Raw genomic sequence first — 243,793 nt, 5'->3', positions numbered from 1 at the left:
CTTCCTGGAATTCAAGGGATACCCTAAGCTGGAATCGTATTGGGATGCCATCGAAAAGCAGCTGGACCGTAAACTCTACTTTCAAACTAGAGTAGGCTCCCTTCCAAGAAGGGCATTCACAGCTAATTGGGTAGGCGAAAATCATCATGATAAATTCCCTAGGTGTAGAGAAGAACAAGAGACGATAAGTCATCTCCTTTTTTTCAGTCCCCTCTATGTGGCCCCTAGAAAGATGTGGATTAAACCAATATGTGAATTAATAGGTATCCGCAGACATGAGGAGGCGCTACGAATCTTGTGTACAGACCCCAATCCCCCAATTGCCATAGCAGTGGCAACATTTTTAAAATGGGCATTGATAATCCGGGCAAGAGCTCTATCAAATTAGATTGAGAATACCATCTAAACTGTTTATTTGCATTGTATACGCCGGGGTGTAGCTGGGACATGAGCCTTGCAATATAGCATCTGACCCACACAACTGATGAGTTTTATAAATTTTAAGGATGTGTTTTTAGCTATGTGATATTCGGCAATAGTCTTTTGGTGTTTAATTCTTTTTAAATATATTTATTGTATAATCTTTTTAATGATATTTTTAAATCATTGGAAAATGTGATTTTATGTTTCCCTTTTATGACTTAATTGTCGAATAAAGTTTATTTGAATTGGATATATCAATGCATCCAGCTCTTGTTAGGTTTGATATTGCATCAATCTTCACTATTTGGATTTAATATGTTTCCAAATCATGAGCTACTGTCTTTGCCAACTCATTTCCATTGAGGACATTTCCCATCAGTCATGGGACATAACAGGGGCCCTTTGACTCAAGTCCTTACTTCAGTCCAGGCCCCAAGATTTTCCATACCACAGAAAAAAGAAGAGCGAACATATTGGTTTTGTTCCTATTAATGTAGTAGCTATTCATGCAATCCAGCTGAAGGCACTTTGGGTAGTACTTACAAAGGTGTTTTGACATGCTCCTGGATATATACGGCATAATGTACCCCGGAGCATACACTGTAAGGATATTGCCAGTACGGATACCATGAAGAAAAGCAATCTGAAACCAATATCCTTCATAAGGTCATAAAACTTATGGAATTAGTATTTGATTTAATATAATTCATGGTCGCACACACACATATGCTTCGCCATAATCTTTTTTTAAATTCTTCAGGCCACATGGCAAAAGATTGGCCGGCGTTATTACATCTTTAGATGTATGTAAGGCAGTGCTTAGTGCAAAAGAATTTAATACTGCATTACGAAGGCCGATTTTTGGAGGTGATAATGTATGACAAGAAATATTTTTGCAAATGTAAGCAGACAGATTGCAGCTGATGTACAGCAACACCCTAAGAACACATACCTTATTACAATAAAAAACAACAATAACAGTACTGCAATGCAACACAGTGCCGACATGATAATGTAACAATAACACAGCAGCGAGTATACAACACAATTCACCAATACAAAATAACAGTGCCAACATAGTGGTAACACGAAAACACAACACAACAGCACAGTGTTCTGCTGTAGTTCTACATTTGTTCTGTTTTGTTGGTGTGTTGTGTTCCCATGGTTTATTTGTTGGTTTACTTTATTCTATTGTCTCACTGTTCTGCTGCTTAGATTTGTTGCAGTGATATTGTTTTGTTGTGGTGTTTTTGTGTTGCACTATGGTGTTATGTTTTAGGTTAAGCTAGTCTGTCGTGGAGGTGTGTTGTTGCATTGTCCTATTGTGTACCATTTTGTTCTTTTGGTGAAGTTCTGTTATTTTTTGTGCAGTTTACCTTTTGTGTCAGATTACTGCCTGCTGCTGTTACTGTTTTATACTGTGATTGTGTTGCGGTGTTGTGATCACCTATATTTATGTTGTGTTGTAATATGTTTTGTGTAAAAAGCAGCACATTCCTTTAAAGTTTCAACGAGAGACATTGTAGTGTTCTGGTTCCACATGTTCAGGTGTCATGAGCAGCCTCCTAGCTGCTCAGCCCATCCTCAACTGCCAACACTCATACACCAGGCACCCGAGCATTCCACTGATGTCACTCACACCAACATTCTAACCGGAACGCTCACACTGGCTGAGCAGCTAGATGGAGAGGAGTAAAGTGAGGATACTACAGACATCCATTTACCACTCTCTCGGTAAGCCACATACCACTGCCTCTCTTTTCTCTTAAGGCACCAGTCAGCCCAAACCTGTGCCAGAAACCCTGCCTTAGAGCAGCTCTGTCAAAGCTCGCTTTACTTGATCCGGCCCCTGGTCTCCTGTTCCTCATTATGCAAGGCTTTATCTACTTTAAGAAAGAAGACGCGGCATGCAGGTTCGATTCTGTTACACCACAAACTCGCACATCTACATATATGAGTCTGTTTTTTGGATAACATGTTTATTGCTTTCATCACAATGAAATATCGGAAGTATATAAACTGGACAGCAGAACTGCTGGCTACATAGCGGATGGTGAGAAAACAGCAGTAACATAGGAAAGTCATGGGCTGTATAAAGTTGACGCACTCTGTTAGAGCGGTTATCACGATGCATGTATACAGGGTGCTGAATGCTAGCCACCTCATTAGTGTAACTTGCCCACCTGACCCTATTTTATCAGTGAGTAAAGTCACAGAATGAGCTTAGGCGTCTGTGTAACTCTGGAAAAAATACTGGCAAAAGGCACTCATCACATCATATGTAGATGCCAGAAAGGTGAAGTCCTCAGTGGTCTCAGATATCACACTGGATGCAGACACCAGGCAGCTGATTTATGCCATTTATGTATGTTTTCTAAAGCTGAAACAGATCTTTACTTCTTACACTAGTGCCGAAATGTAACACACCCAAAGAACAGTGGTCCCACATACCTAATACAAGTAACACCTGCAAGTGTGGAGAAAAGGGCTGCCGTGAGACTCAGAATGCACTTTCCAAAGGGTTTGCCCCACCCCAGGCAGAGTGGCTTTCATTGGTGATACTGGGGCAATCTGTGTCCCCCCTGTCAGTGTTTGACACTGAGGTGGTAAGATGCTTGAATGGTCACAAAATGGAAGCTAGAAGAGGCCCGCGTGCAGCCACTCCCTTGTGAAGCATTCCCACATTGCAAGGCTCGACATTTAAACCTATCGATTTCACAAATCCTCTCTGTGGTATCTTAAGGAGTGTCCTATCCTTTGTAGCTGCAGCCATTTGGGATGCATAGCTCTTTAAATGCACCAGTGTGAAGTTACCTAACTATGTAAACTAAATGCCAAAAACATACTTAACTTGTTGAACTATAGGAAGACTAACTCACAGTGTTGTGTTTATGTTCCACTAGTGAACTCTAGGGTAGAGGGTGGCTGTGAACTCCTTGCGTACCTTGACCATTTCAGATACAACCCTGGGAGACCATACCTGGGAATGGTGCAGCTCAAGTGACATGTACTAACAATGCCGCTATTGTGTTTAAGAAAGCAAAAAAAGTAAAGTTTCTTTATTGAATATACAGAGTGGCCTATGTGCAGACATTCTTTCGTTTTCTCCTCATTGTTACAAAAACTGTACATTACAAACAGTATAGAAACAAACCCAAAAGAATTTTCCGCACACCCTGGCTAGGTATCTCTATTTGCAATCAAATTTACAGATATAAAAAGAAAGCACAGCCCACTCCTCATAGTGCACAGTTGACGTGTAGCTACGTTGAGTCCTCTGTTGGCGGGCGTGAGTGCGCGTCTCTAGTCTTCCTCGGCGCAGAGGACCAGGGCCAGCTCTGTTCTGTACAGCTTCCCTTCGTCGGACAGGGCCATGATGCTCTTCTTGTATATAGGGATGCTGTTGCTGTCTAAATCCTATTTACAGAACAGATAATCCATTTAAATCATACAAATCAATGTGTACTTTGCCATATATAAAGGAAGCAAGTTAACAGTAAAAGCCCCCTGAAATTACAAATTTATCAGCATTTGTTGATATTTGCTTTTTTTTTAAAATTATTTTGTGTCCCTGTCTTAGTACTTCAGAGCATCCCTGGTGTTATGTCGCCAATTAATGCAATTAGAGAATTACATCCACATAACTCCTGCTAAGACGTCTTAGTGCACTTCAGGAATTAGTGCCGGCTGCTCTATCTTTAGCTCCTTGTATAAAAGGGTTAGATGCTTTAAATCCCATTTAGGCTCCAAATTGCCTCTCCAAAAATACCCTCATGCATTACCTTTTTGTTCTTCTCGCACAGATCTTTCAGCAGGGCGTCCAGCTCGTTTTCATCAATGTATCCACTGCCGTCCTGAACAACGGAGAGAAAGAGAGGGGAGGTTAGAAACCTACTTAAAGCTTTGTGTGTTTTAGTGCTCACATGGTCTTTTGCTAAGTTTCAGTAAAGCTCATATGGAATTTATCAATAAAATCATTTGCACTTCTTCATCAGAGAACCTTTACCATGTCCCCCATGCTGAAGAGACACAGTGGAGTGTGCGTCGGGTGTGTGATGTGCCCTAATTTTTCTACTTACTGCCACATCAACATTGTTTCTCTCTCGTTTAATGGGGCAGGTGTCAACATGCAGCCCCTTTGTGTGCAATATTTCCCTTAACTGTGGTAATACCGCATTACAGAATCCGAAGACCGTGCCCTACTCCTACTACAAACAAAATGTTGTACTTAATTGTGTACACGCAAATGCAGTAAAACATCAACCTTATTACACCTTTGTGTGCAGAATTGTCAAATCAGGTACTTTAGAACAGGCAGACCTTTGATGTAGGATACGTGTCCTGAGCATATCACTAAGAGCCAGTCTTGGCTTCCAATCCTGTTTGTATGTGATTAATGACAGATTTTCTTTTCCACCCCTTCTTTTTCACGGCTGGTGGTACCCATCCAGCTTTTTGACACGTGACCTATTATTCAGCTCTAAACCTTTTGCTTGCTTCTCAGAATCTCCTTTAAAATTGAAATCCTCTGCTTATCTGCGCTCACTGCTCCGCTGCCATCCTACACTTCTCTTATGCCCACATTCTGTTTCCTTTCTTGCAATTTCAGATGCCGCCAACTATGGAGATGTCAGAGGAACATGCTGCCACATTTAGAAATGGGCTTTGATGTGGGGTGGGAGGCAATTTCCTGCCCATGCCACTTATGGGACTGCTTGACAGTAGCACTTTTGTAGACACAGGGGCGGCCTTAGGTATGTACAAGCCGTGCACCTGCACAGGGCCACCAAACCCCAGGGGCCAACACGCCAATATATATCCTTAATATAATAAACCTCTGAGGATGGATACATATTTGCCTGGCGGCCCCTGGCAGGGATGTGGCGGCCTCCGGCTCTGTTCCACTTTCAAACACCCTGACCCCCCTTCACTGGCCTCCGCGCTCCGCCCGGAACCCCTCTTCCGGGGCCCCCTAACTACGCTCCCTGCCCAGGGTCTCCATGAGCCCAGAGCCACCCCTGGTAGACAGCCATCCATCTATGAACTTTCCTTCGCAGCCCATAATTAAAATTACACAGGCCATGATGTATAATTAGGCTTTCCTGTTTTCAGTTTCTATTTTTGGTAAATTCTGGTGGGGTTTTTTCAGTTTTTTCAATACCTTAAAAAACAGTGGTTATCAGTGGTTACACATTTTCGCACCATTAAAAACAACAACAAAAAGTGTTTTTCCGGTGTTTATGGAATTTTAATTTAATTATTGCTTGCTTTCTGCACTGATAGTGCAAGTGTATAGGTATATGAGGACCAAATACATTTTTACTGCACCAGAATGGACTACAAAGTAAATAGCATTCTTCATTAACTCTGAAGATTGTAAAGCTGCTTTCAGCATACCATCTAGCAAGTGACAAGGATCTCTTACAGAGAAGCACTTCAGCTCAGGTATCGGTTTTGAAAGGCCATCATACAACTTTTCATATACGGAGCTGAAAAACAATATCACTCATATCTTTATTGAACTTGGTAGGAAATGTTTTCAGCAGCATTCCAAGTGACACTGTGTTCCATGTTTACCAAATGCCTTGTGTCATGTTTTCACCACTATCTCAGATGCTTGTTGACAACATTCTTTTCACTTATACCTTTCACTACATCTTGCATTGAATGTTTAAAGACTGCAGTGTTTAGCAATTCACTTACAATCAATACTGACTCACTAGAAAAGGGGGCTGATGTATCAAAGGATTTCACCCATTCTCTGTCTATGAGTAAATGAGATGCTACATATTAGAAAAGATTCTTATGAAACCAGCCATTTTACCTATTAGTGAAATCAAATGTAGCCAACAATTCAAATATGATTTTGATATTTCCTGATTCTCTACTGTTTATAAAATAACTAAATAAGACCTAAACATAGTTCTAAACACTGCATCTTTAAACCAAGGACCACAAAACTGAAAAAAGCAGAGACGATGTTTAAGGGACATACCTAAACAACAAACCTCAAACATAATAATGTTAGTCCAGTTTTTCTTGTTGCTACCTTGTATAACAAAGTTACATTGTATTGACCCCTCCAGGAAGAAATAAAAATGACTTTAACTTATCTTTTCCTTTCTTTGAATGGCACTTAGTTTGTGGTTGAAAAGGTGTTTTTTCAGTGTTTATATGTTTACCCTGGTGATGGCTATTTTTCTTTCGGTGGGGTTTTATCAGTTATTATAGGTTTAAACCTAAAACCAGATAGCCTATGTATAATCTAATCATAAAATATTGCGGAAATGGCTGGTCTGTTGTCATCATTCCCAAAATCGATGTCTATATTATTTTTAACAAGTTCAGAAATTTTGGGTACCAACCAGCAGAGAGATAATCATTCTAGTTGTTACTGCATATGTCCTCTGCCAGGAAATGCCTCTTGGTGATATGGCCGGTATTACTGCGGGAACTCGTAAAAATCACCCGAAAATTCTGTATTTCTCTGGGGATTAAAAATGTCAGGGAAAACCAATTTCTAGACATTTCCTTATCTCTGGCACAATTCCAGAAGATTTCAAATGGGATCCTTATTGTCTGTGAGGGCTGATATCAGTCTTATGGAAACAGTCCTCAAGTTCCCTGGTGCATTACCCTCTATCCCCCAAATTAATCAATACAAAGAGAACTAAAAACTTCAAAGAGGGTTGGGGTTTACGATGATTGCATGTAAGACCATGAATTTCTAGTGAGAATCTTGAAATTACCAGGGCAAATTAATCCAATTCGTCTGGCGTTTCGCCTGGAGAATTTGACTGCTTTAAGCAGCCAACTCTCTTGGTGAAACGCAGCATATCTGGAGTATTTCTGTGGATCTCATAATTATGATCGGATTGATAACTCCTTGTACTCCTTTTACCGAGTCCATACAAATAAACCGGCCACTTGTAATGTGGCACACAATCGAGGCCCATGTGATGTTTTCAAGTACAGCTGACATTCTCTTTGATAACCATCTAATATTTTCCTGAATTTTATGCATTCATGTTCCTGCCACTTCACGTTAACCAGTAATTTGTAAGTTTAAAAGATCTAAAGTCAAAATAAGAAACAAGATTCTATAAGACTGAAGCAATTCCAAATGCACTTACCTGGTCATATAGCTCAAAAGCTTTATTAAATTCTTTCCCACACATTTTGACTCCCTGCAGAAAAACACATATAGAAGTGGTGTTAGAAAAGCACTATTACATACTTTCTTGAACTGTCAACCGGTCAAATAAAGTGGCATGACATTTGTTGTTTTGAATTTGTTTTTTACAGATTACCAATCAAAAACACCCACAAAGAAAGTGCAGGAGAGTTACTAGATGTTGTGTATTTTAAGAGCAAATAAATATTTTAGAGCTCTGGAAAAAAACACTTTGAACTGAAGCTTGTGGCAATGGATTTATGTGAATATGCAGGTAATACGACAATAGTAAAACAATAAACTTAAAAACAGCATAGGTCTAATTAACACCCAATTACTTAATGGTTATCTTAATTACTCTGAGTACTGGCCTTTGTCATCACAGTCCTAAGTTCCTTTCCAGCCATATGCAAGAGACAACCACTGAATACATAGGCAGTGGTAAGCGTAGAATTCTGGTTTATGAAATACAGGAAGAGGTAGACAAGGTCTGGTGGTTCAGTGGACCAATGCATCAACTCTAGGAACTTATGTTTGACCTCATGGACACAGATTCAGATCCCGGCAGGTTCACTGAATCTTTCATTCTTCTGAGATTGATAAAATGAGTAGCATTCTTGTGGGTAACATTAAATAGCTGTCATTCAGTGCCAAGATGTCCCAAGGGATGAATGTGCACTACAAGTACACGCTATGTTTCGTGATAGCGGCAGAGGTCCTACCTGGTTATGAGAAGCCTAGGGAAGCTCTGTTAACATTTTTAGGTAAAATTAATAAAGTCTGCATATCAAGACATATTTCATCACGTATAAACTAGAACAACACGATGGATGAGGAGGTGTTGCTTATCAGAATACACATCAATAACCCAAAACTCACATGGCTTTTAGCCCATTTATGTGGGAGATGGATGGTGTGTCTGTTAAAGCCCATGTTTCTTTTATTGTATTACCATTTCAAACCCTGGAAGCATTTAGATCTCTTGCTCTGTAGAAAAGTCCTATTTGGTTTGTGCAAATGAAGAGCCTTTAAGCAAAGACCTGACAGGATTCAAGGCAGTTTCATTATTTAAACAAAGTGTTGGACATGGCCCTTTTTGCAGGGTTATCCCAAAATGTTTTGCCTTTCTCCCGTATTTTTCTGACCTTCTTCTGTTGGCTTTAGGACTCTGGGCACTTTACCACTGCTAATCAGTGCTAGAGTGCATGGGCTCTGTCCTTTAATCATGGTATGATTGGTTTACACTTGTTTGGCACATTTAATTTACTTGTAAGTCCCATATACCCAGAGCCTGTGAATTAAATGCTACTAATGGGCCTGCAGCGCTGCTTGTGCTACCCACAGAAATACCCTTTCAAACCTGTCTCAGGCCTGCCACCACAGGACCTGCGAGCACAGTTTACTACCACATTGACTGGGCATTTAAAGTTACTTGCGAAACCTGAAACTCCCCTTTCACTACATATAGATTACCCCTGAGGTAGGCCTTAGGTAGCCCTATGGGCAGGGTGCTGTGTAAGTAGAAGGTAGGACATATGCCTTTATTGTGTAGCATGCCCTGGTAGTGACAAACACCCCATTTTGTTTCTCACTACTGTGATGCCTACTTCTCTCATAGACTAGCAGTGGTTATTCCCTTATATATGTTTATGTGGTAATTCCTGATCTAAATAGAGTAGTGGTTCCATGTTTGGTATGTTTGGAATAGTGGTGATAATAAATCCTGCTTATTGGTGTAGGTGGTTTTTATTAGTATTGTAGAAATGCCACTTTTAGAAAGTGGGAATTTTTCTGTGTCTATGACTCTATGTGCTTTGCAACCTGACTCTAATCCACCTCTGGACCTTGTTGACAGCTACTCTTTGTGCCCACTTTCCATATAGCCATAACACAAGGAGTGTTGGGTGTAACAGGGTTGCATCTGCATTCATCTACATACTGAGTGACCTTCCTGGGTTGGGAGAGAGAGAGGCGGGTACACCTACATTTGTATAGGCTGTATCCTGACCTCACAAAAAGGACTGATTTACCCCCTGCTGTACGTCTGGAGCCAGGGCTGAGTTGAAAGGAGGTGTTGTGCACTTCTAAGGTTTCTTTTGAAGTTCCCCCAGATAAAAGATATTTTGAGTATAAGTACAGGTGCTCTGACCCCAAGTTTTTAGACAATGCGTCGGACGTGTAACCAGACACTGCTGGCTCTACATACTGCAGCAGAGGATTGCTATGCTGTGAGGAAAACCACCACTTGAACTTTGCTTTGTTGTGATAACTTGAATGTATGCTTGGCTGCTAGAGAGGCTGACACTTTGCTGAGGAAACCAGTGTGCTAGCCTGCTGCCTGCCTCTTTGCTTTCTTCTAGGATCTATGACTGCCCAGAGCTGCCCGTGGAACTCTGAGTCCGGCCTCCCCAGTCATCTGCAATTTCAGTGTGGAGATGGCTTCATTGGGAATCGATCTTTACCCCAAAGAGAAGCGCATGGTGAGAGCTACCTTTCTCTCCCTTCTCCTTGAGCCAGCAAGCAGCATGTGTCAAGCGCTGTTGCCCAGGGAAGCTGGGATCTTTCAATAAGAAGGGAACTTCACTCAGGCATGCTCACCGCTCGACAGAGAGGTCACTGAGTACTGGGCACACCAAAGATTCTGCCCAGCAGCACTGAGCTGTCCATCTCCTAGATGGGGACACCCTCTGGGTTTCTCTGGAGGTGAAAAGCAGTAGTCTTGTTGCCACCTGGGCCCAGCTGATTGCCAAGGGCACATCCGGCAGGTGTTGTGGGTTTCTCGCATCTCCGACGGAGCCCCGACATCACGCGCTGCAAAGTGAGGGCACCCGTAGTTTTTGGCAGTTCTCTGTGACTTGGGTCCCTTCCCTTTTGGTACTTAGTTGGAACCCCCTGTTGCCCAGGTGCCCACCAGTCCCGAAGGGGCCCAGATGAGTTGGAGTGCTGGGCTTGTGCCAGGTGAGGCCCCATAGCCGGAGGGCTCATTTGAAATGCGCTAATTCCCTTAGTGGGAAAGACCACATTGCAGCCAGCTGTATGCAAGCATTTTCATTGTTCCAGAAGGAGACGACCCCGGGGTCTCTCAGTTTTGGGCTTCAGCAGTGGTCCCAGAAGTCTAGTATGGTTCTCAGAGCAGTTCTTCCAGGACTGGGCAAAGCTTCTGGGATTTTTCTTGGTGTGCAGGTGACCCAGTGAGGTCTCCCCACTGAACCTTACAGTGTGGCGCCTTCCCTTCTGTTGAACATACTTCAGAGCCTCTGATTCTTGGTGATAGGACAGAGTGAGTCCTCAAAGAGACCCCGATCTAGGTTTTCACTAAACACAGTTTTTTTTTGTTTTTTTACTGTGTTACGTGTAATAGGAATGTAGGTGCCTCTGAGCACTTCAATTGTTGTTGGGTTACCACATCCCTAGTAGGATTGCAGGTGTGCCTGTGCGCTACATTGTGAATCTACATTACTGCATAGCCTGTATGAGAAGTGCAGGTGCGCTGTATCTAGGTGTCGACAGCATTTATGGTAACATGTGGTGATTCACCTGTGGTCTTGAGCTAACCAAAAACGACAGCATTTTTGTGCCTTAATGTATTGATGTGTTTTACCTTGAACTGCCCGGAGTGAATAATATGCCCAGTAATAAATCTCATGTTTGCAACATATCAGTTATTCTCTTATGGCATGCATTGTGATGTTTTGACAATTGCCTAGTTGGCAAAGTAAACATTTGGTCTATGGTTTATGTATAACTAGCTTACCCGTCGCCCGTTGCTGCGATCTCCTTAGAAAGGAAATTCAAGGAAACTCGTTATGATAACATTCAATTTACATTGTGTCATTTTTATTGAAACTTATTCATTTTAATATGGAAAACATTTCAAAGTGTCGTTTTAATTCTATTTATTTATTCGAGTGCTTGTGGATTCACGATTTTTTGTTTTTCCGTCTGGTGTGTACATCGGTATTCGAAAGATTATGAGGGCCCTGGGCGGCCGATATTTAAAAAAATGTTATGCCAGAAACATTTGCGGGAGTGTACTCAACAACTTCCCAAAGTTTCCTGGCGATCGGATGAATGCTGTTTTAATTCTATTTATTTATTTGAGTGCTTGTGGATAGACGATTTTTTGTTTTTCCGTCTTGTGCGTACATCAGTATTCGAAAGATTATGAGGGCCCTGGGGGGCCGATATTTAAAAAGAATTTATGCCAGAAACCTTCGCGGGAGTGTACTCAACAACTTCTCAAAGTTTCATGGCGATCGGATGAATGGTGTAGTAATGCATAAAGGACAAACAGACAGACATACATTCGTTTTTATATATATAGATATATTTTTACATAAATTGTGTGGAGTCTCTTTTGTAGTGTATTTATTGTGTTGCTGGTGAGAGTGGGTTGCGGTAACGCTTTACTCATTGCCTCTGGGAAAATCCTGACTGCTCTTTACAAGCTACCAAGGGGGTGACCACGGGTTAACTTTAATGTGTAACTTACTTGCCCTGACTAGAGAGGTGGGTTCTGCCTGGCTGAAATGCATACCCTAGCCAATCAAATTCTGCACTTAGACCATTATATATTTTTATTCCTGATTCTCTCTTTGGTCATTTTATTGTTTACTCCTGCCTTATTTTCTTGCACTTGTTGTTTATACCAGTGTTTTACCTTGCCAAAATGGAATCTAGCTTTGATATGAATGACTTGTTGTCTTACCTGGCGGAGAAGTTGTCGGGGTTCTGTAGGGAGAGGGGCCTAACTGTGAGTGAGGAACCTGAAATGGGGGACCTTCAGCAAACCCTGTACTAATATGAGTGCGCGCACTGGCAAACATTCCTAACAGGGAACCAGATGGGTAGTAGTTTTGAGGAAAAGTACAAGGAGGGTGGTAGTTCTGTGGAGGACTCTGAGGAGGACCCATTCGGTATTCTTAAGAATCCTAAACTGTGGAACCTCCTAAAAGGTTCAGAACCAAAACCCCCAGAGGGCAATGACCCGAAAGATACTGCCCAGGAGGGAAAAAATGACCGGGCAGGCAAACCTGTAGAAGTAGAGAACCTCATAGATAGGGAGTCCCTTGCTAGGTCTAGTGCCAGGAGCAGAGTCACCTCCCAATCCCCGTTCCCTGAAGAGCTCACAGAAAGCTGGAAGGTGAGGGATCTGAGGTTGCAGCTGTCACAGCTGGCCATGGAGGAGAGAAAGGCCGAGGTCGAAAGAGCCTTAGTCCAGGAGAAAATGGCGGAGGTCGGAAAGGGTTTCGCCAGAGAGAAACTAGTTCTTGAGCAAATGTTAGCCCATGAGCGTAGTTGGAGAGTTCTGTACACACCAGTGCTGCGGGTGGGGTCCAGTGGTGGCAGCAATTATGAATTAAGTGTTAGGAACACCACCCACATATCCACATACTTGGTGCCTAGCTGCAAGGAGGGGGTGACATATATCAGTAGTTTCAGGAATAAGAGGAAGCTCTGGTAGTGTGCAGGATCCTGAGGAGGATTGGGGGAATGTCCTGGAAGTTATATTCCTGAGGATGGGAGGGATGCCTTACTGACCCTAGAAGGGAGTGACAGGCAGAGGTCCCCCCACCATGAAAGAAACACTGCTATGGAGGTATGGCTTCACCTCTGAAGAGTATAGGTTGAGGTTCAGGGGCAGTAGGAAACTGCCTCGCCAACCTAGGGGGACGTTTCTGGAGGATTGCTACAAAGCACAAGAGCGATGGGTGAAGGGTAGCACAGTAAACAATTTTGAAGTGCTGTTCAATCGGATTGTCAGAGAGCACATGTTCCATCGCTGTTTTCCAGGTCTATGCCAACACCTGTTTGATTTGTACGTTCTCTGACCCCAGGGAACTTGCAAAGGAGGCAGGCCTCTGGGTGAGTGCCAGATGGTCTGCAAATGCATTTGGGAGTTATCCTAAAGGGAATGGCTCAGGCTTCTCCCAACCGAGGGAGGAGGGGGAGGTTTGCAGTAGCCCAGATAGGTCTCGCTCTACTGGGATGGGTAGAGGGTCCCATGTCCCTTCTCAGGGTAGGAGGAGAGGTGGGGGTAGGCTGAGGCCCAGGATGCCCAAAACCCAGTTACAGAACCTGGATAGTTCCCAGGTGGAGCACCAGGAGAGGGGTCTAGTCTGTTCTGGGAAACCACCTGCTGAGGGGGACCCCGTAGTGCCAAGAGAACTTGGGGGTGGTTATCACAAGCGTCCCACCAGTTCTCCTGTCTAGCAATACCAACCCCATTTCAAATACAAAGATTTGCAACATTTAACTGTGATGATTTCTGAAGAGCAGAAACTAAGGTCTGATTTAAAAATAATAATACATGTGCCCCTGTGGTTCACAAAGTCATTTGCTCTTGTTCTCTATATATATGCTTCAAGACTGGAACTGCCTATTCCCAAAATACTATATAACAACAGTGGTCCTAGACATATCTTCAAGCATCAATGAATGTATCACTCATTATTCATATATTAAGGAGATTAATCCACAACAAAAAACAGGAGATATAATTCTTTTCAAAGCCAGAATTACATATCAATGTGTCGTACCCAACATCCCCCTTCCCTGTATAAACCATCAATGTATATAAAATTTGTGTGGGTAGGCCTCTGTGTTTTGTTCAACTAGAAGAATTGTAATTTTAGTTGTACATAAAATTGGACTTTGCTCTTTGAACTTCCTTTCTTCCCCTTTTCAATTCACTTGAGCACCCCTTTTATTCTCACTGCAATCTGCAGTTTCTTCTTTTTGTTTTTACGAATGTTGAAAATAAATTTGAGATACATTGACTGACCAAGAAGATTGGTTGTTTTTTGGATCAATAGATGTTGGGTACGACACATTGATATGTAATTCTGGCTTTGAAAAGAATTATATCTCCTGTTTTTTGTTGTGGATTAATCTCCTTAATATATGAATAATGAGTGATACATTCATTGATGCTTGAAGATATGTCTAGGACCACTGTTGTTTTATACTAATTGATACCCAGGTCCCTTGACTTATTGGGGTAACCCCATTGAATTAATATTCCCAAAATACAGCATGAGCAGTGTGACACTCTGCAGCAATGGTTGGAGCCATCTGCCTGCTGGACCCCCATGCCTTGAAGCATTGAGGATCAGTGCATAGTGACTGGGCTTGGGAGCCCAACTCATTCAAAGCTTGAGAAGTAATTTATTGAACACCACTTCTTGTAGAACCACATGCAAATAGGCACACTGTAATAGTGTGGGTGGACACATTCAAAGACGAATAGATGATTGGTGAACGAAACCTGCACAGTGGCAACAGAAACACAAAGCATATAGTGATATTTTCATATTTATATTATGCAGATTCCAAGGACAAATGAACTCGGTATCAAGGGAGAGCTCAGTCAGCAATAGAACATTTATTTAAAAATAGGAATTTAATAGTGGGAGAGAAGTTGTGGCCTGGAGGAAGGAGATCAGAGTGATCCAATGAAGTGCGTAAGCAGGCTGAAGGGTCAACATCTGGAAAGTTTACAAAATGGTTTTAGAGAAGCATAAGGGTTTAGACTTTGCGAACAAGATTCTGATTATTAGTGCATATAGTTAGTACTTGCTGAGCTATATAGAGTTATAGACTACCTTGATTAACAAAATTAGAAGCTTGTTGACGGCTCGATCCTTCATGGATAAGCAGCCAGGTTCTTGACGATAACGGGTGGTAGATGAAGATGGTAGATGTGATGGCATTTATGCTCTTGACCAAGAGATATCATTTCTACAAAGGTGGACTCGTAGCACTACTGTTACAGTCATTGATATTTCTCTTTACAAGGTTGTTCATTGGAAATGGGCTGTGTAGAAAGGAATGTGGAGCACATTTTGCAAATATTCAGTACTTGCATCCCCACTATAGTGGCTGATAGGAGAGAATCAAGCAGCATGCTAGGGAAATTTGAAATTTCAGGGCTGAGCCTCAAGGGGCTCAAATCACTAGCAGCAGGAAGTGAGGAACACCAAATGACCAGAGTAAAGATTCGAGAGGCAGAATAAGAGACGCTCTAGGGCATATTATGTCACCCTGAGGTTAGAAAACTTGTTATACTCAAGGAGTATCAAACAGTGCACTCACAACTAAGAAAATGAGAGGATAGGCAAGTGATGAACTGAAAAGCATGCATGACAGCTGGCTTAATGTAATGACAAACTCAGCTACAAGTGTGAAGGGTGCTGAGGGCAGAGGTGTGCCACTCTTTGGAGAGCACAGGAAGTTATAATAATAGCTGTTAGAGAGTGAGGAGTGCTCAGTGGTAGGATTATTTTAGCAATGGTAGGATTAGAAGCTTTGCAGGTATGATTTTAGCTAGAGGGTATTGATTAAGGGGGTTCGGCCTGAATGACAGGGGCTTTGTGGGTCACACATGTCACTGGAAGGTTTTGTTGTCTGCAGTATGCGTATAAGGTCTATGGGGGGGGCAAGAGAAGAAACAGGTGCATTAAGCAATATTTGAATGTTGGGAATTGTAGTAATCAATATGATGGAACAGTCAGAAGGATATCATATTAAATAGGATTGTTTTAGAGGTAGGAAGGGCATAAATATAGTCAGTGGTGAGCCAGGAGTGGACAGTGAGTCTGGACTGGCCCGTGTTCAATTGAGGAGGATACATTATTGATAAGACGCAAAGACTCAGAGAGCTCAATGTTCAGTGCTTACAAATCTAGTGATCTGAAGGCTGCGAATTGAAATCCAGGCGAGTAAGCCTCAGCTTTCCATCCTTCCAGCCTCACTCATATTTGCCACAAACAGTGAAACCCCAATTGTAACACAATAAATAAAAATAAATTATACAGTAAATTCATTGAACTTTTCTGATATCCAAAATAATTAAGTCTGCATGGATTGATATATGGAAACCAATTCATGAATCGAAATGGTGTGAATCTCTCTAACTTCAAACTGGAGCCCCATTCCTAGATTTCCGGTAGTTTGATGTCATTAGTGATGAGGATGTATTCCATCTTGTTTGGGTTTCGATACCCAACAGACACCTCCACTCCTCCCAAAAGCGCTATACAAACCCATGATTGATTGATTTATTGATTGATTGAAGGTATCCATGGATGTGGTAGAGGAGTAGAGGTTTGACAAAGTCTACTTCCCTCAAATAATAATAATAATAATAATAATAGACATTTGTATAGCGCACAATCACCCGTTAGGGTCTTCCGTCGGGAAGATTAAGCAAGCTATTGCCCAGAGTCGCATGGTGCTGGGCTAACCTGCCGCCGGAGCCGGGGATCGAAACCTGATCCCCAGATTCCAGCGTCAGTCGCCTTGGCCGCGGCGCCACACCTCTCCCACAAATGGTTTCCTGATCTAATAGATGATGTCTGCAGGTGACATGAGCTGCCCAGCACATGGCGGTGACATCGCACGCATATCATTGCATTTGATATGAGCACCCACATTACTGTGGCTTGGTGTTTAACTTCAAACAGCCAAGAGCACTAATGTGTCACAAACAAAATACTCATTTACTAGACTTCACATTTCCAGTGACAACATAACGATACATACCTGAAATTTAAGAAGGAAGTTTTCTTGCACTGGTAGTAACCTTAAGAGTGAACAAGAACAAATAAATATATTAACAGCCATGAATATTTAAAAAACAGTGTGTCAAAACAAATGTCCAAGCCTGCTTGACCAAGATGATTTACCCTATTTGGTCAAAGATACAAAACAATGCTAGCTAACTACATTTCCTTATTGAAGTGAGGTTCGCACGTGGATGCCCAGGCATGCTGGTTGATATACAGATAGTAATGTCTTCCATGCAAATGGTTTTTGATCCACTTTAATTTGAGTGCGTTACTTTGTCTAGTGGGTTTGTTTTGAATTAAAGTAAGCATGTTAGTAACTTGTTATAAAAGGTGATGCTCTTTGTAGTGAATACAGAATTCTTACATGTGTACATATCTATCTGCTAATCTAGTGTTGCTTGGTTGCAGAAAGTAATTCACTTAATCCTTTGTGATGCGCTAAATTTCACCTTAGCATGTCAGTTTTCTGCCATTTGCCACAAATACTGATGTTTTTATCAACTGTAGGAGACTCTGAAGTTTCTGATTCTACTGATTGGAATCAATGGTACAGTACCATATGGTACTAGACTAAGCTTTGCATGAAACCACGCAACTATGTCAAGGATGAATCAAGATTATGTTCTGTTATAAGAGGAAACCTTTTAGCTTTCACTCACAGAGATCATTACTCCATGTTGGCAAAACATATGTTGCTCCTCTCATGCTGTCTTAAGTTAAAGATCCTCCGAAGAGCCAATGGTGACCTTATTCCAGACTTGAGGGCTGCAAGGTTATAGTCAGTTCGAGACAAAGTATCAAAGGATGATCTGTGGGCTTTGCCAGAGCTTGTTGCCAATGATGCAAGTCATCGGCCCAAAAAAAAGTGGATGTTGCCAATGTTGAACAGTATCTGCAAAAACCAAAAAGCCAAAATGGCCTGTGTGATGAAGTATATCCATCACCACACATGCACACCTGTGCCTCAAGTCACTGTAGCAGTCAGTTTTTAGGTCGAGCATGGGTAGCGCATGCGCTGCTCTACGAGGTATGCTATATTCAGGTATGGATTTGAAGCTTCACCCATTTTCCGCCTATCTTTTCAATTGACTCCTGTTACTGTTCTTTCTAAATGGTCCCTTTGATTCATGAATAGGCTCAGTAGTCCCTCCTGAGCATCACATTGTCTGCATTTGTAACCTCCCATGAGGACTGGACATTTTACTTGTGGTGTTACACGGTCTGTTTAATCTACAGTTTGTGAGCACTATTTTCTTTAATGTCTTTATTCTAGCTGCTGTTTCAGGCATGACAGGCTCTCCCTAACCCACCCTGTTTTCCTGACAGCGCGGCGCCCGATCATGGACTCCGTGCTTTATGTATGAAAAATGCTCCATGCACAGCACAGCACTTCTGCATGCGCTATGCTTCTTAACAAATGTTTTTTTTTTGTAAAAGCAACCCATACCACTCTTTCACTTTGCCTGTTGCCATGCACCTTTCTTTAGATGAGCGACGTCTAAAGAAAGGGGTGTGGCCAACATTAAAGTGAAAAGATGGCTTGGGGCGCTTTTACAAAAAAAACATGTTTGTAAACTTAACAAACAAATGCTTTCTTTTTATAAAAGCGCCACCTACCGCGCTTTCACTTTAATGGCGGCCACGTGCCTTTCTTTAGACAGGGTCGTCTAAAGAAAGGGGCATGGCTGCCATTTAAGTGAAAGCACGGCATGGGGCGCTTCTACAAACAAGCATTTGCAATGCAATAGGTCTCACATTTGCGAGAGTTTAACCGCATGCGCGCCAGCGGTTTTCCCGCTGCGTGCTGCGATTCGCAAAAACCTGCATTACGTGACGAGCTCAGCTCGTCATCCGCGTAGCGCATGTTACGCTCATGAGCTCGTCATGAGCGTAGAAGAGGTTAAGCTATTGGTGTTCGTCTGAGCATACCCTGCCAACTTATGGCGAACAAAGCAGTACAAAAGGGGGTGGTGATGGACGGAGCATCTAGACCAATCAAACACTCACACCCAGTCAAAAGATCTGGGTTTAATCCATCACGGTTCTTTAGCGCAGTCTGCCATCCCAGTTCAGACATGGCCATATGCAAATCAGTCTGACCCTGTGCCTCATGGGAACAGTCCAGCCCGAACTGCCAAGCCATTCCTTCCCTGGACCGGAAACAAGCTTCCTAGGACCGGTTTCTGGCATTCCAGCCGTCTTCAGCCAGGCTTGCTTGAATCCAGTGGCAAAGTGAGCAAGGAACTCACGTCTGAGCATACCCTGCCAACTTATGGCAGTTCGGGCTGGACTGTTCCCATGAGACCCAGGGTCAGACTGATTTGCATATGGCCATGTCTGAACTGGGGTGGCAGAGTGAGCTAAAGAATGGTGATGGATTAAACCCAGATCAGTTGACTGGGGGTGAGTGTTTGCTTTGCTCATATGCTCCATCCATCATCCCCTTTTGTATCGCTTTGTTCGCCCTAAGTTGGCAGGGTATGCTCAGACGTGAGTCCCTTGCTCACTTTGCCACTGGATTCAAGATAGCCTAAAGTTACATTTTTCAGCATGCTGTGTAATGTGAACAGGGGAATGCAGGTTGCTGCAATAAGCATTGGCTTCCAGCTTACGCAATATTATCCATGATTGTTCTGGAGCTTAGGAAACGTTAAGTGTGTAAATTGATGGGCCGAGTGACTGAAAGGAGCAGTTTGATCATTGGAAGTCAAGATGTATTGGCATAGATTAGAAAACTAGAGTAGCCAGTCTCAAAGACGAAGCCCAAAAGTCATTTCAAAGAGAGGCGGTGCCCATGCCACCAGTTTATGCCAGAAGGGTTCATCATCTTGACAAGAACAAACCAATCATCATCATCAATGTGGAGTAAATAGTTTCAGGGAAACCGGGGAGGCAAGAATAGTCCTGTCCAGTAATTTACAAATCATGTATAGGGTGTCAGTTAGTAAATGGACAACAGACAAGCTTATTATCGTATGGCACAATAATAACACTAAAAATGACTGCATGTACATAGCGCTCTCTACCAAATTACAGCTGTTGATTTTACAGTGGCGCGCTGCACGCTGATCTTCACAATGACTGCAGTGGGCCACTGGCCTACCTTACCAGCTGTGAATAAGGAAGGAATGTAGAAAGAAATGCTCAGCATTACCTTTGATGCCAGATGCATCTACAGATCAGCCTGTCTGATTAGCAATATCCAATATGTTGACCCTCCTCACTGTAGAACTGACAACCAAACCCTTTCCGGGAGTCAAAGAAGAAGCTTGTGCAGTCCTAAATGCTTCTACTTGAAATCCCTGTTTTTTTAGAACAATTCGCATTCATCCCTTCTCATCAAAAGCCACAGCCTTTAGCACTGCCCTCTTCTCCCACTTGACCTTCACTGGACTCCATCAAACCTGACATTTATAAAGGACTCAAATAGGTACTGATCACCCATCAACTCTCCTGTTATTGTCATTGGCAGTGGACCTGCAATGAACATACCTCATGCACTCTGTGTCTCTTTTGTAAAGTCCCTCCTTTCCCTGGTCTTTCCCTCCCCTCACTCTTTATTGCACTCACAGTTTCTTCTCTGTTGCATCAGAGACTCCATCTTTTTTGCACTTCAATGCTTTTCTCTGAAGATTGATTTTTTAGCTGTGGCAGGTCCTTGTTCTGCACAGTATTTATATCACCTCCTTCTTTGCTGATAATTCTCCCCTCTGGCCTCGACCCTCCTGCTCTGCATGCCTGAGCTCTCACTGAAACACGCCCTGTTGTTTAGGGTGTACTATAACCCCCTCCCTACCTTAAAAGCACTGAGCAAATCTCTAAATAAAAAATATCCATGTCCAGTGTTTAGTCAATGAAAATAATCCAAAAACCATGTGCGCAAGGTTAAATAACACAATTAAAGATAGTCACGTCTTAAATGTTACACTGGGTTAATAATATATATGATCTCATCTATGGAGGTAGAACGTCATTCTTTCCTGAACTCTAACATTTGGTTTCTTCGCTTGTAATGCACAGGCTTCGAGATACTAACTCCATGCTTGCCACCTGCTCACTCCTACACAGTTGTATTGGATTACGGTAATAACCCTGCGAGGACGAACCAGGATTTGCCGTTTCTTGTGTCAGGGTCAGTTTAGAGCCTTGAGAAATCCTTAAATCTGCAGCAGCAAACATAAAGTCCATATCATATGACCAGGGCCGGACAGCAGTCACAGAACAAGGGAAAGGGTGTTTGAGAAAGGAGGGGATTAGAGGGACTTTAAAGTGGCCGCAAGCCAGGGTGTCACAAGAGAGACGCCTACCTGGCGAGTTCTGTCAGTCCCAGCTTCCCGTCGTTATTGGAATCGAACATTCTGAGCTGCAAGGAAAATATAATGGATTCAGGTTCATGCATCAGAAAGTTTAATGACATTTGTATTAAATTGACTATAAAGACAGCTTTGGGCCCTTAAAATAGGGAGGTCACAGCATTCCAGATTATGTGTTTTTATGTCATGTTATGTTGTGACAGATCATGGGCCTGAATGTTGGACTTTAGTATAAGTTTATGTTTTATTTTTAGTATTCACAAACAATAAGTTAATAGTAAGTCTGAGACTCCGCAATTGGGGTGGAAAACTCTGCCTTTTAAAAGATAGATCCTCTCTTTTTATGAGCAGAGTTCTCCGCCCCAGCTGCGGACTCTCCGCAGTCTTCAATTTACTATTAAGTCATAGTTTGTGAATACTAAAAAACGTAAACTTACCCAAAACTATAATTTTACATTTATCAATGAGGTCCCATATGTCCAGTCACAAACTATTCAGCTACAAATCAGGGATTTAGGGTGTGTAAGTGTAATTAGTTGAATGGAAAAAAGACACAACACTCTGAATGCATTAAGCTATCACCCAACTGTCCAGCCCTGGAAACTGTGCCATTAATGGCCTTAAGTTAAGCGGGTCACCCTAACCAATCTGCATACAATTTGCATTAACAAGTCAAACCAAAAATAGCCCTTCAAAGGCCAAATCCATGCTATATTTTAAGTATATCCATTAACTATGTATATACCTTTCATTTACATTCACTATATAGAAATGTATCTTTTATGGTTTTGCTGCAGATCTGCCATAAATGCAAACCTCGAGGGCCTACGCTGGACACCCCTACATCACTGCACATTTATAGCAAGGAGGAGGTGAAAGCTTAATTTGCACTTGGGGTTGTGCAGTTTTCCAAGAGATATTAAAAAAGTTAAACTTTCCCATCTTCACCAGTTGGTGCCACACTTAAGAAATGATGAGTTACACTAATTATTTGTTCCAAAGTATTTCCATATCATAGCGGTGCAGAGATTTGCTCCTCGTGTGTGTGTGCATGTTGCAGGGTTGTGATTAAGGGAAATGCTGAGTTTCAATGACAAACTCCTTTCATCAGATGCTTGTGACGAATTCGGTGAGAATGGTTCAGCTATCTTGCATAGAAGCGTTGCAGCATAACGTGTGCACACTTGTATGACACATGTAGCTTCATCAAGTTTCAGATTGAGCCACACTTCTGTTCAGGTTACCTTCAGTGTGACGACCTTGAAGGTCTTTGCGGAGGTCCGGCCATTTACAAGATTAGTGTGCAAAATGTGTCAAGATTGGAATGTGTGAAGTGGCAGAAAAGGTGCCCCGGACAAACAATAGCAATGTGTCTCCTGCCACCCACCTGCCGTACCTGTGGCACGGGGGGCCTTACACTGCTGAACCCCGAAACCACTGCACCTTCTGCACTAATGGTAGCTACCCCTCTGAATATTTCCAAAACAAACTATCTCTTTCCCCTCGGTCTACCGTCTGGAAACACTAAAAAAATTAAACAAATTGTTATTACTTTAACATGTTGATATGTTTTACTTACTTTAATGAGATTTTAGAGGCTGCTTATAGTAGGACAGAATAAAACTATGAAGGTCAACGGACTCCAGTCCAAAAAGGGTGGTAACCATACTGCGACCAACTCATGTCAAATACCAATGGAGGTCATTTTCACTTTCCTCTGCTCGCAGGCAGGTTGTTCCCCATGCTGCTGCACGGCTCGGCCTGCATTGTTTTTGCCTAATCTTGTATTTTTCCCCTGTGCCTAACTTGCTTTCTTGCCCAGACTTGTATTTATTCCCCTGTGCCTGTACTTGCTTTCTTGCCAAGACTTGTTTTTATTCCCCTGTGCCTAACTTGCTTTCTTGCCCAGACTTGTTTTTATTCCCCTGTGCCTGTACTTGCTTTCTTGCCCAGACTTGTTTTTATTCCCCTGTGCCTAACTTGCTTTCTTGCCCAGACTTGTTTTTATTCCTGTGCCTGTACTTGCTTTCTTGCCCAGACTTGATTTTATTCCTCTGCGCCTGTACTTGTTTTCTTGCCTAAACTTGTTTTTCCTTCCTGTGCCCAGTTCTACCGCACCACCCGCCCATTTTCCCGCCGTTGCATCCCTGCAGCCCCGCCCCCCTGCAATCCCATTCGCCCCACCGCCTCCCAGCTGCTGCTCCTCCTTCCCACATCCCCTCATACGGAGGCCACGCAGTGGCTGCGTGCAGCGGGCATGCCGCTGGCGCGCCGAAGGCGCGCCTAATGCAAGCCCGTCTGCGCCCATCTGCGCCCATCTGCGCCCATCCGTGCATGGACTGCGCCCAGCGCCAGGACCCCTGGACCCAGCGAACGCCACAACACTCGACACCGCTACGATGCCAGAACCCTCCATGCACTCAACACCGGACGATCACATCACACACTTGCTTCCTGGCCGCCCCCAAGCGCACGCACGGAGCTTTCACCTGCCGGAACTGCAGCTTCACAAGCATCCGCCCCACCATGCTGACGACCAGGAAAGAACCCAATCACCTCAGATGCATCCTTCTCAACACCCGCTCCACCCGCAAACATGCCGTTGAACTCTGGGACCTACTCGACTCAACCTCCCCAGACGTCGCCTTCCTGACGGAGACTTGGCTGAACCCCACCTTGGCACCTGACATAGCCATAGCCACCCCGGAAGGCTACAAGATCACCCGCAGGGAGTGCACCAACGGAGCAGGAGGAGGAATCGCCATCATCCACAGGAACACTCTCAGAGTCTCGACCAACACCGACGACACCCTCAGCACTGCCGAACACCTGCACTTCCAGATCCACACCGACCCCAACACCACCCTCAGAGGAACCCTCATCTACAGACCCCCTGGACCCCGACCCCAGTTCAGCGACTCCATCGCCCACTTTGTCAGCACACATGCCCTCGCCTCCACGGACTACATCCTCCTCGGGGACCTGAACTTCCACCTCGAGAACAACGATGCCAACTCCACCACCCTGATCAACAACCTAGCCAACCTCGGACTCAGACAACTCGTCCCAACATCCACCTACTCCGCCCGTCACACACTTGACCCCATCTTCTTCCCAAGCCCCCACGTCTCTTTCAACCACACCACCGAACTCCACTGGACCGACCATCGCTGCATCTACTTCACCTTCAAGAAACCCACCACGCACCACCGCACCCAACAGATGCCTCGCCGCTGCTGGAGCAAAGTCACCGAAGACCAGCTAACCACCACCCTCGCCTAGAGCCCACCTGCCGACCCCACCGACCCCGACACCACCGCCCGCAACCTCAGACAGTGGATCAACGACTGCGCCAACACCCTTGCCCTGATCAAGAAACCCTCCTTCTCCTCCTGCTTCAACACCCTGCGCATGCTCCGCAGGATCTACAAGTGGATCCCCACTGAAACGAGAAGAACGGTCACCCAGGCCCTCGTCACCAACTGGTTGGACTACGGAAACGCCCTCTACGCAGGAGCCTCGGCCAAACTCCTGCGATGGCTCCAATGCATCAAGAACGCCTCTGCACGCCTGATCCTCGACATCACTCGCCGCAGCCACATCACACCCCACTTGAGAGACCTGCACTGGCTCCTGGTCAACAAGAGGATAACCTTCAGGCTCCTCACCCATGCACACAAGGCACTCCACAACACCGGACCAACGTACCTCAATAGACGACTCAGCTTCTACACCCCCACCCGCCAGCTCTGCTCTGCTGACCTCACCCTCGCCACAGTCCCCCGCTTCCGAAGAGCGACCTCCAGCGGCAGATCGTTCTTCCACCTCACCGCCAAGACCTGGAACACCCTCCCTATCCACCTACAGCTTACCCAAGACCTGCTGACCTTCAGAAAACTCCTCAAGATCTGGCTTTTCGAGCAGTAGCAGCATTCCCCACCCCACCCCAGCGCCTTGAGACCCTCACGGGTGAGTAGTGCGCTTTACAAATGATATGATTGATTGATTGATTTCCCAGGAAACATAGGCCCAGTACAATGTGACCTAAAGTACAGTGGTGGATAATGCAACTTCACCTAGCTACAGTCAAAGAATGATAATGGTGATCTGTACCACTGATGTTTGCTATTACCGCTCAAAAAAAGGAATACTTATGGTTTTCTCATTTCGAAAAAACTACTTGCAATAAAAGTGATAAAAAAGACAAAAATAAAACACACTCAGAGCTGTCCTCCAAAAGTCACAATTGTGTAAATCTGATATAACTTCAGCAGGAGTCGGTCTGGGTGGAATTAAACACTCCTCACACACCCACAAAGCACACAAACAAGAATACACTAATAACAATCTAGCAGTGAGCTACTAAAATGTACTACCTGTCCCGAGGAGATCAAACCCTGCACAAGTACACCCTGGTGCTGGGAATAGGTGATCCAGTGAAGCAGGTGTAACTTATGCACCTGGTGTAAGCCTGGCAGATCATGCTTGGAAGCTGTGACTGAATGTGTGCATGCATACTAGCTTACTGCAAAGGTGGAGTAAGTTTCCCAATGTGGAAAAACACTTTTTTGGTAGTAAAGGTTGATCAAGTGTTAACTTTATACACTGTTTACTGGCATATAATACTAAACATTTTCCCAAGCTGGATAACGGCGTTATCATCCCCAAAGAGAGGAGCGAGGCCATCTTACCTCTAATAGGATTTACAGACACCCTCCATATATTGGTAAGCGGTTACACTTCCAATCTCATGACATCTCAATAATTTTTGATCTACATTCTGTATTGGGTTGGAATTGATCATCAAACTCTGCCTTTGTTTTAGGTCAGCTTTGCTTTGACTACATAGTATACGCGCTCACTATGTAAACATTTTGTTTTGACCCCAACTTGTGATAGCCCTTGAGTAGCTACCTTTTCCAGACAATTCTTTTTTTTTTAAAGTCCATAGCATCATGTTGGAAATTTGAGAATCGTAAACCACCCTTTCATTTTCTTAGATTTGTCATACATTAATTGTATGTGCTAAGTGAAATGAGGTTATATTTGGATTTAAATGTCTGTATCTCGTTTACATCCTGTAAAAAAACGACGCAGGAAGCATCTGTACTGCATCCATCTTACTTCTACAGAACAAATGATTGGTGAAGGCCAAATGCTAAAATTGTGACCTGATGTTGTAGGGACTAGGGATACATTCATGCTAACAGTGTGACTTATCATGTTACATACTCGCACACACTTCTACAAAGTCACTCAAACACAGGGCCAATAGGAAGCAAACTAACACTCGATCCATAGACCGGATCCTTGGATAGAGAGGGGTTGACTTTAGGAGAAACAGACACTGGAGATGCAGAAATAGAAAGAAAGAGACCCTGTATCACACTGGGTAGAAATGAACCTGGCGAGACTCAGTCATGGGAGACATGAGCAAGCACTGGCGAGAGAACAGAAGAAAAGAGGGAAACCTGGATCCTGTAGACCAAGTAGACACAGGCAATGAGAGAGTCGGGTGCATGGTGAAGTGGACATGGGTAATTAGTTGTGATACAGACAAGCAGTGAAATGGCCACGCAGTAACAGAGACGCATCTATGCATCTCCTCGACCCGGGCACTAGGATAAACATACATGGGAAGACCTGGACTTGTGAAGACACAAACATGAGAAAATGACTGGGAGACAAAAGAACAAGGAAATACTTGGCATTTGTTTTGGCAGTCGAAATCTGACCAAGGGCATTAGAGTGCTTCACAAAGAATCCAGATGATATCTGCTTTATTTCCCATTTTTAGGCACAAGAGGATTATGTGATTTGCTCAGAATCACAGGATACTGAGCTGAGGCTGGGATTCGAACCCAGTTTTCCAGGTTCCAAAATCAGCTTCCCTAGCCACTATGCCACATCGCCTCCCCTAAATGCCAATAGCATGACATTGACTCGAGGGAGACACAATCGCTGGAGAAACACAGATATTCCTGGAACAAGTATGTTCTAGGAGCAATAGATGCTGGGGGTACGTACACATTAGAGCGACATAAACCCGGGAGAAAAATAGTGTGAGGACATGGAAAATAGTGAGGCATGCAGTATTGTTCAACACAGATGCTGGAAATTCTCAAAAGACAGACGCAAAAGCGACACCTAGTGAGACATGGACAAGGAGACACAGACAGTGGAAGTCATGTGGAGACACAGATGTGGGATGGGAAAGGAGAACATGGGAAAAACAGGCATGAGAGAATGTGTGGAGCAATTCTGAAACATGAACACATAGAAACATAGAGATACTGGAAAGATACAGACATGAGATGAAGCAGACACAGAGCTACTCAGAGACAAGAACTTGGGGAAAGACAGAAAAACACTTGGAAGGGAGAGATGTTGAGAGGCAAGAACACAGGGTGATAGAGAAATATATTAAAAACGCAGACACAAGGGACATTCACACAGGTAGCCATGGACACTGGTTGGCACAGAGATTCTGCGAGAAACATGTACAGCAACGCATGATTGATATGGGTGCCATGCATACCTCTGCACACTACTCCCACAGGATGGTGAATAGTATTCTATATACTGACCATCCTCCAGCCCTGTTTGGAAACTTGCATAACGAAGTCAATCACTGTGTATAAAAGTTGAGGAAAGATATGGCTGCCTTATATGTGATGAGGGTCTTCTTCTCTAAGAAATATAGACTTTGTTGTTTGAATGGGGGGCACATGACAGAAAAGTGGTGGGCGTTGAGGAAAGACCGGTATCAGTGCACTTTTCCCTCAAATCTTGTACTCAGGATGAATCGGGGAGGTTAGTATAGTATTCTTTGAATGCATTGGCTCCCTACCATGTAGCTTACTAGATCTAGACATCAGGTTGGAGTGCGCGTCTTAGGCTGGGATCTAAAGGAAAAGAGCTCAAATAGCACCTCAGCTCCTCCACAAACTCCTTTGGCTCTCAGTGCCAAATACCACTGTAAACTGAAACCACATGGTCACAACATATTAACCATCTTTCACAGAGGAGGAAAGGCCCACTGAAGGCCGGTATATTCCCTCTATTAAACAAAGGGAATCAAACTCGGACCTGTGAACAAGGCCCTCCTAATCTTTTTGCAAATCTACTAGTTTTACTCTATGGCCGATCCTTATCTTTTTGGCTGACAAATTTTCGAATGGTCTTCCTTTGTCCTCATGATGTTGTCTGGTCCGCTTAAGAATCTGGGGCTTATTCACAAAGGCACGATGGAGTACATAAAGTAGTACTCTTTTAAATTCCATGGAATATCCATATACATTTAGTGCAAATAGAACTGACTGTATCCTCTTTGCATATTTATTAATAAGGAGGTGGATGTTTTGATGGAGATTTACGGCGACAGGTGAGAGTAGATAAAAGTGTGCCCTTGAAGTACTACTTTCCGTGCTAATAAATGCTTTTATGGATCAGCCCCTCTGTTTTCGTAGGCCATGCTCTTGTCTGTTGGCTTCCGTTAACCTTCTTAGTGCTAAGGACTAATGTGAGCTCTAGAAATACAGTTAATATAACCTGAAGAACACCCTGTAGTCAGCAAAGACTCAATGGAGCTCAGCAAGCAAAGAATGAGAGAATACAGACAGATGCCAAGAAAACTGTGGCAAAGAAGCACACCCATGCCTGTATGAAAGGAGTATAAAGTGCAACGTAAAGCACTTGTTAAGATCTAAAGCATCAGCCACAAAGCACCAAGAGTTATCTTAGTGGGGCTGGGAGCAGGGAACTAGGCACACATCTAGATCAACTCATTTAACAAAGGTTGGTGGAGAAGAGTCTGCTTCAGTCTCTGCGGTGTTGCAGCTGTTGTGCATGCCTCCTTCATTAGGGATCCTGTATCCAGACTGATGGAAGAGAATATATCTCACATGTTTAGAGAACATTTCATGGCTGCCAGGTGCCACCTGTCTCTGACACGTCCCTCATTAGGCTAAACCTCATCAGAGAGAGCGAGATTGAGGCGTCAGTCAGTAAGGGACCGATTATACCGTTTTGTGTTCTGCTGCTTTGCTGGACATAATGAGACAGTTCGCATTTGGCAGTCCAGGTTGATCGGTGGAAGCGTTTTCAGAAGCCCAGAGGCACTGTGTTGCTTCTTTGTACGCGGCGGCTTCAAAAGCACTTAACTAGTTTCTATTTATTTATTTTGGACATTTGGTATCGCGCATGGCTCACTCCCAGAGGAGTATCTCGCGCTGTGCTGCTCAAAAGAGGATAAAACATTCTAAAGCAGCCAAACCCTTCTTAAAGGAGGTGAAAGTCCATTTTAATTGTAAGATTCTTAATACAGTAACAAAACAGAAATACCTACTTTTCGAATGTATGAATAATGAACTTTGCTTCTGTTCACTATAGCTAGTACCGCATTACGAGGATTACTTTAAGAACTACAATGTAAACGATGGACCATCTTTATTGCCTCATTTTCAGTTTCCTTCAGGCATCCTGTTTCAGCTGCTAAGCACTAAAACCATCTCGGGCACATGAGTTCATTCAGATTCCGTTGACTTCCTTCCTCCAAGTAGTTCTCATGTTGGTCTGACAATTGTGACTAGCATCGCGCCATCTCTAATGTTCGGATGTATGACGTTACAACGCATACTTTTACAACGCCTACCTTTACAACGCGGTTTTTACTACGCATACCATTACAACGCATAGCGCTTTGGGGTGCTGGATAGTGAATAGTTTAATTTACTATTCAAACTCCAGTCCCCGTGGATAGTAGGGAAGGTTATTGGATAGTAAATTAACCTATTCCCTATCCTAGAGCGCCCCCCAGAGCAATGTGTTGTAATAGTATGCGTTGTAAAAGTTGCGTTGTAATGGTAGGTCGTTGTAAAAGTTTTGTTGTAAAGGTTACATACCCTAACGTTCCTATAACCTTCAAGCCTTGTTCAAACCTCACCTTCTGGGAAGGGGGCACATCGGAACAACAATCTTCCTTCTCAAGGGCCACTTGGTAACACCACTCTGTGTAATGCTCTACACATTGCCCACTTGTTCTAATATTTTTCCATAGGCATCTGAATGTGCTACTCGTATATTTTCTCCAAACTTTTAATTGTAGATACTAAACAACCAAGTTGTGTTTTATTTGACAACATCTAATCTCCAAAGATATTTTATTAACGTTACCTATAAAGAGTATTTGATTATTTCCACTATGTTTCATATGTGTATATGTTCCAGAACAGTACAACCCTGCAGCTTTTCATCGCCATGTGGCCTTGTTGTAATGGATATCTGATTTTGATGGTAACAGAAAATCTCAGACAGATAAGCAGGGTGCTAAAGCCGGCAAGGGTCTCTTAAAATCAGATACACCCTCATAAGCCCCCAGTTAAACCTTCAGTGTTGGGGCCAAAAGCTCCCATAGGGACGGATTTAGTAGCTGCTAAGGTCACTTTGCTGCTGGGATGAATTTGTCACCTCAGCCCAGTGTCAAGTCCTAGGTATGGACTAAGTTACTTTTTTGGTTCTTGGATTGATTTCTCTCCTCGGGGCAAAAAGGAGGGTGTAGCTGACATAATAAGATAGTTCTTCTCTGTAGTCTCACAGTGCCTTTGATTGACAGGTGAAAATGATCCCAGTCTCAGCGCTTGGACGCCCCCGGGCAACAATTCGCGCTCTACAAATCCACCAAATACAAATACAAATACAGTAGAACCATCCAGCAACCTATAGTTGCCGAAGTTGTGCTTTTCAGAGGAAGCTTTGGACCAGTCCTCCAGAAGTCAGAAAATGACTAAGTATCAATATTTCTTGATGGTGGGGCAGTCACTCTCGTTGTCTCATAGCGCTTCGAAGAGCTCAGGGCAGGATTCTATGATCTAGATATCTCTTCAGCAAAAGCTCTTAGGGAGCCCAGTGAACTTTACTTCTAAATGGGCCAAAGGTTTTTTCATACAAGACGGGGTCCATTTTCAGCCTGTTGTGTATCTGAGGCAGGGAGCATTTTCAGCCCCGCAGTGCAAGTGGAGACCAAAAGCCCTTCAGACTTCTTTCTGCAGCAGATCAGGCACAGTTCATCTCTCTAAGGTTTTTTTTAAGGTCCATGAATATTCTGAGGCGTTAGTATGAGGTACCATTTTTGCCCATTACATTAGCCAGTGATTAGAGAATCCGCATTCCCTAGGCTGAGCCATGGCAGAATTCCTACAATGTGTAATCCACGTTTCCAGCACACACTCCCCTTTTCACCTCTCTGCAAAGTTTCCTAGAGTCACTCATTCAAAGTGGTTGAAGTGAGATTTCCTTTTCAGGAACTCTGAGTCATCTCCAAAATCCACCCCTATGTCAGTAAGGAACCCCCCATCTTCCGGGTCTGGGAACAGCCTCCTCTCCTGCTGTGGGCTGAGATGTAAGTCTGAGTGATCTTTCTGGATGAAAGGTCTCTCTCACCTAAGTTCCCTCTCGGCATCTTCATGTAAAAAGAAGGCGGTTGCTGGGTCCTTTTTGATGCCCTTTTTTCTTGCCCTCTTCAATGGCTCTTTGCAGCTGCCTAGTCAGAGTTTGCACCACACGATTCTTCCTACATTTAGAAGAGGCTAATGAGTATTACTGCAGTACAAATCAGTTCAGAAAAAGCGAATCAATAAGGAAATTTCCTGCAAATATCTTAATGATATTAATTCTCCAGAACTGTCATATAACAGCAGAATATAGAAATGATTTATTGTGAAAAACCATATTGGGAATTGTTTTTCAGACTCTTCAAAACGCCTTTTAGCAAACAGTCCGAGTAACTATTCATTCGAACACGTCATGCCAGTTTCAATGTTTCTTTATAGCAATCATTTTTCTGGGTACAATTGTTGTGAATGCCTAGATATTCCTTTTCTAAAATATTCCATTATGTCATTAATGGGTGCAGACTCCTCCAGTCCACACAACTTGAAAAGTTTGGTATCAAGCGTGTTATCATCGATGTACGGGTTTAGATCTAAAACGTGTACAGATCTGTGAAATAGTTACCAATATATCCCAGTGTGGTGCACATTATTTTATCTAAGTGATATCGATTTATGATTAAAGAACCAAAGACCATGTATATAGATTGTTTTGATAGGTATATGAACCTCCTACCTGTCACTCTCCCCCTCACTGAACATAAAGCATAAAATCACTTAGAAGTCAAAAACTGAAAACGTGTGCCTTTAGAAATATATATAAAATAATACATCGTTGTGTCAAATATGAAAAAGCGGTTATGATTTTTGTTGTTCACTGCCTCACACTAGAATCGCCTTAAGCCACACAGGAAGGACGCTGGTGTGGCTTAAGTAGAACTATGTTTGGATTTTGTATTAAGGGACATGATTCAGTGTATAATGCCAATGTACATTACAGTCATCCTTCGTAAACTTCTCCATTACCCTATGGCGGTTTTGTGCAAAGAGGCTGGCGTTTTGCCTGATGCCCTTGTTTGTTTCAAGTTTGCTACCTCGGATTTTAAAGAGTCACTTTCATACACATGTGTTTGTATTTGCCTCGGGCATGGAAGCTCTGCAGAGCGGCTTAGTTTCCTTCATGTTGGGGATATTTGAATACGTTCATAGACCGACGACTCACCTATGAAACTTTGAAGAAAAAAGATAATATGTGTCTTCCATCTGTGTGAAGGAGAAGGCTGCATTCATTACAAGCTTAAACTGATATAAACATTGTCTTTAATGGTCTTTTACTTTGCATCAACTATTATTCATTTTTCCATGTCTAAATGTTGTTTGATTCATTGACTGCTGAATCAACTCGCACTTTACATGCCATTAACTCAAGTTGGAACCCTGCTCTTGAAGTAGCAAAAGAAACGTATATGATGGTGGTCATTTGCTGCTTCTCGTGAATCCACCCCTCTTGACAATACCCCTTTTCTGCTGCTTCACCCTGGTTCCAAATTTTTGGGACCCCAGAGCAAATTTTTTCCATTTAGAGCACTGGATATATCACTGTCATTTTTCAACTTTGTGTTTCCCAGTTACCTTCTTTGAGTATGTTAGAAACCTAAAATAGGGCTCTGCACGTTCCAAATTTAACAGTTACCAATCAAATGCCAGTCACAGACACCTCTCCAAGAGCTCGTTTTAATTTTTTGGTTTATCACCAGTTTAAAGATAGAGGCAAAACTGAACAATAACACTTGCAAAAATATATATTTTTTTAAAACTTCATTTGCATATGTTAGTTCCTTTAGTAACGAAATATTGTGAAACACAGCATAAACGATATTTGTGCTGTAGGCTTGTACTGCCCAATTTACCCAAAACATTAAATGAGGCGCTATATTTCATAAGTGAGTCACAGATTGGTGATCACAATAACACAAGGTTTCAGATGATGTTTCTTCGCACCCTGTATTTTACGTTTCTCCCTGATATAGATTTCTTTCACCCAGTGACTTGTTCGCACAAAATTTAGAGGAACATAGCAGGGTTACATTAACAAAATATTTTTGTGGCCAAAATGCTCTGATTCTGTGTTTGAAGCCTCAAAAATGCTTTTTGTAATGTACTAACGCCATTTTAGCAGGACCTAACTTTTTCCCCCCCAACTCCTAAAATGGTTTTAGTAGCGGGTAAGGAATCACTATTTGGAAGGGGTGTTTTGTAGGCCCAACAGGGATTCCTATCCATGGTTTTGAGCTGAAACAGCAAGTCATTGAATATGTGCCGGCTCCTGGGATGGTATCCCCTTTGTAAAAGGGAGGGAGCCCTCTAGGGCCTCTTCTTTTTTGTGATTGCTAAAAAAAAAGTTTGTTGGGAGTAGTCAGTTGGCCGACGGGAGCACTACCTCCCTAGTGCTGCCGTCGGCCAACGGTGTTAAGGAAAATGGGCTACATTTAAAAAAAATTTACTTTATTGAAAGGCAATCACAGATCTGCTGACCCCACCACCCCTGTGATGGCCTTCAGTCAGAGTGAGTCACAATTTGCAACTTACCTCATGAATATTAAGGAGGTAGGTTGGATTGCGGCCCACCCTGAATCTGAATTTTCCAATATGACATATTTGTACATAGGTCAATTCTGAAAATTATTCACTGGTCGCTAAAAACCTGGTCACTCATTGCAACCACTAAATAGTACATATATCCCCTCGTTTCAAATTGTAGGCCCCAAAGAGCCCCGAGAGCGACTTCTGTGTAGACGTCATAGCATGCAAGTGTGTAGCTTGGCCAGAAAGACTAGGGGAGGGTGAGCTTCAGATTTTCCGGCAATCATCCTGGCATATCATGAGGAGCAATAAATGTGAAACAGCGCATGAGGGGGCTTAATGGCCAGTGGAAAGGGAAGGGAGTGCAGACTGTGCAGGGGTATGTAAAATACAGTATTATGTAAAATAACCATGTTTAAGACCTTCAATACAGGGAAAAGAGAGAGAGAAAGAGAGAGAAAGTGTGTGTTTGTTTTTGGCCAGGTGAATATTTAAAAATTCCAGGTAAAATCCGACAGACACCTTACCACAGCCGACGGCAAGCTCATGTACCCAGCTATTTATGAAATTATATATATTTTAGGGGGTGAAACACCCCAAACACCCTCCCTTGAAGCTACGCCTATGATCGCATGCTATAGATTTTGGAATTACACAGCGTGAAGCGGATGCTTTACTACCACGCAGCACGCTTAGCACTTGTTTAGGAAAAGGGATTCTGGTTTCACAGTTGTAGTAGCGCTCTAGTGTTCCGTCCCCGGAACAGGAAGTGAGGGGACGGGAAACGGAAGGCGGCCATATTATTTGCTTGGCGCCGACCGTAGCAAGCAGTGGGCAGCTCCCGGCGCTCCAGGAATAAAGAATCTTGAAAACCCTCTACACGTTGTGTGGCATTCATCATTATTATAATGGCGACGAGGTATGGGATATAACACCCACGGACACACACGCGACGACATCGCGAGCACACGCACAGTGCGTGAGAAAACGCATATACACCCGGAGCGCGGCAGAGGAGCCGCCGCAAGGCTGGTCATTGGCGCGAAAATTAACCGGCACCTCCCTGAGACTGCGGCAGTACTTGAGTCTGCAACCTGTGCAACGGGGGACACGGCAGCCCTACTACGCAGCAACCACGAAGGACAGAGAGCACCACGAGGCATCAGGGGCATTCAGGCAAGGTGCAAGAAGGAAACGAGGGAATTAGACCACCGTGGTCTCTAGCAAGTGACCAGGCACCCTGGCAGAACAGCGAACACTGGCGGAAGCACCGGGCTCCTCGCACCAAGAGAAAGGAGGCAGCCGACGAGCATTATTGAACCCCACAAAGAGAGTACAAGGGGAGGAAAGTGACGAAGAGTGCAGAGAAGAGGACGCAGGGGGACAGAACGCACCAGGGAGTCCAACCAGCCGGGCGATCACTACAGCAGTGGACAGAAGGAACGCGCCAGTGATGGCAGCCCAGAGCACGTCCCTCACCCAACTGGTACCATTTCTGACAAAAGGAGGCGAACCGGAAAGGAAATGGGAGGACTGGAAGAGGTACTTCCTTAACTATCTGGAGGCTCTGGAAGAAGAAGGTGACACCCAGTTCTCAAGCAAAAGAAAAAAGAAGATCTTGTTACATAATTTAGGCCCGGAAGGACTCAGGGTGTATGACACCATCGTCAAAGGAGAGAGAGTCGCCACGGACACAGAGGTATTTGATCACGCCATTGCTGACCTAGATGCGCACTACAGACCGGTGGTGTGCGTCGCCATCGACAGATTCAACTTCTTTCAGAGGACGCAAAAAAGCGGCGAGACGGTGGATGAGTACGTCGTAGCGTTGCGGAAGTTGGCCCTCACGTGCAAGTTTGGGACGCTGCATGATGAACTAATCAGGGACCAGATTATCATGCACACTTCCAGTTCTCACATACAGGAAAAGTTGTGGGTGAATGGAGATGCCCCACTCAAAGAAATCTGGGCGATGGTCAAGAAAGCAGAATTGTCAAGAAGGTGCGCTCAGGCAGCAAAGAAGGAAGCCCTGGAGTCGCAAACTGTATGCAAGGTAATGATGCCTAATAGAAATGACCGTGCGAGGCAGAGCGACACGCGGAGGAACCAGGGAGGTGGAAGATCTGACAACTCCACCAAGCACCAGACGGACAGCAGGTCCAACAAAGGAGGTAAACCCCAATGTTACAGGTGTGGTAGCAATGCCCATCTGGGAAATGACAAGGCGTGCCCCGCGTTCAGGGCCAAATGCTCTTACTGCAACATTTTCGGACACTACGAAAAAGTGTGTCGCAGAAAACCTAAGAACGCAATGGTACGTTTCGTAGACCGAGGACAGCGGGAAGACACAAGCGACCAAGAAGACACAGTGGAAGAAGAGGAGTTCCTTTACATAGACGTCCAAGTACTGGAAATGGAAGGTTCAAACTCAGATAAACCCAGACTTGACATGCACTTCGGGGGAATACCACTGGAGATGATCGCAGACAGTGGGGCGCCCATATCCATCGTTCAAAGGCAAGTTTGGGAAGACAAATTTGCGCCAAGAATCAAAGAGACCCTTCTACCCATGGACGTGAGACCAGTCACATATACCGGACAAAAGATTCCCATGTTGGGGTACTGTCCTCTCCTGTTTGAATTCAGAGGCCGCCACGCAAATTGTAAGCTATATGTCGCAGAGAAAGGCCCTTCGGTGCTGAGTTGGAAGGACCAGGGAGCGTTGGGAATCCAGCTCAACCCGGGAGGAATCGAAAAAGTCTTACTTATGGACATGGAGAACAAGGAAGATGTGACGTCTTGGCAGAAGGCGTACCCCAAGGTATTCAACGGCCAGATTGGTGAACTAGGAAAGTACACGCATCTCATAAAGCTAAAGGAGGGAGCGGAGCCGGTTATGCACAAAGTGAGGAATATCCCGTTCCGCAGTAGAGAAGCAGTGCAAACAGAACTGGACAGGCTGGAAAGAGAAGGAGTGATCAGAGCGATTGAGAGTGCGGAATGGCTCTCACCCCTAGTGGTAGCCCAAAAGCCGAATGGCAAGGTACGGCTCTGCGTAGACCTCAGAGAATTGAACAAAAACATCGTCATAGACAAATTCCCCCTACCACGAATCAATTAAATGCTGGCAAAAACAAAAGAGGTCAAATGGTTCTCCACGGTAGACTTGTCGTCAGCCTACCATCAAGTGAAGCTACATCCGTCGTGCAGCCATCTCACGTCTTTTATCACACCCTTTGGGTGCTACGAATTTGTGAGGATGCCCTTCGGCCTGGCTTCAGCCGCGGCAGTCTTCCAGAAGATTATGCACAGACTTCTAAAAGACTTAAAAGATGTCCTCTTCTTTCAGGACGACATTTTAGTGATGGGGAAGTCGAAGCAAGACCATAATGAGAAATTCCACAAAGTGTTACAAAGACTGCAGGACAATGGGCTTACTGCTGAGTGGTCCAAATGCAATCTAGGAGTCCAGTCCGTCACGTACCTCGGTCACGAGGTGAGTGGACAAGGGATTACTCCTAAGAGAACAAACATGAAAGCCATTATGGAGGCACCCACTCCAGGGAAGAAAGAAGATGTTCGGTCATTTCTGGGAATGGCCGAGTATTACAGCAAGTTCATTCCCCATTTCGCCACAAAAACGCACTTTATTGACAACTACTCAAGGAAAAGAATAGGTTCCAGTGGGGGAAAGAAGAGCAAATGGAGTTCGATGCACTCAAATAGGAGATGAGCACGGCCATTCCCCTCAAGGGATTCGACCCAAGTGCAGAGTCCATCCTTACTACTGACGCCAGTGACCGCGGCCTTGGGGCAGTACTGATGCAGAAGTCAGAATCCGGAGAGCTGTCGACTATCAGTTTCGCCTCTCGCTCGCTGGCCTCCAATGAAGAGAAGTTCAGCGTTGTGGAGAAAGAAATGCTCGCTGTGGTCTGGGAGATGGAGAAATTTAGGCAATACTTGTGGGGAGCCAAGTTCCTAGTGAAGACAGACCACAAACCTCTAGTCCGAGTACTGACATCCAGTGGTCACGATCACGCAACACCCAGGATTGCCAAGATGACCCTCAGACTATTAGACTTCGTCTATGATGTAGAACACATTCCGGGACCGCAGAACAAAGTTGCGGACTTCCTGAGCAGGGCAGCGGCCATGGAAGACGCAAAGAGCGGAGAGAGACAGGACTGGGAAGGCTATGTGGTGGCCACTATCCAGGACACAGAAGAAGTGATAAGTGCTCAGGACTGGGAAAAGGCATACAAGGAAGACACGGATCTGGAGGCAGTGAAGGGTTATGTCGTCCATGGATGGCCGGAAAAAAGATACTTGAAAGAAGAACTGAAGAGATACTGGGAGGTCAGGGATGAGCTGTCATTGGCGGAGAACCCTGTATTCCTACTCCGAGGTGACAAGGTGGTCCCACCACAGAATATTCTGGATCATCTGATGTCCTTACTACATGAAGGGCACCAAGGAATAACGAAAACGAAAGCCCTTGCCAGACAAGCGTACTGGTGGCCGGCCATCGATGCGCAGGTGGAACGTCATGTGCGTATGTGCGAGTCATGTGCAAAGGCAGACAAGTCACAGAGCATGCTGAGACCGCCCTTGGGGAAATTCCCGATTCCGGATGGGCCTTGGGAGATGATATCGGTGGACATAATGGGCCCAGTCCTTGACAAAGCAGGAACTCAGAAGTACGCAGTAGTAATCATCGACAAATACTCAAAATGGCCCGAAATAAAAATCTTGGAACATGCAGACACAGAAGCTGTGATACGTTTTTTGCGTGCCACGTTTGTCAGGGAAGGAATCCCAAGGATAATTACGTGCGACAACGGACCCCAATTCACTTCAGTGAAGTGGATTGCCTTTACCGCTAGAAATGGCATTGAAGTGAAGCACACACCAATCTATCACCCCGCTGGGAATGGCCAGGTGGAGCGTTTCAATCGCGTGATTATGGGTACCATACAAGCGGCCATTGAGGATGGTCTGGACTGGGAGAAAGAGTTGGAGAAGATGATTTGGGCCTATCGCATCACACCCGGGAGCACGGGATACAGCCCATTCAAGGTTTTACGAGGACGGGAGGCCTTCAAGAAAGACAACACGGCATGGAGGAAGTTAGTAGTACAGAGCAAGTGGTCACCGGCTGTAGTCAGGAGAAATCTGGAGAGAGCACAAGAGGTATACACTGCTCATTACAACAAGAGACGGAACACTCAAGAAGCGGAGCTAGAGAAGGGCGATTGGGTTCGGGTAAAGCTGGCCATCATGAAAAGAAAAGGAGAAAGCAAGTTTTCACCACCCCTGAAAGTAGTGGAGCCCTATGGCCGATCAGCCCTACTAAGTGACGGAAAAATATGGTCCATGGACAGGATGGCGAAGTGCAGCAAGATACTGAAGTGGGAAGAGGAGACGGAAGAAGGAGCAGAGCAGGTCATCGAAGAAGGAGAAAGTGAATGTAGAGGAAGGCAAGAAGAGAATGTTGATGGTGCAGAGAGGCAGGCAGCAGGTGGAGAAGGATATGAGGGAGTGAGAATGAGAGAGAGAAGCGGATGTAAAGTAGAAAGCGAAAAGGAAGTTATGGACAGAGAAGGAGAAGGAGTTAGAGAGCAGACAGAGAACAAGGCGTCGGGAGGAGATAGAAATGGTGAGAGAGTGGAGACCCGAGCAAGACGCAGAGTAAAGACACCTGAGAGGTTCAAGGACTATGATATGAACTGGAAGTAAGATCTTTGTTACATTGTTTGGTATATGCATAAAGGGGGGAGATATGTAGTAGCGCTCTAGTGTTCCGTCCCCGGAACAGGAAGTGAGGGAACGGGAAACGGAAGGCGGCCATATTGTTTGCTTGACGCCGACCGTAGCAAGCAGTGGGCAGCTCCCGGCGCTCCAGGAATAAAGAATCTTGAAAACCCTCTACACGTTGTGTGGCATTCATCATTATTATAACAGTGAGTGACTGCGCAGAAGAGCTGCTTGTGTTGAGGTGTTTACCTTTTACAGTTCATGTGCCACGCCTCAGATAGGAAAGAGACTTACCATTGTGTGGGTGTATTCTTCAAGCTTTTTGTCATCATACGATTTATTTGCTTTCTGCAGTAGGTCTTTTAAAAAGCTCTGCAAAACAAAGGTATTTCATAGCTAAGCTTAGCTTGAATAAACATGTATTTTAACATAGTCTTCCTTAATGCCAACAGTGGATTGGAATACTTAAGTGCTAATACACATTGAATATTATAAGAAATTACCATACAGTCTCAAGTATGCAAACAACAACGTACCCCTGCTGATTGATCGGCTCCACGATCGGCTTCCAAGGAAAAATTGCACATTACTTCTAACAAGCAAGAACGAATGTTTAGGATTCCTAAGTGTAGTTTGATTCAGATGTGTAATTTTTGTATATTTTCCCAAAAATAAAAAAAGAGATTTGTGTAATGACATAAATGAAATTAGGAGTGACAGCTTTGTAATGCTGTCCGCAGTTACCTAAAATGGAAAATGGCACACCACCGTTTTTAGATTTCTGCAACACTTATGGAGAAATAGGTATTTTTCTTTCAAATCTGTTCCTGAGCTCTTTCCCTTTCCCAAATCCCCGTTTTAGGCCTGGCAGCCGCCAAAGGCCTCTTTTGTTGAACATGAACATAGGTTTTTTTTTTTACGTGAGCCCCCTTTAGCCATTGGTTGCTTCGAGTGGCTCCACTTCAGCCATTCTTTTGAGACGATGTAATACATTTTAACTCAGGGCAGAAGGTTTATTTCACCGTCATGCTATAGGTTACTGGATGCAATCTTCTGTCTCCTAGGGCGTGCTGGCATTGCAATGCATAAGCTGTTTTATTTTCAGGAGTACGAGCACCTGTCGTGAAATCTTTGCCAAACGGATATGCCATCTTGGAAAAAAGGCTTTATTTACATAGTACGCAAATACTCTAAAGGATTTGCCAAGCTTTTTTTTCACGAAAATAATTAGGGCCAGATGTAGGTAATTTTTATTTACCGACCTCTTAAATACCGAGTCACACCGACTCGGTATTTAAGAGGTCGGAAAATAAAAATACCGAGATGTAGGTAATTGCAGATGTGCAATTACCGAATCGGAAACAGTCGGTAATTTCCGATGTGGTAAATACCGACCAGTTAATGCCCATGCATTCCTATGGGCTTTGAAGCCCATAGGATTGATTGGGCATATACCGGTCGGTATTTACCACATCGGAAAATACCGACTGTCACAAGGGTGCAGGGGGTGTCACTTTGACACCCTCTGGCACCCCCAAAAGAGGCTCGGGTGCCATGTGGCAGGCATACCTGCCCTAAGGGCAGGTCTGCCTGTCATATGGCATAGGTGTGCATGCACACATGTGCATGCACACCAGAAACGGTATTTTACCATCAAGTAGTATTTGATGGTAAAATACCGATGTGGTACTGCTTGTGGGACTCAGAAGAGTCCCACCTACATACCAATTGTCCGGAATCAGTAATGATACCGACTCGGTATTTTACATACTCGGTAAATTTACCTACCGGTAAATTTACCGAGTCTGTAAATTACAGGGACCTACATGTCAAATTGCTTTTACCGGGTGGTAACGGCCGAATTCGGCCGTTACCACCCGGTAAAAGCCTACCTACATCTGGCCCTTAGTTTTTTGTGTGCATAACGCCACTTCATGAACTATACATAACCACGTTTTTATTCACAAAAAGGCCTAAAAAGTATTTTATGATTTGTATCTTCATCCCTAAATCAGTATTATTTATGCTGTTTTTTTTACAGAGCTGTTCCCTGTACTGCTTTTGCCTATATTATTCCCCTGAAAACCAAAAGCAGGTTTCTTACACTGCCTGTTGTTTCTAATCTTGAACATTTTTGTTTTGATTACCCTTCCTGGTCCCAGTGAGGGGCTGCTCGCTTGAACCAGGAGACCTTCCAAGTGAGCTCTCTAAGAGTGCCGCCCCCAGGAACAACAGGCTCCTCCCCTGCTAGCTCAGACTCACCTACAGCACTTGTGTCTCCTCTGCCCATGCTGTTGGGTCCCAGCATTTGTTTCTTGCAGCTTATGTTTCTTTTCGCACTCCCAGTGCTGTACCTGCCCATGCATCCCCGGCCTCTCGCCCTTAATTGAAGATGAACATGTTTTGGGTGCCTTCTATTTATTGTTTTGAACCCTAAGCAGCTTTTCTGCCTCCTTAACACACAAGAACATTGTAGACAGTGGTGCTCACAATAAAGGTACTTTCCCACTGTCTCAATGGTTATACCTGTAAATATTGGGGTAAATCATTACAGGAGTAAATGTTAATATGAAAATGTAGGTTTTGAAACACGCCCTCTATGGTCTACGGTGCAGCCACGTTTATTGCCTTTGTTCTGTTCAGCATTTAACAAAAGGAGAAGTTTTAAGTGGTAATGACATCACTTCCTGTACTGCACCTTCTGTCTGCAAGTGCATCTTTCGAACAGGAATTGCACCACTTTCATGTGCACCTAACCATCACTGGATGAACAAGGATGCGGTAGCACCAGCTTCAACAAGGTGGTGTTTTGAAGCCTGCACACATTCCACCCACCTGTGGCATATGGCGCTTTACCCTTGTAATTCACCCAAGTGGTTCAGACAGAACTCGACCTAAAACTGATGAATTAGCCACGTAAGGCCCAATGTTAAATGCTTTACCTCAGGATGCCTTGTACTCTTAAACAAGTATCTGTTAGTATCCAACTTCTATTTTAAAATAAGAAGATCGTTAACAGGTGCACCCCAATATTTCACAGCAGGTTTGAAATGCAGGTTTGATATTGATACATGCACTGTCTTCATAGTAAAGAGTTCAAACTGTTTTTGGGAAGAATTATCTTCCTGGATTGAAAAACTCAAATTCATTTATGCTATGCTGGTAGTTCAAACCCACACTCGAAATACTTCATTGGCTGTCAGTGGATTAAATGTATATTTTTGTGCAATGTCCATAAATGTTTCTATTGTAGAGGTCTTGGTTACCTGCAGAAACTGGCACCTCACTATGCCTTACCAAAACCCTTTCCCTGCCCGGAGGATGAAACACTGATGCCTGACTGGCGGTGCTTGAAAGTACATGCAACGCAGTGCAGCAAGCAAACTTGCTGAATAGCGTGAATGGTAGAGAGCTGAACAGCACCATATCTAAAAGATATGATGCTCTCCAGCTTTCTACCTGCACTGGCGCACCTGAGACTGCCTAGCGCCAAAGCAGGCACCTTTACACCATGGTGCAAGGATGCCTGCGTAACAGACAGGACTGCTTCTGTACAGGAAGGGATTCCTCCACAAAAACAATCCTTAGAGGCCTATCCCACTTTCCATGTGTGTTCAAGTAAGCAGCACGTGTGGAAAGAGGAAGCAACAAGTAGAACAAAAGTGATGCAACCCTGACGCAAAATCTTAGTAAATCGGGGCCTAAGTGTTCAAGGACTTCGACTCTGTACTACACTCATCTTGAACTTTAGATCTGAACTAAACTACATTCAGTTCAGGAAAGCTGTGAAAACGATTATTCAGACTTGTCTTTAACTGTACTCATTTCACCGCAGGAGTCGCAATCCACAAATTTCAGACAGTTTTGTGCATGTATCCCACTGAACGCTAACCTCCCCTTCCTAACACCTACTGCATTTCCTTTCCTCCAGTCGGGAAAGCACAGTGAAGTTAAAAGGCGAAAAGTAGTTCTACAGAAAACGTCCTAATAAATATATACACTAAATAGTAGCAAAACATATCGTTATTATCACCATTATTTCTCAAAAAGAAGCATTATTTAACTTTTCATTAATTTATTTTCTACATAATAGTATTTTCATATTATGATTTACATTGTCTCGTAATATAATTGAAAGTATGTTGATAACACAGAGGTGAATGATCCCCAAGCTCCTGAAAATATGTCCATGTGTAATACGTGTAATATTAGGTGTTCAAGATTGTGACCTTCACCCTTTGCTGAAAGAAGCTGTGGTCTGGCAACATAAGAGGGCAAAATATATCTCATATCAAGTGATGACCTGTTTGATTTATTTGTCTAGAATCCCATAGATATTCATACACTGCATGAAGAACAGATTTCACCACAAACACCACAAATGCTTTCATGGATTCCCTAATTTTAGAATATGTTAATTTGATTTAATTTAATTTCTCAAAGCAGATTCTTAATTTCTCTGCTAATTAGGTCATAACGTTTTTTCATTAACTATAAGACTAATTTCCCTGGTGTTCTGTGCCACAAACAGGGGTTGCTTTTCTAGAGAAATGTACAGGAAATCGAAGCCAGACTAGTGGCAGGCAGAAACCCTTGAAATCTGGTTCTGATATTCCTGGCAGAGGTTATGAACCTACTCTCAGGAGGTGATCCGAATTCAGTGGGTTTGGCCATGAGCATCCACATTTTATGTTGCTAGTTAATCATTTCTTTTCTTTTCTCTACTCAACTATATTTGCTCCTTGATGTATTTTCGAACAGTATATCAGTGTCAGAATATATCTAACATAAATATCGTGGCCTAATTATTGTCTACACAAACCTTACCCCATTGGAACTAATGTTAGAAAAGCATTACCTGGTGGACATTGTTTATGTAAATGATATTACGCACACTATATTTATGCCAGACAATATTTAGATACAGAATCTTCTGACAGAAAACCTATTGGTGAATTCTCAGGTTCAAATGCCAAGAAAGGAAATGTTCCACCTAAGAAATTGGGTCGTTATTTGACTGTGGTGTGAGCCCTGGTCAAGCAGCAACCACACTCCTTGTAGGGGTGAGGCATAAGCCAACCCTAAATTAACCTGTGTTCAACCCCAGAGGGAGAAATTGCACATTGGCACTTATCATCAATGGCAGAGTTCTCAAATCATTTAAAGAAGGTCCAACAAACAGCAAAAACACAGGAGGCAGAGGCAAAAATGCTGGGGAAAACCATGCAAAGGATGCCAGGTCTAACACATCTTTTACTCTTTCCAAATAAACCAAAATAGAACTCTGAACATCCAGAGAATGAAGACTAACAACATCAGGAGACTGAGGCACTGGACAGACAATGGGCAAAATAACTTACTGCTGTAAATGCAAGGAAGAATTGACTTTGGGAACCAACCCCGCCCTGGCCTCAGAACCACCCTTTCCTCAAAGATCCTTAAGATAGGGCCTTGCCACCTGGAAACAAATAAAACTTTATTGTGTGTGATGAATAGGTAGGTGCAAGTAAGAGTCCTGCAAATCGATCAGTGCCAGGAAGTCCTGAACAGAAATCAGAGGAAGTATGACCTGCAGTGTTACCATGCGGAAATGAACAGTCTTGATCAATTGAGTGAGTCTCTTTACATCAAGTTCAGGATGAAGGTTCTCTGAGACTTTCTGCACCAAAAAGAGGATGAATACACCCCCTGACAATGCTCGTCCTGGGGAGCAGGGAGTATTGCCTTTTTGAGGAGCAAGGTTAAATCCTTTCCCACAAGGCCCTCCTCTGGACAGGATCTCCGGGGACGGGAGTAGGGATGCACTCCGAGTCTGGAGGCAGAGAGTTGAACTCTTTGCAGTACCTGTTCTGAATGATGTTGAATACCCATTGATCCATGATAGAGATATTCTACTTAGGTAAAAAACCTTAAGCCTTCCTCCCACCAAGACCAAGGCCAGAGGACTGGAATGGTCGGAGCCCTGTGTTGAGGAGCCTGCCTTATTGGATCCTTCTTGCAACCTCCCTGGTTTAAGGGGTTGGTATTTACAACGCTTTGCTGAATAAGACTTGGAGTCTTTCTTGGGATAATTCCTGGAATCCCTAGACCAGGGTCTGAAAGGCTTCCCAGCAGATGATTTGTACGACTAGGAATTTTTTCACTGAAGTGATTCTTGACCTCAAAAGGTCGTTTCAGAAAAGATCCCTTTTCCTTGAAGTCCGCTTTTTACTCCCGGAACCACAGATTCCGAGGAGCCGTCACCACTGAACTAGAAGCGACTGATGATATCCGAGGAAATATCAGTTAAAAGTATTGACTGCTGCTTCATTTGTACCAGGATGACTGAAACACCTACACCCTCCTGAATAGCCTCCACAAGAGTCAAAAGCCTTTACCAAGGATTGCGAAGTTAGAGCCATATATGGCGCTGCACACAAGACCAAATAATCCGCCCTCAGTCCTGGAATTGATCTGACTCCTTCCAACCCATGAAAATAGATTCCTTAATCTTAGGGTGAAAAGGAAGAGCCACTGGAGTAAGTTTACTAATATTGAATGAAGAGTACTCCAGAAATGAACTTCCTTACAGAGGTACTGGGTTTATCCAGCAAAGAGTCACTATCTGTATCAGATTGTACATCCAAAGGCTTTCTCTTTTTGGGATGAGAAGGTTTGGTAGCTACGGCCCTTGCCACCGCCTCATCAATCATAGCTTGTACTTGTACCTCCGTTAAACTCTCCTGAGCCTCAGGAGGGAGACTGCCATGCTGCACAGATACTCTCCCTCCTCACTCTCAGGAGAGGGAGAAGTAGAGCTTTGTCGCTTCTCACATCGCTTTCCTCCCACTGCATGACATGGAATACAATATAATCAGCCCTTTAGATGAGATCTGTATACCAGCCTAATTTGAAACCCCTCCAATAGAGCAACAGGACAGATTGGAGGACCAATCCACAAAACCATAGCATTGCTATAAAATAATAAGAATGCCCCCCTCAACTGGAATCTTGCCGTAGTAGCAATAGAAAAGCACCGCTGTGCCCAGCTACCTACCAGCAACTGCTTCCCTGGAGAGGTATCACTCTCTCCCCCAGGAAATCCACCTAAGTGCAGACGTCCTGAAGAAATCATTGTACTTCCGAACCAGGAAGCGCCTCAGAGTGGACAAACCGCTTCAAACTACATGGGAGATCACTGCCCCCGCTTCAGTGCCTTTCTGTAGAATGTTGTTTTCCCCCAGGGCCCCGACCAATACAGAGTCTCCCTGGTGGGTAATCCTGGTGCTGCACTGTGCTGGAGCGAGTGTGCTGCATCCGGCCATAAGAGACGTCAAGAGGAAACAGGCAGTAAGGATAGACATTTTATACTGGGGAAAGGATGTAGAGGGAGGTGCGGGCCCTCATTATGTAAGGGATCCATGCCAGAGAGACAAGAGGGTAATGGATAAAAACACTGGACCAGTGCCTAATTTGAGCGGGTGGTTTCTGGGTTGAGTTCTGGCACTTAATTGTCAGCATCGGCTCTAGTGACAGTCTGCCACGTGGTAGTGCTGTCTGAGATGTGCACAACAGCCATGCTTATTAAGTCAAATTGGATTGAAAATGAATAATACCAGCCTCTCATGCCATTATTATTGCTTTGTGTGGCCTGAAATTGTCTGAATTGTCACACTTGTAGGAGTGTTATGTTAGTACTGTCATACCCGATGATTGTCCTCGGTGCGGCAATGCTGAGGCGGATTTCCTGCATTCAGCATGGGGGTGTACTGGGGTAAATCAATTCTGGGCTCAGGTGGTGGAGATTGTGCAAAGGGGCACGGGCCTTCGTGTGGAGATGTCACCACTTCATGTTTACTGGGACACATCAAGAAACCCAAAAAGGACAAGATAGCTTACAAACTCTTGCAACTACTTTCAGTGCTGGCAAGGAGTAGGGTTGCAAAAACGTGGATGGGAAGCGTATCCCTGATGTGGATGCGTGGATCAGGGATGTGCATGAGTGGACACTGGCGGAAGAAGCCCATATGAAAGCCAGTTGAAGGGATGAGAAACTGGGAGAGGAATCAGGGCGTGGAGGGAGCTGTGTGGCGCGTTCTTGAACTCAGTATCAAATGCGAGGGATCAGTATGAGTCAGAGGTGAGTGGGGGCATGCACTGGCGTAACGAAAAGTGAGGGGGCCTCCCTGCACGGTACTTAGAGGGGCCCCCTCCGGGCTCAATCAGGAGCTCTCCGGCCACAGTGCAGTGCCGAGGGGGCCCCTTGGAACTAGAGGCCCCCCCCTCGCACCCCGGGGGCTGCGTGGGCCTGTGTTACGCCCCTGGGGGCACAGCCGAGGGGGGAGACGGAATGATATACTCAATAATATACAGACAGGCTCTTTGACATATGATCATTTGTTTTGCCATAAGTTGGTATGTCCTGTTCATATCTTTGTACTCTGCTGTAAATTTCAACTGTCTGCTCCGGCCGAAACTGCACCCCTGCTGAGACTTTGTTAAATAGATAAATAAAGGTTATAAAAATAAATGTTGGTATTGTCATTGGCAGCGTTGGCGGGAGCAATGCTTGGTGCAGACCTCAGTAGCCTTCCAAGAAAGCCATGGCACTTATTATTTTTTATTTTACAAATTAAGCACTGCACTGGACCTGATAGCAGCTGGAAAGACAGAACACAAAGAAAGGAAAATGCAAAGACAGAGAAAGAAACACTATAAGACGATGAGTAAGATGCAAACCCTGCCAGGTGCAATTTAGAAGTAGACAGCCCATTGGATGGTTACATGGTGACCCCCCTGCACCGCGCCTTCCCCCACACACTGGAGAATGGACAGGGACGCAAACAAGGTTTGGAAAAATTGAGCAGCAAACGGAAATGACATAGTAGTGTGAGATGCCCTGGGATGTGAAATGTGAGACACACAGAAGCAGTGAAAATTATTGTGAGAGGGCAGCAGGGCAGAAGGGGGTGAGACGAATGATGTCAGCTGGGAAGGAAAACATATTCAGAAAAGAACAGACAGGACAGGACTCCCTGAGCGTGAGTGAAACAGAGGTCTAGAGTGAATGATGGAAGCAGAGGAGGGGGGAATACACAGGGTCAGTGATTCGTGGACAATCACGCTTGGTGATTTACAGATGGACATGACCCACTTTTAATCAGACCTGGCTTTCAGTAGAGTCACAGAAGCACAATGTGTATTAAAGCGCTCGCACCACAGTACGGAAATAGCTTCCATTCCCAGACCGTGCTCTCTCCTCTGTGCGAGGCCTCATCACATCCTGATTTCATTTTCCAGGTAACACAGAAACGTACTGATAAATATGGAGCAGTTTATAAATAAGTAATGTACCCGTCGCGGCACTAAACACGACTGCATTCCCCAGCGCACCTTAAACCCTACTAGCACGGCAAATTTAATTTAAAAACAGCCCTTCCTTTGTTTACTAAGTGTCAGAAAAACATATTGAAAGTTGCAAATAAGCCCATAAAAGATTGATGCAGCAGTTAAAATATGCAAGTCACATTAACGCTGCTCTTCACAATGCAATCTGCGTGGGAGTGACACTGTACATTTCTGGCAAATCGAATCTAAGAGTGCTCGAATAGATTCAGTTCATTAGGTGCAATACTGTGTCACTTTCTCAAGTTTCAGTGGGAAGCACTGCTGGGTGTGTCTGTCCATAGCAGAATGAATGAGGCCTAAATAAATAACTGCCTTCCCCTGGTGCCATATGCCAAGGCGGAGCCATACTTTAAAAGGCGAATGCCGACCTACTGGCTGTGCCAATGCTTGTTTGCATTGGTGCTCCCACGTCATGATGCATGCACATATCGTGACCGATATGTTTGCAAAGGTAAGAAAAACATTTCAAAGTAGCTGCTATGTGTGTTTATGTATGCATTGCAGCCCTTGTGAACGCATGTTGTGCCACACTGATGCCATTTTAGCTTTTTTTTTTTACTTAAACGTTCCACCGTGGCGCAGTAGCCCGCACACCCAAGTCGGTTGGTAGCACTCGGCATCTTCCAGGCCCTTGAGAAAAAATCTGAAGGGAGATGGGCGAGAGCTCACCGGGGTGGGACGAGGATGGGTGGGCAAGCACTCTCATGTCACATAGGAGTGTGGGCGTGGCCTCCGTACATCGTGTGTGTGTCAGAATGAAGAGGGGCACTACTGATCAGATGTTCACATCCAGCAACACCATTGGCTGCTTCCAAGGCTGATAGGCAGCTCTGTGAATCAACGCATAAAGCCAGTTGAACGATAGCACCCAATAGCTGAATTGGGCTGCCTGTGTTCCCCTTTTGTATATGTATGTATATGGCATTAATCATGTGTTTTATGATCACATTAGCTTTCACCATTCATCTCAAGCTGTCAGTTTCTGAGAGCTAAAAAGCCTACGTAAAAAAACAGGAAAAGCCTCTTCCTCAGCCAATTCCAAAACCTACATCAGCATTTATGCTAAATAAAGTATAGATGTAGAGCATACACATTGTGTAGAATGGCACTTCTTTTTTTTGTCTTCTTCCTTTCAATGTTAATATTTTTGCATACCTTCTACTATGCAAATCTTTAGAACTCCAGTTCCTAGGTATTTCACCAAAGAGGCAACGACCAAGCACAATACTTGTGTTTTTAATTTAGAAAACATGAGGACATGTGTTTTAGAAAGGTGGCTTGGAGGCAACGTTCCGACCTTCTATACTCCAATTGAAGTAGAGATCACACGTTCATATCCTGAGCCTCAGTTCAGAATCACCAAAGGCACCATAAAGATGTGCAATCCCCTCCCACCCTGCCCCTCCCCCCACACCCTAAACAGTGGACCCGAGAAGCCTGCTGGTTCTTATCGCTATTTAAGTCTCTGATTCTGCATGTCATATTCTCAGTACTGAATGATAACAAAGATGACAGTCAACACCTATAACAAGATGTGCTCCATCCATCATGCACCCATTAAGGAGCTTTTGTTTCCACCTCCATCCACCGAAACACACAAGGAGCAAATAAACAAAAATCCACCACAAGTTAAAAACCATTTGAGGTTTCAATCAGTTCACGCGAGCACAACTTGAAAGCTAATGGAAGGCAGCAAAAGCACAGAAACAACCCTTTACTGAATGAAATTACATTTACCTATTTATCTATTGGTGGAGGTTACTGTTCCCGCAGATTCTGTGTCAGATTGGGCTCACAGCACACTTCAGCCAATGCATAGTCTATGGCAGATTGGCTCACAGCACACTTCAGCCAATGCATAGTCTATGGCAGATTGGCTCACAGCACACTTCAGCCAATGCATAGTCTATGGCAGATTAGCTCACAGCACACTTCAGCCAATGCATAGTCTATGGCCGATTGGCTCACAGCACACTTCAGCCAATGCATAGTCTATGGCAGATTGGCTCACAGCACACTTCAGCCAATGCATAGTCTATGGCAGATTGGCTCACAGCACACTTCAGCCAATGCATAGTCTATGGCAGATTGGCTCACAGCACACTTCAGCCAATGAATAGTCTATGGCAGATTAGCTCACAGCACACTTCAGCACATTGTGCTCACAGCACTAAAGATTGGCCCCACAAAGCTCTCCTGCCCCCGCATCCGTGGTGATATAGTGCGCCACCTTTGCTAACCGAATATGTATGTGACAGGAGAAGTGCAATCAGTTTCTTTTCGCCCTATAAATGATGTGTGATGGTGGTTGCATCATGTAGGCTGCCCAAATGTATCTGAGATTTTTGTTGGAGGGCACTTCCAATTGAGGTGCTTCTGGAAATGTAGCGCTTGATGTCGCTCATGTTTACCATTTTAGGTGGGTGGCCCCATGCAGGGGAGGTATGCCTCTCCTGGGTATCACTTCATGCCGACATTTATGATGATTGTTAGGAATAACTGAGTCACTGCATACTTGCCCCACAGTCATTTGAAGAGGGAATAAAGGCCAGGTCCACCAGGAGCAGCTTTGCTGTGAAATTCGAGCTGTTAACCTTCAATAAATTCTATTATGGTTCTCACTTTTAATGAAAAATAGTAGACACCTAGTCAGGTCCAACTTCTGTCTTAACATTAAAATTCCAGTTTTGGGTTAGAAATGGGGAGTGAATGTGGTTGTGTAGTACACGCTGCCGATCCCTCTGTGGCGTGTATGTTGGATCCCACAATGAATTTAGGTAATTAACAGATTGCTGATATTCATAATTACTGCCATTCAAAATGAGTGACTCCAACTAGGGTATTTAATCGTATTGTTATACTTGCGCTCGTGGTGCTTAAAGATGACCAGCGACAATTGTGTATAGTTTTGCATCTTTGAATCGATTTAGGCGTTTTAAACATGGCGCACCACTTAGCGGAGAGAACAGGATGAAACAGGTTTATGTCATACTTTATGTCACTGGCATGGCAGGGAGTTTAAAACTAACGCGGAGTGTTCGCGTTTCCTGATCACTATGTGACGCAGATTTTTCCAAGACGATGTAAAATATTTCCACACGTCATTGTATGATAACTCATGGCCTGAATATAATGTTGTGTTGGGAATCGCACGATATGGAAAGATTATTTATGGCAGTCATTACTTTTAACAGACTTGATATTCGTAGATTTAAATCATTTACAAATTAAGGCAACATAATAATTTTTGAGTGATCTTGGGTGCTCGCTGTAGGTGATAGAGGATTTACATTGGGCCCTGCATGATTGTATGATGCATTGTCTTTTTAGGATTTGTATCTATGATAAGGAGAGATAGTGATTGGTAATCGCTTGACAGTGAGTTCAGACACTTTAATATGGCGCTCATATCCACCACAATAAGATACACATATTGTTCTTGCTAATTTGGAAAAGGTGATGGCTTGGATGTATGAAACACATATTTTGTATAGATGCCCGTAAACTGAGAGTGCGTGACAAACTGTGATTACAGCTGAATATTTTATGTATGGGTAGATTTGACAATAAGTAGGACGATAATACATACACATATGTATTAAAATGATGTAATAAAAGTACTAACGTGTGCCCTTTTATCTAGTGTAGATAATATAAAGCAGGAGCCTTTAAAATACAAGGTTCAAGTGGGTGTGCACCTCGAAGGACTTGATTGAAGAAGCCATAAAACTGATAAGGAACTGTGTCATACAAGATAATACGAGGGAATTAAATATGATCTTCAAAGAAAGCAAACAGGCACTAATTGACATATATAGAACAGAGTATGGGTTACTGCTTTAGAATTTTTTTTAATCTGAAAATTGTGTATGTAGTCATTATATAGAACGAGCTATAGATTATAACATTCATGATGCTTGTTACATGGTGTGTTAAGTCTCCCTTTATATACCAGGGACAGATCTGGGCTGCTCTTCTTGGTCTGTGTCCCGGCATGTAGGGCTAGGCACTCTCCTTCCATGTGTGAGCAGACACATATGTTCTAAGTTTGCAGATAGGCTTTTAGGCTCTTGGCAGATGCTCAGCTTCTCCAGAAGTTATGCAGACTCCCAGGGATGTCCCTTCACCTACAGGAAATTGTCTGTCAGACAGCACCAGCCCTGGTTGCATAGCAGCTCTTCGACTACTCTTCAGAGCACTCAATTCCTTGGTCAAGAAGAACTTTGAACTGGAGCAAATCTGGTAAATTGATTCCCACTTTTATACTCATTTTTCAGAGCCAATATGTAAAATTATGGAACAGGTTTGAGGTGGTTCCCTTTCAAATTGTATTTTCTGGCAGTAGTACAAATTTGTAGCCTCTGTACAAGGGGATGGCAATCACAGCAGGTAGTGATGATGCAGGCTCTAAGCAGGAGTATCCAAAATAAGAGCACAATAAGTGTAAGTTCTCTTGCACCTGGTTGTTATCAACCTTCCAAAAGTGTTATCAGGGACACATAAAAATGCATAACACTTTTAGCAACAGAACCTGCAGAGTCATCGCCTCTCCCCAATCACCCACCAAGTGGCAGTGTTCAGGAAGGATTAATAAGCACCCCCTTGCTAAATGGACCTCATGGATTTTCTGAAGGTAGCCCTGTATCCATTGTTCCTCACTACAGTGTTTGAGTCTCCACCTTCCAGTCTCAAGAAAGCAGGCAATACACTTCCACTGTCTAGAAGCTGCACCCACTCTCCATTTTGTGCCATGTTGAAACCAATGGACATTCAAAAAATGGATCCTACTGGGCAAATGTTTACATTTACACTACTAATGGGGACCCGCTATGACACATGTGCCATGCATCCACTGTGCACACATGCATTCGACATGACATGACAGTGTAAAGGTCCGATTATCACGTCCTAGTGAAGCTTTGCACAAGTGATAAGATGGGCTGCTCTCTTCTCGGTAAGGCAGAAAGAGCTCTGTCCAGAACCGTAAATCATCAAAAATTGGTACACTGTCACCACCCCAATATAACTTTAACCCAAGACATTGGGAGTAATCCTGTGTAGCTAAGGTGGGTATGCTTAGTCACTGAACAGAGTATGGGACTTGTGTTTGCCGTGGACAGGCCTAGGTTTCAGCCCACACAGTAGATTAGCATGCTGGCTGGACCAATTAAAATATCAGGATACCAGATTCACATGCAGTGTGGCACTCAGGACAGGGGTGCGTTCCCATATACCATGCCATGGTCATTCCTGTTAGAAATGATTGTCGTTTTACAAGCTGGCAAAGAGATACATTGAGAGTGAGATTACTTTCCTAAACTCTACATGTCATAATGACTTTTATTTAACTGGCAGCTGCGTTTACACCACACTTGACAGTCTTCCAATAGTGTACTCAGAAAAGCTAGAACTATGTCAACCTCCTGTAAGCTTTGTAAATAAGTAGAGTATGCTTGTCCAAGTATGGAATTACACTAATAATGGCCATGTATATAAGAGTCAATACTAGCTGCATTTTTTTGTAACTTAATAATAAGTACAACATCCCAACTCTTACAAATCCATTTCAGAAACCTTAGAAGACTAAAATATTCAGTCAAAACCTTCATGGTTTCGAATGTCTGTCTTGCAGCTTAGATGGCACTGGTTGAAACTGGTGCATAGTGCTTGGAGTTGTTTGCCGGCTTTTGTGCGTGGGATTTACTAGTTACAGAAGCACCTCCACAACAAACACATTGTACCTTCTAAGCTTGTTTATCTAGAATACAACCCATAAATCTGTACATTGCCCGTAATGCTCTGCTGTGGTCACACTAACCTATTTTATGATGACTCTTCCCTGTGACCAATGATTGCACAGATCTCTGTCCACCTAGGACACTTTAAGAGTTGTACCCTGGCATCTGCCAGTCACACATAGATGTCTATGGCAGGTGCCTTACCTTCCTCAGCTGCCTTAAAATGGGTCTATTTGTCATAAGTAAGGTAAGCCAGAACCACTTTTTTGCCTGCTAATTTCTCTGGGAGTAGTTTGTAAAAATAATGACTATGCACTGATAGATCATAGGCTGAGAGTAATTGCTTCTGTTCCTCATGATCTTGCTGAGTCTGTTTTCCTTCTGCCCCCAGCACCCCAGTTTTACAAATGCCTAGAGCACATCCTTTCCATTTCCAGCACTGCAATAGGTTGAGCCTCCAAAATAAAGCAACATTCAAAAGTACAAGGAAATGCACATCACTTCCCTCCTGTAATACTGGCCACTGAGGCGAATGACCGAGTTGTATAGGTTGCACAGATGCATTTTTAGCATTACACTGATGATGTCACGCTACACAGTGAAGATAAGCGATACAAAGAAAGCAACCACTGGGCAGGTTTTTCATAATCCAGGTACACTGATTTTACATTAAATCATATTCATTTGAAGACTATAAGTGGGCGTTGCATAAAGACCTCGAAGTAACATTTTTAAATGGAATCAGTGAAAGAATGATTTTAAGGTGGTTCCATACTATGTTTAAATCTTTTGAGATCTCAAGGCATATGGTTTATTTGCCTTGATCGAAAACCCTATGCAATAAGCACTCCTCTGGTCCATCAGAGCTGAAGAGTCCATGTGTGTCACTAAAAGATTGTGCACTTAATGATCTACTTCATTCAGTGATTGATGACTACCAAAGAAGCCAGTAACTGCCCTAAGAACATGATAGAATGGCGATCTCATACCTGTGAGGATGACGTACTGACCACGTGAGATGTATACTATAGAGAACTTCAAGATTAAGGGCGCTATTTAGAGTTTGGTGGACAGGGTGCTCCATCAAAACATGGTTGATATCCCAACTCCATATTAAAAGTGCCAAAGGTTATAGTGCATTTCTAATACCAAATTTGTGACGGAGTATGTGGTCTGCTAAACTCTAAGTAAGGCCCTATATGTCTTTGCTTAGGCTTCCTCTAAGGCTTTCTCGTCATGTTGTTAGCTATCGGAGCCATTGGTTCCAGCGGCCACTTAAGTATTTATTCTGGTAACCGCTGCTGAACCATAGTCTGATTGTCTGTCTGTCTATATATCTATCCATCCATGCAGCCAATTATTAGTTGTCATCAGACTGACTGTACGAGTTGGTTACGCTACCGTCACAGCTCTTTCATCAGATAAAGGCAATACTACTGTGGTGTGCTGCTGCCTCCAGCAGAGTTGACTTTATGCCACTTCAGTTCATCTTGTTAAACGCCCTAAAAAAAGACTACTGTTTGCAAGCTGATTCCTTCCCAGCGGCCTGAGTGTACTGATTACAGGCTGTGTAATGCAGCGTGCTGTGCAGTGCGCATTACCTTCAGCTCGTCCGTCTCGATGAAGCCGCTGTGGTCGGTGTCATACCTCCGCCATGTCTACAAGGGACAAGTGAAAGAGGCGTCAGGCACACCACACTCCCCCACAGCTCCCCAGCCCCCCCTTAGTCCAATGTGCCACATGAAATAAAGTCGCAGCCAGTACCTGCATGAATTCTTCACTCGATTTCAGCTGCTGTCGGAAGAACAGCAGAAAGTTCTCTTCTGTGGGCAGGATCTGAGCGAGCTGAAACATAGAAAAGAAGCGGCATTTTAGGAACACGCTTGTTATTTCCAAAGGCAAGCAGCCTTACTGTCAGACACCAAAGGCAGGATGGCACAGAGGGGCTTATTTACATGTTTTTGACGCAGGGCAGCGCAGCAAGTCATGGAGGCACTCCATGGGCATTGTGGTGGGGTTTCCTTGGCAACACCAATGGATTTAAATGCTGCTCCAGATTTACAAGATCATGTAAACCTGGGGAAGTGCCAAATCCTTACACCTCCTGAGGTGAGGTGCAACGAGTAGAAATATCTTTAATTCTCCTCGTTTTTCCTCCTTCTATGAGTGCAGCATTCTGACGCACACATTGAAAGGGGAAAATGCCTCTTAGATTGTTTTTGAGCATGAGGATGCCCCTTTCTGCACAAAAACAATCCTGCTGCTAACACAGGCACCCTTAGTGCAAGGGTTCCTGCGTTGGCGCTAGGCAGCCAAAATTACGCCAGCGCAGGAAGAAAGGACAGGAATGCACCGAATTGCATAAAAATTGTGCTTTCCTGCCCTTTCACTTTGGCGTAGGGCTGTGCGGCAAGATGACTTGCTGCGCTGCCCTATGCCAAATCTCTGTAAATAAGGGCCTTGGATTGGCTGACTGGTGCAAAATGTTAATGCAATGTGCAAACATTGGTGCCACATTGCACCTGCACCTATGCAATCTAAGTAATCTGGAAGTGACGGGCAAATTGCATCTGATCGAATACAATCGATGTAATCCTGCCACTAGATGGATTAGTAAGGAGTAAGCAAATGTCATTCACATACATTTTATACGCTTGTATCTGGTTATGAGTATTTGTTTTCCGCAACATTTGACTGATGGCATTTTTGCTTTTTCTACCTATGTAATTACAATAATGGCATGTATTTTATGTTTCCATGTTTTATGGAACAATCTTTCGAAATGAACATATTGATTGATAGGACTGATGATGCGTCTTGTTTTTATGTCGGCTCCTTTTTGAGAGCCGCTGTGCAATCATGTAGCGCAATGCACTTTGAATAATGTTGTATTCTTTTATTCCTGGTATATATGCATATGCATGAGTTTTATGATTCATTTCATAAAGCTTTAATTCGGTACATATAAAACAATGACCATAAAAGCACAAGATAACATACACATATAGGCAAAAATGAAAATACAGAGTTTATTAATTCAATTAAACACTCAGAATATTAAAACATCATTCTTTTCCTTGCATGAATTGATTTATATAAAAAGGTACCGGTAAAAAAGCAAACATCTGGGTTATGCATATGAAAAAGCAATTTCATAGAATCATTAACAGTGCGGACTCCATATTTTACAAAGATCGGTTTTAAATAAGCAATGCGTAAATTCCTATAAAGATTGCATATCAGAAGAAAGTGCAGGGTGCGTTGTACCGATTGGCCGTCACACGGGCAGGGACCAGCTGGGTGTTTTTTAAGAGACGGAAAGGCCACCAGATGATGTACGAGCCCAAGCCTCAAACTGGTAAGAACAAATCTATGCGAGGGTCTGGTCACATGACTTAAATATAGTTGAAACCCCTCATTTCCCCCAAATTTGTTATAAAACAAGCAGGTAGATAATTGACCAGTGCTACTCGCCCATCTCTCTGCCCTGTAATTCATAAACGTACTCTTAATTTCCTGTTTAGACAATGCTACAGCAGCATAGGGGTCGGCCACAATATTTATATAAAAATTTTCCTGGAAACTGCGTGTTATATATTTTAACCAAGGGATCTTAAGATGGTTATCAACAGAAAGACAGTCATTAAAACAGCTCTATTCAAGGCTGTCTCATCTTTTTGCCAGATCGAACGCCATAGTATCAACGGCCTCAAAGATATCAGGTCTGACAGGTAATTGATCCCTAGTTCTCTGTGGATTAAATCATTTGGGGTGGATTTTGGTAGACACAAAAGTTTTTTGAGTAAAATGTTTTCCTCTATTTGTAGGCAACCATTAGAACTGTGTTCTCGGGCCCCAGCCCCATGTAAGGCAATAGACACACATCGTGATTGATAAATCTGTAACATATCCCTAATGCATCTATCCCCTATCTTGGCCGCAAATCTAAAAACCCCATGGGCACTTTTTGCCATTTTGGCCCGCACATTGGTAATTTCATGTGCCCAGGTGCAATCTTTGGCAAAGGTAATTCGTAGGTAACAAAATTGGTCAACTTGGAGCACCCTGTGCCCATCAATGAAAAAGGTATGGGATCTCCTACGGCCTGCCCCACAGATCATGGTGTAAGTTTTGGTTTTATTTATAAGTAGTTTCCTATCTTTAATAAAAATGGAGAACCTATCTATTAAGCGCTGGAGGCCGATGGGGGTCCTTGACAGTAACACGGCATCGTCCGCATATAACAATACCGGTACGTCGAGGCCATTTACCTTTGGAGCATCAGCACTAACTGTTTTTAAAACTGCATCTACCTCATTGATAAAAAGTATAAAAAGCAGGGGAGCAAGTACACAACCTTGTCTTATCCCACTCCTAACCTTAAATTTAGGAGTGCACTCCCCATTTATGCCATAACGAACACTAGTTTGAAGGTTATCATATAATCATGCTAGGAAGAAAATAATACCTTCTGGGGCCCCCATTTCTAGCAACTTCGCCCAAAGAATAGAGTGATCCACCAAGTCGAAGGCACTACTTAAGTCTGCAAAGCAGAGGTAAAGAGAGATTTTTTCGGCCTGGGTGTACTTCCCAATAAGCAGTTTTAAATGTAATCCCTGGTCCAGGGTTCCACGCCCTTTCCTGAAGCCATACTGGGTGCTGGCAATGATACCGTTCACTTCTGCCCATTCTTCCAGCCTTACCAGTAATACCCTGCTCATAATTTTTACAGATGAATCTAGTAGGGAGATGGGACGATATTTTTTAGCATCCCCCCTATCCCCTTTCTTATAGATAGGGATTATAATAGATTCCCCCCAGGTCTGTGGAACTCCATTGCATACCGCAGCATTAAATACATTGGTTAACACGGGGCCCCACATCGTCGGAACGGTTTTATAGACATCGATGGGCACCCCGTCCGGCCCCTGGGCCTTCCCCCCTTTGCTGGTGCTGATGCCTTGTTCGACCTCAGCAATAGTGAAATCCAGCGGCACTATGGGCCAGGAACTATGATTAGCACATTGAGGTTTATCAGACTTAAATATGGTGGAAAAGTGAGCTACCCATGCCTCTGGTGACATTAGACGTGAGTTCTGGGACCATGTCTTCTTTAAGAAAGGGGGAATTAACTGTTGCCCAGAATAGCGCACAATTAGAAGTTTCCGCAGCCTGTGTCAACTTTTCCCAGGCCTCTTGCTGTAGTTCTATCTTCCTATGCTTAAGGGCTACCTTATAATCACATCTAAGTTTGTATACCGCTTTCTTATCTCTCGGCCTGACTGCCAAGGCCTGTTTTAATTCGGTGAGCATTGCAGTACATGTGTGATCAAACCACCCTTTATTATGGACAGATTTCCCAGAACCGGTTTTAGTGAACATAGTGTAGATGACCTTATTAATAATCGTAAAATCCCTTAAAATATCTACTGGGTCATGATCAGTATTAAGAATGGCATTAATCTCTCCAATGCACCCTATGACAATGGATTTTGATACCGCCTCAGGTTTTTCTCCTTTCCATCTTACTCTCACACCATTGGGTCTGTGGGGTTCAATATTCATTACAGTGCGTGAAATGGATAAGGGCCTGCCTTCCCAAATATTTGCTTCTAAAATAATACAATTTTGGTCACTTAACATGGTTTCATCAATCTTTGGGACATTGCACAATGAAGTAATATTAGATGATACATACACATGATCGATCACGGTATTAGCATTCCGGCCCGCATATGTGGGAATAATATCACCAAGTTCATCCTTGGCATAAGCCAGGATTTCTAAATCATGATCCGCCATTATTTTATTTAGTGACTCACCATATAAGTTGTGTGGGAAGTGCAAGTCATCTTCCTCTAAATTAGTTTTGACCCCACATACCCCCAGGGTAGACATGGAACAGATAGGAATATTGAAATCTCCCACCCAGATAAAATAAAAACCAACGTTTTCCACTGCAATCAGTTCGCCTACAGCGGACTCCAAGTCCTTCACAACTTGGTGCCGCGTGTTATCAAAAACATTATTATAATAATTGATTAAAAGAACATTACGGGCTTGTTTCTGATGCAGCCACAGGATCTGAGAGTGAACCCTAACCTTCAGATGCCTTTTCACAGTGATGGGGAGGTTGACAGATACCAGTATCAAAAGGCCTCCCTTTTTCTACCTATGTAATTACAATAATGGCATGTATTTTATTTTTGCATGTTTTATGGAACAATCTTTCGAAATGAACATATTGATTGATAGGACTGATGATGTGTCTTGTTTTTATGTCGGCTCCTTTTTGAGAGCCGCTGTGCAATCATGTAGCGCAATGCACTTTGAATAATGTTGTATTCTTTTATTCCTGGTATATATGCATATGCATGAGTTTTATCATATTTTAGGGTATTTTTTATGAGACCTTGATAATATTCATATGTTTTTACGATTTTTCTTTTTCATGTTTGGCTCTCTGCACTTTTATGGTTTCTTTTGCATCCGAAAAACTTAATATCATAAATTGAAATCAGTAGCAAAATCAATATAAAAAATACTGCACGAGTGTGGGTGGAATGTGGCAGCAGTATTTCATACAGTCTTTAATCCTAATGTATATTTTTACACCAACATTTGAACATCCTGACAACCACAAAACAACATTTGCATCAAGTGACAATTGTAAAAACGATATTTTGCATTCATCAATCAGTTGAAAAGTCCGTGCAAAAGTACACTTTGTCACTGTGATCCATGTGATCTAGTTTAAGGTTTCATTTTTAAATATCTTTATTCTAACAAAAAAATTATTTTGTAGGTAAAATACCTTTCTGGCCTCTGCTGTCATTCTTCTCTGTCTATTTACATGTGCTCGGTTTTAGATTTGTCATTTTTTTTCTTTTAAGGGTCTTTTCTCCGAATGATGGCTGCCAAGGAACATCTACGCGGCTCTCATTTCTTTCTCGTAAACCCCTCGAGGAAGCCATTATAAACACTGTCAGCACAGTAAGTGAGCGAGACATCCACTCTGGCCTCTCTAATAGAATCCTTGATTGTACCTTCCCAGACAGGTCAGCGTACCAGCACTAAAGAGACAAATAACGCACGTCATCAGCTTCATACGATTGGTTCTGCAATAACATAGGAACACTGAAAATGTGACTTGGTACTTCAGCGGCAGTGCTCGGACACTACAGCACATTCTCTCAGTAGTAGATGTTGCTCGCTTCTACTGACCCACGCGCCATTATAAAACTAGTGTTCATTTTCTAATTCTACAGTCTTGTCAGCAAAGGATTTTCATATAAAGAACCGAATGATCTCTATGTCGCGAATTGTATCAGCAAGTTATGGGCCTGCACGCGCTCGTTGCTTTAATCTGTTGCGACTTGCACGTTGAAATGCAGGCCAGGTCAACTCAGCCGTGCATCCTTCCGATCAGGGCCGGCGCTAGGCATGGGCAGCAGGCAGGGGCAGAAGCCCAGGGCCCCGCGCTCAGCCCATCAACAGGGGGCCTCGCAAAAGTGTTTCCTCACCACATCTTAGGCCTCACGCCTGTGGTGAGCACTGCGTGGCCCAGGGAAGGGATGCCTCTCCCCTGGGCTTCACAGGCTTGTTTAGGAATAGCGGAAGAGGCCCCCCTCCCCTGTGCCTCGCAGCCCTTGGCAATGGCTGTTAACCCCCAGGGAGGGGGCCCCTTTCCGCCCCACGTGTCGCACGAGGCCCGTCTGCATTTGCCAGGTTTGACCTGTGATTAAGGATGCTGTCCACTTCCCACGCCAGTACCAATTAGCACGCATTTTGGGGCCTGGCAGTTTTAACATGTATAAAGACAAGCAACCCTCACTCTTTCAGATGCTGATGAGCTGCGAAAGAGATGCTGGTCAGTGGCAGAAAAGAAGGTGTTGTGGCACACGAGGGGGGCATGCACCATGAAGGATCAGGAGCACCTTCCGTAATTTAAATGCAAATAGCTTTCAATGTGTAAATGAAACCCGTTTTCTTCTGAAATGTATTGGAGTGCTTTATGTGAGCACCAGTTACGTTAAACATGGACAAATTCCTTTTTTTAGGTACAGTGTGATGAAGTGACTTGCGAGAATCACAGGATGAGACACAGTCAAAATTCAGCAGCCCTGAAGTAACGCCACATCTTCTCCCCACCTCCACCTCTCCGGGGAGTAATCTTTTAATGTCTATTTCTCACATGAAAGCTGTTTCAAAGTGCTGCCCTGCTGTCAAATCAGTGGACGGGGCACAGAGACAAAATTATTTGCCCAGAATCAAACAGTTGGTTAAATCAGTAGAGCCAGGACTGCAGTGCACTCCTACTTGGCGCAAACCCTATATCTTTTCCACTGTACTGCATTTAGGTGACTATACCATGGGTTGTATGAAGTTACAAAGCATACTTTTACAACGCATGCCTTTACAACACATTTTTCACATCGCAACATCCTTTACTACGCATTCCATTACATCGCATGACACAACATCACATTTTAAGAAACTACATTTACAATGCATTCCATTACATCGCATACAACCTTTACAACGCATACCATTACAACACATACCACTACATTGCATTTATGGTAAGTATTGGATAGTGTAGGGGTAAAAATTACTATTCTAACTCCAGGGGGTGTAACAGTAGGGTAAGTGTTGGATAGTGTAAGGGTACTATACGTTGTAATGGTATGCATTGTAATGACATGCGTTGTAATGACATGCGTTGTAATGACATGCGTTGTAGTGTCATGCATTGTAGTGTCCTGCGATGTAATGGTTACGTTGTAATAGCATGCGATGTAAGGGATGTTGCAATGTAATGACTGCGTTGTAATGGTAGCGTGATGTAAAAGGTGCGTTGTAAAGGTTGTTTCCCATACCATGTGACCGGGAACCTCACTGCTTCAAGGTAATATTCAGTCCATTTTTTAAATCACACGGACTAGTAGTTTTTACACAGACTCAAAATACTCCCAATCTTCCCATAAAGGGAGCAGCAGAGCAATACATTCAGAAAAGAGATTGCCCAAGAGCATGCAATTTGGGGCCGGGATTAAAAACGTAACCTCCTGGTTTCACATTTCCAACTAGTCAACCAGGCCACAACTGGGGTGTCAGTGATTCTGAAGGCAAGACGAAGGGTCTGCCCCTCCCAGGTAATTGTCACTTTGATGTGGGCCCTACCCAGCTTTAGAACACAGTGTTTATTTCTATCATAAAGCTGAGATTAGTTGCCAAATATCCATGTCTAATATCCTGGTCCAGTGTAACCACCGGACCAGGTCCTGTGGCAGAGGGTACTTACTGGACTTCGTGGTAGCTATTTACCACTGGTGTTTCAAACCTAGAGACTATTTTATTCTAATTGGATACCAGAGTTTACTTTCTAAACTCAAAATTTGCAACAGCGAGCAGTCAAGGCTCACTCCAAGAGGTGGTAAAGGGATACAATCACAAGTATAGTATGAAAATAATCAAGTTTGATAAACTCAATCTCCAGCTGCATTATCTTTTAACAGGGCCTGTTTTAAGGGGAGGGATTTAGAATTAAAAAAAAAAACACTATGTGACTCATAGTGCCCCTATTTTCCAATGCACATTGTCTGATACCTCTACACACGCAATATGCCCCCATACCTGCAATGTGTCTCCAAAAGAAAAAACTGACCTGTGAAGTGACAAATGAAAATGTATCACCTTACTTGGCCCTCACAGCGATGGCTGGGAACTAAGACTGTGTGGCCCCAGGAAAGAGGCCCTCCTCTTCTGGGCCTTGCAGCACCAAACCATAGATTGGATGTCAGGGGCAGTAGAAAAAAATCCACTCTCCCCTGGGCCTTACAGCTCGGGCTCTTGGTGGGGGGGGCACATCTTGAGGCCATGGTGTAGCACTGAAAGGCCTTGCAGAGTGCCCCTCTCCCTGGGCCTCATAGCCATGGTTCAGTGCAGATAGGCCTATGGGTCTATCCTAATCCTCTCAATGCTACAGCATGGCTAAGAGGCACAGGAGATGGGTGTGCATTGTGTGGGCCCCACCCCAGGGTCCAATTAAATTTTCTCACAGTGCTGGACCATGGCCTTGTGCATGTGTCTCTAACAGAGGAATAGCAATCGGTAGTGCAGCAGGTGGCGTGACACCAGGCTCAAGCATATTAAGAGCTCAATATTCCCCTATTATGCTTTACTTTACTGTGCAGCCAGTGGACGAGGGTGAGAGATGCTTTCATTTTGCTCCAGGGCACCACTGGTGTGCTACAGCCCTCTCTTTCATGGGCCTCATAGCCATTTTACAGAACAGTGAGGCATGTGAGCCATGGTTCAACACTCACAAGAGGAGGCACCCTCCAATGAGATAAGCAGCAGTGGAACATGGCTATGAGCCTATGGGTCCTCTCTCAGGGGGTGTAGTTAACAATAGTGCAGCAGGTGCAGTGGCACCAGGGCTCTTTCTTGCATCACGGTCCATGACAACATTACTATGTCACTGGTTCCTTCTCCCTGGCACCGCCCAGCCATGATCCAGAACTGCTGTGCAGCTCACGCAAGGCCCACCCTCCCCTGGGCCTCACTGTCATCGTCCAATGCTGAGAGGCAGCACAGATTCATGAATTCCATGCTTAGGGCAAGTGGCGACGACTGAAGGGCATAGCTATCAATAGTGTAGAAAGTGCAATGGGACCGTGTTCTTGTGGGGTTATGTGTCCAATGCACCCAAATTATGGCTGTATTTTACTGCTCAGTCAGTGACCAGAGGGTAATGGGGAGTCACAATTTGCCTTGTTTGCACGACAGCTGGCCTGCTCTCCTACACCTTGCAGCCACGATCCTGTTCTACGATGTCCAAATGCCATTCTCTCCCTTGGGCCTTATGTATTTTTACTATATGTGTTGTGTTTTAAACTTAACATAATTCTGGTGAGTAAAGAGCCTACACACAAAAAAAGATTGTCCTACGTCTCTTAGCATGTGCGTGTGTGATACTGATGAGAGGATTTATGTTAAAACAAATTACGAAGTATTAATGTCATCCTAAGGTAGCACAATAATGGCACGGAAAGATAAGGGGGCCTTTTGAAATTTGCAATTATATCCATGGTGCGAGAGGTTTTCTCTTGTGTCATTTTATATTTTGAATGATCCCGCCCCTCATTACCTCACAGTATCTCCTCCCTATATGAGGCAGAACTGGAAATTGTATCATGCACTCATCTGGAAACAATCAGTTAACGAGGAGTAAATAATATACATCTTTGTGAGACCTGCACCTAGCTTTTCCATCCAATGTGACAAATGTAATCCATTTAATACAGATTTAAAATATATGGACTTATTTCATTTGTATATTTATCTTTTTGTCCATGTTGTTACTGATATCCACGTTAGGTCTCTTCAGGGATGCCAAATAAGATCAATAGTCCCGCGATGTAACTTTCAAAACTCCTCCACGTGGGCGGAGGAGCGTTGCCCCACTGCTTTCTCGCAGTGCGAGAAGCAGAAACACAAAATGCAAAAACAACCATTTTATGTTTCTGCTATGCACACTGCGAGAAAGCAGAAGTGTTTGGTTGGGGGTGGGCGGGTCTGCTTTAGGGCAGGGGAGGAGTGCCTTGCCCACTGCTAAGTGCCCTGACTGTTTGGTCTGCCTTCCAGGGCTGACCAAGCCAGTCATGCACACTCTGGCCTTTCTCCATGTAGGCACCAATGCACCCTACATGGAGAAAATGGCCTCCCCTTAGGCGCCTGGCAGGTCGGCTGACATTGCAGCGCTGTGATTGGCTTAGGGGAGGGAGGCTGCCTGCTTCCTGTCCCTGCTAGAGGCAGGAAAGAAGGAGAGCAGGTCAGGAGCAGAAATGACCCGAGACCTGGGAAGGTAAGTTTATGTTATTTTTAAACTACACCCCCCCCCGCACACGCACGCGAACCCCCGCGAGACCTTCCACCCGCGAGTCATGCTGGCCGCAACTGGATTTTACATGCAAATTAGAGGGGCCTCACAACTTCCCCTTCGGCCAGGGCCCCAGAAGTTCTAGTACCGGCCCTGCTTCCGATGTTACACTGAGGGGTAATAACGGGAGGCGTTCGCTTATTTTACGTGGTCTGATGTGTTTTATTTGTAGGGACTTAGGGGCATATTATCAAGGAACAGCGTTAAAATTACTGCCGCTTAAGCGGCGATAATGTACAACAGGGGGTGGTGATGGACAGAGTCTCTGAATTAAGCAGAGTACTCTCACCCAGTCAAGAGATCAGGGCTAGATCCAACACCATTTTTTAGCTCATTGCACCATCCCAGTTTCAGAACCTGGCTGTATGCAAATTAGTCTGTCCCTGGCCCAGTGCATCATGGGAACAGGGCAGACCAGACTACAAAAGCCAATTCTTACACTGGGAAGGAAGCAAGCTTCCGGGGACCGGTTTCTGGCATTTCAGCCGTCTTCGGCCCGGCCTGCTTGAATCCTGATGGTGCAATGAGCAAGGGACTCACATCTGAGTATACCCTTCCACGCTTAGGGTGGACAAAATTATTTACAACAGGGGGTGGTGATGGACAGAGTCTCTGAATTAAGCAGAGTACTCTCACCCAGTCAAGAGATCAGGGCTAGATCCAACACCATTTTTTAGCTCATTGCACCATCCCAGTTTCAGAACCTGGCTGTATGCAAATTAGTCTGTCCCTGGCCCAGTGCATCATGGGAACAGGGCAGACCAGACTACAAAAGCCAATTCTTACACTGGGAAGGAAACAAGCTTCCGGGGACCAGTTTCTGGCATTTCAGCCGTCTTCGGCCCGACTTGCTTGAATCCTGATAGTGCAATGAGCAAGGGACTCACATCTGAGTATACCCTTCCACGCTTAGGGTGGACAAAATTATTTACAACAGGGGGTGGTGATGGACAGAGTCTCTGAATTAAGCAGAGTACTCTCACCCAGTCAAGAGATCAGGGCTAGATCCAACACCATTTTTCATATTATCAAGGAACGGAGTTAAAATTATCGCCACTTTAGCGGCAAGAACTGCCGCTAAAGCGGCGATAATGGGCTTGATAATATGCCATAGAGAATTCCAGTAGAAGCCCATGTTAACACTAGAACATGGGCTTCTATTGGGATTCTCAAGGGCATATTATCAAGCCCATTATCCCCGCTTTAGCGGCAGTTCTTGCCGCTAAAGTGGCGATAATTTTAACTCCGTTCCTTGATAATATGCCCTTTAGATTGCTGGTATAGTATGGGAGGCCTTAAGAACTCCCAGTGTGTGTGCTGTTGTCCCTAATTATGGGAAAAATGGGAAAACTGGCATATCCGACCTTTCTGCAGCACCAGTGTCAACGTGCACAGAAGGTGGAGCTGGGGGTGGTCTGATGCCCCTTGTGGGCTGCAGTGAAGACTTGTTGACCTGTGTGACCTCCACCGCAGCGTATGCAGCTGCAGGTCCAAATCTGCAGCAATCACATTGTACAAACCCATCTGATAGGTCTAAAAGCCTGTCTCAAGTAGGAAATCTCATTTCAAACAAATGACTAATGAACGTGCTCAAAACGTCTTTTATGACAGTGTACTAAACTCTTCATTACCAGAAAGAGATGATGGAAACTCCAGCTTCATTTCACAGAAAAACGTGTCCACCAGCCAGCAATGTAACTGACTCTTCCCCAGCTCGCCCGGCCTTTGTGAGGCTGAGCAGCTAGTCAGTCACTGTTTTTCTTCTTTGGTGTATGAATGACCTCTAGGTTATGCTCTGGATACCTTTCAGTGAAATACCATTTTTTTTAAGTGCACATTAATAATACAAAAAATTAAATAATAAATTAATTTAAAAAAAAAAATCACAACTCCTATTCCTCTGAATGTATTTTTTGTATGTTTGGACTTTTTTTTATGTCTTTGATGTTTTCCATTTTTAATACATTGTTTTAAATTTCTTACTTGATAGATTTCTTGACTTTAGTGTTTTTTTGGTGCTGCTAAACTATTTTAAGCAATTTTTCTGTGAGTGAAATCCTGCTCTTTGAGCCCCTTCTATAAGGGGTAAACCCAGGATTCCTCAATGAAACCGGTTTTCACTTTTAAGCACTGGAATGATTGGCTTTCTGACAGGTCCACCATAGAAGACTGAGTCGACCTCCCCACAAGTTAGCATTGCAGTTTCTTACACTTAGTAATTTCTTATTGTTTTTCAATGTATATGTTTGGTCTGTCTTTATTTAGATTGTTAAGTGAGAGGAAGAGAGGACTGCAACCTTATAACCTGTATTCTATTTTTTTAAACCCCTAAGTGATTAATCTATTATATAAGTTATTACACATTTTAATTTGAAGAAATAATGTGTTTTTATTTTATTAATTTCAAGTTAATGCTAGTTATTTTAAATTATTATACATTTATATTTTCCATTACAATATTTAAACAATTTTTTTATTAACTTCATACATTTCTCTATCCTGTCATAAAGTCCACCCTGGTAGGGGAGACCTCAACTAGGATGTGCCAATTAACTGAACGTCCTTGGAGGCTCCACCCTCTCTTTTAAAGGCTTGGAGACATAAGCCTTCACCTAGGTGTAAATGATCATTTAGAAATGGTGAACAGCAAAAAAGGAGAGAGTTATACCTAGGTGAAGGAGTATATCTACACGTAAGTGGATCTCCACACGTAATTTTACCTGTTTGAATCAGGCCCAATATTTTCATTAACACTTTATTAGAAATACTGAAATGGAAACACTAAAAAAGTAGGAATGAGAGTCAAACGAAAGCTTCAACAGAGTAATTTGGAATAAAAGGAAGTCCAATGTTTCACATGGAATAAAATACCCTTGAATACAGATAACAATGATACTGCAAGCCAAGCTAGCTTGAAACTTTGTGACCTTATAAAGGCAGTCATTCTTAAGCCTTTTGTGTCTGTATGTTCTTTGAAACCACTGGCATCACAAAGGTGCTACAGTTCCTAATGCAAGCAAAGAAAATGGGCCTCCATTCCTTGGTTTGATAGTAAATATCAACTATAAGTGGGATGCAATAGACTTCTCAGACCTTTGCCCACTGGAGCCACTACATTGGCTGCACTATTGATAACTACATCCCTGCTTAAATCCGCTATAGTTTACATAATATTTATGGAAAATAAATTGTATTGTAAGTAGTTCAATGCCCTAAATATGCTTTTGGGGCATTCCAAGTTCCTTCCTTAGATACTAACCAACTGATACGCAAAAAATGAAGTTTATATCATCAGGAGAAGGGAGGGCAGGAGAGAGATGAGCGGTCATGGGCTGTCATACATGAAGAATATCACAATATCACTGACTAAATCAGGACTATTGGGAAACTTTATTGCAGCTATTTAATATGACCTGGTTTTGTCCTAGAATTTTGTTTTTCAGACAGTAGTTTTTATATTGTTAGAACACCTAATTATAACATCACTTTAACCTTTTTTTCCCCAGTGAATTTGTACTTTTTTCTAAACGTAAGCTAAAATCATATTACCTTACCTAACTATAACATCACTTTAACCTTTGTTTACTTTATTATTCGTTTTTTCTGCACTAAGAATTAGTCCTAGTTTTTGTGGAAGATCGCATTAGGCGTGCAGCTCTTCTCCTCTTGATTGCGGTTTGAGGGTATAAGCATACTCAATTTAATAGGGAGATCATTTCTGAGAGTTTGGCATGTGATTTGGGCCATAAAACCCCTCGGCTAAATTATATTCCGAGCATTGCCAGCAGTTTGGGAAAGCCTGAGTTGTTTTATCCCCACATCTGTTGAATAAAATGGAGGCTGGCTGGGCCAAGAAAGGGTTTCTGAGACTTGCATCTGCTTCTATAGAGGTGAAGGAACTTGAGAAACCATGTTTGGAGTTTATATTATGTATAAGAATGTCAGGGTACTTAACTACATCCCTCCCAGGTTAATAATGTTTGGGAAAGATCACTTTTGACCAAGTTCCGTCTGGATCTATCAGGTGCAATCGCTGTTTCCCTTTGGGACAGTATGATTCTAAAAGTATACTTGTGTGCCCTTGTGATGGTACCTCCCTTCAGACACTGATGCACTTTACACTTTTCTGTAGATACTATGAACCTTTTAAACACAGATTTTTATTACCTATTTTAAAAACTTTGCCTATCGACAATGAAGGCCTGCATTTCCTTCTTTGTGTATGGTAGCCAATACTGCTGTGTATTTTTCTGTGGGAGCCTTTTTTTTAAACTCATTATGTTGGCATACTATTTTAACTTTAATTATTATGTGCAATTTTTTACTTATTTATCTGATGTTTACTGTGCATTTTACGTGATGATTGTTTTTTATGATTATTTTTAATAATCGAATAAAGAAAGAATTGAATATAAATATATATATATATATCGATGTGACATTCCGCTGCCTGTTCAAAAAGCAAGTACCAGCACTCTCGTTGGTTTTAAATCCAAATACAGATTTATTCTTGCACAGAAAATAAACAACAAACGTGTTACAGCCTCAGCCTTCGTCAGTGTCGACGGGCGCCATAGAAAAGGAAGTACATATAGATTAAAATTAACAAAACTATTGAAGAACAATTCATTTACAAATGGTCAGCGCCATATTGGATTGTGCAAAGTGGTATGAGTTCAATTCATTATTAACTGTGTGATTTTTTTCATTGCATAGCGTCAAATTACAATTCTCATTCATTGCAATAAAACAAACTTAAATCAGTTGGGTTATTATACCCATAGCATCTGTTCTGTTTTTTATGAAAACCAATTATACTTCCAATTCATTGTAGTGTAAAAGCATAAATCGATTGGGCTATTGCACAATATACGAAGGAGACAGTTCTCAACTTCACTCCGCCTCCATTGTTATCTAGTGGATAATCAGTTCTACCACTTTTCGCACACTGCATATCACGTCATTGAAATATTTCAATTTGCGTTACTAAGCCCTGAATGGACATATGCATTCTCCATATTTAATATGTTCACACACTGCTACAACTCACTACCCCTAGATGGGCTTAAATAGATAAAGTGGGTCATCTCATGCATAATATCCACCTTGACATGAGCTATGTGTTAATATTTACACCATTTTTTAGTCCTCCATTGCCAGAACTCTACTTGTGCTGCGCTCAATATTCATATCACAGATGTGTTACCAGCTCCTCCCGTCCATTCAGCCCACTGGGAAATTTCGTCTGGAGCTAGATAATATATCTCGACTCCAGACGTCATAACCTCTTCTCCCTGTCTCCTCCCCTAATTTCATTAGGGATACAATCTAAACAGAAGAACTGTAGGAGTGCCCTGCTGCTGCTATGGTGGCTTTGGAAGTGACGGGCCACAGGGTAACTGGCATCGTTGTTTGCAATCGCTCGTTGGTTTTCTAAGACTTTCATTTTTACAGAGTGTATGGTGCTGCCCACGTAGCGGAGGCCACATGGGCATTCCAAGCAGTAAACCACATGGGTTGTGGTACAGGTTATAAATTTGGTAATCTTTCTCTTTTCCCGACACCCCAGAGTCTGATATGTAGTTACTCTCTTGCTGGTAGTGCAAGCTTTGCATTTCCCGCATGGAAAAGAACCATGAAGCTTCTGTAGATTGGAGCCTGTTTTAAGCGGGGGAAGGTAACTCTCCACTAAATGATCTCTTATAGATCGAGATTTTCTAAACAAAATTTTAGGATAGTCTGGGAGTTCCCTGCCCACCACACTATCTGATTGTAGCGTTTTCCAGTTTCTACATAGGATAGCTCTTATCTTCCCTGCAGCGGTTGAGTAACTCGTAATTAGTCTTAGGCACTCTGGATCTTCTACCGCTCTACTGCTCTCGATGTGTGTGTTTCTTGCAACAATGTGTGCCTCTCTTTATCCTTGACTTATATCGAGCTATATATATATATATATATATACATATTATATATAGTTCAGTATTGTAATGTATATTAATTTTTATAACTTGTGTTTTTATGATGGTTGTTATCATCGAAATAAAGATTTACTGAACTTAACAATATATATATATATATATATATATATATATATATATATATATATATATATATATATATTCCACACAATCCACTCCAATCAGGCTAGAAGAATGACCGGCACACCGATGTCGAAGATGATGATTTTTAATTCAAGCCCCTAACCCCCACAACAGACGCGTTTCGCCAGAAGGCTTCGTCAGTGTCAACCTGTGCAATATTACACGGCGCCATTTAAAGCCACTTTTCACATTCCCATCAACAACATAGATGACGGTTAGTTTGTAATTGGAAAGCCAATGCAGCGGCCATCTTTGAAAAAAAATAAAAAAATAATATATATATATATATATATATATATTTTTTTTTTTTTTTGAGAGAGAGAGAAAAAGAGAGATAATGGGCAACAGTGTAACAGTACGATATGTGCCAGTTTTGCCGTTGAAAGCTTCTGGTGACATCATAAAAAACAAAGCAGAAGTATAATTACCATAAAATGTTTAGGTTATACACACCTTTCTTGAGTAAATTATTGATAAAACAATGGAAAGTGGCGAGGAACCATTAATGTATGTGATTAAGTGGTTGCAGCATTTACTGCCTCATTATGGATTTAACATATTTGCAACAACATTTCCCACATATTTAGCATGGTTAGCAGATTTCAAGTAACATAAATGTTGTTTGTAACACAAGTGAGTCAAAAATCCTGCCAGTGAATATTTGCTACACAGTACCGCATAAGTTACCTTTTCTTTCTGCATAATTTAGATAACCTTGTCACATTGTGTGGTCCTTCACTGCTGCATAACAGTGGTAGCCCTGCGGATTGCAATGCTCTGCAGAGTGGCGTGGAGGCTGTGCAAGAAGTCTGGTTTGATTAACTTAAATATTTTGAAAGATGGAGATGACAACCAGCATGGCGTTTGCCTCCTAGAAATTAATTTCGTATCTCAAGTGGCAATCAGCTTATGATGCTACTAATTAGTTCACATTGCGTTATTAACCTGAGAAGGTGTAACATGATTTCCCAACTGTATAATTTTTATTAAGATAGCCTCAATTAGTGTTGCCTATGGCCAGCGAAGGAAGAGGAACTATGAAATGAATACTTCTGCTCTATGTAAAATCAACCCAATATATTTTATATTTATGTTATGTACGGTTATATGATCATTGCTAGCTATTAAAAGAGATAATGTAAACTCAGTAAGTTTAACTTTACAATACAAATGCCTTTTTCCTTACACTTCAGAAGGAAAACAATATATAGAAGTTTATTTTGGGATTTTGCTGTATATCCCTTGTATGTCTGTATTCAATTATGCAGAGAAATGTTTTACTTGGGATCTACGAGGGATTGCGTTAGGGAGCAAAACGTAAACATTTAAGCATTTAATCTAATGGTCATAATGAACATGCACTGCAGCTTTAACGACCCACAGCACTTGGGCCACGCTCTTTAGAATACTCACTGCAACAAAAACTTGTTGTAACATTTGGGCTGTTTTCTATGGAATTCACTGGTGTGACAGTGCCTGACATCAAGACGCCTATGGCGAGGTCCTATGTCACACCGCATATTTGTGCCCCTTCATAAAAAATCTAGGCATCTGGTTCGATTTTAAAATCTGGGATCTTGAAATCCTTAAAAAAACGTGTGCATTTCTGCCAAATGAAGCTAGAAAAACAGTGGTCCAGTCTCGTATTACGCCTCGACTGGACTACTGCAATGTGTTATATCTGGGAGTCTGGTAGGCGCGTATTATGCAACTCCCACGGGCACAGAACATGGCTGCCCGTTTACTGCTGCATTTGCCCAGTCGCCACCCTCAGCTCCTGCCGTAGCCACACTGCACTGGCTCCCTCTGAAAGAACGAGTCTCTTTCAAGGCATCTGCCACACAATTCTTAATAGCAAGGGTCCTAGGTACCTCCCCCTATGACCTCAGCCTACTCCCTTCAAAGAACTCTGAGGCCTGCTAGCACTTGGCTAGTACTTATCTCTAGAATCCAAAAAACTTGCATAGGAGGATGCTCGTTTAGTGTCATAACAGCAAAATCGTGGAACTCTACCTCTTTTTCTCAGACAGGAAAAGCCAGAAATCTCGTTTTAGAAAAAAACAGAAAACCTGGCTTTTTAGATCCATCTCGCCTGGCCCTCTAGTTTTCATTGCTTGGTTTTCATTGCTTGACACAGAGGATTGGGAACCGCAGCGCTGGGACGCGTCTTTTGACGTAAATGTGCGCTTCACAAAACACCTTATTATTATTATTAATAATGCCAGCCTGGCACCCCAGCCAGCGACAGAGCAGGTACTGGAGCCTCAGGCAGGTCCACGGTCCGGAGAACACAAACAAGAAGGGAGTGAGGTGTGTAGGTGTTTCAGGGGTTGTAGGCATTACGGTAGCACCGGGGAATTTCTTAAGAATGGGCTTTGTGCTCTGAAATGCCTTTGGTTTCTTTATATAACTAGATCTAATAGCGGCTTTTATTAATTTAAAATCACCCAGCATTAGATGCCACAGGGACATATTTGACTGGAGTCTTCTGCATTTCATTGCATTAAATGAGAAAAACGGCTGCCTAACATCTGAGAGTTTAGTAAGACAGGTTCCAAATGACTAAACGTATATTCCCACAGCAAGTACAATGCAAAATGTAACAGAAGGTACAAACCACCGTATTGCTGAGTAAAACACATGGAAGCACATCGGCAACTATTAAGCAGAACTGATCTGATGTAAATTAATTGTAGAAAAAAACAGCAGACGTGTGAGCCGGGTCCTAGATTGCAGGATTTCATGAGCATATCAGCAAAGGCAAATCCATATGTATGTACATCAGGCCTGCAGGTGGTTACAGGAGCAGACAACAGATCATCAAGGAGCACATACTAAGCCAGATTTTGAAACCCATAATAAGGACAAATATGGGATATACTTTGTTTTTTAAATACTCAGGAACAGCAGCAGCCGAGGCAATAGGTAGCAATATGTGAAAAACAAAGGGGCACATTTATCAAAGGGTTGTGTCGCTTTTGTGCCATGCAACAGGGTGCAAGAGTGACACAACTCTTAAATTTTATTTATCATGCCATAGAAGGTCACCTTGCGTGACCTTGTGTAACTTGATTCATCTAGAGTAACCATCGCAGTACAAACAGCTGCATCGCGTTACTCTGCCCGGGGAACTGTTCCATGCATGTCCCACGCATCCACCCATGGGTTTGGTGCATTCTCAGTTTTACCATTACTGGTAAATGTGAGATTGCGTCAAAATGCTAAGCCTCCCCAGGTGAGATGTAACGAGGAGAAATATCCTTACTTCTCCTCATTACTTCCTCTTTCTGTGTGTGCTGCATTCTGCCACACACGTGGAAAGTGGAATAGGCCTCAGGGGATTCTTTTTGTGCAGGAAAAACAATCCTGTTTACCAACATGCAATGCCCATGGAGCACCATGCAAGGATGCCTGCGTTGGTGCCAGGCACCACATTGTGTGGCAGCGCTGGGAAATCACAGGAATGCACCGTATACTGTTAAATATGACGCATTCCTGTCCTTTCCCTATCACACAGTGCAGTGCAGCAAGGTGACTTGTGCTGCGTAATTATTTGATAATTATGACCCAAAGTGTTTAGGGCTTGTTATTTGCCACGTCAATGTTACCAGCTTGGTGTTGGCTGAGACGGCACAGATTTACCTCACATTTAGTGTCAGCGCTTCTCTCTGTGCAGCTTAGTGGTTTCCTGCGGCCAATGACGTTTTGGGTGTGTGACCTCGTCGAGGCAGGGGCTGCGGGACTTTGGTTCACACTGGTTTTTCTCAGGGCTTGCGCAGTCTGCCAGTGCTCACTATTGCTGGGGCATTTGGGGAAAATAAGATGGCTAATGGAGTCCTGATGACCAATATGATCCAGTCCTGCAGTTGGCTACACCCCACGTGACCTGTCCAAAATAATTGCTAGGATATCTTTTGAAGCATTTTATCAATCCATTATGTTATGTTATGTTATATGGATATTTATTGCGCGCACAGTTACTCGTGAGTATCCCGGCGCGAAGCATAACCACAGAGAAGTCGAGAGCTGAACAGCAGAACATAACAACTTTAATAGGCTACATTAAAAAGATGAGTCTTAAGAAGCTTCTTAAAGCAGCCAAGGTCTCTGGTGTCCCTGAGAGTAAATGGGAGGGAATTCCAGAGAGCAGCGGCTTTAACCGAAAAGGATTGACCGCCCAATCTGGTTCGCCGGAAGCGGGGGACTACCATCCGGCGTTGGGAGGCCGACCTAAGGTGGCGACTTGGGACATGAAAAGTCACTCTTTTCCTGAGATAGGCAGGGCCAGTATCATGAAGGGCTCGATGCGTGAGTACCAGGGCCTTGAATTGAACTCTTTGGGCCACCGGCAGCCAGTGAAGATTGGCTAAATGCGATCTTATGCTATTTCGTCTTGAGATACCCAACAAGAGTCTCGCAGCCGCATTCTGGATAAGCTGCAATTTGTTTACCAGAAAGGAGGGGGAACCCAGATACAAAGCGTTAGCATAATCCAGGCGGGACAGTATGAGGGCTCTAGCGACCGTTTCTTTAGCTGGCTGGGGTAAAAGAGGGAAAAATCTACTCAAAGATCTGAGGGTCCTGAAGCAGGCACCCGTCAGACGCTTGATCTGCTCTGCGAACCTCAGATCTTCGTTGAACCAAATGCCCAGGTTCTTAGCAGGGCCACCTTCAGAGAGGGGACGGGGAAAATCCGGAGGCCAAACCGATTCAGTGAATTGGCTTGGAAATTGACCGTATAGTAAAATCTCTGATTTTCCCTCATTACATTTGAGTTTGGAATGAGCTAACCAGGTAAAGACGGCTGCCAGGCATTATAGCCAATTGCTTCCTGTTCCTCTAGACCATTTCCTGTTTCCTTCTGTATTAGGCATTTCAACACTCACATTTGTTCATCTATTGGTTGGCTACTGGGAGGAGCTGCCCTTTCTTTGAGGAATTAAGAAGGAAGCTCAACAGGCCCTCACAGTCTTCTTGACAGTTCTGCATGAAATTGAGGCAATTGCATTTGCCCTTCCAATCCTGAAGATTAGACCGGCTCAGCTCACACCTCAGGGATACTTAGGGGCATATTTATGAGATTTGTCACGTAGTGTAGCGCAGCAAGTCATCCTACTGCCCTGCACTGTGTGACAGGGAAAGGGCAGGAATGTGCTGTGTTCAAAGGAATATGGCACATTCCTGCCTTTTCCTCCTGCACTGGTGCTGTTATGGCGGCCTAGTACAACACAGACACCGTTGCACCATAGTGCAAGGGTGCTGTGCTGCATACAGGATTGTTTTTGTGCATGAAGGGGCACCTTCCTGCACAAAAACTATCCTGAGAGGCAGTTTCCTCTATGTATGTGTGCTGCAGAATGCTGCACACATAGAAAGAGGATGCAACAAGATTAAAGGTATTTCTCCTTGTTACGCCTCTCCTGGGAAGACTTATCTTTTTGGCGCATTCTCAGGTTTGCCAGTTCAGGTAAGTCTGGGTATGAACCGGAAATAGAGTTATGTGGGAGCACCCATGCAATGCCCATGGAACATCTCCCTAGCGCAGAGTAAGGAAACACAGCGATGTGTGCTGCGTTGCTATACTTGAAATTTATGAAGCCACTGATGGCCACGCAAGGTGGCCTTGCGTGGCTTCATAAGACTCATTTTTGAGTTGCGTTGCGCATGTACCATGTAGCATGGTGCAAGTGCGATGCAACTGGGGTCATGAACGTGGTCATGAATGTTTTACATCCTTGTGGCGGAAGATTGCCTTAAAAAATGGTGAGTGATGCCAGAGACAGAGAGCACTTCGAACAAGGCAGAGTTACCCTGGTTTCTGTGCTCACCACATGGTGAGACAACATGTCCCTGGACTCAATACTTAGTGCAAGTGTTAGTATCTGCTCTGCCCAGACAGTATTGGCATTTCCACAGTTACAGTCATCCAGAGGGATATTCCGTTGCTTGCATCGAACACCGACATTGAAGAGCCACATTTTGAACATGGCTGATTGCAAGGGAATGGAGATGTCACACTTGTGATTCTTGTTCTCTCACCAGAACAAGACCATACCACAGAAGAGGTAGGCATGACTAGACGTATGTAAGGCCCTTGTCACGATGGTAACTTTTCTACAGATTTTTGCCTGAGGTTCCCAAACCAAGATGGAGTTAATCTTTTTCCTGTGATATAATTTCCTGTTTAATATATATAAAATGAGGCGACAGTAAGAGATGCATGCATCCCAATACATTTGTTCATCAATCATTTGCTATTTGTTGTCCCAGATTTGTGTCCATTCTTTTGTAGGAAAAGTCTATTTAATTTGTATTTCCTAGAAGACAAAGTGCAGGTTTGTTTCTTCGCCCTAATTAAGGTCGGCGTTAGGTGGCTTGCTTATCTACATTCCATTACCACCTTCAACTAAGAACCATCAAGAATGCCAAGGGTTTTTAACCCTTCACTTTGTGACTTTCTTGACACCTTTCAAGTGTACATTATGTGTTGGGTAGCACCTCTATGTCTTTGGGCAAATAAGAATAAGACCTTCAGAGTGTCCAGTCCATGACAATTCCTCGCATAGGACCTGCATTTGTCCTTGTAATACAGAATAACTCACGGGTGTAGCTGACTCACCAGGGGTGTACTCAGTGTCTGTCACCCACGAGACAGCAAAATGCCCTCCTGAAGGCCCGTTATGAGTGGGCACAGAGGAGACTTGGAGAAGAAGAGACTTGGAGACATCATCCTCACATTGTCACAAACTGTTGCGTTCCTGCTTCCAAAGGGTATTGGGGGATGCACAAGCAAGCGGCCTCCTTTCAAGTACATCCCTGCACCCTGCACTCTAAGCTTTAAGGGGGAGGGCTGGAGTCTGCAAACATGGTGATTGCTGCCCGAGACTCTGATTATGTTCCTTCTCTGATTGCCATTAGCACCAGCTTTTTGCTGTACAAACTGTGACCACAAAGCATGTAGAATGGGGAAACGGCTCATGTAAATTGGGTACTAATTCCACTTGTGAATGCTATCCCCCAACATTAGCATGTGTGTAATTTATGAAGTGTTTTAGTTTTCGTTTTTGCACACACACTATCAAAAATTCAAGCTTTTCTAGTGTATAGCAATTGATTCACTTCAAAGCAGCTCATTTGAGACCTTTTGATGAGTTTGCACATTTTGTTGTGCGTGGCATATTGATTTACTTTAACATGCCGTTTACAACATATTTTAAATTAAAGGTTATTGCTCCTGCCTGTTCATATTGATTGTAGACTTGCTGTGCCTTAAGGCCAGATGTATCATTCCCATTTGCAAGCCAGGGATCTGCAATTTGCATACCAGCCGGTTTGGGAATGTGAACACAGTTTGTGGTGTGACCTATGTACTAATAGGTCACATTGCAAATTGTCCATTTGCAGGAGGTTGCAAAACGACCTGTCCAATGGATATTACTCAGGGAGGTCACAATATGGGAGCCCAAGTAATTGGTTGCAAATGTAGTGATGGAGGCCTGCAAGGCACAGCAGACTTCCATCCCTGTATTTGCTTTCCGAAATGGCAAAAAAATTGAAAGCATCCCGTGTCCAATAGAAGCACAGTTTTTGCTTTAAAATTGTTTCCCATTTGGGAAGACAATGGGGGAAGCAGGCATTGGTCCTCTGGACTATTGCCTGCTTCCACCCAATAGGCTCCTGACATGATTGACAAATAGAAAGGTGCACCCTTTGCCAAGTCAGTTAGGACTCTGTAACTCATCAATGGTTTGCGACCACAGTTGCAGTCACAAGCCATTGATACATGCCTTTCTAAATCATTAATATTTGCCTCAAATAAATATCTGGTTCTCTTAAAAAACCTAAGTTAAAGGGATGTTATTGATGTGATCGAAAACCTAAATAAACACAGAAGCTTCTCGTTTACGGCCAGCTATGTAACTGTAATGCCACCAATGCACTGCTCTTGACCTCACACTTGACATCACAGGTGACATCACAAATGATATAAACATTTGTGTAACTGTTGACATCACATGTGATGAAAGCCACAGTCAGAATATACATGTCCTTAGAAATATTGTAAAGATAATAATGGCTTCAATTCTACTCCAACAGGTGTCTTCTAGGGAATATATGAAGATGAAAGTTAGCAGAATCACTGTCAATAATTAGATGGCCACTGTCTATATGATGATTTATCCACAGCTCCATCTGTGTTTTTGACATAGGTATGGGCAGCACAGACCAGTATTGTGCGCCTTTTGAGCAATGAAGGTACGTGTTCTACATTTCTCTGCCGATAGTTACTGCGTACACTGCTGAAAGAGCTACATAGACACATGAAGAGAAGAAGCTGCCCCATGGGTTCTTGAAGGTTTGTCTGCAGATCCTAGTAAGAAGTAAATTTTTAATAAAATCATTGTAGTCCAGTGAATTCAGGGAATGTCATACTTCACAAAAAAGTATGTCTCCCGCATTGGGCTAAAGGTGCTGTAATTAAAAACCCCGTCACTTCACCTGGAAGTCCTGTCCAAAATAAATAACATATCAGGCTGCATAGATTTGTGTTTTCCTGCAGTCCTCTGAATAGTATTGGGGAAACGGAATGTTTGTCTGAGGGCCCCTCATCTCCTCTCCAGGGCCCATTATCTCCTACCCCCGATTCCAGATGTGTTTCCTTAGAACTTCTGCAAGAGGGAAAGGAGAAGTGCAGTACTGTCAACTAAAAAACGCAAGCACCAGCACAGCAGCAGGCAGGTTCCCATTACAGTAACCTTTTTTATTCTTTTTAGTTATATGCTTCACCAGCCTTAATCTAAGATAGCTAAAATAGTGTTAGAAATCCCGACTTTTTGCTGGTATTACAACTCTGTCCACTGTCTAATGTGCTCGGACCCCTAAAACATGTAGACATTGGCTAATTCTTGACAGGCGTATGTAAGGCCATATTATGTGGTGCAGAAAATAAACCTATAGCATAGAAAGTTAAATGTCACCTCTGGACGCCAGCACTTAATGTAACATTTACTAGTGTGACAGAGAAAACATGGCTTCAGGTCTGCCATTACTGCCTGCAGTTTATACATACAGACCAACCTGTCAAAATAACTATGCATGCAGCGGGACCTCCCTTTTAAGTATTAATGAGTCACCCCTATCTTTGCCTTGTAGCAGACAAGGTAGAACGCATAATATTTAAAAGTGGGACATGAAGAAATGTAATGCTAACATGTTCCTGCATTGACAAGTCCCCAAAGCTACTATGCACGTCCCTGGCTGTCCTATGAGAATGCTGGAGTACAAATCAAAATATTAATTCTATGTCTTGGATCTGGGGCCAGCTAGAAAAATAATTCAGCCACTCTTTTAATATATATTAAAATCCAAATTCACTGATGAAGTTGAATTGTTAATAATTATTTATGAAAGTAACTTTTAGAAAGTTACCTTTTTTCTGCCTGAAGCTCCCACATTACTTGTGATTCAAGTGTTTGGCCTTACTGAGATGTGAAAATTGATCCCACGGCAGGAGCAATGGCTTCAGATTGGGTAGGTGTTTTCTACCCTTGGCAGGAAGACCAGTAGGGGTGGACCCAGGAACTTAATTAATTAAAAGTATCCTGACCTTTCACAAGTAAATGTCAGGTGACACCTGTGAAGGCCCAGACTTTATCCTGATACTCAGACTGGCACCAAGCCCAGCAGGAGGAAAAATATCCACTGAACCAGTTTTGAGTAATCTCAGAGCACTGCAATGACCACACCTCTGGGTGGGCACACAGGCTCTGTACAAGAGGAGAATGGTGGACGCGCGCTACTCGTATGGTTGGTCGCGCTAGCTGCTAATGTCCTCGGTCACTCTGCTATGTTTTTAAAACTTCTTAATCAAAGGGTATTTTAACATTTGCTTTGTTTGCACATTGCTGATTTGCACGCCTACCTGTCTGCTCACCTCCTTCCTCCCTCCTACCCCGGTCCACCACGGGCTTCGCCCGATTGTTATGGAGGGTAGAGAGGGCGACCGCGATACACTTCCGGTCACGAGGGTGGAGCCAGGGTTAGCGTACTAGCCTACTTAACTGCTGCAGTTTGGAGGTCGCAGTTGACGCGCGCTACTCGTATGGTTGGTCGCGCTAGCTGCTAATGTCCTCGGTCACTCTGCTATGTTTTTAAAACTTCTTAATCAAATTGTATTTTAACATTTGCTTTGTTTGCACATTGCTGATTTGCACGCCTACCTGTCTGCTCACCTCCTTCCTCCCTCCTACCCCAGTCCACCACGGGCTTCGCCCAATTGTTGTGGAGGGTAGAGAGGGCGTCCGCGATACACTTCCGGTCACGAGGGTGGAGCCAGGGTTAGCGTACTAGCCTACTTAACTGCTGCAGTTTGAAGGTCGCAGTGGATGCGCGCTACTCGTATGGTTGGTCGCGCTAGCTGCTAATGTCCTCGGTCACTCTGCTATGTTTTTAAAACTTCTTAATCAAATTGTATTTTAACATTTGCTTTGTTTGCACATTGCTGATTTGCACGCCTACCTGTCTGCTCACCTCCTTCCTCCCTCCTACCCCGGTCCACCACGGGCTTCGCCCGATTGTTGTGGAGGGTAGAGAGGGCGACCGCGATACACTTCCGGTCACGAGGGTGGAGCCAGGGTTAGCGTACTAGCCTACTTAACTCAATGCAGTTTACGACGCGCAGCGGACGTGCCCAGCGGGCGCGCCGATGGCGTGCCGAAGGCGCGCCTAAGGCAAGCCCGTCTGCACCCGTCCGCGCCTGGCTCGCGACCAGCGGCAGCCCCCATGCCGGCTGCTCAAAAACTAGACAGATTAGTTGGTCCAGATCCCAGCTCGTAGAGATGAGATAAGGTACGTGCTCGCCAGCCACTTGTTGTTGCCCTCCTAGCCTTGAGGAACACTCTTTTAAATGCCCACATTGTAATTTTATTTTATCTCCATGGACCAAACTGGCTCCCCATTATTTGAATCAGGCCAAGCGACCTAATCGGCCGGTGACGCTGAAGGCGGGCTTGATTAATTGTCGCTCTCTTCCTCACCACGCCAGTGATATTTGGATATCACTTTCTACCCATGTCTGGGATATCCTGTTTCTTACCGAGACATGGATAAAAGAAACATCTAAACCGGATATTCTTTTAGCAACACCTTCTGGCTATTGACTAGTGGGAATAAATCGAGAGAGCACAAAATTAGGGGGAGGATTAGCCGTCATCCTACGGGCACACTACAACATGACCATTAGGAAAATCACTAAAATTGGTCGCATTGAAGCCATGTACTTCACCATTTCAGATTCGGCTCCAGTGATTTTGGCTGGTATCTTAGTATATAACCCCCCCAGTGCACTATCCTCCTCGCTAGAGGATTTGCTACATATGATAGCGGATCTTTCCCTCAGACATACGCATTTTATTGTATTAGGTGATTTTAACCACTTAGATGCTAAGGTATCTGGACCAAATTACTGTAATTTCCATTGAAATGAATGGGCACTCCATGACGAGTTACCCTTGTCATTAGCAGTCTCCATGTTGAGAAAACCTCTTGCACCCAAGCTTCCCATCTGTTAGAGACTATGCAGGGCTTGAACTTGATTCAACTTGTTCAGGGCCCTACCCACATAGCGAGCCATACTCTCGATTTGATTTTTACAAATCATCCTGGGATCATCATTCATCCTCACTTCCTCTCACTTGGTCAGATCATTATTTCATCCCCTTCGATCTAACTTTACCTCTTTTACCTAGCCCTTCAGCATTAGGTAGGGAGCGTGGGAGAAAATGGCATGAAGTTACATGTGCCGCCTTGGATCCCATCTTCCCCAAGCAGTTAGGACACTCCTCGAATGACCTCAATAAAGAAGTAGCTGATTTTAATTCCACCCTGCTACTTGCCATAGATGCTATTGCCTTACTACACTCTATTACCTCCTCTAGATCTCGGCCATCTGCACCCTGGTTTTCCTCAGCCTTACGGGAGGAGAAGAGCCGTTGCAAACAATTGGAGCGCAAATGGCGATTGACATATGATACTGAGTCTAAAACTATCTATAAGACAGCTCTAAAGAATTTTCAAAAATTAAAACGGTCCACTATGAGGGATTCCTTTGCCCAACAAATTAAGAATGCGGACAATTCAGCAAAAACCCTCTTCAATACCATAAAGGATTTTGTGAATCCCCCAGCTATAGTGTCACAGAGCACACCTAGTCAGTCCTTATGTAACGGCCTCTCTGACTATTTTCAGGAAAAAATCACGAAAATTACATCTACATTTATTCCTGTTAGGGCTTCCCCCGTTCCTAATGCCCATGATGCGCAGAAAGTGTCTTTGACTTCCTTCAAAGACCTTACTTTTGAGGCTACTTCAATTTTGTTTGACCAGTGCAAATCAGGACCTCCGTTAGATCCGGCTCCTGCTAAGGTGATGTGTAATCTTGCTCCTTTAGTGATTAAACCACTCCTCACTATCTGGAACACATCGTTACGCACTGGCCAATTCCCGACTGCATGGAAGCAGGCCATGCTTGTCCCTATTATGAAGAAAGCCGATGCTGATCCTTCGCAATTTAGTAATTATCGTCCGATTTCTCTCCTTCCTAAACCGGCCAAAATCCTGGAAAAGGCGGTTCAGAAACAACTGGCAGAATATCTTGAAGTGAATCAACTACTGCATGACTCGCAGTCTGGATTTAGATCAGGTTTTAGCACCAAGACCGCGCTTCTCGAGGTGTCGGAGACGATTCGTGAGTGTGTGGATAGGGGCGAGGAGGCCATGTTGGTCCTCCTCGACCTATCCGCAGATTTTGACACGGTTTCGCATGAGATATTGATTGATTGATTGGGTCAGATTGGAATTGGAGGCTCTGTATTGACTTGGATCAGATCCTTTCTCACAGGACGGTCTCAGAAGGTCTTTCTTCGACCTTTTGAGTCAGAGGGGAAACCATTGCCCTGTGGTGTGCCGCAGGGCTCCGCGTTGAGCCCGTTGTTTTTTAATGTCTACTTGGCTCCACTGGCGAAAGTGGTGGAATCCTGGGGGGTCAGAGTGATCTCTTATGCTGACGATACTCAGCTTGTGTTTTCATTTAGAGATCACTCTGACATTAATTTTACTAACTTCCGCCACTGTCTTAGCAATATCTCCCCCTTTTTTATGACCTCTAATCATCTTAAACTTAACACCGACAAGACGGAGGTCTTGTTCTTTAATCAGAAAACTGCATTGCCGGCCATTCAGTGGTGGCCGTTAGAGCTCAATCCACCTCCAGTCCCAGTCCAAGTAGTTCGAAACCCGGGTTTTCAATTCGACAATGCGTTATCCTGTAAGACTCAAATTAATAAGGTCACGTCAGCTTGTTTCGGCAAATTGCGCATGATGAGGAAGATCTTCCCTTACCTCCCGCTGGACTCTCGTAGAACCATCATACATGCCCTGATCACCTCGCATTTAGATTATGCTAACAGTCTATATGTAGGCTCCCCCTTGTACCAAATTGAGCGCCTGCAGATTGTACAAAATGCGGCGGCCAGACTGATTGGCAATATTCCCTATCGCCACTCGGTCTCATCCTATCTTAGGAAGTTACACTGGCTTCCAATTACCCGGCGCATCCAATTTAAGGCCCTGACCTTTGCTTTTAGGGCCCTTAATGGGTTAGGCCCGGGTTATTTGAGAAACAGGCTCAAACTGGTCCATTCCACCAGATCACTGAGGTCAAACAATTTACGCCTCTTGGTTTCCCCACGCTTTCGTCTATCCAGAATGGGTGGCAGAGCGTTTGGAGTAGTGACCGCCAAATTGTGGAACAGTCTCCCATTAGATATTAGGTTCATCTTTCTGAATCAGAGTTCTGGAGTAGATTTAAAACCTGGATGTTCATTAGCCATTAAGTGACTCTATTATACTTTAGCCTGCCGTCTGCAGCGCCGGGACACCCCAGTTGGGGGTAGCCGTGCGCTTTACAAGCTTCAAAATAAATAAAATAATAAATAAATAAATGGTTTCCCCTTTTTTGATGATGGAAATAAGGCTCACAGTGGGACTGTTTGCAATAAGGTAAACAGGAACTGCTACAAAAGAGGGTAGAGTTACTCCTACAAACCTCTATAACACTGGTTTGAGAAGAGTCGGGAGTCACCCCCACCCTGTAGCTAGTGTCAGGCATACATGTGACACCCAAGGCACTATCCTGAGGACACTCTCTGGACCTGTGGAAAAATGGAAGGACTGCACCTGCTATTTGAGACCTGAAAGAAGACCTGGAGGGATAGGCCTGCTCCCACTTGTACCCAGGACAAAGAAGTAGACTCCAAGGAGCTGTGTGGCGATTTGAGACATAACAAACTGCATGAGACCTTTTGTTTCCTGATGTGCCCGGCTGACCAGTAGCAACTGGTCTCTGCCTGACACCATAAGAGTTTCTAAGTGTCTTCCCCTGTGGTTCTAGGGGCCTTAGAAGTGTCCCCCTATAGTTATGTTGGCACCAGAAGAAAGTTTGAATGCTTTGGAAAACTTTCACCAGAGCTCTAAAAAGACCCACCAGAAAAAGTATCCGACCAGCAGTCCCATGACGTTGATTGGATTTCAGCTTAATCCCACTCAGATGTCCATCACCTCTGAAAAAATACATAGGTGCCACTCTGTGTTGGGACTTTGTAATTTTTCCAGTGCAAAATCTACAACGCTCCACAGTGCCACCGGGACCAACCTGCTTCAGGGATCTGGCCTTCAGATCCACTGCAATGGCTACAGTTTCAGTGATTTCCCACACAGGAATGATTTTCTTCTCAAAAAGTGATGATGTCCCATTCTATTTTGATTCTTAGAAGAAATGTCACAGTTTTTCTTCAAAAACTGTGACAAAATCCATTTCTGCTGCGAAAAGTCAAAACTTTTTCAAATGTTTTAACTTCCAGACATTCATCAGGACCACCCCCACTTGGTTTATCCGACGAGGGCTTCATCACTCATTGTCTGAAATTGCACATTGGTCCTGGTCTTCTGCAACCATTGACTTACATTGATGATTTTTTTTGGGCGCTTTTCGGCTTACATTTTATGCCTGCAGTTCCCCTTATTGGGTTTCTGTCATTTTTTTGTCCTTTTGCTCATTCATTTTTTCTTTATTATTATAAATTGGAGTGTCCTTTTTCTTGTGTTGTATCTTTGACTTTAACAGTTTTGGTACTTCTAAATGCTTTACACATTTTCTTTTATTTAATTATGTTTACTCTGTGCCCTAGCTCCCAGGGGCTACATCGTTTACCACACAATCGATACAACGAATGCCATTGCAACGTGGTCATTACAAGGACTGCGTTGTTACATCGCATACCATTATAACGTAAGTTGGAACAACGACTTGCTGTAGGGGGCAGAAGGTGTAGGATTTAAAATGCAACACCTTCCCTACTGTTGCACAGACTAGAGTTGGAATAGTAAATGATACGATTCCAAATTCCAGGGCCCCCCACAGCAAGTCGTTGTTCTGTAATGCGAAGTAACAACGGGGTCGTGGAAATGACCACGTTGTAAAGGCATGCGTTTTAAACGCATATGATGTAATGTGGCCTATTCAGTTTAAATTACTGAAATATTTAAATGAATCTAACAGGTTAGTGACAGAATAACATGTGGTGGACTACATCCTCCCCAATTAATAGTTTCTTTTCTTACACCTAGTTAGCAAGATAGTCCAGGCACTGCAGAGAGTGTGATTCAATTGTACAATAGGTGTACAGGCCCATTTAGTGACATTTCAACTGACAAAGACTGATATTTGAGCCCATTCTGACAAGGCCCTCTGTGTTTATTAAGAAAACAATAAAATCCTGTGTGTTTGTCCTTTCATCAGCAAATGTCCTTCATAATCCCTCTTCCCTTCTATGCATGATAACATCTTTAGTTACTGTTACTTAGTGAATAATTCCGTTGAGCCTCCATGCTACACTGGTACATCATTTCCATGAAAAATCAGAGTGCTCGTAATCACTCATATTTTCCATAGATGTATTGAGGATTAAACAATTCAGCATTTTGAGAAGGCGTAGAGTCTCACTGATAAAAATGGGATGGAAAGATTCGAAAGAAGACTTGCGAGTTTAGCACATTAACTGCAAAAGTTACTTCCCATCCAAATGGGGGGGGGGGCTGATGTATATTCTTCAACAAATACATTATGTGATTGTATATTAAAAAGTTTGTCCTGTCCTGATTATACAATAACCCAATACAATATATATATATCTATATATATATATATATATATATATATATATATATATATATATATATATCTAGATAGATAGATAGATCCGACACCAGAGCCTGACCACATGCACTTTTCCAGCACAGTATACAGGAACGGACCTACACACAGGAAAAGTTTTATTTCAGTGCAATTTATTGTCCCAGAACACAACATATATATATATATATATATATATATATATATATATATATATATAGCGAGAGAGAGAGAGAGACAGAGAGAGAGAGAGAGAGAGAGAAAAAATGCTCTGCACATTTCATACAGTTAAGGGTGTCCAGTGCCGGATATTTTTATGTCAGACGAAAAGGAAATGAAGGTAGTATATAAAGACTGTGCCCCTGTGCTAGGCTATTGGCAAGGCTGGTGTCAAACTAATGTGCTCTTGGGACCTCTTGGGACACCTGATAGTCATGTGTAATGCTTTTGAGTGCAGTAAACACAACCACTATTAGGAATATATATATATCATTTGTGGTTGTGGACCAGTTAGCATCATCTTTCAGCATCACAACTCCACCTGTGATACGTGGGAAAAGATCGACATATATTTACGGTTGGATTTCTGTGTGAAATTGTATTGCATTATATAGCACTTACTTCCCCTGAGGAAGAATTGAAGCAATTTATGCTCTGGAGCCTAAGGTTGATGGTTAATCCAGTGACTAAAGGTTATTGTTGGTTTCCGGAATTAGGCTTGTGCTCTCAAGGAAACCTTTCCATACATTTATTTCAGTTGCTCTGTGCTAGAATACATCAATAAGAGTTAGGTATGATTAATAATGGGAATATGCGAGTCCGTGCAACTGGTTGGTGGAATTAATAGATGAGATTAGGTATAGTTTGGTTGCAGAGTATGTCTTTTAAAGTAGAAGAGGTCATGATCTTCGAATCGGGGTGTGAGTAATTTGCAAAAATGCAAAAATGAGAGATTAAAGAAAACATGCATGTGACTCAGATGGCTGTTCTCAGAGAGAGGAGCAATGCAGGGAGGGAAATTAAAAAGAGGGTAATTCCCCCAAAAGGAGAGTTTTAAGTCAACGTCAGTTTTTTCATGCAGTATTTTAGAAATTAGTAGACTATAAAGGAAGCTGAATGAGATAACATGCAATCTGATGATGCAAAACTGTAGAACAAAACAACATTATTTGCATGTGGCATGGTTTTATTTTAGGTATGTTTTATATGCACTAGGATCATATATTGGCCTAGAAAAATGAGATTGCCTGGCTCCAATCTTCAGATAAAGTACAGGGATTTTAACATGTGACTGAAGGTTGGATATAAATCTCAGCATCAAGTGTTCAACTCAACAAGTTATCACGCCTGTAAAGATGTAAAATTGGGTCTGTGACACCTACATTCCATAAAGTAATTAAAACTGCACTTACACGGTTATCTTGATAGTCAATCACATTAACTTGTATTTAATTCATTACGCCAAAAGTCAATTTTTCTATTTTTACCAAACCTCCTAAAAATTTCACTCTAATGTAGTTTTCTTTTTCTTGGTGTGTCAACATGAAAATAGCAATTGTTTTGGCCTACCTACCCGGCTGAGCGGCAAATCGTTAAACGAGTTGCTGGTGAGTGCGGAATGTCTTTATACCTTTGCATTTTGACAATTGAATTGTTCTTTTCAGGTTGTTTATTCATGACTCCAAGCCCAGGTATTGATATGGACATGATATAAATAGGGGACAGAATGCACCAGTCAAGCTCTAATAGCATAGAATGTCATAGTTTTGGGGACCTGTATTACGATGGAAGACTGTATCTGTCACCAAGACAGCACAGAGAAACTCATCAATAAAGCAGCCAATTTATTGTACATCATCAATGGGTTTTGTTGCATTATTACTACATAGGAGACAACAACGTGTGTGACTGCAAAGGACTTCTCCAGTTTAAAATTGAAACTTTTTGGACCATAGCACGAAAAAAAGCATCTTTCTGCTGAACCAAATGACATTTGATTCACAGTAACTATATTGGGAAAGCATGTGCTAAACAATTAAAGACCTTTGCCTGGAAAGCTATCTTCATTGGTTCAAGAGATACCCCCATGATATTCAGCCTATGAATCAAGTCTGTCTTAGTGGCCAGGCCATTTCTTTCATTAACCAGTAATATAACATGCAGATTTGTAAAGTGCACATTCAGCTAAGGGTATCTTGGCACCGAATAACAGATGTTTATTGTTACCTATATCAATGGTACTCATTTTATCAACCTCAGAAGGATAAAAGGCTGAATGGACCCACCAGGATTTGAACCTGTGACCATGAGGTCAAACACAGGCCCTGAAAGTGGATGCATTCGTCCACTAAGCCACAAGACAGATTATGAAGTTATCCTCAGCGACACTATTTATTAACCATCTCAAGATGAAACCCATTGACCTTCAGCAGCCAATCCTATTTCCTGAACCAATACTATGATTTTTACATTTATTTTCAAATCAAGAGGACTACCCTTACAGTAGTCTTAATGTCACTTAATGCATTTTTAAATCCAAAAGAAAGTAGTCTAATAAAACTAAATCATCCACATAAAACATATAAGGATAGTACTTTTCACCTTTGGAGGAACAATATATCTTTGCTCGGTTTCACCAATCAAACTGGAGATCTACAGCTTGTACAGATATGAACAAGAGTACATTCCTGCTTCACCTCAGTATGACATATGCAAACCCTCTCAATATTACAGTCCTTATCTACCCAAATTTCAGACACAATTCTTAGCACATAAAAACTGAAGCAATAATGCCACAGAGTGGTCCAATTATTCGGTTTCAATCATAACCAACCAAGACAACTTTATCAGATGTAGTCAAGAGATGCTGGAGTCTTTCCTCGTGTAGCCCTTGTTGCCAAGCACACTCAGTACCATGAAATTTTGAACTATTGACATGTCCTTGTGGAAATCCGTGAATCTTGAGTAGCAATTTCACAACAAACGTACTTGCATGATACAGACCTGTTAACAGTCAATGCGAGGTATGATTATGTCTAATGCCCTCTTGTGGCCTGAGATCAATGGAGAACCTTTGCATGTGATGAGAATCCAAATAGTTGTATTCACTTTTTCAACTATAGATGCCACCATCGTAGATTCAAAGTAACACTAACACTAGTCCATTTAGTTGGGCACCCCGCTCTTCGGGGTTTCATCTTCCTTATTCCTCTAAGACATTTCATACACAATTGTGGTACTACAGTCCTCGACCCCCTTGGCACATCTCCACCATGCAGTTTCCCTACATGCTTGCTCCATTGTCTCGCTATCACTATGGTGGGCACATTCCTATGTTCATTGTTTTGTTTTGGAGCATTTCCATAGTAAATTCAAGTTGATCGCTTGCCATTCTTATGACAGGGTACAATTTGTAATATATTTGGGTTTGGACAGATAGGTCTGATTACTAAATGTTTACACTCTCGAAATATTTTGCACACCCAAGTGTAGCTTAGATGTGCAAAATGTGGAAGTTGTGACCAATTATTCGCAACTCCTGATTCGTAGAATAAGGATTAGCAGATTTTGATTTTTCTGACCTCAAATTCCAATTGCAACTGGGGAAAATCTGCAGGTCTTGCAGATTTCCAACATTGGTATCTTTAGTGGCAGATGTAGGAACATTGGCGTTTCCTGATGAGACACTGGGGTTGGGAAGGTAGTGAACGCTCAGCAGTGTCATACATGTATTGCCCCTGCCTTTGTTTTCCATTCCATTTTGTTTTCACATATCAATTTTTTCCAAATGCTTCTGCATTGAGTGTGCAAAAGGGTTAGAAAAGTTCACAACAAATCACCCATATTTCTTAATGGCATGGGGCAAGGTTTTCCCCACGAGGAAAATGCCTGAAAAAAGAAAACAAAACAAGTTTAAATGTACTAATACATATTCCTGAGTATGCCCTGCCCTATGCAAATGAGTGCAGGGAAGGCCATGCATGGAAATCCACCATTTGCATAGATTTTCATACACTTTTATGACTTTACTCCAAGCTAGAAATGTAGACAAATCATAATATGAAGCGTACAGTTCAAGGAAGTCTGACTTTCACAACCTTTTTCCAGGAAGTACATCCGCAATGATCAGCTGTAGAGAAATTTCCGTTTAACCCCAGTTGCATCATAGAATAGGGCACCGGTGCCTAACGCTGTTTACTGTTCCATTTGAGATTATTAAACTATTTATTTAGGACCGTGATTTGTTTCTTCACGGTACATAGACTCCAAAGATTCACAATGATTTAATCTGCACATGCTTCAGTCTCCAAAACATGTGATGCTGCGAGAAACCTTCTGAATGAAGAAGGGTTCTGCCCTGTCCTGGCCATCCCTGTGCTGCATTCCTTTGTGCTGTTACACCCAAGAGTAGAGAATGGACCCTAATAGCGAGCCCACTCTCCATCACTTGTCGAATTAAAAAAAAAAAACACTCGTGGACTTGCTTTCATCTGCTCGTCTTATCTTTTGCCTTGCTTTTGTTCTCGATTTCATGTGTGTGCATGTATATTTTGTACTGATTATCAATTCTGCAGGCGATTTAGATAAAGGCGCGATACAATATATGGTAATAATGATCAATAACCGAAACCAATGTGCAGGTGAACAACTGGCTTTTCAACCTGGACCATGCTTTGCATTTTTAGTTTGCGGTGAAGACATTTTGGCATCTGTAGGTGAAGCAAAGGACTAAAAACATCAACTGTTATTGACTAGAGCCAATGCACTGTTCTCGTGGCCACAGAGATAGAATCCCAAAGCTCTTCCAAGACGCCAGCCTTGCTTCTGTACTTGAGCCAGTTGGATTTAAACTATTTGGATCACTTCCCTTCTCTAGAAATAAATACATAGAATTGCGAGCCACTGAACAATGTAGTAATCAAATTAGAAACGTATTTTAATAGAACATTGATGCTAATAAATCATAAAGGGGCACATGCATCAAGGTAGGCAATTGCGATTCCCTAATGGCGATTATTAAGGAATCGCAATTATGGAATCGCAATTGCCTATGCATTTAGGTTTCGCTAAAAAATCAGCGATTCCTACATATTCCTTAATTGCGAATTGCAAATTGCGAAACACAATTAGGAAATAGATTCCCATTCATTCCTGTGGGCCTCGAGGCCCATAAGACTGAATGGGAATTGCATGCGCAATTTGCGAGTACCAAATAGGTCCTCGCAAATTGTGCATGCAATTTCAAGGGTGCAAGGGGGCCAAAAGCCCACCCTGATGCACCTCCGAAATTGGCAAATGTGCACATGTGGTTCAAACACATGCCCCAAGGGCATGTGTGTGCACCACATGGCACTTTGAAAAATGCACTTTTGTGCATTTTTCAACTTTTTGCAAATTACCATCAACTTGCAGTTGACGGTAGCATTTCCTGAATGCGAATTCGCATTTAGGAAAGGATTGTTGCATCCCAAATAGGGAATTGCAATTTGCGATTTCCTAAATGCATTTGCAATTTAGGTAATTGCAAATTTTGCGATTATCTATTTTGCGAATTTGCATTTGGGTTATTGCATCCCAAATGCCAAAATACCGGTTGCAAAAGGGACCGATTCTGCGAATCGGCCTGTTTGAGACCAGTATCTTGGTTGACGCATGTGCCCCAAAAAAATGTTGTATGTTTGTAAAGGAAGACTGAATAAACAGTCCTGCATGGGACCCTCGGATTGAAGGGATGCATCCATAGCTCTGCAAAGGCCACAGATGCCAAAGCCCCAAAGTGAAGCTTTACTCTGTCATTGTCTGCTGCCAAACCCACAACTGGAAGCAGAAAGGCCAGTTTATGTTTTAGGCCAAATCACTGGTGGAGGGATCTCCTGGGTCAGGTAGCATCTTTTGCCAATCTTTGGCTGCTGGGAATGCTGACTGGTCTGATGTCTTGGGTAATCATCTGAGACAATGTTTCTATCAAATTATTTAATTATAGTATGCCTTTGTTAAGCATGGCACTCAATAATAAAAAAGACATGCAAAATCTGGCATTTAGGGGTTCATTGGCCAGCATGTGCTCTATGGTAGCACCAGCTACAGAGGCACTTTATCTTAGCCTTGGCAAAGGATGCAGACATTATGGCGTCTACCAAAACATGCCTGGATTGTGTGGCGAGCTTATATCTTGTTATAGCAATTACTCAACATACTCCATTGTTAGAGTGGATGGACAAGGTCGATGGGTGTTGTGATGGCATTGGTCCCCAAGGCAGGCATTGTGAGTAATCCGTTTTGCACTGCCCCATACAACTTTTTCGGCTATGTGGCAGTTAAATTCCATTCTTCCATATCAAAGCTGTGCACTGTTATTTTTGCATAAGGCACCAGGAAGTGCATTCTCATTAATGCTGGCCTTGCTTATTTGTGTTTGATGAATGTTCATGGTAAGTATATTGTTACAGGGGACTTTAACGTTTGGATAGGGACTAAGCCATCACTGAGCTATGGGAGTCTTTGTCAGGACTTGACTCTCCATATTTGGTAGCAAATTCAGGATTACTAAATAAGCAAAGTAGGCACCGGCCTATGGACCATACTCCTTTTAGGGGTCCCATGACAATAGATCAAAATTCTATTGATTTGATTTTGAAAGAAAATTACCATCAAGCTTTTTTAACATATTGGTTAAAAAAATGAATCAACTCAAAGAAACGAAAATGTTACATTAAAGACTATAGAGAAAATACCGTATTAATGTAATGTACCCATTAACAACTTTAAGTACTTAAACCAGAGATATCAGATTCATGGCAGCTAGCAGTTTGTAAAAAGGATTTGGTACATTGGGTATTGGGGGATAATTTGGTGGGGGGGTTGGCGAAATTTCGACTGTTAGGGGACTCTATGGGGTTTAATTTGGCACTGTTGATAGCCTTCACTAATCATGAGATGGTCACACCTTGATTGTCATTTAGTATATAATAAGAATATAAGCAGAGTGTTCTCATTCCACCAAGGCAGGAGAGAATTATGGCTGTACAATTTGACATGATGTTGGATCTTAGGTGTCGTTTAAAAAACAAAATGGAATGCAAACCTGAAGCATCCTTCCCCCAGGATCTTACAATGGCCCACTGCTATTGTTAAACAGACCAGCACTTCCTTGATGGCCAATGGTGATGAATCACACCTGCCAAGGTATGCAATATCAGGCCTGGCTAACTCTTTAATAGATGATACTCCTCTTAACCCCTTCGACGCTGATGACGAGCTGGGCTCGTCATGGCGTAGCCTCCTCGCACGCTCATGACGAGCCCAGCTCGTCACGTAACATGCGATTTTAAAAATCTCAGCGTACGAGCGGAATTCCCCCCGCACGCATGCGGTTAAGGAAGGTACTGAAAGCTAAATTGCAGAAGAAAAAACACGTTTGTTAAAAGAAGCCCTCGGAATACTCTATGTCCAAAGTGATGAGATGGTAAGTGATGCAAACCAGGGCCGGACTGGGAACCAAAACCGGCCCTGGCAAAGTGCTTGGCCGGCCCCCCCGGGCGGGAGGGGGGCGAGCGCTTTGCCAGGGCCACTTTTCAGCCGATTTTGTTACAGGGCCGATTTTGCAGCTATGCTGCAAAACCGGCTCTGCAACAAAAACGGCCCCCAGGGCCTGAAACCGGCCCCCACCCTTGCGGCCGACCGGGGGATTGCCCGGTGCCCACCACGGCCAGTCCGGGCTTGATGCAAACCCGTAATTCTTAAAGTAAAAAAGAAAGCCTGGTACAGCCGAATGAATGAGTCTGACAAATTCTCAAAGTAGCGGTTCACATCTCTTCGGTATTTGGTCAACCCTGTTATCACAGCGGCCAACAATCACTCTTGGGAGGGAAGATGTGTTTGTAGACAAGACACCTTGTCAACAAGGTCAGGTTGAATTGGATAAATATGTCTAGAGCTAATCTGCCAGTCAGGATACTGTGCTCAATCAGGAAAGCTACCCCAATAAGCAGCCAGGGGTCAAGGTCCTTATTTAACCTTCAGGAAGTAGCAATACAAAATGTGCGTCTTGAGAGCTGACTTGAACTTGAACCCTTGTGCTGATGATCCGGGAACCTCTACCGTGTTTAAAGTGTGTTTGATCGACAATACTGTGTCGAGTAATAAGTGAACACACTCTGCTGACTTCCATCTCTACCAATTAAAGACATTGAAACACGGCATCCTGCGCTCTCCTCATATTTAGGGTTCAGGCAATGCCATTATAATGGTTCAGTTAATATTCATTTGTTTGATTAATCAAATTCTTACAAAAAGATGCAAAAATGTGATCAAATATAAAAAATTAAAAAACATATATAATTGATACCATATCTTCAAAATGCAAATTTATACTTAATAAAATGCAATACACAATATATTGTAAAATACAGTAAATAGGGATTTCAAATTATAGTCCTCTAGTTTTTTTTCAACTCTCCATAAAAATGTTACAAATGCAGAATTCATAGATATATCATCAGAGCTTAGGCATACTATCAAAGCTTGTCTGCAGGTCCTTACTCCACGATCGTTAAATAGTCTCTTAAATGTAATTTTCCTTTTGTTTTCTAATTCAGGGCAAAGACACAGTAAATGTATAACATTCTCTTGTCCGGATTTGCATAGCCTACAATGGGTATCCTCTTCTAATTTCTTCCATGGAGGTAAATGACATAAACCCGTCAGTACGCCAAATCGTGCATTAATAAAGATCTGTTTGTTTTTTAATGACAATAATGTGTCTAAATATTCTTGGACCTTTATTTTCATGAATCCATTTATTATTGGCCATGCATGTTTTCTTTTTACAAATATATCTTAATCTTTTATCAGCGATAGATGATTAGTTTATTTGTTGATTGTTTTCTTTAAACTTTCCTAAGTAATTGTAGTTTCCCAGATAGGCATTAAGCCAAATTCTTCTATCGCTACATTTAAATAAGTCCAGGCCTGCAGTTTCCTATTATCATTTACCTCATGCCATAGTAGCTGGGACGGGAAACATCATTTACCACGAACGCATTACCACGCGTTACGTTTACAACAAGTCACTTACCACGCAAACGTCTTTTCACCGCGGGTGCATTCCACGAATGTTTTTACAACGCAAGCTTCATTGCTTCCAGTCTTCGTTCCTTCGCTTCGTCCTGCGTGTATATCATTAGGAGAAAGGGACAATAAAAAGGGGGGGTTGGGGGGGTCTCCCCCCTAAAAAAAAAAGCGGAATAAAAAAAAAAAGAAAACTTTAGAAAAAAAACGCTATTCAGTGCAAATTGAGAGAAAGGAAAGAACCTCAACAACGACGTGGTGTGTACGTCAAAATAGAAGTCCTATCTCTATTTTGAAAGACGTGTTTTGACGCTGGTTATCGTAACGTAAATATGGCGGAGTACAGTCTTGCGTGCTCAAATGCTGCGTGGTAAAGACACATGCGTAGTAAAATACGCGTGGTAAAGCCATGCGTGGTACAGGTAAGCGTTGTATTATCATATATTCAGCTGGGAGGTTTGATTTTTTCGATCATTTCCTATTCTGTTCCACACTTTAAGAGCGTGACCTTTCCTTGCATATAAATGGTTGTTTAACCCAAATTCCAGCCTCACTTGCGCTTGTGAAGCATTATTAGGCAAACAAAAGATGGTTTTATAAGTTCTTGCAACCGCATTTTTAATGATCGCCGCATCTTTCCCATCAAGTGCCTCCCTACCGTATGTCAGCATAGGTAGCAATTTTGCAGAAATCACCTTCAAGAAGGGACAGTAAGACAAGTCACTTATTGATTTCTGTAGGATCCTAAATGCTGCTACTAAAGCATTTGCTTTTCTGTAAATATCCTTTTTTTGCGGGAGGAAGTTGCCATTGTCATTGAATATAACACCAAGATATTTGTAGGATTCAACTTGCTCTAATTGGGTTTCTTCCAATGGCCATTTATATTTATGTTTAAATCTTGCATTGTTTGTAATTACTTTACTTTGGTCTTTGCTTCATATATTACCATATCATTTTATTTAGCATATGTTGATATTCAATTGATTAACCGTTGTAACCCAACTTTAGTTTGACTTAAAAGTATAACGTCGTCTGCACATCACAAATTGGATATCTGCTTGTTAGCTAACCTAGGCGGATGTGCGTTTACTTCATTCAGCGTGGTTGAAAGATCTGGTAAAAACAAATTAAAAAGCAATGGGGCCAGAACGCACCCTTGCTTTAATCCTCCAGTCGTAGGTGTTTCTTTTGTTAGCGTCCGACCATCTCCAATCCTCACCCTGATCCAAGCATCAGTATGCAAAAGTTGAATCAATTTTAATAATGAGTCTGGAATGTCTTGCTCTATTAGTTTTTTCCATAAATGGTGTCTATTCACACAATCGAAAGCCGATTTAAAATCAACAAAACAAAGATACAAGGGCTGTTTTGCTAAAATTGCCTTATCCAATAATACCGATAGGACTAATATGTTTGTAGAAGTTCCAAGACCTTTTATAACTCCTGTTTGATTCGGGGACAATATCTACGTATCCTTTACCCAATCTGTTGAGCTTGACAGTAAAATCTCTGCGAACAATTTTGCATCAGTATCTTGCAGGGTTATCAAACGATAGTTCTCCGGCAATTGCCAATTTGCTTTCTTAAAAATAGGAGATATTAATGACCCTCTCCAGGATTTTGAAATCAAACCAGTCTGTACAATTTAGTTAAAAACCTCCGTTAGATATGCCGACCAAAAGTCCGGTTCTTGGGGGAGGAGCCAAGCTCGCGAGCGTAATGGTCGCCTTTTAGCTCGGCTCCCGCAGCCCTCCGGCCTGATCATGTATCCTGTATAATATCCTGTCCGGGGACGACACATTATCGGAGAATCGGTAACGGAACACCTCGCTTGTACTCACCATTTGGTCCGGAGGTTTCGACGTGCAGCGGCTCCGAAGTTGTGCCCTCCGTGAGACCGGGGCCTCCGTGGAACCTAGACCGGGACCTAGCCTGTGGGATCCGACGACTGTCGGCCCCGGTCGAGAGAGTGAACCCATGATGAGAGCCGTTGTGCGAAAATCCCGGCGATCCTGATCCGGGCCTGCCCTGGTGACCGCGCGGCTGATGTGGGTGAGATGCACCGGGGACTGACTCTGTGAAGGGGTTCTCCCCCCGCCGCTGCTTTGTCCGGCGGCCCTGGACCTCTGCGCCCGGACTCTGCTTGTTGGGGGCGCCGGTGCTGGTGTAGGCGGAGACCCGCATTGGGCGGACATCCTTTCGGCACCAAGGCTGCCATTGCTGGGACCCCCCCGGAGCTCTGTAAAGTCCTACATTTTTGAACTGTTTTTTGGGGGTCGCGGAGGGCGGCGACTGGGCCGACTTCGCGAAATGGCGGCCGACCCTCTGAACCATGAATCGCCTTGTGGCGGCGGGCTTGGGTTGCCTAATTGCGCGGGGGTCCGGTCTGGTGAGCGTGAGCTTACGGTCAAAGATATCCTGGAAGCTCTGAGATCCCTGCGCGCATCCCTGGCCCCCGATGTCCCTGTGAGTCCGCCACGAACTGCCGCCATTTTGAGCAGCCGTTTCTTCTTGCCGCCCTCTTGTTTCAGTGACTCCATTGCCTCGCCCCCCTCGAGTGCTGCAAATGTTGCTGCCGCTGATCGAAGATCGTTTTGTGTGCCGGTGACTTTGGAGCTCTCTGTTTTTCGAGGTTCTGACTCCGGGGACTTGGACATTGTGCCGCGGCCCTGTTCGGCTCGGATGTCTAGAAATATTGGTGGACTGCCGCCTGCACCTGCTCCGATGGCCTTGCCTTTGTCTATTACGGAGACCCCCTCGCCTTCCCAAGCAGCGAAACTGAACTCCTGTTCTTCCTCACCCGTGCTGCGATTGCTGATGCATTTAAACTTTCTGCTCGGACTTTTGCTCACTTGTGGACCGATTTACCCCCCATGTCTACATGGTAGTCAAAAATTTTTTCAATTATGTGCTGGTCTTGTATTGAGTATCTCATTTTACACTGTCATATGGTGGGTGGGATTTGTGGTTCGGAAGGGATGGGGGTGATACGCACGACTCCTGGTTGATTATTGGTATACGACTTAGTGGCACAGTTGTTTGTACCCATAGAGCGGTGGGAGGTCCCTCCTCTCTGTACGTTTTATGGCGCTTGATGGGGTGTCGTCCTGGTCTGTTTTTGCTGCGATTGTCTGGTTGGGCGGAGGGCGGCGGCCGACCATATTGATTTCTGTTCTTATGCTCCTCCTTCCTGTTTTCTTTCTTTCTGTTTCTGTTTCCTTTTGTCTCGTTCTTCTCTCTTTCTTTCTTGCTATATTTCGGGTTCTGGTTTAGGGCGACAGGCACGCTGTCTGAAGGGTAGGCCATAGCCTTCTACAGGGGTGCAGGGTGGGTTGGGTGGGTTGGGTTCTATTTGTTGTTTGTTTTCTGGTTCTATGGCCCTTTTGTATCTCTTTATAGTAATGCCGCGTCTGTCCCTGCCTCCCGTGGTGCGTTCGGGGTGGGGTGTGTGGCGTCGTTAACCCTCCTTTTATGGTTCGGTTGCTTTTCTTCTCGATTGCTGTACCCTCACTGGTGTTGATACTCCTGTTTTCTCCTGTACTCCCGCCACGGGACGCCTGTGTCGGCGTGTCTTCTTTCTTTCGTTTTTGTTTCTTTTTCTTTTTCAATTTTCCGCCTTGTCCTCCTCCCTTCCCCCTCTTTCCCCCCTCTTCCCCCCCTTTTTCCTCGCCCCCGCCCCTCTCCCTCCCTTTTCCTAGAGGTCATTATGACGGGTTAGTTTTGATGTAATGTTTTTCCGATCCCTCTGTTCTGGCTTAGCTGCGGTTTGGGTGGTGGGCATGTAACGATGATAATGCTTAAATGTCGATTATGTCTAAATTATCCCGATCTTCCTGTGTGAATTGTGTTGCTTCTCCTGTATTGCGGCCCCATACTCCCTTATTGTTGCTGAGGATGGTTTTGGGACTTCGGACGTCTCTGTATTGAAAGTGACCCTGTCATACGCCTTATCCCCATATTATAAAATTAACCCTTTTTGCTCCTGTGTCTTGGCCCTCCGGTTCCTAGGTATATTCTCCCCTTTTACGATTGTATTACCTCTGCTTCTTGCTGATTGACTCTGTACTGTTTGCCTTGGAACCTCTGATTGCTTCACGTATTGAGGCCGGCCGATGTGGTTGTAGGCCTAGACTTGTATATCCTTTTGATGCAAATAAAGGTTAAAAAATTTTTTTTTAAAAAGTCCGGTTCTTCTTTATAGAGAGCAAACGGGAGACCATTGGGACCTGGTGCCCCGTCTTTTTGTTTCTTTATTAGTTTGGAGACTTGAGATTTTGTTATGTAAATTTCAATATCACATTCTAAGTCTGTTTTTACCATCCTTATCTGTTTGCCATCCTGAATATTTAATTTCGCAACTGGGTTTAAATGTTTTATAAGGAATGTAAACCATTTATCTTCAGTAAAAATGGATGTTACCACAGATTTGTCAGGTCTTACTGAACCATTAATCATTTTCCAAAACTCCCTTGAGTTTACTTGATTACTAGCATAGAAGATTTTTGTCCACAAGTCCTGGCTGGATTTGTTTTTTTCATTCCAGATTAATTTCCTCAAATTATGATTTATATTTTTTAATTTTATTAGTATATCTTCACTGTTCGGAAACTTAGTTAACTGTTTCCTAAGGTTATTACGGGTCCCTCTAGTTTTCCTAACCGTATATGATAGGTTGATATTAATTTCACTATATCCCATTTGTGTCACTTGCTTTTTCTATACGCTAGAAGTGGAATCATACGGTTTAACTATTTTCTGTATAAAGTTTTCCCATTGCTCAACTGCAGACCTTGTGGTTTTGTCTTTAAAACATTCTTTAACCAGTTCTAGCACCTTTTCCTTTATGCCGTCCGTATGATGTGTTTTCCATATAAGTTTTCTATAATTGATGGTACCCGTCTGACCTTGCGTAGTCAAATATATTTGATATTTCAAACATGACAATTTAATGTTAATTGTTTGTTGACTATGGTCACTATCAGGAACCTTCCTTAAATAGTAGGAAATGAAATTGTTAAATATATTTAATGATACCAATGTGTAATCAATTCATCAATTGGAGTTATGTGAGTGAAAAGACCATGCAGGGGGTGTATCCAAAGCAAATCTTCCATTTAGTATTCTTAGTTCCATTGCTTCCATATCCATCACAAAGTTTCTTCCCATTGAACTGTGGGGCAGAATAAGGTTGGCGGACGGATTGCCCCCGCCGGGCTGGCAGTAGCCACCGCTGGACCGGCGGGGGCAATGCGTCCGCCATCCTCACTCAAATGACCCCCCGCCACATTAGGATGGCTGGGGGGTCCGCGGCGGACGGGAAGACCGCCCGCCGCTTTTCCGCCGCGGTCGCCTTGCGACCGTGGCGGAAAAGGTCTAATATGGTGGCGGTGTCTATCAGACACCACCAGCCATATTAGGATGGGCTTTGGGGAATGCCTTTCCGTGACGGCAATGCCGCCACAGAAAGGCATACGGTCTTTGCTTTGGGGGCCCGTTGCGGGCCCCCGGGATGAAGGGGTGGGGTGGGTGGTGCACATGGGGGTTTCCTATGGTACCCCCCTGCGTTTCAAAGAACAACATGGCAGGCACCACTCGGTGCCTGTAATGTTGCGCTTTGAAACGCACAACATGCATTTTTAGCATTGCGGCTGGCAGTGCTTTCATCACCGCCCGCCGCAATGTTAAAAATGCGGGTTGCACCCACCACTGTGGCGGGTGCATCCTAATTCGACGCACGGGACCTCCGCCATTATGGCGGACGGTCCCTTGCCACGACAGGATGGCGGATGGACAAAGTCTGTCCGCCATCCTAATCGGCCCCTTTGTTTGGCGTTTATTAAGGGATACAACATCTGATCAGGAATTGTCCATTGATGGTTTTGAGACTGTATAAAATCGTCTTGTAAGAAAGGTATTAGGTTTAAATTGAAATAATCCGTTAGTAAAAAATCTGCAAAAGGTTCATCCATCATTTGCTCCAAAAAGAAACTAATAAGAGCAGCACACATATCCTTCCTTGAACTCTGCTTTGGTGGAATATATGTATTAATCAACATTAGAAATTTTAATTTTTCTCGTTTGAAGTATATCGCAACTTTACCATTTCGAAATTAGACTTATTCGTAGCTAACTGCTCATGTTCAACTTTCAGGTCAATATATAAGACTATTGCTAGCCCCCCACAGGAACGACCACATTTATGATGTTTAATTGTAGGCTCAAAATATCCTTTGTATCCATGTAACATAAAAGGGTCCGTTGCCCACGCTTCCTGTAATACTATAATTTGAAAGGAATTTGATAATGTATCTATTTGGGCATTCTTTATCTTTTTACATATCCCATTTATGTTCCTTGAGCACATCCCGTGCCATTTTAATGGGCTTACCGGTTCCACACTGTCCACTCTCAAAGCTATTTTCCACTCTTCAGCATGCCTCTTTGCAAAGAAAATAAGCATTAGCAATGCAATTGGTCTCGCATTTCTGAAAGGTAGAGCTATTGGCGCTGTAAATGACGTCTTTTTTTACAATGAGGGACGTGCATTATTATATTATTTGCACATACACTCAAACCCTCTTTTAGAAAATATGAGTTGTTTCTGAAAATGGCAGAACTCAAAATGCAAGTACATGCTGTTGGGGGAGTAAAGTGCATTTTTAAACTGAGCTCTGCACATCTCCATGCAACAGTAACATGTCAACTTCGGACATATATGGAAAGCAGAAGGCTCAATTCCCAGCAACTGGGGAACCCATACCAGGCACTGTGGTAAAAAAAAAATGACTACACAGCTATGGCAGTACGCTCAAGGTCCTAAGGTAGGCCCCCTCTTCGACTACGAGGCAGGTGGTGGGCACCCACTGGCACCCTTGGTGAGTGAAGCAAGCACTTTGAGCAGAGAATGCCTACCAGAAATTGAAAAAAAGCATGTGCCCCAAGTTGTATGGCCTTCTGCTGGATCTGCCGCAATGAGCAGAATCTCAATTAGCTGACAGGGTGCTCAAGAGTCGACGGCAGGGGTCACAAAGAATGCCAGTCAGCACTGGAGGTGTGGGGTGCCTGCAATGGAGCAGTACAACTTATCACTTGATGCTAGGGAGATTCAAGCGGTTTGGACACAGATGACCACGTCACCAGAACGGAGGGGCCAAGCTGACTGGTGAGGCTTGGTAGAGGCAGAGCAATGTGAGGAATGAGGCTTGCTGATGAGTCAACACTTTGTGGCAGCCACGGGCATGAGCATTCTCTGGCCACTACTGGGCAACTCTGCGTCACTTTTACGAGGCTTTCCTGCGTAGGAATGGCCCCCTGCATACATTATACCAGACACAGGTATAAAGTGACTCAGGGCTTTACAACGTGACGCATCTCCCTAGATGCATCAGGTTGTAAATAGGGCGCATTGTTTGCGCCGCCGTTGCATCAAAAAAAATGATGCAATGGCGGCGCAAAGAGGCGCAAGGGGCTTGTAAATTTGCCCCATAGTTTTTAAGGGTTGGAGGTAGTTTTAGGGCTCGTGGGTCAGGGTAGTGTTTAGGGCTCAGGGCAGGTCGGGGTAGTGTTTAGGGCTCAAGGTGGTACAGGATAGTTTTTAGGGCTGAGGGTCTGGGGCTGGGGTGTGACCTTCACCACACATCCCTTTAACAGTCATGCCCTTCCCACAAAATTGCGTGGTAACGATGCATGCGTGGTAAAGGAATGCGTTGTTCTGATGCATTTGTTCCTCAGCCTGCGTTGTAGAGGCACGCGTGGTTTAGCCATGCGTGCCTCTATCATACAACCCATAGACACCAGGGAGTATGATGGTTTGTGCACATCAGCCCATAATGAGGGCTGGAATGTATGTGCATGTGTGCCTGTAGCAGCGTAGCTCTGCGTCTGCTTGCATCTCTGTGCATGCATGGCCATGTGCGCCCGAGTGTATGTGTGAGGAGCTGCACATTGTAGTTGGTTGTAAATGAAATACGAAGTGAATTTACCAGAAGAGGGTAATGACGCTCGAAGGCTCAGTGGGGTAATCACACGTGCATCGAGGATAAAATTGCAGACTTTGAGCCGATGCTTCATAGTAGCACTTGAGGGGGATTCGTTTGTTGCCCCTTTGCCCTTTATAAAGCAACTTAAAAAGAAATAAACATCATAACGGGTATTGTCGCGGCCCTGCTTTGCAGTCTGCTGCTAGACCCTTGTCACATGCTGCATGGTGTTGGCCATTCCTTCTCCATCTATGTGACTGCCTAAATAATCACTAAAGCATGTTGATAAAAGGGAAGGCCTGGTAAAATAAGAAACACAAAAAAAGTACTGTAAGTCTTTTGGAGTGAGACACTGATGAATGGGCACAGCTAATGGAAGAATTTCAGGCCCCCTGGAGCAAATATCAAAACCTCCAGCACACACCAAAAATATCCATATTTCTAAAGCTAATGTGCTTTTGCTGCAGTCCTAAATGAACGAATTGAAAAGGGCATATTTAGCATGAAAAGGCCTCACATCCACTGCGGCGGTGAGGCATTACAAAGCCATTTGAATGCAGAGCAGCCTGGTCTCAGATTAAAATAGCTGAGATTTCAAGATCTCTGTGTCAGTGGAAGCAGTGACCTGAAAGGATATCAAATGAAAGTGTATTACATCGAGAGTAAGTGGCAACTCAAGCTCGCAGTGTAGAGCCACGGGCGACTCACTGAAACCCAAAGAGCCCTGCGCCTTGACGCGCCACTTAAACCCAGGGCACTCCTTCCGTGCAAACCTCACCAGCGCCAGCGGTTAAAAGGCGGCCTGTGTACACAGCTGTGCGAGAGTCTCCTCGGGATTACAGTTAACTCTTAGGGCGCGGGAGTGTCAACAGGGATGCTATGATACAGGCTCAGCCTGTCAGAGGGTCCTCGAGCCGTCTCAGCGTCACTCTACTCCTACGTCTGCTCACAAAGAGAGACTCCGAATTAAACCTGTGAGATTTACAACAGAGGCCGCCGACGCCACAATAGCTCAAAGTGAGATTATATAAAGTTTGTAAAGACAAAACCTATATGAGTGCCACTAACAAGACCTGGGTCATCGGCGGAGGCAGTTTAAAAAAAGACTCAAGCTGCAGAAACACGATTTAAGTTAGTTGATTTAAGGAATACTACTTTAAATACCTCTTCAGCACGGGTCTCCTGTGTACCCTTCGGAGGTTTTCATTATATGTTTGCCAGCAAGCTCAAGTCGGGCAGACACAAACAACATTTGCTTACTGAATCGGCATTAAGGGATTTGCGGTGAACTCACCCCTTAGGTTTGTCACAGGACCCTTTTCACCTGCTAAAAGCAGGCAGACGATGCCTAAAAGTGCCCCGAATGAGGGGAAAACCTGCACAAATCGGTACACAAACTCCGATTGCTGCCTTTATTCTGTATTACAATGTTCGACACACATAATGGTGCCGCCATACCAAACGTGGTAATGACATCCCTTCGTAGAGGTATCAGTAATTCTGCTGGTGGTATTACCACAGTGGTATATGCACCAGATTCGTGATCATCCCATAAGTAGTAAATATCGATACATACAAGAATCATGTTAGCCATGTGCTTACATGACCACTTCATGTCTAATGGATGTAGGAACTGGTCTAAGGCTGATGAGCATCAAACATACCTTCGCCATGTATATTTGGGTACGCTTAGCACAAGATTTACATCAACAGCCCCCTCTAATAATCCTAAACACTTTTAGGGGACTTCACACTGGAGTCTCACGATGGAAAGCCCCAGGGGCAGATGGTCACAGGTTCTTTCAGCTACGTTCTCTTTAGGTTTTTAATAGGGTTACATTGGAACAGTTGCACCAAGCTATCCTCTCGTGTATGCATGTCCTCCTGCTGTACTTCATAAGATCATAGACATTGTCAGCCCAGTAATTAACAACATAATAAATGAATTATTGGCCACAGCGGCGGTCGCCGCAGAATGGAATCTGGCAGTTGTCTAACCACTCGAGAAAAAAACAGGTTACGGATCCCTCTACGCTCTCTAAATTTTGCCCCATCTCACTATTACTCACTCTTGGTAAAATTGTAGAAAGACGGGTCAATAAGCAGCCTACAATCTTCTTGGAAGAGGCCAGGATACTACAACCCCGCCAACCTGGTTTCCATCCTAAGCACTCGACCGAATCTGCACTACTAGAAATGGTGGACACATTGAAACTAACTTTAGATAAAGGAAAAAATGCGGTGCTGATCTTATTGGATCTGTCTGACGAGTTCAATACCATTTCTCATGACATTCTTCTTTCTCGAATGAAAAGCTGCAGCATACCTCGAACCGGTTTACCCTAGATAAAATTCTTTCTTAACAACCGCAGACAAACAGTAGCCCTAGGATCATTTCTCTCAACTGAACACCCCATCACCTCGGGCGTACCACAGGGCTATTCTCTAAGCCCTCTTTTGTTCAACATCTACAGGGCCTGCTTATCTCGTTATTATCCTCATTTGACATCGAAACAACCTCTGATGCCGATGACACGCAATTGATCTTAGACTTAGACAAAGACTCTAATGAATCAGAGCTCAACTTTAAGCTATGCTTAACAGAGGTCATCCGATGGATGCGAGTTAATCATCTTAAATGCACTACTGATATGACTGAGATAATGTTAATATATTTAAGAACAACAAGGGAATCCAATAAAGTCAGCAAGGGACCTTGGGAGTAGATTCTTTAAGGCAACAGTGGTCCCTTACAAGCGTGAAAATAGAATTAATAAATATAGACGCAATCGTTTCTATATTGATTTGACATGTTTGTTAGGCGCCTTGATGACTTCGGGTTTTAGTTGCGCGTTTATACATTTTATTTCATTCATTCATTCATTCATGTCCAGCCGGACAGGGGTCGTGTATTTACTTATTTTGAAATGTAGGACAAAATTTACAGACAATATACAAGGTGGGGCACAAGCCTGTACCCTACTTAACACACGTAAAACATAAAAAGGAAACAAAGCAAAACACAAAGGGCTTTTAGGCAAGAGCTTAGGGTTCTGTTACTTGCACAGTTTGAAACATAGAACAGAACAATAGTGGCACCTTAACACTTAAGGGGACATATAGGTTTTACAATTGTATAAGGTGCATACATTTGTTGACGGTGGCAAAAGTGTTTTGAGAATCGTACCTCCACACGCTACAGTCACATGCGCATGCTGCATGTGGAAGCTGAGATTCAGTTGAAACCTTAGATGCTCCTTCATAAAATGTACAACGGTGTCACTATCATCCCCTTAGACAATGATGTGATTGCCATTCATCAATAGACCTGCTAATACTTCCAGTCTACTAGCTCCAAAGTTAAACAGAGAAAAAACATACCTGTTCTAACCCCCTCACCTGATATTTGTGACTCACCTCTATCGACAGCACTGCCATGCCTAGCTGTTTTAGTTATTCTTAAACATTCTAGACATGCATATACGTATCCAGATCATGCAATCATATGCAAAAATAGCTTGAACATGCTCTGGAGGCTCTAATGTGAGGAAGCACTGAAAGTGCCACAGATGATGTAAAGATAGGCAGTGGACCGGGTGAAATAACCAATGGCAGGCTATATAGTACAGTGTTTGATGTCCACAGTACAGATCAGTACGAGCCTGCTAACAATTAGAATTCGACCATTGCCTTACTCCGACAGTAAAGGAAAAATCTGGTATTATAAGTAGAACGAAACTACGCAATAGAACTCTACTCACCGTTGAACTCAGCCACCTAGATCCTTATTCTGAATTGAAAAACTTCGGAGTATAACAGGAGTTACCGGCTAAGAGCCTCATTACCAGAATTACAGAGATCTTGATTTTATGGTAAATACGTGAGTAGGGTAGGTCTGGGTGGCATTTTATTTGTGGTGGTACACTATTAGCAGTTCCGGAATTGTAATAATTTTGCAAAATTTGTCAAAATTTTGACTTAGGAATTTATGGAATTTCACATATTTTGCATGCAGAAGAAAATGACTAAGGGCCCTATTACAATGCCGGGGGGGCGAGTGTCCGACCGGCATACTCATCCGACCGGCATCGTATCGGAAACAGGGCCGCCCTACAAGGAGTCAGATGTCCTGCATTACGAATTATGATGCAACTGCGTTCACTACTGTATGTAGTGGAGGCCGCGGAGGGATGGGGGCCAAAAAAGTAAATTTCCATCTGCCTTATTGTGGCGGTCGGACCACCATAAAAAGCCAGACCGAAAGGGACATCGTAATCCCTACGGCGGTGCCTGAGCAGTCATCACCCTTATTGTAGGAAATACATTCTGACCACTGTGCCAACAGGCTCCTTGAGCCTGTTGGAACAGCAGCGGTTGGTCCTTGCTCCTGCTGCCTCTGACTGCTGCATCGTAATGCGGCGGTCGGACCAGAGAGGCAGATGTCGGTTGGACTGCAACCGGCGGCCGGTCAGTTGCGGTCCGATCGATATCGTAATGAGGCCCTAAGACATTTTGTGCTCAGACCAGTCTCCACGCTATATCTTCTGAGATGGTTTTACCCGAAGTTTATGAAAACAAATCATGCAAGACACTTGCAAACCACATTTTGCAGTAAAAGTGTTATTTTGTGAAAGTTTTATGGAATTTTGGGACATATCATGAAAACAGTTACACAATTTCACACATCCTTAAACTATAGAGGTGAATTGGAACTCTGCTCTGTGATGGAAACCTGTGTTTCAAATTTCTTGGAGAGACCTAGTGAAATGCTTACTGAATTGGTAGAGCTGGGTGTGTGATTACTGAAGCTTGCTCGCGTCACTAGTAATGAGTGTCTGAATTCGGTGTCCTCAGTGCTGAATCTGTACCAGAATCAGTGCCAGTGCCAACTGATTTTTTGTTCAGAATCCATCTGCTGGTGCTATTGTAGTTCTGGGCACCAAAAAACTAAGACTACTGTAGCTTGATTACACTTTCACCAGACACTCCTGGTCTCTTTATTTCACTCTTAGAGGTTTATTTGTATCCCTGATTTTTTTGTGACTGTTTTTCCATCTTTCTCTTCCTTCTCCTTTCCCTCTTTTTGCGTTTTTCTCATTTTTGCTGTGGATCAAAGTTTGCTGAGGAAAAATCAGTCTTGGTCTCTAAAACTGAGTGTTGGTGGACCCCAACTACTAGCAATTGTTTAAATTAAGCACTGGGAATCCTGAGATTTGCTTTAATTGTGTATGTGTTATTATCTCACCGTCAAGGTTTTCCTAGGACATATTTTCCAGGTAAAACCTACCTGAGTATGTCTCTGGAAAACGACCTAGATTATGAGATTGCTCATTCCATAGTGAAACATATGTACAACTGATTTCAAGGTGACATGCATTAGATGTGGGTAGATCATTTGATCCTGTTTTTTTCCTTTCCATTACGATGCATGTGGCTTTGCATTTTGCTGGAAATGGCCCTTTTTTTAAGGTCACCCCAAACTATTTGCCTTTACCCTCTACTTTATCTCAATTTGTTTTTGCTGGCAACAGGACTCTGAGCACTTTACCACTGCTAATCAGTGCTACAGTGTATGTACCCTCACCTCTAAACATGGTTATATTGACTTATAAAAAAAAAAGAACGGTGATGGATTAAACCCGGATCAGTTGACTGGCGGTGAGTGTTTGCATTGTCAACGCTCCGTCCATCATCACCTTTGGTTTATCTTTGTTCGCCCTAAGTTGGCAGGGTATGCTCAGACGTGAGTCCCATGCTCACTTTGCCACTGGAGTCAAGCAAGCCCAGCTGAAGACGGCTGTAATGCCAGAAACCGGTCCTGGGAAGCTAGATTCCGGTCCAGGGAAGACATGGCTTGGCAGTTCGGGCTGGACTGTTCCCATGAGGCACAGAGTCAGACTGATTTGCATATGGCCATGTCTGAACTGGGGTGGCGGAGTGAGCTAAAGAACGGTGATGGATTAAACCCAGATCAGTTGACTGGGGGTGAGTGTTTGTATTGTCAACGCTCCATCCATCATCACCTTTGTTTTTTCTTTGTTCGCCCTAAATTGGCAGGGTATGCTCAGACGTGAGTCCCTTGCTCACTTTGCCACTGGAGTCAAGCAAGCCCGACTGAAGGCGGCTGTAATGCCAGAAACCGGTCCTGGGAAGCTTGATTCCGGTCCAGGGAAGACAAGGCTTGGCAGTTCGGGCTGGACTGTTCCCATGAGGCACAGGGTCAGACTGATTTGCATATGACCATGTCTGAACTGGGGTGGCGGAGTGAGCAAAAGAACGGTGATGGATTAAACCCAGATCAGTTGACTGGGGGTGAGTGTTTGTATTGTCAATGCTCCGTCCATCATCACCTTTTTTTTTTTAATATTGACTTATACCCAGGGCCACTGGAATTATGCGATTGTGCAGCCACAGTGATTTTCACATAATTATAGTTTTACCGCATTTGCTACATAATCCATCATCCACTGCGGACTCTGAAGATTTTTGCAACCCAAAAAAAATTCTTTCTATCTGAAATGGTTCAAAAGTTACCAAACACGCAGCAACATGTGTAGCCACGCATTGGAAGGCCCTTTGCAAAGATGGAATGGCCACCTTTCCATTGCTTATTGCTTATATGTGGGTGTTAAACTGGTACTAAGGAGGTTCAACTAATGCCCAGAAAGTATTAACAAGTTTAAAATTGGCAAAATAATGAAGTAATACTATCACAAAATGTGCTGTATAATGCTGCATAATTTGCCGTTCAGTGTTGCATAATTTAATTAACCCTGCCACATAATTTGGCCCTCCGCTGCTGCATAATTCCAGTGGTCCTGTTTATACCTAATTGGCATATTTAATTTACTTACAAGTGCCTAGTACAGTGGTACTACATGTACCCATGGCCTTCAAATTAAATTCTACTAATGGGTCTTCAGCACTGGCTGTGCCACCCACTTAAGTTTCTCTTTGATGTCTCAGGCATGCCACTGCAGAGCCTATGTGTGTAGTATAAACTGACATTACGACCTGGCAAGATAACCTTTGGCCCAAACCTTCCTTTTTAGTGCATATAATTAACCCCTAGGGTAGGCCCAGGACAGCCCAGAGGGCAGAGTGCCATGTATTTAAAAAGCATGACATACTTTTAAATGTAATATGTTCCTGTAGTGGAAAACTCTTAAATTACAAGTCTAAAAATGCCACTTTTAAAAAGTTGTCATTTTCTAGCCTTAGCCATTTGGTGCCTGCAGCCTGTCTCTGGTCACATGACTGGGTGTAGTTAGCAGTTGGACTTTGTGTATTGCTCCTAGAGAATCTAACAAAATGGGAGCTTAGGTGTGACTTGAACAGGCCATCGCTGGCAGAATGGGAGCTAGGAGCTGGACCCAGCCCCACTTACACCCGCCCTGTCCCCACACAAAGGGCTGCATACCCCCTACACTTAGTCTGGAGCCAGGGCAGGGAAGGCAGGACAACTGTGCACTTCAAAAGCATGCCTTTTGAAGTCTCTCTCGTTTTAAAGGCACTACTGGGTATGAATCCTGGACATCAGGCACCACAACTTGAGTACACTTCTGGACCTGTGGATACTCTGCCAGGAAGAAGGACTGCTGTGTGCTGCAAGTCTGCCACTCTGCTGGACTGCTGCTCTGAAGGAGGGCTGCCTGCTCTGCTGACCTACTGCCCATCTTCAACCTAGGACTCCAGAGTGACTCAAAGGGTACCCTGTTGGCCTACTGATCTGAGCCTCAGGGACATAACAGGCTCTCACAGCTCCTGGACCCATCTTCAAAGAGTTCCTGACCCCAAGAGACATCTCTTAGGTCCTGGGCCCTTGGTGAGGGTCTTGAGATCTTTAATTTAAACTTTTGAGCTCTTTGTGACAGAAAACATGCACGTTCACACCAGAACTGCACTGCTCTCACACAAAATCAGCACAAACAACCACAAGTCTGTCTCTTCACGCAGCAAGCATTGTTAGCCTGCAAGGACCACCAACATGATGCCCCAGCCTATCCATCTGCGACTGCCCCTCCTGCTCCTTGCGCAATGCCTACCACCAACAGTGTCACACTCTTTGCTCCCGGCGATCGTCTTCCACCCAAACGGGACTCGTGACACAAAAATTGAGAAGTTAGACCTTCAGTGGGACTAAACTGTGGCTATATCCGACCCGTGCTCCATCTGGGTCGGCCTAAACTTTTCGATTTGACCCGTTCCAACGTAACCAGCTAGCCGTGGTTGGAGCTTTATTTTTCTAGGTGCTATATTGCAGTTCATTCTTTAAAAAAAATCATAACGCCTGTTCTATTGATGACATTTTTCTTGTCTTATTTTATTTACTAAACTCAGATCTATTTTTCTAACCTGGTGTGGAATTGTTTTGTGAGGTGCTTTCACTTTTTTAATATTTGAAGTTTTTCACAAATACTTTAAACATTTCCTCTTAGTTAAGTCTGACTGCTCTGTGCCAAGTTGCTAGAGAGTTGAGCACAGGTTAATTTGAGGTTTACTTGTGACTTACCCTGACTAGGATTGTGGTTGCTGCTTGACCAGTCCAGGGCTCACACCCTGGTCAACCAGTAACCCAATTTTTAACAGAAATGTTTTGTAAGAGCATAAGTACCAAGACAAAAGCATGCATTACTGAGATGCTTGCACATGAAACGGGGTACATTGAAGTCTTTCTATGAATTTCTAACCAAAATGGCGTGGAGCCGGGTCACATTCGACCGTTTAATTGCCTCTGTGCTCCGGCGCTCATTGGGAAGAAAAACAACCTATGCCTCCAGCTCAGAAACTATGCTTTCGGCAATCTTTGAAATGGTCTGGAAACAGCAAGTTGCCATCTTAGAACATTTAATTACATAAACCCTTTGGAGCAATGAATTCTCTGTGCAACCATGCGGTGTACTGTTTATGGCTGCCTCAGCTACAATAGCCATTATAGCACAAAGTTGGAAGGCGCTGGGCCTCCGGACCAATGGCCGAGATGAACATTAGTTCAGAGCACGGGGGAATGTACTGTAGTTGCCTGGAATATGGCCGTGAACGCGCCCAATTAATGTCTCTGGCTTGAAGCTGCAATGCTCAGCGTGTGCGCGGAATGCCTCAAAGGAGGGAAGAGCCGAGAAAGCCTTTCTTTACAGTTGCATGCAGCACAGAAAGGCTGTGAGCAGCACAGAAAGGCTGTGAGCAGCACAGACTGCCCGTCGCTCCACAGGATCTGAGAGTTAAAAAAAAAAGGCCTTGTATTTTCTGATGCACGGACAGACAAGAAGAAATAGCTGCTCATGCTCCCACGAGTAGCCAAGTGTCTTTCTGCTGATTAATACCGGTCTAAACAGGGACATTTGTTACAAACAGGCAAGTTTAACAACCCAATGTGCACAGCAGCAGCTTACCTCCACGATTCCAATTTTGGCATCGGTGTTGTCGCCGTACTGGTCCACGAAAGCCTTCATTTTGTCGGACAGGTCCTAAAATTTACAATCACACTTTAATTAGTTTTCCGACAGAGCGGCACACTGTCTCATCAAATGTGATTGATAACCAGTCAAGGTGGTGAATCACCCGCCCGCCACCCCTAGGCCGGGAGGAGGCTCGAGAGCGGGTCCACTGGGTTTATTGGCACTTTAGAAGATGCTCGGGGGGTGAGAGGGACGAAGGCACACATTCAGCAGCATTCCTCGTATCACCACCATGAGATCCAACCCCACAAAATTACAGGAAGCATATTTCATAAGCACGCCATCATGTGATAAATCTAAGATATGGAATTCTAACAAAAATCTACCATAGCAGCTACAAAACAAATACAGGGCAATTGTGATATGTTTAGGCAATAAAAATAGATTGAATTATTGCTTTGGTAGGTGAGTTCCAGCATTAGGTTTCCTGTTAACTTCCTCCATCTCACCTAGTGTCATCCAACTTTCATCCACTGAATTTATGAACTTTTGTGTAGTGCTGATGCTAGACATTTTGGGTGCAGCATCTAAACACTGCAAGGCAAAAATACTGAACTAATGTGGTGCTTAATGTATGCGCTACATAAATGCAAATAAATACTTTGGTAACGTGTGCAGTACAGTGGCAAGAATAGTGTAATAAATATCTTCAGCGACTCAACAACTTTTTACTAGCCTGAGAAGCCGGGGAGGATACTGGTGGATTTAACCGTCCCTGTGAGTGAACTTCATGTCTGGACCCAGCACTGAGTTAGTCCTTCTTCAAGCGCGCTACATAACAGCAGCAGCACTTTTAGTTGCCTGTTTACAATCAGATTTCGAATAAAGCATAGAGTCAGAGGCACTCTTAAGAGTGCCCATTCCTAAGCTTTCTGAAAGCTGTACAGTTCATTTTAAATGCCCACGGATTTCTCCTTTAACACCTCCCATCACACTGACAAAGTGTGCTCTGATGTGCGCTCATCTCCAGTTTCTGATACGGATGACAGCAATGGCGGCAGTTGTAGATGGTAAGAGCCTCTGCATCCACTAAACATTCTCTCTAAGATGCTGAGAAAAATTACATTGCACAGCAGCAATTTTTCTCTTCAATCCTCAGCACTCCTTGTAAGGTAGTCAGTCCTGGCTTTTCACCACGGCCTAGTCACCCTTGTAGCAGCCAAACCCTCCATGCAGCGCCAAGACTCCTCGGCATAAGTGCGCTTAATAAATATTTCAGTCAGTCCCTTCTATAGCATGGTTACATCATTAGGTGGTGCCAGAGTCATTGGGGAGCATGTGGTGCTGGTCAAATCACCTCTGCTAGGGTTGTGCTCTTTGGTTTCTATACTTGGAGGCACCTTTGTTATACTGCTGCGTCTTCTTAGAGCCTTTCCGTTCTGTTTCACCCCTTGCAAGATGAACCTGCTGATGCTGGGCTCTGTTCCTGTGAACCTGGCATCCACACTTTGCATCAACCACAACATTGTCAAGCTTTAGGTTGACTTTTCAGTTCTTAAGACTACTTCTCTCTCTCTTAAGAGAAAGTGCAGTTGTTGTCTAATGTTGTTTAGTGGTTGGCCATGGGATTTAAATTGCTTTTTTGCAGTGGTAACACATACTATGACACTTTATTTCCTTTTTAGGACTATACCATGAGAGACCTTTTACTTAGATTGCTTTGTATAGCTTTTTTCAAATGGCTGTCCATGGATCTGACACTGAAGCTGGATATTTCATCCATAGGCATCAATGGTTTGTGTGAGCAATAGGAAGAATACGAGTAATAGCGGTAGGAAAATTCCCTGGCTCCTTTTCCTTCCTGAGCTATATTCCACTGTGCTGACTCTCCTGTGATGTTAAAGGTCCTCTGCAAGATCTCAGAAGGAGAAGATCAGCCCTGCATACTGAAATTCCAAAATGAACCGATCCATGATACATGCTGTACCATGGAGATTGGTGCGGCTCAGATAGTAACAGAGCCAAGAAGGGGAAACTAGTACTTGAAGGTGACCCTTCATACAACTTAGCAGGGGATAAGCTCTTAAAAGGCAAGTCAGAGAACCAGCCCACGATCATCCCTTTTAGGGATGCAGCATAGTTTGATTGTAAAATCTACTCCATATTGACTTTATCAAGTTGCTCTGAGTGATCAGGCAGGGAGGTTCTCGTAAATCATATAGACTAAGGGCCTTATTACAAGTTTATGTGTGCAATGGCGGGCCCGCCCCGCTGCAGCACCTCCAAACCCGTGGTCGGCCACCTGCCAGATTACAAGTATTCCTTGTGTGTGGTGGGATTTTTAAAAATGTTCCCATGGCAATGCCCTGAAAATGGGCACTGCAATGGGAACGCCAAAGTCATTTCCTGTGCTGCATGGACTGTAAAGTCCATGCCGTGCAGGAACTGGGGTACATACTCAGGGGGCACATGTTGTGCCCTCCTGCATGCACCCCATCGCACAGAAGCACAAGGGATATCGGTTGGGCCCCCTTTGTTTCCTCTCCACCACGGTTTTCATGGAGGAGGAAACGGCATGAAAACCGTGGCAGAAAGGAAACTCCTAATATTCTTTGCGGGACTGCGGCAGTCCCAGCAAGCATATTGCGGCCGCCTGACTGTTGCAACACCGCCAGGGAACAGCGGTTCCCTGGCGACTATCGCGGTGCATTGGTGATCCGACCACCCTAATTTTAATAAGGCAGTCGGAAGACCGCCATCTCCACACCCGGGGGTCTGGGCTCTGTGGACTGCCAGACTCGTAATTAGACTCTAAGCATTTGCTATAGTATAGTGAAGCTCTTCCCCTTACCAGGTGTTATGTGATGCCTCAAAGCCATGCACGTTTTTTAATATTGAATTAATTAATTTATAATACGAACAGCAAACATTTTGATCCTAAAATAGGAGCCAAGAACTGCTGTGTTTACATAGTGGGAAATCCACATTTGCCAAATAATCTTCAATGTTCAGCCAAAGTAATCTTCTTAAATGCAGTTTTTGCCAAATAGTTTTGCAAATCTAGACGTTGAAGATCTGGCAGGGAGCTTTGTATATGTGCCATTTGGAGCATTAACTTCGTGCTTGAACGAAAGGCAGTATCATATTACAATCTAAAACAAAATTTTACTTCACCTTAAATCGTTTTATGCAAAAGATCTAGGCCTAAGACCGTTTAGAAAGGTTGTTTGTGCTTCATTATTATTGTCAGTTTTCTTTCTCTTCTCCCACTCTGACGTGGTACTATCACAAAACAGATGATACATTCCTCTGCTCTTTAATTTCTACAAGCCTGGCTCCATATATTTTATTTTATTATTGTATACCTTTATTATTTTTCCACCTCATCACTTAAGACCAGCCCTGTGCTTAGACTTACCATAAAACAAGGTGTTTAGTAACTTTTAAATAGCTACTGATATGCTTAGATGAGCTTGACTTCATTTTGGGGTCTGACTGAAAAAGACTCTCATGTACTTCCAAGTACTCACCAACTGAGGAAGAGGAGCTCATTACGATTCGTGGCACTTTCTTCCCCAGGGAATAATTAGGAATTCTGCTGTCACTAAGCAGTGGCCTTGCAAGGATTTTTCTCTATCTTAAATTTAGTTCTGAGTACAGCATGGTGGCAAGTGTAACTGATGAAGCAAAGCTTCGCATATTTTGCGGCTTGCCGAAATCAAGAACCTCGTTTATGTGTAATAAGGTAACAAAAGTGTATGTTTTACTAACATTTATTTTGTTTAGGTAAAGTTCCCGAAGCTTGCCTATGTGTATTTCTAATGAATTAATCCGTGTCCCTAAAAATGGCCGCCGCTTGTATTTTAGTTACTGCGCATGCGTCAGCCACACTCACGTGTCCTGACGCGTCTGCAGAAATGGAGGGAAAGTTATGCGCATGCGTAATTCATAGCTGTGCTTATCATGTGGTACTGCTCGTGCCACTGCTCTTGTGTCCGTATCAATGTAGCTAACATTTAGATGCAATAAGTTTATTTCTTGATGATGAGTTAAAAGTACAAACCCTGTGATGTGTTTTCATAATGACATTATTATGTATTAATTTGTTTTCGCTTACTTTTCATGTACCGCGGGAAATGGGGGTCTGAGTGAGAGGAGAGCCATATTGGAGGTCCCTTCTGCGCCTGTGCGACATTCGGCAGCACGAGGGACCTTGGCTGATGGAACATAGCCAGTTGGCAGTGATGGGCGAGATGCTCCTGAGAAAGTCACCTCTGCCCTGCGAGAACAGCGAATGTGGCTCCTCATATGATACATTGTTAAATTGTCATTGTGTTTCTGCACAGTTTCTCCTGGGAACCCCAAACCTGCTAGGCGGTACCCAAATATGTTAATGAAGGCTTCAAATCGTGTATTGTGATTGGTGTGTTACCCAAACCCTACCTTAGGACCAATCGAAATTGAGGGATTCTGACACTTTGCAACATTGGGGGGTGGTACACTGTCCCCAAACTGTATATCTACCCTGGGTTCACCTAGTGAACCGTCCGACTTGTCTGGTTTAGCTGACCTGTCACTGACCCAACGCACTCAATAGGTGACTGAAGATACAGAGCGCTGCGGAGCACTCTGTCCGAATTTGACTATAGACTAAGGTTCTACTGAACCTTAAAGTGCTGGCAAAGCACTTAGCTGGGAGTTCGCTGACCCAATCGGGGTCTTGATCGATAGCTGCAGAGCGGGTGGAGCGCAGGCGTTGCTTCCGAACTGTGGGTTCCGGTCCTGTCCTGAAGAGGGTCCTGTCCTGAGGGTTTGCTGTCCTGTCCTGAGGGTCCTGTCCTGATTCCTATTCCGAGGGTATCCTGTCCTATCCTGGGTGTCCATTCTGCACCTGCTGTCCTTTGAGGGGTATCCTTCCTTGAGGGTTTCCTGTCCTTAACTGACCCGTGGCCAGGGTTTGGTTTCCACACCTTTCTAGGTAAATATTGCTCTGAACCTCTTGAAATTCTTGCACCTTCTGAATTTCTAACTTTTGCTTTAATAAAGTTCAACATTGCATATGTTATATTTTCCATGCCTTTCCGCAACTATTGAAAGTCATTTATATTTTTCCATAAAGTTTATTCCTATGTCTTCTCATTTGTTAGAAATTATATTTTGCATAGCAGTGTGTCATTTCCTGATATGGTCTAGAACTTCGTTGCCTAGATTGTTCAAAGGCCCCTTCACCTTAAGTGAAGCGTGTTATTCATTATAAACTCTCCTATAGTCACTCACACTTAGGTATCCCTGTTTAGATAATACTGACTTGCATAGTATCTTTTCTCGTTACATTTATTAGTACCTTGATGATTACTCTGTCATTATTTCTTTCTGCCTATGTGATTTACGTTATCTTGGTTATTGATTGCCTTGTCTTATTGTACCTCATGCAAGAAAATATTGAATTTAGATAAACATTTTAAAACTTCCAGTTGTCCGTGGTCATTTAAACAGTATTTGAATGTTATTGTTTGGGTTTGTATTTTGCTGCCTTTCCTTTACAGCTAGCTCCCTGATTCATTGTGGTCATTAGGCACCCGCATCGGTGGATGGTAAGTCGGGTGCACCGAAAATTGGTAGCAGGGAACACACACACACCAACTTGATAGAGCTCGTGAAGTCACCTGATCGATGTATATGGTGATTTGAAAAGTATATGGGCCCTGAAGCCGGAAACGGCGAAAACTATTGGTCGGGTGGCCTCGCGCGCTCTATCAGTTTTCTGGTAGCTAGAGGATGGTTAGGGACTAGTTGAGAGTAAGGCAGGGATTAGTTGGACTAGTTAAGTCGGAAGCTGCTATTATATTAATGCTGCTATAAGAGCGGCTGTTCTGAGGGAACTGATCACTCTCTTGTGAATACGCTGCTGAAACTCATGAATTTTGTATTATCATTATTCTTGTTCTTATATTGTTATATGTACTAATCCATGCATTTGTAAATCGAATCGTTAAGTGTTGTCCGAACTCCCCGGGGAATTGAAAGGGCAAGTGGTGAATAGAATCCATTGTCCTGAGGTCACAGGTTCGAGGAAAGTTAGGTGCAGGTTAGGATAACCGGGAAGCACTAACTAGGGTTTTCTGAATACATGTGTGAATAAATGACAGTAACGGGGTTCATTGGCAAAATTCCCATAGTGGCGTAACCTAGTAAGGGTCACATCGGAAGAATAGCAGGTTCCTCGGAGCTAGCGTGAAAGCAGAGGGGTCCGCTGAGAAACCTTAAACTCGGAATATATCCCGGAAAGAAGTGGATGAGTTTAGGGGAATAACAGGTTCACCGATGCTAGAGTGAAGGGTAGGCGGAAGAGATCTGCCCGCAGCGAGTGAAAAGTAAATGGAAGTAGTTTACTTGCAGTAAAAGAATTCTTTCTCTGTCTAGACACTTGAGCACTGTGGCGAATGTGTATTTGTTGTAAAATAACCAAGCACTGCGCACTTTAAAAGAAAGAAAGTTTCCGTTACCTTGTGAAGGGAGGGAGTCAGTCGCGAAGCGCCTCTGACGTCACTCTGGGCCGCGCTGGGATTGGTAGAAGCAGCGGGCGGGTAGCGGAGCTGGAATTGTAAAGGAGGGGTGAGCGCCGGAGCGTGGGAACTGTCTCACGAAGGGGCCGCGCACCCATTGGCGGAGCTTATTCAGTGTCGCGCACCCATTGGTTGCACGAATTTCTGAAGCGCGTTCTGATTGGAGGTAGTTTGTAAACAAAGTTAGCGCAGAAGTTGTATGTGGCACTCGCAGACTACAGAGACTCGACCTGATCCAAGGCATCTAGGGTTTGAAAGGGATCAGTGGAAGGCTAACAGATACGATATTATGTACGGAACCAAGAGAAAAATGTCCCTTGTAAGTAAGGTGAAAAATTATTTTAAAACGGACAAACCGATTAAATCTAGAGAAGGTGTTCTTGTCCCAGCACCCAATACTCCCGCCTCATTCATGATGTTTGACCGAGGGTACAATACCTGTGTGTGGCTGGAGAATTGGGTGAAGTACACAAAAGATGACGGAGTATTGGCTTTTCCGTTAGATGGTACTTTCAATGGTAGGATCTTATTTAATTTAAGAACCCGAATGAATGAACTGCATCCCAGACCAAGACTAACGCAGTATGAGGCATTAGAGGAATGGGAGATTGAGGCTTTTGAAAGAGAAAGACCCCGAATGGACAAGGGTTTGACCAAGTGGTACCCCAGGCAGAAACAGGAATCCAGGGATAAAAGGATGAAACAGTGGAGGCAGAGCATGATTGTTGAGGGTCTCTTTCCCATGATGCCGGCATGTCATAACATTGGAGCGGGTGAGAAAAGTACTGAAAAATGTAAGCATTGGGGGGCCCTGGGGGATTCAGATGATGAACTAATAGATGACATCTGTACCAGAAGTCCGCCACCTTACAATGAGGGAACCCGACCTTCCAGTGTAGGAGATGTTCCCCGACGCCACTTCCTAAAAGAAGAAGACAGGTCCATGGGACTGGGAGGGGGTGGTCAAGTATTGCCCTATCCTGAAAAACCCGAACTGACGGAAACAAGGGATATATATCCCAAAGTGCCCGCAAGTCAGGAAGAAAAATATTCACGTACGAAAACCTTTTTTCCCAGACCCTTGTATGAAAGCGAAGAGAAACCATCGAATTCAGGACTGCCTTTTGTTCAACCTCCATATGGGGAAGAGCGCAGGTCCTTTAATACTGGAACTTTATTCCCGAAACCAAATTATGGGGGAGGACCAAGTGAAACGCATCCTACTGCCCCGAGTTTTACTCCTCCATTGACCCCACAGATATTACATGACACAACTTTAAGAAGGGTATTAGTGGAAAAGGAGCAAGAGGCTCTAGCTAGACAAAGGACAGAAATAATTCAGAAAATCTCCCAGTTAAATACCAGTCCTGAGGCATTGACTATTCCAGTAACTATTGGACCGGTGGTCCCGTTATACGGAAATGGTCAGGGAAATCCGATTACTCCAGTTATGACCCCAGTCATGGCAACCCCGAGACAGGAACCGATCATCATAGATGATCAGTCCAGTGAGTGCGAGTCTGAAGTTGCGTTCTTGGAATTACCAAACAAACAGACTGGAAAGGGAATACAGCAGAGGCATAACCCTTTTAATACAAAAGAAATTAAATTAGAGACAGCAACAGGTACTAGGAATGTCTCTCTGGTAACTCCGGATGAAATTGAGAGTTGGAGTCGTGAATTAGAGAAGCAGACTCCGCAAACAAAACCTTTAGACCTCTACAAGCTGAGGGTCGAAATAGAAGAATTAATGGCAGGAAATGTGGGGTTGGATCGATTGAATACCTACTCTGAAGAAGAATTGTCGTTCATATGTAAAAGCTTTACAAGGAACACCAGAGTGCTCCACGAAAAACTGACCGAAACAGCAGTTAGTATGGGGGTAGATATCTCAAAATCCAAGCCCTTACAGAAACCGTACAGAGCAGACTTCTCAGACAAAGATATAGAACACCTGAATGTGGCAGGGAAGAAGTTGCAGATTAAAGAATTAATGGGGGTACTGCAGAAATGGGGAGATGTGGAAAAATGGAGAAGCAGGTGGGCGAAAAAGAGGGAAGAGGTTCGCTCCCGACAAGTGACTCCCGAGTTTGCTTTAAGAGAGGTAGAAAAACCTGAGCAGTTATGCCCCATGCGCGAAGTTCCAGGAGGGAAATATGTGCATGTCCCCTGGTCTAGGCAGGATATTGTGTCCTTCACGAACGATTTTCCAAAATTACGAGAGAAACCAGTTGACTGGTACAGGCAAGTGGAGAGGTTCGTGAAGGTACAGAAATGTCTGTGGAAAGACCTGGATGGGTTTTTCGACATTGTGGTTCCAGTAGATTTATGGACCCAGTGTAAAATAGCCATAGACTGGCCCAGTGAGGAGTATCCCAGAAACAAGGAAACTGGGGAGCCATCGAAGGATGTCATGCGAAAATATGAGCAGGTAATTCAGCACTTGAAAGAAAAGGTGCCCGCAAAAGAAACTGATTGGACAAAAATAGATAGAACAACACAGGAAAGGGACGAGACAGTGCACTCCTTCTATGAGAGGTTATTGCAGGTATTTAAAACATACAGTGGTATTGACAACATCGACCTGAAAGATATGACGCACTTTATTTACAGGTTTGTAAATGGTTTAAGACCTGAAATTTGTCAGTGGATAAAAGATAATAAAATCTGTTGGCATACTAAGAAAATGGATGAGGTCCTGCGGTACGCTAAGTACTGCGAGGACGAGATGGCAGAAAAGAAAAAGGCCCTCAAGGAGAAGGTGATGTGGGCTCAGGTGAAGCTCGCAGAACAGCAGGAAAAACAATTGAGTAACATGGTTAAAAATGCTGAGAACAAAGGTCCTGGGGGAGGGGGTGGAGGAAAGCCCCGGCCCAAATTTAGCAGGGAAGAGGCTATGAAGAAATTTCCCTGCCATCAGTGCGGCGAAATTGGACACTGGCGAAACGAGTGTCCCCAATTAGTAGATATTAATGAAAAAACTCCTGATTTAACTCCACAGACGCAGAAAGAAAGACCAAGAAAGACTCAACCCCAGGTAAAAACAGTTCAGGTGCCTCGAGCACCCAAGCAGGTATACAGGGGAAGACAGGCAGAAAATGAAGAGATAGAGGTTTGGGAAAGCGGGGAGAACAGAAATACAGCAACTTCGCAGTATCTGCTGAATGATACCTTCCTTTGTAATGATCAGGACTGACGGGGCCTGAGAGGGGAGGACGAGGAGTGCGTACTTGGCGCTTCCTTGCCGGTAGACCAGTCTGGACCATATATTGAAGGAAAGGTTGACGGAAATGATGTCACCTTTCTGTTGGACACTGGCGCTACCCGTTCTACTGTAAGAACAGTGGACGTTCCAAACCTACCCCTCTCGGGAGAAAATATCCAAGTAGTGGGTGTATCTAATCAATTGATTAGTACTCCTGTTACCGAACCAATGGAGATTTCAATTGGAAATTTTAAACAGATGCATAGATTTGTCGTCTGTGACACCAGTCCAGTGAATCTACTGGGTCGTGATTTGCTGTGCAAAATGAACTGTACCATCTTTTGCACACCAAAAGGTGTTGAAATACAGACCCCAGATGAAGATGGCATTTATAAATTATTGTTACTTAGACCTGACTCAGAAATTAAAAGATTGACCCTGCAGGACTTGCCCCAAGAACTACAGGAAGCCGTAAAGCCAGAGGTGTGGGATTTCACTGGAAAGGATGTGGGGTTGATGAAAGATGTGGACCCCATACAGATAGCCATCAAGGACAATGCAGTATATCCTAACACTAGGCCCTACCGAATGAATGCTGAAGTGAAAGCAGGTGTCACTTTGGAAATACAAAAATTATTAGAAGGAGACATCATACAGGAAGTGATGAGCAGCCCATGCAACTCACCGATTATGGGCATCAAAAAGCCTAGTGGCAAGTATAGGGTAGTGCAGGACCTGAGAAAGGTTAACAAAATTGTAGTTCCTTGCTGCCCTATTGTCCCGAACCCTGCAGTGATATTGTACCAGATTTCTTGGGATGCTGAGTGGTTCACTGTGATTGATTTATGTCATGCATTCTTTTCGATACCCCTGCACCCCGACAGCAAATTTCTTTTCTCATTTGCCTTCGAGGGTCACGTGTATTGTTGGAATCGGGTCCCTCAAGGGTATACAGAGAGCCCCTCTATCTTTAATCAGATCTTGAAAAAATGTCTAGAGACTTTGATCTTACCTGGGAACTCTGTGTTAGTACAGTACATAGACGACCTTCTACTGGCGTCTAAAAGTCACAGGGACTGTGTAGTTGACACCATTGCCCTCTTAAATCATCTGTGTGAGAAAGGGCATAAAGTAGCCCCTGACAAACTACAGTTCTGTGCGAAATCTGTAAAATATCTGGGACATCAAATAGAAAAGGGTGTCAGAAAAGTCACATCAGAAAGAGTGAGAATAATTCAAAAAATGCAGTTGCCCCGCACTCAAAAAGATGTCAGAATGTTCTTGGGTGTATTAGGGTACTGCAGGCAGTGGATTCTGGGATTTGCAGCCTTAGCCAGGCCCTTGATAAAAATGACCACGAGAGGAATGCCAGATGTGGTACAGTGGGACGATGAAAGTCTAATGGCTTTCACAAGATTGAAGAACTGTCTGTGTACAGCCCCTGCGTTGGGAATGCCAGATTATTCCAAAGAGTTTGCCCTTTTCTGTGACACTCGCGATAATTGCGCATTGTCTGTCCTGACTCAAGAACATGGCACGACCAGAAGGCCGGTGGCTTATTTCTCTGCCACATTGGACCCAGTAGCTGCTGGGTTACCAGGCTGTCTGAAAGCGGTAGCTGCTACCTGTGCAAGTCTGGAACAGAGTGAGTCCATTGTCATGGGACATCCTGTGACCGTGTATGTTTCACATGGAGTGGTAATTCTATTGACCAGAACTAAAACACAGTATCTCACCCCTAGTCGGCTGACTAAATACGAGAGGATTCTTGTGGGTGCAGCAAATGTAAGCATTGTTAGGTGCGGTATTCTGAACCCTGCCACCTTACTCCCCGACCCCTTGGAAATGGAAGGTGGGGATGATGATGAACATGATTGTATTGACCTAACAGAGTTCAGTACCAAGCCACGCCCAGACATAAAAGAAGTACCATTGCCTGAGCATGATAAAGAACTATTTGTGGATGGTTCCTGTCTAAGACATGAATTAGGAGGCTTGAGTGCTGCTTATGCAGTAGTGTCTTTCACAAAAATTGAACAAGCAGGTTACCTATATAACATCAAGTCTGCACAAGTAGCCGAATTGATAGCCATGATAAAGGCTTGCAAAATTGGGAAGGACTTACGCATAACAGTGTATACTGACAGTCAGTACTGTTATGGCGTTGTGCATGACTTTGGCCAATTATGGCTACAGAGGGAATTCATGACTTCCTCAGGTACTCCCATTCGGAATGCAAAGGTTGTTCATGACCTTTTAGAGGCCATCCAGTTGCCCAAAGAACTGGCAGTGGTAAAATGTACTGCTCATCAAAGGAGCATGGACAGAGTATCACTGGGAAACGATTATGCTGATCGAGTGGCTCAATGGTGTGCCAAAGATCGGTATATTGTAAATCCAAAACGAGGGGGGCCAGGAACCAGCTGCCAGCTTCAGGTGTTTGAGGAAGTGCCTACATGGGATGAGGTGAGAGAGTGGCAGGAGTCGGCTCCTTGGCAAGAAAGAGAGAAATGGAAGGAGGATGGGTGTAGACCGAGACGTGTGGATGGTGTGATTTTGGGCCCAACTGGTATGCCTGTGTTACCCCGACACTTGCTTGGCACAATGGCAAGATTAATACATGAAGGATCACACATTGGTAGGGATGCCATGATTCTGGTATTTCAACAGACTTGGTACAGTAAAAAGTTCAGGAAGGTAGCAGAGTCCCTCTGCCAGAGGTGCCTGTCATGTCAGCAGATGAACCCAGGCAAGAGGACAATGGTTGAACTGAGCAAGATTGGGAGATCAGGGGGTCCCTTTATAAGGATACAGGTTGATTTCATCACCATGCCCCGTTGTGAAGGGAAACGATATGTCCTTGTCATTGTTTGCGTATTTTCAAAATGGGTAGAAGCTTACCCTACTCCTCAAAGTGACGCACTGACAGTAGCGAAGTGTTTACTAAAAGAACTGATACCTAGGTTCGGAATACCATGCATTATTGAATCAGATAAGGGTGGACATTTCCAGAATGACATACTGGCTGAACTCTGTAAGGCCTTCGGAATAAGGCAGAAACTCCATTGTGCATACCACCCAGAGGCTTCTGGAATAGTGGAACAAGTAAATGGAACTATCAAAAACAGACTAGCAAAGCTGACAGATGCTACTGGCATGACCTGGGTGAAGGCCCTGCCCCTGGTCCTGATGGGACTGAGAAGTGTTCCAGACCGCAAGACAGGCCTAAGTCCCCATGAAATCATTATGGGAAGAGTGATGAGACAAGCATGGGTGCCAGGAAGCAAACTGTTGAGTATTACTGATGATTTGGTGCTTGAATACTGCAGAAGATTGGGTGACCAAGTGCGTTCTATCTCTCGCCAGATTGGAGACGACGGCATCCTCAATCCAACGACTCCTCTCCACAGCTTGGTTCCAGGAGATTGGGTCAAAATAAAGAAGCACACTCGATCAAGCTGTCTGGCACCAAGGTGGGGAAAGAAACGCCAAGTAATCCTGGTGACAACCACTGCAGTGAAGGTCGCAGGTGTTCCTCAGTGGATCCACGCTGGACACACCCAGAAGGTATTGCCAGACAAAGGATTTGAAGAAGAAGGGCAACCAGCAGAGGACCCTGAAGGAGCCAGACCAGAAGCAACTGACAACGAGCAGCCCAGCACCAGTCAGGTTGCAGGAACAGCAGACGTTGGCCCAGGAGTAGTTGACTACGAACTGCCAAGAATCCAGCCTGCTGAAGAGGTCCAGGAAACTGAGCCAGGAGTAGCTGAAGACGAGCTGCCAAGTATATGGCCAGAAGAATGGATACCGATGATTGATCTGACTGAAGATCCTATCAGAACAAGAGAACGACTTAGTGAAGGTAGAGAGTGGACTAGTCAGGAAAAGCAAGGCACAGGCGAAGAACCTCAGCCACTTGAGATTCAAATCAAAACTGAGGAAGGAGAAGGTCAGACAGGGACAGAGCAGGTATTCGATACACCACCGCGAACACCTGATGCAGATAAGGGAGAGACTAGAAACAGAGTGATAGTTCGAGCAGAAGAAGATCAAGAGATCGAAGTGCTTGAACAGGATCAGAAAGGGTTAGAAGAACGGGTTCAGGAAACAGAAACAGAAATAAAGACAATCGAAAGCCAAAAACAAAATATTCCTGAACAAGGCCAGATTAGCAACCAGGCAGAAGAATTTGATGCTAGCCCTGGAACTAGCCAGATAAGGGAAGTAGGAGAAGAACGTGGAGAAGAATTACCACAAGATAGAGAGAACAAGAGAATAAGAAAAGAAAGTGAAGTCCAAGTACCGACTAAGAGACTAAAGAAAAGAAACAACCTTGAGCCTAGGTTTGTAAAAAGATTGAGACTAAGGATAAAGACAGTGGAAGAAAAACGTGCAGAAGCAAGAAGAAGTGCTCGAATAGCAGAGCAAGAAGAAGACTCTTCCAAAAGAAGGAGTGAGCGAATAAAAAGACAAAACAAAAAGTACAAGTCTCCTGAATGGACACTGGTTTTGGAAGAACTTGAAGATCTTGATATAACTGACGTGAGCGACGGAGAGCCTGTCCCAGAGTACTCAGCTGAAGAGGAAGACGAACCACCTTGAATTTGCACAAAGTAAGCTAGTTGTGTAAAAAGCTAAAAAGAGGGGTGAGAACACTCCTTCTGAGCTAAAATGTCTGATTCAACAGTGAATGGTAGACCTAGTTGCAGCCGTTTTAAGACGTGTTGCAAGGTGTGTATATGTAGTGTAGTAGTACTGATAGTTATTTGGATAGGATTAACAATTTTCATTCCCTTTGCTGTAAGTAAAGATACTAACATTGTCCCTACTGAAGTTGTAAATACTGACAATGAGGAGCTAACAACACAGAGTGTAGAAAGACATGAGAGAGCATTGAGACAAACTAAACGAGACTTAGAAGCATCAGATGAGGGAGGACTACATTATCATGGAATGAAGAACAGGACACATTTAAATGTTTTCGCAAATTTGTTAATACACTATGTAGAGACTATGGAAATTGAAGATTGCTATGTCTGCATGAAGCTACCTACTTCGGTGGCTGAAGGCGTGACATACCATCATCTGCCATTGACATATGGAATTTCCTGTAGCATTTTAGCTAGTTTATTTTACAAAAGGGGACCGTTACAGTATTATTACTCTAACAATGACGTGATCTTTTCTGAACTTCCTATACGTGGGAACTTGAATCCTGTACATACCAAAACTGACACCATAAGATATATGGGAGACTACTTTCTGACTATAGGTAACATTGACATAGCAGACGCACACAGAGATAACTTGACTTGTACTTTGCGTGAGCAGGAAAAGATGTTCCTGAACATGGCAGAGAAAAGGAGAATTAAAATTCAGAAGAAGGCTAATGACGAAAGTCAGAAAAAGCCAAAGTGGGCAGAGAACATGGAAGGCACCTCATCTGGTGGAGCGGGTCCTGCTCTGTTGCTGGATTTTGAAAAGAAAGGCAAGCTATGTCTTCACCGCGAGAAGACTAGCTATTATAATAATGTTTTCATTGGTTCCAGTGAATGCGAACATAATTACAAGGTAATTGGAGGTTGGGGTTTCAAAAATGGGTCAGAGCCTGTGTTTCCTGGAATTTATTATATTTGTGGGGACAAGGCTTATTTCAAATTGCCGGATCACTGGTATGGGAGCTGCTACTTTGGCATTGTTTTCCCGAAAATATACCATGTGAATGGAAAAGCTGGAAGCAATGAAGATACTAATGGCTTAGTGCGTAGTAAAAGAGAGAGTATAGGTGAAATTATGGGTAGTATTTTCAGTGCACTGATACCTGGAGTGGGAGTGGTTCTGAACACTCACAGAATTTGCAAATTGTCTACTATAGTAGATGTGCTGTCTACTGAAACAGCTCATGGATTTCTGCTGGTCAATACCGAAATGGTTGCGATCAGATCAATGGTTTTACAAAATCGACTTGCTCTTGACACCTTATTAGCGAAAGAGGGCGGAGTCTGCCGGATGTTGAAGGCGCAACATTGTTGCACTTATATTCCGGATAAAAGTGTACAGATCAAAAGATATGTGAAAAACATTACTAATTTGGCAAAGGAACTCAAACCACTCGAGGTTGATAGTGCCTGGAAGAGACTGGTAGATGGTCTCTCAAATGTAGGTCATTGGCTTGCTAGCATAGGTAAAAGCTTATTATTCAAAATTCTGATGCCAATTGGTATTATAGGTCTTATTATACTTTCCATTTTCTTATGCTGTAAATACCGCAAGCGCACCAAAAAGCACGAGGTAAATGCAAGAGGAGTGAAACGAAGTGTGGATGAGATTGAATTAGAGGAAGTGAATGATCAGATATACAAAAAGGTGAAGACTTCTCACCCGGCTAAAACTGAAAGAGAAAAGTTAGAACGGTTGCTGGAAGAAATAGAACTTTATAAAGTGTGAAAGAAAGTTGGCATCTGGTTCCATTATAATTTGTGATGATAGTAGATATCATCAAAGAGGGGATTGATGAAGCAAAGCTTCGCATATTTTGCGGCTTGCCGAAATCAAGAACCTCGTTTATGTGTAATAAGGTAACAAAAGTGTATGTTTTACTAACATTTATTTTGTTTAGGTAAAGTTCCCGAAGCTTGCCTATGTGTATTTCTAATGAATTAATCCGTGTCCCTAAAAATGGCCGCCGCTTGTATTTTAGTTACTGCGCATGCGTCAGCCACACTCACGTGTCCTGACGCGTCTGCAGAAATGGAGGGAAAGTTATGCGCATGCGTAATTCATAGCTGTGCTTATCATGTGGTACTGCTCGTGCCACTGCTCTTGTGTCCGTATCAATGTAGCTAACATTTAGATGCAATAAGTTTATTTCTTGATGATGAGTTAAAAGTACAAACCCTGTGATGTGTTTTCATAATGACATTATTATGTATTAATTTGTTTTCGCTTACTTTTCATGTACCGCGGGAAATGGGGGTCTGAGTGAGAGGAGAGCCATATTGGAGGTCCCTTCTGCGCCTGTGCGACATTCGGCAGCACGAGGGACCTTGGCTGATGGAACATAGCCAGTTGGCAGTGATGGGCGAGATGCTCCTGAGAAAGTCACCTCTGCCCTGCGAGAACAGCGAATGTGGCTCCTCATATGATACATTGTTAAATTGTCATTGTGTTTCTGCACAGTTTCTCCTGGGAACCCCAAACCTGCTAGGCGGTACCCAAATATGTTAATGAAGGCTTCAAATCGTGTATTGTGATTGGTGTGTTACCCAAACCCTACCTTAGGACCAATCGAAATTGAGGGATTCTGACACTTTGCAACATTGGGGGGTGGTACACTGTCCCCAAACTGTATATCTACCCTGGGTTCACCTAGTGAACCGTCCGACTTGTCTGGTTTAGCTGACCTGTCACTGACCCAACGCACTCAATAGGTGACTGAAGATACAGAGCGCTGCGGAGCACTCTGTCCGAATTTGACTATAGACTAAGGTTCTACTGAACCTTAAAGTGCTGGCAAAGCACTTAGCTGGGAGTTCGCTGACCCAATCGGGGTCTTGATCGATAGCTGCAGAGCGGGTGGAGCGCAGGCGTTGCTTCCGAACTGTGGGTTCCGGTCCTGTCCTGAAGAGGGTCCTGTCCTGAGGGTTTGCTGTCCTGTCCTGAGGGTCCTGTCCTGATTCCTATTCCGAGGGTATCCTGTCCTATCCTGGGTGTCCATTCTGCACCTGCTGTCCTTTGAGGGGTATCCTTCCTTGAGGGTTTCCTGTCCTTAACTGACCCGTGGCCAGGGTTTGGTTTCCACACCTTTCTAGGTAAATATTGCTCTGAACCTCTTGAAATTCTTGCACCTTCTGAATTTCTAACTTTTGCTTTAATAAAGTTCAACATTGCATATGTTATATTTTCCATGCCTTTCCGCAACTATTGAAAGTCATTTATATTTTTCCATAAAGTTTATTCCTATGTCTTCTCATTTGTTAGAAATTATATTTTGCATAGCAGTGTGTCATTTCCTGATATGGTCTAGAACTTCGTTGCCTAGATTGTTCAAAGGCCCCTTCACCTTAAGTGAAGCGTGTTATTCATTATAAACTCTCCTATAGTCACTCACACTTAGGTATCCCTGTTTAGATAATACTGACTTGCATAGTATCTTTTCTCGTTACATTTATTAGTACCTTGATGATTACTCTGTCATTATTTCTTTCTGCCTATGTGATTTACGTTATCTTGGTTATTGATTGCCTTGTCTTATTGTACCTCATGCAAGAAAATATTGAATTTAGATAAACATTTTAAAACTTCCAGTTGTCCGTGGTCATTTAAACAGTATTTGAATGTTATTGTTTGGGTTTGTATTTTGCTGCCTTTCCTTTACAGCTAGCTCCCTGATTCATTGTGGTCATTAGGCACCCGCATCGGTGGATGGTAAGTCGGGTGCACCGAAAATTGGTAGCAGGGAACACACACACACCAACTTGATAGAGCTCGTGAAGTCACCTGATCGATGTATATGGTGATTTGAAAAGTATATGGGCCCTGAAGCCGGAAACGGCGAAAACTATTGGTCGGGTGGCCTCGCGCGCTCTATCATAACTACCCTGCTTATATGTGTTTGCTCACACTCTGTAGCTTTGCTGTCTCATCCAGTCATTTTGTTGTCGTCCAATCTGCCTTGTGCATTGCTACCTGACCAATGAGAGACCTCGCTCCGGCCCCTCATCTATTTCTCTGACCAAGCCAAGAAAGGTCCTGTGTGAAAATATACAGATACGCCTCACTTAGTTCTTAATCACCCTGCAATTTGTATATTAGAAAAAGTAATGCTTTTTAGGATGTATTCTCTAAGTGCCTTCCAACGCCAAGTGCTTTCTGTTCCTTTTTCAACACCAAAATGTGCACTGTGAGAATGCGCTAATCAGATAAGAATGATAACGGCAACATGCAATTATCGATAATCAGAATCACGTGGATTGGATCCTTCCAATCATGGCCACACCTTTTCAGCACTTCTACACAGGAACATTTCAGAGCTTAATCTTGTCCTGAAGTCCTTTACAGGGACTATTTTCAATCTACCCGGGAACAGCTACAAATACCTGATGTAAATTGAAAATCTAAAGCTAAATGGCCGGCAACATATTGTGTCACTGAAGGAGGGTGAGTCTGCAGGAGTAAACTTTGAAGTTAGCTCCTTCATGTGGTGTACATTGACAAGATACATCCTGTTAGTAACCCAGACAGTCAGTCATTCAATGAGGCTTTGATGTGTGGACTGATCATGTCTCTGATACTTGGCATCAAACCCGGCTCATAGGATGGATAGTCTGAATTTCAGTCAAATTGACAACCTCCCGCCCCCACCACATACCTCACTAATACCCAAAGGCACAAGATTAATCGAAAATCAATTCTTGTCCTATTTTCCTACAGAAGTATGGTTAGAGTGTCCTTCATCTGCAGTTGTCTGAAGACTCAGCAAATCACCTAGGCCCTGATTATGAGTCTGTCGGTCCACGGATCACCAGACTCACGTGGGCGCTGCGGTGGCGGTCTCCCGACGACCATATTAGAAGCCGGACTGCCATAACCCTGCCGCAGCTGCCAGGGAACCGCTGTTCCCGGTTGGTGTTGTGGCAATGTAGAGGCATCCATATGCTTGGCAGGAACGCCGCGGTCCCACCAAGCATATTAGGAGTTTCCTCTCTGGCAGGGTTTTCATGGAGATTCATCCTCCATGAAAACCCTGGTGGAGAGGAAACAAAGGGGGCCCTAAAGGGCCCCGTGGTACCTCTGCACCCCGTGGATGCACACAGGGGGACACAACATGTGCCCCCCTGTGTACATTGACACCAGTTCTTGCATGGCATGGGCTTTTTAGTCCATGCTGTGCGGGAACTGTTTTTGCAGTCCAATTGCGGTGCTCGTTTTTAGAGGCTCTGCTGTGGGAACCCCCCAAAAAAGCCCGCAAGACAGGAGAAACTCCAAATCTGATGGGCGGCCCGACCACGGCTTTGGCAGTGCGGCAGTGGGCAGACCTGGCGCCACACCAGCCAAAGTCATAATCAGTCGCTTAGTGGCATTCTGAGTCTTCATATGAAGAGCCACGGATACACATTTGCAGTCTTCATATTGTCGTAGGTATCAGGCGCGCAACACCCATTGGGCTGAGCGGGCTTCAGCCCCCCCCGTCGTAATCTCCAGCCCGGGCTGCCAAGGTTCAGATGACAGCACAACATACTTTCCTGGTTTACAATGATGTAAAATAATGAAAGTACGAAAACCGTTTTCCCACTTTCATTTGCATTAAGGCTCCACTTTTATTCTCGGATGGTTTAGAATCCGAGATTGTGATTTTAATGACCCCTTCAGAGAGGCCCAGAACCAGCCGGAGGCAGCTATCCTCTGACGGTTTCAGCAACCCTCCCTGCCCCCTACCTTTTGTTTTCTTTCAGAGGGGTGCCACCGAGGTGATTTCCTTGCCTGAAGCAGGGGATTTCACTTAAGCACGTTTGATGTGCTGTGCAGCATGGAGTGTGAAGATGTGCACAGCAGGGAGATATGACGCCAGCAGGAATTCCTTTACAAAGGAAAAGCGTCACCTGCACTGGCCATCCCTTTACCCCTGCTGTGCACATCTTCACACTCTCTCAAGTGAGGCCCCACCTGCCCTGGGCATTTTGGACACAGCTTTTCGAGGAACACCTCAACTGATTTTTTTTCCTTAGGAGCTGTCCTTACTTGTATCCAGCCTGTACTTGGAGCGTTGCTCAAACCGCAGATCTACGTGAGGAGGGGAGACACATTGCAATGGTAAATGTTAAAGGGCTCTGTGAAGAGCACCACACTCGCAACCTGTGGGTACTGTACGGGCATTCTTCATGTGACCTTCCGCTGTGCGCCTTACATCCCAGGTTTACAAGCATTATCAGTTTCCTGACTGGACACAGTGAATAGGGGTGCACGATAGTGCTGCTCATTGTGTCCTATGGCCCCTTCATTGGTTGGAAGGGATTGTTGGGGTGGAGAGGAGCTGTGAATGTGCGTAAGCACGGATATAGCTCCTAGTGGGTTTTGGCACTGGTTTCAGTGCTCGTGCTGGCTATGAAAGCGGCACATTGAGGTAGGGAGAATGGAAGCACCTACAGTTGGTGCCTGGGGTGGGGCTGTCACCAGATGCTGTCAACAGTGGCCCAACTTCTAATAGGAAGGCGCTAGCAGCCGAGGGAAAAGCAACTCTTTAATTTAATGCTTGACTGGTCCGTTCTATGATCAATCCGATTTTATTATTTTTAACAAATATTGCCAATGAAGGGTGTTACTTGGTTGGAAATAAAATGTTAGGCCCTGGTTCCCCACAATGTTTGCATCGATGGATGTAGGTGCTTTGATTTGGTTTCTGCACTCCTGGGTGGGCTGTAGGGTAACATGGTGAAGTGAGAGCAGAGATCCTGCGTTGAGAATTATGGCTGTGAAGTTTTGCAACACCTGGTGTGTCCTCACCTTACACCACAAGTGTGATGGAGGTGGTGGTCAGGGGCGCGTGCTAGGCCTCAGTTCAGCTGTGTGGGCTTGGGGCAGTGATGCCACACATACCTGCCCCCGTGTCTGCTGAGTGGGCCGGACAGTGGTACTATGGATGGGTGGTACTTGCAAGTGATGCTGTTGCGAAGCAGAGGTACTATGGATGGGTGGTACTTGCAAGTGATGCTGTTGAGAAGAAGAGGTGCTATGGATGGGTGGTACTTGCAAGTGATGCTGTGGCGAAGCAGAGGTACTATGGATGGGTGGTACTTGCAAATGATGCTGTTGAGAAGCGGAGGTGCTATGGACGGGTGGTACTTGCAAGTGATGCTGTTGAGAAGAAGAGGTGCTATGGATGGGTGGGACTTGCAAGTGATGCTGTTGCGAAGCAGAGGTGCTATGGATGGGTGGTACTTGCAAGTGATGCTGTTGCGAAGCAGAGGTACTAAGGATGGGTGGTACTTGCAAGTGATGCTGTTGAGAAGCAGAGGTGCTATGGATGGGTGGGACTTGCAAGTGATGCTGTTGCGAAGCAGAGGTGCTATGGATGGGTGGTACTTGCAAGTGATGCTGTTGCGAAGCAGATGTGCTATGGATGGGTGGTACTTGCAAGTGATGCTGTTGCGAAGCAGAGGTACTATGGATGGGTGGTACTTGCAAGTGATGCTGTTGAGAAGCAGAGGTGCTATGGATGGGTGGGACTTGCAAGTGATGCTGTTGCCAAGCAGAGGTGCTATGGATGGGTGGTACTTGCAAGTGATGCTGTTGCGAAGCAGAGGTACTATGGATGGGTGGTACTTGCCAGTGATGCTGTTGCAAAGCAGAGGTGCTATGGATGGATGGTACTTGCAAGTGATGCTGTTGCGAAGCAGAGGTGCTATGGATGGGTGGTACTTGCAAGTGATGCTGTTGCGAAGCAGAGGTGCTATGGATGGGTGGTACTTGCAAGTGATGCTGTTGAGAAGCAGAGGTACTATGGATGGGTGGTACTTGCAAAGTGATGCTGTTGAGAAGCAGAGGTACTATGAATGGGTGGTACTTGCAAGTGATGCTGTTGCGAAGCAGAGGTGCTATGGATGGGTGGTACTTGCAAGTGATGCTGTTGCGAAGCAGAGGTACTATGGATGGGTGGTACTTGCAAAGTGATGCTGTTGAGAAGCAGAGGTACTATGAATGGGTGGTACTTGCAAGTGATGCTGTTGCGAAGCAGAGGTACTATGGATGGGTGGTACTTGCAAAGTGATGCTGTTGCGAAGCAGAGGTACTATGGATGGGTGGTACTTGCAAAGTGATGCTGTTGAGAAGCAGAGGTACTATGAATGGGTGGTACTTGCAAGTGATGCTGTTGCGAAGCAGATCGTAGCCGCATTCTCAGCAAGTGGCCTTGTGGCGGTGGTGGCCCTGGCATGTCCTTGCAAGAGATGTGATGCTGATGTGAAGCAGAACACGCCCCCTTATCTGCAGAGTGGCCCCGGCCAGTGGTGCCACAGGTGGGGTGTCCCTGTCCGGGATGATGTTTGAAGCATATGGGGCCCACTTCTACTACATCCAGTCAAGGGGTAGGATCGGCCTTTCTAAAGAAGTCTGCAGTACTGTAAAAACAGATGATGGCCGAATATGTCTACCATGTCCTAGGTTTGGATTGGGAGTATGTGTATTGTAGACAGGTTTGTAAGTTTATTTGTGGATTTTTAGTTTATTTTCTTGTTTTTCTTCGATTCACCCTCTATCTCAATAAAGACCGATAATACCTGCCAATCTTAAATATTCACTGTGCAGTAATTCAATTGTTATATCATCATAATACACATTTTAAGAACATGAAAATAAATAAAACAAATTTTGTTGTGCGCACTGCATCGCATTTGGCGATGCAGTGCGTGCAATAAAATTCATTTTATTTATTTTTATGTTTACTTACCTGTATTTGGCCGTATTCCATAGTTTTCTACCCCTCACCCTGCCCCGCCCCACCCCACATCACCGCCCGGCAGCACTCCCACCACCGACAGCTACTGGTTCTTTGTAAGAATTTCCTCCATCTGAAGCCAGGCCCAATGTGTTAAGCTGATATATAACACCAGGCTTGTTCCCAGGCCATGAGTCTAGACTGTGATAATTACTTTTTATTAGTTTCATTTCATATTTTGTTTACTAGATAAATTGGCTTGTGTGTGGTCTCATTTTGTTATTTTCTTCATTCTTTGGTATTATTTGGCCATTTGTTAAACATGTACGCTAGGAGCCTCTTGGTGCTATAGATATGAAACTTATAACAGATTCAGCTTGGTGGAAGGAACTATTGTGTGAAAATACAGGTTTTTAGCTTTTTCCTTTATTTCAGGCGGGATAGTGGTCTGTAATGGTACAGAATGATCTAACACCTTACACAAACACACAAGTACAACAACATTTGAAAGTCTTAGTTTATTAAATGCATCTTTATTCTACATAGATTTCCTTCCTTATGCATTTAGATACCTTTCATGTACTTAAGTATCTTTATGTTTATTACTTTGCACTACCCTAGATGTCACCATATATCTCTCGCAATATATTCCCTACCTCCACCCGATTCATCTCAAACCTCACTCTACTACTCTCTCCAATGCACTGCCCTATTTTTAACCCCATACCTCTATCAGTATATTCTCTACCTACACTCTTTCATTCATCCTAAACCCCATACTCTTCTATCCTCTACCCCTCCTTCCATCATCTCATACCTTTTTCAGTATTCAGATCGCCCAAATAAGCCTTTCTAAACCTTTCACTCCGACTCTTCCACCTCCATCCCAAACCCCTTCCTACTGCTGTTACCCCCCCAAAAAAACACATTCCAGACCCTTCCTTCTTTCTTCTATTGCTCCACTATTCCTTTTCAATACAAATAACAGACTAAGATCTCCACCACTCACATTAATTTAATATTTTCCTATATCAGTCCCCACTAATTCTGTTTGGGTTCCAGAGTAGTGTGCTACCCACCAAAAATCGCTTCAACACCTCATATGGGGTAGTAAGTGCGAAGAACAGCAAATGTAACATGATATTATCAAAATGTAAATGCTTTATTATTTCTCATGCACCCTCTGAATTCCAGCATGATTATTATGCCTGTACATTAAAGCACCATGCTTTAATGTCTGTACTGCCAATAAATTAATGTTTATTGATACTGTAGTTTGTAACAACACTGCAAATGTACACATTGCAAAATCTCAAATTCCTTCTTTGTCTTTGGGGGGTGGACAGAGTCCCCTTTTTTGTGTGAATTATATCTGTGAACAGTCTAGGTTTTTCAGAGAGTAGCATGTTGTTCTGGGCTCTTTAGACCCAGTTTCATGGGCATTCCATTAGAAAAAAGGGTGTAATTTTAACCGTCTACATAATATCATTGTGAGACAATATAATGTATTTGAGTGACACTTTATTGCAAGATGAACAAATCCCTTGTCTGTTATATAAATGGTTCACATTACCCTCTGTTCTCCAATTTACTTCTCATAAAACTGATTGTTGTCCAGTTTTGAATGCAGAATTTGCCACTTCTTTTTCTTAGCTTGGCCTGAGCATTATCCGATCCTGATTTTCTGCCATTTTAGCCCCGCCCCATTAACATGTTAACCACGCCCCTTTTTATGCCATGTCAGCCCCCCCCCCGAACTTAAGACCTAGTTGCGCCCCTGGTAGGTATTCTAGCTAAATCTTTGTTTTATTTAGTTTTGTGCTTGCTCTGGAACAAGGAATGTTTCACCCCACTGCTGTCAGTTTCCTAAGAGTTTGTAATATTCATATTGAACAGCGTTTTACCATTTTGGGGCTGACTGCATCGAGCATGGTTCTTAGTTGGCCTACAACAATTGAAACGCACCAGCTTAGGTCCTGAAACATGTAAAACATTATACAAAGATGATGGCATTGCGTATCAGCATCTTATGTTCCCATATGTCTGTTGGCCAGCATAAATGATTGTCTTTGTAAACTACTACAAGTTGCCTTTTTTGCTCCCACAGCTATTACCTTTGCATCTAAACTTTGTGTAACATGTATGATTGGTTCACCATGTATTTATTTCTAACATTTCAGATATTTGTCTTCTATTCTCTCAGTTATACTTTATTGCAGGTCAGGAATTTCGGGTCACATAAATAAGAGGGGCTATGCAAAAACTGCATTTTTTATAGTACATGAAGTAGTACTACAGAAATACTCCTCACCTAACTACAAAACGTTTTTCACTAACCTATGGGCGGAAGCCCCCACCACTGCTATCTTTTCTGTGCAGAGAACTCAAATGGGCAGTGGAGATCTCAGTACCGGTGAGCCTACTTTTTAATGGTAAATGTGAAAAGGACAAAGGCAGTGAGTAGAAATAGGGAAATATCTATTGCAAATTGATAGGGGGTAGTAAGTAAGGAGGTTATTAGTGAGGACTATCACAAAAACACCCACCCACAAAAGAGTAAGTGCATTGTTATTTACCAACTACACTTCTAAAGTTACTACAGCTTAAAATGTGACAAAGCAGTAGTAAAGGTACTCCAGTCAAGGCTAGGACTAAGTCAAGCACTACACATGGTCACGGCAGGGACTTAAAATAACAATCCACTAACTTTAAGTACTGTTAAATAAGTAAAACAATTTAGACATTATATCTATATTATATATATATAATGAGTCAGCTGACTCCCCATTCAGGGGAGGACCGGAACATTATTAGGGAGGCGTGGTGTTCACCTGCATTTGTGAAGGGCGTCTGACGAAGGCACACTACGCCGAAATGCATTATGCCCAGCAAATCTGAATTAAAGATTCTTCCTAAGCCCCATGGTGTCCTCTGACCTTTTCTTTCGTGGAGGGGTCGCGCTTGTTTATTGATCTTCGCGTCAGCTGGCAAGCCGCGTTCAGAGGACCCGCTCTACAAGAGGACTGTGTACTTGCCGGATTCAGTGGCAACACTGCGCTTTCTTTCTCCGAGGTATCGGATGTCGCAGTCCCGCCTCATCTACCAGGGCAAGCACACGGCCACCGCCAGGAGCGGCTTGTGACTTCACTTGGCAGCACTGTCACTGTATTGGTGCTGCATGGTTCGCTTTCATCCTGCTACATGAGGGAGAGCGCGTGGTGACCGAAGGAAGACTCTCAGTTTATTTCCAGGCTGCACCTTGGATCCCTACGCTTGGTATTACAGCGCTCATCAAACTACCACGGTACTTACCGAACACTGCATCATGGTAGCTGTAGTTCTCACTTTGACTACAGCTGCGTTGGATTTTGAATGAGTCAGCTGACTCCCCATTCAGGGGAGGACCGGAACATTATTAGGGAGGCGTGGTGTTCACCTGCATTTGTGAAGGGCGTCTGACGAAGGCACACTACGCCGAAATGCATTATGCCCAGCAAATCTGAATTAAAGATTCTTCCTAAGCCCCATGGTGTCCTCTGACCTTTTCTTTCATGGAGGGATCGCGCTTGTTTATATATCTTCGCGGCAGCTGGCAAGCCGCGTTCAGAGGATCCGCTCTACAAGAGGACTGTGTACTTGCCGGATCCAGTGGCAACACTGCGCTTTCTTTCTCCGAGGTATCGGATGTCGCAGTCCCGCCTCATCTACCAGGGCAAGCACACGGCCACCGCCAGGAGCGGCTTGTGACTTCACATTGGCAGCACTGTCACTGTATTGGTGCTGCATGGTTCGCTTTCATCCTGCTACATGAGGGAGAGCGCGTGGTGACCGAAGGAAGACTCTCAGTTTATTTCCAGGCTGCACCTTGGATCCCTACGCTTGGTATTACAGCGCTCATCAAACTACCACGGTACTTACCGAACACTGCATCATGGTAGCTGTAGTTCTCACTTTGACTACAGCTGCGCTGGATTTTGAATGAGTCAGCTGACTCCCCATTCAGGGGAGGACCGGAACATTATTAGGGAGGCGTGGTGTTCACCTGCATTTGTGAAGGGCGTCTGACGAAGGCACACTACGCCGAAATGCATTATGCCCAGCAAATCTGAATTAAAGATTCTTCCTAAGCCCCATGGTGTCCTCTGACCTTTTCTTTCGTGGAGGGGTCGCGCTTGTTTATATATCTTCGCGGCAGCTGGCAAGCCGCGTTCAGAGGACCCGCTCTACAAGAGGACTGTGTACTTGCCGGATTCATTTTACTGCACTGCTCCTTGCAAATTGTATTATTGTGGTCACCTACTTTTAAAGTTTTAAATTTGTGTCACTACTTACTATTTCCCTGTGCCCCGGCGTGTTCCCAGGTCCACCGCTGAGCATTCAGTTTGAGTGGAGTGATAGAGCGCCACAGCTGGAAGTGTCCCCCTACCATTTCCGGCTGCCATGTTGCCACGGAGGTTAGCAGTCTAGCTGCTCGCCTCCCCCTGCATAAAAACCTCATGCCCTTCCTTACGCGCAGCGGACGCGCGCAGCGGGCACGCCGCTGGCGCGTCAAAGGCACGCCAAACGCAAGTTTGTCTGCGCCCGTCCGCGCCTGGACCGGGCCCAGGCCCCCTCCTCCTGGCCCGATCCCCTTCTCACTTAACCACAATATTTTAACTTACTCCTTCTCCCAACTTAAAGCAATTAACTCCCCACCCAATGAATTCCATCCTCCTCCGCCTGCACCTACCTTTGACCCTATCTCAGGACCTTTCTACTGCCCCCAGTGTAACGTCGAACCACCACCTCAACTGCCGCTCAACTCCTCGGCACTACCCGACCCCCCCATTCCTTTCCTCGCCACCCTTATAAACGCAAGGTCCCTCCCCAAACACAGATTTGACATCCTAGAGCTAATCATCAGCCACAATTTAGACCTTTTATTTATAACGGAAGCCTGGGGTGATCTCTCCACCGGGCCTGATTTCTGTTCAGCTACACCCGAGAACTACTGTGTGCTCAGACAGGACAGAGCCATCAAGAGGGGAGGTGGTCTAGCCATCATTCATAAAAACCACCTCAACACCAAAATCGAAACCCTTAACTCTATGGGTTGTGAGGCTCTCACCTACTCTATCGCCGTCTCTAATAATCAATCTTTTCAAGGAACTCTCCTGTACCGCCCTCCAGGCCCCCGAACTAGCTTCCTCTCAGCCCTCGATAATCTGATAGAGCCCTCAGCGGGAGCCCCTGACTACACGATACTCCGGGATTTTAATTTTCACCTTGAATCCAGTACCGATAATGACGCCACCCTTCTTACCTCCGATCTACAAGCAGCTGGACTCTGCCAGCTAGTCACTACTCCCACTCATCAAGCAGGACACACCCATGACGGTCTTTTCACAAACAATCCTGACATCGCATTCCTCTCCGCGATCCCCCTTGTCTAGACAGACCATGCTGCAGTACTCTTCACCATCCAACCCCGGAGGGCTAACCCCCTGCGGTCCAATCCCCCATCCCCAACCTCACTCGAGATTGGAAAAACATCGACATACCCCTCCTCACAACCACCCTCTCCAACTCCCTCGAGGAACATAATCCTGACCCCGAAATAGCATCCAACAGCTACACTCTGCCTTCAGCTCTCTTGCACCTCCAAAGTTGACTTGCCGCAACCGAATCACTCCATCTGCCCCCTGGTTCACAGAGTCCCTCAGGTTACAGAGACAACATTGCAGAAACCTGGAGAGACACTGGCGCAAGCACTACAACCCGCGTGAGAAACAAACCTATAAGAATGCTTTGGCCATATACAAACGCCTCATCATCTCGGAAAAGAGCAACTTCTACTTAACTGAAATTGAATCTGCCAACAACTCTCCTAAACAGTTGTTCCAAGTGGTCAATAAGCTTTCCAATTCCCCTTGCCCACCCTCAGACACCTCACAGGTCCTCTGTGATTCCCTTGCCAACTTCTTTGCGGACAAAGTCACCACCATTTTTTCTGCTTTCGCTTCTCACTCCCAGCCAAACCGGACTATTCCTAACCCCCACTACACCACCGGGACCCCCACCTTTCCAAACTTCCAGCAGGTTCACCCTAAGCACATCTCTCAACTAATTTCCTCCATTAAATCAGGATCCCCTCTGGACCCTTGTCCACCGTCCATCCTTAAACTCATTCCTGACGCTATAACCCTCCCTCTCACTAACATCTGTAATACTATGTTCCTCACAGGCTCCTACCCCTCCGTCTGGAAAAATGCAGTCATCAAACCCCTTCTGAAAAAACCGTCCCTGGATCCCGCTGCCTCATCTAGCTACAGACCCATTGCCTGTCTCTCATTCCCATCCAAAATCTTCAAAACTCTAATGAACAGACAACTATCCCAATTCATCAATTTGAATCATCTCCTGGACGATACTCAATTCGCATTCAGACAGGGTCATGGTACGGAAACTGCATTTATAAAGGCAGCCGATGAGATCAGGATGACCCTAGATCAAGGCGGCGCAGCAGTCCTGGTACTTTTTGACTTGTCCGCTGCCTTTGACACGGTCGATCACGCCACCCTGATCGACCGTGTCTCAACAATGGGTATCAATCACACAGCCAGAGATCTCCTAGCCTCTTTCCTTACCAATCGGACCCAATCAGTAAAACTGGGCTCCTTCTATTCACCTGTTTTCACCCTCCCATGCGGAGTGCCCCAGGGGTCCTCGCTGAGTCCCACCTTATTCAACATTTATGTCTCGGACTTGGTGAGGGTAATTAAATCTCATGGCCTAAGTTTAACTTCCTACGCTGACGACACTCAGCTGGTACTATCAGTACACAAGGACGGGGAAGCAGTTGCTGCCAGTTTCCAGGAAGGAATGCTAGCCATTAGCTCCTGGATGACAAGCAACTGTTTAAAACTAAACTCTGATAAGACGGAGGTTATGACCTTCGGCAACCTATCTCCAGGATGGTCCCCAACCTGGTGGCCCACCGAGATGGGCTTTCCTCCGCAACCTGTCACCAAGGTCAGAAATCTTGGGGTCCTGTTTGATGATAAGCTTCTATTCAATCATCACGCAAATGCTATTGTCTCCACCTCCTTCTTCACCCTTAGAAAAATTAAGAAGCTACTCCCATACCTCCCACCCACGGCTGGCAAAACTCTGATCACCTCACTAATCCTTTCCAGAACCGACTACTGTAACGCCCTCCTCCTCAATGCCCAAGAAAAGGTCCTGAACAAGCTCCAGTTGGTGCAGAACGCCGCAGCAAGAATCCTACTCGGTATCCCCAAGTTCAAATCCATCACCCCATTCATCCGCCTTCTCCATTGGCTGACCATCAGAAGCCGCACCAAGTTCAAAGCCTTATGTATCGCTTACAAAGCCATCAACAACTCTGGCCCTCAGTTCCTAAAAAAGGCCTTCAGCCTATACGCACCCAGCATATCTCTACGCTCCTCCTCAGCATACCTCATACCGGTCCAAAGAACCAAGAAAGCCACCTGGGGAGACAGGTGCTTCGTAGTCTCCACGGCCAGCCTCTGGAACTCCCTCCCCCTCATCATTAAAACCAGTCCCAGCCTTATCTCCTTCAGGAAACAACTGAAAACGTGCCTGTTCAACCAATAATCCCTAGCGTCTCTCTGTCTAAAATCTATAATCCTTAAGCGCCAAGACACCCTCGGGTAATTGCGCGCTATACAAATCGCCCAAACATATATATATATATATATATATACCACGTGACTCCTCCTCGAATCTCTCGGCGTCTCAGGCCCAGCACGGCCTCGTACAAACGCCAGCAAACAAAGGGAGACGGACCACAATATTTCAGCATCAGCAGATTTATATATATATATATATATATATATATATATATATATATATATATGGAGAGAGAGAGAGACAGAGAGAGAGACAGAGAGAGAAATATAGTCCCCAAACTTTAGTGCAGAAAAGGATGCCAGCACTCATAGACTTCAGATAAGACACTATATTGAAGTTGCTACTCATTGAACAAAACAGCACGCTTCGGTCTCTCCGGCCTTGAACACATCCAGGGGGTACCGTTTTTAGAATGTAATTTACGTGCTCACACAGTGGCACAGTTGCACAGAAATGGTAAAAATACTCTTCAAAACTGAAAGCCAAATTCATTATGAATTCCTTTCGCAGCCAATCAAATTAAACATGTACAGTTTCTGGGCTACACAAACTTATTTTTAAAATACAACAAATTCATCATTTGTATTTGTTACATTTCTGAAGCACATTAGACCAGAAGGCATCAAAGCGCTGTAAATGGAAGAGAACAGTGTGAACAATGGCAGCCCAAAGCAGAAAAACCCTCTAAAGACCACCTCTAACAAAAGATTAATTTACAAAAAGCCACAATTTAACTAGCTTATGGAACGTCAGGTACAAGCTAACGCTCCAGCTATGTTCAGGAAAGGAGTTCCACAGATTGGCATCCGCCACTGTGAAAGCATTTTACCCCCACCTAGCTTTCTTACATTGGACATTTCCAGCTAACCTCAGAGGCCTCCTGGGAACATACCAATTCAGGGATGTCCTAAGATAACTCAACCACTGAGAATGTAGTACCTTGTGTGTCAAGCAAAGAACTTTAAAGGAGATCAGGTTCCTTACTGGTAGCCAGGGAAGAGATCTCAATCCTTCAATGACCGAGGAGTATTTGGGTACTCCCAGGACCAAGCGTGCAGCTGCATTCTGAATGATTCAGAGCTCATTTAAAAAGATTTGCTTAACGGTTAGCTACAAGGCATTACAGTAGACTAAGCGGGATGTGGTGAGTACCCGGACCACTGACACCCTGAGGTCTTTCGGAAGAAGAGGCAGTATTTTCATCCAGAAGCAAGAACTCACTGTTATATTAACCTGGGTGTCGAATGTTAGGGTGTTGTTGAAAATCATAGGGTTTTGGCTGCCACCGCTGCAACAGATAGGGTGCCAAATGTTTCTGGCTACCAGTGGTTAGTCTAGATAGAGCTGTCCATTCCTCACACTGTAATCATGTTTTTCTCCCCATTCATTGGAAGCCAGTTCTCACTCATCCATCTGCTAATCTCCCACATACAAGCCCTAAACATGTCCGCCACCTCTTCCCAATTATTGGAGAGGAAAACAAGGTTCTGAGTGTCAACAAAGGAGGATGATACCTGGAAACCAAAAGCGAGCACCAATTTTGCCAGAGGGGCGACATACAGATTAAATAGGGTAGCGCTAAGGAACGCTCCTTGGGAAACCCCACAGGGGAGCTGAAAGGTTGCTTCCCTGATAATTCTCGCAACTAACAGTGATCGTTCTATCACACATGAAAGACTTCATGGGCCGCGTTCTTCAGCCTAGCCTGCCGCAGCCTATGCACCAGCAGTGATGGAGATATGGTGTCAAAGGCTGCTGACAGGTCTAGTAAAACCAGGATAGCCATGCCTCCCTGATCTACTTGCCTGCAAATAGAATCCATAGTAGCAATAAGCCCTGATTCAATGCTATGATTCCTCCTGAACCCGTTCTGCGAAGGGTACTTGATCAAGGAGATAGTTGGCTAATTCCTGATTTATCTACTACTCCAGGATCTTTGTAGGAGCAGGCAACAAAGAGATCGGGCACAAGTTTTTTAAATAGCTGGAGTCTACATCAGGCTTCTTCTTCAGAGGGATGACAACTGCTTCCTTCTAGCCTTGTGAGTACACCCCGGACTCAGGACCTCAAAATAGATCTTCTTCATAGCCTTAGGCATCGTGTCCAGAACTAACTGCAGGACCTCAGACGGTATGGGGTCATCTGGAGAGCCCAGAATGGTAACACCTAACAGGGCTTGATCTTAGATGCAGGCAGCAGGTAGGCCCTGGCTAAACAACTGGGGTTGAGTCATTCTGAAGCCATGCCTGAATCCCAGATTTGATGGGACCATTGGCAGGAGCTGGGAAGTATGAAAGGAACTTCATGATTTTATCTTTAAAGAACTCTGCCACTTTATTGCAAATAAAATGCATGTTTTCAAGCTCATGGTACGTCGGAGGTGACATAAAAGTGCGCACTGTATTGAAAAGTTATTTCAAGACATTGATGGCCAACCTTATCCTCTGGGAGAAGTATGCTGAATTTGCTTCTTGAATTGAGCTTTTGTATTTGAGAATGGGCTCTGTTAGAAATGGGGGTCTCTAGTTGGCAGAGGTGGATACCTTTGTCCAAATACGAGCTCTTGCTTCTAGTCAGGGCAAGGGGGATACACTCCTAAAATAATCCCTGCTCACCTCCTTGGTAGCTTGGCACGAGAAGACAGGCTCATCTCAGAGGCAGTGTGTAAAGCATTTGTGAATACATACAGTGGAAACACTATAAATGGACACCACACCAGTTTAGAAAAACAAAGAATCTTTATCTAAACCAAACAAGACCAAATGACAAAAATCCACAATACAGTATCAAAAATATCCTTTAAAATATGTTATTCACTAAAATAAGGCTTGTGGCAACAAATAACTCCACCTGGAGTTATTACGATGTCTTGACAGATGAAAATCTGAAAGAAAGGCGTCGAGTCCGGAGTCAAGCAGACTCACAAAGAACAGTACCTTGGAATTGATGAAAGCAAAGACAGTGCATGGCCTCGGGGAGGTGAAGCTTCGTTGGCGCCTGCGGCGTTGGTTCCTTACAGCTCCAGGGGAGGTGATGCCTCTGTTCCTTCCTGCAGCGCAGGGGAGGTGAGACATCGGTTCCTTACTGTGTCGGGAAGGTGACGTCACGGATGGCAGCGAGGAAGCACCGTCATCGATGAAGTCAGCACAGCGTGCGAGTAGGGACGGTGCGTCGTGGACATCACAAGCGGTGTCCTCAGCTCTGGTGCAGACAGTGGCCTCGATGACAGCGTCGGTGCGTCGTGCTCTTCTCGAGCGGTGCCCACGGCTTCAGTGCAGGATACGGCGTTCCTCGCTGGAGTCAGTGTTGCAGTTTCCTTCTGTAGCATCTGAAACAGCAGTTCCAGATGCAGAGAGACAGAAGGGATCAAGTCTTTGTGTCCCTGAGACTTCAGAACAGGAGGCAAGCTCAGTTTAAAGCCCTTGGAGATCTTCCTCAGGATGACAAAGCAGACAGCAAAGTCCTTTTCTCCTTTCCTTGGCAGCAAGCAGGCACTGCAGGCTAACTCCAGATAGCAAACAGCACAGGGGCAGTATTCCTGCTCAGCTTCTCCTGCTCTTCATCTTGGCAAAGGTTTTTCTTGATTCCCAGAAGTGATCTAAACATCTGGGGTCTGGGCCCCACGCTTTATACGCACAAATCCTTTGTTGTCTGAAGCCAGGGAGTGTCTGTACCTGGCCAAAACCAGTTCTGTTCTCACTGGGACAGCTTCCTGGCAGGAGGTGGAGACAGCATTGTTGAAGGCAGGCCAAGCCCATTCAGGTGAAAAGGAAATCTCCTCCACTACTCTAAATGCAACCCAGGTCCATTTATCCCAGCCCTGATTTTCAGACTTTTTGATCCAGAGTCCATATCCAGCCCCTGTCATCCAAAGGCCAGACATGCAATACACAAACCTATCAGAGGCACACTGGATGGTTAGGCAAGAACATACCTACTTTCTTAAAGTGGTATTTTCAAACACAGAATGTAAAAATCACCCTCACTTAAAGATGCATTTTAACAATCTGAGCTCAGGCATATTAAACTTTCTTTTTGTACCTTGTTCCTTGGGCCAGTTATGTTTACAAGAGGTTATAAACAAACTCCCTATTTTGTCCTCTGGGAACAGGTAGCCTTGCAATAGTGAAAAACGAAATTAGCAGTAGTTCCCTTTCAGGATATGCCACACACACCAGGGCATGTCCAACCTTTTACATACATTTTACCCTGCCCACAGGGGTACCTTGGGCCTACATGTAGAAAAGGGAAGATTTAGGGACTGGCAATCGTGTGCACTTGCCAAGTCGACATGGCAGTCCCAGACTGCACACAGGCTCTGCAGTGGTAGGCCAGAGTTACATTTTACTGGCTGCTTCTGTGGGTGGCACAATCAGTGCTGCAGCCCACTAGCAGCATTTGATTTACAGGCCCTGGGCACACACAGTGCACTATACTAGGGTCTGACAAGTAAATCAAATATGCCAATCATGGAATCACTAATCCATAACAAAAATTTACAAAGGGAGCACGTCCGCTTTGGCACTGAACAGCAGCGGCAAAGTGCCAAAGCATCTAGACCAGCAAAACGGAGTCCAACACACAGCAAAAACAAAGGCGGCAACAGCAAAAAATGGCAGGGAGACCCATGTCAATGGTGCTAGGCTCCCTAAGTTTGATTTTCTCTTGCAGCTCAGGAGCCATTTTCCATCTCTGCTCCTGCCTCCTACACTGCCTTTGGAGCTCCTTTAGATTTTCTGAGAAACTCGGGCAGAGGGGTTCTTCCTATCCTTTGATCCAGCTCTCGTCTAGGAGACAATCACTTCTACCACCGACCTGACCCATTTGTTAAAATTCTCTGCAGGCGAGTCTGGACCCAAAAGGTCCTTCTTTTAAATCTTTCCAGGGTGTGAGTGAACTCTCCCGCATATATTCATTTTTTGTGCATAATAACACCTTTGAGCCATGGATCTCCCACAGAGGACCTCGGAGGTTGTATGTGAAGGGTGCTGGCTTCCGCCGCTGACCGCACAGCCATCATTGGGTATGTCTGCCGTTCAAAAAGGGAATTAATTGGACAAATCAAGCAGTATTTAAAACAACAATAAGTCTGGAAACAACACCTCCCACTGCAGGGCTTTGAATAGTGAAGCAGGAAAATGTGACTTCTTGAAAAGGTTAATGAGTGTTTCAATTTTGAGGTATATGCTACAATTAAAAATGAAATTTGGAAGAATCACCAACCGAAGAGCTGATTCAAGGAAATTGTCCTCCAAGTACCAGCATACCTTGCAATTGTAGATCCCAGGAGGAACGCAGTAATAAATAAAGGACAATAAAATGTGGGCACTATTAGCGTAAGAAAACTTTCTGCATTCACGTTTGATCAAGGTCCAATGCAGACTGAAACGCGTTGGATAATTGCTGGTGTTGTGTGTAACAATAAATACTGAATGCCAATCAATTCAGGACTGCAACTCAATTTGTTGCCAGAGGAGCAGTGGTATATATTAATACCGGCTTTGTCATGCCGCATGACTCGCATCACCAGGGAACACAGAGCACTGGATAACCCATGGAGGACCTCAGAATACATATATATAGCGCAAGGAGATTCCAAAATAACCGGGCCACTGTGGGGTGGAGCACAATAGGCCAAGACCAGCCCATACCTGAGTCCACAGGCAAAATTGAAAGTGAATTATATAAATTAAGTTAGACTTTTAAACTTTTTCAAAAAATTTAAAAACAATGGACACTAATTCTATACATAACCTTTAACACATTTTAATACATACTAACTAAAAAGAGAAATGCTTCTGTAGGTACTGTACTGTTACTAATTAAAAACAAATACATTACTGTAGGTTACTCTAGGAGTTATTTTGTCAATATTTAAGAAATATTATGTATGAAATTAATATACATTAATTATTTAATACACAATTGATTTAGTGAGTTAAGTTGTCCCTAACATTTTATTGGAATAATTCTAGGTGTATAATAAATATTGTAAATTATTTTACATTTATAGTATTATATTTATAATACATTTTAAACAATAATACATTTAAAAATTGTTCCCTATATTTTCCCATTGGGAGGTCTCCACCATGGTCGTGGACACCGCCATCTACATGTGAAAATTTACAACTAGTAACCGTAAATTTGTAATCCTATTGTAGGAGGCTTTACTAGGGATTGTAGACATGTAAGTCTACTCGAATTTGTAAATCTACACTCGCAGTTAGCTAAATAGCAAAAAGTAGTAGATTTACACGTTAAGTGCACTGGGTAAATTTACCTTTGTGAATCAAGCCCGGCGGGTTTGGGGTAGCATAAAGAAGCTAGAGAAAGACAAAATCTGCAGCAGAGGACAAGAAGCAGTGTTGTAAAAAATTCACAATAATGAAACACAACAAGTGCTCACATGAGGAACTGCATTGCCCATTGATTTCTGGATTGCCTGTGAAGGAATGAGCAGACCAACATTTAACCACCTTACCACAGAAGCGTTTCTCAGTCTTCGGAAACTAAACATCTTCTCCTCACAAAAGATGCGCCCAAATCAAAGACAGACCAACATGAAGCTAAGTGAATTTACTCATTCGTTCTCTTGTAACATCAAATTGCTCAGATTCACCCTTGACACAGACATCTACCTCAAACACACATTGCATTGCAAACAAAGAGGAGCAAGGCAGCATGGCACAGACTCCCATTGCTGGAGAAAATGAAAACCCCATATCTGGTAATGAAATTTCAGAACACGAGTCTAAGCAGTGATCATCTCCCATCTGAATGGCAACAACAACCTGTTCGCCAGTGCCCATGCCACTGGACGGTCCAATTAACAGACCTCTTACACCATACCCTTCATCTCATCGCTGAGTAATAGCTGCCACATTTGGCAAGCTTTGAACACAAAGGACTGGCTACGATTCGGCCATGTATCATCTTTAAAGCCTGCTGCATTTCCTACAAAGAATCTGTGCACCAACCTTCTTGGCTGAAACACTTGCATTTCAGGTAACCAACAAAACATAAGGAGTGACATTACCACCAGACTAAGATCATAAAGTGCAGAACAGAAAAAGAAGTCAAACCATTGGCTTATATGTACCGCAAAACTCATGCTATCTACTCTATACATCAAGCTGAAACCATCACTGCAATTCAGAAAGAAACTCATAACTTCGCTTCTTTTTAAAAAAAAACTATAATACTAACCTTTCAAATGGCAATGTTATATTTACAATACTTTCTGTGAGGAAAGAGTCATTTGTTTAAACTTGGCACTTTGACTTTCCAATCCTCTTCCCTTCACTGTGGAGTTGTACAGAGTTCCTTCTCATTCACAGTCATTTAGTGATCTCCATGGTATGCTATTTGAATCATGAATTGAATAGTTTACCTCTGCACACAACACACAGAATCATCTGCAGAGTGTGAGCAACTCCTCACATCAGTCCATTCATTTTCCACATGCAGTGGCCACTTTTGGTTCTTAATAAATTGGAAAATATTTTTCAACAGATAAACTGCCTCTTATTTTTATAAGACTCTTAGAATGTAGAGTGAGGATATTTGTGCCTCTGAGTAAATCAGGCAAAGTAAATGAATTCGCAGACGTCCGAACTTTGGAACATTCTATCTTAGACCTAAAAGACAACGTGCTAGATAAGGTGACAGTCAAATACTTACAGTTCAATTGGTTTGCATAAACTAATAACAATAAAAATGAAGCTTGGAGGAGAATTTAATAGGTCAGGAGAGATAGCTTAATAACTGAAAAATCTGGATATAGAATAAAGAAGAAATTACCATCTCAAATAAAAAGAAAAGGTCAGTTAAATGAAACAGGACTGTGTGTTATTTTTAAAGAAGAAGGTAAAAAATATGATTTTTTTCTACAGAAAAATGCACCCAGAGTTCACAGAGTAGCTAAGAAGGCTAGGTGGATTTTGAATGGTGGCTTCTAGAAATCCACCCTGTACCTACTTAGACCACGTCTCTTTAGATCAATGGGGAACTGAGTCATTCTCTATCAGATCCATAAATTTGGAAACAGCAAGAGCCACACGGATGAATAGGCTAAGCATCAAAATGATCCAGCATAGAAGAGAAAGTCAATATAACTGAAGAAAGAAGAATGCAACATGATCAAATTTGTATGACCAACATTCAGCTGTTCGAAAGTGTGAACAATGAAGATGAAAGTGAAAAGCTAAAGTAGAAAGCGAAATACCAAAAGATACTACACTTCCACAATCCAGTTTTGACACACAAAGTAGAGACAGAAGAAAGAAGCAATAGTTTTACTGCCTACCAAAGGGCTAACTGAAAACATCAGGTTTGAATCTAATTACCAAATTGTGTCTAAAATAGCAGGGATGAAAGACTGAAGGTGAGCACACAGGGAGAGTGTGCTAGAGAAAGAGTAGAAGAGAGGGACCAAGCATGAAAAGTCAGAAGCCCAGACTGCACCACAGGTGAGAGAAGGGGCGGAAGTGAACAGATGAGCTTCAGCCTTAGAAGGACTTAATTTCATAAAGCGACGTCATCATATCGCCAGTGATGCTGAGGGAGTATCTCAGATGATGCTTGTTCTCCCTTGATGAAACCCTGGAAAGTAACGGGATATAAATTGCTTGCTGGTGAATGAAGGAGTCAAATAACAAATCCCCCAAAGCATTCATGTAAATAGTGAGTAACTTAGGAGCTAGACTCGACGACTTCTTATGCACAAACAAGATATTGTAATATGGCTGGACCCCGAGGCCACTTTAACAATAAACTGTGATCATGAATGAAAAAATCTGCAACCCATTCCAGATTCCCATGTGGATGCCCATATTGGACAAAATGTATTAAGAGAATTAGCCCAAACAGCAGAGAGACTCAGTAACAGAAGAAAACAGGTTCGCTCAGCATCCACAAAACACATGATGTGATCCACCACCAGAATGGTGGTCATCTCAGAGCTAGGTTAAGGACAGTGGCCAGACTAGAATGGTCTACAGCAATGATGTGATAAAGGTGGGTTAAGAGTTGCATGGCTGCACACTTTTTAGGACACTTGCTTTGGAAAAGACAGATGTTTGATTATAAATATACCACTTCATAGGAATTCAGAGATTTATTTAAAGATAAATAATTGCATAACATGGCCATTTATTAATATAGAACAGAACACAGCATTGGCAGAAGAAATAGTGAACAAGGGTCACTAGATAAGGATGATTGTGAGCAACTTGTGTTTAATTTGAGGAGAAGGAAATGAGTCTTCACAATGTGATGTGGATTTCATGTGAAAGGAAAAGACACTGTCATAATCAATGAGTATCTTAAAATCAGACCAGAGAGAGTCAAAAACACACATAGTCAAATTCAATGAGTATCTTAAAATCAGACGAGAGAGAGTCGAAAGTATTTACAATTGCACAACTGAAATTGAAATAGCGTAAGGGTTCAATTGACATGCTGGTGTATAATTGTTTTTGTTTAAAGGCATTTGCGTTTTCATTAAAAGAGCAATTTAATAAAATCGTAAAGTAATATTGTGAAATAAAATGAATAGCCTACAGGGATAGTAAGACTATCCCACTCATGGTAGAGTTTCAGATTAAATAATTTATGAAGCACAATTCAATTATTAAAGTTTAGCAAGGATAGGAATTATTTAATTGAAATACCATCATACCTTTTGCCATAACTCATAAACATATTCACTTGTATATCTCATGGGAACAACTGAACTAGATCAGTGAGACGTTCACTGTATCTTAAAAAAGCATGTTTGGTTGGAGTTAACAATATGATTAGGAATAAAGTGTGTGCTACCTGACTGAATTGGAAGTTTTAATAATATTTTACTCTATTTTGTTCCAGCAGTTATAGACTGACAGATTTGTGTAATCAACTCTTTGTATTTCTGCCTTATATCTCATTCTTTAAGTAATTCTGTTTTCTGTGTGAATCATAAATTAAAGGAGCTCCAGCGGTCTTCTTTGGTGCTACCCAAATCACTGCCAAAGGCCTTATATAAGTTGCAAATGCCTCCAATAACTGATATAGGTGAAAGGCAATAACTAATAGTTTTAAGGCAATGGGTGGTGGTGTCTGACCGAACAAATTCTTTAAGGACTTGCATAACCTAAAAGCATTGACTTATATCTTACACTGTCTTCTTAATAATTTAGGGAGAAATTTAGATGTGCTAAGCTTCTTTAATACAAAGTCTTTCTTTTTACATTCTTGTTATATGCCAAATGAATGTCTTAATCATTGTTGGAAATTACCATTTTTGTGTAGTGTACTCCAGGTTTTTCTCTTGACTGGTTTTGCTGGCTGTAGAACTCTATCCACTTCACCTGTGCTAGCCAGCTGTAAAGTGCCTGTGCACGTCCTTTCAACATGATGGAATTAGCATGCCCTTGATTGGCACATTTAACTTATCTGTACGTCTCTTGTATATAATAAAAAAATATGTCCCTGGGGCCTGTAAGTTAAATATCATGAGTGGACGTGGCACCCATTGTGTCACCCACTAGGTACCAAGTGTAAACATGACCCCGTAGCCTGTCTGTGTAGTTTTAGAACTGCAAATTTGACATGTCAAAATAACCCCTTTAGATGGGTCTAAATCTTCCTTTTAAATATTCATAGGCCATCTCCAAGTATGCCTTACTGCCTACAAGGCAGGGTGCATGAAATTTTGAAGTAAGACATGTGAAAGTTTAATGTTACACATGTCCTAAAGTGAAAGGGAGACAAAAGCTATTTTCCCCGTGGCAAGGCTAAAGCAAGGAAAACAGTGGGATCAAATATTACATATTATTGCTGTGTTTCTGGAATGGCATTAGCTAGAAAAATAATCAAACAATTTTTTTTAATAGTTATTGAGAATGCAATTCAATAGTGAAGTTGGATTTTTACTAAATATTAAAGAAAAACAACCTTTAGATTGTTGCATTTTCCCTAACTGAAGTTCATGTATGCTAATCTGCATTTTGCTCACCCACTTTTGCCAGGTAGTAATTGCCATCTGAATAGCCTTCTTGATGAGATGTAAACTTACTCATAGAGTTGAGACAAAAGCTTTGGGTGTGGGGAAGTGTTGCTGTGACCTGACAGGATGGCCTCTTGGGTGGGCTGAGGAACTTGATTAACTTCAAAGAGGTTTAACCTGTCAGAAGCAGATGTAGCTAACATCTAGGATGGTCCCTTCATTTGTTCCCCCAGCCATGCATGCTTCTTTCACAGTGGGACTCTTTTTCACTTTACAGTGTCAAATTCTGGTGGAGAGTCAAAGCCTGCTTGACAGCTCTGATTGGGTTTTTCATATAACACTTAGGGTCCACATCAAAGGAGGGAAACAGGATCCTAAGACAACTCTTATATATACATTGTGTGGCTGCTAAAACCCCTATGTTTTGTTATATCAGACCTTTTTCTCTGGGATTATTGGGGGTGCTTTGACTGCTTCAAATTGGATTTTAGTGTAAAATATGGGGACACTAGGATTGCCATAGTACAATCCCCAAACACAATCACAGTCTTCAGAGCCCAGGTTTAGTATGGCTGAAAAATTTGGATTAGGATTAGCCCAGGAACTTGGTTGTGATAGGTGTGAATGCCATGATCTTGGCTTAACCAATGGGCAGTGTGATATCCAATCAGGTCAGTGCGAATGTCAGCCTGGCATTAATGACCGTCATTGTGAGCGATGTGAAGTTAATCACTTTCGATTTGGACCTGATGGATGCAAACGTAAGTGGAAGCAGCCACTAGCACAGTATTGCAACTAATGCTCTTGCCAACACTACCACATTAGGCCCATTCTAAACATTAATTTTCAGCCACTGTGTCAGCCACCTTCATAATCCAGTGGTAAAAACATCCCTCCCTTTACTATCTGTCTAATCTGTTACGCAGGTAGTGAGCTGGTGAATGACTACTATATCATTCATTGTAAGCTGTACATAATGCTACAATGCATATTGATGCGGTACTATTGCTTTAATTACGATGTATTGCTTTGTTGCTGCCTTATGCTATCCTAAAAGTTCAGAAAAGGGTTAGTGCCAGGGTGTTTGCTTTCGAGCAGACTGTCTTGGTAATTGTCTACAGAGGAAAGAAGAGAAGAATAACTTTCTGCAGAGTTACCTCTTCACCTTGCTGACTGCTGGTGGGCTGAGCAATTGCCTCCTTCCTTACTTAGTGTGATGGTCCCACTTCAGAATGTAGAATATGAGAGTGCATCCTTAGCAGCTTTGGCCTACATGCACCCATGAAACTGACAGTGATCTGCCATTCTGAAGGCATTCAAGAAAGCTTGCTTTTTGTCCTTTGCCTTACTTTGTCACAGGCCACAATTGTGCAAGATGAAGCACTACATTAGGATGGATCTAGTTTTCTTTGAAACAATGACTCAAGAAGGGAGGGTGAGGGTTACATGCCAAGATTTTAAAAGTGCATTTCTGTATATGAAACAACATATTGCATTCTAGTACAGAATACAGTATCTTAGAGGTCTTTTTGAAAAGCTTTTTTCATGAGATCTATGGCTCCTTGCAGCAGCCTTGTATTGTGATTGGTCACAAGGCCGACTCGTCCGCCTACCCACGAACCTTTCCTTTAGTGCAAAAATCTGGCAATGGAACCGGTGAGAGCAGCTGGCCTATGCGTGTTCTAATTGTAGCGGAAGTAAACGTTGCGCCCTGCAGGGACCAGCGCTAATACCTCCACCCCATAGGCCCAGGGGTTTTAACCCCTGAGAAGCTCAACCATAGGACAGGAGAGGCTGGAACCAAAGCACAATTAAACGATGCACGGTGAAGGGACCCACGCTGACACCTGTGTTTTGCAGTGACCAGCGCTGACACCTCCACTCCACAGGCCCCGGGAGTTTATTTATTTATTTATTTATTTATGCAATTTTATTATACCGAGAACTTTTCCCAAGGGTGTCAGAGCACCTTACTTTGCACCATTTCTTTTGCTTCAAGTTGCCTGACCTTGCAGTGGTCCGGTCCACAGCAGTCAACCGATGTGGAATCACTCTTTGTCTCTTTGCAGAAAATCCCTGCAAACTCATCTATTACAGACTTTTAGAAAACCCACAGCCAGGCAGCTGGGGTTCTGGGCTGAAGGTGCTACACGAACAGCATGTACCAGGGCTTCCATTTGGCTTAATCGGACCCCACACCCGTCATGGTCAGTATGCTGCAGATATTTTACCGGGCTTCTACTTCAGAAGCAGGAATCGATGGCTTGTCAGATCAAAGGCAGACTTTAGAAGCTCCTGATGAAGGAAAGCCAGAGAGTGATGAAACAGGTACAGCATAAGTACAGTGTCAACGTGAGCGGTAAAGACTTCCAAGCAGTAGTCAAAACTAGGTGGAAGTAATGGCCTGATCATATGCCTGCAGAATATACATGGCCCTACGGGGAAATTGATAGAATTATCCACACTCAAATTTACTGCCATCTGTCATTGTTGAATCATATTACGCAGCACACAGAGTTCTGTTATTCGCCTTTCATGCCTTGCGTATCAGACGAACTCCTGGGTTTATCCACGCCTAACATGGTCGCCCCATAGTCTCATTTTGTGGCCTCTTTGACACGCGCGTTCTCGTTCAGGAAATCGGTGGTGTTATGTGTAACATCGGGCGGGTTTCCTATGGAATTTCCTCCTCTTGCTCATTAGCACAGTTGTGTTGTTTATTTGTTAATCTTTGTGCCATATAATAGAGGTTTCCCTTTTACATAGCTGTCAAGTTTTCAGATTGTTTATATGTGGCATGTCCATGTTTACCAGGTATTATATGTGACTTCCAGCTCTCTTCTCACCAGCTGTCTTCTCACCCTATACCTCTTTCAATATATCCTCTACCTCAACTCTCTGACTCATATCAAACCTCTTTCTACTACTCTTTCCAATGCACTACTCTATTTCTCACCCTATATCTCTATCAATATATCCTCTACCTCTGCTCTCTCATTCATCCCATACCACTACTATGATCCCCAAAATGACCCTTGCCAGACTCTTCCCTACTCTACCCCTACTTGCATCATCTCATACCTCTTTTACTATTCCGATCCCCCAAAACAAGCCTTTCTAAACCCTTCCCTCTGACTCTTGCCCCTCCACATCCCTTTTACTCATCCCAAGCCTCCACCTACTGCTATGACCTTTAAAACAAACAACAACCACAACAAAAAGAATTGTCTAAATCCTTCCCTCTTCTATCCCTCCACTATCCGTTTCAATCTAAATAATAGACTTACATGTCCACCTCTCAATTTAATTTCAGAATACTAATTCACCACTAATCCTTTATGGGTTCCGGAGAAGCGTGCTACTCATCAACAAGCGCTTCAACACCTCATCCGGGGTAGCAAGCACTATATGAATGCAAACCTTTTTCCCTCTTCTGTCTCTCCGCTATCCTTCTCACTTCAAATAACTAACATATCCAGCATTCAAATTACTTTCATATTTCACTATACTAATTCACCACTAATCCTTTATGGGTTCTGGAGTAGCGTGCTACTTCCCGAAAAAACACTTCAACACCCCATCAGGGGTAGCAAGCGTTATATAAATACAAACCTTTTTCCCTCTTCTATCCCTCCACTATCCTTCTGAATCCAAATAACTGACTAACATATGCACCACTCAAATTACTTTCATATTTCACTATACTAATTCACCACTAATCCTTTATGGGTCCAAGAATAGCGTGCTACTTGCCGAAAAAACACATTGACGCCTCGTCAGGGGTAGTAAGCACTATATAAATGCATTTACAATACTACATTTACCCCATTAGTTAGGGTGTTCTCAGGGGTCATTGCCACCTACTAGCTAATGCCAGGCATAAATGTGGCATCTCCAGACAACCACTTTTCAGAACATTCCTAGTCATATGGAAGATCAGAAGAGGACTGAACCTGCTGTCTGAGACCTGAGAATAGTACAAAAGGGCAGGACGTGCTCGCCCTCTTGTACCCAGTGGTCATAAGGCACCCTTATGACCCAAGGGTCATAAGGCAGACTTCCTGTTCAAGCTACAGGGAAGCAACAAGCTACAAGAGGCCTTTCCTGCAAGTGCCCAGCTGACCAGTGGCAACTGGACCTGAACTGGACTCCACTGTTGGCTTCTTCCTGTCACACAGTGCGTCTCTAAGCACCTCCCCGGGTGTCATGGTGGGCTTTAGGAGTGTACTCCTGTGGTGCAATAGGTCTTAAAGTACTAAGTCAGAAGGTAAAATCTTTTTCCCAGGAGAAACCTTGTTGGTGTATTTGATCTGCACTTCATTGATGTCAGTTTCAAATTTCATCTAGGTTCTGTTCTACTGTGACCATTGACTGTTATTAGCACTTTCTTCTTATTGCCTCTATTTCCACTTACGACTTTTAAAATTCATATCTCTGGTTCCCCTTGTTGTTGTTTTTGTCAATTTGATGTCATTTTGTTTCTTACACTGTACTCTGTTTTTATAACTTGTTTTGGGATTTTATTTGTTTTGTATTTTGACTATATTACTGTTTCAGTACTGCATAAATACTTTACACATTGACTCTAAGTTAAGCCTGTCTGCTCTTTGCCATAGCTGCCATGGGTTGAGCTCAGGGGTATTTAGTGAAATTAGTGGTTCACTTTGACAAAGATTGTGATTCTTACTTGAGGTGGGTACTTATCCCCCTCAACTATTAACCCCATTTCTTTACATTCAACTTTACAGGAATTTCGAGTAGACATTCGCTAAGTAGATTTGGCAAAGAAAAAGCAGAATAATTCCACTTTGCATTTTGTTCAAACAAAAAAGTTAGGCATTATCCCATTAAACCACTACCAACCCTGTCTTAATCCGAATACAGAATGGTAAGGTGTGCAATCAGGAACTTTTTGCCTCACTTACACTGTTATTTTTAAATTTGTATATTGAATTCTCAGATTTGGATTGACCCAAAGTAATTAGACAATGCTGGGGCATTCTCTTAAAGAGTCCAGGCCACAATGACAAATCATACAATATCACAGAAGTCATCTTCTTCATAGTAAATACGCAACTCCACCATGAAATACACAGTGGAAGTCAACCTGCTATATGTTTCTAATTCTCTTTAAACTGATTCATGAGACAAAAAGTAGCAGGTTCCCTAAATGTTCTTACCAATACATCCCCAAGAAGCATGGGGGTCATATGTATCATTATGTTATCTCGCCTTTGCGCCACGCAAGGTGGCACAAGAGCGACAACCGTAAAGTCAGAATTTTCAAGCCATGCAAGGCCACCTTGCGTAGCCTGGCAATGGCTTGATAAATCTGGGGTAATGCATTGCCACTCAAATCGCTGCCTTGCATTACGCTGCCTCAGTGAGGCATTGCATGGGTGTTGCGAGGGTGCGCCCATGCATGCACCCATGGATGTTGGTGCATTCCTAGATTTACCATTAGTGGCAGACCTGGGAATGCATCAAAATGCTATGCCTCGCCAGCCTGCAGCACACATAGAAAGTGGAAACAGCATCTCAGGATTGTTTTTTTGCAGGAAGCTGTGTCTTCTTGAACAAAAACAATCCTCCTTACATTGCAGGTACTCTTTCACCATCATGTGAGAGTGCCTGCTTTGGCGCTAGCCATTCAAAAGTGCACCAGCGCATGGAAGTACAGTAATGCACTGTATGATGTTAAATACGGAGCATTCCTGCCCTTTCACGCAGCGCAATGCAGCAAGGTTGCATCATGGACTCACGCATCCTGTTTCAGTAGATCTCTTGCCTATCTGTTATTCATAAAAAAATCCTTCAGAGTATGCATGGGAATGTATTCAAATGAAAGCTTTCTAGCCTTGCTCCTGTTCTTCCATACCTATTCCTGTAGATTATCTGCATGACAGACAATCAACAAGTGGCGAAAATGTGAATATGTGCAGTTCACTTCATACTTTTTAATAGGACATGTTTGCTCTTTGGAGAAATTGCTTCCCTGTTCTGCCCATCCAGCATCAGAATGATTGCTTTCTTTTACAAAGTGGAAGAGCATTTACTCTTACCTTTCGCAGTAGTAGTTTATGTGCAAATTGTAGGTGAGAAGGCTACCAAAGTGACTGAGAATAGGCATGGACACAACCTTATGAGTTAGTTGATCATCCAATCATTTCGCATGGATAACGAGCCCCTTTGTTATACCCTTCCTCACTCCAACCTCTAAATGTATGACTACCGACAACCTGTAGTACTGACAGGGGGAAACATCCTTTACAACGAAACTTTTTCCACGCAGTACCTTTACAACGCAGGTATTACAACGCAAGTTGTTACAATGACTTGCGCTGTAGGATAGGGAATAGTTTAATTTACTATCCAAAACCTTCCCTACTATCTACGGGGACTGGAGTTGGAATAGTAATTAAACTATTCCACTATCCAGCGCCCCCCAACGCAAGTCGTTGCAACGACTTGCGTTGTAAAACCTGCGTTGTAACGACATACATCCACTGACAGGTCATCTGCAGCATTAACTTCAATTGTCATGTCCTACTGTCCCCCGACACCAGGGCTGGACTGGCTACCAGGCGTTTTTTGTTGGGGTGGCAGGGTGTGGTCCAGGTTCACTGCTGAGAGGCTGATTTTGTTGCTGGGTAGCTGCTGGCGCTTCTAAATAAGCAATGCAAAACAAATAGCTTTAAAACATACTTTTTTATACATTTGTTTTGCATTGTTTATTAAAAGAATCCCGGTAGCCATTATACTGTGGCATAGATTTGCAAATTTTGCATTACAAAAATTGAAATTTTGCAGCATTATAGCAGCACTTTATTTTACTCGTACTCTTTCTTTACAGTGTTAATTCAATGGAAACTGTTTTAGCAGAGTATTCCACTGTGAAGTGGGCATGTTTAAAGTGTCTGAGAGTGTTTGTTTGCTGTACAGGAAGGAGGAATCCTGCTGAACTCAGGGAGTCAGTTCAACAAATCGAGATTGAACAAATTCCTAAAACAAATACGTAACTCAACACAAAGCACAAACACATTTTCAATCACCGCGGAGGGATGTGGGGTGACAAAGAAGCCACTGGCTTCCAACAGTTAAAATCTAGTCTGCATCTGCCATCAAGAAAGCCAACCAGTCAGCTGTTTGTTTATTTATTTATGCAATTTTATATAGCGCGGACTTTACCCGAAGGCGTCAGAGCGCTTCACAATAGGAACAGAAATTATACAAACTGAGAACATTACACGAACAACAGATTGCAAAAGCAAACGTTACGTTACATACGGTAAAGTGATAATTGTGAGCAAACAAAAATACATGAGGTAGTAAAAATTGTGAGCAACCAAAAATACATGAGGTAGTAAAAAGTGCACAGGAGGAAAAAGTGACAGGTGTGCAGGCTACAAGAGAAAACAAAGTATAATTTGAGGTATAATACTGCAATATATGCTAGACACTCAGGCACAAGAACAAACGTTACGTAGGCAAAGGCGGCACTTGTGCAAGTATCCAAGGTAAAAAATATGTGAGAGGAAGCAAACCGTGTGTTACAGGGGCAAAGTGGTGAGTGCAAGTTGCAAGAGGGTACCAAACACAAGTACATGGATAATACTGCAATAAAAGGCAAACACTCTAACCACAAGAACACACTGGGAAGGCACTCCATGGTCATGGAAAGTAGACATTTTCAGTAGTGGGAGGTCTTCCTTCAGATAAAAGAGAGAACGTGAGTTACTTTTGGAGGTGTCTCTGGAGGAGGAGAACTTTGAGGTCCCTTTTAAAGGCCTGGGAGGAGGCGGTGGTCCGGAGCTGAGGCGGGAATGAGTTCCAGATTCTCACTGCGTTGCCTGAGAAGGATTGGGCCATCGTTCTTTCCTTCTTGAAAGTGGGAGGTTCAAGCAGTAGATTCTCCGCATTGCGTGAAGGTCTAGAGCCTCCAGAGAGTTTCAGTTTATTCGCCAGGTAGCGAGGAGAGGAGGAGTACAAGGCTTTGTGGGTGATGCAAGCGGTCTTGTAGATAGCTCTAGCCTCAAATGGAAGCCAGCGGAGGGTAGATAACATTGGTGTGATGTGATCGCTTCTTTTGGCCCCATAAATTAAACGAGCTGCTGAGTGGAAAACAGACTTAAGTGGGGACAAGTGGGATTTGGGGCGCCAGTAAGAAGAGAATTGCAGTAGTCGAGTCTGGAGAGGACCAGTGATTGCACCAGGGTTATAAGGTCCCGCTCCGGGAAGAAGCAACGGATTCCCCAAAGAAGGCGCAGTTGGTATCGAGCAGATTTTGCAATGGAATTTATGTGGGGAATTAGATTGAGTTTTTTGTCTAGTATGACACGAAGGGATTTGGCGCTGTCGACAATGATGGGTTTATTGTTTAGTAGATTCATCTGATCCATCCATGATTGAACCGGGGGAGGAGAGAGTGAGGAGGAGAAGAGGAGGAATTCAGTTTTGGAGGAATTCAAAATCAGTTGATGAGTTGACATCCAGTTTTGAATGGAGTCGAGAGAGGAGCTTAGGATGGAGAGATCGTGAGTAGAGGCAATCTTGAGGTAGAGTTGAGTGTCGTCAGCATAGAGATGATAGTGAATCCCGGATTTACTTAGGAGATTTCCCAGTGGTTCTAAATAGAGATTGAACAATGTGGGAGCAAGTATCAAGCCTTGGGGAACACCTTGACCTACCGCCACAGGAGGTGAAAGACTGTTCGCTATTTTGATCATTTGGGATCTGTCAGAAAGGAAGGATGCAAACCATTTATGCAAACCATTTAAGCACAGTGCCCTCCATGCCCATTCTCTGTTGAAGAATGTTGAGGAGGGTGTTGTGATTGACAGTGTCAAAGGCTGCGGAAAGGTCAAGGAGAATTAGAAGACAGGACCCCCCTGAATCGAGTATCCTCAACGCGTCATCAACCACTTGCAGTAGGGCTGTTTCAGTGCTGCAGTTTTGGATGAAGCCGGACTGACAGTTGTCAAGAAGATCATTGTCCTTGATATGACGAGAGAGTTGTTTTGCTACACATCTTTCTGTGATCTTCGCAAGAAAGGGAAGGTTAGTGATGGGGCGGAAGTTGTTGAGGTCATTCGCATCAGCAGTGGGTTTTTTAAGAAGAGGGGTGACCTGCCCAGTTTTGAAGGAGGCAGGAAGGGAGCCTTGCCAGAGGGAGAGGTTGATCTGAGTGGTCCAATAGGAGAGGAAATGGGTATAGAAGTCAATGGCAATGGCACTGGGGATAGGGTCAAGAGAATGGTTGGAGGGCTTCATTTCTCGTATGCACTTGAGAAGGGCATCTTCAGATATGGGGTCAAAGCTCTGCCAAATGGCTAAGGATTTGCGCTCCTCTGGAGGGGTAGGATGAGCGACCTGATCCACAAGTGATTTCACTTTTTCATCGAAGAAAATAGCGAAATCTGCTGCTCTCTTTGTAGAATCGTCCACCTTGGAGGTTGGGGGAGAGCAGGTAGGCATTTTGATAAGATCGAATAGTTTTTTGGGTCTATTTTTGGCGGAGTCAAGGAGGGTTTTGTAGTGCGCCGCTTTCCCAAGGAAGATGTGCTTATGGTACTTGGATCTTGCTGAGCGAAGCATGGCCAAATTGTCAGTGGAGGGCACTTGCCTCCATTGTTTCTCCAGGAATCTTAGCTGCTTCCTTTCCTCATAAAGGGATTTGTTGAACCAAGGTGCTGAGGGAGTGGGCCTTAACCTTTTGCTTTTGAGTGGAGCAACGTTATTAATTTCAGCTGCAAGAACTATGAGGCATTGGGAGGTGAGTTCGTCAACATCTAGGTTCGTGTCTAGCTGTATGCGACCTGCGATTTATGCAGCATATCAGAAGCACGCCTGACTTTAACACTAGTGTAACGTTGAAGGATCAGGTGTTGTGGGTTGTGCAATGAACTGATTGGACAGTTTACATTTTCATTAAGGCAGGGACTACTGTGACATTCACCGTTTGCCCAAAACCCAGGTTTTGCTTTCCAGAATGAGGAGCACAACACTTTCATCATCCGCTGTGCAGTGTGATGTGGAGGAGTCTTCCAATCTGAAGCCACCATGTGAATGTACCAATTGGGGGGGTTCTCTCATACAGTATCCTCCAGAGTTATGTATCTGCTTCACTGGAACTGTACTACCAAGTCTAATAAGCCCGCCGCACCCCAATATTTTGTCCCCATCCTTGATGTGTCTTCTGTGTAATGTCCAGGAACTCGCAGCCCTTGCCACTGGGTCCTCTATCTTAGACCAAATCTCTACTTTCACCACCATCCCAAAGTAAGCCTTCTTCAAAATGCAGACTGACTCATCATTGACCTTTTAAAAAGAGAACCCATTGCTCCGTATGAGTGATACCTCCCTTGGCAGCTGTGAAGGCAAGGGTTACATTCAAGTAACATGCCAATCCATTAAAAAAACATACCACCTTTGACGTACCTCTGCAACCAACAAACCCAGTGACCCAAAAATGAATCCTCTGACCAGACAATTTCCACTTGCTTAAATTCCCTGACATGAGATTCACAGGAAAAGGTGATTGATACATCTCTTCTCTACCCAGGGTCATTCATTCTGGACTGAACTCTGGCCCTTCCTATTATCACAACCCTAAACTACCCTTTAGTTTTACAGGAAAAACTAAATTTCTTCTGGTACGACTGCTCCCATACAGGGCCGGACTGGGAACCCAAAGCAGCCCTGGCAAAAGTTGTCAGACGAACCCCAGTATGGTGCATAGTGAGTAAGCCTGCCTACTATAAAGGAGTTTTGGGGGCTTTCCCTCCCCCCAAGACAATTTGGGAAAAAAATCAATTTTACAACTCATTTTTCAATATATATTTAACTGTATTAGCTTCTAAAGCATCATAAATGATGACATTACAGTGCACCAGGATATGGCAATCTTTGGGGATCTTCATTGATTCTTCACTATCACCCTCCAACAGTGCCTCTTACCTCCCTATAGCCTCTCTTTCTCACATGTATTTCATTTGTTATATAGCACCTCTCATACCAGTGTATGTTGTCAGAGCACTTTACATCACAATCACACATACAGAGACAATAAATCACATGTGTGTAAATCAGTGTATAGAAAATGTTACATAACACAAAGGGGACCACAAGGTTTAGGATTCACGTCATCCATACTGGTAGGCATTTTTAAGGGTTCTTGGTCTGAAGAAGCACAAATTCAGGATTCAGAACGTAACACAGTGGTTAGGGTTGTCTTTACTAATAAGAATTTATTTCTACCCAATCAAACTCTTTTTAGCAACATTAGGATAAAAAAAGACAGGAGAAAAGCGTAACTTTCTAACCTGTACCATGCAGTTTGCATGCAGCTCTTTAATGGTAGATCATAGCTCACTGGCTAGATTATGATTGTTACTTATGAACTACACGCCAACAAAAGGATCTCTATTACAAAGCAGTAACCCACTGAGTTATACACATAAAACACAGTTCTGTGATTTGCATGTTACATGTTCTTTGCAGCAGGCATTTTAACCCTCTGCCCTACCTTAGATAAGTCAAAACTACCACTAGACAAAAGTCTTATCTCTCTCCAGCAGATACATTAATCACCGGACTTATCTTAACTCTTTTATTGTTGCCTAAAAAATATGAATTTACAAGTTATTCTGCAGTCAGTGCTTTTAAACCTGCTGCACTACAACAAAATCGGTCCTTAGTAACACAACCTGCCCCCCACCCTTCAAGCCTCCTGGGGAAATGCCTGATGCCGAGTGCAGCCTGTCTGGCCTTGCTCCCATCCAACGTAATCACCCCAGATAGGTCAGGATCAGGTGTGGTGCGTCCATTGGGACGTAGGGGCGTAGCCGCCCGCCCACAGCTCCCTCGGCATCTTTGAACTTAAGTAAACTGAATCGGTTTACTTAAGTTCAAAGGCGCCGAGGGAGAACTGACAATCATGTCAGTCAGCATGACGTCGGACCGCCGACCCCCTTCAGAGAATGAAGGGGGTGGGCGGTCTGGCGTCATGTTGACTGACATGATTGTCACCAGGGGCAGCAGGCAGCACCACAAGTGCGCATGAGTAGGGACGGAGGGCAAATTTTTAGCCCGTGCCCAGTCATGCGCACTTGTGTTTACCCTTGTTTGCGCATGCCCATTAGGAGCCCCTCGGCCTCCTAATCGGCGTGCTGCGGGCAAAGATTAGCCGTGCCCTAACGTCAATCCTGGCGCTGCTGGCAGTGGCAGGATTGATCAGAGAGGCTGCAGGTCCACTGAAGGCCGTTCGTCACGAGGTGCCAAGGGGAGCAGCAGAGGTGGCACGGACCGGCTGAGGTAAGTATTCCTTTTTATATAGTATACTTAATTCCCTGCCACCCCCCCTAGCGAACGCCCTCCCGCGAACCCCTCCATTCCTCCCCCCCCGCGAGCCACGACTGCGTCCACCACAGTGGAGGCCGTGGCCTTGCCGTCGCCGTCCAGAGTCACCTGTGTGTCCCGTGCCCTCGCAGCCTTGGGCGTGCCCCTACGGGAACCAGGCCTCTCTGTCAGGCCGACCCTCTTTGGACGGGGGCTCTCTGGCCCTCCGCTGGGACTCCCTGGCGGGGCACCATGACCGCTTGTCCATGTTACCAGGGCAGTGGGCGCTCGCCGGCATGCAGTGGCCGGGAGGGCAGTGGGGTGTCAGGACTGACCTCGCGGAGGGGAGGCGATGCATTTATACTGGGAGGAGGCGGGTGGGAGAGCAGTACTGAAGTCACTGCAAACAGTCAGTGCATATCCCTCGAGCTGGTACCCCCACACCCGCACAGCATTCCAGGCAGCCCCACGCGCGGGAGGACTCAGTGTTAACATCTTTATTCAAAAGACCGTGCTTAACACGACAGATTTGTAATTTCTAAGGGCTATAAATAACTGGTGTTTAGATTGCCGAATATAATGGTACCTGATTTACTGATTCCACAAGGATGAAAGATTGAGTTAAAGTTTCTGAAATTAAAATTGGTGGTTCACAGGACACACCAGTTGCCACCTGCGAGTTCTTCACTCGCTCAGGGCCCTTTCCAACCACTGCCAGCTAGAGAGTAACAGGGGCATAGGCGAGGACAGGAGAAACCAGCCAGGCAGCACCAGGGTATCACCGCTCAAAGACGGAGTTAAGGAGCTATAAACAGGGCAGAGTAACAGGGTTGTGAAAAGAAGGGTACAGGGGATCGGTCACACTCACGGAAACAAAGGTGTCAGTGGTCAAGGCCTCAGTCAGATACAGCTGGCAGCGAGGGGCAGTGGGACATACATGGGCAAAGGAACACAGCTCCCCAGTCACAGACAGTGACATTGGGACAGGGGCACCAGACATCAGCCAGTCAGCAACAAGTGGACAGGAGCATCAGGGTTCAAGACTTTAGACAGGAACAGAGCACCACTGGCACTGGGGACAGGACATGCAGGGGCAGATTTACAAGCCCCTTGCTCCACTTTTGCGTCACTTTTAACATGGGAAAAGTGACGCAAAAGTGGCGCATGGGGCTTGTAAATCTGTCGCACAGTATCTCCCATAGAAGTGCAGGAAGGGGGGTCATGACACAAAGCCACTCCCAGACACTGACTTGGGAACAGACGTCAGGTCCCCAGTCCTCCATCAGGGAGCGACAGAGGCACAGGGGTGACAGAACACAAAGCCACTGTCATAGACCGTGACATGGAACATGCCCAGGGGCGTCGAGACTCCAGTCACAGACTGACACGAGGACATGAACAGTGGAATCAGGACAAATAACCCAGCCAGACACTGGCTTTAGGGGGTTATGTTGCGACAAAATGCCTCATCCAGACAGCAATATGAGGGGAGTGATGTTAGGACACACAGGAACAGTAACATGGTGCTGGGGAGGCCTCAGGCAGGCAGACAGAGCGGGACAGAGGGACGGGGCTGCCAGGGAGTAGCCCTCCATTCACAGACAGTTACGGTGACAATGCAAAGCGAGGCGATGACGTCAAAGCCAGTGACAAATCGACAGATACACAAGTCCTCTACCCCAAGCAGTGACACTTGGCAGGTAGATCATCCCTCAGGCAGTGAAACAGGCACAGGGAGAGATCAGCCCTCGGGTAGTGAAACGGACAGGGAGAGATCAGCCCTCGGGCAGTGAAACAGGCACAGGGAGAGATCAGCCCTCCGGCAGAGAAACAAGCACAGGGAGAGATCAGCCCTCCGGCAGAGAAACAAGCACAGGGAGAGATGTATGTATGTATGTATGTATACTTGTAAAGCGCACTGTTACCTCGTTACGTGGCGTCCTGGCGCTGTATACCACTGGGGAACCCGTCCTGGCTTTCCCTGTGAGAGGGCACCCCCAAGGTGAAGCCAGGCATCCCCGGCGCTGCTAGGGCCGTTGTGGAGATTAAGCAAGCTATTGCCCTGAGTTGCAGAGTGGGACCCATGGTTAGCGTAGGCACCTAGGCAAGAATTATCGAGTCCGCGGACATTGACCCAAGACCCTGCCGCGTCGGGAATTGAACCCTGGTCCCGGGCTGACCTCTGCTTCAGGGTCTGCCGCTTCTAACCAGTGAGCCACACTTCTCCACAGCCACACTTCTCCACAGCCCTCGGGCAGTGAAACGGACAGGGAGCGATCAGCCCTCGGGCAGTGAAACAGGGACAGGGAAAGATCAGCCCTCGGGCAGTGAAACAGGCACGGGAGCGATCAGCCCTCGGGCAGGTAAACAGGGACAGGGAGAGATCAGCCCTCGGGCAGCGAAACAGGCACAGGGAGAGATCAGCCCTCGGGCAGTGAAACGGGCAGGGAGAGATCAGCCCTCGGGCAGTGAAACAGGCACAGGGAGAGATCAGCCCTCGGGCAGGAGAAATGCCCTCGGGCAGTGAACAGGAGAACTGCCCTTGGGCAGTGAAACTGGGACGGGGGAGATCAGCCCTCGGGCAGTGAAACTGACACAGGGAGAGATCAGCCCTCGGACAGTGAAACTGGCACAGGGAGAGATCAGTCCAAAGTAAACTTCAGAACCCCAGGTTTTGCTGCCCTTTGTTGCAAGCATCTTCACTGGCGCCATTGCGACTCAATGCGACCCCCATGTTGGCAAAAGCTTTCCTTTCAGTGTGGCTTAAGTACCGCGATAACTTTACGCCACACCACTTTCAAATGTCACCAGCCGCCACTGGTCAGGATTGGTAGTGTTTAGGCTTTTAAATTCCTAGTCGGATTGCACCTATCTGTGTTTGGCCCACGGGTATGGTTTGTGCTGCTGATCAGTAATCGGGTCGGTTGGGATGTATGCCAATGCAGACAGCTCTTTACGACCCTCTGAACATTGGCGGCCAAGGCCTCCCTGTACCTGCTCTTGCTCGCTACCCTCAGAGCCAAGAGTGGACACTGCTGTACTTTGCCAACTTTGGACACCTGGACACCAGTAGCAAAAGACCTCAACCACCATGGCTGGGGGGTATTAGCCCCTATCTGCCCTGTAGCCCCCATACCCGAAAGGGACCTGATAGCTTCTCAGAAACAAATGGCCCCCCTGTGAAGTAGAAGCGTTTTGCGGGCGGATCACCCACACACAAGGCTCCAACCTCTCGAACTCTCTCCCTCCCTTCCTCTGCAAGGCCCTAGACCTTAAAAAGCACTGGCGAGGTCTGAGGCGCACAAGTTTCATTCTCTGCTTGCATCCTTCTCGGTCCTAGCGCTTTGAAGCAGACATGGCAGTTGCATGCTGGTTTATTTAGTCAATAAATAAAACCTGATAATATTGTACCGTCGAAAACAAAAGCGGTGCACTGGAGACAAGCTTTGTTGTTTCAATCCTATACTATTTGGAACGCCTGTCTCTGGATGCCAATCAAATACGTGTCTTTGCAGTGGATTATGGTAAAAGAGAAATGCGGCAGGTTCCTCTCAGTTAAATAAGGCGAGGGACAGGGGAGGACACCCTCGCGGAGGGGCGTGCATGGAAAGCAGAGTCAGTGGTCGGAAATATTCTCTCATCTCGAACAAGCCTGAATCAGTGACACTGTGATGCTCACAAGGCGGGCTCAAAATCACGACAAGCAGAAGGAAGAATGAATAATTAAAAGGTTCAGCTATGAATCACAGCCGGGCAAGCGAGGCACAACAGGGAACTAAATAACAGGACGGAGGCCCCTGAAATCGGAGCAGAGAGCACACCACAACCGCTGAGGTGTGACTCCCAGGCCTCCTGCCCACGGTAAGGCGACTGGGAGGCATTGAGCAGCCCAGAGTGGTGTGGTGTCGGGGGACAATGAGTCTGAGAGTTCAGATGGTCACTCAAGAAATCGCGCACACTATCCAAACGCCTAGGTTATTGTTGTGTTGGGGGCCCTTGGCCCTCATGCTAGAGAATGACAGACACAGTCAGCTAGATAGTACAACTGGCCCAGAGCACGTGCGCTCGGCCTCTTTTATTAGACCTGTGTCACATAACCAGTGACATCAGTGGTGGGTGGGTGTTTAGTGTGAGGTCACAAGAAAACAACTAGACTGTGTCCTTGCAGGACACTACAGTTATGTTCAGCGAATAATATCGCGAGAGGTGCAGGGGGCAGAGCTCTCAGGACCGAATAACCGCAGCCGAGGGGATGCGAGGAAGAGAAGCTTTCCCACTGTACAAGTGCCTGGGGTCTCCTGGTCACTGGGGGTCAGAAACTGTCGGCACAGAGCTCATGCTGACAGGCCGGAGCAGACTGTAGGTGTCAAAAGAGTGTACGCCTGCTGCTCTCCCGTGCACTGCAGTGTTCGTCCACTGCCCTTTGTGTGCATCGACTGCCCGAGAACAGGGCCAGTCACTCTCTGGTGTATTTGCATGTACAGTACACCCGAGCCCCTCGGGTCAAGCGGCATCCAGTGGTGCGTGTGTGTGAAGAGCGTCACCACACACATACATCTATGCGTGGAGCCACCGCAAGGGTGCACTGCCAACTTCTAGGCCATAGGTAGATTACAAAGTCCAGCGCTCCCGCCCCAGACATACTCATCAAAAACCCTCCAGTGTGCAGCCACCTTCGGGTTGTGGCGTCACCCCTGGTGTATGTGTGCACACTCCTTGCCTCCCACACTACAATCACACCCAGAACCGACTAGCATCGTGCTCTAGTGCGTATGTGGGAAGAGTCCCCCCCACTCACGCGCACGACCCTGTGCGCAGTCACCTTCACGACGCTCTGTCACAAATTGGTGCCTGTGAGGTAAGAGCCCTTGCTTTGACACGCTGTGTATTTTGGCCATACCTGCATTTCTGCCGCCAAGAATTGCCTCGCGCTGACCGGGGAAGGCTCCCCCTTACAACCACATCCGCAGGCTGTTCAGACCCCCCACCGCCTCCCTCCCGCCGTCCTGCTGTTACTGACACCTTCAGCGGAGCCGCCGAGTGGAGCGAGGCGAGGGGCTGCCTACAACTCCCGGCAGCCCTCGAGGTCTCCAGCCACACCCCCAGCACGCCGCGTCAGGAGGCGCATAAAGGGCGTCACCGCTGCATCGAGCGGTGACACGCTGTGTATTTTGGCCATACCTGCATTTCTGCCGCCAAGAATTGCCTCGCGCTGACCGGGGAAGGCTCCCCCTTACAACCACATCCGCAGGCTGTTGAGACCCCCCACTGCCTCCCTCCCGCCGTCCTGCTGTTACTGACACCTTCAGCGGGGCCGCCGAGTGGAGCGAGGCGAGGGGCTGCCTACAACTCCCGGCAGCCCTCGAGGTCTCCAGCCACACCCCCAGCACGCCGCGTCAGGAGGCGCATAAAGGGCGTCACCGCTCCCTCTCGCGGGACGCGAGCGGGACGCTGGGCGAAGCCTGGGCCAAGGGTGGGCCCGTCCTAGCCCGTCACAGACCAGAGGAGACCGGGCCGGGCGCACCCCCCTAACATCCAACCCAAGGTAAATTTGCGCTCCAAAAGCCTGCTACAAAGTCACAAAGGGTCTTATTACCACTCACGACTCACTAAGAACTTGAGGCCCAATCACTTTATTCTTCAGGTCTAAGTACTTTATAATGACAACAAGAAGCTCTAGAAGCAAAACCAAAAAAAAAATATTAAATATGACGACCACAGTCGGACCCATCGAACAATTTCTGCATAAAGTAAATGAAACTATAGACCAAACAGTACTGATGATCGACCGTCGAGTCTCCTACGAGCTAGATCAAGCGCGACGTTCATCTATGGGCATGTTAGCACAGGCCCAAACTCCAAATGCTGCACTTCAAAACAAGTTGCCAGTGGAAATAAATGACGAAACACACACACTGCCAAATACAGTTGATCTATCTGTAGTTTCGCAACTGTCTAACTCACAATCTTTCCAGGATCTTGAACAGACCCCCGATATTTTTGTAACTCTACAGCCAACAAATAATGATTTAACACAGCTGGAATCAAGAGGTGTCAGGGAAGGAGCAATCCCTAAACAACAGACTCATATAGAATTACATCCTAAGAGCCCAATATATACTACGGACATAAACTCTGACTCGGAACAATCTCTTAGCAACCAAAGTCAACAGATTATCGCTAACACAGAATCTACTAATAATACCACCTCTGATGTTCTCAGAGTCGGCGACCACGTAAACAGGCCAAACCCCAAACATACACGACAAGACACGTTGGTTTCCCACCCGATAAGAACTACGAGACACTCCAAAGTAGAACAATCCATGCTAAAAGAAATCCTGGAAATAGTAAAACATCAGCTACAACCCGTACAAAAAAGCCTCGAAATAATTGAAAAACAAATGGCTATATTAATCACAACCGTAAAAACAATCACCAACTTAAGGAATAATGATCCTCCACCCTCAATAGGTATAATCACTAACACCAGTAAAATCAACGCGATCAATACACCGAAGCAAGTAACGAATAACTCGACTATCATAAGCACCTCAAATATAAACACAAAAGACTCAGAAAAAAAACTAACGAACCAAACTCTTCCTGTGAAAACTCAGTCCAACCAAGATAATATTAAAATTATCTCAGCTCCTCAAAACAAACTACTCACAAAACCCATCCCTGCGAAAGTACAGCAGGCAACAATCCCTTCCATACCATCGGCATCAAATACTTCCCGCCAGGAACAACCACAGAGACAAACTAGCAAATCAGAACGACCGATTAAAAGATGGCCAAGGTCAGTAAACCTTCCACCGGAAGCTGCACCTTTTGTAGCCATACTAACAGGGGTCCCAGAACTAAACAAAGACACAGATGAACCTACCTGGTCCTTACTAAATAAAGCACGCTATTGGCTAAACATCAACAGACCCAGTCACCCAAATAACAATACTAGAATTACAACGGTGAGAAGGGTCTCTTGGATAGGCCACCAGCCAAAGACAACCCAGGGTGACTGTATAATAGTTAATTTTGAAAGCCCACGAGCAGTGGACTATATCTGTTCTTGGGACACTCCAGAAAATAAAGAAGGAATAGACGTTAAACGCTTATCCTTTTTTTACCCTCGACAAAACACTCGTCTCGAGGATCCGAACTGGCCATCAAACTGGTCCTGGGGTCAATTTGACCAAGGACCAAGAAATTGGAATCAGGGCGACAGAAGCCAGGGAAATAATCAAAGGTACTATTCTCAGGGGGACTGGGGATACGATCAAAGAGATCGTGGAGATCACAATAACTATGGCAGGAGGGGATACCAACACTCTAACAGAGAACCCTGGACCGGAATTCCAACTTTCAATCATTACAGCTGTTTAGATATGGTCGATTGACCGTCATCATATTTTCCACCAGTAAGATCTCCGCCTAATATGGGAGCACATTTACTTTCTCCACCAAATAATCCAAAGACCGAGACGCCTGAAAAGTCTCAAAACTCTTATATAGTCATAATACACGATCAATCTCCCAAAAATATAACTCAAAATGCAGACAGTCAGATCAAAGTCCGTCCTCATTATCCCAATTCTGAAACCACACAGCAGACTCTTCCACATCCTGCCTCAAATGAACGACATGGTAAGACCATTCTGAATGTAAATCCTTCAAACACAACAGCAGAGGCACAGCCCTTTGTCCCGCTGATTCAATCTGACAATACCACCACAGTTGTTGAGAGGAATATGTTATTCTGGAATGTGGCGGGTCTAGCGACTAAGCATAGGGAGAAAACTTTTCTGGACCTGATTTACACAAATGACCTAATCTGTCTTCAGGAGACATGGTTGAACGAACCAATTCATCTGGTGGGATACAGAACATACTTCTCCAAAACAACAAAGTCACACCCTGGGAGAAGTAAAGGCGGTCTAACTACATACATCTCCAATCTCTGGCCCATTCAAGAAACTACGCCTATTACACTCCACCAGAATTATCAGGTTATCAACATCAAAGTGACCAATCAGCTCATCTATACAATAATAAACTTTTATAACAATATGACTACGACTGATTGCGTCAAAGCTCTCAACGAAATCAGAGATGTGACTAACGAGTTAAAAATTAAATACGCCAAAATCACACATTTAACATTCTGGGGCGGAGATTTCAACCTTCATATATGCAGTAAAAGCAATGCCCCCATATGTGGGATTATGGACGATCAAGATAACCTTCTGGAGCACTTCTCTCACACAGAGGAAGGAAACAACATGCAGGCCATTATGTTCGAGCTAGATTTAGGGTTCGCGAATAAGATAATGACCCCGATAACCCAATTTACACCAACCTTTCATGGAAGAGGCGCTCAAACATTAATTGACTACATCCTAGCCTCTACAAATAACGCCGCATGCATAAAGCAATTTGAAGTAAATAAAAATGCACTCAGTGATCATTACCCACTCAGACTAACTTACTTAGAGCCTGTCCATCACAAGAATCAAGTAACGGACCACTTGGGCCTATTGCACCAAGATACACTCACTTTAAACAGACTGAATGGTTTCACCCTAAAATGGGGTAACTTAGACCAAGAAACAATCAGCGCAAGAATAATCAATAAATGTGGGATTCACATCGATAATTGCTTAAACCCAGCAACTACGGCACCTGAAATTTTGACCAGCTACAGCGCAATAGTGAAAACTATAGGTAACGAACTAACTAAACCCAGAATGCAAAACAACACACAAAGAAAAGGTTGGTTTAATACACAGTGCACAAAGACTTACCCATATCTAAAGAAAGCTCTAGCAAAGAAAGACCGAAAAAGAGAAAAGATAGCGCAACTAAGGAGAACATATAAGCACACACTAAAGCAAAGGAAAAAAGAGATACAGTGCAACCTCTGGACTCAATTGATAAACAGCAGCTTTCAAAAAAACAGTGCTGCCTTCTGGAAAATAGTTAAATCCCCATTTTTGACTGGAAATAATGAGGGTCCTTCCCTAGACGTTGCAATAAGCGCGGAGGACTGGGTACAACACTTCTCTGGGGTTTTCAAAGAGGTTAAATCTGCACTCGGACCCTTCGCCTACCCTCCCATTGGTGACATACCCGATAAAAATAGAGTTCACCATAAATGAAACAATGAAAGCGATAAAGATTGCAAAAAATGGCAAAGCGCCAGGACCGGACTCCGTCCCTATGGACTTATACAAATTCCTTCCTGATCTCTGGTCCCCTCTTTTAACCAAAGTTCTGAACGCAGCTAAAAAAACTAATCTCCCTAACTCTTGGTCAACATCTATCCTGGTCCCCATTTTCAAGAAAGGCAACAGGGACAGTCCTTCCTGCTATCGCCCAATTTCCCTCTTGGACTCCGTTGGTAAGATGGCAGGGAGGATACTTTTAGACCGTCTCCAGGAGTGGTCAAAAGAACAGGGGATACTTTCAGATCTTCAATACGGGTTCAGGGCAGGCCTGAGCACCGTAGATCAAGTTTTGAGCTTAACATTACTAGCTGGAAAATATACAACAGCAAAAAAAACAAGCTTACACATGGTCTACGTTGACCTAACGGCAGCGTTTGACTGTGTGGAACATTCAAAACTTTGGTTTATAATGCTGCAAATGGGGATCGAGCCAGCAATTGTAGACTTTCTACGTGAGTTATATTCCGGCGCCACGGGAAAAGTACGCTATGGGGCTGAAGGCCAACTCACAGACAGCTTCCAAATTCAGAAGGGGGTCAGGCAAGGGTGTGTGCTGGCCCCCTTCTTATTCACGCTCTATACTAATGGATAGGAAGCTGCAATGTTACAAGGCGTAACAGATTACCCAGAAGTCGATCGGCGACCAATCCCGGCATTATTATACGCCGACGACGCGGTGATTCTCGCGCGCACCCCTATTCAGCTGCAACAGGCCCTAAATAATTACTGCACCTTTATGTCAAGTTTAAACTTAAAAGTCAACATTAAAAAAACTTACGTGATGCACGCTGGCACAAAAGGGAAAAAACTGAAGACAATTTTTGTGGACAAACTGCCCCTCGAAAGAACAAAAACTTACTCATATCTTGGCATCACTATAGATGAAGAGTTTAAATGGAAAGAAGCAATTAACTCACGCAAGCTGTCATTAATAAAAACAGTCGGCGCTCTAAAAGCATTCTCTCTCCGTCTAGGAAAAAGACCTCTGGCCGAGATGATTAAGATCTACAATGCAAAATGCATTAGCACGGCTATCTTTGGAGCAGGAGTTTGGAGAATAACAAACGTCGATCAAATACAGAAAGTTGAAAATACATTCTTAAAATTCCTATTAGCAGTCCCAAAGAGCACAACAACCTTTGGCTGTCATTTAGAACTCGGAGTGGATCATATCTCAGACATTATTAAGATCCAACCCATAATGTTGTGGCGCAGAATATGGGCCACGGACGAATGCCAGCTTACAAGAGCAATCATCGAGGACTGTGTGAAACTAGAGTGTATGAAGAAGATAAAATGGTTATGCTATGTAAAAACTTTTCTTACAGACATTGGTCTTTTGAGGTTTTTTGAAAGAACCACAATCAGTAACAGACATAACAAAAAAGGACTTAAAAAAGCTATGTCTGTCTCATCTAACCCAACTACGAATAATGACCGAAGTAAGAAAGCCATCAGTCTTACACTGCCTAACGATACAACTGGTTCCATCAATCCAACCGTATCTGCAGCATGACCTGACGCAATTCGAAAAACTTCTTCTCACCCGCTTTAGGTTTAACCTTTTTCACATCATGGTTTTATTTCCTTCCCAGAACGTTTGGACACACAATATGACACCATGTCCCTGTGATCTTATTTCCCCTCAGTCCACAATTCATGTAGTTTTCTTTTGTAAATTTTATACGCCACTTCGTAAAAGGTGGATTTTACCAATTTTAAAAGTAATGAACATTCGAAGATGCCGCCCTGCATATATGGCGTTGCAGCTTTTAGAAAACAGTGTAGTGTCAAAATCTGTGGCTCATTACTTAAAGCTGTGCCTTAGGCATCGTATGAATTTATGAAAACAATAGAGATGCCTTAAATACGGACTTGACTAAATTTTCTGTCCTTTTCTAAGATTGTATATTTTTAATATATTATGAATTCAATGTTTTTATAAATTGTTATTTTTTGTGTATCTGTACTTTTATGGCTTTCTTAACGAAAACCGAATAAAGTTGCTTTTGATTTGATTTGATTTGACGCCCCGATACGTGCCCGTGTGTGTAATAACCACCTCCGAAATACAGGGTCAAGCTTTGCTGCTCCACACCCAGACCCCCGCAGACGCCCCCCCCCCCCCCCCTCAAAAGCGTCTGTGTGCACCTCTCTCGTTGGAGGCGCAGCGCGGAGTTCGCGTGTGACCTTGGTGTCACACCTGTTTGCCATGCTAGTTATCCATGTTTTTCAATTATGTGGCGCCTCAGGTGAGAAGTGAACGCGTCTGAAAGACGTGGGATCCCAGCAGGTAAAAACTCATTGGTGAGTAAAAGTGTCCCCTGCGTGGGGGTGCGCAGATGAGTCCATGGCGCACAGCCATGGAGCCCAGCACTGCAGGGCCTCAGACTATCACTGAACACAAACTGGCATCTACTACCCTGTTTAAAGGTATCTACGCGTGACCTACATCCAACCCCCCGCAGAGCCGCGCTCAATTAGCCGCGCGCTCACACACCGCGCATTTTCGGTGGTATTTTCGAGAGTGTTTGTACTGACAGCCAATTAATCCTGCTCCCCCCGGCAACAAGTTGTGTTCTGCGGTGTGTGGGACATGAAACGGCCCAGCCTGCGGCGCCCGCCATCAATATTTCAGGCTGTGGGGAGCGCACCTTGTCCCACAGAGGAGGAGTGCCTGGGGCCGTATGCGTCGACTTCTCGCAGCCTCTGCAAGCGTCATCCGCCCGGAGCCGGCCTCTCCCGAAGCCTGTCTGCAGGGGGCAGTAGTAGGGGTCGGGTGGCGCGTTCCATATCCGGTCAGTGGCCGTGCTGATCGCTGCGTGCCAGGGAGCACACCTCCACGCGACTGGCGGCGCCTTGGAAATCGGATTAGCAGATCCCTGAAATAGAGAGGGTGTCTGCCACCTGCTGGGCTCCTCGCCGCTCATTGCATCTTTACACTACTTACACTACAATCACAGGCTGCGCTGCTCGCACTGCACCCACACACATTCTACTTGCCCAAAGGAAGTTGTTTTGATGCCACAACACACGTGTGTTCCCACTTGCATTATAGCTCGCAGCTGTGCTACTGCAGCTCCTTCCACGCGTCTCTGTTTACACTACAGCTCACCGGCCTCTTAGCTTAAGCTGCAGCCAGATTGTTACACTACTTACTCAGCCCACATGTTGCAGTACTTGCACTACAACCCCCACGTTGCACTATTCTCGTTATTGCTCACAGGCCAGGCTGGTCTTTTATCAATTAATTCTGCAAAGTCGCCGTGCTTCATTGAACGTCCATATGGTCTGCCTACACCACACCCCATCCATTGCACGACTTGCCCTTCAGGCCACACGCTTTCCCTACTTCCAGTACAACGCCTGGCCCTGCTGACCCCGTCATGGAAGGTCTGTGCGTCTCATGTATGGGCTGGACTGTGGCGTGGAAAGAGGAACCCGACGCAGTCACGAGAAACGCGTGCGTACTTCTGTCTGAACGTCTGTCACAGCGGCGGAATGGAATTTGCGGTGCCCTCTCTCAGTCTCACCCCCCCCCCCCCCCCATGCAAAGTGCAAGATGGGGCCCCCTAAGCTCCGGACCCAGCCAGGAGCTCTAAGGGCTCGAAGTGCATAGTGCCGAAGGGGGCTCCTTAGAGCTCCCCTTAACACCCCCCCCCCCCCCCCACACACACACATACCCGGACCGCGGGGGTTATTGTTATGCCACTGATCTGGTCCGACAGTCTGTCTGTATTCTATCCGTCGGTCTAGCCATCCCACTCTCGCCTCTCCCTCCCTCCCATCTGCCTCTGACTGCTCTTTCTGCCTCATCCCTGGTTTCTCTATGAACTTGTGGTGTACACGCGTCATACTTCTAATATACTTCAGAGGTTTTCAGTAATCAGTGTACCCCCTCCAAGGAGTACTGCCGTCACGTGACCGGCGGGCCATAAACCGTAAGTCAGCCCTGTAGAGTGTACCATGACCAGTCACGTGCGGTGTAAAGAGCCCGGCATACTCTCACAAAGTTTCTCCTGTTTACAACCCACGAAAGTGACGAAACACTTGTCGCGCAGGTGCCCGGACAGTTGACACAACAGCACACCCTGGAATGGAAACATGACGGCTATCATTCTCGAGTGGATGTTCCCTGTGTGCTTGTAATTGTAAGAAAATGTAGCGACTCGACAGTGCGACAAGCCAAGGTCTTTCTGGACTGTCAAGGAAAGAACGCCCCCGAGGCCCCGCCCTCCCCACCACCAAGAAGGTGCTTCTTCGCGGGATGCACGTCCTGACAGACCTCTCTCTAAATCCAAGACTGCTCTTTTCAGTGCGCAGAACGCGCTTCCGTGCTCCCCGGTGGGGTACGGTGTCAGATGGGGAACACAGAACTTGGCGCTCAGATTTACACACCTGAAACAATTCTATTGCCGTAGAGGCCATTCCGTTCGTGCAATTCTATGAATTGGGCAGTATTTGAATACGGTGTAGTATAGTCATGTTTATGCTAGAGTAAAAATAAAATAATTTGCAAGCAAGATGCGCGGTCTAGAGACGCCATTGCAACGATCAGGTCAATGAGACCCGGATGTCAGCCCCGACCACCCATTTGACCGAAGTGCGTAATCGGTTGAACACGAATTAATCTCCGTGTACTTCACTTTCTATACCCCCAGAGTAAAAGTGTAGCGCCCAGAAGCGATGTGCTTCTGAATGTGCGCCTGAATGTGCGCCATTCACAACCCCCATTCGTTCACCCAGTGGAATAAAGTGATTAGCATTACAGGAGACAACGCACCTCGCTTGTTAGGATTATGAAAACTGTGAGCACCTACCAAGCCCGCCTTCTTCCGCGCCTGCTGCAGCTCCTGGATAAAATTCTGCAGTTCTTTTCCTTCAATGTAGCCATTTCCTGGAACATAAAATGAACTGGATGTCAGAGCCCAGCAAGACTTTACATAGATCGATGCACACTCGCACTGCTCTGCAGCGGCACAGCTACCCTCTGACCCAGCGCAACTGGCTCTTTGCTTTTTGCCCAATACTTCTAATAAATGATTTAATTCCAAGAGCAAATCTATTAAAACGGTAACAATTATTTCCTCTCCAAGGGCTTTGTTATACACGACCCGCCTGGTAAACATCATAGCCTCAAGAGTCGGCACCTTATAATAAATAAAATGCACAACTGATTTGGTTTGAGAGAAAATTAAAGTTAGCAGTGACTGGGCAGACAAACGGGCGCGTGCACCTGCTGTTCCACCTGTGTGGGTAAGAGAGAGGTCTATAATCACCGTCCGTGTCGTAATGTCTCCAGATGTCCAGGAACTGAGACGCCGAGATCTCGACTCCCTGCAGGTGAGTCTCTGCCATGCTGCTGTCGGGTGGAGAGGGTGTGTGGGGCCGGTGTTTGCAGTGCGAGGTGAGAGGGTACAGGCGCTGTCTGCGAGGGAGTTGGGCTGCAGTGGCTATCTGTCAGGTGAGGGAGTTCTGAATGACTGTGGTGTCTGAGAGACGAAGCAGCTCAGGATGCGATCTGGGGCAACCCTCAGTGTGGTTGGTGTCTTGTGAGGGAGCGTGGGTGGCTGGAGGTGTCTGTGAGGGAGCGTGAGTGTCTGTGAGGGAGCGTGAGTGGCTGGAGTGTCTGTGAGGGAGCGTGAGTGTCTGCGAGGGAGCGTTGGTGTCTGTGAGGGAGCCTGGGTGGCTGGTGGAGTCTGTGAGGAGAGGGAGCTCCGGCTGCCGGTGTCTGCGCGGCGGCGGGGAGTCCGGGTGCGCTGGGAGCTGTCCGCAGTGCTGACCGAGGATCCACAGTGTCGCCGCTGCTATCAGCCGCCTCCACCACCTGCGCTCTATATAGGGAACGAGCCGTGCGTCCCCGCCCACACCGCGGCCACGACCCCGCCCCGCGCGCACCTCCTGGTGGCTGCATCCTACAGCAGGTGTGCACACACCCACCTGCTCCATCCACACACCCCGTGGGGTGCAACAGGTTCACACACCCTTCTGGTTCAGAACTAAAACCTGCTGAATATTCCACTGTCAACTGGTTTGTGGAGGTGAGCGAGGGGGCCCAGTTCATGAATACATGTATCTCGAGTTTACAAGTAGCAAGTCCTTGACGAAAGGCTCTTGTTCTGTAGCCGCTTGCAGCCCGCAGAGGCGGGAGCCCGGAGTGCGCGCAGTTTATTTATTCACAAAACTGAGGTCAACTCCTGCAGACCTTTTCTGTTTTTTTTGTGTATAAAGCCCGTCTCTGGGATATCAGGGAATGGATCGGGAAGCAGTAGCTGCTCAGCCCGAGTCATTTCCGAGCGGCAGCAGATGAACAGAAGCACATTTGACGAATAACAGGTGTTTTCTGAAGGAATTTCTAAACTGCTTCCATTTATCTGCTAGGGGCTTCTCTACACAGAATCCAAGCACTGGGACGCTCTGGTTGTAGCAGCCATGACCCGTGTGCTTTATACGCCCATTACATTATAAATTAATTACCAGCTTCGCTCACACCGCGCAACAGTGATGAAGAACAGAGCACTTTTACTCTGACCCGTGTGCAGAAACAAATGTTACTAGTGCCCGATGCCATGGAGTACAACTTGCTGACCTCAAAAGGCTAAAAGGCTGACTAGGACATGGTTAAAAGGCTGACTAGGACATGGTTAAAAGGCTGACTAGAGCGAGGTTAAAAGGCTGACCAGCACAAGGCTAAAAGGCTGACTAGAATGCAACACCCGCCCTTCAAATGGAAATATAGAAGCACAGTTGCGAACTGTCCCAGAGTGCAAGTTTGCGACCCAGAAGTGCATGTACTCTCCCCTTTACTTCTTTCCCAGGAGTACTGACACTCTCTATTTCAAATTAAAGCAGCGTGGAAGCCGAGCACCTGACAGGGGGCACGCACATTTTAAGCACTGCTCGTGACCAAATCACAGCAGATGTCAGTGGTGAGCGTTAACTCGTGGAGTTATCGAGCAGACTGTCGTGTCGAGAAAGCCACTGCTCGTAAAAGACGTACACGTGCAGGAAAACTGAAGCAATCTTGATATCTAATCTGCTCATGGTGGATAACATCCAGAGGAGCAAAGCACACTGGGAAGCTTGGGAGGCAACGGCCGCTATATTGCTCTTCTCCCGGCTTGAATTAGCCTCCTCTATTTGCACCACCCCCCCCCCCCCCCCCCCCCACGGCGCTTGGGGTGACCGAGTGAAACCACAGTCAGGTGGCACCCGGGAATCCGGATGTTATGCATCATTGAGCAGGGAGGGCTGTCCCCTCCAACTTCCGGCCCAGGGGGAAGGTAAGACGAACCCAAGCGGTGTATTTCCAGGGGAGTACACTGCGGTGTACAGTCCATGCCTGGGCCGCGCCGAATATGACCACTGGCGGGCACGCGCCATGGCATGTTTAATGGATCCCTCCTGGCAGAGTGCGTGACATTCTACCTGCCATCGACAGAACGATATCCGAGGTCATAAGGTCCTGGCTCGATGACAGGCGCGGTGCTCTTTCATTCATGCAAATCGAGTTCCATTGATGAACGCGGTCTGCAGAGGCCAGGGCCCGCGGCCTGCTTGGTGATGCATACAGGGAGGCAGATTACAATGCAAATCACGCGTGGGATTCTCCCAGAAATCCCCGTCAGGGAAGAGAAAATAATTCAGTGTACACGTGTAGAACACCCTGAGAGATACATACACATGATTCAAAGGGACCCCAAAGGGAAGTCAGAGCAATTCAAGAGGCAACCATGAATCCCCAATGTCATACAGGGTTACTTTTCCCTTATGACCTACTTATGAGGTATAAAAATCAATTGGAATAGTCCCACAGACAACAATACACACTCATATTTTTCTTTATTAAATGACTGTACTCTGGTTTAATTTTGCATGTATTATAAACACAACCCAAGGCGATTGCTTGGACTGTATTACTTTGCATGTAATATTTCACAAAAACAATGAGCACAACTCACACATATATGATGATTGATCACAGTACTCTATACAATATACAAAAATACATACAATTAGTGGATATATACACAGCCCCTGTGAAGAGATATGATTTGATGAAGACCAATGTGTTGAGTTCCTACTGATCATCAATAAAAACGAAGCCTGTGTATAACTCAAGGGAACTCTTTCGATCTGTCCGTTATTCATAAACACTCATAGCTAAATTATCATGCCCATTGGAAGGCGGGCTTGAAGCTCACAAGGGCGACGCGTTTCGGCCACCAATACTCCTTTCTATGGGCCTCATGAGGCCAAAACAAGGACCTATGGTATACACATCAATTAATGGAACCCACCCCTATTTATAATGTATAGGGAAAGTGGAGAGCATGGGCAGCAAAAAGCATCAGTGATTCATCTCCACATAATGCTCGGGCCTTGGGGATATACTCATGATATGGAAAGAGCGAGCAGGGGTTAGAAGATAAATAAGAAATCAGAAAAAGTGCCTAAAAACCCATGCCCAATCCTGGTCACAAGGATCTATAGTGATCCCTCAATCCATGTAACCATCAGAGGGCATGCCCACTCAAAGTGTATGATATAGTGTAACAAACAGATTTAGTTTTAAAGGATTGCTTTTAATAGAACAATATAACACTTTATTCTGAAAAACGGATGAACTATGTATACCTGAACTTTTATGATCTGTTGAATACAGATCAAATAAAGTGATTTCTGAGTCTGAAGTTACAGTACCACCCTTCGACAGGCTGAACAAAGTTCATTATTAGGTGTGAAGTGGCCCTGGCTGAAAAAAAGAGAGATTATCTGGTGGAAGGGTCTCTTTTCTGCAGATGGCAGGACAAGAAGGGGAATGGGCAGCTAAAGTGGTCTTCAAAGGGAGAAGGGCAGATAGTACAGGAACCAGGCCCACCCCCACTTCTGCACCCCAGTCAGATGGTAGCCCGTGTCATTAAATTAGGAGAGGGGCTAGAAGGGGATTATGGGATAAAGTTAGCCACATCTGTGGTTTGGGTTAGCCAGACCTGTACCTCCAGGAGAATTTTTTTCCATTTTGATTTTTAGTAAATAGTTCATTCTGGGACAAAAATGTAACACACTTCTAAGGAAGTGGTCATCACAAAGGGTGGTAACTTGAAACCCATTGGTCAGGGGTGACCCCCTTCTTACCAGGCCAGAAACTGCTATACATATGGGAGAGCTGCACAGCACCTCGTATCACTGCCTGGAAACATCAAGAGAAGAAGGACTTCCCTGCTGAGCCCCTGGTCTGCACCAAGAGAGGACTGCACTCACAAGAACTGCCCCGGATGCACACTCTGAGCTTCACAAAAGAGGTCTTTGCCTCGCTTCAAAAGATTAAGGTATGGGCTCCCTGAAAGGGTATACACCCGTTACAACGGATCTTTTACTCCGCACTACCATTACAACGCGACCATTACTCCGCATACCATTACAACGCATTGCGCTGGGGGGCGCTCTAGGATAGGGAATAAGTATAATTTACTATCCAACACCTTCCCTAGAGTCCACGGGGACTGGAGTTAGAATAGTAAATTATACTTACCACTATCCAGCGCCCCAAGGCGCTATGCGTTGTAACGGTATGCGGAGTAAAAGTCGCGTTGTAATGGTCTGCGGAGTAATAGTATGCGTTATAACGTCATACATCCCCTGAAAGCCACAGGCATAAAAGAGCTTCACAAAGTCACCTGCAACAACTCCACAAAAACAAGCCCAGCTGACCAGCTATACCTGGACTTTAAAGAGTTTGTCAAGAAACTTTGTGAGAATTGTAGTCTCAAACCCCCAAGAGGCAACTCAGAGCTTCTGGAACCTTGGCTGGTGTTGTGGACCCCTAAAGACTCAAAGAAAGCTGTATGAAAGAAGATTTAGAAGTTTAAGAACAAAAAGCACCATCATTTCACCATTGGAATCAGCACTGTTTGGTTGGCTAACGCGGTGCCACACCCAGGAAGAACGCACCGCTCCCTTCTGATGGCACGCAGAGTTACCTTCTCAATTACCATACTCACCTGAGTCCATAAACATACACACTTTGAACAGGTAACCCGGCTTTTACCATTTGCCAATCATGATTTTATTTTACTTTAGGACTTGTACCTATACAAATTTGACTTACCAATCCTTGTCAAATGTATTTAAGTCCTAAGGGATCAAGAGTGTTAGAATAATAGGTAGAAAAATAACATATACCTTCATAAAATAACCACAGACTCGGGAAAGTTTTAAACACGTTATCTATGTAAATTCTTATTTATTATTATTTTTTAATTAGTTTTTTTAAAATAGATTTTATTGAGCATTTCAGAAGTATACATCTTAAATCCCTCAGGACCGTATTGTGCAGAAACATGCTCAAATCGAACAAAACACATAACAATACAGTGTTAATATGCATAGCAAATGAACAATGGTACATTTCCTAACCCCCTACCTAGTTGTTAGAGACATATCAGTGCGTGCTCCTACAGCATATAGATCACATGAAACAAAAAAGAAAAAACAACATCGTCCGAGTGTTCTAGCCACCCCCGAAAACTTCATGACAGCTGTTGTCTTACATTGAGTCCACTTCACTGCAAGCCAATAGGTATTCTCTTAGAGGGGCCCGTATATCTTTTGGTCAATCAATCAATCAATCATGGACATTTATATAGCGCACTACTTACCCGGAGGGTCTCAAGGCGCTTGGGGGGGGGGGGTGCTGCTACTGCTCGAACAGCCAGGTCTTGAGCTTCTTCCTGAAGGAGAGGTGGTCTTGGGTCAGGCGCAGGTCGGTCGGGAGGGAGTTCCAGGTCTTGGCGGCCAGGTGGGAGAAGGACCTTCCTCCTGTTGTCGATCTTCGGATGCGGGGGACGGCGGCGAGGGCGTGACTGGCTGATCGGAGGTGGCGTTTGGGAGCGTAGAAGTTGATGCGGTTGTTGAGGTAGCTCGGGCCTTGGTCGTGTAGGGCTTTGTGTGCGTGGGTGAGGAGACGGAAGGTGATTCTCTTATTGACGGGGAGCCAGTGCAGGTCTCTCAGATGTCCGGAGATGTGGCTGCGTCGGGGGATGTCGAGGATGAGTCAGGCTGAGGCGTTCTGGATCCGCTGGAGTCTCTTCTGGAGCTTGGCGGTGGTTCCGGCGTAGAGGGCGTTGCCGTAGTCCAGTCGGCTGGTGACGAGGGCCTGGGTGACCGTCTTCCTGGTCTCGGTGGGGATCCACCGGAAGATCTTTCGTAGCATGCGCAGGATGTTGAAGCATGACGAGGAGACGGCGTTGACTTGTCTGGTCATGGAGAGGGAGGAGTCCAGGATGAAGCCCAGGTTGCGTGCGTGGTCTGTCGGTGTGGGTGCGGTGCCCAGGGCGGGGGGCCACCAGGAGTCGTCCCAGGCGGAGGGCGAGGAGCCCAGGATGAGGACTTCCGTCTTGTCTGAGTTCAGTTTCAGGCGGCTGGTCGTCATCCAATCGGCTACATCTTTCATCCCTTCGTGAAGGTTGGCTCTGGAAGCGGCGGGGTCGTTGGTCAGTGAGAGGATCAGCTGGGTGTCATCGGCGTAGGAGATGATGTTCAGGTTGTGTTGGCGTGCGATGGGCGCGAGGGGGCTCATGTAGACGTTGAAGAGGGTGGGGCTCAGCGAGGAACCTTGAGGGACGCCGCAGATGACTTCGGTGGCCTCTGACTTGTACGGTGGTAGGCGGACTCTCTGTGTTCTTCCGTCGAGGAAGGAGACGATCCATTCCAGTGCCTTTTCCTGAATTCCGACGTTGCTGAGGCGCTGCACTAGGGTGCGGTGGCAGACAGTGTCGAATGCCGCGGAGAGGTCTAGGAGGATGAGGGCCGCTGTTTCTCCGTTGTCCATCAGGGCTCGGATGTCATCGGTGGCAGCGATCAGGGCGGTCTCGGTGCTGTGGTTGGCTCGGAAGCCAGACTGTGAGGGGTCGAGGGATCCATTCGTCTCGAGGAAGGCGGCCAGCTGTTTGTTGACGGTCTTCTCGATGACTTTGGCTGGAAACGGGAGGAGCGAGATGGGGCGGTAGTTCTTGAGTTCGGTGGGGTCCGCTGTTGGTTTCTTAAGTAGAGCGCTGAGTTCGGCGTGCTTCCAGCTCTCCGGGAAGGTGGCGGTGTCGAAGGAGGTGTTGATGATGTCCCGCAGGTGGGGTGCGATGACAGCGTCGGCCTTGTTGAAGACGTGGTGAGGGCACGGGTCGGTCGGAGATCCGGAGTGGATGGAGTTCATCATGCGGACGGTGTCATCGGTGCTGATCGGAGTCCAGGCGCGGAGGGTGGTGGTGGGTGGCGTTGCTGCGGTCTTTGTGTGCGATGGTTGACTACTGAAGCTGTTGTGTATGTCTGCGATCTTGTTGTGGAAGTAGGAGGCGAGGGAGTTGCAGAGGTCTTGCGATGGGGTGATGTCGTTGTTACCGGCGTTGGGGTTGGAGAGCTCTTTCACGATGTTGAAGAGTTCCTTGCAGTTGTGTGCGTTGGTGTCCAGTCGGTCCTTGAATGCAGTTTTCTTGGTGGCGCGGATCAGTTGGTGGTGCTTCCGGGTGGCAAGCTTGAGGGTGGTCATGTTGCCCGGTGTAGGTTCCCTTCTCCAGACTTTCTCGAGGGCTCGGCAGTTCTTCTTGGAGCTCTTGAGTTCGTCGGTGAACCATGGGGCTTTCTTGCTGCCGGGTCTGCTGGGCGGGGTCCTCAGAGGGGCGAGTTCGTCCGCGCAGTTGCTGATCCACTTTGTGAGGTTGTCGGCGGCCTGGCTGGGGTTCGCTGAGCTGGCGGGAGGGTGCTGACTCAGGGAGGCGGTGAGCTGGTCGGCTGTGATCTTGTTCCAGCTTCTTCGGGCAACCTGTTGCTGGTGGTGGTGGGTCGTCGTTCTTCTGAAGGTGAAGTGGACGCAGCTGTGGTCCGTCCAGTGGAGTCCTGTGGCGTGGCTGAAGGCGATGTCTTTGCTGGATGAGAAGACGGCGTCGAGTGTGTGTCCGGCGAGGTGGGTGGGGGTGGTCACCAGTTGCTTGAGTCCCAGGTTTGCGAGGTTTTCCTCGTTTTGGTCTGAAAGAAACCGGCAACTCCTCCGCATACAGCTCCAGTTGCTCTCGACAATACACCATATCTTTGAGCCACCCCTCAGTCTTTGGGCTCAGCCTGCTATCCCATGTAAATAATGTTCGCCTTTTTGCCAAAAGGAGGGCAACTCTCACAAACCTGCCCGCCACTCCTTTTATATGAGGAACATATCCCAATAAGCACACTAGCGGCGTGCACTGCAAGTCCAGCCCTGTCATGGTGCTCAGGAGATCCAGGAACTTCCCCCAGTATCTGTGCACGTTCTCGCCATGCCAGACTAAGTGGTGGAAGTCCGTCCCCTCTGCGCCACATCTTTTACAGCGATCTACCTCTCTAAGTTCCATTCTACATAGTTTCTTGGGTGTGTGATAGACTTGGTGCACAAATTTCAGATGAATAATACATAAGTTGCTATTGGACGTCAAGCATCCCATCAACAAACAGACCTGCACCCACTCCACATCAGTGATAGGGGGATCTACAATCATGTTCCAGCGTGCCATATTCTTATCTGGGGCTTGGGTCGTGTCGTCTTGGACTGCTTTATATAGTTTTGTGATCAGCTTCTTTCGTGTCGGTGCAGTAAGCACCAATTGCAATGCTTTCAGTGTTTTTGGTTCCTCAGGGAAACTGGTATAGTGATCTTTCACCGCCCTTCGTAACCTTGTAACAGGTGAATTGAAATAAGAAAGTGGGATTTTGTATGTACTCCATATCATCACTTGTGATTTATGACCCTTCTGGGTAAAAGTCACCTAACCGGCCGAGGTCCACCTCCCTAAGCGCAGTGACTGAGCCCTGATCCTCAGTAACGGACAGATCAGCGTGCCCAGCGATGGGCATCGCAGGTGCATATAAGGGAAGTTTGTCCCCCCGCCTGCCGATTGCCTGCAACACAGCGATCGTAACATCCAGAGTATTAATCTCCTCTCTGGGTGTCTGTCTGTGAGTATGTGTGATGATGCTACTTAACGGGATCGGATGAGCGTCACCCTCTTCCACTGCCACATGTGGGATGTAGTCATGAGGTTTAAACCAGAAATATGCGTATTGTGCCTGTTCACAAAGGTAATATACATAAAAATCTGGAGCGTTGAACCTCCCCTTCTCAAATATCAGTGTTAGCGTTCACCAGTTGATACGTGGCTGCTTGGGTCCCCAAACCAATGTAAGTAATTGATTTTGAACCATTTAAAAAAAAATGCATCGTCAGCCGGATTGGAATGTTACAGAAGAGGTATAAGAACCTGGGAAGGATAACCATCTTTATTGTGGCAATACGATCCGCCAGAGATAGTGGCAAACACACCCAGCGATCAACCTGTTGGACCAGAGCAGTGTAGGCCCTACCGTGGTTCTCTCTGATCACTGTTTCGGGATCTTGGTGTATCTACACTCCCAAGTATTTCACTGGCAAGGATATTCACTTCAGAGGATATTCAACCTGAGGTGGAACTGTGACCACCGTCAGTGGGATAATAACTGACTTTTCCCAGTTTATTAGGAGACCCAAACAGAGACCAAATTTGATGTATTCCCGAAGAATCTGGGATAGGTAACGCTGTGGCTCGCGGACATATAGGTCCATATCGCCGCGACTCTATGGTTCTGATGAATTTTACACGCCAGCGGCTCTAGAGCAATGGCGAAAAGAAGTGGGGAGAGCGGGCACCCCTGTCGGGTGCCCCGCTCTATCTGAAAAGGCTCTGATGTAAGGCCACCCACCCTAACCCTAGCTGAGGGCTCAGTGTCCAACACCTGTATCCAACACGCAAAGACCATGGGGAAACCCATACTGTGTAAAACGTGCAGCATGTAGCGCCATTCTATAGAATCGAATGATTTCGCAGCATCAAGAAGCACTGCAACCACTGACAGATCGGGGTTAAGGACGTGGAACATGGAGAAAATAGTGCGCATGTTGAGGGAAGTAGACTGTCCTGGGATGAACCCAGCCTGGTCTGGGAGTACTAAGAGTGACATCAGGGGCTGCAGCTTTGTGGCGAGAATCTTTGCTAGTATCTTTGCATCCAAATTTATAAGGAACAGTGGACGGTATGAGTCACAGAGCTCTGGAGGCTTATCCTTTTTCAGTAGGGTAATGATCAGGGCCTGTCACAGCGAAGGGGGGAGAATTCCCGAGTCATGTGCTTCCGCATACATGTTCAGCAAATGCGGCACAAGGAGGTCCGCATATGCCTTGTAAATTTCAGCGGAGAGGCCGTCAGGCCAGGGGGGCTTATTATTTGGTAAGGCCCGTATGGCATCTTTGATATCGTCTTCCTCAATGGGAAGACTGAGGTACTTCCTGTGGACGTCAAATAGCCATGCGCAAGCTGTGTCATCTAAGTAATCATTCATGGTATTCTCATCCATTCCGCCCTGTGTCGAGTACATGTCTGGAAGCAAATAGGGTTGGCTCTAATCAGTAAGGCTGAGCCGTAATCACTAAATATCAAAAAGAGAAATGCCAATACTGATAATCTATTTATCTTCTTATCCCCAAAGCAAAGACATCTTATCAACGCGCGGTCATGCTATTCAATAGCTTTTTTATTTTAACAAAATCGTTTGTAAAAATACATCTCAGTCATATACTGTCAAAAGTGAAAACAGAACATTGTTTGAATTACATAAAAAGATGGACACAAAACGTGAAGTATTAAAATCAAACATACATTCCAAGCACAGTCATGTCACAATCATTCCACACCCATTCATACATGCAACACAAGATACTGAGCCCTATTGAGTATAAATAAACAAATGGGCTGAGTATTGCGTCTGCTACGTGCTAGACAATTATTTACATGAAATTATGAAATAAACTAATCCTAATGGAAATAAATCCAATAAATCATAATAATCAAATAACACAGTTTTTTTCACAGTGAATACAAAATGTCAAAAACAATAGTGTACCAATATATTGACACTATGGAAAAAAAGAGCAGACACTAGGCAAGGAAAGGCCTACGCGTTTCAAATCCCTAGGGGTTGAAAGGGATTCTCATCAGGGCCAGGTTGCTTCTGCAAAAGAAAGGAAGAGCTTTGTGTATATTTCCTTATTTACAAAAGGAGGCAAAAAGATCTAACGAGCACTACCGCCACCCAAGGTCATATCTGCTTACCAACAAGGAAATTATCCAAGAATCGAATGTTAGATGTCACCTGTGTTCAGCAAAAGGAAAAATAGAAAGGGTATGTATCTAAAATGTGGTTTCTGTGTAAAATGTAACATCTGCATGATAGTCGTGTTCAAAAGAATTACCTTAACAGTGCAGGTTGTATGTCCATGAAGGTCTTGGTCAAACAAAAAAACGGAGAAGTCTGTAGAAAATACGGACTAATTAATACCAGGATGATTTAAAAATGGGGCTATAAAGCAAAAAGCCGAGGCATGCGTCTTACCAGAAAATCTGTGGCCGCCGCGTCAAGGGACTTGGGTCTATGGCATTTTTGGTCGGGGAAACGAATTCAACCGGCCTCTTAGAAAAAATGAAGGGACGTGTTAAACAGCAGTTTTACACGTTGATGTTATTACTGTTAGAAAAGCGGGACCCTAATCGGCTTACCGGCTGGTTCAGTAGTCGCGTCTTGCAAAGTTTCTCGGCGCCTGTGATCACACTGATCTCTCGCGCATGCGTGGAGAGTATCAGGTGAAATAGAGGCTCCCATTTAATTAGGAATACTGCATTCTTGCGCATGCGTATGACTCCTTGAGTGTACCACTAGTTTCCTGAGCTGCTGCTGAGCTCACATAATATAAACAGGGTTTATGAAAGAAGTCTGATATTGGAGGGTATTGTGTGTATGAAAATGAAACGAAACTGTAAATGCTGCAGGTGCACAAAACACATGATGAAGCTGACATGTACGCATCAAATAGCGGACATGTACGTGGGTAAGTCAAACAGGAAAAAATTCCTACAGTTTATATATCTCAGATAATTCGTTCAGTCCCCTAACAGCTGTAACAAACTTAACGATTAGATAGGCTTCCCTCTTTGAAAGTTTTTGATCCCAATCTCCGCCGCGCAGATCTTTTTCAACGCGGGAAATCACAGTCCATTTAATGTCACTTATGAGATGTTTGCATCGTTTCCAATGATTGACTAGAGGTGCAGTTTCTACTCCATTTTTTATCCTGGATTTGTGTTGGGCAATTCTGTTTTGAACTTCCTGGTTTGTCTTTCCTATATATAGGAGTCCACAGGGACAGACAATTCCATAGACTACAAACTTAGTTTTACAGTTGCTGAAATTTTCATGTTTCCATGAAATACCACGATGTTGAAACAGTGATCCTTCCATTGTTAAATCGCAACATAAGCACGTGCCGCATTTATGATGGCCAACAATGGGGGCTAATCCCATCAGTCGTCTCAGGGATGGCTGTTCTTCTCTCTTCATTCCAGCTCTTATTATGTGATTAGCCACACTGTTCTCCTTTTTAAAGGCGAACAGTGAAGGAGCGTGTAGACTTTCATCCAAGTTCTTGATAAGATGCCAGTTCTGACCTATGATTTTTTTAAGTTGGTTGGCATTGGGACAATAAGTCGTTACACAAACCTGTCGATTGAGCTTGGGTTTGATTTTTTGTTCAAGGAGACTCTCTCGCGGTATCCATCTCACCCTTTTCATTGAATTACGGACCAGTTTTTTAGGTTACCCGCGATCACATAATTTAGATACGAGATTTTCTGCGTGGAATTTATAGTCCTCATTGGAAGAGCAGTTTCTACGAATTCGTAGAAATTGGCCGAAAGGCAAATTTTCTTTAAGACTCCAGCAACCACCCGCGAATTGTTTCCTGTTTGACTTACCCACGTACATGTCCGCTATTTGATGCGTACATGTCAGCTTCATCATGTGTTTTGTGCACCTGCAGCATTTACAGTTTCGTTTCATTTTCATACACACAATACCCTCCAATATCAGACTTCTTTCATAAACCCTGTTTATATTATGTGAGCTCAGCAGCTGCTCAGGAAACTAGTGGTACACTCAAGGAGTCATACGCATGCGCAAGAACGCAGTATTCCTAATTAAATGGGAGCCTCTATTTCACCTGATACTCTCCACGCATGCGCGAAAGATCAGTGTGATCACAGACGCCGAGAAACTTTGCAAGACGCGACTACTCAACCAGCCGGTAAGCCGATTAGGGTCCCGCTTTTCTAACAGTAATAACATCAACGTGTAAAACTGCTGTTTAACACGTCCCTTCATTTTTTCTAAGAGGCCGGTTGAATTCGTTTCCCCGACCAAAAATGCCATAGACCCAAGTCCCTTGACGCGGCGGCCACAGACTTTCTGGTAAGACGCATGTCTCGGCTTTTTGCTTTATAGCCCCATTTTTAAATCATCCTGGTATTAATTAGTCCGTATTTTCTACAGACTTCTCCGTTTTTTTGTTTGACCAAGACCTTCATGGACATACAACCTGCACTGTTAAGGTAATTCTTTTGAACACGACTATCATGCAGATGTTACATTTTACACGGAAACCACATTTTAGATACATACCCTTTCTATTTTTCCTTTTGCTGAACACAGGTGACATCTAACATTCGATTCTTGGATCATTTCCTTGTTGGTAAGCAGATATGACCTTGGGTGGCGGTAGTGCTCGTTAGATCTTTTTGCCTCCTTTTGTAAATAAGGAAATATACACAAAGCTCTTCCTTTCTTTTGCAGAAGCAACCTGGCACTGATGAGAATCCCTTTCAACCCCTAGGGATTTGAAACGCGTAGGCCTTTCCTTGCCTAGTGTCTGCTCTTTTTTTCCATAGTGTCAATATATTGGTACACTATTGGTTTTGACATTTTGTATTCACGGTGAAAAAAACTGTGTTATTTGATTATTATGATTTATTGGATTTATTTCCATTAGGATTAGTTTATTTCATAATTTCATGTAAATAATTGTCTAGCACGTAGCAGACCCAATACTCAGCCCATTTGTTTATTTATACTCAATAGGGCTCAGTATCTTGTGTTGCATGTATGAATGGGTGTGGAATGATTGTTACATGACTGTGCTTGGAATGTATGTTTGATTTTAATACTTCACGTTTTGTGTCCATCTTTTTATGTAATTCAAACAATGTTCTGTTTTCACTTTTGACAGTATATGACTGAGATGTATTTTTACAAACGATTTTGTTAAAATAAAAAAGCTATTGAATAGCATGACCGAGCGTTGATAAGATGTCTTTGCTTTGGGGATAAGAAGATAAATAGATTATCAGTATTGGCATTTCTCTTTTTGATATTTATCGAGTACATGTCAGCATAACTTTTCTGAAATTGTTCCACTATGGCCTGTTGAGTATAATACTCTACACCATTAGCATCTGTTATGTGGTCTATGGGAGAGTTATAACCCCTTTCTTGCAACCTCCGCGCCAGCATCCTGCCCGGTCTCCCGCCCTCGCCATATGTTCCCGCTACATGCCGTTTGGATAAGTACTTTACTTCTGGTCTGCCAGTGCGCTATACTCCTCGATATGTTCATGGATTTTAGCCAGCAAGTCCCTAGTCGGTCTATGGTGATATTCCGTCTCGAGTCCACCCAGTCGCTTTTCTAAGTCGTGAAGTTTGCCCCTGATGCCTTTAAGGATCCCCGCCGATGTGCCAGATTAGTGTTGAGGTCGCCCCCCCCACATGATCACCGCTTCTGGCCAGCTGCGCAAAACATTAAACATGTGTAAATAGGGTGTCGTGTCATTTATCACTGGACCATACATATTGACAATAATTACTAGAACACCCCCCAATTTCCCCAACACCATAGCCCAGTGGCCCTCTGTGTCTTTGCTAGTCTGGATGGCAGTAAATTGGACCCCCTTTTTAACAAGGATGAGAACCCCTCGAGCATAGGTGGAGAACAAAGATACTAGCCGGAAGGCCGCCAAACGACACGCCACCTTGCCCTCCTTATGCTTACTAAGATGGGTTTCCTGCAGCAGAGCAATTTTTATATTATGTCTTTCTAATTGCGCTAGCACTTGCCTTGTCTTCTTAGGGGTGTTTAAACCCCGGACGTTCCAAGTGATGCATTTATACGTTTCTCCTGTCATCTATTACAGTAAACATCTGCATAACAATAAAGGAATAATGCAGTGTACATGACCATGCAGCAGTAGAGCAGGGATAGGTGAACTGTCACCAAGTACCGTACCATGTTTAAAAAAGCAAGCAAACATACCCTCCCTCCCCCCACGCACTACAGCGTCCCCAATGTGCTAAAGGCATGACCACGTGTAACTCCCAACCCACTAAACACAACAGAAACATAGATTTCCAGTGGGGATCACCCATTAGGGGACGTAGCTGCCATTTCCGCTCCCAAATCTAGTAGGGAGGGGCCGCCGACATCTCATCGCCTCCCAGAACCAGAGCCACCGTGCTACTTGATAGCGCTGAAAGTCATGGCCAAAAGACAATACACAATATTCAGGCCCCACAGGGCAGCTATCAGAGTCCTACAGCATGGTACCACCATCTGTGGCACAGTCCTACAACAGCGGCATTATTTAGTAACCCATCACACCAGTGGTCCAGGCCCAATGAAGTTCAATCAACCACACTTGTAGAGTACACCTTGGAAGTAGTGCATGGCTGCCAGCAAACAGTGCTCCTCTGGAGACAATCATAAAGCAGCACCGCCCAAGTCATGACAATCTGAAAGTTTCGGATGAGCATAATAATGTTATACAACCTGCACCTCTCCTACTGTTCACTCATCGATATCCAACGTATGAAATGGAGTTGCATGCTGGCGTTGTAAGGATTTAGCATGCTCCATGGCATGTTTGGGATTCATGAAGATTTTCCCACTGTCTGCAGTTCCAATATGCAATCTTGCCGGGTAAAGCATGGCATACGGGATTTTCTCTTTCATCAGCAGTTTCTTGACATGTTGAAATTCTTTTCGAGCAGCCTGCACCGCAGCCGTGAAGTCGGGGTAAAAGGATAATGCATTCCCTTGATGGACCACCGAGCCCCTCTGACGAGTGATGCGCAATATAGTGTCCCTATCCCTGTAGTTGAGCAATCAAACAATGATTGGCCTCGGGGCAGCACCAGGCGGTGGGCGCGCTGCAAGAGACCTGTGTGCCCGCTCCACAGCAAAAAGAGGCAACATTTCATCCTTACCACAGACTTCCTGCAGCAGCGTCTCCATAAAGTCCTCCAGACGCCCCACATTCGTGGACTCGGAAAGGCCCAGAACGGGAATATTATTGCGCTGTGAGCGTGCTTCAATGTCCTCATTCTTTGCTTGGATTACCTCCAAGATTTTCGTGATGTCAGATGTTTTCTTCGCCACCTGTTGTAGGCCATCTTCCGCGTCCGTGATGCGCTGCTCTGCCTCCCTGATGCGGACTGCCTGCTTGTCCAATTTCACCGAGAAATGGTCCATCCTGTCGTTGAGGGCCTCGATTTTCCCATCTATTGCCTGGAGGCTGGCCTGAATAGTTGCAAGTGATTTTTCCAAGGGCTGTAGAAGCTGGTGGTGCAGCCTCTAGCTCTGAGTCCGAGGCCGCGTTCTGGGTGGGCTTGTCGCCTTTGTGCAATTCAAATGTGAGGCGCGGCTGGGTTTTATCCGGTTTCCCCATGTTTTTATTGTACTCTCAGCCGTTCAAACAGCCCCAATCGGCAACGTCAAAGCCCAGTACCACTGGTCCGTGGAGAAAGTTCAGCCACAGGGTGCACTATTTTACCACGACATTGTGAATGACCGAGTAGTGGGACACCCAGTTATCTAGTATCGGTCAATCGGCTGCCCTCAGATGTACAAGTGGCTCGCACTACCAACTGCTCCGACAAAAAGTGTTCCAAGGGTGCCCTCAGGGGGCCAGGACCACCAGCAGTGGAGGGGCACGATGTCTCACTCGGCCCGCGCTCCACAGCTTGGGGCACGCGAACCAGGGATCACATTTCCTCCAAAGGCAGAGTCTCACACAATAGGAGCCAGTTACCGCCACAAGCGCCTTGCAGCTCCACTGCACTCACGCTCCACAATAGAGGCTTTCAGCGCGACAAAGGCCAGAAGCAGCCCGCGCAGCCTCCCGATCCTCTGCACTCCCGCCGCGTAGTCTGCAGAGGCGGCAGGGGGGCCAGTGATGCAGGCGTCGCTCACCAGCCGCAGCAGCAGAAGGGGTTTGGCTTCGCCAGCACCGGCAGGGGGGGAGGGGGGACCCAGTTGCGGCCCTCCCCCAGCTTTGGAGCCTGCCACAAGCGTGACGCGGTGCTCCGGCTCCCGGCCTAGGGCCTCCCGGCTGCCCCCGCTGTAGTCTTCGCCCACTGGGACATTGCCACACACCCACAGCAGGCCTCGGTACTAACAGCCACGATCTTCCGGCACTCTGGCGGCCCACACCGCAACAGAACCCGGCGAGCTCCGATCACAACTCACTGCGGCGCCATTACAGCAGTGCCCCCGCTCGCCACGTTGCTTCGATCTCTCCGCATGTCAGCTCAATCCAGCCCAAATCACAGCTGCAGACCCCATGGATGTCCAGCAGGTCAGTCTTGAGGGTTATAAGGGTGGATGGCTTGGTCTGGGCAGGATAATTGCAGGATTATATTTGGCGGCCGGCAGAGCAGCACTACAGTGCAGCCATCTTGCCGAGCGCCAGGCTACACCCCCATGTAAATTCTTATTTGCAAGAGTCCATAAAAGCTTAATAAGAGTTTTCAAGCAAGAATATAATAAGCAAAGTGAGGAACTGTAGAAATATTACGAGATTTCTATTAGACATTGATACATGGGAAGGGTGAGAAAGGGAAACAATACAATGACATACCCACACAGATTTATATTTACCTAGAATGGTGTGAAGACCAACCCTGGCCACGGGCTGGTATAAAGGACAGGACTCCCAACAGTTTATTTGCCAACAGGACAGGACAGGTGCAGATCAGGACAAGACAGGTGCGGAACAATGTGGATCAGGACAGGACAGATGCAGGTCAGGAAAGGTACCCTCATCTAAGTGAAACGCCAGCATCACACCCCTCTCTGCGGCTAACAGTCGGACCCCGATTGGGTTATCGAATCTTCTCCCTCAGCAATTCCCGATTCTTCTGACAGAGTACTCCGCCAGCACCTCTGTGCTCGATCTCCTATAGCATGCGTTGGGTCAGTGACAAGTCAGCTATTCGGACAAGTCGGAAAATCTGACTAGCTAAACCTACCTTAGTTAGACCATTTGCCAGGGCAATGTACCACCCCCCAGTGTTGCAAATTTGTGTATTCCCTTGGTTTGATTGGTCAAAAGCCGAGGAGAGGTCATTACACCATACCAGTATGAGATCATTTTCATTCATTAATAATCTCGTTCTCGCCCATATTTTACTTTCCCATGAATTTTATTCCACCCAGCATTACTGTAGCAAAATATATACAATTTATAAGATTTTATATTGTCTTCTTCCTCTGGAGAGTTCATGATGTTAGATTCCCAGGCGCATCGCAGGCAAGACTGTCACTGGCATGGGTTCAATGCCATTGTTTGAGGACTCTCGAAATTTTGGCACATGCGCGGTGTGGGTATTCAATATGGCGTTACAATTAATTCTTGAGGCCCAATACGAGCTGGCAGCAAAGTTAAAGAGAAACAATTTTAGAACAGAGAAATAAATGATTGCACTGTATCCCACTTATCACTACTCTATTCCCATTACTTAATTTTAACTATAGCATTATTAGTTAAGCAGAAAGAGCACAGTTTAGTTAAAGCAGCAGCAGGTGCTTTAGTATGTAAAATATGAAGCGGCCATCTTAATTCTAGTGCCGTGCTGCAAAGAAATTCCCCCCCAAGAAAAGATATGTCACACCAGGCGAGTGTGGCAGACGCATGCGTAGAAAGTTTCCTGCATTTTCGGCGGCCATTTTAATGTATTTGAGTTACCTGTTAGTAAAAGCACATAGGTGAGCTTCCCCTAGATACTAGAAATGTTGTATAATGCAATTGTTAGTAAGACAAAACATGTTGATTAATAAATTACTTATTATTTAGAGAAGATTGAATCCGAGCAAGGCTCTTTACGGGCAGGTGATTACACACACTGTACAACCCGTGCTCTCCCTTGGGTAGCTTGGCACTGACTAGTCAGGCATCCTTCAGAAGCAATGTGTAAAATAAGAACACGGCATGCAAACACAATAAATATTGCGCACAACACAAATGAGAGACTTCACACGACATCAATAAATGTTGTTTATATTCAACACTCACATTAAACAATGTTACATGATTATCATTGAGGTCTGGGAATAAATTACACTTGGTAATATTACTAGCAGTACTTGACCCAATTTGTGCTGATCAGATCTCGATAACATGCACACTTGGGAAAAGTCATTTTCTGAACCCCACACAGCACCCTTATGCAGTGCAATGCATTGTCAGCTCCCTGGACCACCCTCACAATCCTCACATGGCTATAGGGTGCACCCTGGATTACAATAATATCAGTAATATGTGCATACTCAGAATTATAACATGTTTAGCAGCGCCGCAACACGAGGCCATGTGGATAAACTCACTGTTGAGAAGTGAAGCGCTTTTGTAAGAGAACAACATATAAACCAACACCGCTGACCACTGTCATGAAGCACAGGCAGTCCACAGATGGTCACTCCCCCACACTCACACTACAATTTATAAGATTTTATATTGTCTTCTTCCTCTGGAGAGTTCATGATGTTAGATTCCCAGGCGCATCGCAGGCAAGACTGTCACTGGCATGGGTTCAAGGCCATTGTTTGAGGACTCTCGAAATTCTGGCACATGCGCGGTGTGGGTATTCAATATGGTGTTACAATTAATTCTCGAGGCCCAATACGAGCTGGCAGCAAAGTCAAAGAGAAACAATTTTAGAACAGAGAAACTCCCTTTGCACCACAACACAATGTGACTGGTTCCAGCCCGGTCTGTATGTGCACTTTGACACTCATACGCACCGACACCCTAATGCAGTGCCACTGTTACAAAGCAGGTCAATAGATGACATGCTCAGACCCCGTGGCTCCAAGTCTCCTTCCCCCCTCCAATTCATCACTAACGAAAAAACCTTACATGGGTAAGGTGGGGGCTCTTGAGCACGCCAATAGAACGTAGGTATAAGTTTCAACAAATGTAATCCATGCGTATGAATAAATTCTTGTGGTCATCAATTTTATTCAAAGTGTCAACATGTCAAATCATAAATACGCTGTTCCAAAAGTGAATCTTTGTCACCAACGTGTTTCTCATGACCAAAAATGTTCAAACATGAGCTTCATTTTTAAAGCAGTACTTATTCGCCCCGATGCATTTCGAGCCTAGGGTGGCTCTTCTTCAGGGGGTCAAGTGTCTAAAGAAAAACAGACCATGTATGAGTAGAATGTGTCGGGAGACCGAGGCTGATTTACACAAGTAAGGCTAATCAAAGAAGCGCGCTGTATAAAAAAAAACGTGCTGAGAAAGAGGAAACGAGGATATGCTGAATGAGAAAACAAAGTGCCAACTGGGGTCAAGAGAGGAATGAAAGTGCAGTGGGCGTGGTAGATCTTATGGAAATGAAGAGTGATTCGGCTGGGTATGCAGACAAAATATCAAACTTTTAATATCGACATACACTAATATCGAAGTTTTAATATCGAAGGGACAAAATATAGAAGGTAAGTAATATCGATATATTTAATATCGATATTAGTAATATCGAAGTTTAAAATATCGATGTAAGTAATATCGATGTTAATAATTTCGATGTTACTAATATCGATTTTTTAAATATTTTTGTGTATATTATTATGTATTTATTATGTTTTTAATTTAATTATATGTAATTTAATTACATTTTGTATTTTAGTACTGTAGCGGGTTGTGGGTTTATAGGGGAATAGGGTGGGAAGTAATTTAATAATGTAAATTAATTAATAATTAGTAGGAATTATACATTAATATTTATTATTTGGTAAATATATTTAATTAATTGGTAATTAATTTTAATTAATTAAATAATTGATAATTATGTTCTGTAGCGAGTTGTGGGTTTATAGGGGAATAGGGTGGGAAGTAATTTAATTATGTTAAATTAATTATTAATTAGTAGGAATTATAAATTCATATTTATTAATTGATAAATATTTTTAATTAATTGGTAATTAATTTTAATTAATTAATTATTTGATAATTATGTTCTGTAGCGGGTTGTGGGTTTATAGGGGAATAGGGTGGGAAGTAATTTAATTATGTTAAATTAATTATTAATTAGTAGGAATTAAAAATTAATAATTCTTACTTGGTAATTATTTTTAATTTATTGGTAATTAATTTTAATTAATTGATTAATTGATAATTATGTTCTGAAGTAGGTTGTGAGTTTATAGGGGAATAGGGTGGGAAGTAATTTAATTATGTTAAATTAATTAGGAATTAGTAGGAATTATAAATTATTTTTTAATAATTGGTAATTAATTTAAATTAATTGGTAATTAATTTTAATTAATTGATTAATTGATAATTATGTTCTGTAGTGGGTTGTGGGTTTATAGGGGAATAGGGTGGGAAGTAATTAAATGTAATTAAGTAATCTTCTTTAATTAATTATTTTGTTAATTATCTAATTGTTAATTAATTATTAATTATTAATTAAATATTATTAAATGGTATTTTTATAAATTCTTTAAATTACATATATTTTGCTCATCATGTTTTTAATAATTATGTATTGGTATTTGTAAATGGTTTATATCTATTTAATAGTTAATATATTTATTATTTAAAATAAAACATTTATTTATAAGTATGTTATTTTTACTCCTACGGTATCCAACACTTTCCCTACTGTTGCGCTCTTTGGAGTTGGAATAGTAATTGTTACCCCTACGCTATCCAACACTTTCCCTACTGTTGCACTCTCTGGAGTGGGAATAGTAATTTATACCCCTACGCTATCCAACACTTTCCCTACTCTTGCACTCTCTGGAGTGGGAATAGTAATTTATACCCCTACGCTATCCAACACTTTCCCTACTGTTGCACTCTCTGGAGTGGGAATAGTAATTTATACCCTTACGCTATCCAACACTTTCCCTACTGTTGCACTTCTGGAGTTGGAATAGTAATTGTTACCCCTACGCTATCCAACACTTTCCCTACTGTTGCACTCTCTGGAGTGGGAATAGTAATTTTTACCCCTACGCTATCCAACACTTTCCCTACTGTTGCACTCTCTGGAGTGGGAATAGTAATTTATACCCTTACGCTATCCAACACTTTCCCTACTGTTGCACTCTCTGGAGTTGGAATAGTAATTGTTACCCCCACGCTATCCAACACTTTCCCTACTGTTGCGCTCTTTGGATTTGGAATAGTAATTATTACCCCTATGCTATCCAACACTTTCCCTACTGTTGCACTCTCTGGAGTGGGAATAGTAATTTATACCCCTACGCTATCCAACACTTTCCCTACTCTTGCACTCTCTGGAGTGGGAATAGTAATTTATACCCCTACGCTATCCAACACTTTCCCTACTGTTGCACTCTCTGGAGTGGGAATAGTAATTTATACCCTTACGCTATCCAACACTTTCCCTACTGTTGCACTCTCTGGAGTTGGAATAGTAATTGTTACCCCTACGCTATCCAACACTTTCCCTACTGTTACACTCTCTGGAGTGGGAATAGTAATTTTTACCCCTACGCTATCCAACACTTTCCCTACTGTTGCACTCTCTGGAGTGGGAATAGTAATTTATACCCTTACGCTATCCAACACTTTCCCTACTGTTGCACTCTCTGGAGTGGGAATAGTAATTTATACCCTTAACGCTATTCAACACTTTCCCTACTGTTGCACTCTCTGGAGTTGGAATAGTAATTGTTACCCCTACGCTATCCAACACTTTCCCTACTGTTGCACTCTCTATAGTGGGAATAGTAATTTTCACCCCTACGCTATCCAACACTTTCCCTACTGTTGCACTCTCTGGAGTGGGAATAGTAATTGTTACCCCTACGCTATCCAACACTTTCCCTACTGTTGCACTCTCTGGAGTGGGAATAGTAATTTTTATGCCTACGCTATTAACACTTTCACTACTGTTGTGCTCTTTGGAGTTGGAATAGTAATTATTACCCCTACGCTATCCAACATTTTCCCTAATGTTGCACTCTCTAGAGTGGGAATTGTAATTGTTACCCCTACACTATCCAACACTTTCCCTACTGTTGCACTCTCTGGAGTGGGAATAGTCCTTTTTACCTGTACGCTATCCAAAATGTAAATATTCTTTTAATTAGTTTTACATTGTTATTAATTGTTATTTATATTATTATTTTATGTATATACATTTATTTGTAATTTATTATATTTTCATTTATTTATAATTTATTAAAATAATTATTTTACAGTTAATATTAATTAAGTATATACTATGTATTATATTTATAATATAATAATGTTTTATTACATTATTTATTAATTTTAAATATTATAATATATTTTTACCTATGTTTATTATATTTATAAGTATTATTTTCTTAATATTACATTTTTTTAAATTAAAAAAACCCCGATATTTTCTAAAAAACGATATTTTTAACATTGATATATATTTTTTTCGATATTTTTGTACTTACCTTGTTAGAGATAGGATCCCGATATTATTGTCCTTGATATTGTTGTTGCGATATTTTGTTACCTCGATATTTTAGTAGTCGATATTTTGTCATAGATTCATTCGGCTGATGCTAGTTACTAGTAGTGAAGAGAAGTACTAGATCCCGTCGAGAATGATGGGTCAAAGAAAGTGCGCGTGAACTAAGAAGAGTGCTCAATATTGTGAGCGGGTATAGGCGTCGGTGGTAACTAAACTACTGACGGTGTGAAAAATGAGTTAGAAGCAATAGGAAATATAGCTTACCAAGAGAACGGGTGTGTTGCTTTCAGACGATAATTCAACGAGCCGCCTTTGATGGTGTCTGGTTCTGTAATAGGTGTATACGGAAGCAACCGGGGTGTGGATATAGAAATAGGACTAGGGAGGTCCGAGCGTGTGTCAAGATGCCGTAGACAGAACTGAAAACGAACTATCACCGTGCCATGTTGATTAAGTGTGCAGTGGGCGGAGGGTCGAACTACACGGAAAGAGAGCGGAACTACAAAAATGGAGAATGTGTATACATGATGTAATGTGAATGTGCAACATAACGAGAAGCCAACGAAATGCAACAAGTAGCATAATTGTAGACATAAACGTGACATTATTAAACAAAACGTAGTTAGAAGAAAATATGGAATAAAGCCAAGTTACCAGGAATAACAAAAAAGAAAGGGACAATGAGATAAACAGGAAGTTGTTAATGGAAAATAGAGGCTGAACGAGTTAAAGATAGATACAAGAATGAGGAATGTAGATGAAGGAGCAAAAAAATGAAAACAAAAGAGAGAAAATGGGGTAAAGTTAAGCAAGAGGAAGAAAAAGAAGAAGAAAAAGAGTGAATTAAAGGCTGCCATAGAGGGAACAAAGGATCTTCATCTGAACGAGTACATTTAGTAAGAGTTAAAGGAAACTACTGTATTCCAGTCTTTCATTGAGTCCTTTAGGAATGATCGCTTGCATCTTGTGAATCCAAAATAATTCTCTTTGTAGAAGGTATTTCTTCGGGTCGATGCCGGTTGGTTTATTTACAACCTCCAAAATCTGGAAACGGATTTGGCTGAGTGTGTGATTTTGCTGAATGTAGTGAACTGCTAGACAGGATTTTAAGTTCTTTGTTCGAATGTTACTACGCTGTTCAGTTAATCTTATTTTGATCTTGCTCTCCGTTTTGCCCACGTATGGGAGACCACATGGACATTTTAAGAGATAAATCACATTGCTGGTGTCACAAGTTGCATTGACTTTCAAGCGAATTGGGGTCCCTTGGGAGGGATGTAGAGCGATGTTTCCAGGAATAATGTTGTTGCAGTTCGAACAATTGTGACAAGGGATCGTGCCTTTGTAAACTGTAGGTTCCTCGTGACGTGATTTTAACATCTGTTGAAGGTTCTTGGATCTTTTGTATGCAAATATAGGTTGATGCTAGAAAATCTGGTTGAAATCTGGTTCTAAGGGTAACACTTGCCAGTGTTTTTTAATGATGTTTTTGATCATTTTACTTGCTGTCGAAAATTTAGAGACGAACACACTGCGTGTTTCTGCTGCTTCTTTGGTGGCTTTCGGCTTAAGTAGAGTGCTCCGCTCAATTTTGGTTACTCTATCGTGTGCTGTTTTGACTATTTGGACCGGGTAACCTCTTTTTAAGAATTTGTCTGTAATCATCTTGCTGTCTTGATTGTAATTGTCAACTGTGGAAGAAATTCTTTTGGCTCGCAATATTTGTGAAAATGGTAAATGTCTTTTTAAACTAGGTTGATGGAAACTTGTGTGATGAAGAAAAGTATTGCGGTCAGTGGATTTGGTGTAAATGGATGTTTCAAGAACATTGCCTTTCAGTTGAATGTCGACATCCAGAAAAGAGATTCTTGTGGGACTGATCGTGTGAGTCACTTGTATTCTGTCATTTACAGCATTCAGTGTTTGAATGGCAGAAACCAATTGTGATTCTGTGCCCGACCATATTAGGAAAATATCATCAATGTATCTTCCATAAAATTTCAGGTTGTTTTTCCAGTGTGGAATGGTGAAGATGTTGGAAGTTTCGTATTCATGCATGAATAAATTGGCGTAGGCAGGTGCTGCGCAATTTTCCATTGATACTCCGGACAATTGGATGTAAAATTTGTCTTCAAACTTAAAATAGCTGGGAAGTAGAGTGAATTGAAGAAGTTCCATAAGGAACACTTGAAGGTTTTAAGGCTTAGACGACTGTAACAATGCTGTTTCAACTGCTTGCAAACCGAGGTCGTGGGGTATGGATGTATACAACGAATTAACGTCGATGGTACATAGCAAAACGGGTTCAGATTGATCAAAAACCACAGTCTGTAGTTTTGTTAAGAAATCGGTGGTGTCTTGCAGGAAAGTGGGCATTTGTTTTACTGCTGATTGTAGATGTCTGTCCAAGTAAGTGCCAATAGGCTCGTGGATGGAATTTCTTGTGCTTACTATTGGTCTGAATTGGGGTTTGTATGGATGTTTGTGCACTTTGGGAACCATATAGAGATACGGAATTTGAGGGCGGGATTTGGATAAGTATCTTCTGTCTTTTTCTGTAATGGTTCCGTCAGCGACAGCTTTGTCAATGAAAGACTGGAGGGTAGCGTTGTATTCCACAGTGGGATAGTTATCTATTTGTAGATAAGTGTTGGTGTCTTGTAGATGGGAGTGTACACTCTCCGTGTAGAATTGGGTGTCGAGGATGACTAAAGCGCCACCCTTATCTGCTTTACAGATGGTAATTGCTGGATTATTAGCCAGTTGAATTATGGCAATCTTCTCACTTTTAGTTAGGTTTGATTTGTGTTGTTGGGTGCGAGTCTTCATAGCTTGTAAGTCTTTTTGAACCAATGCTTGAAATAGGTCAAGGGTTTTGTGGCTCACTGGCGCCATGAAGGTACTTTGTGGGCGCAAGTCCATGATGGTGTTGTCATATGATGTTTGATGTAGTTGACATACATTGGTAAAAAATGTTTTAGGCAGAGAACACGCATGAATTTATAGAAACTGACTTGAGTTTCTAAGTCGGTGGTAATGTATGTGGGAACAAAAGATGTGCCCTTTTGTAAGACTTGCATCTGTGTAGTAGAAATCTGAGTTTGTGAGATATTCATAACTAAACTCGGTGGCTCTGTGTCGACTTGGCTATGGGTAGTTGTGAGTCGTTTATAATAGGTCCGCCTGGATCACCGATTGCGGCGGTGCCTGACTCTAAAAAAGATGCCGAAGCGGTGCTGGATGTAGTGGGTTGAACAGATGTGTTGCCACTAGGTGTTGTAGTGGTTTGCTGTAGCTGTTGTCGTGGGTCTTGTCTTGGGGGTCTCTGGCGATTTGATCCATCGGTCGATTTATTAAACTGCTGTCTTTGTTGTCGTCTGGCTGCAAAATTTCAGCCCAGTTATAAACTTCACCGAGTTTATAATCGACTGTATCTCTTTTGAACTTTCTAAGTTTGCGTTCATTAATCTCCTTGGTGTAGTGATCAAGTTGTCCATTGATGTCGATGAGTGTTTGTCTCAATTCCTCTGGCGTTAATTTGGTACGCAATTCGTCTTTGAGCTGGGTCACTTCTGTAGTGAGGTCCTCCAGCATTTTGGATAACTCCTCTACAATTAATACAATTAAATCCAATGAGCATTTATTAAGAATGCCAAACCACCTTTCTGTGAATCGAATGTTGTTCTTACACAAAGTTGATTTCAAAGGAATGCGTAGTCCCCTGGGGATCCGCTGGACTTTATGATATCTTATGAGTGTACTCGCATGTAAGCGTTGGTTAATTTCCCTTTTGGCAGCAAAAAGAAGTTGTCGGATGTTGGATTGGACTGATCCTGTGCTAGATGCTATGCACTCGGGCTCCTGAATGAGAGTGTAAATGCGATCGGTGTCTTCGACGGTGAACTCGAAGGTGTCTGCCTTATTACTGGTCAAGTTAGCAATGTCGGCGTACGACATGATGGTTACGTTTCGGGTGCGAGCGGTGTAGGCAGAAGAGGATATCAACAAAGACAGAGTTCCGCTGCACTCACTTGTAGTTGATTGTAAGCTCTGGGTGTGGTATGGGTTCAAACAGTCAGGATGCTCAGGAGGTTCACCTTCTGTCTAGGAGGTGCTGGCGTAAACTAACGAAAAAACCTTACAAGGGTAAGGTGGGGGCTCTTGAGCACGCCAATAGAACGTAGGTGTAAGTTTCAACAAATGTAATCCATGCGTATGAATACATTCTTGTGGTCATTAATTTTATTCAAAGTGTCCACATGTCTTTGTTGATACCCTCCAATTCATCCCCACTATCCCGGACACCCTGGGTGGAAGTTCACCACCTCCTCTCTATGGTCACAAGGCCGCTCATGGCTGAGATCACACCTCGGCCATGAGTGGTGGGGATAGAGAGTAAGCATAAACAAGAGGTAGACATAAACAAGGGGGGGTCTTGGTGCCACTCAGGAAGTTCACCAACAAGTTGTGAAGCAGAAACGGGCCAAGTGAAACAATTTGTTACAAGCAGTGGTCCACCAGAGCCTTTTGGCAGCAGTCCAGTTCTGCGAAGCACATGGGGGTCTCAGTGTCTCTTGATCTGCTCCTGAACGTTCTTTACATGAGGTGGCACCCTGTCTGGTACACATTGATCTGAGTGGTACCCCAGCAATCCAGGCACAGGCTGTGAGAAGGTGGCCTGGTATATACTGTCCACTAATTAAAATGGGCACCTTGCACCAGTCCAAACAACCCTTATGGTGATTTAAGAGGTCAAAGATAACCTTAGCAAGCTATCCAAGTGGTAGCTGTGGAAAGCAGCCTTCAGGTTTAGTGTTGAAGGAATGTTAAGCAGCTTGCTTTACCAGAATGCAACCTTATTGTATTGGTTAAATGAAAGGAGAACCAACAGTAGTTATAAAAATATATATTTATTATTATAACACACTCTATATACCTCACAGTATCCGCTACACGCAGATAAACACAAAGCACACAATACTGTGGCACAGAAACAATCGTAAGTAGCACTAATACACAGTGGACTCCAGGGGGAGACCGAACCATATACTAAAACATTGGTTTAAGAACCACAAATCGAGTCAAGACAGTGTCTAGAGGATGTATATTCACTGGGACCCCAAGGAACCACCTACGGTGAGTAAGTAGGGACCCCAAGGAGGATGTGTGCAGTGTGGGGACACGACCGCATGCACAGTACGATTCTATAGGAGAGTCGCGTTTGCAGTTTTAAAGTTTAAGGATCCTTCCCAGTGGATTACGAGGAAGACCTTTGGATCATAGGAGGTTGAAGAGCCACCCCACCCGTGGATACCGTAGTACCAGATTTACCTATCCCAAGGAAGCCGGGTGCATAGGGCTGAAGTGGTGTCAGAAACCGCCTTCGATCTCAATGTAGGACTTCAAGGAAATGCAACTGTGGGAAAGAAGAAAAGTGTTTGTTGAAATCCAAAGGTGGATTCTTGATGAAGAGTACCTGAAAGCAGAGGGGACAGAGCATGTGTCACTCAGGAGTGACCAGGGGCTCAGTAGACAAATGCCCACCGAAGTTGGGTGCTTCAGGTGCGTTGAGGGGGTTCTTGACTCTGCAGCTACCGGGACCAGGAGACGCAGAGGACAACCAGGAGCCATTTACGAGATGTCCCACAAAGGATGTCGAATGCTGAGGGGTCGATGTCTGGCTGGAGCACCAACAAGCCTTGGCAGCGGCAACCCACAAGATGGTCAAGAAATGTTACTGTTGGACCAGTGAGGTCCAGGAGACTCACCAAACACAGGGGAATCCGGGCAAGCCTGGAGCAATAAGGGTAGCCCAAGAAAAGCAGTGTTGACCCGCAAGAAGACCCACAGGCCGGAAGCACAGGAGTCACAAGGGGACCTTGAGCAGAATTACAAAGCAACAGTCCACGGAGCACTCAGTGTGAGGAGACCAAAGTTCTTTGGTGGAAATGGTGCCAGAGTTCAGGGCTACTCAGAGCCTAGTGCACTTGTTTTGGGAATGCCAACAAGCATATGCACTTGCAAAAGAACGCTGTACACAAGGTTACAGGTATTGCAGCCCCCACAAGGGATTCTGACCTCAAACTTGTTGAGAGGGCTGTTCGGACCACAAGGGACTTGGTATCCCACCTGTTGTGTTGCTGGAGCCTTCCGAGTCCATAGGCGCTCAGGAGCAGCAAACTGGTCAATTGTGATGTGGTGCCTGCGGTTGCAGGGGAGTGACTCCTTCACTCCAAGGGAGATGTCTTTGGTTGTCCTTGATGCTCCACAGGTCATATACAGAGCTTGTAAGGTGCACAGGCACAGACAATGCTTCAGACTGAGAGGGAGCAGAAGTTGTGCCCAAACGAAGTCCAGCGAAGTCCAGAGTGTCTAGACGGTCGAATCTAGGGCCCTACAGCCAGGTAAGCCTTTTTGTACCCACTGGAGAGGGTTGGACAGAGCATGGGGACCCTCCCAGGGGAAGGTCAGGACAGTGGGGAGGTTACTCCCATGCCCTTTGTCTAGTTTCGTGCCAGAGCAGGAGCCAACGGCTCCCAGGACTGGTTTGAACTGGACTATGCACAGGGACACCAAATGTGCCCCCCATGGAGACTTTCGGTCGCTGGGAAGCTCACCCACTCAGGCCTAATACACTAAATCCTGTCTGGGAGGTGGTCACTCTTGTGCCTATTGTTCTCCTTCCCCACCTCGAGCTCAGCAGCAAGAGGGCAGAAATGTGTCTCTGGTCGGCAGCAACCATTGTGGACTGCCCGGGACTAAGAGGGCAAAAATGTGTCTCTGGTCGGCAGCAACCATTGTGGACTGCCCGGGACTAGGAGGCTGGTGCCGGGAACACCTGGGACCTCACAAAGCTCATTTCTGAGAGGTGGAATCATACCTCCCACACCAGTTACCGGTATGTGGGTATGATTCCAAAATGTTTGACACCAAACACAATAGGGTTCCTTTCAACCATTTTACAGTTGGTCATCACGCGGTCACCTAATGCCACTCTATATGTCGTTAATGGCTGCAGCACTAACAACGCAGGAGAATGGACTCTGTTGCTGCAAGGTTGTCCTGCTCAAGCAGTGGCACCCTCTCACTTAGAACCAAGCACCCTGCCTTCAGGATTGTCAAGACCTGGTATAGGGGTGACTTATAGGTTTTAAGTGTAGTGACCCTTAGATCTAGTAAATCTATATCTTAAGTAATTTTACATGGCCTTTCAAGGGTGGCATAATACATGCATCAGCCCATGGGAGGACTCTAGGGTACCTATGCCCTAGGTACATGGACACCATATACTAGGGACTGACAAGGGTATCTAATCTGCAGTGTACCTAAGTACATGACATAACATTCCAGGGAGAGAGGAGATAGACTGGGGTCCTGATTAGCAGGATCCCAGTCAGACTAGTCAAAAACAGTGTAACATGAAGCAAAAAGTGGGGGTAACCATAAGAAGCAGATCCTACTTTCCTACACAGGGCCTGGTGCACGATGTGATGCACCAGAAGCTTCAGGTTACATAAAGTAGAGTTACAATTCCGTACCGCAAGTTCAGCAGGCCTTACGAGGTAGAATGAGACTCTGCAATGGGTGTGTCCTCCACCTATGAGGGTAGCAACCTGTGAATCGGACACCTCACATAATGACAATGCAGTCGGTGTGGCGCATGAGAGGAATGCGGCACAGTCGACAAACTGGGCCACTTTGGATCCCGAAACTTATGATTTCACTCACCACCAATAAGACGCTTATGTGTGTTGGGGTCCCTGCAGTACAGAAACCACTTCCCTGCAGATGTGGGCAACGTCTTGAGCTATGCACTAGGCACTCCGGTTTCCAGGCATGATTCTCTAGTTTCGTGCTCACACCACACTGTCCAGCTTTCAGCAGGCACTGTAGGCACTTCAAGGGCACCGCTCTCTAGATGTCAACAGTAGATGGTGAGGGCCAGTTGTAGGAGATCTTCGCTGTCCTTGATCCCTCCAAGAGAACAGGAGACCAGGAAATTGGTCCTTGGGTTCCCAGTTCAGGGTATCACACATCAGCAGGTAGTTGTTCCAGGACAGCCACTATTCAGGCACGCAGTCCTTTCCTTGGGCAGTTATCCTCTATGTGCACAACAGAGTCCTCTGGCAACTTGCCCCACACAGTCCAGGTTCTCTGGTCCTGCATCTTTACAAGCGGTTCTCCCTGCTCAGTGGGGGGCATTGGGTAGTTGCACCCATTGGGCCTTTGAAGTTGGGTGAAGGTTCAAGAGTATTTCTTTGAACCATAGAGGTATTCATAAAATTTTACATCCTGTCCTCCATGAGGCAGCGGAATTCAGATCTCTATTTTTATGGTGGCTTTGCTCTGGCCCAGAGCCCAGATGTCACAATCTCTGTCTCCCATATATACCGCCAGGTCCACAAATGGCAGAGGTTGGCTATCTCAATTGCACGCCCAATGGTTTAGGGCTGTTGCTGTCCAGATGTGCTCCCCCAGCTTCTGGTGTTGAGCGGCACCAAACACCATGGCACACAAAGAGTTTTATGCCTAGAAATGTCCCCTTTCCATACATGGCATTTTCAAGCAAGATATTCCAAGGCCACTGTTAACTCTGGAACAGGTGTGGGATAGTGAATCCATTGATAGGAAACATCACAAGATTGCACCACTGCAATTCATTATTGCAGGGTGAAATACTGGTGACCCCCTCCCCATGCTAACTTAAGTGAAAAGCAAGCCTACTTGGTAGGGGAACCCTTGTGGGCCTACCGAACTACCTGGGATGCGAACAACCATGGGTGCCTGTCCTTTTCATCATCCATCCGAGTGGAGGTGATTGGCCCCTCTCCGGCTAGATCGTATTTGTAACAGGCCAGCTGCAGTACGCACGTAAGGGCGCTCCAACTGACCTGTTGTGGCAGGTCGGACACATGTTTAGACTCACAGTCCATGCAAGTGTGCACACTGGCGTACAATAGCAGGTTAGGCACATAGGTAACCCAAACCAGGTGTACAAGTGCACACCCAGGTTGGAAGAACAGGCCTGACCTACGTTTACAAACATCATGTCCTCACCACTTTCTAGCATGTGTCGGAAGGGTGCACGCACTTTCACAGTGCAGTATAGTAGGAAAGGGCCCAGAGCCTTGAGGATCCACGCAAGAACAAGCACGCACACCGGCTTGCAGTGGCAGGCCGGCGGTCTAGGTCTCTGGGACACCTGTGATGTCCTTGCGCTATCTGGCCAACAATGGCAGTCTGGATTCAAGCACTCCTTGGTGCCAATGTGCACACTAGCCCGTCTTAGCAGGCTGGTGGCGGAGACCTAGAAACATCACAAGCACATGGGGTCAGGCCGACCAGCAATATACGACTGGAACCAGGCCCATCACAACCTTGGTGCTAGTGCACCCACTGCTTGTCATGACAGGTGGACAGTCCATTTCATTCCCTCACGCTCCACTTCCTATGAGAGGAAGGAGGGGTGGGCGCACTTCCAGACTGCACCACCCTATGGCTGCATAGGGGCCTCAGCAACCTGGGAGTGTCCCATTTAGGGGAACTGACACCCAAGGTAGGGGGACCCCACCTTGGGGCTCTCCCTGTTTGGGCCGTGGTCACACTCTGGTCCCCACCCGTGATTGCACCTACCCTGACCTTCAACCCTCAGGACATATCCTAGGGTCGTTCTGGCTGTAGAGAGGCCCCTTCTGGGTTGGCTCACCAGTGGAGACACCAACCTGAGTAGGAGACATACTGGGCAGGTGAGTTTTGCACTGCTTGATCAGTGCCATGTCCCCCTACTCGCCAATGTCATACCCGCCGTGGGTATATTGTGTACCTTTTGATAGTGCGCTCCCGGATATGACACCTAACCCAATCGCGCAAACACCCCTCTCCTATCCGGTGTAGGGAGGGTGCTTGTACCTTCCTACTGCAGTACATTGGGAGAATGCCTGAGTTCTAGGGTCACCAACAGAGAGTAGGTGAAGACAAGTAGGACAGAAAAAGCAGAAAGTTTCGGAGATGCCCCACTAAGAAGGCCATGTCTAACATTCACCGACCCCGACGATGAGAGTCAAGCCTGCAACTTTGAACCATTACTCGGACTGAGACTCAGGTTTCCCAGCAGAAAGCTCTGGAGCTCTTCACTGTCAGCTACGAAGACAAAGACCTCCAGGAGTCACCGAGCTATTGTGCTGAAGCAGGCTGCTGTCATTGAACTGCAACCCGTTGAGGGAAAAAGAAACGAAAAAGTGACTAAGTGAGAAGGTAATACCTTTACCCGCACCAACCACCCAATGTGTTTAATCCGCGATCCATCATGGTCGGCTTGGAACTGTGACTTAGTCCCGGTCAAACATGACTAGATAGCCTCAGTTGGTGCTTTTCACTTTTTGGCACAAACCTTTTTACATTTAGTCTATAGAAAATCATATCTGCGGTTCCCTAGATCGAATTTTTGTTATTTTGGTGTCATATTAATGATAAAAATTTGCCATATTTTTATAAATTGATGTTGGACTTTTATTGTGTGTTGTGTCTTACTTATTTACTATTTTAGGTGATATTAAGTGTTTTACAGAGCTGTCTCCTAAGTTAAGCCTCACTGCTTGCAGCCAAGCTACCAAGGGATGAGCAAGGATTTATTTATTGAGATTTGACTGGACTTTATTTGTGATTGTGGTGTTATTACTAAATGCATGCACTTACCTGCACCTACTGATAAGCCACCTTCCAACATTTAATGCAAATTTGTGGGATCTAGTGCATGTGTTTAGTATCACCATTCAGCATTAAGGTCAAGATCTAAATTGTTTTTTTTTTTTTGGACTAATTTTTAATGAAGTAATTCATATTCTTTTTCTAAATTGTTCGATACAATTTTTGCCAAGTTTTTGTGTTTTTGTGTCACCCAGAACTAGGAATACCATGGAGCATTATCTTGCCAGCCTACCCACACTCACTGTAACTGAGCTTAGGGCAGAGGTCTTCAAAAGTTTTGAATCTGAGACCCCGTAAATTTTGTTTAGGCATAATGACCTCCTCCTGACAAAAATTTCTAACACCTGTTACTCCTCATCATCGACAACTATTGACAACCGTAAACGCCCCCAATTCCCACTGCAAATCATTTTTACTGTGGGGAAATATTATTAAATAATGTTTAGCAAACCAAAAGTTTGTGGGTGACTGTGGTTCGCTGTCAGAGACTTACCAAACAGTTAAAAAAAAGTCTCCAAAAAGAATGACCTAAAAATGCACAATGGAACTTTATTTCTCACAAACAAAACATAATTAGACAAAACGTATTCAGATGATAACACCTTTCTGAACTAATGTGATGGGTGTGCCTGGCCAGTCCAGCTCTGCAAAGGACCTTTTACTGTGTGGCAACACGTCACTAATTTTTCGTAACTTTTGAACTGTTTGAGTAATAACATTTTGTTTTGTTAAAATCAGCCCACATACATAGCGCTTGGACGTTGTCCACTGTACGATTGCCCACCATAGCGCTGTGGGGACGTACCTGCCTGCACCAACTCCCACTTGGGGCCTCCCTGGAGCGCAGTTACATGACTGACGGGCGAGCGGGCCGCAGACGACTGGGGATCTCGCCGAGGAATAGGGCCTGAGGACGAGGCCTACACCGAGACGCGTCACGGGGCACTGGAGGCCCATTGATCATCCGGGGCTGGAGTGGGGTGTATGCTGCTGGGCCGCGAGAACCCCGGCCTCTGTTGATGCACACCGAAGTCTTGACACACCGTCCCCCCTCTCGACTGGCACCTCGGAGTGAACTGAGGTGCGTGCTTTTACCGGACGCCCGTAGGAGCACGTGATTTGGCTAAACGCGATCTCCTGGAGGACGAGGCCCCACGCTACTGGCTAAGACGGGGCCCTACGCTGACGAGAGCGGAGTGTAGCGCTCTCCCCACTGTGACGGAGGTGCTGAGAGGCCGCGGCCTGACGCTGAGACGGTGTGCTGGGGCGACCTACATCTGTCTCTCTCTCCTACCCCCTCACCACCTGTGTGCTTACTGTTGCCCCTGTTGCATACAAGACTGGGTAGGCTGCACCGGTGGACATACTTGCTGCACTGCCTACGACGGGAGAATGCCAGCAAAAGATAAACTCACTATAAACGCTACGAGGACGAAGATTGCCTGCGACGCACTGGCTTTGTGCGGGATCCATCGTCACACAGTGCGATTACTTCTGGCTGGCGAATTTACCCTGACGCTTACAGTCGGGACCAGACATCTTGAGACACGCTGGCTACCGCTGCCTGAGACTGGCGACATCCCATAGTGGCCACAGTAAAGTCACTGCCAGTCCTACTACCCTCCAGAGCCGCTGTAACTCAGAACTCACGCTCCCAGTGCCGCGCATCGTGACGATCCCTACCACCACTGATTCACGCGGACTCCACGGGCCCCCTTGCCTGTCGCTTTGCCCATGTCTGGAGGAGTGAAGACGCCCACTGGCACTGGTGGTGCACAGCTGAAAGGTAAAGTGGACAAAACACCGAAATTGATGGACGCCGACCACGTAACAACGAAGCTGGACACTGTGCTATGGAACGACTGGAAAACTCGCTACAACAAACCCGCACCTCTCTGGAAACCAAAATAGACAGTGTGGCGATCGACCTTACTCACCTGAGAGCCGACCACAAAAAGCTAGCGGACAGCACCACCACGTTGGAGGGAGCGATGGCAGATCTTGAGCCCTGCGTCAATCAGACAAATAAACATGTCAAAGACCTCCTGAACAAGTAGAATTTTTGGAAGATCGCGCTGAGGATGCGGAAGGACGGGCACGAAGAAACAACATCAGACTCGTAGGTGTACCGGAAAGATGGGAGGGAAACGACCCTACACAACACGCGGAAGACTGACTGAGAGCCCTGCTGCTGGAGGGCTCACTATCGCCATACTTTGTGGTGGAACGCGCTCACCGAGTGCCGACGAGGCCTCTCCCCGCGGGCTCTAGCCCCAGACCGCTGCTCCTCCGGATCCTGAATTAACGGGATCGCAATACGATCCTACGTGAAACTAGGAAATTAGGAGACATCCAGATAGACAATGCCAAAATAATGCTTTTCCCTGACTACACTGTACAGGTCCAACGACAAAGGCACTCCTTCCTTGCTGTAAAGAAGAGACTGCGCCAGGTGGGCCTCAAATACTCCCTCCTATTTCCTGCCAAGCTGAGAGTAGTGATACAAAAGGGGATGATGGACGGAGCGCCTGAGCAAATCAAACACTCACCCCCAGTCAACTGATGTGGGTTTAATCCATCACCATTCTTTAGCCCACTCAGCCACCCCATTTCAGACATGGCTATATGCAAATCAGTCTGACCCTTTGCCTCATGGGAAAAGTCCAGCCCGAACTACCAAGCCATGTCTTCCATGGAAACAAGCATCCTGGGACCGGTTTCGGATTCATAATCCTCATCAGCCAGGCTATCTTGAATCCAGTGGCCAAGTGAGCAAGGGACTCACGTCTGAGCATACCCTGCCACACTTAGGGCGAACAAAGCGATACAAAAGGGGATGATGGACGGAGCGCCTGAGCAAATCAAACACTCACCCCCAGTCAACTGATCTGGGTTTAATCCATCACCATTCTTTAGCCCACTCAGCCACCCCATTTCAGTCATGGCTATATGCAAATCAGTCTGACCCTTTGCCTCATGGGAAAAGCTGATTTGCATATAGCCAGTGTCTAACCCAGGGTGGTGTGGAGTGCAAAAAAAACGATGGATTTAGGCCCAGATCCTTGTACTGGGGTGAATGTATGACATTGTTCTACATTCTGTCCATCAACTGTGTTTTTTGCAATTTTCACCCCGAGTGGGCTGGGTATGCTCAGACGTGAGTCCCAGGCTCTCCACACCACTGGAGTCAAGCTATCCAGGCTGATGAAGGCTAATAGCCAGAAACCGGTCCTTGGATGCTTGATTCCGGTCTGGGAAAGACATGGCTTGGTAGTTTTGACTGGACTGTTCCCATGAGGCACAGGGTCAGAGCTGATTTGCATATAGCCAGTGTCTAACCCAGGGTGGTGTGGAGTGCAAACGAACGATGGATTTAGGCCCAGATCCTTGTACTGGGGTGAATGTATGACATTGTTCTACATTCTGTCCATCAACTGTTTTTTTTGCAATTTTCACCCCGTGTGGGCTGGGTATGCTCAGACGTGAGTCCCAGGCTCTCCACACCACTGGAGTCAAGCTATCCAGGCTGATGAAGGCTGATAGCCAGAAACCGGTCCTTGGATGCTTGATTCCGTTCTGGGAAAGACATGGCTTGGTAGTTCGGACTGGACTGTTCCCATGAGGCACAGGGTCAGAGCTGATTTGCATATAGCCAGTGTCTAGCCCAGGGTGGTGTGGAGTGCAAAAAAACGATAGTTTTAGGCCCAGATCCTTGTACTGGGGTGAATGTATGACATTGTTCTACATTCTGTCCATCAACTGTGTTTTTTGCAATTTTCACCCCGAGTGGGCTGGGTATGCTCAGACGTGAGTCCCAGGCTCTCCACACCACTGGAGTTAAGCTATCCAGGCTGATGAAGGCTGACAGCCAGAAACCGGTCCTTGGATGCTTGATTCCGGTCTGGGAAAGACATGGCTTGGTAGTTCGGACTGGACTGTTCCCATGAGGCACAGGGTCAGAGCTGATTTGCATATAGCCAGTGTCTAACCCAGGGTGGTGTGGAGTGCAAAAAAACGATGGATTTAGGCCCAGATCATTGTACTGGGGTGAATGTATGACATTGTTCTACATTCTTTCCATCAACTGTGTTTTTTGCAATTTTCACCCCGAGTGGGCTGGGTATGCTCAGACGTGAGTCCCAGGCTCTCCACACCACTGGAGTCAAGCTATCCAGGCTGATGAAGGCTGATAGCCAGAAACCGGTCCTTGGATGCTTGATTCCGGTCTGGGAAAGACATGGCTTGGTAGTTCGGACTGGACTGTTCCCATGAGGCACAGGGTCAGAGCTGATTTGCATATAGCCAGTGTCTAACCCAGGGTGGTGTGGAGTGCAAAGAAACGATGGATTTAGGCCCAGATCCTTGTACTGGGGTGAATGTATGACATTGTTCTACATTCTGTCCATCAACTGTGTTTTTTGCAATTTTCACCCCGAGTGGGCTGGGTATGCTCAGACGTGAGTCCCAGGCTCTCCACACCACTGGAGTCAAGCTATCCAGGCTGATGAAGGCTGATAGCCAGAAACAGGTCCTTGGATGCTTGATTCCGGTCTGGGAAAGACATGGCTTGGTAGTTCGGACTGGACTGTTCCCATGAGGCACAGGGTCAGAGCTGATTTGCATATAGCCAGTATCTAACCCAGGGTGGTGTGGAGTGCAAAAAAACGATGGATTTAGGCCCAGATCCTTGTACTGGGGTGAATGTATGACATTGTTCTACATTCTGTCCATCAACTGTGTTTTTTGCAAGGTGAGAGTAGTGGCACAGGACAAAACGCACTTTTTCACCAGCCCTGAAGAAACAGAGGCTTGGCTGGATGCTGGAGTAGACACAGAGCCCAGACGGGCACAGGGCTCTACCACAACGACGCGCACGCGGGGGCCGCGGCGGCGCCGCAGACACAAATCGCCAACGGTCCGCCAGTCGCAAGGAACGACAAGTCATTCCCCACCTGTGGAGCTGGTTCTCCAGGAGCAACAGGACGCTCTTCGTAGGGTCACGGAAATCAGCAGCTCCCCACCATCAAACCAAGCTCAAGACACCAGCCCCCAAACCTTTCCAAGTGATGATGAGGAGATCTATGGCATACCGGACTCCCGATGTCTGTGGATCAACCAGATGTCACACCGCAGACGGCGGATCTGATCAACTGAAGGATCTTGCCGGATCACAACGGTAAACGTCTCGGCAAACATGCCTGGATTACACGTACGACCGCGCCATTGCGGCACTGTGTCCTTGCGTCACCCGGAACAGGACCTCCAGGATGTAGGGTGCAGACGACGGTAGGCCGCAGTGAGTATCACCCTTGAAGTTTGACTGTTGCGGCGCAGCCACACTAATGACGCCCCCTGCTGCCCATGCCTGCTGGACCATGATTATTGGCATTAGCGCCATGACCATGGTACACAGCCCCATATGACTTATTGCATGATGACTCACCTTAAACGTTCATGTACAGGGCAAGCCGCGACAAGATGGCCCAGTGCAGCTCCTGCCGAACAATGCCTACTCATTGAGGCCTGGGAGAGGAAGAGGCCTCCTCTGCTGCATATACTGTTGTAATACTGTAGCTGTGCCTAGTATATAGCACCCCCTAGAATTGGAAGGTTATTCATCTCGATCGAGTGTTTGGACGGTGGCATGTTTAGCAACCGACCTTTTGGTATTACTTCCTGGTTTGGCCTTTTCCAGCCTGTTATGTTTTTTGCCCTATGTTCCTTACGTTTTTTTGAGGATCTTTATATACTGTCATTGATCCTGTCTTTGGGGCTGCTGCGGGGTGATGTGCGGGGAGTCCGGGGGCAGATTCCTGTGTCGGGAGAGTGGTGGGTTGACAGTATAGGGGTCACCTGAAATGATGCAATGATTGCGATAAAAATATGTACCTAGAACATCAGAGGTATGCACACACCGTCACGCAGGTATCAAATCTACTCCTACCTGAAGAGACACCAGGTCCACATAGCACTCCTACAGGAGACACATCTGAACAAAGGGAAAGTACGAGCACTACATCGCAGGTGGCGCGGACAGCTCTACGCCACAGAATACTCCTCCTACGCGCGCGGGGCCTTGCTATGGGTAAAGCCGGGGACTCCTTTAGCAGTGACGCACTCACACATTGACACAGAGGGCAGGTTTGTGATCATTCATGGCCGACTCGATGGACAGCCAGTGGTTCTGGCCTCCCTGTATTCCCCCAATACAGATCAGGGGGGGGTTTCAGGCAGCTGTCGCCGAAACTGGCGCTCTGGCACGGCGTCCCTTGGTTACTAGGGGGCGATTATAACTGCATTTTGGATGCGGCGCTGGACCGCTCCTCCCCACCTCAAACCGGCACACCAGCACATGGAGCCAAGAAGGCGCTCACCGACTGGGCGCTGCAATGGAACCTCCGGGATGCTTGGCGCGCCCGCAATCCCACCTCTAAAGTGTACTCTTATTACTCAGGGGCGCATACCTTACATGTGCGGTTAGACAGATACATGGTCTCCACTGAACTACTGCCCCACATCATAGACACCCACTACATGGGCCGCACCCACTCCGACCATAACCCGCATGTACTGGACATAGCGTGGGAGCGCCCACACCCGCCCATTCCTACTTGGAGGCTACAGCCCGCTCTGCTCCTGGATGCCCCTTTCAGGGACTCCCTTCTTGCACAAACAGCGCAATACTTTGAGGATAATTCTGGCACGGCGTCCACCCGCCAGGTCGAGTGGGACGCCTTCAAGGTCGTGGTCAGGGGACACTGCTTGGGCACACAGGGACATAAGCGGACACAATTGGAGAGGGACCTGAAACGGGTGGAGACCGATATGCTCCGGCGGGAGCAGGAGGCAGAAGGTGGTGCTGAGGGACCGTTACTTGAAGCTCGCACAGAACATGCGCGACTGCTGGAACGACTCTGCCACATCAATTATGCAGCGCATTCGGCACGCACACATCAACACAGTGACAAACCCGGGAGACTGCTGGCCTGGCTCATTAAACAGGAGGATCGCGCAACGCCGGTGACCGCAATCTGTCCTGATGAGGGTGGGGTGGTATACACACAGAGCAGAATACACAACGCATTTACGGGTCACTACCAGGCCTTATGTTGCTTCCAACTGCGAGTCCCTGAGACAGAGGTTACAGAGTACCTTGCGGGAATACAGACGCCGCGATTGACCGCCTCGCAACAAGGTGACCTTGGGGCGCCGCTCACATCTGAAGAGCTGCGCACGGCCATCTTTGCCCTGTCTAATGGCAAAAGCCCTGGGCCGGACGGGCTACCAGCGAAATTTTACAAAGCCTGCTCTGAAGTCTTGATCCCCAAGCTGCTTAAAATGTATGCGGCTGCGGCCGAGGACTCCTCCCCCCCCCCACGCTGAACAAAGCCAATCTCATCTCCATACTGAAGCCCGGCAGGGACAGCACACGCCTGGGTTCCTATCGCCCGCTGGCCCTGCTGAATACTGACTACAAAATACTAGCCTCCACCCTAGCACAAAGACTGGCCTCGTTGGTTCCAGGTCTTGTTCACCATGACCAAAACGGCTTTGTACCTGCACGCAGTACCTCTTATAATATCCTCAGGCTGTTCAGAGTGCAGGAATATGCCACCCGCCACTGGCCGAGATCGGGATGCCTCGTACAGGACCTCGAAAAGGCATTTGATTCTGTAGAGTGGCCCTACCTCAGAGCGATGCTGGAGAAATATGATCTAGGGGACGATTACATCGAAATGGTTGGATTACTATATCAGCGACCCGTCGTGCGAGTACGCACGGGCAGGCTATTATCTGACGCAGTCCGAGTGCGCAGAGGAACCAGGCAAGGCTGCCCCCTGTCTCCGCTGCTTTTTTCCATGGCCATAGAGCCTCTTGCTGTGTTACTGAGAGCGCAGGGTGCGGAATGGGGAGTCCCATTAGCCAACGGCATACATGTGGTCTCCTTATACGCGGATGACCTGCTCCTGTACATCAGAGACTTGACCTGTGTACCGCAGTCCTTATCGGAAATATTTCGCACCTTCGAGACCATGTTGGGATTGTAGGTCAACTGGGCTAAATCAGGAGCATATCCCTTCAGTCAGGATACGCAGGAATGTGACATCAGTCTCAATGGTGGGAGACTCGCTTGGTACTCCACTACATTTCGGTACCTGGGGATACGCAGCTACAGGAGTCCATCAGACATACTAGAGGGAAACCTGGTGAGGGCCATTTCCTCGTTGCACGCACAGATGAGCTTCTGGAAGACTCTACCTTTGAATGTGCCTAGTCGTGTAGCGCTAACAAAGATGATAGTCTTGCCGAGGCTATTATACTACTTTGCCAATCTCCCGATCTATGTCCCAGCCCGAGTATTTCGCGAATTGGATACCCTGCTCCGGAACCTCATCTGGAACACTGGAAGGCCCTGTGTGGCGCTGGCAAAACTGTACGTGCCCACGGAAGCTGGGGGCCTTGCGGTCCCCAACCTGGAATTATATTATCTGGCAGCGCAGCTGCAATGGGTATCGGGCTGGCTAAGTGGCAGGAATCTGGGAGATACTGCCACGGATGACAACGCTTGGACCCATACGCAAATCTGTACACTTTTCCACCCCTTAACTAGGGCTCCCTGTCCGTCGCAATTGCACGCGACTGTGGCTCGCAGGTGTTTCCTGCGAAGCTTAAGACTGACTCGAGAGGAGCGGCCCTACACCCCAGTGCTCCCTCTACTGGGCACCCCCAGAGAGGGCGGGGCGGTGACGGAGACTGCGCTGGAGAGATGGGTGCAGGAGGGGGTGGACACAGTAGGAGATCTTTATAGAGACGGCGCCTTGCTCTCCTTTGCGGAGTTGGCCAGGGACACAGGCCTACCGGCCGGACAATTTCTTCTCCATGCGTCCATAACCCGCACATTTACAGACTCCTGGGGAGACATATCTGAAGAACTGCCTATGCATCACTTCGTACAGTATCTCCATGTCATGGGCGACGGTTCCCACGTAATCCATTGGCTAGCGCAGGCCCTCCTACTCCACACACAACGCTCCACCCAACAACTCCGGGATAAGTGAGGGACGGATAGAGGAAGGGAATGGTCAGACAAAGAATGGGCAATGGTGCTGGCCAGCCAAGTTAATATCCCACATAACTCTCATTACAAAATTATACAATTTTATGCCCTGCACCGCGCGTACTTGTCGCCAGACAAGATTAACAAATATTTTTCAATTGCTACTGCTGGGTGTCCAAGGTGCTCCCTGATTGGAGCGGACCTTCTGCATATGCTCTGGACATGCCCCTCTATTCAAACATACTGGACTACGGTCACAACCCTACTGACACTGAGCATTGGTGAGGATATACCGCACTCATGGGAGGCCTGCATACTGGGACTATACAAAAGGACCAAACAAAACAAAGTGCGAGCCAGATTTTGGGACCTGGGAGTTGTCACGACCAAGCGCTTGCTCACCAAACGCTGGAAAAAGAGCGAACCCCCGCAGGCTAAACATTGGTACGCTTCTTTTGCCAACTGGGCAAGAGCAGAAAGTGCCACCCTACACCGGGAAGAGACTGCGGGCCTGAGGAAGTTCCCCACGCACAACTCTGGGATGATGCCCTGAACTTGTTCCAGCAGGCGAGCCTGGATCGAGGCATCACCTAGACACGGCCCCCTGCTGAACTGACCCCAGGCAAAGAATGTGATGGATGACCTCATGCCCACGTAGACACCCCCACGCCCTGGATATGACGCTGGAAGCAATATATGCTTAAATAGTGAGGTGTTGTCGCAGCACCGCACTGTGACTGCTGCCTGAGCACCCCCACTCTCACGATTCCGACACCCTGGTGCCTATTAGGCACTGCTGAGTTATTCCCCCCCCCAACTGGGAAGAGGCCCACGCCCCGCGGAACCCCTATCATACAGCCTTGTGGTCACGGATACAGTGACATAACTCCATGGTCGCACGATGACACTCTTTATGTCACATTAGCCCTGTAATTTCCTCCTGCTATCCGCATATTATTTTTTCTTCTTTATGGTCCCCCCCCAATACCTCACATAGTTAAGGAGAATCTTTTTTCCCATCCCTTCTCCCCGGTTAGTCCCATGACGTTTCTTTCCTAATAGTTCTGTTCAGATATCATGGTATCTCTGACATTGGCGTGTTTGACATAAACTTGTGTATATAGTATTAGTTGTTGGCAGCTATCCGACATTCGACTCTCCTGAAACACCGCCACACTGGGTGATAAGACGCATGCTGACGATAGAGAGAGACTAGGGGGACGGCGCGTAGCTCCGTGAACATGCCACCTCGCGCCAGCTCTCACCCACATACCCCAGCTCACAACACTATTAATACAGGGCGACATCACATGATCTACTTCGCCTGTCACTATATATAATACACCATCAACTTCATCGAGAAGGACAATGTTAAGTGACTATAGCCTAAATATGTATTACTGTAATCCTGTACTGATGCCATATTGCCCTGATGACCAAGTGTACTATTTCCTTTTGATTATCACATACCTGTATGCTGATTAAAACTGCTGGAAAACTAATAAAATATATACAAACAAAACATGTGTCAAATGCAGCAAATCTATAATTATGCTAAAATCACTGCGGCCGCCCAATTGTATATTTCCAGTGGCCCCGGGTATAATGGCTGAAATGCATGGGCTGCAACATTAGTGCTAGGTATCCGAGGAGAACCATACTGTATTTAATGGGATGCTGACAGATTAGCTTTTACAGCTGCATGGAGCTGGACGTTCTGAACATCATTCATAATAATTAAAAAAGACCATTGAAAATCATTAATGATGAATTGTAAGGTCCAAGTAGGAAGCTTTTTTAATTCCAGGGGAGGAAGTGTACCATTTATTCTCTATAATACCGGTTTTCTCCAAACGTTTTTAGTTTAAACATAACGAAAACAGACACTTCTATTTTATCAAAAACTGACTTCTGGTTATATTAGTTTGCTGCTACTTTTAATTTCAGTCATGTTTGGGGGGCTAGAGGGCCTTGATAGTCAGAACATCGGGCGGGGTCAAAGATGTGGCTAACAACAAACTATTCTGTACATTATTTTATTTCTTTCACAGTCAGGCAGCTACATACAAAAAAAACGGGCAGCTTAAAAATAAAATACATATAAAAAGTTGTTAGTAGGAAATGCACTATTTATGCACTATTTATAGTACATTGTGAAACCTGTATTGGCTACTGAACTGCAGAGGTCTGTGTGCACCAGAGAGCCACAGAATCAATTCTTGGTTGGTGCAGTGGTTACCAATAACGTGTGTTTTTTTTAGTGCTACGAGGTAACAGCCTGTGACATAAAGCACTGTGAATATGTGAGTCACTATTTTATAATTGCATTACATGCAGTATAGGATAGACTGAAATGCGCAAAACGTTTCATGATAAAATGGTGCTTCCTCAACATCGATTTTAGTAATACCCAGACCCTACGTAATGCTTTTTCTTTTTTACATAACTGTTCTCAATACCTCCTCAGGGATAGTAAGTGCTATCTAAATACAATGACGATTAAAAGCACCACTTCACAGCTCAGTTAACTCTCTGCACACCCACTCAAAAAAAAGCTTCAAGTGATTCCATCAATTAAACCAGTACCAGCTTCCAAGCATCCTTTATATTTGCAGATTTCCCTTCACAGTTGCAGATTAAGTCTTTGTGCACATTTGCATTTCTTTCAGGCAAGCAGCACACTGACAAAAAGGCATTTTAGCTGTCTGCCAGGCTTCTGTTTTACAGCAAAGGAGAGTTCCTGAATGACACTTCAGATGATGAAGCGGAGGAATGCGCAACCCCCTTCCCATGGCTCCACAGCCCCCCTGGGGGTCACTCCCCCAAGATTGAAGCCTTCTGGCTTAGGGGGCTGTTTAGGGCTAGGAGGTTATCAGCTTCTACGAACGGTAGGAAAGGGAAGCTGGTGAAGTACCTTGAAGCCTGGGCAGATGCCCAGCTAGATGAAACAGAGGAAGCTCAATAGATGGAAGGAGAAGGAGGAGATTGACCCCTCCAACCTCCATGAGGAGGATGATGAATGCCTGTCCATGACTTCACTAATCAGGGCCCGGCCTACATCTAGTGGGAAGGGAGGATCTGTGGAACCCACCAAAGAAGGAACAGAACTGTCCTTCAGAGTTAGAGAGCTCCAGGCCCAGTTAACCTACATAGCTGTGGAGGAGAAAAAGGTGGTCCTGGCCAAAATGAAGTGGGCAGGGGAGGAAGAGAGAAGAGATGGTGGCAGCAAAGAAAAGTGTGATATGTCAAGAGGTGGGTTTGAGCCAAGGCTGCCCAAGGGGAATGTCACTAAGTAAACAGTAGAGTGATAACATTGATAAATGGCTGACAGCATTTGAGAAGGCCCTTAGAATGAGGAGGGCTCACTCTCAATACTGGGGTCACTCCTGTGGGAGTTGATCCAAGTGGCTGGGAAGGATAGGCTTGTGAACCTAGAGGGGGAGGAAGCAGAATCTTACTTCCACTTGAAAAAGTGTCTGATCAGAAAGTTTGTTCCCACCTCAGAGCAGTACCAGACAAAGTTCAAGGACACCCAAGTCAGCATACAATCTTGGGTACACGTTGTTGACATCTAGAGTGCTGGATAGAGGGTACCCAGGTAAGTCCCTATTAGGAGCTCTACAATTTGTTCATGAAGGAGCACATATAGGCCAGTTGTCCCTCAGACAAGTTTAACCAGAGTCTGGTAGATTCAAAGCTTTCTAGTCCCAGAGAGCTGGCTACAAAAGCTTATGATTAGGTAAGGACAGGAGTACCCAAGAAGTCCAGGGGGTTGGTGGGGGGTTGACTCCAAAAATGGGGTTAGGCCCAGAAAAAAACAAAAGAGGGAGGTGGTAAGGCCACAAAAGAGACCCCCACAATACCCCAGAACCCTAAATAGGAGAAGAGGAAATCCTAACCCAACTCTGGCAAGCAGAGGCAGAGGAACCCAGGGCATAACATTTTCTTTCAGAACAGGATGTGTTTTGATTGTCAGTAGCCCGGTCACTACAGAGGCAACCCAGACTGCTCCAAAAAGGTGTTTAGCACTGTGCTGTCCAGTGTAGCCATAGTGGAGGACACCTCCGATGAGGAGGTCCTCTTAGCATTTTGCTGGCAGAATGGTCCAGATGGTAAGCTGTTGATCCATGAGGGTAGGAGTAGGCACCTCCACCCCATCCAGGTTAATGTGACCCCTGCTTCTGGCCTGAGAGACACATGTGACAGTCACCCTATAGTGGTTGATATGTTGGTGCCCCCAGATCAGTATGTGCCAGGAGAGACAAAAAGAGTAAGGGTAGTCTCAGGTGAGGTCACAACCAAACCCGTAGCTACAGTTCCACTGGAAAGAGAAGGTAACCTTAGCCAGTATAAGGTGGTAGTCATTTTTTAACTTCCCTTATATTGTATTCTAGGCTATGACCTCACAGAGGTTGATCTGATCCCAGATGGGCAGTGGCCCAGGCCCCCCCAACCCAAAGATTCTGCAGGGCCAGCCCATAAAGTTAGGAGACTGGGGTGCCAAAAGAAAGAGAAAAAGAAAAGGAAAGGAAAGAGAAGCCACTCTCAAATAGAGACCCAGTGAACCAAGGGCCTTTTTAGAAATCGAGTTCTCTGGATGGCAGGTTTATACCCTGTCCAAATAGGGGCCCTTCCTTCTAGTCTGCGTAAGGGGATTTACCCCTTTAGAAATAACCCCTGCTCAACCCCTTGGTAGCTTGGCACGAGCAGTTGGGCTGACCTCAGAGGCATTGTGTAATGCATTTGCAAACAACACACAGTACTGCAGTGACAACACTACAAAAGGACAGTTTTAGAAAAATAGCCAATATTTATCTGTGTAAAATAAGACCAAAACAATAAAAATCCAACATACAGTAATCAAAATATGAATATGGAACAAATAGGCTTACAATACAGTTCCTTAGAATCAATAGCTCCGTCTGGGGCTATTATGGTGTTGTGAACTAACAAATCCAACAGTTCAGCCCGACCGCTAGGCCACAGGCCAGCTACTGGGTCGGGGAGACCAGCATACAGTACCTTGGAAATGCTGGGCATTGTGGACCCTGCAATGAACTCCAAATAGGTGGCATTGCTGGCGTCAGCAGGCATTTGTCCCAGGCCTCGATGCATGAGTTGGTGGGTCTTTGAACTCACACGTGTTGCAGATCGAACTTCTTGAGATTGAAGTCAGGAATGCCAGTGTCGGAGGCGTCAGGGCTATGGTGAAGCGGAGGGGCACTCTCAGGTCACGGTGCAGGCAGCGGCTTGGTGGCGGCATCCACGAGCCACCCCCGAGCGGGAGTGAGACCAGGCTGTGGTGTGAAGTGGGGGTAATGCCCGTCGTGGTGTTCACGGGCCACAGGGCTGGAAGTGCCATTGTCGTTGCTGAGGTGCTGTTGTCGGTAGACCCGAGGCTGTGGTGTTAAACAGGACAATGAATTGTGCGGGGCTCACTGGTGCAAGCAGCGGTGTCAGTAGATGACCTGGAGTCAATGGCAGCGGCAGGCCAAGGCTACGTTGTAGGACGGAGCGGTGCGTCAAGCGATTTATGAGTGGTGCCTCCAGGCCGCAGTGCAGGCAGTGGCTTCAATGTTAGCGTGGAGCATCATCTTCAGTGAGACCATGGCTCCGGTGCAAAGCAAGACGGTGCTCGGTGTTCTCCACGAGCGGTGTCCACAGGTCATGGTGCAGGCAGTGACGATGGTGACAAAGTTGCAGCCTCGCCGGTGATACCAGGGCAGTGGTGTGAAGCAAGGGGGTGCAGTGCGTGGTGCTCACTGGTCAAGGTGCAAGCAGCGGCTCAGGGACTGCATCAGAGTCCATTAATGAGACCAGGGTTGTGGTGGGAAGTAAAGCAGTGCTTGTTGCAGTGTCAACAAGTCACAGAGCTGGCAGTTGCATCGTTAACGGCCTTGTGTTGCTTTTTTCCCTCTGTGGCAGCCGAAACATGCTGTCCCAGGTGCAGGTACCCAGAGAATGTTTTTGGAGTACCTGAGACTTTCAACAGGATTCAAGAAAGTTCTGTCCAGTCCTTTCTCTCCCCAAGACAGAAGCAGCAACTGTAGGCCAACCCAAAAAAGAAACACACAGCAATGGGGCAGTACTCCTCCTGGCAGCTCTTCTTCTTGACAGGTTCCTTGGTCCAAGGTAATCTAAAATGTCGGGGTCTTAGGTCTAATACTTATACTCCTTTTTCCCTTTGAAGCCTTTTTCACAGAGTCTCTTGCTTAGCAAAACCAGTGCTGTCCTCCCTGGTCCAGCCACACTACATTGGCTTGAGACAGCATTGTGCAGGGCAGCCACACCCTATTCAAGGGCAAGTGACAACGGATGTATGACGTTACAACGCATGCATTTACCACGCATGCTGTTACAACACAGTTTTTACAATGCATACCATTACAACGCATAGCGCTTTGGGGTGCTGGATAGTGAATAGTTTAATCAAACTATTCCAACTCCAGTCCCTGTGGACACTAGGGAAGGTGTTGGATAGTAAATTAAATCTATTCCCTATCCTAGAGCGCCCCTCAGCGCAATGCGTTGTAATGGTTTTCGTTGTAAAACCTGCGTTGTAATAGCACTGCGTGGTAAAAGTTGCGTTGTAAAGGATGTTTCCTGTGACAACTCCTCTCTCCAGTCTAGCCCAGTATGGTCTATCAGCATATGCAGGGCACACCTCAACTCCCTTTGTGTGAGTGACTGGAGTGAATGCACAAACAGATCCTGTTAGTCTAAGACTAGAAAGTGAACCCCAGAAATTGAATCCACAAGCGGGAAGAAGCACACAGGATGGTTAAGCAAGGAAAGGCCCACTTTCTAAAAGTGGCATTTTCAAACCCACAGTTTAAACATCACCTTTACTAAAAGATGTGTTATTAAATTCTGAGCTCGGGGAACCTAAGCTCCATTTCTCTATCTTTTCTAAATGTTACAAGGCAGCTTCAATGATCACCTATGAGAAAGGCAGCCTTTCAATATTGAAAAATGAAATTCATAGTGTTTTACTATCAGGACATGTAAAATAGACCAGCACATATCCTACATTTCACATACACTGCATCCTGCCCATGGAGCTACCTTGGGCCTACCTTAGGGGTGACATATATGTGATAAAATGAAAGGGTTAGTGCCTGGTAATTTGGGCGCACTGGCAAGTTTGACATGGCAATTTAAAAATTGGGCATGCGGACACAGCAGTGGCAGGTCTGAGACACCTTTGAAAGACTACTTTTGTGGGTGAAACAATTAGTGCTGCATGCCCACTAGTAGCATTTGATTTACAGGACCTTATCACACTGTGTACTCTACTAGAGACTTATTAGCAAATCAAATATGCCAATCATGGATACACCAATCCATAACACAACTTACATGTAGAGCATATGCACTATCACACTGATTAGCAGTGGTAACGTTCCCAGAGTCCTGAAACCAACAAGTCAAAACAAGGGGCCAAGAAACAAAAACTTTGGGGATAAACCTGCCAAAAATGTCAGGTCTAACAGGCCTACTGACCCAGTAAGGGAAAAACCAAAGATGGCTCTGGAAAGGCTTCACCTGATCCCAAAGAAGTCCTAAGCAGTCAGGCAACTATTTAGAAGCATGGTGTAACCCCCCCGTGTCAGAAGGGAAAGTGATAGAAGGGTGTCTACCGCAGGATGTGGTAGCCCCCCACTCTAAACAGCAGAAGAGATTCCAAGAACATACAGTTGCCCCTAAAGCAGATTAGCCACTTGTCAGTGGACAGTGTAGGGAGTGGTTTTCGATTCTGACAGCTGTCAATAGCCTCGGCTGGCCTTCATGGCAGCACTGTACTTGGCATGGGAAGCAGTCTCCATAGCCAAAATCAAGCTAGGCCCCGTGACCCTGCTGGTCATTGTGGGGTTACTCAAGTGTTGGCTAACCTCTGTGGGCAAGCTAGGTGCTGCCCTAGCAAGGTTAGGAATAGAAGAGGTTGGCACTTGACTACCTAAAATAAAAGGGGGGAAGAACACGACACAGCTATAGTGCAGGTTCAGTTTAAAAGGGATCATGTTACTGTGGAGCTAGATCAACTGCCAAGAGGGAGTGACCTTAACAGGGGGATGTGAGGCAAAGTAGGCCCTCCAATAGTACAGCCAGTTTTCTTTCTCTTCCAGTGTTGGGCTGAGTCTCCTGGGTGTGTTGGCTAGGGAGTTGGGACTGTGCAAGGAAACAGGGCATTTTACAGATGCATCACCACTTATTACTCCTATTTGGACTACTGAATGCTGGTTTTCTGATTCTGATTGTGTCCTGGGGTCTGCTAACCGGTCCCAGGGCCATTACTATGTCGAAAAGGAATATGATAATTAGGTGTAATTACAATTGTTACTGACCATCTACCTGTAAGTTCCTAGTACTTGGTAGGGATGTAGATTTAGAGACCCCAGTTGATTTAACACATGTAAGGGTGCACTGCTGTGGTCTCTGCTGTCATTGTAAAGCAGTCTTGCTTTGCAGCTGCTTTTAAAATAAAACGATGTCCAAATCCGACTTTGGAATAAAAAGTAGTTCCAAAGTCTAAAACAACCTTATTATTACATATAAGTCACCCCTAAGTTCTGCCCATGGTCCCCAATAGTAAGGCACATTGTTATAATAAGGAGGGACATCATAGTTTTTTGTATATGCCCTGGTGTGGGAAAAACTGCCATTTTTGTTTCCCCAAATTGTAGTGTGCTAGCTCTATAGGCTAATAGGGGGGAGATTGGTTAACCTTTAATCAAGCTTAACCTTTGACAAGAGTAATCTAGAACAATAATTCAAAGTATCAAAATAATAGCTACAATAAATCCAACAACTTGGCAAAGTTAGACTTATTATAACTATTGCAAGAAAGAAGTAACAGAACCTGTTTTCCTGAAGTTACCCAAAACCGCCCTGTAGCAGCCTCTTCTGATTGGCCAGCCATTGACAGGCTGAGCCAAGCTCCTGGTGAGGTGTGAAGTGGACTGGGCATAAAAAAATAGACCATCTGATGGGAGGAGATCTGCTGCTGCAGATGCCAGGAAAGGAAGGGGGCTGGATAGCCAAAGTGGTCTTCAAGTGGCGATAGCGACACACAGATATTATAGTAGCCAGGCCCACCCCCACTTTCTGCACCCCCAACCAGATGACAGCCCCTGTAATTCAGTTAGCAGGGGTCTGGAAGGGAAGTGTAGGACATTTTAGCCACACCTGAACCGCATGAGAGAGATTTTCTCCATTTTGATGTTTAGTAAATAGTGCACACTGAGACCGAAATATGCCACACTTTTAAGGGAGTGGTCATCACAGAGGGTGGCAAATTGAACCCCATTGGTCAGGGGCTCCCCCTTCTTGCTAGCCTAGAAACTGCAATAATATAGAAGTGCTGCACAGCACCTCAGATCCATTTCTTGAAACATCAAGAGAAGAAGGACTACCCTGCTGAGCCTCTGGTCTGTCCCAAGAGAGGACTCCTCTCACAAGGACTGTGCCTGCTTCACATTCTGGGCTTCACAAAAAATGACTTTGCTTTCTTCAACAGATTAAGTAGTGGATGCCCTGAAAGCAACATGTAGAAAAGATCTTCGAGAGCAAGAAGTCACCTGCAACAACTCCAGCAAGACAGGCATCACCTGGACTTTAGAGGACTTGGCCAAATGCATTATGGGAATTGTGGTCCCAAACCGCCAAGAGGCAACTTGGATCTTCTGGCCCCTTGACTGGTGTTGTGGACCCTCAAAGACCGAAAAGATACCTTCTGGAAGAAGATCCAGAAGTTTGACAACCTTTGGACAACTTTTGTCAAAAAGCTCCATAAGTTCACTGACCCCGATGAAGAGAGTCAAGCCGGCGATATGGAACCACGACTTAACCTGAGATCCAGGTTTGCCCCGCAGAATGGTCCAGAGCTCTTAGCTGACAATGACAAAGACCTCCAAGAATCACAGAGGCATTGTACTGATGCAGTCCACTGTGATCAAACAGCAACCTGGCTTGCCGGGGAGGATCGTTCGACATTGAGGGAAAAATAATCTAAAAAGTGACTTAGACCCTTGTGGAAGCCATGTGTAAGCCCTACCTGCTGTCGGTGTATCCTCCTGCGTCCTGTGTGGTTCTGACTTTGAATCTTAACAGCGCCTCGCCGGACCCGCTTCGTGGGTCCCGCAGCGCTTTGTCTTTTGGATTGTTGCTGCCTTGGAACTGGTGGAGAGGAGCGCGGGGCAGGCAATAGCGTCAGCGGGGCTGCGAGCAAAAACGCGGGGACTCCAGTGTCCAGGAGTCCCTGCGAGCCCGATTGGAGTCACCTGGGCTGCTCTCCCCGCTGGCCACGCCCCCCGCCAACGGAGTGAAAAGGATACCGAGCCACCAACTCGTTGGGACCCTTGTGGAAGCCGTGTGTAAGCCCTACCTGCTGTCGGTGTATCCTCCTGCGTCCTGTGTGGTTCTGACTTTGAATCTTAACAGCGCCTCGCCGGACCCGCTTCGCGGGTCCCGCAGCGCTTTGTCTTTTGGATTGTTGCTGCCTTGGAACTGGTGGAGAGGAGCGCGGGGCAGGCAATAGCGTCAGCGGGGCTGCGAGCAAAAACGCGGGGACTCCAGTGTCCAGGAGTCCCTGCGAGCCCGATTGGAGTCACCTGGGCTGCTCTCCCCGCTGGCCACGCCCCCCGCCTATCAGCCTATGAGCTTGGGGTAGTTGGTATAACAGTGACTCGTACTACCGCTTCGCGGGAGCGAGCGGGAGCGCGCCGGGAGAAGCCCGGGACAAGGGCGGGACCGTCCAAGGCCGTCATAGGCCGGAGTAGGCTGGGCTGGGCCTACCCTCTTGTGTTACATACCTAGTTGTCGGTCTTAATACCAGACATAGCTCTCATAGTCCATCAGCTATCTTAGGCACAAATGCCTTCCCCGGCAAGGGAGGGTACCCCTATGAAGCAGGGAGGGGCAAAAAATAGGACCCTAGACAACTACTTTTCCCGGGCTGCGGGTGATGGGGACAAGGAGAGCACCTTGATCAGGCTCAGGGCGGAGCGGAGACGCTCTATAGATAACCTGAAACACAGGCCTCTTGGTGAAAACTCTACCTCACCAAGTGAGGAGTCAATCTCTATAGACGATGTCCCCCTCCTGCTGACGGACTGTACTAATCTTACACCGGCCCTAAGCACGAGCTTAACCTCTGCTAAGACCCCAAGCCCAAGCAGGGTGACTATTGACTTAATTTCCCAACCCCCCCCAGCCCTCAAAGCTAGGAAAGCCAAATCTAAGCTAGCCTTCGTGCAAGGAGCATTTGGGCCCCCTCAAAGAAAACGTCGGAGGAAGTCGAGGGGTGCCCAGGGTAAAAACACATTCAAAATCCCTCACTCCGAGTTTGGGAAGACATTAAAACTCACCCTACCTACTGAGAGATTAGTGGACGAATTACCCCCCAAACCCACTGTGCAGGTGGCCATTACTCCCGCTTTGATTAATGACACAGGAAATAACATCGCTAGTGCCCCCCTTTCTGTTGTGCCGTTAGGCAATTTGGAATTTATGCTCAGGTCGCTATTATTACCAATTAGCGAGAGCATTAAAAAGGTCGAGATTAGACTTACTATCCTGGAGGCCACATTAAACAGCATGAAAACATCGGCTGGTTGCCAGGGAAGATCTCCTGAGCTCATTCCCACTTCCACGGCTTCTCAGCAGCCCCCAAATAGAACAGTGACCTCGGCCCCCCTACAGGCTGTGAATGCCGAGGCCCCCCCACAACCTCCCAGGACTAACCCTGTACCAGCCAAGTCACTTAACTCCAATAGGTCATCTCCCTCTGAAGACCCAGGCCCTTTAATACAACCCGCAGACAGTATTGCCCCAACACCTTTAATGAAGCCCCCCCCCAGGCCACGTAGGCCTAACCTACCCTCAGAGGCTAATGATTACACGGTAGTCATGGCGGGCATTCCTCCACTTGAAGCGGGCGAAGTTGAGGACTTTTGCTCACTAAAATGTAGGGTAATCAAGTGGCTGAATGTGAATAGACCTCTCCCGGCATATCTAAATAATGAAATCATAATGGTTAGAAGGGTGCCTTGGGTGGGCAAAACATATAAATCCATAATAGGGGATTGCATATTGGTGAGTCTCAGGGATGCTGGAACTGTCTCCCATATATGTCAAGGAAAGAATAGATCACGGGAATCAACTATTCAAACTCTCCGTGTGTCTTTCTTTTTTCCCCCTATCCTTACCCCTGTGCACCCGACTCAAACACATGATAGCTGGATGAGGGTTGGTAGGCGGGGAAGACATCAGGAATTTAACCCCTGGCCACCACACAGCCGCTCAGAGTTACCCTTTCATACTTTCAACCGGTTCAGTTGTTTGAATGGCCTGGAGGGGGTTGATTGACAAAGGGGCAGGCTGTCCAACTCTGCGGGTACTGTCCCTCTAGGAGAAGGCTAAAGAGGGGCCTTAGCAGGGGAGACGGTGCAGCTAAGCCCCCTTGTACAGCAAATTTTACCTAGCCGTGTTGGGAGGTTAGTGTCAGATGTGTCCACGGTCATAGATATCGAAAGTATAGGAGGTAGATATGGGTTGGACACACAAGGGTTAGAGATAGAGACACAAATGGGGTCCCAAGGGGGAACAGAGCAGAGCTATGAGGCATTGAAAATTATTTCCTGGAATATAGCAGGTTTGGCAGCTAAATTCAATAACAAGGAGTGGCTTGATTACATTAGAAAATTTCATGTAATCAGCCTACAGGAGACATGGGCCCCAGAAAGCAATTTCCACTTGCAGGGGTATAAGTGCTTCTTTGTACCGGCGCAAAAATCTAGATCAGGGAGAGCCATGGGAGGACTATCCATTTATGTAGACTTAGAACTCCCGGGCAGTTGGTCTACCCCAGATTGGAATTCCCAAGTGATTCAAGCAGTACGGTTTACTGGGAAGGGGTTAAGAGCCACTGTTTTGAACATTTACAACAACGAGGTTGCGGGAGACCGTACATCATTTGTAGCAGAATTGGAATATAGGCTGGCCCAGGAAATAACAGTCCAGAAAAAGGGGCAGTCATATGCGCTGCTGGTCATGGGAGACTTTAATTGCCACCTTTGTCCGGCACTGGTCACAACAAATACAGACTGGTCTCAATGTTCCATGGAGAAGGGGCCGCATTTCTCCCATACGCCGACAGGGTTAGCTTTTAGTATGCTCCGGCATAAGTATGACCTTGAGCATACTATCAGTATGATGGGTACACAGAAGGATGGCACACTCCCACCCACCTTTAAGGGCAGAGGATGCTCATCTGTTATAGATTACATCTTGGTCTCAAGATCCCTGCTAAATAGAATTATTAGCGTAGGGATCGATTGGAGCAGTTTCAGCGACCATAACCCACTTGTAGTGGAGTTGATGTACCGGGTGGGCTCAAAAAGCAGAGACCAGCGTACAACCACGGAGAAGGTAACAGATCAGGGTAGGAGATTAAGATGGTCCAAAATAGATGGGGAAAGGTTTTATAAGGCCCTTGCGGACGTTGGTAAATCCGCTTTTAATGACTGTTTAGATGCAGAAGTTCATGGACCTAGGCTACTTGAAGCATTTGATCAGATTGCCAACCTGATTGATGGCTTATTAAAAACTAGTGCGCCCATAAGGACCCATGATAATCCTCGATGGTTCGACAGAGATTGCTCTAAAGCACTGAGGGAGCTTAAAGGCAGCCTTAAATCCAAACCTAGGGACGCCCAAAAAATCAGGGTGTGTAGGGAGAAATACAAGAAAGAGACTAAGAGGAGGAAACTTGCTCTACAGGGAGAAGCGTGGGCAGATTTAAGAGAAGCAGGGGAAAAAAAGGATATAGCCGGATTCTGGAAAATCATTAATAAACCTACTTTCCAGGAAAACGACATCCCGGAGATAGGGTCTAACATCCTCCCAGAACAGTGGGTCACTCATTATAGGGGCCTGTATAATTACGAGTCCAGTACTCCCGTAGAGCTCCCTGAAGCCCCAATTCAGGTTTCAACGGTTGTATTTACTATTAAGGAGATCACTGCTGGGATAGAGGGTTTGACTAAAAATAAAGCCCCTGGCCCTGACGGAATTCCCCCCGATCTGTTCCTGAGCTGCATAGAACTCTGGGCCCCCTTAATGACCAGGGTTATAAATACTGCCATCACCTGCGGCCTGCCACCGTCCTGGTCTAAAGCCATAATTGTGCCGATTTTTAAGAAGGGTAATAGGGACGACCCCAAGTGTTATCGCCCTATCTCCCTGATTGATGTATCGGCTAAACTCCTGGGTAGGGCGATCCTCAATAGACTGTCCGAGTGGACCGAAGAAAATAACATCTTCTCGGACACTCAATACGGATTTAGGACCGGGAGGTCCACTAGTGATCAATGCCTGAACCTTTACATGCTGACTGCCAAATACACCATGGCCAGTGATGAACCCATTTACATGGGATTCATGGATTTGGCAGCGGCATTTGATCACGTCAACCGGGAGACACTTTGGGACATGATGTCTTGTATGGGGATAGAGGGTGGCCTAATTAACATACTAAGGGAACTTCATAGTGACACCTCGGCCAGGGTTCGATTTAACAGGGAGGGGGGGCTGACCGATTCCTTTTCCTGTATGAGCGGAGTTCGGCAAGGCTGCATTCTTGCCCCTTTTTTGTTCTCCCTTTATATAAATAATTTGGAACAGTTTCTGTTAGATTTAAAGGCTGATTGCCCAAGGGTGGGGTCGCGCCACATTCCCGTTCTGCTTTACGCAGACGACGCGGTCCTGCTTGCACGCACACCAAGGAGCTTACAAATTCTGATTGACGGATTTGTTAAGTTCATGGGAGCCCTAGATCTCTCCGTCAACCTGGGCAAATCCTATGTTCTCCTGGCTGGTAAAAAACCCTCCACTAAATTTACTTACACAATTGGAAGTCATATAGTAGAAGAGGTTAAAACGTTTCCTTACCTAGGTGTAACTTTTGATGGTGCCTTACAGTTTAATTCCCTGGTTGAGGAGCGTTGCAGTAAAATGATTGCTTCTAATGGGGCTATAGCAAGTTTTGGCAGGAGGTTAGGTAGATGGAGTCCGGAACAGGTGATGAACCTGTACAGCTTCATATCCTGCTCTAAAGTAATTTATGGGGCTGAAGTTTGGGGCTTCGTTAACACCACAAGAATCCAACGGGAGGAAAACAAATACCTAAAAACCATCCTGAGGGTACCCCCAAGTACTGCCGGCTTCATAGCACACAGGGAATTAGGGAGGCCGCACCTAGATGATCTGGTAACACTCAGGCCAATTGTGGCCTGGTTAAAGATCTGGGTTAACCCTGATACGTCTCTAAGCAGAGAAATTTTAAAGGACTGTTTAGAGAGGGACAAATGTATGCGTATACCATGGCTCAACTATGTGAAGAATATTCTAGAGGAACTAGGCTATGGAAACCTCTTCACTAACCCTGCAACAATTTTATCCCAGCACAAGATGCAAGTAAAGAAAGTTTTTCTTGAACTGAAAAGCCAACGTAGAGCTGAGGCGGAAGGGCTTAAAAAGACAGTGAGGGCCCATAACCTGGTCAAGAGCATTGAGGGAATGGAGCCATATTTGCACCTTATGCATAATGCACAGGACAGATTTTTGATGTGCCATTTTAGACTTAACCTACTCCCATTTATATTGGCATCACCAGCAGGGTTTTCTACATCAATTGAACAGAAGGGATCCTGCGGCTGCGACAATAGGTCTCCGCAGGATTCCCTTCACCTAGTCTTACTGTGCCCTTTTTTTACAATGCCCAGGCGTAGATTTCTAGTAAAAGTTCTAAAACAAGCCAAATTGGAACACGCTAGTGAGGCACTAGTC

At 44.9% G+C, this 243,793-nt stretch overlaps 1 protein-coding gene across 1 annotated transcript; it reads right to left on the bottom strand.

Annotated features, from left to right (window-relative positions):
- Positions 1-2,384: 2,384 nt before the first annotated feature.
- CALB1 (calbindin 1) lies at positions 2,385-185,297 on the bottom strand. Its single transcript, XM_078687061.1, has 11 exons — positions 184,764-185,297; positions 184,305-184,381; positions 116,070-116,144; positions 57,097-57,177; positions 56,934-56,990; positions 40,502-40,579; positions 21,477-21,532; positions 17,144-17,183; positions 7,560-7,613; positions 4,209-4,280; positions 2,385-3,843 (listed from the first exon to the last, which is right to left on the bottom strand). Exons 1-11 carry the CDS (start codon positions 184,840-184,842, stop codon positions 3,730-3,732), a joined length of 783 nt encoding a protein of 260 aa, XP_078543187.1. The 5' UTR covers positions 184,843-185,297; the 3' UTR covers positions 2,385-3,729.
- Between the last annotated feature and the right edge of the window lie 58,496 nt (positions 185,298-243,793).

The sequence above is a fragment of the Lissotriton helveticus genome, chromosome 4_1 (genome assembly GCF_964261635.1).
Source record: "Lissotriton helveticus chromosome 4_1, aLisHel1.1, whole genome shotgun sequence".
NCBI lineage: Eukaryota > Metazoa > Chordata > Amphibia > Caudata > Salamandridae > Lissotriton > Lissotriton helveticus.
Note: the sequence above shows the minus strand (reverse complement) of the source record. Positions and strands in the feature narration are given on the sequence as shown.

Bases quoted from the DNA above. Each gene is read 5' to 3' on its own strand.
- CALB1 (XM_078687061.1), bottom strand. From the start codon at position 184,842: ATGGCAGAGACTCACCTGCAGGGAGTCGAGATCTCGGCGTCTCAGTTC. The intron at 116,145-184,304 runs GTAGGTGCTCAC...TGTAAATTTTAG, and splicing joins CGCGGAAGAAGGCGGGCTTG to GACCTGTCCGACAAAATGAA. The intron at 4,281-7,559 runs GTAAGTGCATTT...TCCGTTGTTCAG, and splicing joins CTTTTGAGCTATATGACCAG to GACGGCAGTGGATACATTGA.